General features: G+C 43.0%; 5 protein-coding genes across 11 annotated transcripts in view; all 5 read right to left on the minus strand.

The window, feature by feature from the left end:
- Positions 1–71626: 71626 nt before the first annotated feature.
- LOC115111666 (squamous cell carcinoma antigen recognized by T-cells 3-like) lies at positions 71627–85398 on the minus strand. 3 transcript variants are annotated; one of them, XM_029637985.2, is made up of 19 exons: positions 85175–85398; positions 84373–84499; positions 83142–83246; positions 82868–83052; positions 82127–82232; positions 81244–81368; positions 80856–81011; positions 79429–79567; positions 79127–79234; positions 78873–78950; positions 78728–78786; positions 78499–78608; positions 78267–78379; positions 77062–77138; positions 75699–75870; positions 75085–75560; positions 74834–74986; positions 73682–73872; positions 71627–73429 (listed from the first exon to the last, which is right to left on the minus strand). In XM_029637985.2, the coding sequence occupies exons 1-19, from the start codon at positions 85358–85360 to the stop codon at positions 73240–73242; spliced, it is 2856 nt and encodes a 951-aa protein (XP_029493845.2). In that variant the 5' UTR covers positions 85361–85398; the 3' UTR covers positions 71627–73239. The 3 variants fall into 3 exon arrangements, with proteins under 3 accessions (XP_029493845.2, XP_029493844.2, XP_029493846.2); XM_029637984.2 differs by having other exon boundaries at positions 79121–79234; XM_029637986.2 differs by lacking the exon at positions 84373–84499 and having other exon boundaries at positions 79121–79234; positions 85175–85249.
- Positions 85399–99689: 14291 nt separating this feature from the next.
- LOC115111048 (transmembrane protein 119-like) lies at positions 99690–105176 on the minus strand. Its single transcript, XM_029636932.2, has 2 exons — positions 104885–105176; positions 99690–101601 (listed from the first exon to the last, which is right to left on the minus strand). The coding sequence occupies exon 2, from the start codon at positions 101584–101586 to the stop codon at positions 100810–100812; it is 777 nt and encodes a 258-aa protein (XP_029492792.1). The 5' UTR covers positions 101587–101601; positions 104885–105176; the 3' UTR covers positions 99690–100809.
- A 2248-nt stretch (positions 105177–107424) lies between these two features.
- LOC115111667 (uncharacterized) lies at positions 107425–199900 on the minus strand. Its single transcript, XM_065011608.1, has 11 exons — positions 197382–199900; positions 167395–167594; positions 124902–125024; positions 122153–122282; positions 121582–121763; positions 115852–115971; positions 115547–115651; positions 115228–115373; positions 114722–114779; positions 114312–114554; positions 107425–110387 (listed from the first exon to the last, which is right to left on the minus strand). Exons 1-11 carry the CDS (start codon positions 199897–199899, stop codon positions 110268–110270), a joined length of 3945 nt encoding a protein of 1314 aa, XP_064867680.1. The 5' UTR covers position 199900; the 3' UTR covers positions 107425–110267.
- Positions 199901–205549: 5649 nt separating this feature from the next.
- On the minus strand, positions 205550–273479 carry LOC115118910 (protein phosphatase Slingshot homolog 1-like). Of its 5 annotated transcripts, none has more exons than XM_065011611.1 (15): positions 273362–273479; positions 266085–266122; positions 233932–234032; positions 218063–218127; positions 217360–217481; positions 217099–217167; positions 216695–216760; positions 216089–216283; positions 215810–215903; positions 215369–215497; positions 214965–215011; positions 214588–214734; positions 213959–214159; positions 213058–213769; positions 205550–212902 (listed from the first exon to the last, which is right to left on the minus strand). In XM_065011611.1, exons 3-15 carry the CDS (start codon positions 234011–234013, stop codon positions 211790–211792), a joined length of 3042 nt encoding a protein of 1013 aa, XP_064867683.1. In that variant the 5' UTR covers positions 234014–234032; positions 266085–266122; positions 273362–273479; the 3' UTR covers positions 205550–211789. The 5 variants fall into 5 exon arrangements, with proteins under 5 accessions (XP_064867683.1, XP_029503499.1, XP_029503498.1 ...); XM_029647639.2 differs by having other exon boundaries at positions 217099–217161; positions 273062–273478; XM_029647638.2 differs by having other exon boundaries at positions 273062–273478.
- A 9094-nt stretch (positions 273480–282573) lies between these two features.
- Positions 282574–288358, minus strand: part of LOC115118907 (synaptic vesicle 2-related protein-like) — a 13944-nt gene continuing 8159 nt past the window's right edge. Inside the window, exons 8-16 of the mRNA XM_029647636.2 lie at positions 288092–288217; positions 287306–287434; positions 287114–287187; positions 286824–286900; positions 286451–286555; positions 286172–286283; positions 285931–286012; positions 285485–285574; positions 282574–285340 (exon numbers count right to left, since the gene is read on the minus strand). Coding sequence (XP_029503496.1) covers positions 285104–285340; positions 285485–285574; positions 285931–286012; positions 286172–286283; positions 286451–286555; positions 286824–286900; positions 287114–287187; positions 287306–287434; positions 288092–288217 — 1032 coding nt within the window. The 3' untranslated portion in view covers positions 282574–285103. The remainder of the gene's footprint in view (positions 285341–285484; positions 285575–285930; positions 286013–286171; positions 286284–286450; positions 286556–286823; positions 286901–287113; positions 287188–287305; positions 287435–288091; positions 288218–288358) is intronic.

Raw genomic sequence — 288358 nt, forward strand, 5'->3', positions numbered from 1 at the left:
TGTAAAGTGGCTGTTCCACTGGATGTCTTAAGGTGAACGCACCAATTTGTAAGTCACTCTGGATAAGAGCGTCTGCTAAATGACTTAAATGTTAAATGTTAAATGTTACCAGTCAAAAGTTTAGACACACCTCGTCATTCAAGGGTTTTTATTTTTTCTGACTATTTTCTACATTATAGAATAATAGTGACGACATCAAAACTATGAAATAACACATGTGGAATCATGTAATAACCAAAAAAGTCTTCACAAATCTTAATATATGTTAATTTGAGATTCTTCAAAGTAGCCACCCTTTGCCTTGATGACAACTTGCACACTCTTGACATTCTCTCAACCAGCTTCCTGAGGAATGCTTTGCCAACAGTCTTGAAAGGCGTTCCACTTATGCTGAGCATTTGTTGGCTGCTTTTCCTTCACTCTGTGGTCCAACTCATCACTAACCATCTCAGTTGGGTTGAGGTTGGAAATTGTGGAGGCCAGGCCATCTGATGCAGCACTCCATCACTCTCTTCTTGGTCAAATAGCCCTTACACAACCTGGAGGTGTGTTTTGGGTCATTGTCCTGTTGAAAAACAAATGGGACTAAGCGCAAACCAGATGGGATGGCGTATCACTGCAGAATGCAGTGGTAGCCATGCTGGTTAAGTGTGCCTATCAGGGATCAAGGTAAGACCCAAGTGACTGGGTGATGTAACCATGTTTATTGTAACAACTGGGGCAGGCAAACGACAGGTCAAGGCAAACCCCTGCCACGTGGTCGAACCCTTAGGAGGCGTCTCACCGTGTACGCTGGCTGGCCATTGATGACACGGGGGGAGGAGTGGGCCTAGAAACAGAAGACAAGGGGCAGTCAGACATGGCTTTGACTCTAGACACAGAAAAGGTAGGAAAAATATGAAGGGTACAGGGTAACAGAGGATGAACAGCAGAGGGGATAACGATCTTGGAGTGGGGCGAAAGGTCTCGGCTTCCAGGGGTATAGTTGCGGCACTATAGTGCCGTGCCAGTGCCTCGGGCTTGACCTTCTTGGATACCGGTCAGTGCTGCGGAAGCGAAGTGGCCCGGCCCTTACTGAACCCTTCCCGGAGGTCCTGATACTCTGCGGAGCTGGCGGAGAAGTCCGGGGCAATTTCCAAGCCCCCAGGAAGATGTCCTGGGGCAGGCAGAGTTGACTTCAGACAATGAATGTGGCAGGACAGGCTCCAGCCTATGATGGCACCAGTAGCCCAGTCAATGGAGGGATTGTGTCGCTGGAGCCAACAGAATCCTAATACCACGGGAACCTGCCGAGACTCAACCAGCAGGAATTGGATAGTCTCACTGTGGTTCCCCGACAGTCGTAGGTTGACGGGGGTGGTCTGGTGGGTGACCCGGCCTATAGAGCGCCCGTCCAGCGCTAAGGGGTTGAGTGCGGATGCCCAGCTTGGACGCCAGCGTAACGTCCATGAGACTTACATCGGCCCCCGAATCGATGAATACCTGAAGAGACTTGGACTGGTCGCCCCACAGCAGAGTGGCATGGAGAGGAGGGCGAGTAGGGGGAGAAGCAAAATTGTCCTTAAGACCCACCAGAGTACTTATTCCGACAAATAAGCTAGTTCTCTTGAAGGGACAGGTAGACACATAATGACCGGCAGTACTGCAATACAGACAACTGGGTCTCAAGTCTGCGTACGCGTTCGGCTGGAGACATCCTAGCTGAGGGATAGGTTATTTTCCTGGCACCACTACGCCAGGGTTCTCACCAGGTAATCAGTCCTATCACTGTTGTGTCGTCTGCAAACTTGATGACTGAGTTGGAGACTTGCGTGGCCATGCAGTCATGGGCAATGTTCCCTCTAATTTTCTTCGGGCATTGAGCAAATTTCACGTCTGCTGAGAGCAAACTTGAATGTTGTTAAAATTCTGTGCAACTTCCAGCACTCGTTTACTGTGAACACTGAGGCTGTAGCCACTTAGTTACAGTTTCAGACAGTGGTCAAGCAGGCTACTGTGGCTATTTAATCATAATGTAGCCTTACCAGAATGGCCTACCATCAAACATCATGGAGAAAATGTATTCCGTAACATTTATACATGGCAATAGCTGTTCTATCATTTAGCCTACAGTAGCAGCCAATGTGTGGTGTTCAATGTTGGCCTACATTCCATGAGACATGCAGGGCTTGACATAAACCTGTTCATTCACTTTGTCCTTCAGACAAGGAGGTGACTGAACATGTTTGGTTTGTTTGATGCAAGAAACCATTTTACTGAATAAAATTCATTATTATTCCTATATCATTATAATCGAGAATCAGACAACAGTTGTTTGTATTGGTATTTATTATGGATTTGCTGCTGCCTTACTTTCCCTGGGGTCCAGCAAAATTAAGACAATTATGCCATTTGAAAAACATTACAAAACATTTCACAACACATTAAGTGTGTGCCCTCAGGCCACTACTCTATTACCGCATATCTACAACACAAAATCCATGTGTGCATGTGTGTATACTGCGTTTGTTATCATGTGTGTGTGTATGTATGCATGTGTATTTTGATTCGGGCCTCAGTATTTGAAAATACTCAAATACACAGAAAATATGTGTTTAAATAACAACTATACTGAAATCATACTGTACTATATAATTGATTGAGCACAATATACAAAGGCTAGTTACATTTTCAGGTGGTTGGATGACCAGACCTCAGAAATAGGGATCTATTTACTGTACATTGTGTGAATGCATGATTTGATCCTTAAACCCTGGATAAAGACATAACAGCGCTTTATACTATGGGAATGAAAAATATTCAGAGTAATTTTGCATGAATTTGACTCACGTTGTGGTACAGAATGAACATGTTTCAACAGAATGCGGGTACTGGCTCTAATGTTCAACATGTCCCATAGAACATCATCTCAATGACACTGCAATCATTTGGGCATAGCTGAAAGGTACATATTCACAATGACCCAATTATCCACATGTTTTCGTTGCTAAACCTTCCTTTATTGTATGCAGTATTTCGATTGAGATAAAGAGAACTACTGCACTCCAGAGTATTGAAGGTCTGCAGAGCATGGGAACAGAATAAAAACACTGTTAACTAAAATCCCAGATCTCTTTCAGAAGATTTCCCTGTTGACACTGTTTTTAAGTAATAGAGTCGACCACACATATGTCAAAGCCATATCTGCAATTGATGTAATGCCTGCCTAAGAATATTACCTAATTGTGTAATATTAATACAATGTTCTTTTTCTCTTTTGAAAACTTTCACATCTCTTTCCCTCTACACTATGTTGTTAACAGATGTTTCATGGGAACAGTCTCTCCAATACATGTAAATCATTGACCTAAACCTGGGGCAGTAGCTGTGTGCTTGCCAAGTATGTAAATATTTCAGTACAGCAGGACTGCCCCCCGCATGGAACAGCCTATCTGACCCACTTTGACGCACTTCAGCAAAGTCACTTTCACCTCGGAGTACATGGAGGCCCGCTCATGTACCCTGCAGATTAGATTTCCTAATGAAGGTCTAGCTATAAATAATGAAACAGTGCATACAGACACAATAATGGCTTGGTTTTCTCATAGAGAAAAGTCATCATGCGGTCTCTCCCAGGGAAAAGTGGGGTGGGGGATTCAGGTTCAACTTCCTGGTTAGTCTTGAACTGCTTGTTCTTGAGGAAATAGTCTGCGAAACATGCCAAACAAGTCGAGGGCTTGTCATACTGTATTTCATGTCAATATGCATTGTCTTTCCTCAACCCAAAAATGGTCTCACATGGTTCTCTTTTGGGGCTTGAAAGACTGGTGTCTTGGGGTCATTATACATTATACATTATACATGTGCCAGGGTCATTATACATGGTTTAGTTTGGTTGTAATATCTATGAACTTTCATTTAGCCTACCTACCACTACAGGGATGACTGAATTCACAAGAATAAACATAAAATGCCCTCATTCACAGAGTGTACAAAACACTAGAAACACCTGCCTAATATTGAGTTGCAAACCCTTTTGCCCTCAGAGCCGTCTCAATTTGTCAGGTAGTTAACTCTACAAGGTGTCAAAATTATTCCACAAGGATGTTGATTCCAATGTGTCCCATAGTAGTGTCAAGTTGGCTGAAGGTTCTTTGGATGTTGGACCATTCTTGATACACATGGGAAACTGTTGGGTGTGAAAAACCCAGCAGCATTGCAGTTCTTGGCACACTCAGTTCTTGACACAGATGCGCCTGACATCTACTACCATACCCCATTCAAAGGAACTTAATTATTTTGTCTTGCCCATTCACCCTCTGAATAGCAGACATACACAATCCATGTCTCAATTGTCTCAAGGCTTAAAAATCCTTCTTTAACATGTCTCCTCCCCTCACTGATTTAAGTTCATTTAACAGGTGACATCAATACGGGATCATATCTTTCACCTGGAATGAACAGGTGTTCCTAATGTTTTGTACACTCAGTGAAAATATCTACCCATTTGTTTTGTTTTTCTACCGACACTTTTATACAATTTTCATGAACTTCCACCATAAATTCTAAAGCCAATCTTTTTCAATCCATATGAAACGAAAGGAATGGATGCTAACATCGCCAATTCACACACTCAATGCTGAATACCCTCTGTAGCTAGCTAGCTAGCTAATGTATTGAAGTTCTAGCTAATGCACAAATGAATTGTCATAATATCTGTTCTTCTGCCGTGATTAGTGCGCCAAGTTCTATAGCAAAGCTGACTGCGTTCTTTGACGTTATCGCTTTGGCTAAATGTTATAAAATAGCAAGACGCAAGGGTACAGGGTAACAGAGGATGAACAGCAGAGTGGATAACGATCTTGGAGCGGGGCGAAAGGTCTCGGCTTCCAGGGGTGTAGTTGCGGCACTATAGTGCCCTGCCAGTGCCTCGGGCTTGACCTTCTTGGATACCGGTCGGTGCTGCGGAAGCGAAGTGGCCAGGCCCTTACTGAACCCCTCCCGGAGGTCCTGATACTCTGCGGAGCTGGCGGAGAGGTCCGGGGCAATTTCCAAGCCCCCAGGAATATGTCCTGGGGCAGGCAGAGTTGACTTCAGACAATGAATGTGGCAGGACAGGCTCCAGCCTATGATGGCACCAGTAGCCCAGTCAATGGAGGGATTGTGTCGCTGGAGCCAACAGAATCCTAATACCACGGGAACCTGCAGAGACTCAACCAGCAGGAATTGGATAGTCTCGCTGTGGTTCCCCGACAGTCGTAGGTTGACGGGGGTGGTCTGCTGGGTGACCCGGCCTATAGAGCGCCCGTCCAGCGCTCTAACACCCATGGGAATGGAAAGGGGTTGAGTGCGGATGCCCAGCTCGGACGCCAGCGTAACGTCCATGAGACTTACATCGGCCCCCGAATCGATGAATACCTGAAGAGACTTGGACTGGTCGCCCCACAGCAGAGTGGCATGAAGAGGAGGGCGAGTAGGAGGAGAAGCAAAATTGTCCTTAAGACCCACCAGAGTACTTATTCCGACAAATAAGCTAGTTCTCTTGAAGGGACAGGTAGACACATAATGACCGGCAGTACTGCAATACAGACAACTGGGTCTCAAGTCTGCGTACGCGTTCGGCTGGAGACATCCTGAGGGATAGGTTATTTTCCTGGCACCACTACGCCAGGGTTCTCACCAGGTAATCAGTCCTATCACTGTTGTGTCGTCTGCAAACTTGATGACTGAGTTGGAGACTTGCGTGGCCATGCAGTCATGGGCAATGTTCCCTCTAATTTTCTTCGGCATTGAGCAAATTTCACGTCTGCTGAGAGCAAACTTGAATGTTGTTCAAATTCTGTGCAACTTCCAGCACTCGTTTACTGTGAACACTGAGGCTGTAGCCACTTAGTTACAGTTTCAGACAGTGGTCAAGCAGGCTACTGTGGCTATTTATTCATAATGTAGGCTTACCAGAATGGCCTACCATCAAACATCATGGAGAAAATGTATTCCATAACATTTATACATGGCAATAGCTGTTCTATCATTTAGCCTACAGTAGCAGCCAATGTGTGGTGTTCAATGTTGGCCTACATTCCATGAGACATGCAGGGCTTGACATAAACCTGTTCATTCACTTGTCCTTCAGACAAGGAGGTGACTGAACATGTTTGGTTTGTTTGATGCAAGAAACCATTTTACTGAATAAAATTCATTATTATTCCTATATCATTATAATCGACAATCAGACAACAGTTGTTTGTATTGGTATTTATTATGGATTTGCTGCTGCCTTACTTTCCCTGGGGTCCAGCAAAATTAAGACAATTATGCCATTTGAAAAACATTACAAAACATTTCACAAAACATTTCACAACACATTAAGTGTGTGCCCTCAGGCCACTACTCTATTACCGCATATCTACAACACAAAATCCATGTGTGCATGTGTGTATACTGCGTTTGTTATCATGTGTGTGTGTATGTATGCATGTGTATTTTGATTCGGGCCTCAGTATTTGAAAATACTCAAATACACAGAAAATATGTGTTTAAATAACAACTATACTGAAATCATACTGTACTATATAATTGATTGAGCACAATATACAAAGGCTAGTTACATTTTCAGGTGGTTGGATGACCAGACCTCAGAAATAGGGATCTATTTACTGTACATTGTGTGAATGCATGATTTGATCCTTAAACCCTGGATAAAGACATAACAGCGCTTTATACTATGGGAATGAAAAATATTCAGAGTAATTTTGCATGAATTTGACTCACGTTGTGGTACAGAATGAACATATTTCAACAGAACGAGGGTACTGGCTCTAATGTTCAACATGTCCCATAGAACATCATCTCAATGACACTGCAATCATTTGGGCATAGCTGAAAGGTACATATTCACAATGACCCAATTATCCACATGTTTTCGTTGCTAAACCTTCCTTTATTGTATGCAGTATTTCGATTGAGATAAAGAGAACTACTGCACTCCAGAGTATTGAAGGTCTGCAGAGCATGGGAACAGAATAAAAACACTGTTAACTAAAATCCCAGATCTCTTTCAGAAGATTTCCCTGTTGACACTGTTTTTAAGTAATAGAGTCGACCACACATATGTCAAAGCCATATCTGCAATTGATGTAATGCCTGCCTAAGAATATTACCTAATTGTGTAATATTAATACAATGTTCTTTTTCTCTTTTGAAAACTTTCACATCTCTTTCCCTCTACACTATGTTGTTAACAGATGTTTCATGGGAACAGTCTCTCCAATACATGTAAATCATTGACCTAAACCTGGGGCAGTAGCTGTGTGCTTGCCAAGTATGTAAATATTTCAGTACAGCAGGACTGCCCCCCGCATGGAACAGCCTATCTGACCCACTTTGACGCACTTCAGCAAAGTCACTTTCACCTCGGAGTACATGGAGGCCCGCTCATGTACCCTGCAGATTAGATTTCCTAATGAAGGTCTAGCTATAAATAATGAAACAGTGCATACAGACACAATAATGGCTTGGTTTTCTCATAGAGAAAAGTCATCATGCGGTCTCTCCCAGGGAAAAGTGGGGTGGGGGATTCAGGTTCAACTTCCTGGTTCGTCTTGAACTGCTTGTTCTTGAGGAAATAGTCTGCGAAACATGCCAAACAAGTCGAGGGCTTGCCATACTGTATTTCATGTCAATATGCATTGTCTTTCCTCAACCCAAAAATGGTCTCACATGGTTCTCTTTTGGGGCTTGAAAGACTGGTGTCTTGGGGTCATTATACATTATACATTATACATGTGCCAGGGTCATTATACATGGTTTAGTTTGGTTGTAATATCTATGAACTTTCATTTAGCCTACCTACCAATACAGGGATGACTGAATTCACAAGAATAAACATAAAATGCCCTCATTCACAGAGTGTACAAAACACTAGAAACACCTGCCTAATATTGAGTTGCAAACCCTTTTGCCCTCAGAGCCGTCTCAATTTGTCAGGTATGAACTCTACAAGGTGTCAAAATTATTCCACAAGGATGTTGATTCCAATGTGTCCCATAGTAGTGTCAAGTTGGCTGAAGGTTCTTTGGATGTTGGACCATTCTTGATACACATGGGAAACTGTTGGGTGTGAAAAACCCAGCAGCATTGCAGTTCTTGGCACACTCAGTTCTTGACACAGATGCGCCTGACATCTACTACCATACCCCATTCAAAGGAACTTAATTATTTTGTCTTGCCCATTCACCCTCTGAATAGCAGACATACACAATCCATGTCTCAATTGTCTCAAGGCTTAAAAATCCTTCTTTAACATGTCTCCTCCCCTCACTGATTTAAGTTCATTTAACAGGTGACATCAATACGGGATCATATCTTTCACCTGGAATGAACAGGTGTTCCTAATGTTTTGTACACTCAGTGAAAATATCTACCCATTTGTTTTGTTTTTCTACCGACACTTTTATACAATTTTCATGAACTTCCACCATAAATTCTAAAGCCAATCTTTTTCAATCCATATGAAACGAAAGGAATGGATGCTAACATCGCCAATTCACACACTCAATGCTGAATACCCTCTGTAGCTAGCTAGCTAGCTAATGTATTGAAGTTCTAGCTAATGCACAAATGAATTGTCATAATATCTGTTCTTCTGCCGTGATTAGTGCGCCAAGTTCTATAGCAAAGCTGACTGCGTTCTTTGACGTTATCGCTTTGGCTAAATGTTATAAAATAGCAAGACGCAAGGGTACAGGGTAACAGAGGATGAACAGCAGAGTGGATAACGATCTTGGAGCGGGGCGAAAGGTCTCGGCTTCCAGGGGTGTAGTTGCGGCACTATAGTGCCCTGCCAGTGCCTCGGGCTTGACCTTCTTGGATACCGGTCGGTGCTGCGGAGCGAAGTGGCCAGGCCCTTACTGAACCCCTCCCGGAGGTCCTGATACTCTGCGGAGCTGGCGGAGAGGTCCGGGGCAATTTCCAAGCCCCCAGGAAGATGTCCTGGGGCAGGCAGAGTTGACTTCAGACAATGAATGTGGCAGGACAGGCTCCAGCCTATGATGGCACCAGTAGCCCAGTCAATGGAGGGATTGTGTCGCTGGAGCCAACAGAATCCTAATACCACGGGAACCTGCAGAGACTCAACCAGCAGGAATTGGATAGTCTCGCTGTGGTTCCCCGACAGTCGTAGGTTGACGGGGGTGGTCTGCTGGGTGACCCGGCCTATAGAGCGCCCGTCCAGCGCTCTAACACCCATGGGAATGGAAAGGGGTTGAGTGCGGATGCCCAGCTCGGACGCCAGCGTAACGTCCATGAGACTTACATCGGCCCCCGAATCGATGAATACCTGAAGAGACTTGGACTGGTCGCCCCACAGCAGAGTGGCATGGAGAGGAGGGCGAGTAGGAGGAGAAGCAAAATTGTCCTTAAGACCCACCAGAGTACTTATTCTGACAAATAAGCTAGTTCTCTTGAAGGGACAGGTAGACACATAATGACCGGCAGTACTGCAATACAGACAACTGGGTCTCAAGTCTGCGTACGCGTTCGGCTGGAGACATCCTGAGGGATAGGTTATTTTCCTGGCACCACTACGCCAGGGTTCTCACCATGTAATCAGTCCTATCACTGTTGTGTCGTCTGCAAACTTGATGACTGAGTTGGAGACTTGCGTGGCCATGCAGTCATGGGCAATGTTCCCTCTAATTTTCTTCGGCATTGAGCAAATTTCACGTCTGCTGAGAGCAAACTTGAATGTTGTTCAAATTCTGTGCAACTTCCAGCACTCGTTTACTGTGAACACTGAGGCTGTAGCCACTTAGTTACAGTTTCAGACAGTGGTCAAGCAGGCTACTGTGGCTATGTATTCATAATGTAGGCTTACCAGAATGGCCTACCATCAAACATCATGGAGAAAATGTATTCCATAACATTTATACATGGCAATAGCTGTTCTATCATTTAGCCTACAGTAGCAGCCAATGTGTGGTGTTCAATGTTGGCCTACATTCCATGAGACATGCAGGGCTTGACATAAACCTGTTCATTCACTTGTCCTTCAGACAAGGAGGTGACTGAACATGTTTGGTTTGTTTGATGCAAGAAACCATTTTACTGAATAAAATTCATTATTATTCCTATATCATTATAATCGAGAATCAGACAACAGTTGTTTGTATTGGTATTTATTATGGATTTGCTGCTGCCTTACTTTCCCTGGGGTCCAGCAAAATTAAGACAATTATGCCATTTGAAAAACATTACAAAACATTTCACAACAGATTTCACAACACATTAAGTGTGTGCCCTCAGGCCACTACTCTATTACCGCATATCTACAACACAAAATCCATGTGTGCATGTGTGTATACTGCGTTTGTTATCATGTGTGTGTGTATGTATGCATGTGTATTTTGATTCGGGCCTCAGTATTTGAAAATACTCAAATACACAGAAAATATGTGTTTAAATAACAACTATACTGAAATCATACTGTACTATATAATTGATTGAGCACAATATACAAAGGCTAGTTACATTTTCAGGTGGTTGGATGACCAGACCTCAGAAATAGGGATCTATTTACTGTACATTGTGTGAATGCATGATTTGATCCTTAAACCCTGGATAAAGACATAACAGCGCTTTATACTATGGGAATGAAAAATATTCAGAGTAATTTTGCATGAATTTGACTCACGTTGTGGTACAGAATGAACATGTTTCAACAGAATGCGGGTACTGGCTCTAATGTTCAACATGTCCCATAGAACATCATCTCAATGACACTGCAATCATTTGGGCATAGCTGAAAGGTACATATTCACAATGACCCAATTATCCACATGTTTTCGTTGCTAACCCTTCCTTTATTGTATGCAGTATTTCTATTGAGATAAAGAGAGCTACTGCTCTCCAGATTACATGTGCCAGGGTCATTATACATGGTTTAGCTTGGTTGTAATATCTATGAACTTTCATTTTGCCTACCTACCACTACAGGGATGACTGAATTCACAAGAATAAACATAAAATCCCCTCATTCACTGAGTGTACAAAACACTAGAAACACCTGCCTAATATTGAGTTGCAAACCCTTTTGCCCTCAGAGCCGTCTCAATTTGTCGGGTATGAACTCTACAAGGTGTCAAAATTATTCCACAAGGATGTTGACTCCAATGTGTCCCATAGTTGTGTCAATTTGGCTGAAAGTCCTTTGGATGTTGGACCATTCTTGATACACATGGGAAACTGTTGGGTGTGAAAAACCCAGCAGCATTGCAGTTCTTGGGACACTCAGTTCTTGACACAGATGCGCCTGACATCTACTACCATACCCCATTCAAAGGAACTTAATTGTTTTGTCTTGCCCATTCACCCTCTGAATAGCAGACATACACATTCCATGTCTCAATTGTCTCAAGGCTTAAAATTCATTCTTTAACCTGTCTCCTCCCCTCACTGATTTAAGTGAATTTAACAGGTGACATCACTAAGGGATCATAGCTTTCACCTGGAATTAACAGGTGTTCCTAATGTTTTGTACTTAGTGAAAATATCTACCCATTTGTTTTGTTTTTCTACAGACGCTCATATTCAATTTTCATGAACTTCCACCACAAATTCTAAAGCCAATCTTTTTCAATCCATATGAAACGAAAGGAATGGATGCCAACAACGCCAATTCACACACTCAATGCTGAATACCCTCTGTAGCTAGCTAGCTAATGTATTGAAGTTCTAGCTAATGCACAAAGGAATTATCATAATATCTGTTCTTCTGCCGTGATTAGTGCGCCAAGTTCTATAGCAAAGCTGACTGCGCTCTTTGACGTTATCGCTTTGGCTAAATGTTATAAAGTAGCAAGACACAGTACCAGCTGTCAGAGACAGATACATGCTGATTTCTGAGAACAGTCCCATAAGTTTGGTGCCGTACAACTTCATCAGCAAGTGGACAAACTAGCTGCTGTATGGCCCTTCAAACAAGTCATGATAGGACGATAAATAAATAAAGTATATTTGTAATTTATTTTTAAAAGTATATCCCATATCTGCACAAAATTGAAAACTCTCTCTGTCACAACTTCTGCTCAGAGACACACATGGGCTCTGGCATTTGCAACCATTTTTCTTATTCACTCACTTGACTCACCACACTTTTACAATCACAAATACACCCACCCCATCACAACTACATTCCCCCCACATATATACCCGCACATAGCCACATACTGTACCTTTTATGTCCTCTGTTTGCTGTGTTTTTATCCCTACCATGTTGATTCCTACCGAATTTCAGGCTTTTGAGTACTTTTGTGTTGCAGTAACTTATATTTGAAGATGTTTCAATAATTGTGCTTTCTTCTAATGCTGTCTTTTATCTATTTACCTACCGAATTTCAGGCTTTTGAGTACTTTTGTGTTGCAGTAACTTATATTTGGAGATGTTTCAATAATTGTGCTTTCTTCTAATGCTGTCTTTTATCTATTTATAGATACTATAAATAGAAAGTTGAATACAGATTATGCAGTATTTCTATTGAGATAAAGAGAACTACTGCTCTCCAGAGTATTGAAGGTCTGCAGAGCCTGGGAACAGAATAAAAACTAAAATCCCAGATCTCTTTCAGAAGATTTCCCTGTTGACACTGTTATTAAGTAATAGAGTCGACCACACGTATGTCAAAGCCATTTCTGCAATTGATGTTATGCCTGCCTAAGAATATTACCTAATTGTGTAATATTACAGTTTTTCTCAGTCGCTTTGGTGCATTTTTCACATCATCCCTAACATGTGCAAAATAACAAGTGCATTTCTCAGAACAATTTGTACAAATTGCAATATACAATAGATATGTTTCTAAAGCTAGTCAGTCACTAAAAATCCTTAGTACATCTCTCAAAAGTAAATATTCATGCCAATGATCATGTCAGTGTCATCAGAATGATAAGTCATTGAGTCATTGTTCACGAACAAGGTCGTCAAAATGTTTAGGCATGTTGTCAATGTAACTGTGTACTTTGACAGTATTACCTGATGTAAACTTAGGCTACAGTTTGGATGACAGCTACTGTATTGAAAATGCACAAGGCTGCACTTCTATGGCATATATCAATTTTAACAGTACTATTTACATATTACTGTATGTGGGTTATTGATTGAAAGAGACTGGACAACCCAAGAGGCACAAAGGAAAAAAAACTAAATTAGAAAGAAACACCGGAAACCACCCCTAAGGCACAACTTTGCCCGCAGCACTGTTGTGCTGTCTCTACACATCCAGACGTTCCTGTCTGTCAGCCCACATATTCTCATCCACATCACACCGGATATTTTCCCTTCCAATGCAACGTGGAAAGAATCTTTTGGAATGCCTTATCCATCCTCTGCAGGCGTCTACTGTGATGTCCTCACATGCTGCATCCATTGCAGCCAGCAGGGTCATCTGTGTGTGTGGCTGACGATCGTACACCTTCCACCTCCATGCTGAAAATAACTCCTCATTTTGCTTAAGGAATGGTGAATAAGGTGGGAGGAATTTTATGAGCATCCTCGGGTGGGTCACAAACCATTGCCTTATGTTTGATCGATGGAAACTCACATTATCACAAATGACCACATACTTTGGCAAATCCTCTCTAAACAGACCCCTCTCATCATCAGGGATGAGAGGCCTGTAGAGAGTCTCTCAAAAGTTGAGTAGATGCTGGGTGTTGTATGGCCCTATAAGGGGGATATGGGTTAGGACACCATGCTCCGAAATAGCAGCACACATGGTGATATTTCCTCCCCATTGGCCTGGCAAATCCACAGTAGCTCTGTGACCGATGATATTCCGACCCCGTCTTCTGCATGTGGGAGGGTTAACTTGATTCCAACTCCATTATACGCTATATCCCAGAACACACAGTTGAATTTGTTTTGGTAAGGAAGAGTGACATAACATGTACATATATTGCATGTTCCTTCCACCTTCCACCAGGCTATGAGGGGTGGCCAGTCCTCTTCTGGCTGTGCCGGGTGGAGATTATAAACCTAGAGAGGAACCAGGCTATGAGGGGTGGCCAGTCCTCTTCTGGCTGTGCCGGGTGGAGATTATAAACCTAGAGAGGAACCAGGCTATGTGGGGTGGCCAGTCCTCTTCTGGCTGTGCCAGGTGGAGCCTATGTCCTCTTCTGCCTCTTCCTCTGTTTTTGCCTTCCACCATGCATCCTTGCTCCTCTTCTTCCTCCTCCTCTTGGCTGTTGACCCTGTTCATTTCCTGGTCCATCCATTATTGGAAAATTGCAACTCTGTGTTTTTGGTCTGTCTATATATGCTTGCCAATTGATTCTTCATGAGATGCACCTTTGAGAAATTTAGACAACTGGTTGATTGTTGGTTGAACTAACACTTTACATTCGTTCATGAGTGAGGGTCAATTTCACCTGCACGATTCATCAATTCACGTTTTTGTACAAAAGGTCTAATAGAAATGTGTAAAACTATGCTTGACAGTTTATGACAAATAGTTCAACAATTTTGCATGTAATGGCTTATGCAAGGAACTAATGCCTAGATGTTTTGAGGGGTAAGACTATTCAACAGAGAACCATCTACTACATTTTGATCAACATGACATGAGCAATTGATAATGTGGAAAAAAGCTGACACTTGTACATTATCAATTGCAATTTGCTCAAAAGGAATAAGAAATTGCTTTAATGATGTGCACAAGTGACTAGATGATTTGGAATTTGTACAAGTAGTTTCAAGAATTGCACTTTTGATCTAAGAAATGCACCAAAGCGACTGAGAAAAACTGTAATACAATGTTATTTTTCTCTTTTGAAAACTTTCACATCTCTTTCCCTCTACACTATGTTGTTAACAGATGTTTCATGGGAACAGTCTCTCCAATACATGTAAATCATTGACCTAAACCTGGGGCAGTAGCTGTGTGCTTGCCAAGTATGTAAATATTTCAGTACAGCAGGACTGCCCCCCGCATGGAACAGCCTATCTGACCCACTTTGACGCACTTCAGCAAAGTCACTTTCACCTCGGAGTACATGGAGGCCCGCTCATGTACCCTGCAGATTAGATTTCCTAATGAAGGTCTAGCTATAAATAATGAAACAGTGCATACAGACACAATAATGGCTTGGTTTTCTCATAGAGAAAAGTCATCATGCGGTCTCTCCCAGGGAAAAGTGGGGTGGGGGATTCAGGTTCAACTTCCTGGTTAGTCTTGAACTGCTTGTTCTTGAGGAAATAGTCTGCGAAACATGCCAAACAAGTCGAGGGCTTGTCATACTGTATTTCATGTCAATATGCATTGTCTTTCCTCACCCCAAAAATGGTCTCACACTGTACCTTTTATGTCCTCTGTTTGCTGTGTTTTTATCCCTACCATGTTGATTCCTACCTAAGTTCAGGCTTTTGAGTACTTTTGTGTTGCAGTACCTTATATTTGAAGATGTATTATTTCAATAATTGTGCTTTCTTCTAATGCTGTCTTTTATCTATTTATAGATACTATAAATAGAAAGTCGGATACAGATTATTTTACGACATTCCCTATCTTGAATGGAATAGTGTATTTGTATTTGATTTCTTTATCAATTGTTGTATTTTTAATGTTTTCCCTTTTTTATTACAATCCTTACCATGGATAGTATTGGGTGTTCCATTATTTGACTCCGCTATGGGAACGTTGTATAATTTAGAATAGACATGGGGTAGTCTTGGTGTCTCGGGAACAGTTCGTTATACCCTTGTGACCTAAATAACTATTGCCCATTACATTGCTGTGTGCGCGATTTTATAAACCTGTCAGCAACGGGTGTTGCTGAAATAGACAAATCCACTCATTTGAAGGTGTGTCCACATACTTTGGGCCATGTAGTGAATGTTGTGTGGTCCTCCCACTATGACTCGGGAAAGCACGCAGTTTATTAGGCAACAGATTCAATAAATGATGAGGAACTTCACAGGGTGGTGAAAGTGCACGGTGATGAGCTTGATGCTCCTTTACAATACATTTCAAGGTTCTTATTCTGGTGATATGATGATCAATCCTTGGCTGCCAGTTGGCAAATAAAAAATAATCTCACTCTTATCCAGAATAATCTCATCATGTAGGTAGCCTTCCTGCTCTGTATCTTTGAGCTGTAATTGGATGTAAATCCAATTAGCTTGTATTTTGGGGGAATTTATCGGCAAAAGTTGTGTGCACTACATCACGCACAGCTTTTTGTCAGCAATAAGTCAGTTTGATGGAAACACATCTCTGGTGGGAAAATGCACACATTTTTTAAGCAGATTTTAGAAGATTATAATTGGATGGAAACCTAGCAATCAATCAACTCTCAACTCTCTGGACTATGAAATGTATTCTGAATGTTCATCAGTCAGTGCTATGACCAGGTCTAAAGACAATCTCTGCTGCATCACTGGTTATAAATTTGTACTTAAATGTATGGACAAAAGACAACATTGTGCTGCCCTTTTCAATGACCTGTCAAAGGACTTTGACACTATTGATCATGCATTACTAATTCAAAGGTTGTCCGTAATTGGCCTGGACCAGGCTGTGTGTAATTGGTTTACAAACGACCTGACAGACATGACACTGTATTTTCTGATGGTATCAGGTTTCCTTAAAATTACGAAAGGGATTCCCGCATGTATTGATTTTGGGTCCAGTACTGTTTACATTAACAATACTGGTTTGTCTGTAAAATAAATAATAATAACACCTATATGCTATTGTCCCCACTGTTGGCCAGGCTCTATCTGAACTACAGTCTGCTTTCATTGTTTTACAGAAAACATTTATTGATTTTAAATTAGTATTGAATGTGGGTAAAATGAAGTATGTGTTGTTTTCTACAGTGCACAAAAATGACTAATGATTTAAGCATACAGTGCATTCGGAAAGTATTCAGACCCCATGACATTTTCAACATTGTTATGTTACAACCTCATTCTCACATGGATTAAACTTAAAAAATCATCAATCTATACACAATAACCCACAATGACAAAGTGAAAACAGGTTGAGAAATGTTTGCAAATGTATAAAAAATACCTTATTTACATAAGTATTCAGACCCTTTGCTATGAGACTCGAAATTGAGCTCATGTGCATCCTGTCTCCAATGATGATCCTTGAGATGTTTCTACAACTTGATTGGAGTCCACCTGCGGTAAATTCAATTGATTGGAAAGTGGAAAGGCACACACCTGCATATAAGGTCCCACAGTTAACAGTGCATAACAGTGCAAAAACCAAGCCGTGAGGTCGAAGGAATTGTCCGTAGAGCTCTGAGACAGGTTTGTGTCTAGGCACAGATCTGGGGAAGGTTCCCAAGAACACAGTGGCCACCATCATTCTCAAATGGAAGAAGTTTGGAACCACCAAGACTCTTCCTAGAGCTGGCCGCTGAGAAATCGGGGGAGAAAGCCCTTGTTCAGGGAGGTGACCAAGAACCCGGTGGTCACTCTGAGAGGGCTCCAGAGTTCCTCTGTGGAGATGGGAGAACCTTCCATAAGGACAACCATCTCTGCAGCACTCCACCAATCAGGCCTTTATGGTAGAGTGGCCCGACAGAAGCCATTCCTCTGTAGAAGGCACATGACAGCCCGCTTGGAGTTTGCCAAAAGGCATATGAAGACTCTCAGACCATGAGAAACAAGATTCTCTGGTCTGATGAATCCAACATTGAACTCTTTGGCCTGCAAGTATGGAGGAAACCTGGCACCATCCCTACTGTGAAGCATGGTGGTGGCGGCATCATGCTGTGGGGATGTTCTTCAGAGGCAGGCACTGGGAGACTAGTCAGGATTGAGGGATAGATGAACGGAGCAAAGTACAGAGAGATTCTTGATTAAAACCTGCTCCAGAGCACTCAGGACCTCAGACTGGAGTGAAGGTTGACCTTCCAACAGGAAAACGACCCTAAGCAGAGCTCGGACTTGAACCTGATCTAACATCTCTGGAGAGACCTGAAAATAGCTGTGCAGAGATGCTGCCCATCCAACCTGACAGAGCTTGAGAGGATCTGCAGAGAAGAATGGAAGAAACTCCCCAAATAGAGACGTGGCAAGCTTGTAGCGTCATACCCAAGACTCATGGCTGTAATCGCTGCCAAAAGTGCTTCAAAGTACTGAGTAAAGAGTTTGAATTCTTATGTGAACGTGATATTTCAGTTTTAGCTTTGTCATTATGGGATATTGTGTGTAGATTGACGAGGGATATGTTTTGTAATCCATTTTTAGAACAAGAATGTAACGTAACAAAATGAGGAAAAAGGGGTCTGAGTACTTTCTGAATGCACTGTACTTATAAACAAGGCAAGGTACCTACCCAGCAGCTGCTACAGATATTCTTCCACTTCACAGCCGCTTCAAGAAGATATTTACTAAAAATAATCTCACCCGACAGCATGAGGTTGCCGCCTGAAATGGATCATTTGAATCTAAGTAGGAATAAGCTATTACTGTAAAGAAATACAGTAAGTTAGAAAACATTTTACAGGCTTCCCGAATTACAGTTAACAACAGTATTTTTCAGCATTTTATCTCCAAAATGCAGTGCAATCTAGAGCATGAATGCTGTAAAACACATTTATGGTATTATACTGTACATCCTACAGTGTTTTACTATTGAAATGACAGAAAAGTCAAACAGTGTACTGTTTGGTGTAGCACAGAGAATTTTCTACCAACGTTAACTTGGTGATATTATCTCCGCTCTCGATCCGGCCAAAAGTGTATCTTTGAAAATGTCTGTGTCCAGTTGCAGATCGGGTTTTAATTTAGAAAATGCTCCATTATTCTCCGTTATAACAATAAATAAATGTTGTTGCTCCATGAAGTAATCCAATAATGTGTACGCCACCATCTTATCTTCAAATCTTCTCTTATGAATCAAGACAGGTGAGTGTCATCATGACATGCGGCACTTTGGGGTGGATCCACCTCTCAATCAATGACAGAAGATTTGAAATAGACAAGATGGCGGCATACACATTGTTGGATTACTTTATTTATTTATTTGAATAACAGAGCATTTACCATTATTCATTATCTGTCGACTAGGTGTGAAAGAGGCATCATGCATAGCTTTTATTTTTACCCTTAAGAATAGGAGTAAACTATCTCTATTCTCAGCACTTTTGACCAATTTTCCACTCTGAGACGCTTTGTGGATACAGGCCCAGACCTCTATGCAGTCAGTCAAATAATTATCTGGAACCTCTTCTTACCTTCTCTACTGCAGCCCTCATTTCCACAATACCCATTCTGCCAGTCACATTCTGTTAAAGGTCCCCAAAGCTCACACATCCCTAGATCTCTCGTCTTTACAGTTCGCTGCAGCTAGTGACTGGAAAGAGCTGCAACAAACACTCAAACTGGATAATTATCTCAATCTCTTCATTCAAAGACTCAAACATGGACACTCTACCTGACAGTTGTGGCTGCTTTGCATGATGTATTGTTGTCTCTACCTTCTTTACCTTTGTGCTGTTGTCTGTCCCCAATAATGTTTGTACCATGTGTTGTGCTGCTACCATGTTGTGTTGCTACCATGTTGTCATGTTGTTGTGTTGCTACCATGCTGTGTTGTTATGTGTTGCTGCCTTGCTATGTTGTTGTCTTAGGTCTCTCTTTATGTAATGTTTTGTTGTCTCTCTTGTCGTGATGTGTGTTTTGTATTATATTTATGTTATTTATTTTAATCCCAGCCCGTCCCCGCGGGAGGTCTTTTGCCTTTTGTTAGGCCGTCATTGTAAATAAGAATTTGTTCTTAACTGACTTGCCTAGTTAAATAAAGGTTAAATAAAAATAGATTACCACTGAGTGTGGTGGATCCTTAACTTTGACTTCCCCATAATCTGTTACACTTCCTGTGAGCTGAGCCCACTGTAGAGCTGGGTCAGCTGATTTGTCATTGGCCAATGTGCTTCAGTGCTTGCTCCTGCCAAATCCTCTTGTTCTCAACTCCAGGTCTCTTGGTTTAGATTTGACACAGAAGACCTGAAAGTCTACCCATACAGGGTATGTGGTTTCTTAAAAAATTATCAGTGTGAATCAAGCAAATTATGGAGTGCTGCTTCCCTCAAGCAATATCCTGCTTGGTATAGGACAGAGATGAAGCCGTGGAAGCTAGCCTTCAGAGGGGGGAATTGTGCACAAACATAACTATTACTTGAGTATCACACACACATGCACAAAAAAAGAGCAAGTGAGGGAGACAGAAAGGGAATGAGTGAAAGAGAAAGAGAAAAACACCTCAGTAGTGCTGCATCCAGGAGGAATCAATAAAATGAATAGATATAAAATAAGCTCTCTTATAAGAACATAGAGCACAAGTAATGAATCCCTGCTATGTGTACAGGAAGGTGAGGGAGAGTAGAGCCACATTAATCACTCCCTTACAGGTACTGATGTTGCCCAATATTAAGACTGGGCATAGGGCACAAATAGCAGCTACTATTTTGCATATTCAATATCAGAAATCTTGAATATGCAAAATAGTAGCTGCTATTTTAATTTGTTTCATTGTAATGTTTAGTACTGTGGTATCATGTAGTCAATAAGTACAATAGATGAATTGTTCCAAGCATTAGTGACTGCCAACTTGTTTATACAAGTGTTATAAATCAGGAAGTGGAAGTATTGTTCTGTTTTAGATATCCACCACATTGTTGACACTTTACTTCAGACTCATTGTCAGCAAGTGTGCCACGTTGTTCTTTAAAACAAATAGGTCAATGTAAATGTTTTTCCGAGGTGTTTGTTTGTAAGACTGTAATATGCAATTAATGGTTGTAGTATAATGAAGCCTTGGTTAAATGCTGCAGTACATTTTTATTTTTTATTTTTTTTATTTCACCTTTATTTAACCAGGTAGGCTAGTTGAGAACAAGTTCTCATTTGCAACTGCGACCTGGCCAAGATAAAGCATAGCAGTGTGAACAGACAACACAGAGTTACACATGGAGTAAACAATTAACAAGTCAATAACACAGTAGAAAAAAAAGGGGGGAGTCTATATACAATGTGTGCAAAAGGCATGAGGTAGGCGAATAATTACAATTTTGCAGATTAACACTGGAGTGATAAATTATCAGATGGTCATGTACAGGTAGAGATATTGGTGTGCAAAAGAGCAGAAAAGTAAATAAATAAAACAGTATGGGGATGAGGTAGGTGAAAATGGGTGGGCTATTTACCAATAGACTATGTACAGCTGCAGCGATCGGTTAGCTGCTCAGATAGCTGATGTTTGAAGTTGGTGAGGGAGATAAAAGTCTCCAACTTCAGCGATTTTTGCAATTCGTTCCAGTCACAGGCAGCAGAGTACTGGAACGAAAGGCGGCCGAATGAGGTGTTGGCTTTAGGGATGATCAATGAGATACACCTGCTGGAGCGCGTGCTACGGATGGGTGTTGCCATCGTGACCAGTGAACTGAGATAAGGCGGAGCTTTACCTAGCATGGACTTGTAGATGACCTGGTGCCAGTGGGTCTGGCGACGAATATGTAGCGAGGGCCAGCCGACTAGAGCATACAAGTCGCAGTGGTGGGTGGTATAAGGTGCTTTAGTGACAAAACGGATGGCACTGTGATAGACTGCATCCAGTTTGCTGAGTAGAGTGTTGGAAGCCATTTTGTAGATGACATCGCCGAAGTCGAGGATCGGTACGATAGTCAGTTTTACTAGGGTAAGCTTGGCGGCGTGAGTGAAGGAGGCTTTGTTGCGGAATAGAAAGCCGACTCTTGATTTGATTTTCGATTGGAGATGTTTGATATGAGTCTGGAAGGAGAGTTTGGAGTCTAGCCAGACACCTAGGTACTTATAGATGTCCACATATTCAAGGTCGGAACCATCCAGGGTGGTGATGCTAGTCAGGCATGTGGGTGCAGGTAGCGATCGGTTGAAAAGCATGCATTTGGTTTTACTAGCGTTTAAGAGCAGTTGGAGGCCACGGAAGGAGTGTTGTATGGCATTGAAGCTCGTTTGGAGGTTAGATAGCACAGTGTCCAATGACGGGCCGAAAGTATATAGAATGGTGTCGTCTGCGTAGAGGTGGATCAGGGAATCGCCCGCAGCAAGAGCAACATCATTGATATATACAGAGAAAAGAGTCGGCCCGAGAATTGAACCCTGTGGCACCCCCATAGAGACTGCCAGAGGACCGGACAGCATGCCCTCCGATTTGACACACTGAACTCTGTCTGCAAAGTAATTGGTGAACCAGGCAAGGCAGTCATCCGAAAAACCGAGGCTACTGAGTCTGCCGATAAGAATATGGTGATTGACAGAGTCGAAGGCCTTGGCAAGGTCGATGAAGACGGCTGCACAGTACTGTCTTTTATCGATGGCGGTTATGATATCGTTTAGTACCTTGAGTGTGGCTGAGGTGCACCCGTGACCGGCTCGGAAACCAGATTGCACAGCGGAGAAGGTACGGTGGGATTCGAGATGGTCAGTGACCTGTTTGTTGACTTGGCTTTCGAAGACCTTAGATAGGCAGGGCAGGATGGATATAGGTCTGTAACAGTTTGGGTCCAGGGTGTCTCCCCTTTGAAGAGGGGGATGACTGCGGCAGCTTTCAATCCTTGGGGATCTCGGACGATATGAAAGAGAGGTTGAACAGGCTGGTAATAGGGGTTGCGACAATGGCGGCGGATAGTTTCAGAAATAGAGGGTCCAGATTGTCAAGCCCAGCTGATTTGTACGGGTCCAGGTTTTGGAGCTCTTTCAGAACATCTGCTATCTGGATTTGGGTAAAGGAGAACCTGGAGAGGCTTGGGCGAGGAGCTGCGGGGGGCTGTTGGCCGAGGTTGGAGAAGCCAGGCGGAAGGCATGGCCAGCTGTTGAGAAATGCTTATTGAAGTTTTCGATAATCATGGATTTATCGGTGGTGACCGTGTTACCTAGCCTCAGTGCAGTGGGCAGCTGGGAGGAGGTGCTCTTGTTCTCCATGGACTTCACAGTGTCCCAGAACTTTTTGGAGTTGGAGCTACAGGATGCAAACTTCTGCCTGAAGAAGCTGGCCTTAGCTTTCCTGACTGACTGCGTGTATTGGTTCCTGACTTCCCTGAACAGTTGCATATCACGGGGACTCTTCGATGCTATTGCAGTCCGCCACAGGATGTTTTTGTGCTGGTCGAGGGCAGTCAGGTCTGGAGTGAACCAAGGGCTGTATCTGTTCTTGGTTCTGCATTTTTTGAACGGAGCATGCTTATCTAAAATGGAGAGGAAGTTGCTTTTAAAGAATGACCAGGCATCCTCAACTGACGGAATGAGGTCAATGTCCTTCCAGGAAACCCGGGCCAGGTTGATTAGGAAGGCCTGCTCACAGAAGTGTTTTAGGGAGCGTTTGACAGTGATGAGGGGTGGTCGTTTGACTGCGGCTCCGTAGCGGATACAGGCAATGAGGCAGTGATCGCTGAGATCCTGGTTGAATACAGCGGAGGTGTATTTGGAGGGCCAGTTGGTCAGGATGACGTCTATGAGGGTGCCCTTGTTTACAGAGTTAGGGTTGTACCTGGTGGGTTCCTTGATGATTTGTGTGAGATTGAGGGCATCTAGCTTAGATTGTAGGACTGCCGGGGTGTTAAGCATATCCCAGTTTAGGTCACCTAACAGAACAAACTCTGAAGCTAGATGGGGGGCGATCAATTCACAAATGGTGTCCAGGGCACAGCTGGGAACTGAGGGGGGTCGGTAGCAGGCGGCAACAGTGAGAGACTTATTTCTGGCGAGAGTAATTTTCAAAATTAGTAGTTCGAACTGTTTGGGTATGGACCTGGAAAGTATGACATTACTTTGCAGGCTATCTCTGCAGTAGACTGCAACTCCTCCCCCTTTGGCAGTTCTATCTTGACGGAAGATGTTATAGTTGGGTATGGAAATCTCTGAATTTTTGGTGGCCTTCCTGAGCCAGGATTCAGACACAGCAAGGACATCAGGGTTAGCAGAGTGTGCTAAAGCAGTGAGTAAAACAAACTTTGGGAGGAGGCTTCTGATGTTGACATGCATGAAACCAAGGCTTTTTCGATCACAGAAGTCAACAAATGAGGGTGCCTGGGGACATGTAGGGCCTGGGTTTACCTCCACATCACCCGCGGAACAGAGAAGGAGTAGTATGAGGGTGCGGCTAAAGGCTATCAAAACTGGTCGCCTAGAGCGTTGGGGACAGAGAATAAGAGGAGCAGGTTTCTGGGCATGGTAGAATATATTCAGGGCATAATGCGCAGACAGGGGTATGGTGGGGTGCGGGTACAGCAGAGGTAAGCCCAGGCCCGGGTGATGATGAGAGGTTGTATCTCTGGACATGCTGGTTGTAATGGGTGAGGTCACCGCATGTGTGGGAGGTGGGACAAAGGAGTTATCAGGGGTATGAAGAGTGGAACTAGGGGTCCATTGTGAACTAAAACAATGATAACTAACCTGAACAACAGTATACAAGGCATATTGACATTTGAGAGAGACATACAGCGAGGCATACAGTAATCACAGGTGTTGAATTGGGAAAGCTAGCTAAAACAGTAGGTTAGACAACAACAGCTAATCAGCTGGCACGACAACAGCAGGTAAAATGGCGTTGACTAGGCAACGGGGCCAACAGATAAAACGAACAAGCAGAATGGAGTACCGTGATTAATGGACAGTCCAGCGTGCATCAGCTATGTGGCCAAGAGATCAGTGTCCAGGGGGCAGCGGTGGATGGGGCAGGGAAGCTGGACTGGCGAGTGTTATCCAGGTTTTAAAAAAACGAACAATGACTAAATAGCTTGTAGCTAGTTAGCTGGTTAGCTTCTGGAGGTTCTTGAGTGTGTTCTAAAAAAATAATAGCGATTCCGTATCACATTGGGTGAGGCAGGTTTCCGGAAGGTATAAACAAATTAAAAATCAAAAAGAGATAGAAAGTAAATATGGGTGTTTGGGACGCGGCGATGCAGACGGTTAGCAGGCCTGTGCTAGCAAGCTAACAGTTCGTAGATAGCTAGATAGCTAGTTGTGAAGATCCAGCTGAAAAATGTTCCATTTGCGGTGGGAATCCGGGGAAGAAATCGGTGGATGAAAAAATAAATAGGTCCGTTATGCTCTGGTTAGAGTTGCGTTGTTCGAACTGGCGAGAGCTTTCCGGGCTGAAGGTTAGCTGATGACCGGTTAGCTGAAGACCGCTAGCATGGCTAGTGGTTAGCTGGCTAGCTTCAGTTGAGCTTCAGTTGAGGGGTTCCGGTTCCGAAGTAAATATAAATATAAATACTTTAGGAAAAATAGCTACATTGGGTGAGGCGGGTTGCAGGAGAGTATTTGGAAGCTTAGGTTTAGCAAAAAGTTTTTAAAGAGATATGCGAAGAAAAATATGTAAAAAACGAAAAAGATATATACAGGGGACACGACACGACAGGACTTACTGCTACGCCATCTTGGATCATATATGTACATTGCATTGTACAACGCAGCTGTGAAAATAAAAATCCTTTAACTGTTCTACATCTCATAGATAAAAAAAACAAAATTCTGTGTAACACCTCGTAATTACATTGTACTTATGCAGATTTTACATGTACTCTGTGGTGTACTTGTGTGTTTATCCTCCCACTTATCCTCCCACTTTAGTCAGTGAGATCGTCCTTTATCTGATCTGTTTTTGTAAACTCAAACAAGTTAACCCAGATGGTACAGTTTTTGGGGGCAAGTGCTAGCAACAACATTGAGTGGAAGTTTTTGACATGTGCGTTCACAGGTAGGTAATTAGAGCCTAAGTCATCTCAGGACACGCAGGGCATCTGTCCACAAGAGATTAGAACCTTGTTATAGTTATTACTGGATCAGATGCAGTTGAGTAGAAACAAAATACTAAATTGGTGAATTTAGTGAAAACTTGCCCATTTGTAACAAGCATGGTAACAAGTATTCATTGTTACCCCTTGGTCATTACAATTAACTACAATGCTTGTTACTGTCAAGCCATGACCTTAGAGATCCTTTTTTCTCTATGTTTGTTAGCTCAGGGTGTGACTCGTGTGGGAAGTCTATGCTTTCTATTTATTTGTTTTGGCCGGGTATGATTCTCAATCAGGGACAGCTGTCTATCGTTGTCTCTGATTGGGAATCATACTTAGGCAGTCCTTTTTCCCTCTTTCATTTGTGGGATCTTATTTTTGCATTGGTTGTTATTTTGCCCTGTAGAACTTCACGTTCGTATTTGTTTTGTTGTTGTTGGTGTTCACTATAAAATAAATAGAATGAACACGTACCACGCTGCGCTTTGGTCCACTTCTTCCCATGACGATCGTGACAGTTACAGTGCATTTACACTATAATAAAGACCCCTTCAAGTGAAGTGTTACCGAACCCTCTGTGGAAAGAGTTCTACATGGAACCCAGAAAGGTTTTTACCTGGAATCAAAAGGTTTCTAATTGGAAAAAAAAGGGTTCTTCAAAAGGGTTCTCTATGAGGTTCTAGACAGCACAATTTTTCTAAGAGTATATAGAGAATGAAAGGCTATTATAAGCCCCATCGTTTTGCTGTTGGATGATTTGTTTCTTTATTTGTTGTTACTTTGAGGCCAATGTTGCACTGAATTTCCTCCACAACATCAAAACTGACAACACTGAGGGTTTAAATGAGGAACCATCAATTCACCAGGATGTGACCTCATTTCCCCCGCGTTAACACTTCTCTCCCCTCAGTACCTGTCAGCCACCCTGCCTACATGCTCTCCCTTTCATGCAGTCAAGCAGTCTATCGTCTGGCCAGAGCCGAGTCATACATTTAAGAGCAGAATCAGGGCGTGTTTCTCTCCACTGGCGTGGATGTGTGCTGTGCCCTTGTCTGGCTTTCCTACTCTGCCCTGAAATCCACATAAGATTCTGCCATTATATAGATTAAATTGAGAGATAAATGCATTAGGCTATATGCTTCCTTGCGGAAATCTGTTTGCCTGAAATCCAGCCAAACAAAGCAGATTAAATGAGAGGATATTGGAAATAAGGGGTAATAAGTAGATGGTCATTATGTGTAGCGGTAACCTTAAGCGCACAGAAAATGCATTCATCTAAAAAATACAATTTGTCACTCAGCATGATTGAATGGACTTTCGCTTTACTACAGTTCATATTTGGACACTCAGTTGGTGGTTGATGGTGTTGCCTTATACTGCGCTGGACTGGGGCATTAGAACAAATACTGCCATCTACTGAGATGATATCTGAAAGGACTATCTGTGCTCGTTTTGTCAACTCACCAGAACCATTCAAAGAAATCAGCTGTCTTTTTGTGGTCCAATTTCAATATTAATTCTTAATAGTGGTAGAGTATAGTCATAACCTTTGGGGCACAGAAATGGCATGATTCTTATAAGAGAGCCATTTGTCCCTTAATCTTACTGTTAAAAAGTAGGATTAAATAGCAGTTGGTTTTATCAACTGGATAAGACTAAATGTGCATAGGTACACTGATACACATGTATGTCCTGGTCCTTTTTTGCTGTCCTTTACTTAAACACTCTTGAAAAAATAACCTCATGTCAACGCTGTACAATTGTATCACCCTAACCAACTATAATATTGTCACATAACACCCTCATTGCAGATAAAACACTATTTGCTCCAACTCTCTCTATTCACCCACACAGTCATTCTTTAGATAAATGAATTAGCCTTTTATTAATTTATTAGCCTTAGGTCATACAGTGGCAAGAAAAAGTATAGTTGAAGTCGGAAGTTTATATACACTTAGGTTGGAGTCATTAAAACTTGTTTTTCAACCACTCCACAAATTTCTTGTTAACAAACTATAGTTTTGGCAAGTCGGTTAGGACATCTACTTTGTGAATGACACAAGTAATTTTTCCAACAATTGTTTACAGACAGCTGATTTCACTGTATCACAATTCCAGTGGGTCAGAAGTTTACATACACTAAGTTGACTGCATTTAAACAGCTTGGAAAATTCCAGAGAATTATGTCACGGCTTTAGAAACTTCTGATAGGCTAATTAACATAATTTGAGTCAATTGGGGGTGTACCTGTGGATGTATTTCAAGGCCTTCCTTCAAACTCAGTGCCTCTTTGTTTGACATCATGGGAAAATGAAAGGAAATCAGCCAAGACCTCAGAAAAAAATGTGTAGACCTCAACAAGTCTGGTTCATCCTTGGGAGAAATTCCCAAATGCCTAAAGGTACCAAGTATAAACACCATGGGACCACGCATCCGTCATACCGCTCAGGAAGGAGACGTGTTCTGTCTCCTAGAGATGAACAAACGTTGATGCGAAAAGTGCAAATCAATCCCAGAACAACAGCAAAGGACCTTGTGAAGATGCTGGAGGAAACAGGTACAAAGTATCATATCCACAGTAAAACGAGGCCAACATTGACATAACCTGAAAGGCCGCTCAGCAAGGAAGGACACAGCTCCAAAACCGCCATAAAAAAGCCAGACTACGGTTTGCAACTGCACATGGGGACAAAGATCGTACTTTTTGGAGAAATGTCCTCTGGTCTGATGAAGCAAAAATAGAACCGTTTGCCCATAATGACCATCGTTATGTTTGGAGGGAAAAGGGGGAGGCTTGCAAGCTGAAGAACACCATCCCAACCGTGAAGTACGGGAGTGGCAGCATCATGTTGCGGGGGTGTTTTGCTGCAAGAGGGACTGGTGTACTTCACAAAATAGATGGCATCATGAGGTAGGAAAATTATATGGATATATTGAAGCAACATCTCAAGACATCAGTCAGGAAGTTAAAGCTTGGTCGCAAATGGCTTAAGGACAACAAAGTCAAGGTATTGGAGTGGCCGTCACAAAGCCCTGACCTCAATCCTGTAGAACATTTGTGGGCAGAATTGAATAAGCGTGTGCGAGAAAGGAGGCCTACAAACCTGACTCCGTTACACCAGCTCTGTCAGGAGGAATGGGCCAAAATTCACCCAACTTATTGTGGGAAGCTTGTGGAAGGCTACCCGAAACGTTTGACCCAAGATAAACTATTTAAAGGCGATGCTACCAATTACTAATTGAGTGTATGTAAACTTCTGACCCACTGGGAATGTGATGAAAGAAATAAAAGCTGAAATAAATCATTCTCAACTATTATTCTGACATTTCACATTCTTAAAATAAAGTGGTGATCCTAACTGACCTAAGACAGGGAATATTTACTAGGGTTGAATGTCATGAATTGTGAAAAACTGAATTAAATGTATTTGGCTAAGGTGTATGTAAACCTCTGACTTCAACTGTATGGCCCCCCATCTTCCACATGATGTGTACCAGTGCTATTGATTCAATTCCCTTCAAAAGGCTTTATTGGCATGGAAAGTGTTATCACATACAGTGGGGCAAAACAGTATTTAGTCAGCCACCAATTGTGCAAGTTCTCCCACTTAAAAAGATGAGAGAGGCCTGTAATTGTCATCATAGGTACACTTCAACTATGACAGACAAAATGAGAAAAGAAAATCCAGAAAATCACATTGTAGGATTTTTAATGAATTTATTTGCAAATTATGGTGGAAAATAAGTATTTGGTCACCTACAAACAAGCAAGATTTCTGGCTCTCACAGACCTGTAACTTCTTCTTTAAGAGGCTCCTCTGTCCTCCACTCGTTACTTGTATTAATGGCACCTGTTTGAACTTATCAGTATAAAAGACACCTGTCTACAACCTCAAACAGTCACACTCCAAACTCCACTATGGCCAAGACCAAAGAGCTGTCAAAAGACACCAGAAACAAAATTGTAGACCTGCACCAGGCTGGAAAGACTATTGAATCTGCAATAGGTAAGCAGCTTGGTTTGAAGAAATCAACTGTGGGAGCAATTATTAGGAAATGGAAGGCATACAAGACCACTGATAATCTCCCTCGATCTGGGGCTCCACGCAAGATCTCACCCCGTGGGGTCAAAATGATCACAAGAACGGTGAGCAAAAATCCCAGAATCACACGGGGGGTGGCTAGTGAATGACCTGCAGAGAGCTGGGACCAAAGTAACAAAGCCTACCATTAGTAACACACTACGCCACCAGGGACTCAAATCCTGCAGTGCCAGACGTGTCCCCCTGCTTAAGCCAGCACATGTCCAGGACCGTCTGAAGTTTGCTAGAGAGCATTTGGATGATCCAGAAGAAAATTGGGAGAATGTCATATGGTCAGATGAAACCAAAATAGAACTTTTTGGTAAAAACTCAACTCGTCGTGTTTGGAGGACAAAGAATGCTGAGTTGCATCTAAATAACACCATACCCACTGTGAAGCATGGGGGTGGAAACATTATGCTTTGGGGCTGTTTTTCTGCAAAGGGACCAGGACGACTGATCCGTGTAAAGGAAAGAATGAATGGGGCCATGTATCGTGAGATTTTGAGTGAAAACCTCCTTCCATCAGCAAGGGCATTGAAGATGAAACGTGGCTGCAACACTGCTGGGTTTTGGTCCACCACAGAAAGGACATCCAGACAACTTGACACAACTGTGGGAAGCTTTGGAGTCCACATGGGCCAGCATCCATGTGGAATGCTTTTGACACCTTGTAGAGTCCAATGCTTCCAACTGTTCTGAGGGGAAAAGAGGCATGCAACTCAATATTTGGATGGTGTTCTTAATGTTTTGTACACTCAGTGTATTTGGTATGCACATAGTCTCGCGCACACAAACACACGCTAATGCGCACAGCTTCCCGGTTAACACCCTGGAGGATTACAGATGGCAGTGTGCCGGCAGTCATAAGCACAGATGGGCCAGCATGGCTCTGTGTTAAATCTTTACATTAACAGGCTTTATCCACATGGGCAGGGGAGGGAAGGGAGGAAGGCCAGGAAAAACATGTATTCACAGATATCTGTCCACTAGAAATAAGGTGTTCTCTATATCTCTGCTGAGATATAATAAGCCCAGATATTAGACACATAGTGATGGTGATGCTTGAGACAGAGCTGAGAGGCAGAGAGGCCTCCAGCCAAATTACTTTAGTGATGTACGAACCAACTCTGTGGTGTGCAGGTCACGCATTAGCCAGGGGGAAGTCACTTGGAACGGAGGCCTTTGGAATGCCTGGGGCTTGTCAGACTGGAAATTAAGCATGGCTCAGCAGTCTGGTTCAGTGGCCTGACCTTTGTTTAACCTGGCAGCACGGTCACTGTTCCTGTATCCCCATCTGAGCAGAGAGAGATAGGATGTGTAAAGAGAGCAGAGGAGAGGAGATGTTAGGATAGTCGGGAGAAGAGAAGTGAGAAGGTAATTGAATAAGACTCGGGACATGACTGGAAAGAACTTAAATGGAATTGGCTAAGAACATTGACTCTAATTATGGCCAGATTGGCAAGAAGACTGGAGACAATTTTACAGGTGTTTGTAGGATATTTCATTGCAGATTTGTCTGGAACAGGACACTTAGCAAGGGATTAGAATTTCACCTTTCCATTTTGGGAATGTAAAGCCGAAATCTTTAATCTGAGTTGTAAACATTTTGTTTGCACATTTTGTCCCCTTGCTCAGCAATGAAATACAAAGAGAAAAACAGATCTTTTAAAAAAGAGTCCTTTACCATAATAACAGGTCTCACTGTTCTCTTGCTTACCACACTGGCAGGATTTCTGATGTAGCGACCCTGCCACAGAGTCACTCAAGTGATCCAAGTGGTGATTACAGATGCTGCTCTCTGAATTCCCAATGATAAGGTACAAAAGAGGCACACATTGGCCATTATCAATATCATAGAGTATTAAGAAGGCAATCTCTGATCTACACTCGATCTCGTCTCAACAAGCAAGTTGGACAGTCTGCGTTGAAACGGACAGAAAAGCATTCTGGCATTTGGATTAATGAAATTAACAGGCTTCCCCCTGGGAAGTGAGGAGCAGCTGGGAACACTGCACTTCACAGACCTGGTTCTCTATTCCCCAGATGAGTGTAGCTGCCAGACACAAGGTAGGAAGGATGTTCTCTGGTTTTTAGGGTGTAGCAGCAGGGTTATAGCGGTGTGAAAGCAAATCTAGCTTAACATACTTGGACCCCTGGAGGTAGTAGATAGTAAAGTTGAACCGGGTGAACTGCAGGGCCCATTGAGCTTACCTGGAGTTCAGATGCTTGGCGGTGGAGATATTCCAGGTTCTTGTGATCTGTCCACACAATGAATGGACGTTCCACCTCCTCTAACCAGTGCCTCCGCACCTCCAATGCCATCTTCACTGCAAGTAGTTCTTGATTCCTTACATCATAATTCCTCTCCATAGCGTTAAGACGATGAGAGAAGGCGGCGCAGGGATGCATCTTAAGGGTCCAGGGCAGAATGCTGGTACAGGACGGCCCCCACTCCAATCCGAAGCATCTACCTCCACCACAAACTGATTAGGACGGGTCCGGATGGATTAATGTGGGAGCTGTGGTGAAGCGGTGCTTAATGTCCAGGAATGCCCGGTCAGCAGCTGGGAACCATGTGAATGGGACCTTGTGAGAGGTGAGTGCTGAAAGGGGGGAAGCCAGGGTGCTGTAACCGGATAACACGGCGATAGAAATCCTAAGAAGCGTTGCAGCTGCACTCTGGACGTGTGTTGGGGCCAATCCACCACCGCTCTCTCCTTTCCGGGATCCATCTGCACATTACCAGCAACGATGATGTATCCAAGGAATGAGATGGTGGGGTGATGGAATTCGTATGTTTCTGCTTTGACAAAAAGCTGGTTCTCCAGGGGAAGCGGGAGGACTAGTCAGACGTGGAGAACGTTTTCTTGAACTAAGCGGGATAAAAACAAGGATGTCGTTGAGGTAGACGAACACAAACCGGTTCAACATGTCACGGAGAACATCGCTAACCAGGGCCTGGAACACAGCAGGAGCGTTGGTCAGATCGAATGTCCACTAGCAGTGTTGAAGCATGTCTTCCACTCATCACCATCCCATATCCGCACTAGGTGGTAGGCATTCCGCAGGTCCAACTTAAAGAAAATAGTGTCCCCCTGGAGTGTCTCGCAAGCCAAGGCAATGAGTGGTAGTGGGTAGGTGTTCTTAACCAAGATGTCATTGAGGCCCCGGTCCCTCTTCTCCACAAAGAAGAACCCTGCACCAGTGTGGAGGTAGAATGACGGATACACCCTGCAGCCAGGGAATCCTCGATGTACGTCCCCATAGCCTTGGTCTCCAGACCCGACAGTGAATACAGCCGCTGGAGCCGCTGGAGTTCCCTGACACTTGCAGGTTGATAGGAGTAGTATTGTGGGTGACTGCCTATAGAGCGCCCATTCAGTGCTCTAGCGTCCATGGGAATGGAGAGGGGCTGAGTGGGGATGAACAGCTCTGACAAAGGGTAGCGTCCATGGAACGCTCATCGGCCCCAGAGTCAATGAGAACCAGGAGAGATTTTGACTGGTCACCCCACAGCAGGATGGCATGGAGAGGGGTGTGAGTAAGGGGAGAAGAGAAATGATCCGTATGGCCCACTTGAGTACTCGTACCTCCTGATTACCTGGTCTTTTAATGGACAGGTAAACATGTAATGACCGGCAGTCCCGCAATAGAGACAACTCTTGGTGTTAAGTCTGCGTAAACGTTCGGCTGGAGAAAGCCTAGCTCTGCAGAGTTGCATCGGCTCCGCCACGAACTCAGACAAAAGCACATGGCAGATTGTTGTTCCCACACTGCCGGAGCCCAGGCAGGAGCCCTCCCGGACATCAGCGTTATAAGATACGCTACCTTCAAGCGGTCCGAAGGGAAGGACAAGGGCTGCAGCTCGAAGATGAGGGAACACTGGGAGAGACGCCCGACAGGTTTCCGACTCTCCAGCGAAGCGTTCCGGGGGGAGGAAAGCAGGGTTCTCGGGAAGCCAGAGTGGCTTGGAGAGATGTTCTGCTGACAGCGGGGTTACTGAGGGGCTGGGAGGTTACTGTCGTGGCCGTCTGTCTAACAGAACATTCTTGGAATTACTCCAGCAATATATTCAAAACTCAGTCATGGCATTCCGCCACGGTCTGGAATCCTTCCATAAGACCTCGAAGTAACTCGTGCCATCCAATGGTGGCTCCTTAGGAGGAGACGGCGTTGCAGAGCTGGTCTGAGTCTGCTGTGTCAGTCATGGCCAGTTAGTACGATCAGAACTCAGGATAAGACCCAGATGCAGACAGTTCGAATCACAGATGTTAATTAACAAAACAGGGGGAAGGCAGACGATAGGTCAAGGGCAGGCAGAGGTCGGTAATCCAGGGCAGTATCAGTAAGGTACAGAACGGCAGGCTCAGGGTCAGGGCAGGCAGAGGTCAGCATTCCAGGGCAGTGCCAGACAGGTACAGAACGGCAGGCAGGCTCAGGGCAGGCAGAATAGTCCAAATTGGAAAAACTAGAAAACAGGGACAAGAGCGAAACAGGAGTACAGGAAAACCGCTGGTAGGCTTGACGAGACAAGACAAACTGGCAACAGACAAACAGAAAACACAGGTATAAATGCACAGGGGATAATGGGACAAATGGGGGACACCTGGAGGGGGGTGGAGACAAGCACAAGATAGGTGAAACAGATCAGGGTGTGACAGTATCCTTTGCATACTGTGGCGGCTGTTATTTCACCCTACTCTAATTATGTGTATCCTCCATTCATTGGTTGTGCTTCTAACGAGCAGTCTGTGCGTGACCAGGGTGAAAACAGCTCATGAATTAAAGCAGGCGAGATGCTTCCTCACAGCAGATGCCCCTCACAGGAGAGTTTTCTACACCTTCCACAGTCTCAGCACATTCTCCACAACCCACTCAGAAGAGACATGGAAATGTGCCGTTAAAAAAAGCAGAATATCACCCTTTTTTCTTTAGACGTGATTTTTAAGATCATCTCTAATAGAGACATTGAATGATGTGCTTTGGGTTCAAGTTATTGTTCTCACACTAAAGTCCATAGTGGGTTCATTCATTCAGTTCATATCCTATCTGTACATAATACGTACATTGAATCCTCTTACACTACCGTTCAAAAGTTTGGGGTCACCTAGAAATGTCCTTTTTTGAAAGAAAGGCATTTTGTCCATTAAAATATCATACTAAATATATAAATATATTCACATCACAAAATAAATGATTAAAACACACTGTTTTGCAATGAAGGTCTACAGTAGGCTCAACAGCACTCTGTAGGGTAGCACCATGGTGTAGCCGGAGGACAGCTAGCTTCCATCCTCCTACCTGGGTTCATTGACTTCAATACAAAATCTAGGAGGCTCATGGTTCTCACCCCCTTCCATGGACTTACACAGTAGTTATGATAACTTCCGGAGGATGTCCTCCAATCTATCAGAGTGCTGGCAGCATGAATTGACATGTTGTCCACCCAATCAAATGATCAGAGAATGCATCAAGTACTGAAAACAAACCATGTGTGAACAGTTTTGAACCAATTAATTTCTACAAAAATGGAGATGCAAGAGAGACATAGAAAGAGATGGAGAGAAAGCTATATTTCATAATTTTTTTTCACTTAGTGTACTTACTCAGCAATGTCCAGTGGTCCAGATCAATACCCACACACCCAACAACAAAAACTGTTCCCTGTCTTATTTTAAGTCATACAGGCCTGTGGGGCAGTTGGGCCAAGGCCAATTTCCTTTGAAGCAGACAGAACTTTCATATGCTGCTGAAGATTTGGCACCCTGGTTCTGGGGGTTTCAGCATGCTAACTACACACAGGCCTTGCATATGTGGTGCAGATGTGGTGCTTGAAGGACTGGACAGTGGCTGTTTGTTTTGATAGTTCTCACTAGTGATGTTACAAGGAGCATATTGCCAGATGGGAGCTTCATGCTTAACCACCTTATGGGACTGTGATGATTAATCTGATGTTGATGCCATTGGTGCCCCTAGCCCCCCTAATCCCCCACCTGCTGGCAGCTTATTCAGATGATTTGATATACATTCATCTTTATGTTTGAGGAAAACATTGCATCTGATGCATGTAATACGACAACTCGATTCACTTCCCTGACCACTCATAGACAGATAAAAAAAAACTGGACAGGAACAATATAGGCACAGGAAAATTACTGGACAGGAAATAAGGGTGCAGCAGATGTATCTCATGGTGCATATAATGGCATATCAGTACTCCATTATGACAGTAATGCTTATTATAATTTGTAATGTTACAGGGAGACTATTTGAGATTAGTGTCCCTTCACTTCCTGAGTTTTTGTTTTACCCCACTGCAGGTGAACAAGCCCCTCAGAATCTACTTATAGTAGTACAAGCAATGAGTATTCAGGAAGCTGGAAATCATCCAGTAACAGCTGTTTAACAAAGGAAATTGCATTTCATATTTTCACCCATACTGTTATTTGTAATATGTCGTTTCTAGTCAACTTCAAGCAAGTACTTTACTTCAAAACAATGTCATAACAACCAATCAAGTCAACCCACCAGACAACCACCTCGCATCCACTCTGTGTGTATGACAAGATCATGTTTTCCTGCCACCCACAGAAGCTGAACCATCTCTGTGTACTGAGACATGTCTCTGAAAGTATCTGACTTTCAGTATCTGACCATATTAAATGGCACCCTTTTCCCTTTATGGCGCACTACTTTGGACCAGAGCCCTATGGTAGTAAAGTAGTGCACTAACAAGGTAATAGGGTGCTATTGTGCTGAGGTAGTGGCTTGTCCACCCGCTCCCCCTGAGCTGAGCTGGGGAATGCAGATGTGGATGCTCATTGATAAGTGAAACAGTGGTAGCTGGTAGTGGCTGCCCTACAGCAGAGGTCTGAGACTTCTGTTCTGGGCTACTTCTATCTACTTTCTCTCTGCAGAGTGCTGTAGCCCACACACCACGTCATCAACTGTTCACCTTGTGGCATTGCTGGAGCCCACTAGTACCCAATTAGCTCAGAGGAACAGCTACCACACCACAGGAGACTGCCACCTGTGGCTAGCCTACATTAGGTTATATGACAGAAAACATCTATGTTATTGATTGTTACATAAAACTATATAAAGAGTGTGATACTAAATGATATTTTGTGATGATTGTTTGACTGAGATTTAAAGTTGGACACTGAAATGACTCAGTCTTCTAAAGAGTACATCAGGGAGGACTTCTCTCCCTCCAGTACATCTAGCAGCCACACAGTCATCCATTTTTCACCCAATTCCCTGCACTTTGAGCCATCCATTCTCCATACAGAGTGAAAAGAAAGTGGCCATTCCTCCATATCTCTCCCCTCTATCTCTAGGAGATCCCTCTATCTGTAACACTCAGCTCTGTCACCCAGAACAAAGCCTATCCGCAGACAGGTGCACGGCTCTTGTAAGGTGGGCCAGGGAGAGAGAGTCTGCGGAGAGGGGGACAAAGAGAGGGACTGAGAGAGACAGAGAGCGATTAAGAGAGAGTGTATGTGTCTGTGCCAGGGAGATTTGTTCACTGGGCCTGACAGGTATCTCTTTTCTCTCTCCAGGTGGGTGGATGGATTTTTATCTCTTGATAAACCCTGAAAGTGACCCTGAGACAGGTGTGTTTTTTAATTGTCTGTAATGGAGCACTAACTGCAGGTATTACATATCTGATTCATCCCTATGCAGATTACACAAACCCTCGTACCTACAGTATATATAAAATATTTTAATATAGTAGACCATTCCATTCTTGTGTGCCGGCTAAGGAGTATTGGTGTCTCTGAGGGATCTTTGGCCTGGTTTGCTAACTACCTCTCTCAAAGAGTGCAGTGTACAAAGTGAGAAAATCTGCTGTCTCAGCCACTGCCTGTCACCAAGGGAGTACCCAGGTAAGGGTGCTCTCAAGCGGCTGGATGTTCTTTACCATTCGGCCATCATATTTGCTACCAATGCTCCTTATAGGACACCAGTGCACTCTATACTCCTCTGTAAACTGGTCATCTCTGTATACCAGTCGCAAGACCCACTGGTTGATGCTTATTTATAAAAACCCTCTTCGGCCTCACTCCCCCCTATCTGATGTGTGTTTTGTCCTATATTTATATTGTGTTTATTTTATTTTTTTAATCCCAGGCCCCGTCCCTGCAGGAGACCTTTTGGTAGGCCGTCATTGTAAATAAGAATTTGTTCTGAACTGACTTGCCTAGTTAAATAAAGGTTAAATAAATAAATAAAATAAAAATAACATGAGGCATGAGAGAGATGGGTCGTTCCACAAAAGGAGTCCCTTTTGTATTCCATTGATATTTTAAGTTGAAGTCGTTCACCAATATTTAATTTTAAAAGCATGTTATATTAAATGAAGTGTCCTTTAATATAGACCACATGGAAAATTCAATAAATCATCCTTGTATATGAAAAGACTTGCTAAAGTGCCAAAAATCTGATTTTTGAAATGTGCCTTGTTTTTCCTACTTCTAGGAAGATTTCAACCCACTTAATCCCAACATTTCTTCAAGTTCTCACCAACATTGTAAAGCCCTAGTTATGTTCTTTCTTTGACAAAATCCTTTCTGAAGATTATTATGTACTTCATGTGATTAGTGATTAATTTACATCTGTACCTAATTTTAAGGTTAATCCTGTTATGCACTTGAACTGAACTCTCGTTTTAATATGGTGAAACTATTCCTTTAAAAAAATGAAAATATAAAATAAACATTGTACATAGAATAGTTGAATCATAGTGTAAAAGCAAGTGAGCTGGTCCTACTCTTTTTGGCCATTTGCTGGTGTTTTGTAGAGGAAAAATGATTGTGTCATGTATTACACGTCAACAGTGTTACCCATAGATAGATGTTTAACAATTTCATTTTTTTTAAAGCTTGTTTTCAAATGCCCCTCCCTGTTGTACACAACAAGCTTTCATTCCCCCTGTCACAAGAGGATTTCTGGCTGAATTAAGATGAAAACCTCAACCATGTTACGCTCTTTTACTTTAATGGCACTTTATTGGTACATACTATCTTATTTTTTTCTTTCTTTTTTTTACCCAAGAGATGGGAAAACATGTTTTTCTATGAAGTTGAACATCTGTTCTTTATTACAGATTGTAAACATTTTGTAAAATAAATAAAAATGTTGGACAAATGCGCACTACCCAAAATGTACTCTATTCGTTGAATGATGCAGGTAATGAATGCCTGTCTCGCACCGTTGGCCTGTTGTTCATGCATAACGCACAGCAATCACTTGGTACCAATGATCTGGTAGATAACAGAACATGAATCTGTCCCAGATAACAGAACATGAATCTGTCCCAGATAACAGAACATGAATCTGTCCCAGATAACAGATGCCAAACCTGTTTTTGTAAGACTGTGTTATTTTTATAATGATGCCAAAGTGACATGAAGCATTTAATTGCATCTGCACTAAGTGCTCTGAATTAGCATTCATCAGTGATTTCATCACTTCACCCACATTTTTTTCTCTATTCTTGCAGCTGAGAGGTTTCAGCTCATATGAGCATATGCCAGATGGACACAGAATTAGCCCACATTTTTATGACCCGAGGGTCATCCATCTCATAACTTCATGATTCCCTCAGCCTTTGCTCATTACTTCCCTTTCAATTATTATTTATTTTCAACTGAATCAAATAAAAAAAATTGGTCACATACACATATTTACCAGATGTTATTGCGGATGTTCCTAGCTCCAACAGTGCAGTAGTATCTAACAATTCACAACAATACACACAAATTACTTTCTTAGCTACAGTATACATATCTCCCTGGCATATTACATCATTTATGCAGCAGCATACAAGATGTTTTTGGACTCACCTTTTGCTGTGCTCAATTGAACAGGTGGACAAATTTCTTGTCATTAAACTTTGTCATCAAAGTCGCTCAAAACGTATTTTTCCAGTCTGAGCTTATTTTTATCCAAGTTCCCAGTTGTCTTGAATTAACAGAAGTCTGAGATTTCCCAGTTCCGAGTTTCCAGTTGTTTTGAACACGGCAGAAGTCATGTTGGATTGACAGCATTGCCAATGTATTCAACCTTTTCTGGCCCATGGTGTTGCGTTTGAATGTTTATCCTTTTAAGCTTGGAAAAGAGGCCCTTTAACCCACACTTGGAGCACACACCCTATCCACCGAATAGCAGGCAGGAGAAGCAAAATATTAAAACTTCTTAGGGATTTTTCAATTTTTCCTTAAAATGACATACCCAAATCAAACTGCCTGTAGCTCAGGCCCTGAAGCAAGGATATGCATATTATTGATACCATTTGAAAGGAAACACTTTGAAGTTTGTGGAAATGTGACTTGAATGTAGGAGAATATAACACAATAGATCTTATAGAAGAAAAGAAAAGGGAAAACAACCTTTTTTTCTACCACCATCTTTGAAATGCAAGAGAAAGGTCCCAGTTCAAGCCATCACTCTGGTTGTAATTCCGATGGTGTTCAGAGGAATAACTTCAAGAATGAGCGAACTACATGACATTCAGTGTGAAGACACCCAGGTACATTTGGGCAAATCATGAAGGAGACATAGGCATTGATATTAAATTTGTCTGCAAGAATATTATCAAATCTGTATACTTGGACTTTGATTTAGCTTTTCCAGTATTAGTAGCCATATTATAAGTTCAACATTTGCAAAACAACCAGTTTTCATAACTTCATAACTCTGAATATTCTAATACTTTCTGTCTAAAAGGAAAAGGCATGCTGTCGCAAAAGGTTAGCGCCTACATTTTGCAACAGAGACAGGGTTTCCAGATACTCCCGTAAAACCCAGCTCATTGGCTATCTAGCTAGCTTTGTTTTACCCTGATTGGTGTTTATTTGACAAAGATACAGTCGATCAAATGAAGAACGGCCGCGTCATCGCGTGCCATGAAGGCGTCGTTCTCTGACCAAATTTGGTGTCCTATAGGATATTCGACACCCCTAATGATATAGTAAAGTCTTGTTACGTTGTAGGATCTCTGAGGAATACATACGAACATAAATTGACTGCTTGAAACAACGTTTAGGGTTAGATTTTCACAGATTCCTTTCTTTGCAAATTGAACGAGTGGAAAAACAAAATCGATAGTGCATGCTATATGGACCTTGATGATTTTATCTAACAAAACGACACTTCATGTTATTTCTGGAACCATTTGGATGATAAATCAGAGCAAGATTTCAGAATGTAAGTACACATTTCACCTTCAGAGGTGAATTTATCAAACCTATCACTCAAACAGTCGCATGGCATTTTTTTCGCAGTAATAGCTACTGTAAATTGGACAGTGCAGTTATATTAACAAGAATTAAAGCTTTCAGCCGATATAAGACACTTATATGTACCGACATTTCTTGTTTATCTCAAATCTGACATAAGGTGCTGCATGATTATGAATTGCTTTGCAATGCTTGCAGTTAGCCACTGATTCCTTCAAAACCATTCATTGTTGAATTCGCAATTTCCAACTTGTTGTATAATGTTTATGTCCAATGGCTGATGAGCACCAATACGTGTTATCTATAATTTATTTTCATATGAAAAGGATTGAAAAGGATTTGGCAGCAGATTGTCGACGTGATTCATGAAGATGACTGATTGTCTGGCTTTCTAGCTAAGATTTTTAAAGTATGACGTTGACATGATCAGTCCAATCAAAGCTCCGGTAGATATAACGTTATTTGACGTCATTTTATCTGTGGCCAATGACCTTGAGCCTTCTTGGATGGGTACCTCTAATGTAAATATACGGCAGCACCCAAGGGAATTGAACTTTCTAGCTCTCCCCGTAGATTTTGCAGTGCCATAGTGTCCCCATGAGTGACAGAACAATGAGCCAATCTCGGCATAGCTAGAAAATATTACCAGCCCCTACGCTCTGTATTTTTTCACTGGCTGCCCCTCCACTTTAGGAAAGCACTGAGCTAGGCTGAAACACCTGCATTTTGGAGCTGCCTTACTCAAGAAAGCAAAAAAGAGACCATGTTTGTATGCAGCTTTATTAACTCAAAAATGTTTTTACATTGTTTCCAAACTGATATCTGACACGTAGTAATGCCAAAATAACTTGCAAAACATGTTTTTTTTTTAGTTAAACAGGTGGGGCTCAAAATGACGGGCCACCACTGGTCCATGTCAAGTCCTCGGTGAAGTGGACGACAAGAAACTATAAACTGCAGTCCCATTTATGTAGATCGGGGCATGCTCCCTCCTCTGCTTCCTGAAGTCAACAATCAACTACCTTGTTTTGCTGACATTAAGGGAAAGGTTATTGTCTTGGTACCGCAATACCAGTTCACTTACTGTACCTCCTCCCTATAAGCTGACTCGTCGTTGTTGGTTAACAGGCCTACAACCGTGGTGTCGTAAGCAAACTTGATGATAGAGTTGGTGTTGTGCAAAGCCACGCAGAAGTGGCTGAACAGAGAGTACAGCAGAAGGCTGAGGACACACCCCTAGGAGGCCCCTGTGTTAAGAGCCAGTGTTGAGTAGGTGTTGTTGCCAATCCTCAGAGTCAGTGGTGTGCCCGTCGGGAAGTCCAGGATCTAGTTGCAGAGGATGGTGTCCAGACCCAGGGCTCTGAGCTTAGTGTCAAGCTTGGAGGAAACAATAGGGTTGAATGCTGAACTGTAGTCAATGAACAGCATTTTCACATAGGGCTTTCATCTTGTCCAAATGTGTTTGGGTCATGTGAATAAACGGTATCTTCAGTGGAGCGGTAAGCAAATTGGCATCTGTTGGAGCGGTAGGCAAATTGGAGTGGGTCCAGACTCTCAATGTACTTCATGCTGACCGGGGTGCAACAGGGCGATAGTCATTTGGGCATGTCATCTCTTGTTACTCTTGGGCACTGGGACAATGGTGGTCTCCTTGAAGCAGGTGGGGACTACAGCCTGGTACAGGGACTATTTGAAGATGTCTGAGAAGACACCCTCCAGCTGGTCAGCACACACTCTGAGGACGTGGCCAGGGGTGCTATCTGGGCCGGTGGCTTTGTGAGTATTCCCTCTTTTGAGAGTTTTCTTCACATCAGCCTTGGAAAGCGAAACCACCTGGTCTTCCGGAGCAGCGAGAGTCTTCCTGGAAGGCTCGGCATTGTCTGCCTCAAGCATAGAATGTGTTAAGCTCATCTGGGAGGAATGCGTTGGTGGGCACGACAAAGCTGGATTTGCCTTCGTAGTCCGTGATAGTTTGTTGTCCTTGCCACATTCGTTGCGAGTATGAGTATCAATTCAAGTTTGAGTCTGTATTGTCTTTTTGCAGCCCTAATGGATTTGTGGAGCTCGTACCTGCTTGCCTACTACGCATTTTACCACCGAGTCATCAGGGTTCATTCTGCTGACATTGAATGCTGCATTACAGGCTCTCAGCGTGGTACAGATATCTCCTTTCATCAAGGGTTTTTGGTTGGGGTATGTCCGGATTGTTATTGTGGGTTTACGTTGTAAACTTTAATTCATAGGCTAGGTTGTAGCAACGTCATGATGTAGCAACCTCATGATGGGTATTGCTAGCCTAAACCTATTTATGTTACATTGAACTGGATAAATGGAATATGAATGACGGTCATCCAATATGCTGCAACAGAAATAAGGCCATGCTCATTAAAAAAATAATAAACATCCTCCCTCATCTTAAACGGCACCGACAGCCATTGGTGCAGAAACACCACTCTTTTCCCTATGACATTTATTTAGATGAAGGAATAAAAGCTTTGAATCATCACATCATAGGATGAGCTTTTGGGGTTGTTGTTTTTTTCTTTCCCGAATATACAGTATGTTAACCATGGGCCAGCAATATAAGGCCTTGGCATGTTTCATGAATTATGGAAGGCCTTTTCCTCCAAGGCACACCTGTAATCATATATGTGGCCTGGTGAAGAGAGAATTGTATATACTGAAGGACTGGCTGGTTTTACCCGGCTGTATGTACAGTATGTGGGGGCAAAGGGGGGATTTTTTTCATTAACAGTTTAACAGCATTACATTTCCCTACAGCCGGAAGATGTAATGATTTGCAACATTTTGATTAAAGTTCTCCCAAGGATTACACTCTCTATTTCTCTCTCTCACTCTCCTTCACTAAATCACTCAGTGGCCGTGTCCGAATACCCATACTAGCGTACTGCCTACTATCTACTCACCGTCACATACTATTTAGCATGTACCATTTAGTAGTATGCAGTATGCCACGCAACGCAGTAGCGGCTCCTGACTGGCTGAGTATTGGTGGGGCCGAGTGCGGGTGGCGTTTTCCAAATTCAACAGACATGCATGGCATTAACCAGCCTGATAATAGCTAGTTTCCAATTCAATTAATTTCTCTGAACTCAGAATATAATAGGAATGGCGTTATAGGTCTACTCAGGCTGGTTATAGGCAGACTACCACATTCGACCTACATTGTATACCGTCATTGTAAATAAGAATTTGTTCTTAACTGACTTGCCTAGTTAAATAAAGGTAAAAAATTAATTATATAAAAATAGCCCATCTATCCTATTTAACAGGAACTGAAGACAGAAGCAGATCATTTGGTTCCAATTCAACATATTTATTAGTGAAACCAAAGCGCTGTAACATATATAAATTAAATCAATTAGCCCAGTACACACACCAAACGTTTTCAAATGTTCAAATCAAAAGGCTTCGACTGTATTTAATTTTGAAAAGCTATTGCACAGAAAAACATGGACAGTCAGGTGCATCGCAAATTCAGAACCGCTGGAGAGCAACATACTAAACTAAAGCATTGATCATTGGGAATGAGATCAGAATGACTGCTAAGGCTTGATCCATACATTAAATAGGTAGCCTAGCCTACAAAACTCAAACAATCCATGTGCTCAAGTCAAAAGGCCTGATTAACATGACATCTATAATGCAGGCCACATCTCAAGTCCCCGGTGCCGACACACTCAGAAATCAAATGTTTAGTATTTATTTTAGAAGCTCTGACAAAGGCCAAGAGAACAAGAAACATTTTTCAATGAGAAAACAGAAATCCACTTTGGGTAAAAAATGTAATAAAAACGTCATATGTTTTCAAAGATGTAGCCTACAGTACGATGCAATACTCATGTTCATTTTAAGGAGAACAAAACTACTTAGGGTACATTTGAACACCACAGCATAAACTTCGCTATTCGGTGTCTTCCCAAATTAGGCATAAGTATCTTAGTTTTTGTTGTTTGACTACTTGAAGAGAACTAGGGCCTTTCACTCGCAGCCCACCTCTTCCAATGCATTGTCGAAAAGTGTGCATCAAATTCTACTGGATGAAAAGCCGAAATTAGTAAAACATCCTGGCATTTAAACCATACTCGACTTTCGAAAATTCACATACTATAAAACATTCTATTTTCGCATAGGCATACTAAGATTGCGTTGTTTTCCGCTATTTGTGTAAGGAGTGATGCTGGAAAAGCAGGTACAGGGAGTCCGACATTTATTCGGGAACAGACAAGGAAAGAAGACAGGAGCAGCGTCAGAATACGGGTAACACAAACATGAGACAATTAATCCCGATGCAGGGAACAGAGCTTGGGAACAGACAGATATAAAGAAGGTAATGACACAAGTAATTGAGTCCACGTGAGTTCAATGATCGCTTATGCGTGTGACACGGGGAAGGCAGGTGTGCCGTACTGATGGTGGCATGAGTGCGTAATGCTGGGGTTCCTGGCGCCCCTTAGCGCGAGTGGGAGGAAGAGCGGGAGCATGCGTGACAATTTCTTGATTTCGGTAGCACATACCCATATCTAAAAGATCAGCTGTTGTCATATTTTTCGCAATTTCAAACGGCCTACTATTTAGGACGCAGGCATGGCTATTTGGACACTGCCACAGCCAAGGTCACTGTTGTGTGTAGTCTACACCTCCACCCCCATTCAATTGAAAGTGCAGGATGGGGCCTGTACAGTAAATACACTTGGCAGCTAGAACTGCTTAAGGTTGCAGAGTAGAGTTCTCTCATGCTATAAATCACACTTTTCCCTGGGCACCGCAGAGGAAGAAGACAGCTGCAGCTTTAGCGCAGGCCTCAGCCCTTTGGGAAGAGTGTGTGTGTGTATGCGGGTGGGTGTACTTATGTATGCATCAGTGGAGGCTGATGAGGGGAGGACGGCTCATAATAATGGCTGGAACGGAGCGAATGGAATGGCATCCAACACATGGAAGCACGTGTTTTATGTATTTGATACCATTCCACTAATTCCGCTCCAAATCAAATTAAATCAGATTGTATTAGTCACATGCACCGAATACAACATAGACCTTACAGTGAAATACTTACTTACAACCAACAATGCAGTTTAAAAAATCTGAATAAGAATAAGAAATAAAAGTAACAAGTAGTTAAAGAGCAGCAGTAAAATAACAATAGTGAGACTATATACAGGGGGTACCTGTACAGAGTCAATGTGCGGGGGCACCGGTTAGTCAAGGTAATTGAGGTGATATGTACATGTAGGTAGAGTTATGCATTGATAATAACAGAGAGTAGTAGCGACGTAAAAGAGGGGGAGCAATGCACATTTTCTGGGAAGCCATTTGATTAGATATTCAGGAGTCTTATGGCTTGGGTGTGGAAGCTGTTTAGAAGCCTCTTAAACCTAGACTTGGCGCTCTGGTACCGCTTGCCGTGCGGGAGCAGGCTGGAGACAATTTTTAGGGCATTCCTCTGACACCGCCTGGTATAGAGGTCCTGGATGGAAGCTTGGCCCCAGTGATGTACTGGGCTGTACGCATTACCCCCTGTAGTGCCTTGCGGTCGGAGGCCGAGCAGTTGCCATACCAGGCAGTGATGCAACCAGCTCTCAATGGTACATCTGTTGAAACTTTTGAGGATCTAAGGATCATTGCCAAATATTAGGTTTAGGTTTTGTCGTGCCCTCTTCACGACTGTCCTGGTGTGCTTGGACCATGTTAGTTTGTTGGTGATGTGGGCACCAAGGAACTTGAAGCTCTCAACCTGCTCCACTACAGCCCCGTCGATGAGAATGGGTGTGTGCTCGGTCCTCCTTTTCATGTAGTCCACAATCATCTGTTACACTGGCACCACATGGCCCGGTCTCTGACCTACCTCCTATAGGCTGTCTCTTAGGCTGTCCAATGCATATTGGAGTGGGTCTAGCGTTTCTAGGATAATGGTATTGATGTGAGCCATGACCAGCCTTTCAAAGCACTTCATGGCTACAGACGTGAGTGCTATGGGTCGGTAGTCATTTAGGCAAGTTACCTTAGTGTTCTTGGGCACAGGGACTATGGTGGTCTGCTTAAAAAATGTTGGTACTACAGACAAGGACAGGGAGAGGTTGAAAATTTCAGTAAAGACACTTGCCAGTTGGTCAGCGCATGCTCTGAGTACACGTCCTGGTAATCCGTCTGGCCCTGCGACCTTGTGAATGTTGACCTGTTTAAAGGTCTTACTCACATTGGCTGCGGAGATTGTGATCACACAGTCGTCTGGAACAGCTGGTGCTCTCATGCATGTTTCAGTGTTATTTGCTTTGAAGGGGACATAGAAGTAGTTTAAGAAGTAGTTTAGCGAGTCTGGTAGGCTTGTTTCACTGGGCAGCTCTTGGCTGTGCTTCCTTTGTAGTCAGTTATGGTTTGCAAGCCCTGCCATATCCGGCGAGCGTCGGAGCCGGTGTAGTACGAGTCAATCTTAGTCCTGTATTGACACTTTGCCTGTTTGATGGTTTGTCAGAGGGCATAGCGGGATTTCTTATAAGCTTCAGGGTTAGAGTCCCGCTCCTTGAAAGCTGCAGCTCTAGCCGTTAGCTCAGTGCGGCTAGAGCTGCATTTTAACTGAGTCACTGGTGCTTCTTGCTTTAATTGTAGCTTGTAAGCAGGAATCAGGAGGATATAATTATGATCTCTGTGTGTAGAGTAAAGGTGGTCTAGAATTTTTTTCCCTCTGGTTGCACATTTAACACGCTGATAGAATTTTTTTGAAACAGATTTAAGTTTCCCTGCATTAAGGTCCCCGGCCACTAGGAGCGCCTCTGGATGAGCATTTTCCTGTTTGCTTATGGCCCTATACAGGTCATTGAGTGCGGTCTTAGTGCCAGCATTTGTCTGTGGTTGTATGTAGACAGCTAAGAAAAATACTGATGAAAACTCTCTAGGTAGATAGTGTGGTCTACAGCTTACCATGCGATACTTTACCTCAGGCGAGCAAAACCTCAAGACTTATTATCACGCACCAGCTGTTGTTTACATATATGCATAGTCCGCCACCCCTTGTCTTAACAGACGCAGCTGTTCTATCCTGCCAACACAGCTTATAACCAGCCAGCTGTATGTTGATAATGTTCAGCCACGACTGTGTGAAGCATAAGATATTACAGTTTTTAACGTCCCGTTGGTAGTTTAATCTTCCTCGTAGGTCGTCGATTTGCTTTTTCAATGATTGCACGTTAGGTTAATTCGATCGCCTACAAATTCTCTGTCCTCTTTTTCTCCGCCGTCTCTTCAGGCAAATTACGGGGATTTGGGCCTGTTCCCGGGAAAGCAGTATGTCATTCACGTCGGGCTTGTCGGACTCATTAACTTCTTATATAGGGGACGCTTTGTCCCACTTTGGCAAAATCCAGGGAAAATGCAGTGCGGCACATTTTTTTAAAATGATATAAAATCAAACTTTCATTAAATCACACATGTAAGATACTCAATTAAAGCTACACTCGTGAATCCAGCCAACATGTCAGATTTTAAAAAGGCTTTTCGGCGAAAGCATAAGAAGCTATTATCTGATGATAGCACAACAGTAAACAAAGAGGGTAGCATATTCAACCCTGCAGGCGCTACACAAAACGCAGAAATAAAATATAAAACATGCCTTACCTTTGACAAGCTTTTGTTGGCACTCCAATATGTCCCATAAACATCACAATTGGTCCTTTTGTTCGATTAATTCCGTCCACATACAGTGGGGAGAACAAGTATTGATACACTGCCGATTTTGCAGGTTTTCCTACTTACAAAGCATGTAGAGGTCTGTAATTTTTTATCATAGGTAAACTTCAACTGTGAGAGATGGAATCTAAAACAAAAATCCAGAAAATCACATTGTATGAATTTAAAGTAATTAATTTGCATTTTACTGCATGATATAAGTATTTGATACATCAGAAAAGCAGAACTTAATATTTGGTACAGAAACCTTTGTTTGCAATTACAGAGATCATACGTTTCCTGTAGTTCTTGACCAGGTTTGCACACACTGCAGCAGGGATTTTGGCCCACTCCTCCATACAGACCTTCTCCAGATCCTTCAGGTTTCGGGGCTGTCGCTGGGCAATACGGACTTACAGCTCCCTCCAAAGATTTTCTATTGGGTTCAGGTCTGGAGACTGGCTAGGCCACTCCAGGACCTTGAGATGCTTCTTACGGAGCCACTCCTTAGTTGCCCTGGCTGTGTGTTTCGGGTCGTTGTCATGCTGGAAGACACAGCCAAGACCCATCTTCAATGCTCTTACTGAGGGAAGGAGGTTGTTGGCCAAGATCTCGCGATACATGGCCCCATCCATCCTCCCCTCAATACGGTGCAGTCGTCCTGTCCCCTTTGCAGAAAGCATCCCCAAATAATGATGTTTCCACCTCCATGCTTCACGGTTGGGATGGGGTTCTTGGGGTTGTACTCATCCTTCTTCTTCCTCCAAACACGGCGAGTGGAGTTTAGACCAAAAAGCTCTATTTTTGTCACATCAGACCACATGACCTTCTCCCATTCCTCATCTGGATCATCCAGATGGCTTGAGCAGGGGGACCTTGCATGCGCTGCAGGATTTTAATCCATGATGGTGTAGTGTGTTACTAATGGTTTTCTTTGAGACTGTGGTCCCAGCTCTATTCAAGTCATTGACCAGGTCCTGCCGTGTAGTTCTGGGCTGATCCCTCACCTTCCTCATGATCATTGATGCCCCACGAGGTGAGATCTTGCATGGAGCCCCAGAACGAGGGTGATTGACTGTCATCTTGAACTTCTTCCATTTTCTAATAATTGCGCCAACAGTTGTTGCCTTCTCACCAAGCTGCTTGCCTATTGTCCTGTATTGTCCTGATTTTCTATATTTTTGTTTCAGTATCCCTCTCTCACAGTTGAAAAATTACAGACTTCTACATGCTTTGTAAGTAGGAAAACCTGCAAAATCGGCAGTGTATCAAATACTTGTTCTCCCACTGTATATCCCAAAAATATTTGGCGAGTTTGATCCAGAAAAAAATCAGCTTCCAGTGACTAACGTCACTTTGCCAAAATATTTCAAATTACTTTTGTAATACAACTTTAGGTATTTTTAAACGTTAATAATCGATCAAATTGAAGACGGGTCTATCTGTGTTCAATACAGGAACACAACAAACTAAGCTACTTTTCAAGTCTTGCGCAACTCTCAACAGTGTTATGCAGTTCCTAGATGGCCGTACTTCTTCATTGCACAAATGAATAACCTCAACCAAATTCCAAAGACTGGTGACATCCAGTGGAAGCGGTAGGAAAACAAGTTCCTAAGTAATATTGTTTGCCAATGAGAACTCACTGAACAGAGATCTCAAAAATGTTTTATTCTGAACGGTTTGTCCTCTGGGTTTTGCGCAAGACTACTCACAGACATGATTCAAACAGTTTTATAAACTTCAGAGTGTTTTCTATCCAAATCTACTAATAATATGCATATCTTATATTCTTGGCATGAGTAGCAGGAAGTTGAAATTGGGCACGCTATTTATCTAAAAGTGAAAATGCTGCCCCCTATACCTTAAGAAGTTAATGGAAAAAAAGCTTCTGCCAATTCGTGGTGAGTAACCGCTGTTCTGATGTCCAGAAGTTATTTTCAGTCATAAGAGACAGTAAGCAGCAACATTTACAAACAATGCAAAAAAACAAATATAAAAACACAATCGTTAGGAGCAAGTAAAATGTCAGTTATCTTCTCCGGGGCCGTCAACAACAACTTCTCCGGCGCGAGCCATTACTACGAACCAGTCCTTCCCAAATAAGGTGCCACCAACCTCCTGTAAGACGAGGGGGGGGCGGTCTGTGCATATTTGTAAACAACAGCTGGTGCACGACATCTAAGGAAGTCTCTAGATTTTGCTTGCCTGAAGTAGAGTATATTGTGATAAACTGCAGGCCAAACTACTTGCCTAGAGTTCTCAGCTATACTTTTCGTGGCTGTTTATTTACCACCACAGACAGATGCTGGCACTAAGACCACACTCAGTCGGCTGTATAAGGAAATAAGCAAACAGGAAACCACTCACACAGAGGCAGCGCTCCTAGTGGCCGGAGATGTTAATGCAGGGAAACTTAAATCAGTTCTACCAAATCTCTATCAGCATGTTAAATGTGCAACCAGAGGGGAAAAAAATTCTAGATCACCTGTACTCCACACACAGACACGCATACAAAGCTCTCCTTTGCCCTCCATTTGGTAAATCCGACCACAATGTGGCAGGGCTTGCAAACAGGGCTTACAGACTACAACGGGAAGCACAGCCGCGAGCTGCCCAGTGACATGAGCCTACCAGTGAGCTAAATCACTTCTATGCTCGCTTCGAGGCAAGCAACACTGAGGCATGCATGAGAGCATCAGCTGTTCCGGAAGACTGTTTGATCATGCTCTCCGTAGCCGACGTGAGTAAGACCTTTAAACAGGTCCAAATACACAAGGCTGCGGGGCCAGATGGATTACCAGGACGTGTGCTCCGGGCATGTGCTGACCAACTGGCAGGTGTCTTCACTGACATTTTAAACATGTCCCTGATTGAGTCTGTAATACCAACATGCTTCAAGCAGACCACCATAGTCCCTGTGCCCAAGAACACAAAGGCAACCTGCCTAAATGACTACAGACCCGTAGCACTCACATCCGTAGCCATGAAGTGCTTTGAAAGGCTGTTAATTGACTACAGCTCAGCTTTCAACACCATAGTACCCTCAAAGCTAATCACCAAGCTAAGTATCCTGGGACTAAACACCTCACGACAGCATATAGGGAGGAGGTCAGAGACCTGGCTGGGTGGTGCCAGAATAACAACCTATCCCTCAACGTAACCAAGACTAAGGAGATGATTGTGGACTACAGGAAAAGGAGCACCGAGCACGTCCCCATTCTCATCGACGGGGCTGTAGTGTAGCAGGTTGAGAGCTTCAAATTCCCTGGTGTCTACATGCCACATGAACAACAAACTAGATTGGTACAAACACACAAAGACAGTCGTGAAGGGGGTACGACAAAGCCTTTTCCCCCTCAGGAAACTAAAAAGATTTGGCATGGGTCCTGAGATCCTCAAAAGGTTCTACAGCTGCAACATCGAGAGCATCCTGACCGGTTGCATCACTGCCTTGTACGGCAATTGCTCGGCGCATCAACAGTACCCAAAAGCCATAAGACTTCTGAACAGGTAACCAAATGGTTACGCGGACTATTTGCATTGTGTGCCGCCCCCCAACCCCTCTTTTACGCTGCTGCTACTCTCTGTTTATCTTATATGCATAGTCACTATAATTATACATTAATGTACATACTACCTAAATGGTCCGACCAAACAGCGCTCCCGCATATTGGCTTACCGGGCTATCTGCATTGTGTCCCACCATCTGCCAACCCCTCTTTTGACGCTTCTGCTAATCACTGTTCATCATATATGCATAGTCACTTTAACGATACCGACATGTACATACTACCTCAATAAGCCTGACTAACAGGTGTCTGTATATAGCCTTGCTACTCTTTTTTCAAATGTCTTCCGGCAATCCGGCCGGCGACGGTGAAACTCCCGCAGCAGTTCGGGGTCCAAGACATCCGAAACCGGAACCCAACAACTCTCCTCCGGACCGTACCCCTCCCACTCCACGAGGTACTGAAGGTCCCCTGCCCGACGCCTCGAATCCAGGATGGAACTAACAGAGTACACCGGGGCCCCCTCGATGTCCAGAGGGGGCGGCGGGACCTCCCGCACCTCAGATTCCTGGAGCGGACCAGCCACCCCCGGCCTGAGGAGAGACACATGGAATGAGGAATTAATACGGTAATCAGAGGGAAGCTGTAATCTGTAACACACCTTGTTCACCCTCCTCAGGACTTTGATGGGCCCCACAAACCGGGGTCTCACTGCGGTGACGGTCCGCGCTGTTCTTCTGGTGAAGTGCAGCTCGCTGGAGCTGAACATGGGCGGCCTTCCATGTCTCCTCCTCGCGACTGAACCAGTCATCAACTGCAGGAGCCTCGGTCTGACCCTGATGCCATGGCGCCAGAACCGGCTTGTACGCCAATACGCACTGAAAGGGGGAGAGGTTAGTGGAGGAGTGGCGAAGCGAGTTCTGTGCCATCTCGGCCCAGGGCGCAAACGCCGCCCACTCCCCTGGCCGGTCCTACCAATAGGACTGCAGAAACCTGCCCACATCCTGGTTGACTCTCTCTACCTGCCCGTTACTCTCGGGGTGAAAACCTGAGGTAAGGCTGATCGAGACCCCCAGACGTTCCATGAACACCTTCAAAACTCTCGATGTGAATTGGGGACCCCGATCAGACACTATATCCTCAGGCACCCCGTAGTGCCAGAAGACGTGAGTAAACAGGGCTTCCGCAGTCTGTAAGGCCGTAGGAAGGCGGGCAGAGTGAGGAGACGACAGGACTGAGAGAAACGATCCACAATAACCAAGATAGTAGTGTTTCCCTGTAAAAAAATCCACAGATAGGTGTGACCAAGGTCGTTGTAGAACGGGTAAGGGGTGTAGATTTCCACTGGGCAGGTGTCTCGGAGCCTTACACCGGGCACACACCGAGCAGGAGGAAACATGTCCTTAGCCAAGGTGGGCCACCAGTACTTCCCAGTCAGACAGCGCACCGACCGGCCGATCCCCGGATGACCAGAGGAGAGTGATGTGGGGGCCCAATAGATCAACTGGTCACGGACAGCAGACGGAATGTACATACGCCCGACAGGACACTGGAGGGGAGCAGGCTCTGTACGCAACGCCTGCTCTATGTCCGCGTCCAGCTCCCACACGACCAGCACTACCAGGCAAGAGGCCGGGAGTATGGGAGTCTGATCCATGGGTCGCCCCTCTATGTCATACAGCCAGGATAGTGCGCCTGCCTTCTGGGAACCTGGTCTGTAAGACAGGGTAAACACAAAATGGGTAAAGGACATGGTCCACCTTGCCTCCTCGCTGCCTGGATGTACTCCAGGTTGCGATGGTCAGTCCAGATGAGAAAAGGGTGTTTAGGCCTCTCAAGCCAATGTCTCCACGCCTTCAACGCTTTAACCACAGCCAACAGCTCCCGGTCCCCCACATCATAGTTACGCTCCACTGGGCTGAGCTTCCTCGAGAAGAAAGCACAGGGGCTGAGTATTGGTGGGTGTACCCGAGCTCTGTGAGAGCACGGCTCCTATCCCAGCCTCGGACGCGTCCAGCTCCACTATGAACGCCAAAGAGGGATCCGGATGGGCCAGCACGGGAGCCGAACTAAACAGAGCTCTTAGCTGCCTAAAAGCCCTGTCCGCCTCAGCCGACCACTGCAACCGTACGGGACCCCCCTTCAGCAGTGAGGTAATGGGAGCAGCCACCTGGCCAAAACCCCGGATAAATCTCGAGTAGTAATTGGCAAACCCTAAAAATCACTGCACCTTCTTTACCGTGGTGGGAGTCGGCCAATTACTCACGGCTGCAATGCGGTCACTTTCCATCTCCACCCCTGATGTGGAAATGCGATACCCTAGGAAGGAGACAACCTGCTGAAAGAACAGGCATTTCTCGGCCTTGACGTACAGGTCATGCTCCAACAGTCATCCAAGTACCTTGCGTACCAAAGACACATGCTCGGCGCGTGTAGCGGAGTATATCAGAATGTCATCGATATACACCACTACACCCTGCCCGTGCAGGTCCCTGAAAATATTGTCTACAAAGGATTGGAAAACTGATGGAGCATTCATCAACCCATACGGCATGACTAAGTACTCATAATGCCCTGAGGTGGTACTAAACGCTGTCTTCCACTCGTCCCCCTCCCGGATACGCATCAGGTTATACGTACTCCTGAGATCGAGATTGTTGAAGAATCGCGCCCCATGCATTGATTCAATCGCCATGACAATAAGAGGTAGCGGGTAACTGTACCTCACTGTGATTTGATTTAGACCTCTATAATCAATGCACGGGTGTAGACCTCTATCCTTCTTCTTCACAAAAAATAAACTCGAGGAGGCGGATGAAGTGGATGACCGAATGTACCCCTGACGCGGTGATTCAGAGACATATGTCTCCATAGCCACAGTCTCCGCTTGCGACAGGGGATACACGTGACTCCTGGGAAGCGCAGCTTCTACCAGGAGATTTATCGCACAATCTCCCCGTCGATGAGGTGGTAATTGAGTCGCATTCTTTTTACAGAAGGTGAGAGCCAAATCGGCATATTCTGGGGGGATGCGCATGGTGGAGACCTGGTCTGGACTTTCCACTGTGGTAGCACCAACGGAAACCCCTACACACCTCCCCGAGCACTTTCGCGACCACCCTGTGAGAGCCCTCTGTTGCCAGGAGATAGTGGGGTTATTTACATTTACATTTAAGTCATTTAGCAGACGCTCTTATCCAGAGCGACTAACCACAGAAGGCCTAGTACCACAGGAAACGCAGGAGAGTCAATGAGGAAGAGACAGATTTTCTCCTCGTGACCCACCTGCGTCACCATGCCCAAGGAGATGGTGACTTCCCTGATTAGCCCGAACCCTAATGGTCGACAATCTAGAGCATTTACCGGGAAAGGTCTAACTACAGGAATAATAGGGATCCCTAAACTAAGGGCTAACGCTCTGTAGATAAAATTCCCAGCTGCGCCTGAATCGACAGGCGCCTTATGCTGGGAATGCATGGAAAAATCAGGGAAACAAACAGGTACAAACAGGTGGTCAACAGAGGACTCTGGATGAGTGTGGTGCAGACTCACCTGGGGTGACGCCTGTTGCCTCTACTGCCAGAGGAACCAACACGGCACCGACCAGCAGTGTGCCCTCTGCGGCCACAGATGGGGCACGTGATGGCTCCTCCTCCAGTCTCCCTACGCGCAGGCCCTCCCAACTCCATGGGCACCGGAGCGTGGGTGCTGGAAGATGGCACCGACAGAGTCCCCTCTGGACGTCCACGGGTGAACAGCAGGTTATCAAACCGGATGGACAAATCCACCAGTTGGTCGAAGGAGATGGTGGCATCCCTGCAGGCCAGCTCACGTCAGACGTCCTCACGTAGGCTGCACCGATAGTGGTCGATGAGGGCCCTGTCGTTCCAGCCTGCTCCAGCGGCCAAGGTCCGGAATTCCAGGGCGAATTCCATGGCGCTCCTCGTCCCCTGCCTCAAATGAAAGAGCCGTTCCCCCGCTGCTCTACCTTCGGGTGGATGGTCAAAGACGGCCCGGAAGCGACGGGTGAACTCCCCGAAGTGGGCCAACACAGCGTCTTCTCCCCACACTGCTTTTGCCCAGTCCAGACCTCTTCCCTTTCCGAGGGACCTGGGTGCACAGTGGCCAGGTAGAGTTCCAGTTGTAGCAGGAATCCCTGGCACTGTGCTGCCATCCCATCATATTCCCTGGGAAGGGAGAGATGCATCCCACTGGGACTGGGTCCGGACGGGACGGGTAGAGGTAAGCCCGGTTGCCCTGGTCGAGGCACTGGGGAGAGTTCCTGTCTCTCCCAGCAGTCCATAGTCTGGACAACGCGATCCATCATGGTACCAAGATGATGTAACATAGCAGAATGTTCCTGGACGCTCCTCGACTCCTCTAACTGGGGTCCCTGCTCCTGCTGACTCCATAGTTTAGTGTGTAATTCTGTCAAGGGTGTGTACGGGAGGCAAAGTCAGGTGCAGGAGAGCAGAGTGTAGTGAACAGGTGCACTTTAATTCCGTTCCACAAAATACAGCACATAAAAACAATAACATGCCAAAAACACGGAACATGGCAAAAGGAAAGCGCCCGATAATAATCCACATCACAAACAAACAATTGCACACAAAGACATGGAGGGGAAACAGAGGACTAAATACATGCAGTAATTATGGAATGAAAACCAGGTGTGTAACGGAACAAAACAAAACCAATGGAATATGAGAAATGGAGCGGCAATGGCAAGAAAGCCGATGACGACGATCGCCGAACGCTGCCCAAACAAGGAGAGGAGCCGACTTCGGTGGAAGTCGTGACATAACTAGTTAATTGTTTACAAACAAAGTAGTGAATGTGCTAGAAAGATAAACAGCTATCTAGTATGAGGTTTCTGTGTTATGCACTATAGCCCATTACCATATATGTGATTTAATATTATCTGCTGTTGGCTTGTGTGGATGTATGTATGTGTTATGCAACATAGCTGACTTGAAACATTGTTAACAGTTTCAGGGCCATGGGCCTTTCTCGTGATGGAAAAATACAGAGTAGCATGAAGACAGGAACTGTGCAATGAGTTGGGGGGGACACATTCAGTGCGTGGGGTTGCGAGAACAAGCGGTCTTTTGTTAGATAACAGGAGCCAGGTGCGAGATAACGGTATCGAGCATGAGCACATGGATGTTCTTCACAGCAACAGTTGCATCTATCAACTGAAGCCAACTGGGACCAGCCTCTGCGCCAACAATCAACAATAGGCTGGGTGAGTCTAAACCACGCCCAGTCTCTACTCTGACAGGCCGGCTCGGAAGTGGAACTATTATGGTCAGAGTATATTTATAATATCTTTGTCAGGAACAAGTCAGTTCTCTGTTTTGCCCTGCGAGGTGGGACAGAGAGCCCGTATATATGAAAATTGCATTTACCACTTATTGCTTAGCTAATAAAAAATACATAGTATACAATCGGTGACTCAGTGTCATATTTATCCTGATACCAGATTCGAATTGACGCAACTCTAACACTAGCTAGTTGATTGCTGTGGCTAGCCAAAAAATACTTGTTTTGAAAGTTGGGTCATCTTATCCTTTAAAAGTGTTCTTATACTATGATTTTGAACATTCAAAGCAACTTTGAAACATCCATTGCAGGCATTTCTGTCACTTTAGCTTGCTACATAACACGGAACCACGGTCTTTTTGATATTATTGATCAAGTAAACGCACAAAAGACCCCTGTCCTGCTGGCTTCATTGGATGCTGAGAAGGCGTTTGACAGGATGGAGTGGAGCTTTCTGTCTTCAGTCTTAGAAAAGTTCAATATGGGCCCAAATTTTATTAAATGGATCAAATCACTATACTCTCATCCAAATGCCATGGTGACTACTAATGGACTGAACTCTGACAGATTCCCTCTGTAACGGGGCACAAGACAAGGGTGCTCGCTGTCCCCGCTGCTCTACTTGTTGGGGGCGGAGCCTCTGGCAGAGCTGATAAGGAGCAATCCAAGTATTATGGGTGTTTCTGCAGGTGGCCTGCAGCACAAGATTTCGCTTTACGTGGATGATGTCTTGCTCTACATATCCAACCCTGAGAAATCCCTCCCTCTCATTTTAGACACAATTGCTCAGTATGGCAAGTTTTCAGGTTATAAGATCAATTTTAACAAATCCACTGTCTGCCCTCTCAATATTACACTCACCAGCTCTATGAAGACACTTTGTCCTTTCCAATGGAAAACACAGGGGTTTCAATACCTCGGGATCCTCATAACACCAGATCTGAATAGCCTTTTTAAGGAAAATTATCTTCCACTCCTGGATCGAATCAAGAACGATCTCCAAACCTGGATCTCCCTCCCAATTAGCTTAGTAGGGAGAATTAATGTAATCCGTACGAACGTCCTCCCTAGACTGAACTACTTATTTCAGATGCTCCCATGCTATCTCCCAGTTTCCTTCTTCAAAACAACTAACCAAAGCATCACCAAATTTATATGGGGCAATAAAAAACCTAGGATCAAGTTTTCCACTTTATCAAAACCTGAATCTAAAGGTGGTCTTGCCCTTCCCTCCCTTCAATTGTACTACTGGTCTGCCCAAATCCGCAACATGCTAACATGGATCACAAACAGACAAGAGTCAACGTGGATTCAGATATAAGCCCAATCCTGTGGTTCATTGCCCTTAAGCTCAATTATATTCATTAATAACTTTAGTGAAGTGGGCAACATAGCCAAAACCTTTGTGATTTACAGCACCCTACTAGCGTGGAGGGACTGTAAGAAATACCTGGGCATTTCCTCCCAAATATGTTCTCACTCGCCTATAGTAGGCAACCCAGACCTGCCAAAAGCCCTGAGGGATGCCAACTTTAATCTTTGGCATACTCTAGGAATCAGGACCTTTTCAGGCCTATTTCATCAGAAAACCACTACACTGAAATCCTTTCACGAGCTCTGCAGTGAATTCGATGTGCCAAGATCCCATTTTTAAAAATATCTTCAAATTAGACATGTAATTTCCTCATTTACCTCCAAGAGGAGGTTTAGAACTCAGTTGAATGAAGTTGAAACCCTTCTTGTCACAGCACAATCCATTAAAGGCAAAATATCTTACATCTATAGACTCCTTTCTGAGAAAGGAAGCTCCTCCTTTACTCCTTTGAAAATAATCTGGGAAAAGGACCTTGGTCTGACTACCAGTGATGAGTTATGGGCGGAGGTTTGCGACAGGGTATACTGCTCCTCTACCAGTGTAAAAATGAAAGAATCTAATTACAAATTTTATTATACTCCTTTGAGACTCCATAGAATGAAAACCGATATGTCTCCTAACTGTAAAAGATGTACCTCTGAAAGGGGAACCTATATGCATGTATTTTGGAGCTGTAGGGAGATTGCCATATTCTGGCAATCTGTACATACTGCTGCACAGAAAATACTAGAGGTACAGTTTGATATGACCCCGTGTATCTATCTTCTTAATGCCCAGCAGGACTTTGTTCTTGATCCTGACAGAGAAAATTTGCTCATGACTATTACATAGTTTGCTAAGAAATATATTCTTCTATTGTGGGCCTCTAATACCCCCCCTACATTTAAAATGTGGATTGACCATATTGTTGACTTTCTTCCTCTTGAAAAGCTCACTTATGACCTCCACAAGAGACAGCCCAAGTTTGATAGACTCTGGTCTCCACTATTCAAATATATTTCAAACTGGACAGAGTGGACTAGGGAAATGCGCAGATACATGTTGTGTAAGGTACTGTAAAACCTAAAAACGAATTATTGGCCCGTCGTCTCAGCGAATGCTTGAAATAGCTGATAAGAACCTTGATAGTGCTGCTGCAAGTGTTATATGTTTTTTTGTTGTGTGTTTTTATTTTAATTTAGTTTTTGAGTACGTGTGCGTATGTGTGTGTGTGTATGTATATGTGCGTATGTGTGTGTGTGTATGTATATGTGCGTATGTATGTATGTATGTATGTATGTATGTATGTATGTATGTATGTATATATATATAGGTACCAAGGAAAATATATAGATTAAGAAAAGTAAATGCTTTTATTTGACTTTATCATTCATTTTAATGGTATTTTTATTTTTTCAAATGTATTATTATTTTTTTGACGTTTTATTTTTTTAAAGCCTGTCACATCTGTGAATGTGGAATGTGTTTTGTTGGTTGATTGAAAAACAAGAAAACTTAATAAAACTTTAAATTGAAAAAAAAAACTCAATCCTCTGTCTGGACAATTGTTCCTTTATGATCTAGTCAGGTCATTACAATATATATACCAGCCTGCTTTCCCATGAAGTTGTGTATTTCAGCTAAGCAGCTCTTTAGCTGCTTAAATTATCTTTAGTTTACAAACGATAGTGGGTACTTAGAGATACTTTTTCTTTAACATTACACATAGCTTGTTGTATGATTTCTAGTCAAGAATGGCGCTGATTTCTAGTCAAGAATGTGTTGAATACGCAGACGAGGATGCTCGTATTTTTGCATTAGCCTAACTTATTGAAAATGCTGCCGGTAGTTCGCCAGCTAACAAATCTGGCTATGTCTTGTGTATTGGGTGATTTTTATATTTAGCCATATAGCCACTCTTACTAGTTGGTTGAATTCATTATTTAGCTACTCATTTGAACACATCTTAGCTAGCTATGTTTAACGTTAAAGAATGCCTCCCAAAGTTTTTCTTTTGACACGCACAAAACTGACACAGTTATCAAAAATGAAACAATCATACATTTTGTGCAGTGGTGTAAAGTACTTAAGTGAAAATCCTTCAAAGTACTACTTAAGTAGTTTTGGTGGGTATCTGTACTTTTACTTCACAACATTCCTAAAGAAAATAATTTAATACATTTTCCTTGACAGCCAAAGGTACTCGTTACATTTTGAATACTAAGCAGGACAAGAAAAGGGTCCAATTCGCAAGCTTATCAAGGCAACATCCCTGGTCATCCCTACTGCCTCTGATCTGGCAGACTCACTAAACACACATGCTTCATTTGTAAATTGTGTTGTTGTGCCCCTGGCCATCTGTAAATATATTAAAATATGGCGCCATCTGGTTTGCTTAATATAAGGAATTTGAAAGTATATTTTAAAAGTACAAATAATTAAGTCTGTTTTTGCAATTGCATTTACTTTTGATACTTAAGTATATTTAAAATGAATACTTTTACTCAAGTAGTATTTTCCTGAGTGACTTTCACCTCTACTTGAGTGATTTTTCTATTAATGTATCTTTACTTTAACTCAAGTATGACAACTGGACATTTTTCCACCACTGATTTTTGTGTGAACTGCTCCTGATTCTGCCTCTTTCCTACACAGCTGTTCCTCGGCTAGCCCAACTGGAATAGATGGGGAATGTGTCACTTGAGAATGGAGGATACCATCATCAGTGATGATGGCTGCATTAACGGTGTGGTGGCGTTACAGCAGTGGCCGTCTCCTTGGCGGATGGGAACTGCTGCTCTGCCTGCTCCTGTGCTCTCTGGTGGGGCTGTTGATGCCGTTGGTGGGGATGGAGGACCAGTGCTGTGCCACTATAAAGGGGATTGCCCAGTTTCACTGCCAGCTATGGGGTAAACTTCAGCGCCCCGCTGTCTAGTCCACCAGCCTCACTGTCCCCTTCACAGCCCTCAATCTCCTGCCCCTAAGGGCCAAGCCCAGTATAGGTATGTGTGAAGTTATCATTAATATATTATACTTCTGGTTGTAAGAACTAAAAACATTGGTCGGTGGTAGTACACTGTTCAAAATAAAACACAGTTGTCAAGTAATAGGGCTAATTCATTTATGGAGTGCATTGAGGGTGGGGGTAGTGGTGGGAAGATTGATACTGGAGCTCCGATGTGGTTTTCAAAGCACTAAATCAAATCAAATTGTATTTGTCACATGCTTCATTAACAGTAGGTGTAGACTAACATTACTTACAGGTCCTTCCCAACAATGCAGAGAAGAGAGGAAAAAAAGATCATTGAAGGAATAAATACGCAACAAGTAATGATAACTTGGCTATATACATGGGGTACCAGTACTGAGTCGATGTGCAGGGGTACAAGGTATTGGGACAGTAGCACTTTCTGTTTTGGCTCTGTACTCCAGCACTTTGGATTTGAAATGAAACAATGACTGAGGTCCGACTGTATTGGGTGAACTGTTTAGAAATTACAGCACTTTTTGTACATAGTCCCCACATTTTAGGGGACTGAAAGTATTGGGATAAATTTACTTGCATGTGTATTTAAAGTAGTCAAAAGTTTAGTGTTTGGTCCCATATTTCTTGCATACAATGATTACATCTAGCTTGTGACTACAAACTTGTTGGAGACATTTGCTTTTTGTTTTGGTTGTTTCAGATTTTTTTGTCCCCAATTGTAAATAATGTATTGTCACTTTTATTATAAATAAGAACAGATTGTTTCTAAACACTTCTACATTAATATGGATGCTACCATGATTATGGAGAGCCCTAAATGAATTGTAAATAATGAGTAAGACATGCTAACCTGTCACATTACAATAACAGGAGAGGTTAGCATTTTTGAGGGGTTTGATATGTGTGCGGATGTGGTGGATGTGGTGGATTGAGACACAGCCCATGCAAAGAAACAGATATTGCTATCTTAAACAGATTTTGATTGGGATTTTTTTATTTATTATACCACAAACGGAAAATGGCGGGGGCCTCGCTAAATTATTTTTATTGATACAGCAAAGGAAGCTATCCTGAAATCGTAGCACACTAGTATATAATCTAATTTTGAGAGTATTTAGAATTGTTTTCTTTTTCAAACAGTGTTTAAATGAAAAAGCTCTAGAAGTTATTGGTAATTATGAATCCAAAGTGTTTTCTTTATGTAAAAGTAAGTTGAACATTTTTAATTCAAAGCAAATGTGAGAAGCAGTTACCACTTGATAAATGACATACAGTGCCTTGTGAAAGTATTCGGCCCCCTTGAACTTTGCGACCTTTTCCACATTTCAGGCTTCAAACATAAAGATATAAAACTGTATTTTTTTGTGAAGAATCAACAACAAGTGGGACACAATCATGAAGTGGAACAACATTTATTGGATATTTAAAACTTTTTTAACAAATCAAAAACTGAAAAATTGGGCGTGCAAAGCTTTATTTGATCCCTCATTCAGTGGCTCCTGCTATGGCTTCCAAAATATTGACCTCTGCTGGACACTATTTACAGACTTAGTCTAGATATTCTTCTCTATTTCTCACCTGACAGGTGGCTCAGACTGTAGTGCAGCGGTGAGCCTATGTTGTGGAGGCACATGATCGATATCCATATTGATAAAAATATATATTTCAAATAGTTTTCTTTTAAACACTGGCTACATTGTATTTCTAACTTTCTAAATGCTGAGTTTCGATAAGTATAGGCAGTTCGTTTCAAAGCATAAATGGATAGCAGAGGTCGACCGATTATGATTTTTCAACACCGATACCGATTATTGGAGGACCAAAAAAGCCGATACCGATTAATTTGCCGTTTTTTATTTATTTGTAATAATGACAATTACAACAATACTGAATGAACACTTATTTTAACTTAATATAATACATCAATAAAATAAATTCAGCCGCAAATAAATAATGAAACATGTTCAATTTGGTTTAAATAATGCAAAAACAAGGTGTTGGAGAAAAAGTAAAAGTGCAATATGTGCCATGTAAGAAAGCTAACGTTTAAGTTCCTTGCTCAGAACATGAGAACATATGAAAGCTGGTGATTCCTTTTAACATGATTCTTCAATATTCCCAGTTAGGAAGTTTTAGGTTGTAGTTATTATAGGAATTATAGGACTATTTCTCTCTATACCATTTGTATTTCATTAACCTTTGACTATTGGATGTTCTTATAGGCACTTTAGTATTGCCAGTGTAACAGTATAGCTTCCGTCCCTCTCCTCGCTCCTCCCTAGGGTCGAACCAGGACCACAACGACAACAGCCACCCTCGAAGCAGCGTTACCCATGCAGAGCAAGGGGAACAACCACTCCAAGTCTCAGAGCGAGTGACGTTTGAAACGCTATTAGCGCGCACCCTGCTAACTAGCTAGCCATTTCACATCGGTTACACGAGCCTGATCTCGGGAGTTGATAGGCTTGAAGTCATAAACAGCTCAATGCTTGACGCACAACGAAGAGCTGCTGGCAAAACGCACGAAAGCGCTGTTTGAATGAATGCTTACGAGCCTGCTTCTGCCTACCATCGCTCAGTCAGACTGCTCTATCAAATCCTAGACTTAGTTATAACATAATAACACACAGAAATACAAGCCTTAAGTCATTAATATGGTAGAATCCTATCATCTCGAAAACAAGACATTTATTCTTTCAGTGAAATACGGAACTGTTCCGTATTTTATCTAAGGGGTGGCATCCATTAGTCTAAATATTCCTGTTACATTGCACAACCTTCAATGTTATGTCATAATTACGTAAAAATTGAACTTCCTCACTCAACAACCCGGTCGCATTCCGCTTCGCTCCACAGGTAGTATCACATTTTAATTTCATTTCATTACAGTACAACGGTTTGATTTGTTTGATCGTAGCTAGCTACATAGCTAGCTACATAGCCGTCTTTGTATCTAAGATAATTGTGTAGTCTAGAGCGATTTTCTAGGTTAGCTAGCCAGCTATTGTCGTACTTTTAACGCAACGTAACGTAATCAACACTGCTAGCTAGCCAGCTAGCCCCCGAATAGCAGCACTGTCGAAACTATCACACTCAACGGAACGACTTGATTAGTGTAGTGTCAACAACGCAGCCACTGCCAGCTAGCCTACAAAGTCAACAACGCAGCCACTGCCAGCTAGCCTACTTCAGCAGTACTGTATCATTTTAATCATTTTAGTCAATAAGATTCTTGCTACGTAAACTTAACTTTCTGAACATTCGAGACGTGTAGTCCACTTGTCATTCCAATCTCCTTTGCATTAGCGTAGCCTCTTCTGTAGCCTGTCAACTATGTGTCTGTCTATCCCTGTTCTCTCCTCTCTGCACAGACCATACAAACGCTCCACACCGCGTGGCCGCGGCCACCTAATCTGGTGTTCCCAGCGCGCACGACCCACGTGGAGTTCCAGGTCTCCGGTAGCCTCTGGAACTGCCGATCTGCGGCCAACAAGGCAGAGTTCATCTCAGCCTATGCCTCCCTCCAGTCCCTCGACTTCTTGGCACTGACGGAAACATGGATCACCACAGATAACACTGCTACTCCTACTGCTCTCTCTTCGTCCGCCCACGTGTTCTCGCACACCCGAGAGCTTCTGGTCAGCGGGGTGGTGGCACCGGGATCCTCATCTCTCCCAAGTGGTTATTCTCTCTTTCTCCCCTTACCCATCTGTCTATCGCCTCCTTTGAATTCCATGCTGTCACAGTTACCAGCCCTTTCAAGCTTAACATCCTTATCATTTATCGCCCTCCAGGTTCCCTCGGAGAGTTCATCAATGAGCTTGATGCCTTGATAAGCTCCTTTCCTGAGGACGGCTCACCTCTCACAGTTCTGGGCGACTTTAACCTCCCCACGTCTACCTTTGACTCATTCCTCTCTGCCTCCTTCTTTCCACTCCTCTCCTCTTTGACCTCACCCTCTCACCTTCCCCCTACTCACAAGGCAGGCAATACGCTCGACCTCATCTTTACTAGATGCTGTTCTTCTACTAACCTCATTGCAACTCCCCTCCAAGTCTCCGACCACTACCTTGTATCCTTTTCCCTCTCGCTCTCATCCAACACTTCCCACACTGCCCCTACTCGGATGGTATCGCGCCATCCCAACCTTCGCTCTCTCTCCCCCGCTACTCTCTCCTCTTCCATCCTCTCATCTCTTCCCTCTGCTCAAACCTTCTCCAACCTATCTCCTGATTCTGCCTCCTCAACCCTCCTCTCCTCCCTTTCTGCATCCTTTGACTCTCTATGTCCCCTATCCTCCAGGCCGGCTCGGTCCTCCCCTCCCGCTCCGTGGCTCGACGACTCATTGCGAGCTCACAGAACAGGGCTCCGGGCAGCCGAGCGGAAATGGAGGAAAACTCGCCTCCCTGCGGACCTGGCATCCTTTCACTCCCTCCTCTCTACATTTTCCTCTTCTGTCTCTGCTGCTAAAGCCACTTTCTACCACTCTAAATTCCAAGCATCTGCCTCTAACCTAGGAAGCTCTTTGCCACCTTCTCCTCCCTCCTGAATCCTCCCCCCTCCCCCTCCTCTCTCTGCAGATGACTTCGTCAACCATTTTGAAAAGAAGGTCGACGACATCCGATCCTCGTTTGCTAAGTCAAACGACACCGCTGGTTCTGCTCACACTGCCCTACCCTGTGCTCTGACCTCTTTCTCCCCTCTCTCTCCAGATGAAATCTCGCGTCTTGTGACGGCCGGCCGCCCAACAACCTGCCCGCTTGACCTATCCCCTCCTCTCTTCTCCAGACCATTTCCGGAGACCTTCTCCCTTACCTCACCTCGCTCATCAACTCATCCCTGACCGCTGGCTACGTCCCTTCCGTCTTCAAGAGAGCGAGAGTTGCACCCCTTCTGAAAAAACCTACACTCGATCCCTCCGATGTCAACAACTACAGACCAGTATCCCTTCTTTCTTTTCTCTCCAAAACTCTTGAACGTGCCGTCCTTGGCCCAGCTCTCCCGCTATCTCTCTCAGAATGACCTTCTTGATCCAAATCAGTCAGTTTTCAAGACTAGTCATTCAACTGAGACTGCTCTTCTCTGTATCACGGAGGCGCTCCGCACTGCTAAAGCTAACTCTCTCTCCTCTGCTCTCATCCTTCTAGACCTATCGGCTGCCTTCGATACTGTGAACCATCAGATCCTCCTCTCCACCCTCTCCGAGTTGGGCATCTCCGGCGCGGCCCACGCTTGGATTGCGTCCTACCTGACAGGTCGCTCCTACCAGGTGGCGTGGCGAGAATCTGTCTCCTCACCACGTGCTCTCACCACTGGTGTCCCCCAGGGCTCTGTTCTAGGCCCCTCTCCTATTCTCGCTATACACCAATTCACTTGGCTCTGTCATAACCTCACATGGTCTCTCCTATCATTGCTATGCAGACGACACACAATTAATCTTCTCCTTTCCCCCTTCTGACGACCAGGTGGCGAATCGCATCTCTGCATGTCTGGCAGACATATCAGTGTGGATGACGGATCATCACCTCAAGCTGAACCTCGGCAAGACGGAGCTGCTCTTCCTCCCGGGGAAGGACTGCCCGTTCCATGATCTCGCCATCACGGTTGACAACTCCATTGTGTCCTCCTCCCAGAGCGCTAAGAACCTTGGCGTGATCCTGGACAACACCCTGTCGTTCTCAAATAACATCAAGGCGGTGGCCCGTTCCTGTAGGTTCATGCTCTACAACATCCGCAGAGTACGACCCTGCCTCACACAGGAAGCGGCGCAGGTCCTAATCCAGGCACTTGTCATCTCCCGTCTGGATTACTGCAACTCGCTGTTGGCTGGGCTCCCTGCCTGTGCCATTAAACCCCTACAGCTCATCCAGAACGCTGCAGCCCGTCTGGTGTTCAACCTTCCCAAGTTCTCTCACGTCACCCCGCTCCTCCGCTCTCTCCACTGGCTTCCAGTTGAAGCTCGCATCCGCTACAAGACCATGGTGCTTGCCTACGGAGCTGTGAGGGGAACGGCACCTCAGTACCTCCAGGCTCTGATCAGGCCCTACACCCAAACAAGGGCACTGCGTTCATCCACCTAAGGCCTGCTCGCCTCCCTACCACTGAGGAAGTACAGTTCCCGCTCAGTCCAGTCAAAACTGTTCGCTGCTCTGGCCCCCCAATGGTGGAACAAACTCCCTCACGACGCCAGGACAGCGGAGTCAATCACCACCTTCCGGAGACACCTGAAACCCCACCTCTTTAAGGAATACCTAGGATAGGATAAAGTAATCCTTCCCCCCTTAAAATATTTAGATGCACTATTGTAAAGTGGCAGTTCCACTGGATGTCATAAGGTGAACGCACCAATTTGTAAGTCGCTCTGGATAAGAGCGTCTGCTAAATGACTTAAATGTAATGTAAATGTAAAAGTCTGGCAAATTAGGCGGCCCAAACTGTTGCATATACACTGACTCTGCGTGCAATGAACGCAAGAGAAGTGACACAATTTCACCTGGTTAATATTGCCTGCTAACCTGGATTTCTTTTAGCTAAATATGCAAGTTTAAAAATATATACTTCTGTGTATTGATTTTAAGAAAGGCATTGATGTTTATGGTTAGGTACACATTGGAGCAACGATACGCGCCGCATCAATTATATGCAATGCAGGACACGCTAGATAAAATAGTAATATCATCAACCATGTGTAGTTAACTAGTGATTATGATTGATTGATTGTTTTTTATAAGATAAGTTTAATGCTAGCTAGCAACTTACCTTGGCTTACTGCATTCCTTGTGGAGTGCAATGAGAGGCAGGTGGTTAGAGAGTTGGACTAGTTAACTGTAAGGTTGCAATCCCCCGAGCTGACAAGGTGAAAATCTGTCGTTCTGCCCCTGAACGAGGCAGTTAACCCATCTAGGCCGTCAATGAAAATAAGAATGTGTTCTTAACTGACTTGCCTAGTTAAATGAAGGTGTAAAAAAGAAATCTGCAAAATCGGTGTCAAAAAATACAGATTTTCGATTGTTATGAACACTTGAAATCGGCCCTAATTAATCGGCCATTCCGATTAATCGGTCGACCTCTAATGGATAGTTTCAAAGTAACGATACCATGTGATCAATGACGTCCGAAGCTTCATTTTGGTAATGTGCTTTTTCGAACCTTGTTGCAAAATGCGAGATCCCACTGATTTCGCAGTGGTGCCGGTGCGTTCTTCAATGAAAAGTTTCTTTCAAACACTGACCTCTACAGGTCAGTGATTTTTATCTTTCAATTTTTATTAGATTTTTTATAGCACCTGAACGGGTAGCTCAGCAGGTAGGGATGGGGATTTGGGATCAGACACCAGCATAGGCACAAGATCAAATCCTGGCGCAAGAACTGGCAAATCTGGTGCAGTCCATGAGGAGGAGATTGTGGTGGTTAATTTCTGTATTATCAAACGAGGAGAGTTAAACTTAACACACGAGTCAGAGTTATACTTAAACTACATCTTTAATAATAAGAGCTTTGCAATAGCAATGACTTTCAATGATGCAACATTTCTAATGAACCATTGAAAGTGACCACACAATGGCTACTGAGATCTTTTATAGCAAAGATGCACCCCTCTCAACCTTGATGACGAACAACAGATGCATAGAATGGTCACAAGGTTAAGATTTGTATGAAATGTATCTATAATACATAGCACACAGCAACTGCTGTGTCAACATTTTTCATTGTATAGACAAGTGTCTAGTCCTCCTACTCCAAATTGTAACCATCTCACCCTGTTACGGTATAGCACAAAAACATTACCTCATGTTATCTGGAATGCTCTTTAGGTTTTTTTTCATCCAAAGACATCTTAAATCTCCTCTGTCAGTGTTATCTCATAGAGGTCCATCCTCAGTAGAACACACACAATAGTTAACAGAACACTCTATTCTGTCGAATAAAACAACCATTATAATGCAATACAAGCATTATAACATAACCTTGAAATTTCCACGACAAGATGCACTGCAGTACTTAATGCTGCAGGTGGCCACACCAGATACTGACTGTTACTTTTGATTTTGACCCCCCCCTCCTTTTTGTTCAGGGACACATTATTCAATTTCTGTTAGTCACATATCTGGAACTTTGTCTGTTTTTGAACATGTGTACATAATTGTATGAACACAAGATTAAGTTTGCTGAAAATAAAGCAGTTGACAGTGAGGATGTTTATTTTTTTCCTGAGTTTATTTCCCCACAGCCAGATTAATTTGTGGATACCATTTTTATGTCTCTGCGTGCAGTTTGAAGGAAGTTGCCAACTAGCGTTAGTGCAATTCCTAACTAACTTTAACTTACTTCATAGTGCATGCAGGCATACAAATGGTATGCATGAATTCATCTGTCTGGGGAAGTAGATAAGGGCCCAAAATTAAATGCCAAAATCCCAAAGTATCCCTTTAATACACTTCTTTAACAGCACAGCCTGGTTATGTAATATATGTGTGTGTGTGGATTGCAGAGACCCAGCTGGAGGCCAAGGCAGCGCTGCAACAGGCTGTCAGATGAAGAAGCAGGGGAAGAGGGAAAAGGCCCACAAGCTGCTGGTGCATGCGCTCAACATGAACCCGGACTGTGGAAGCTCTGACAGAGCTGGGGACCATTCTGGAGGAGGAGGATGTTGTCCAAGCAGACCACCTATATACCAAGGCCCTGGCCATCTCACCATGCAACGAGAGGGCCCTGGTTAGCAGTGACCGTGCACAGTGTGGGGCTGCCTGGCTCCAGCCACCACCAAGCCTGTCCCGACTGCAAACAAACCATCCCTGTCCACAACAGTGAGGGGACGGGAGTGAGTGGCGCATGACTGTTTGGCTTTGTATTTCTCTTTGTTTAGATTTGCCAGTTTGGGGTTAATCTTGCTCTAAGTGTAAAGATATGTCAGTTGATTTATGGATAAAGAGCAGCTCTGTGTCAATGATAGCATGACCTTGAACATTTTTACTGGGAGAATGCATCTTTACAGGAATTAATATTCCCATATCTCATGGTTTGTTTCCTCATACCAGGTAGAGGTGCAGCCGTTTGAACTAATTATTACGTAAGTGTTGTGAATAGAAAACATGTTTTCAGCTGCAGATTGTTGTCCGTAAAGGGACAATAAGGGTCACATGTTTCTGACATTGAATAAACATAAGGGTCATGAACTTGTTGGTGCAGACACAAATGGACCTGTTTCATACTCTTGCCAAAGCTACTCATTGTTTTTAGTGTCGGTTCTGAAGGACATTTAGGCCTATAATTCTGAATTTGCATTCTATTCATCTGAGTTATTTTGATGAGTGAATGCGTTACATTAACTGAAGGTGTTACAGTATGTGTACATGTCTGAGATGATTGAGTTGTGATTCTGCTTTGAATTGTCCCCCTTAAGAAATACAGTGCACAGTAGATCACTTGCAGTGTGTCGATTCAACATGTAAAATGGTCTGTGGTCAGGCAATAGGCAGGCCAACAGTCGTGTTATTCTGTCTTGTCATTTTGAGAACATGGTTTGCATCAATGTACTATACTATACAGTAGCTCATCTGGGTCATACTGTCTGCTATTTCACTGAAGCACTGCCATGTATTTAATCGTTTATTTTAATGTAATTAGGACCATTTCAGCCCTAAATGTGATTTGCTTAGTTTCAAAACTCAACATTATTTGAATTGCTTTAATAAACAACTTAAGGTCAGAAATGGCAACAAAACCACAAGATGACATTTTTACAAGACTCAAATCACAAGTGTAAAACTTGGAACAAGCAGTAAATAAAAGAATCACTGAACAAAAGTAAAACAAGTTCAATCTCACAGGGTTGCGCTGACAATTTTGTAACTAAAAAATAAGCTATTTCTAGTTTACATTTGCGTTCTCGTAATAGAAAAATGTGAACACCATGACAATGATTTCAAAATTACTACACAATGTACATTATATATTGGACAAACAGAAAGCAACTTCTAAAGCTCAAATGTTTGTAGTCTCTAACTAGATTAAGCCACTGTGGTGATAGAACGTCGCTAGATATAGCTAATAATTCTCAAACATACAAACGCATTACAAAACTATGGCCAATCACTTGGTGTGTGAATTCTGAACACACATGACGTTCCCCACTCATCCAAACAGGATTACTGGTTGACAGAATTGTTAATGACCACATTCATTTGAAAGGCAAATGAGATTTAGGAATTTAGTTCAAACCTTTACATTCCCACGATGTAATTTATTGAACTTATCAAATCTGCCTACAATATGTGGACACGGAGGGCTCTTGCAATCAAAACCGCTGCATAGATTCTTTCTCCCAACAATGGTTGATTCACTTGTGGACAGGACTGGTTAGAATGAGATGACAAAAGCCAAGGCCCTTTAGTGCTTCTCCAAACTGGCAGTTCATTCCCTACCCAGCTCATAGCTTATTCCTGTCTAAGGTATTGAATGAGCAAATTGGAAACAATCTCAGGAATAAATGAGAATACATTTTTTTTTTTTTTTTTAAGTATTCCCTTCTAACCTTTCAGGTAAGACAGCCTAAACATGATGGGTTTTAGTGAGTCAGACAACATTACATTACAGTGCCACCCAGTAAGGGAATAATAAAGGATTAGGTTTTTATGGGCAAAGACTTAAACTAGTCTAAATGTGAGCACAGAACTGGTGAGGAATGATTTCTGGCCAGTGCATATGCAAATTAATTATTTGTACAACTGCAGTTTTAGGTAATATTCTGTAAAGCGAAGCATTAGTCATTCACTGCATGGGAACAAATATTGTTGCATGTAGGGCAAAAAAAAAAGAGTGGTATGTTGACACCTTAAGGAAACTTCAACACACACAAAAGAAATCTTTCATTGTTGTAATACATATTTACACATACATCAATGTCAAGCTCTTGCATATACCTTTTAAAACATGAGTCACAAGCTGGTTTTGTATTTTTTATCCCTTTCCAAAACAGAACACACGATAAGTATTATTTACATACAGACATATGATACGTCTTCTATAAAACACCTCTCCCAATTAAAAACAAACTGAAATTGTTAATTAAAATAGGCACTCACACTTGTTCACAAGGATGTAGTAATATGGAGTCTGGGGCCAGTTGAACCAGGGAGAATAAGGCTGTCTTACAGAAAGAGACAAGGAAGATGGGGGCCATTGGTGTGGAATAAAGGAGAGTCAAAAATGTACAGCACAATATCTGCCATCTCTTCTCCTCAAGGACACAAGATGGCTTTCCATACAAAGGCAGGTTTTATTATTTTCACTTTTTGAAAAGCATTTTAGCAAAGTCTGAATTAGACAAGGGCTTGGCTTGTGCTTCAATCCCAGCATCTCCAGATGCGCCCCCTGTGGGTTTAGGTGCAGTCCCATTCTCTGCTTTACTTTCTGATCCAGTCTGCCGATGTAGTGAACGAGGGAGTAATGAGAGCTGGGTGCGCCCTTTTCCCCTCCTGAAAAACAAATCCGAAGGAAATCAGACCTCTCAAATTCAAGTTATTGTTTCACATCTCTTTAGTGGGTGAGAATAGCAGTTTCAAAAAGCAGTTTATGTCTTATGAGTTAGATAAACAAATGGGCTGATAGGAATGTTACCATGTTAAGGGAAATATCTTTGTCTATTAAATTGTTTTAGGTGCCAGTGTGTGTGAAGAATACATTATACATTATACAATACATTATTCCTCGATCGTTGGGCAACTTACGATCCATAGACCATAGACCGGGGCATCATGGCTCCCATGGGTCTGCTGAAGCCAGGCTTGTCGGCAGTGTTTCTGCGAGGCGGGTTGCTAATGGCAACAGAGAGTGTGTGTTCCTGTAGTACTGTGCCATCCAACTTCAGCACGGCCTGGGAGGCCTGAGCCTCATCCCCAAACTCCACGTACGCCAGACCCTGCAGACACCACACAGTAGCACATTAGACCAGCAAAATCTAATGACCAATGTGTCAATGGAGCTTTTACATTTGTGATTCAAACGATCTGTTTGGATTAGTAATGTGACAAATAGAACATTTAACGTTGAAACGGAATTGGTTGAAATCAGTTTTCCATTAAAACCACGTGAATTTACATTGCAGCTGTGCTGCCGCCAGCAATGGTTTGGTTCTCACGGTGTGTCCCTTTCAGAAGGTTAAGCATTGCACCTCAATTCACATGACATTTTATTTAATTTCGGAGGAGGCTGCTGTCGCTTGCCTTTCTCTGCCATTTTCCCAACTTCATGACGTAGTGGTGGAGAGTCAACTCCAAATTAATTGACTCCTTGTACATCGACTCCCAACTTCAGTAAAGCAGGGCCTATCATCCATGAACAGGTTAGAATATTGAGATTAGCGAGATGCAACACTTCGCTGTCATACAGTATCTGTGCACGGGTTCACTTCATGCTGTTCACCAGGTGGTGGTAGCCAATACACCAAAACAACTGAAAAGTTGAGCCTTGCGCTTAAAACACTCTGTGGAAATGTACCTACTATACTGTTCACTTCCTGCATCTACAAAAAAAGTGCTTTTTCTTAATGTTAAGGACACCAATTTCATTTAAACCTTTTAACGTTTAAAATGTTCACACCCCTAGTTGGGGTTCCAGAGTGGCGCAGCGGTCGTAAGGCACTGCATATCAGTGCTAGAGGCGTCACTACAGACCCTGGTTCGATTTCAGGCTGTATCACAACTGGCCGTGATTGGGAGTCCCATAAGGCGGTGAACAATTCGCAAAGCGTCATCCAGGTTAGGGTTTGGCCGGAGTAGGCCATCATTGTAAATAATTTGTTCTTACACCGACTTAAACCGACTATTCTTAACATCTTGATAGAGAAAGGAATAACCCTACCTACCAGCGTTATGCCTCACCTTGGGTTTGCCTGAGCGGTTGGTGACCAAGCGGATGTCTTTAATGGTGCCATGAACCTTGCACAGCTCCTCTAGCTGCTCCTTGGTGCAGGAAAAGGGCAGGCCCGAGATAAAGATCTTGTGTTTCTCTAGGTTTGTGTTGTACTTAAACACCTAGAGGAAGAGAAATTAAGTTACTTACTAGCCACATGGTGAACCACCATTCCATTCATTCACCTCTAAATGCAAACTAACAGATGTAGGTCTCTTACCTTAAAATCAGGGTTCTTGTTTTTATCCACACAGGGTGATACGAACATGGGCCTGCCTTCCACCTCTTGCCGGTCCATCTTCAGGGCCTCGACCACAGACGCCTTGCCCTCAAACTGTACGTAGCAGTACCCTCTGAAGCCCTTGGCAGCATAGACGGGGCGCACTGACTGGACAGGACCACAGGGCTCAAACAACTTCTTCAGCCTCTTCTCTGGATCCTCCATGGTGAAGGCCAGGTTACTGATAAACACACTGCAGTCATCCTTGCGTAGCTCGGGGTCGTCTTCCTGGGTCTTCCATACGGTGGCTGGCGCCACCTGCTGGCCCCTCTTAGTACCAGGGGGTTCCTGTCTGCGGCCAGGGGGGGCTCTCCTCCCAAACAGCCCACTCTCTGTCCCCATGAACTCCTCAGCACCACCACATCCCCCCCTGAAGCCTTGGTCGCCCTCCCTTCGGTGCCTCTTTGGAGGTTGCTCTGTTGCACAGAGGTGACACAAAGATTGCGCAAACACACAGGATGACTTCTATACATGCCACTTTATTAACATAAGTGGAGACCAAGCAATAATAATCCTATGTTAAATAAAGGTATGATCTTCATGCTTCTCCTTACCCGATTCCTCTCCCCACTCATCCTCGTAATCCTTGTCCTCTGCCTTCCGCTTCTCTCCAGGCCTGCTGCCTTTCTGGCCCTTCTTCTGGTTCTTCTTGTCTGCCTTGGCCCTCCGCCGCTGTTCAGTCTTCTCCTCCACCTGTCGAGCCACATGGGCCTCTTTGTCTGTCACCTGAGAGGGACAGGGATGACGTTATGAACCTGACAGTTCCAGTCCTCAGGAACCTGATTGGTGTCACAGTTTTGCCCCAGCTAACACACCTGAATCCAATAATAAACTAATCATGATCTTCTGTTTAGAATGCATTTGGATGAATCAGCTGTGTTTGCTAGGGATGGAGAAAGTGTGACACCAATCAGGCTCCCGACAACTGGAGTTGCCCAGGCCTGTATTATAGCCTGAATTTATAAATTGAGATGTTTTGTGTCACTGGTCTACATACAATGCCCCATTAAGTGGGGTTTAGCTTTTTGAAATGTTTACAAAAAAGAATAAATGGAAAAGAGTCATGTATGCAACCTCTTATGGCAAACCTAAAGCACATTTTTACTCCTGAACTGATTAACAAGTCACATAATAAGTTGTGTGCAATAAGTGTTTAACATGCTTTCTGAATGACTACCTCATCTCTGTACCCCACACATATCATTAATTATCTGTAAGGTCCCTCAGTCAAGCAGTGAATTTTAAACACAGATTCAACCACAAAAACCAGGGAGGTTTTCCAATGCCCCGCAAAGAAGGGCACCTATTGGTAGATGGGTAAATATTTAAAAAAGCATTGAATATCCCTTTTAGCATGGTGAAGTTATTAATACTAACTTAATTGAGAGTGAAAAGGAGGCCTGTACACAAAAAAATATTCCAAAACATGCATCCTGTTTGCAACAAGGCACAACAAAATGTGGCAAAGCAATTAACTTTTTGTCCTGAATACAAAGTGTTATGTTTGAGGCAAATCCAATACAACACATTACTCTCCATATTTTCAAGCATAGTGGTGGCAGCATCATGTTATGGGTATGCTTGTAATCGTTAAGGACTGGGCAGTTTTCTATCAATGCTCAACAACCAATTTGACAGCGCTTAAAGAATGATGGGCAAATGTTTCACAATCAAGGTGTGGAAATCTCTTACAGACGTACCCACATCTGTAATTGTTTCTGTATTTAATTTTCAATAAATTTGCCCCAAAAAACAAAACATGATTTCACTTTGTCATTATGTGTGTAGATGGGTGAAAAAAGAAATCAATTTAGAATTCAGGCTGTGCACCAACAAAACGTGGAAGAAGTCCAGGGGTATGAATACATTCTGAAGGCACTACGTCCACAGGCATGACTAGCAGCTGTGTCGTCCTACCTTGGCCCTCTGCTCATTGACTCGGTTCAGCCGCGTCTCAGTCTTCTGCACCGCTGCATCCCAGTCCTCCAGAGAACCTGGAGGTTACATAGAACAAACTGCAATGAAACATTCACCTTACTCTCAGACTAAGGGTTACCAATACAGTGCTGTTTTCAACAAATCAGCCAATCCAGCCCATCAACTGACACTCCAGATACCTGTCCACTTATTGAGAGGATTTGGTTAAGCTCATGGTTGGTGAGAGTTTGCACTGGTGAAAAGAGATTGCATTCATTTTGGAACCAGGCTGCCTCCCGGGCCTGACCTAGGTGCCCCACTATGGCCGACAGCGAAGTCGGCGCAGAACAAAAGTGACAAGTTAAGTACGTGGAGTAATGAGTAGGATTCTGTGTTTTCACATTCTAAAGTGATTGTTTTGATAAAAACGCTTTCTGCCTTCCCAATGAAAACTAGTTTGAAAATTTTTAAATATATTTTAATGGAAAATAGATGTTTGTTTCTGAATAATGCATCATGCTGCCTTATTTTACAATATGACCAAGAGGCACAAAGTACGGCAAATTCGCACTTCCCTCACCGGCTTTGTGGTCACGTGACGGGCCATAGCCCAGTGCAACCCAGACCAGCTTAATCCAAAGCCAACACCTCATTTGGCCGCCTTTCGTTCCAGTTCTCTGCTGCCTGTGACTGGAACGAATTGCAAAAATTGCTGAAGTTGGAGACTTATCTCCCTCACCAACTTCAAACATCTGCTATCTGAGCAGCTAACCGACCGCTGCAGCTGTACATAGTCTATCGGTAAATAGCCCACCCATTTTTACCTACCTCATCCCCATACTGTTTTTATTTATTTACTTTTCTGCTCTTTTGCACAATATCTCTACCTGTACATGACCATCTGATCATTTATCACTCCAGTGTAAATCTGCAAAATTGTAATTATTCGCCTACCTCCTCATGCCTTTTGCACACAATGTATATAGACTCCCCTTTTTTTCTACTGTGTTATTGACTTGTTAATTGTTTACTCCATGTGTAACTGTGTTGTCTGTTCACACTGCTATGCTTTATCTTGGCCAGGTCGCAGTTGCAAATGAGAACTTGTTCTCAACTAGCCTACCTGGTTAAATAAAGGTGATTTTTTAATAAAAAAAAAAAAATCAAATCGCCTCATTCATGACATTTCCATCACGTTGACTTACCCTCAACCCTCTCAAAGGTGAGCAGGACCTCGCACACATGCTCTGGGTAGTCGGAGGTACACTGGACGGCCCTGTGGAGGGCTTTCCTGCAGTGGAGAGCATCTCCGTATGACCTGCAGAGTCAGAAAACATCACACACAAAATCAGCATCAGATTTGTCACTAATAAATCAATATCTCTAACCTTGAAAACAACAGTTTATAGGTGACGACTAAAGAGTGACCTCACTGACCTCTCCAGGTTATAGTACTCCAACCACATGTTGGCGAATTTGGCGTTCCCTTTTGTCATGATGCTGTCCCACAGTTCTCTGGCCTTCTGCATGTTCTTACAATGCAAGGCCTGGTCAAAGAGAGGAAAGAGGTGGTTTAAAAATCACATTTTAATTTGTATAGATGCTGTTTTTGCACTGATAGAAGCAAGTGAACACAAGACAAGTGTGTCATAATCTTCACCCTTACCTCTATCTTTGCCCAGACCTGCATGATAGTACAAGAGGGGTCTCCACTTTCACTAAACCCTTAAAAGGAGCAAGACATGGTGGTGAGTCTCCAACACAAACACACAAAGACAGATGAACAGTACACAGGCTGCAGGTCCACTTACTATCTTCCACATCCTGTTTCATATAGTCCAGGGACCGGGTGAAGGCTGCCCGCAGCTCCTCCAGCTCTCTGCTCGACTCTGGAAATGCATAATGCCATTATCAATAGAGGACTTCTTTCATGTATACACTTGACTCCACTAATAAGATTGTATTACTTATGTTACTTTGCATTACCCAATGTTAAGGTGCTTTCATTTACATTTACATTTAAGTCATTTAGCAGACGCTCTTATCCAGAGCGACTTACTTTCACCTTTACTGAAATCGACGCGCCGCCTCAGGTAATCAAGGTACGCTTCCCAGATATTAACGTAATCTGTGGCTTGTATGAAACCAGCATTCAGGGCCCTTTCAAAAACATCTGTGGAGGGAAAGAGATGATCTTCATAATTCCAGTCTCATGGGCAAAACAACTCCTGTAACCAAGTTCACCTATTTTCATTGAAATATACATTAAACAAATGTCTTCTTTGTTTACAATCTTTGTTTACATCCACTCCACGTATGACAGATATTAGTGTTGCCACCATGACCCTCCTGTGGTCCAGTGGTTACCTGAGATAGTGTGGTGGTCAGCCCCATGCCTCTCCAGGGCCAGCAGGTAGTTCTTCCACAGGCCCATGGTCCAGGGGCAGTTCCTGACCGCACGGTCGTGAGAGGACAGGACCAGGTCTTTGATCTTCAGTTGGCGGTCCTGAGGCAACAGCAATTCGATACAGTAGAGTATCCGCATTAGAGGTCGACCGATTAATCGGAATGGCCGATTAATTAGGGCGATTTCAAGTTTTCATAACAATCGGAAATCGGTATTTTTGGGTGCCGATTTTTAAAAATAGCTTTATTTAACTAGGCAAGTCAGTTAAGAACACATTCTTATTTTCAATGACGGCCTAGGAACGGTGGGTTAACTGCCTTGTTCAGGGGCAGAATTACATTTTCACCTTGTCAGCTCGGGGGATCCAATCCTGCAAACTTACAGTTAACAAGTCCAACCCAATAACAACCTGCCTCTCTCTCATTGCACTCCACAAGGAGACTGCCTGTTACGCAAATACGGTAAGCCAAGGTAAGTTGCTAGCTAGCATTAAACGTATCTTTTAAAAAACAATCAATCCTAATCACTAGTTAACTACACATGTTTGATGATATTACTAGATATTATCTAGCGTGTCCTGCGTTGCATATAATCTGACTGAGCATACAAGCATACAAGTATCTGAGCGGTGGTAGGCAGAAGCAGGCGCGTAAACATTCATTCAAACAGCACTTTCGTGCGCTTTGCCAGCAGCTCTTCATTGTGCGTCAAGCATTGTGCTGTTTATGACTTCAAGCATATCAACTCCCGAGATGAGGCTGGTGTAACCGAAGTGAAATGGCTAGCTAGTTAGCGCGCGCTAATAGCGTTTCAAACGTCACTCGCTCTGAGCTTTCTAGTAGTTGTTCCCCTTGCTCTGCTTGGGTAACACTGCTATTGACAAGGAACTCAGACAGCAAATCTTCTATAAGTCATACCTGGGTGATATTAAGGACATGTTTTTGTTAGGCAGTGTCATGATTTGATTAATGTGTGGAAGCATATAATTCAGTTAAATCACACTTCCAATGTAACCAATTCCCTGAGTATATGCAGGAGACGACTAGATTTAATCACAGCACTTCCACAGCATATAGCTAGCTACCTTGATGGCTTTCTTTATTTTCTTAAATACTATAGTTGTGAGACAGAATGTGAGACACAGAAAGTGCCAAAACTGGGCTTCTTAAAGACAGCCTAATGGATTACAGGTTAGGAACCATATGATTAAAAGTAGTTTTTGCCTTCAAACTAGTGAAACGCCAAGGCTCTGATGAATTACTCTGTCTGCGTTTGCATCTAATTACCATCCCATTAAAGATATTCAAAGGCCCATGAATACATTTCAGGAGCTGCTGGGGAGACGGCTGGCTGTGAGTAATTAAAATGGGGGGGCAGCGGCACTCACCAGGTATTTGGTGTACTTTGCCCACATGTCTGGTACCAGGCAGTTTTCTGATAATGCCCGCTCAAAGATGATCTGGATCCGTGCTGGGTCACCCTCCTTTTGCTCATAGTCAATGTAGGTCTGATACTCTGCCAGCTTGGGTGGCTCAGCTATCATCTGCAACACAAATGTTGGCATGTTAAGGGCATTGAGCAGACAACCATGTCTAGAATAAAGTGTCAAAAAGCAAGACCTTTGCTTAAGCACATAATACTTAAAATTATACATAACTTTACTACTAATCTACTGCTACTTTCTAGGCAGTGTAATCAAATTGAATGCTTAAAATCCTTCTAAAACAAACAGTATGGTACAAATGTCCAGACTAGAATACAATCTAGGTAAGTACCAGAGTCTCCTCATAAGGCTTGCTCTTCTCCATTTCTTGCAGGGCCCCCTTGTACTTCTGGGAGACTGTATCAGACACCCCCTGGTCAGACCACTCCTCATACTCTGCATATGTTCCGTCCATGTCTGCAAAAGAGCACAGTTATCATTATGAAAAACCTTTCACACTCAACCCTGAATATGCATACAACAGCCAGCCACATTCTAAGCGTGGCTAAGAATGAAGGTGATTATATAAAAAGCATCCTGTGCATTTATTACAATGACTTGAATGGAGACACACCAATAGTTCCAAATCTCATTTATTGGGATATTGGATTTTGAAATGTTCGAGTTCTTCCACATTTGACTAATAACACACAGCCATGTAAATGCTTCACCGGTTTTCTTTTTCTTTGTGCCATCATCTTGTGGGGGTACAAAACACTGACTGATGACAGGCCATAGATAAGGAGGGATTATACACTGAGCGTTGGCACAGGTCATAGAAGAGGGAGATGGGTTTAGCCGTTCCAGAAATGCCTCCGGTGGCCGTTCAGCCATATCAAAAAAGGCAGCAGACAATGCCAGACCATTTATCGCTTGGCCAGTTCTGCACTTAGATGAAAGGTTGGTCAGGGACCACATTACTGGGCCTGGTGAGGATGAGTGCTTTCTCTGTAAACTTCTGTTTAGTCTTTCAAAAGCCACATAGTAAGAGAAAGCAACACACCACAACTCTCCTGACATTGTACTGGCTCTCCACATCTGTCCTGAAAAGGTCTTAGCAACGGGTACCTCCCAAGTCTGCCATGATGGACTCTTAAGGACATGCTATTCCATCCAACCGAATCTTCTCCCCTCTGTACAGCACCACCCCCAGAGACGAGCAGGAAGAGCCTTACCCATTAAGGGGATGGACAGCTGGCGGCGGAACAGAGTGTGGATGCGCTCGAGCTGAGCGTTCAGAAGCTCCTGCTGCTCGCGGGTGGGAACGCTGCCAGGGAGCGGCTGAGGAGAAAGCAGGGAGAGAAAACGGATTCAAAATCCAGCAAAGAGACTGGTTTGTGTAATATCAGATTGAGTTCAAATCATACGTTTTTGTTTCTGCCTAATACTCAGATATAAGGAAAACGTACCATCATTCATTTAGCAAATGTTCTTATACAAAACACTAGTGATTGGGAAATCGATAGTTACATATCGGCATATAATTTTAGGCGATAAATCATCATATCGTATTGACAATAGCGCAATAATTATTGTGCTAGTTTCCTGTACGTGCACCAAAACACAAGTATTTCTCCTTCATAGCGTGTTCATCTTCTTTTCCAATAGGGAGGCAATTTGTTTTTCGGCACTTATTTCCACGACTGATCAAAACTCGTTTTCTCATGGCTCTCTTGTCCTTCTGCAGCAGACATATGGTCAGTAATATGTTTGGAACATCAAATCACAGTATCGAATTGCAATACATATAGAATCGTGAGAACCGCAATACATATCGGCACATAAGTATTGTGATAATAATGTATAGCAATTCCCAGCCCTACAAAACACCCTAAGAAATAAAGACATGGGGAGGTATAGAGAAATGAGTAGCATGTTGCAGCTATTTGAGATCATTATTCTTCAGGGGAGCTCACCTGAACTGTTGCCAGTATGGCGTTCTCAAACTCCCTGTAGGCCTCCCACACTGTCGCCCCCTTGGTCATGTGCAGCCCCACAGCTGTCAGGGCTCTCTCGAAGATGGACCTCACCTTCTCCATCCCACCAGGCAGTCCCATGCCCCCGATAGAGTATTGGGCATATTCCAGCCAGATTTCAGGGCCTGAAGGCCACACAAGAATTGCAATGTTTAGTTTACAATAACATCATATAGAATCGTAACACAAGCCAATGAGTGGGGGCAGAACTCACAGATATAATCTTTCATAGCCTTCTCAAAGAGCTCATAGACTTTCTCCCGGTTCGGCTCCTCTTCTGTTAGGTGGATCTCATCCTTGAGCCAGTCCAGCCAAATCTCTGCAGGAGGACAAGTCAGCTTTGCATACAGTTCACAACAACATTCAGTATGTTCAAAACAATGAAACCATCACAACTTGTGGTGGTTTGTGTTGAAACAGTAAACCTGGTTCCAAATGATTAAATCATCATCCATAAAAGGCCAATCAAATCACAACAAAAGGAGCAGCAGAACTATTTTCAACAAGTCTTAAATGCTGATTAGACCTATCGCGCGCGTACGCCATCGCGCACATGTTGATTTTTGTCCACCCACTCCATACGCGATCAGGACACGCAGGTTGAAATATCAAAAATAACTCTTTTTTTAATTAATTTTTTATTTTACCTTTAATTAACTAGGCAAGTCAGTTAAGAACAAATTCTTATTTTCAATGACAGCCTAGGAACAGTGGGTTAACTGCCTGTTCAGGGGCAGAACGACAGATTTGACCTTGTCAGCTCGGGGGTTTGAACTTGCAACCTTCCGGTTACTAGTCCAACGCTCTAACCACTAGGCTACCCTGCCGCCCCTCTGAACCAGCTATATTAATTTGGGGAACGGTTGAAAAAAAACAATTTATGGCAATTTAGCTAGCTTGCTGTTGCTGGCTGATTTGTTATGGGATATAAACATTGAGCTGTTATTTTACCTGAAATGCACAAGTTCCTCTACTCCGACAATTAATCCACAAACAAAAGTGTAAATCGAGTTAAGAGATTACTAGAAACTTCTTTCAGGTTTCTTCTTCTTCTGACTTTATATGGCGGTTGGCAACCAACTTTAAAGTGCATTACCACCACCAACTGGACTGGAGTGTGGACCTCAGCTCATCTTTCAATCAACAGTATATGCTTCTAAAAACCTATGAGGAAATGGAATGGGTGGCCCTTGCAGTGTGTCAAGCAGTCACAAATAGAACCAAGTTACATTTCAGCGCCTGGCTATGCAGATGCTTGTGCAATGATTGAATAACGTGTGTACATTTATTTTGCAATACTCGCTCATGTGACGCAGGTGATGTGGTCAGCACGTTAGATGTAATCCAGTCTACTGCACGTAGCACTTCAGCTCAATCATAGAAGTAGTAATGCACAAAGCTGTCTGCAACACCACATCTCCAGAGGCCATCAGACACCAACCAACCTTCAGTGAGTGGGAAGAGCTCACTCATCTTCTGCCTTGCCTTACGCAGCCGAGGCAGCTCCCCCTCCTGCCTCAGGAGTTTTATGAGGTCCACATGACAGTTGTAATCAAAAGCATTGATGGACAGCTGAAAGTTAGAGTATAGAGTCAGACCAACAACCACTGGGGTGCATTTACAAAGTGTCTTTGGTAAGCAAACAAACACACAACGTAACTAACTAAACAGGACTCCACCACTTAATTGTGTAGTAAGATTGTGAAATCAACCAAGTACTGTTCAATTTAGTTGCTGACTGTCTAGTTAGCTACCTTACTAGCTGCAGCTCGCAAAAAAGGGCGCGTGTTTACAGCTGCTGCAAGCACGTTGTCGTTGGGGAAATCAACTTCGCAGAAGCATGGATTTGTTGCCTATCTTGCTAACGCCAATGTAACTTGCTAACTAACTGACTAGAAATCAGTATTTGATATGTATTAAATTCGTAAGTATTATATTATTGTGGCTAGGTAACATGCTAGCAAGTTATGAGTCAACATTAGCTAGTATAGTAACGTTACGTAGTCAACGTTACTCCAACGAAGCTAGCTGGCTAATAGTAGCATGCTAGCTAGCTTTCGTTCTTTTCAATGTAAGCGTTGCAAGTCTGCAAACAAGCCAACTTGCTATTTGATGTGGATTGCTTTCAAATCAATGTAACCGACAACGTTGTTGACAAACGTTAGATAAATGGCTAGCTAGGTTTCCATGAATTTCTCAAACAAAGCTAGAGTAAGTTAGCTTAGGTAGCTCAATTTGCTAACGTACCTGCTCCTCCAAACGCTGAATTTCGGCTTCATTCTCTTTTTCGTCTTCTGATGAATTGTCTATTTCATCGTCGGAATTTTCAATTCCCAAACCCTCCTCTTCATCTGAATCCATTTCATTTTCCATCACTGCCTCTTCCTCCATGTCTTGCAACTGAGTCTCATCTGCGTCCCCCGTTGCTGCCATGTTGGAACTTTCTCTGCCTGGTAACAGTCAGTGAGATCTTTCCAAGGTGAGAAGGGTGCAACTGCAGCCCGTAATTCGGGGCGTTCCTGCATGTGGGCATTCCTGCACCTGCAGGAACTCCTCTTTATAAATTCAGCGAAAAAAAGAAACGTACCTTTTTCAGGACCCTGTCCTTCAAAGATAATTCATAAAAATCTAAATATCTTCACAGACCTTCATTGTAAAGTGTTTAAACACGGTTTCCCATGCTTGTTCAATGAACCATGAACAATTAATGAACATGCACCTGTAGAATGATCGTTAAGACACAAACAGCTTACAGACAGTAGGCAATTAAGGTCACAGTTATGAAAACTTAGGACACTAAAGAGGCCTTTCTACTGACTCTGAGGAACACCAAAAGAAAGATGCCCAGGGTCCCTGCTCATCTGCGTGAACATGCCTTAGGCATGCTGCAAGGTGGCATGCAGATGTGGCCAGGGCAATAAATTGCAATGTCTGTACTGTGAGACGCCTAAGACAGCTACAGGGAGACAGGACAGACAGCTGATCGTCCTCGCAGTGGCAGACCACGTGTAACAACACCTGCACAGGATCGGTACATCCGAACATCATACCTGCGGGACAGGTACAGGATGGCAACAACAACTGCCCAAGTTACACCAGGAACGCACAATCCCTCCATCAGTGCTCAGACTGTCCACGATAGACTGCGAGAGGCTGGACTGAGGGCTTGTAGGCCTGTTGTAAGGCAGGTCCTCACTAGACATCACCAGCAACAACGTCGCCTATGGGCACAAACCCACTGTTGCTGAACCAGACAGGACTGGCAAAAGTGCTCTTCACTGAGGAGTCGCGGTTTTGTCTCACCATCGGTGATGGTCGGTTTTCACGTTTATCGTCGAAGGAATGAGCGTTACACCGAGGCCTGCACTCTGGAGCGGGATCGATTTGGAGGTGTAGGGTCCATTATGGTCTGGGGCGGTGTGTCACAGCATCATTGGACTGAGTTTGTTGTCATTGCAGGCAATCTCAACGCTGCGTTACAGGAAATACATCCTCCTCCTTCATGTGGTACCCCTTCTGCAGGCTCATCCTGACATGACCCTCCAGCATGACAATGCCACCAGCCATACTGCTCATTCGGTGCATTATTTCCTGCAAGACAGGAATGTCAGTGTTCCATTGGGCACATCTGGGACCTGTTGGATCGGAGGGTGAGGGCCAGGGCCATTCCCCACCAGAAATGTCCTGGAACTTGCAGGTGCCTTGGTGGAAGAGTGGGGTAACATCTCACAGCAAGAACTGGCAAATCTGGTGCAGTCCATGAGGAGGAGATGCACTGCAGTACTTAATGCAGCTGGTGGCCACACCAGATACTGACTGTTACTTTTGATTTTGGCCCCCCTTTGTTCAGGGACACATTATTCCATTTCTGTTAGTCACATGTCTGTGGAACTTGTTCAGTTTACGTCTCAGTTGTTGAATCTTATGTTCATACACATATTTACACATGTTAAGTTTGCTGAAAATAAATGCAGTTGACAGTGAGAACGTTTCTTTTTTTGCTGAGTTAACTTAAAAATGGACCAATAGAAGTAATGAATCCAGTACATAGGCAGGATAGCTCCAATACATTTACATTTACATTTAAGTCATTTAGCAGACGCTCTTATCCAGAGCGACTTACAAATTGGTGCTTTCACCTTATGACATCCAGTGGAACAGCCACTTTACAATAGTGCATCTAAGTATTTTAAGGGGGTGTGAGAAGGATTACTTTATCCTATCCTAGGTATTCCTTAAAGAGGTGGGGTTTCAGGTGTCTCCGGAAGGTGGTGATTGACTCCGCTGTCCTGGCGTCGTGAGGGAGTTTGTTCCACCATTGGGGGGCCAGAGCAGCGAACAATTTTGACTGGGCTGAGCGGGAACTGTACTTCCTCAGTGGTAGGGAGGCGAGCAGGCCAGAGGTGGATGAACGCAGTGCCCTTGTTTGGGTGTAGGGCCTGATCAGAGCCTGGAGGTACTGAGGTGCCGTTCCCCTCACAGCTCCGTAGGCAAGCACCATGGTCTTGTAGCGGATGCGAGCTTCAACTGGAAGCCAGTGGAGAGAGCGGAGGAGCGGGGTGACGTGAGAGAACTTGGGAAGTTTGAACACCAGACGGGCTGCGGCGTTCTGGATGAGTTGTAGGGGTTTAATGGCACAGGCAGGGAGCCCAATACAATACAGTCAATGACGGCAATGCACCATAACGTTGAATCCCAACCGCATATAAACCCCACAGAAGAGGCGGGGGCAACAACGTAGATAGCTATAGTTAGTACACACCGGTAGAGTATCCTTTGCCCCTGCCTGTCGGGCACTGTTTTCCCACAGTTCTGTTAAATATGGCAAGGGAAGGTGTTAAGTAGGAGGGTGCGAAGGAAACTGAGTGCTACCTTAGCCAGCTAGTCCTAAGGAGGAAAACGGTACATGGTAGGCGGGTGCAACACTGTATTGTGCCCTTACAAAAAAAGATTGCAGTAAGTGCAGTCGACTGGTATTTTGGATGCAGTAATTGCAGGAACCAATGGGATGCTCGAGGGGGGGAGGTTCCTGCAGATGCAGGAATGCAGGAACACCGTGAATTGCGGGCTGCAGTTGTTCACTGTTGTCCAAGGTAGAGCCTGGCAAGTGAACACACCCCCAGATTCTATGCAAAATTCAAAATGTCATGTAATCTGGTACCTTTCCAAAATATCAGACTGTTACCATTACCGAAGTCACCCTTAAGAAGACACAAACCAGAAGGTTGAATTAAATTATATTTACACTTTACCAGTTGTAGGCATACCTGCTGTTGGTCCTTTTGGTGGTAGGATGTGGAGACAGGGTTTCCACAAGAAGGTGTTGTTTACCCTACTTTTTAGGGCGCTGATAGGTTCTGTCTCTTATATTTTAGATCTCTTGATGCATTGCACGTGATGCACAATATGTAAATAATAACCAAATATGTGGAGCGAAGCACATTTATGGGAAGTGGTCCACTATTTGTGCGAATTGCATCAGTATTGAAAATAAAAATCGTAAATAGAAACGATATACAGACCAGCGTACTGAAGGTCGGGTTGATAACACTTCTCTGTGGATATTTTGTATCAGATTAGATCCGACATAGGGACAAAATTGGCGGACAAAAGGTCAAGTAAATTGAAATTAAGTTTGTTCAACATTCTGACTTGTAATGGGACTGTTCGGGAATGCTGAGCCTGCATGTTAGAGGTGTGTGTAAATATTTCAATCGAGCTACATGGCAAGAAGACGACAACCTAATAACAATTGTATTTTATTTGGACAAAAATTGCTATAACCACTATCTATTGCATTTGCTAAAATTCTTCTTGAAAAGAGCCGATACTGAATTTCCCTGCAATTAAATAAAGCCAGATTTACAGTAGGCAATTAAGCAATTTTAATGGCCGATGTCATGATGAGCTTTCACCATGATTGTACATTGGGGTTTGGGGAAAATATAGTAACTATCCCTGTGCATTCTGTGCAATGGGAAGCACATAAGAAGTAGCCTATTGCACTGTTATGCAGTTCATCACCGATATCATGTGAGTAAATTCATCATTGTGGGATATTTATATATACTTGTTCATATATGCTCTGAAATTATTGGGCGTGTTCCTCTGCCCAGGCGTTGCTGATGCAGATCAGATCTTATAATGCCTGGATAGGTATTGCTAACTTAAAGAAAATTCCACTCAAAAACTATCTTTTGGTATTTGTTTCATTAGTCCGCTGTTGATACAGTCCCAAAATGTTTTGCATGTCAGCAAATCAGTTTAAGATATACAGTATAAATAAAAAAATACAGAAAGTCTCACACTGATGCATTATGCCGCATGCAACGTGACTATTACAGAGTCAGCAACAGCAGGCAAAGAAAAGCAAAACAAATGTTTAGGAATAAGAGATTTGTCACCAACTACCAATCCTGAAATGGTGACGCTCTAAACATGTTCAAATTCCTATAGGAACACAGCCATTTTAGAAGTGCAGGGCTTGTGCAACATGCCATGCCTTTATTTTTTCGTCTTACAGGAATGCTATACATACACTGCATTCGGAAAGTATTCAGATCCTTTGACTTTTCCCCCCCAAAATTACGTTACAGCCTTATTCTAAAATGGATTAAATTGTTTTTTCCCTTCATCAATCTACACATAATACTCTAATGACATAACATTGAAGGTTGTGCAATGTAACAGCAATATATAGACTTAGGGTTGCCACCCGTTCGACAAAATACGGAATGGTTCCGTATTTCACTGAAAGAATAAACGTTTTGTTTTTGAAATTATAGTTTCCGGATTTGACCATATTAATGACCAAATGGCTCATATTTCTGTGTGTTTATTGTAATTAAGTCTATGATTTGATAGAGCAGTATGACTGAGCGGTGGTAAGCAGCAGCAGGTTCGTAAGCATTCATTCAAACAGCACTGTTCTGCGTTTGCGAGCAGCTCTTAGCAATGCTTGATGCACTATTTAGGTCTTCAAGCCCATCAGCCCCTGAGATTAGGCTGGCAATACTATAGTGCTTATAAGAACATCCAATAGTCAAAGGTATATGAAATACAAATGGTATAGGAAGAAATAGTCGACGTGTCATAATTCCTATAATAACTACAACCTAAAACTTCTTAACTGGAAATATTGAAGAACTGGGAATATTGAACCATCAGCTTTCTCGTGTTCTGAGCAAGGAACTTAAACGGGAGCTTTTTTACATGGCACATATTGCACTTTTACTTTCTTCTCCAACACTGTGTTTTTGCATTATTTTAACCAAATTGAACAGGTTTCATTATTTATTTTACACTAAATAGATTTTATTTATGTATTCTATTGAAAAATCATAATCGGTCGAACACTACTCCAGAGATGTTTGACTGGATTCAAGTCCAGGCTCTGCCTGGGCTGCTCAAGGACATTCAGAGATTTGTCCCCAAGCTACACCTGTGTTGTCTTGGCTGTGTGCTTAGTCGTCCTGTTGGAAAGTGAACTTTCACCCCCTGTCTCAGGTCCTGAGCGCTCTGGAGCAGATCTCTCTGTACTTTACTTCGTTCAACTTTCGTCTCCCAGTCCCTGCCGCTGAAAAACATCCCCAGAGCATAATGCTGCCACCACCATGCTTCCCTGTAGGGATGGTGCCAGGTTTCTTCCAGACGTGACACTTGGCATTCAGGCCAAATAGTTCAATCTTGGTTTCATCAGACCACAGAATCTTTTTTCTTATGGTGTGAGAGTCTTTAGGTGCCTTTTGGCAAACTCCAAGCGGGCTGTCATGCCTTTTACTGAGGAGTGGCTTCCGTCTGGCCACTCCACCATAAAGGCCTGATTGGTGGAGTGCTGCAGAGATGGTTGTCCTTTTGGAAGGTTCCCCCATCTCCACAGAGGTACTCTGGAGCTCTGTCAGAGTGACCCTCGGGTTCTTGGTCACCTCCCTGACCTAGGCCCTTTCCCCCCGAGTGCTCAGTTTGGCCGGGCGGCCAGCTCTAGGAAGAGTCTTGGTGGTTCCAAACTTATTTTATTTAAGAATGTTGGAGGCCACTGTGTTCTTGGGGCCCTTCAATGCTGCAGAATTGTTTTTAGTACCATTCCCCAGATCTGCGCCTCGACATAATCTTGTCCCAGAGCCCTACGGATAAATATTCCTTCGACCTCATGGCTTGGTTTTTGCTCTGACATGCACTGTTAACTTATAAACCTTATAAAGACAGGTGTGTGCCTTTCCAAATCATGTCCAATCAATTGAATTTACCACAGGTGGACTCCAATTAAGTTGTAGAAACGTCTCAAGGATGATCAATGGAAACAGGATGCACGTGAGCTCAGTTTTGAGTCTCAAAGCAAAGGGTCTGAATACTTAAATAAGGTATTTGTTTTATTATATTTAATACATTTGCAAAAATGTCTAATCATTATGGTGTGTAGATTTGGAAAAAAAATGTTAAATCCATTTTAGAATAAGGCAGTAACAAAATGTAGAAAAAGTGAAGGGGTCCAAATACTTTCCGAATGCACTGTACCTAGGTGATGTGTGCCCTTGATAAAACAGCAGATCAGGGGGTACTTCCCCACTGTATTGTTGAAGCCTATATATGGCAGGCAGAGATGGCAGCTAAATGCACCTATATAGTGGAAAAAAGCTTTTCCCTTGTCGAAAAGGTCCAGCAGAAAGCAAAGTACCTCTGGAACGAAGCGAAATGGAATTATCTGTTTCTGATTGCACCATGTTGCAAATACACGCCACTTATTATTGTATAGTGAGTGTGTGGCTGGAGATTTAGCATTCTGAATAGTCTCCACATCTTTCAGCGGTAGGCCTGTCTCATTAAGATTTATCCTCTCATTGGCCGGCCCCAAAAGACCACCATGTCCGGACGGGGATGAAAAATCTCTCAGTTCGCACGGGTCGGCAGATCCCTGAGTAACAGTAGTTGCCAGGGCGTACTCATAAACCTGGCAATTATAGGCGTGTGGAATGCAATTTCTCCTTAGAGCAATTTTATTAGACGGAGTGTACCCTTGTTGTATTGCTCCTGCACCCAAATTACCCGGCTGATGACAGCTAGGCTCTCTCACAGTAGCAGAGGAACAGAGCAGAATATCTGTTACGACGTCATAACCCTTGGAAGCACACGCAAGATGGTGGCTATGGGACCATCGAAACACGTCATATTGGTATCCATGTAGCGGACGGCAGAACAAGGAGACAAACCAGGGACGCTGGTTGTGAGAAACAACACTCTAAGCATGGGGCCCAACAGTGGCCTTCGCTAAAACTTAGCGTAACAGGTGAAGAGTGCCTGCTGCATCTGACAGTCTTAGAGTCCATCTGTTAGATGAAGGGAGCAAAAACACCCCAGCGGTTGCGGGTTGTTAGTGCAGTCAAAAACCCTCTACCGTAGGATAGAGTGGAATTGACACTACAGGATATTTAACCAAGTGGATGGAGAACTAGTGACCAGCCTGAGAAGGTTATACGAGCCTAGTGGATCTTAGTAGGATAAAACTCTGGCTCGTACCTCCTAGGATGTGCTCCACACCAGAGGTATTCCTCTCCCCCAGGATTCCATTGTTACTGTGCTCGTTTTAGGAGGTTGATGTTCTGGGAGGGGAGAAATCCACTCTGTAGAGGGTGAGCCTCAAGACCGTGTGCTTAAATGGTCATTCAAAAAATGTTTTATCATCTCCAGCACCACTCCAACATGTGGACACCTGCTTGTCGAACATCTCATTCCAAAATCATGGGTATTTATATGAAGTTGGTCCCCCCTTAGCTGCTATAACATCCTCCACTATTCTGGGAAGGCTTTCCACTAGGTGTTGGAACATTGCTGCGGGGACTTGCTTCCATTCAGCCACAAAAGCTTAGTTTAGGCTTGGCTCGCAGTCGGCATTCCAATTCATCCCAAAGATTTTCGATGGGGTTGAGGTCAGGACTATGTGCAGGCCAGTCAAATTCTTCCACACTGATCTCGACAAACAATTTTTGTAAGGACCTCACTTTGTGCATGGGGGCATTGTCATGCTGAAATTGGAAAGGGCCTTCCCCAAACGGTTGCTACAAAGTTGGAAGCACAGAATCTTCCAGAATGTCATTGTAGCGTTAAGATTTCCCTTCACTGGAACTAAGGGGCCTTGCCCCAACCATGAAAAACTGCCCCAGACCATTATTCCTCCTCCACATAACTTTACAGTTGGCACTATGCATTGGGGCAGGTAGCGTTCTCCTGGCATCCGCCAAACCCAGATTCGTCCGTCAGACTGCCAGATGGTGAAGTGTGATTCATCACTCCAGAGAATGCATTTCCACTGCTCCAGAGTACAATGGCGGCGATCTTTACACTACTTTCCACCAACGCTTGGCATTGCGCATGGTGATCTTAGGCTTGTGTGCAGCTGCTTTGCCATGGAATCCAATTTCATGAAGCTCCCGACAAACAGTTATTGTGCTGACGTTGCTTCCAGAGGCAGTTTGGAACTCGGTAGTGAGTGCTGCAACCGAGGACAGATGATTTCCAGCACTCAGCATTCCCGTTCTGTGAGCTTGTGTGGCCTACCACTTTGCGACTGAGCCGAATCCACTCATTTGAATGGGTGTCCAAGTTGATGCTGAGGAGAGTAGAGGATCTTAATCGAATCCGTGAGGAAGATGAAAGAAGTGAAGATATGAGCGGACTATGGCCCATTATATGGGAAGTGGAGTGGTCCACTTTTGGCCATTGCCCCTGTCTGTCTATGGCAGACGTTGTGTGATTGGATCTTCCTAGACTCCACCCCCTACCTGGCATTACCCAGTGAGAGACCGAACAAGTAATTGAAATAGAACCACATCATGGTTGTGATCCTCTGCCCAGGTGTTGCTGATGCATGCCAGATCTTCCACGCCTGAGATTCCAAGCCGAACATTTCTGAGTTTCCGAGTTCCAAGTTGTCTTGAACGCGGCAATATGCCCAATAGGCTACTTCAAACCATAATAATAATACCCTATGAAAGTGACACATTCCTACGTCATACTTCTGGGTCATGTCTCATCATCTCTTGACTAGGCTTCAAGATTATGGCCACATTCACCTGCTCAGACGTGGCATGCATCAAACAAAAAGCTCTGAAGGCGCACCGGTTTGAGTGTGGAAAGAACTGCAACGCTGCTGGGTTTTTCTCGCTCAACAGTTTCCCGTGTTTGTCAAGAATGGTCCACCACCCAAAGGACATCCAGCCAACTTGACACAACTGTGGGAAGCATTTGGAGTCAACATGGGCCAGTATCTCTGTGGAACTCTTTTGACATATTGCAGTCCCTCCCCCGACGAAATGAGGCTGTTCAAAGGGGGTGCAACTCAATACTAGGAAGGTGTTCCTAATGTTTTGTACAATCATTGTATATCACAAATACAACTGCTGGAGAGTTTGTACTGTTTTATGTTTTTGTGGCAAATGTTTAAGATTGATGTGTTTGTTGGTAGTTTAATAGGCCTATGAATAGCGATTCTCGAATGATACTCCTAAATGTTGAACCAGATGGAATCAATCATTCATATTTTGTTTTTTCAACTGCCAACAAAGGCATTTTAAATCGTATCAATTAATAGATGAGAAGTGGACATTTATCAAATTATTTATTTCATTATGTTAATTGTATCTTTGGCATTCAAGTTTTTTGTTTAGTTGGCTCGCTGGTTGTATAGAGACAGGATCATGGTCCCTGTGGGAAGTTACACACAACTAGACAACTGAGGTACAGTTACATTTGAGCAATTGCACTGCTGATAATAGTGCCATTGCACAAATTTAATACAAATATAAATACTGGTATATGTTAGTGTATGTTCTTCTTCGTCGCTCAGGGGGAAAAGTTGTCTATACTGTTGATATTTTGTAAATCCCTCACAGTAAGTATTTAGCCATGCACGAGCCTCGGTTTGTGCGAGTCGGAATGGCTCATAGGAGCAGGAGCCTATGAGGTAGGTTGATGTACAAGTACACCCCCTGGACAGGACGCTAGTCTATCGCAGGGCCTTAGCATTACATCTATCTCCTTAATGCTGAGTGTCAGGCAGAGATGCACCAATCCCATTACAATCTTTGGTATGACTTGGCTGGGAATTGAACAGTGTCTGTCTCAGGACAGACACTGAAACCTAAAGGCCATTGAGTTGTGTGTTACAGTACCAGTTTAAATAATCTGATAAACAAAAGGTTTTTAGTATATTTTGCTCTCATGATTGCTGAGGTGGGGCCACGCTTTGGTAATGGGCAAGTATATTTTTCAGGACTAGCAGCACTGCTGGCATGAGGAGACGCACCAGCACACACAACACAGCCAACAGGCCTATGACTGATGAGGAGCCCTACAGAGTGAGGGTTCTGGGAGTAGGTGAAGGTGAAGGTGAGGAGCCACCCTGGTTTGTGAAACTTTTTGACTCTACAGCGCTTGAGTTACCAGGGGAGTATTGGCCTGTAACAACCTGGGCTCCTTAATGGGTAAAAAAGTGGTATAAGGCTCCTTAAGTGGGGCTACAGATGGTGTTGAATTCAGAAAAAAGCACTCTTCATAGCTTAGGTTCTATAATATGTATTGGTCAGATAGAAAGCGAGATTGAGGGGCATCTTTGTGAAGGTATGGTGGTTGAATGAGGCTCTTTACATTGAAGATTCCCTTCGACGCTTGCTTTCATGAACCAGAGAGACTTACAAAATCCCTGGTTTTGATGTATGAGTATAGGGAGTGATGTATGTGTATAGGGAGTGATGTATGAGTATAGGTGTAACCGATGTGAAATGGCTAGCTAGCGGGGTGTGCGCTAATAGCGTTTCAATCGATGACGTCACTCGCTCTGAGATCTTGAAGTAGTTGTTCCCCTTGCTCTGCAAGGGCCACAGCTTTTGTGGAGTGATGGATAACGATGCTTCGAGGGTGGCTGTTGTCGATGTGTGCAGAGGGTCCCTGGTTCGGGGCGAGGAGAGGAGAGGGACGGAAGCTATACTGTTACATAGGCAGTGTGGTTTCCACTGTGTAGGTATCCAGCTCTGTCTCTGGCTTTGTGGTGAAGCTGAGGTGAGAAATTTCTCATTAGGCTTCAGGACCCGTGGACAGATAGACATGACAGATAAGGTGAGGAGCATGCAATGTGTGAGATGTGCTGGCTCAGCATACATCAGGTCAGTGGCCATCTTTAGCCTTCCATTAAGTAGCCACCGGTACAGGATGTCACACTCATCCTGTGGTTGAGGCGGAGCTCCTGCAGCCCAGAGAGGGCCCAGCGTAGGTGGTCCACAATACAGAGCTGGTTCCAGGCCACAGAGACGACAGATGTGGTGAGAGAGATGGAGATGGGCAGGGACATCAGGCCCAGGGAATCAAAGAAGACCATCAGCCCTGGGCGAGGACAGCACCAGCCCTCGGGGCAGGGGGGTGTCACAAGGCAGGCCAGGGGAGACGCACACAGCAGTATGAGACCATAGAGGCGCCACGGCATGGCTCATTAGGAGGAGTGGGGGAAGAGAAGGAGAGGGAGGAAAAAGGACAAGGCAACGTGGAGACAAGCACCAACTGCAATCTAAAATCTAAAAACTACAGCAGCATGCACTGCATTTAATAACAAAGACAACTGTGTGTGTTACTGAGACATAGCCAAAGGCAATTTCAGAGGCAGATATCATTTGGATGGATATAATTATAAGGAAGGGGAGTCACAGATTATTCCGAGCTGTCATTCCAGTCATATGAAGCTTGGATTTAAAAAAAGATACAACCGTGTTGATATAGTAAAAGCCAAATAAGGTTATGGTAAAAGAGAATGTGTTCAACGACCTGATTTAAACAAAAGCAAAGTAAAGAACATGCGCTATTGTCACATTTGTCAGCGTGACCATCGTCATTGTAAATCTCTAAGAAATAGTCTTAAATTCAGATACACAAAATCAAATCAAATGTATTTATATAGCCCTTCGTACATCAGCTGATATCTCAAAGTGCTGTACAGAAACCCAGCCTAAAACCCCAAACAGCAAGCAATGCAGGTGTAGAAGCACGGTGGCTAGGAAAAACTCCCTAGAAAGGCCAAAACCTAGGAAGAAACCTAGAGAGGAACCAGGCTATGTGGGTGGCCAGTCCTCTTCTGGCTGTGCTGGGTGGAGATTATAACAGAACATGGCCAAGATGTTCAAATGTTCATAAATGACCTGCATGGTCAAATAATAATAATCACAGGCAGAACAGTTGAAACTGGAGCAGCAGCACGGCCAGGTGGACTGGGGACAGCAAGGAGTCATCATGCCCGGTAGTCCTGAGACATGGTCCTAGGGTTCAGGTCCTCCGAGCGAGAGAGAGAAAGAGAGAATTAGAGAGAGCATACTTAAATTCACACAGGACACCGGATAAGACAGGAGAAGTACTCCAGATATAACAAACTGACCCTAGCCCCCCGACACATAAACTACTGCAGCCTAAATACTGGAGGCTGAGACAGGAGGGGTCAGGAGACACTGTGGCCCCATCCGATGACACCCCCGGACAGGGCCAAACCTGTACACAATCTGTAACTACTACCGTACTCAATAAACCATTGTGTACCATTCTTCCAGGGCTCTGTTTCATCCGCTCTTCCCAATAAGTTGGCCAGCCAAGACGTCCATGGTCGATCCATTGTGTGACTGGTTCTCCAGAAACCACCGTCGTTGAGAATTTCAAGCAGCCGCCCATCAAAGTTTGACGATGCCTTTCAGATGCTCTATTACCTGTTTTTGTTATCCTCTTCATCCTCCAAAATGTATTCATTTTCAAGGGCAGAGAAACAACACTGAAGTCTCATAACATAAGAGAGGTAGAACCATGAAAATAGAAACACAGCAATTGTCTCTTTCAGGAGCAGACCTCCCTCAGGTAGCGTCCCGTTTACGACTAACATCCAGGTCATAGGACATCCTCCAACGTCCTGCCACTCTGAGGAGCTGCACTAAATGAAGCCTCGCCAGACCGAGACGCGGCTGTGTGCCTTCCGTACTCCCGGTAGAAAGAGTGAGAGTGCAGGAGTAGTCTATTGCAGGATTATTTAGCACCTTGTTGAAAAAGAGGGAATCTGACCCTGGTGCGAGGCTCCCTCGGGGCTCATATTTCAGGCTCTACAAGGTTTGCACTTGCTTTTGGGCTGTTCTGCCTTTATCTTTGATGTTTGCTCTTCGGTAAAATGGCTCTGAATAACTGGGATCAAACTTCAATTTTTCACTTTGAAAACAAATTGGTATTTGTCAATCATTCACCCCCTTTCTGTGGTAGGATATTTTATGATCATTAAATCAAACGTTTAAGATGGATAAATAAAGATGGAAATCGATCCTTTATCTCTACGTTTTAACTATGTTCTGTCTGGCAATGTAAACAGCCGGTGCTTACAATACTTAAAACATTCACAGGAGGGCAGCATTTGCCTACCTTTAAGAATCCCTGGCACAAAATCATATACAGTAGAAGTGATCTGACATGATATGAGCTTGTGTGTACAAATCAGTGTCTTGCATTCAAATACACTCATGTTCCATTTCAATGCAAAGTATATAATGTTGTTGGATTGACAGCTGTTGAAATATTGACTGAATCTTGTAAAGAAGCTAGGGGGCAAGAGATCGAGGCTCTGGTCCCTTTCACTGGCTTTGTGTTTGGGCATGACATTACATGGTGGTGCCAGCCTCCTTGAACTGGCAAATCACCAATGTGGATATGCAGGTGACACTACAGACACATTTCCCATGTAATGTGTGAGTGGACAGAGTATTTCAAAGTTTGTTGCTGAAATATTTAGAGTATATATAATATGAACATACAACTGTAGGCACATCTGTCAATGCAGACAAAGTACATGCAATGATGTGCAGGTCACTATAATTTGAGAACAGACATAAACCAGACAGCTTTTCTTCAAACATATTCTTGGGTAGAAATAAATGAAAATGAGCTCCAAAGTTGTATTTAATGTACATGCAGTATGCCTCATCCCTTTCTTCCAAGGCTGTTTTTACACACCCTGTGACCAAACTTGCCAATACTACCATTCAGAGATGGCCAAACTCCATATGGCAATTTATCATGAACAACAATATATACACAAAATATTTTACTTTAATTCATATAAGAAAATCAGTAAATTTAAATAAATAAATTAGGCCTTAATCTACAGATTTCACATGACTGGGCAGGGGTACAGCCATGGGTGGGCCTTGGAGGGCATAGGCCCACCCACTTGGCAGCCAGGCCCACACACCGAGGAGCCAGGCCCAGCCAATCAGAATGAGTTTTTCTCCACAAAAGGGCAGAAATACTCCTCAGCTCCCCCTCCACCTCCCCTCAGATGATTCCCAGGTGAAGAAGCTGGATGTGGAGGTCCTGGGCTGCCGTGGTTACATGTAGTCTGCGGTTGTGAGGCCAGTTGAACGCATTGCCAAATTCTCTAAAACAAGGTTGGAGGTGGCTTATGGTAGAGAAATTAACATTAAATTATCTGGCAACAGCTCTGGTGGACATTCCTGCAGTCAGCATGCCAATTTCACGCTCCCTCAAAACTTGAGACATCTGTGGCATTGTATTGTGACAAAACTGCACATTTTAAAGTGGCCATTATTTTTCCCAGCACAAGGTGCACCTGTGTAAAGATTATTGATATGCCACACCTGTCAGGTAGATGGATTAGTTTGGCAAAAGAGAAATGCTCACTAACAGGGATGTGAAAAATGTGTGTACAATACATGAGAGAAATAAGCTTTTGGTGCGTATGGAAAATTTCAAGGATTTTTTATTTCAGCTCATGAAACATGGGACCAACACTTTAGAGGTTGCGTTTAGATTTTTGTTCTGTGTATGTTTTTGAAACACTTAATGAACATGGTGAAATCTCACACTCACTGCCTGTCTTTTACACTTACAATTTCCAGAAAAACAAATATATCAACAAAATCTCTATTGAAGCTGGACAAAAATAAAATAAGATCCATTACGCAAACAAAATGACCATAATGTACAGCAGAACTGAGGGTCACTGTAAAACAATCCTTAAAGGGACTCAGGAGAATTTGGGGATTTTAATTTACTTGAGTAATGTAAGTTCATTTTTAATAAAAACTTGCACTGACCTTTGTAACCACCTGCAAATCACAGTTATTTTGATGTTCGGAAAAAATAGATAATGTAATACAAAAAAGCAGCTCTTACCGTCTATCCATATAACATGAGCAAATTCTCTTCAATATTAATCCACAAAGCACCCATGTGACATGTATATAATTGTAACATTTCTAATGTAGTAAGAGAAAAAAGAGGAGTCCATTGCTAAAAGAAAATACATTTTCTCACATCAATCATTTACTGTGTTGAAATCAACTGGCCAGGTTATCGCCATAGAGTTAGCAAACAGAAATAAGCTCGGCTTTCTCTCGTTCACAGAAGATACCTTTCTTTTTTTCTGTGTGATCGACATCTTTTTAGTTAAGCTTAACTGAGCAGTACAATTTCCCAACAGTAATAACATGCAAACATCCTAAACACACTGTCTTGGTATATGTTTTGACATGTCGCTTTGAAAGCTATCAATTGATGAACAAATCTCATATTTCACAATGACTGTTTTCTACAACAAGGAAAGTATAGGAGGAATAATTTATCAGATATATCAAAAAGGACAGTCAGGGCTGAAATTCCTTATGTTTTTAAGGCCTGATAGTATGCTCTTTAGACCTAATCGTACAGTATCTGTATGCTAAAAGGTATCCACAAGGTCAGATTCCACATACAAGTTTGGCACGCAGCAGCAGACGTACCCAGGGAGTTCCCTCCGCACAATAAAAGGTTTCTCTCTCCTTTTTTTTGCTAGTTTACATGGTTGGAGCCCCAACCTATACTTAGTGGTTGGCCTTCCTCAGGTGGCAGGTGCAGACCATAGGCTGGCTGGTGCTGGAGCATTGCTGCACCTCCTCAGCCTTCTGCCCTTTGTGCTTAGGCTCCACCCTCCGCGTCTCCTTCTCCTCTACATCGTTCACTTTCTGGACCTCCTTCGGTTTGGGCTCCTTGCCCACCTTTTCCCCCACCAGCGCAGCAGAAGGGGTGCGCAGATTCTTGGAGGTTCCCTGGATCTGGACCCTCCTGGCTGAGTCAGGCCCGCCGCACACCCTACTCTGGACCTCACTGGAGGATTTGACTCCTTCCGCCGTGTGGTCCATATACTTGCTGGGTGAGTTGGCAGGAGGTTTGTAGGCCTCCAACTTGCGCTTTTGGCTCATGGTAGCGGCACAGCAGATGATGAAGATCATGACAATGAGGAGGGAGGTGACCACGATGATGATCAGCATATTATCCTTGAGGAAGTCCACCACCCGGGTGACCATAAAGTCCTTGAGGCGGATCATGGTGGTGGTGATGGTGTTGGTGATGGTGCTGACCAGGGTGGGGGCTAGGGTAGTGGTGGGGGAGACAGGGGAGACATCAACGGGGCCGACATCGACGGTGGGGGAGACAGGGTGGTGGGGGCTATCGACGGGGAATATAAGATCCGTCTCCCCTACGTCACCACTGCCATCCATGGAAATGCTGTAGACCATTGGCACATGCCTGGCACAGCCATGGCCCCAGAGCATAACCAGACTCACGCATGACAGGTGAAGAATCAAGTGGTGCCTCATCTTTCCTTCAGAATCCTGTAAAGACAAGAGGGAGACTTTCAAAAGAACATTTATTAAAATTGCAGATGGTTTAGAAATGTTGTGATGTCAAATGAATGAATATTTGGGCTGATTTAAAGACAGGCTTTCATTTTCTGCCTCTGTATTACAGTAGCTACTGTAGGCCTACAACACAACTCCTTTCCTCTCAACTAAGAATGCAGCGGCAGTTGGGTTTCTAGTATTAGTATGAAGAAACATTCATCAAATGGTCTGATACAGTGTGATGAGGGATTCTGTGTCATAACTCAGAACAAAGTAGAAACAGCCCTGGTGTTGCGGATTTTCCCAATGACCAGATTCATCTTTTTTATTTCACCTTTATTTAACCAGGTCAGCCAGCTGAGAACAAGTTCTCATTTACAACTGCGACATGGGCAAGATAAATCAAAGCAGTACGACACAAACACAGAGTTACACATAAACAAACGTACAGTCAATAACATAATAGAAAAAAATCCATATACAGTGTGTGCGAGTGTAGTAAGATTAGGGAGGTAAGGCAATAAATAGGTTATAGTGGCGAAATAATTACAATTTAGCATTAACACTGGAGTGAGATGTGCAGAAGATGATGTGCAAGTAGAAATACTGGCGTGCAGAGGAGCAAAAATATAAATAACAATATGGGGATAAGGTAGTTGGGTGGGCTATTTACAGATGGGCTGTGTACAAGTGCAATGATCTGTAAGCTGATGCTTAAAGCTAGTGAGGGAGATATGGGTCTCCAGCTTCAGTGATTTTTGCAGTTCGTTCCAGACATTGGCAGCAGAGAACTGGAAGGAAAGGCAGCCAATGGAGGAGTTGGCTTTGGGGGTGACCAGTGAAATGTACCTGCTGGAGAGCGTGCTACGGGTGGGTGTTGCTATGGTGACCAGTGAGCTGAGATTACGGCGGGGCTTTACCTAGCAAAGACTTATAGCTGACCTGGAGCCAGTGTGTTTGGCGATGAATATGAAGCGAGGGCCAGCCAACGAGAGCATACAGGTCGCAGTGGTGGGTAGTATATGGGGCTTTGTTGACAAAACAGATGGCACTGTGATAGACTACATCCAATTTGCTGAGTAGAGTGTTGGAGGCTATGGATGGTCAGTTTCACGAGGGTATGTTTGTCAGCATAAGTGAAGGAGGCTTTGTTGCGAAATAGTTAGCTGATTTTAGATGCCTAATGCGAGTCTGGAAGGAGAGTTTACAGTCTAACCAGACACCTAGGTAGTTGTCCACATACTCGAAGTCAGAACCGTCCAGAGTAGTGATGCTAGACGGGCGGGCGGGTGCGGCCAGCGATCAGTTTAAGAGCATGCATTTAGTTTTACTTGCATTTAAGAGCAGTTGGAGGCCACTGAAGCGTTGTATGGCATTGAAACTCGTCTGGCGGTTTGTTAACAGTGTCCAAAGAAGGGCCAGAAGTATTCAAAAGGGTGTCGTCTGCGTAGAGGTGGATCAGAGAATCACCAGCAGCAAAAGCGGAATCTAAGTTTAATCACTACAGAACATCCACAATATTTCTCCCATTTCACATCTTGTATTACATCTATTTTAACTGTCTGTAGTCATTACTTATTTGGGGTGGAGTCCGTCAGTTTGAGGTTTTAATTTGCATAGAGAAGGGAGGCCACCCATCCACCACACCAAAGAGGGGAGGAAGCTATATATGCCACAGGGAGCAAGGGAGGCGTGGGAGACTGTGGCCTCTATATTTACACTGGGCTGCAGCAGGCTAACGACAGGTTACGGGCAAGGATCTGATGGGTTATTTCTGCTCATATGGAAGCCTACATTCAGCCTGCCTTAGGAACGGGTGGACTTACAGTATGCTCTACAGACAAAGAATCAAAGTGTCTAGAGCATCTAATGCAGTTCAAATTCAGTCTGAACATCACCTCGCAGTCCAAGCTCTCTCTAAATGTAATGTCTTTCTGCCTCTCTCTTTAGCTCTGGTGAAATTATAATAAGAATATTTAGAGACTTGAAAATCAACTATTGGAAGTGTTTAAAAAGGCATAGAACGGAGCTGAACTCAAGTCTGTAACCCGGCACCCTCACTGTGTCTGGAAATACATGTAGTGTAATTACTACTCACTCATGAGGATGACTGGCTTCTAATCAGCCGCTTGTTACAATCAACCTCTGCTCCTTCCTGTAAATGCTGTGCCCATGTCGGATTGTGCGGTCATGAATATGCATGTACTGTAAACCACAGTCATACTAAAATGGATGGTTATCTTGATCTCCCCACCCATGCATGTGCAGTCAGGGTGGCTACAGAGCCACATGCACTCTGACTGGACCATGGTATTAACCAGCCATAATTACATCTTCAGGAATATAATCACTGTAAGGCCCTCCACTGAAAGACCATCTAAAGAGAATCATCTTGAATTCCTCTCTCCATCTTCACCTACAAGCTACAAGAACCACAAATAAAACAACTGTATTGGTCATGTACACAGTAGGTATAAAAGGTGCGGCGAATTAAATGCTTTTGTGCCAGTTCCATCAACATTGCAGTACAATAATCAATATCAATAATACGAGTCAAATACAAAATAACAAGTAATAGAAGAGGTAGTGTCGTAATAATAGCCTTTTATGTACACAGTATGATATACAGTATAGATACAATAGGATAATAGATACTGAATGTGCTGTGTCAAAAGTGGGCAGTATCTTGGTCGCGCAGTTGAATACATAGTATATAATAGAACAGCAGAGTTGACTGTGTGTGCTTGTATGTAAGGGTTGGATGTATATATAATCTCTAGGGTGCAGGTTGTCTCCGCGTGCTAATAGTCACTAAGGTGCTGGTCTGTGCCAGGAGACCACTAGGGTTACCAATCACTTGTGTGATTGTGACTTTTTCCCCTGTAACTATTAAGACCAGCTCTTTTTAACATACTCCATAATATCTCGTTAAAGGTTCTATTCGCTCCAGGTCTTGACTTCTCGAACTTTGAGAGATATATATGAGGGACTTTATGCTTATCATGTTACCGCTACACTTTTCTCAAAACATTTTCTGATGTCTTCCCTTAAAAAAGTAGATGACCCCAACTGTTAGTAGATGACAAACGAAAAAGGCATGTAAATGCGATTTCCACAAAAAGAAAACATCTCCTTCTCTGTCAGTCTCTAAACCTTAAATGGACAGGTTTGTCATCACTGTACAGTCTACAGCCAATCCAAACAACTTGATTCTTGTTATACATGTTCTAACCATGAATTAAACTGAACAAAAATGTGAAAGGTCAGTACTTACAGATTGTATGTCTGGCTGGTGTCTCCTCTGGACTGAATGGTACTGGGATTCTAACAGCAGAAAAGGGGAGAGAGAGAGAGAGCAGAGAAGGGGAGAGGGAGTGCGAGAGAGAGAGCAGAGAAGGAAATTGAGGGAGAAAGAGAGAGCTTCCAAGTTTCCACCCTTCTCCTATAACTTGAAGTATACTGAAAGTTATTTCTCCAAATGTAAAAAACAAAAGTCTGCTGATTGCAGAAAGATGTCCATCCCTCTACATTTCCATATTTTCCTGCAACCTCCCCCAAATCCTCCTCTCCTTGCAGAGGGACATTGGTGGATGCTCACATACTTTGGTGGATGCTTAGATGCAGTCTAGAGAGGGGGGACAGTTAGGGGCTGCCATACTTAATATATTTTCCTTGCCTGCTCCTAAACATTGCATATGATGGGAGATATTGATGAGGGGGACTGGGACATCTTTGTCCACTACTAATATATACTTCTAATTATTCACAATCCCTGATTCACTGGTTCATGTGGCAATCCTGAAAGTTGAGCAATGAGGTCAAATACAAAATTCTGCTCTGGTGTTGTAGATGTTAGTGCAGTGCAATATGTGAGGGACTTTATTATCAAAGATGAAAATAAAACACGTCCCCCTTACCTTCACTCATAGTTGAATCAGTATTCTCTAAAATGGAAAATAACATAATATACATTTTGAAGGTTAGTGGGTATTTTAGTTCTCCACAGGGCGAGTCCCTAGGTTTCTCTGCCTCCCACGGAATCCTCTAATTACGTGCTCCAGATTACAGCCTGTCTCCACACGGCCTACAGGACCAGCTCTCAGGCAGAGGGCCCGTCTTTCATCATGTCGCACATACAAATCTACCATATAAACTTTATGGTCTGCTATAAACACATACCTCAGTTCTCACATCCCTGCTGGCGCTGCAGGGCTTTTGTTCTGCCCACGGCTGTTTGGAGCACCTCGTGATGCAGCTTTGCCATAAGAAGATTTGAAATCATAGGTTGAACAACTCAGTTCAACAGATATTTTTTTCTCCCCCTATTGATTTATTTTCTGAAGGTTTTGTTCAGTAAGTACAGGGAAGGTCAGGTGTACACTTGCTTGGCCATAGTGATAGATTTGTATTTCTCAAGAGTAATGCTGAAAGTTAATGCTTTTTCTGTATGAGAACAAAACATTTGCTATGTAGTTGACAGACTCAAAGCTCTAGTGTGGTATATATTGTGAGTTTGCCTAGTGTTACAAGCCTCTGTCAAGGTCTGGGATGGAGATGAGTGAGGTTGTCCCCGTCCTCTGCTGGACATCAGGGTTATGTTGCGTTTGGGACGTCTGGATCTCCCCTGGCCTCAGTAGTACTGGTGGGGACCGTTGCACACCATCTCTGTGCTCTGCCCCTGTAGCTGCTGGCCCGTGTCTGTACCTGTTGCCCCTCAGCTTGGTCAGGATGACGGTGCTGACAATGAACAACGTCATTGGTGATCAGGCACTGAGACCTACTAGTCACTGGATGTCCTGGAAAACTTTGACATCCATTCTGTGGAGGAGTTGATGGCAGTGGTAGGGTAGGGGGTTGGATGCAGGGCTGTTGAGATGGGGGTTCGTTTACTGCTCAAAGTGGTGTGGGCGATCTCCGTCTCATGGCCCGTCTCAAAGGTTTCAGTTCTCATTGTTTGCTGGGTTACGGAGACGGTTGTGTTTTCTGGCAGGTCTTTGGTGAGGGCTACAAGGGGCGTTGTTTGACGTGGTAGCTCAGACAGGTTTGGGGTCTATGGGTTGCTACCTCCCTGTAGACATTTAGAGACAGCCTTGCTTGAGAGAAGCAGCAGTAAAACAAGAGCTGGACATCTCCCAGGCCTTGGGGGAAATATAGTGGAAATCTGTAAAGTGAAACAACAGCAGCAAATATTGAGACCGAGTTGAGCAACTGTTTCCTTGCACACAGACATTCATCACAAGCACCAAACTTTAAGAGGCATAAATGTGCCCAATTCAAACCATGTTATGAGAACGTGATGACTAACTTGTTATTTTGTAATATATTGTGATACATTACAGAATAATGCACTGCCAAGCACAATTACCCAGTACTTGCAATATGCATTTGCTTCATATATAAGCTCATGTGTTGCTCATCAACATTACATCACTTGAGCCTCTGGAAAGACATCCATTTCCTTTACAAAGAATATCAGTGACTGAAATAATCATCTGATACAACCACATGTCAATCTACCCCATCAGTGATGTTGCAATGTTCCCTCAGCATTTCAGACAAAACCAAAGAAATCAATAAGTGGAGATTTTTTTTTTTAACATTGACAAATGTCAAACTGACAAATGAGGAATGGGGTTGGTTTCATACATAGGTTTCACACAATGAAAGCAAGAATCTCCTGATAAAGAATAACAAGTCTGCGAGAAAACACTAAATACCTTGGCATATCTCAGATATTTCTTGTTTGAAGATGGCCAAGTCACGTTTGTTTCTTGCAGTCCTCTGCCTCACCCATGAACTCGACACCAGATGACAAACTTTTAATTTCTTTATTAATTTTTCTGATAATCAATGAGTTGTTGATACATGAAGCAGGAGAAATTAACAAAAATGTTGAACAGACCTCCACAAGAGGCTGAATTCTGGTTCGTTTTTCTTCTGTAATTCATTTAGCTCTTTTTGTATCTATAATACCGGTGACAGAATGGAGATTCTGTTCTGTCATGATGCATTATGGCAAGGGCAGGAAACGCAGACAAGAGGAAACATTTAAAACCCACCATAAACAAACACCCTCTTTCAGCTCAAAAACAAAACAAATGAATAAGAAAAAGTACAAAGAAAAATACAATTAAATGGTCATGTTATTTACAAAGCTTTCAATCATATTCTAGGCCTTTATTTCAAAACATCACATACATCTCTACATATTTCACCAACCTACCGTGTCCCTTTGAATCGCTATTCACTAATATACCAAACATCACAGCTCTCACTGCCTTGAGTGGTCCAAGGAGGCCCAGGAGAAGCACTGATGTACATACAGGACCCAAGACAACCTCCCCTGGCCCTGGCCAATCCATATTTCTGTGTCCAATTGCATCCATGGTTATAATCTTAGATACTTGGATTCCAAGAAGGATTGACGAAAACGTACATTTCAGTGCTTTCTAGCCACTCAGGCAGCCCATTCACTCCCTATCCTGCTAAATAACTCCCACCATTCTCAAACCCAGTCTTCCTGTGCACACATCTACGGCACTTTCTGATCTATTCAGCGGTAACAAACTTTAAAGGCTAATATTATACCTTAACCCACCCCGCCTGGAAAATAAACAAAAATAGCATGACAACAGAACCTACTGTATTATCGTAGTTGGCAACACCATCAAATATTCAGATGATCCAAACGACTCCTTGTTCCTCTGATTCTCTAGTGACGTGACAGAGTATTTAAGGGTAGCTATTTAAAATTCTGCTAAGGAAGTACATAGTGGGATATCTGCAATGGGAGAGCCAGAGAAGGAAGCAAGACTAAAACATACAGTATTTAAATTACTATCATCACCACCACACCATCTAATTCTGTTATCATAGGCCAGAACCTTGGTCACACCCTACGGTGAATCCATTTAATATCCAAAATCCCTCTCACATTCCCTATCTGGGGAAACAAAAAACTCCAACAAGGCCAAAGTAATACGAGGCACATATTCGCACATCCTGAAAGCCTTGCCTCTCCACGTTACATCTTGTCGTCCGTTGTCAACCAACAAGAGGTTCAAAGCAGGATCAAATTGTTTTAGTTTCAGACACACCTGTCACTCACTCTGGTCGGCTGTACAGATATGGGCCAATGAGATGGTGAATAGTGAGCATCCTAGCACACGGACCCTGAACACAAGGGCATGGTTCAACATGGGGGTTTATGACTGCACAAACAACACACAAACACCTCAAGGGGCAGAACAAGTCTGATATACTACTAAAAGCATGTGGAAATGTTAACCAGCGACATAACCCACAATTCAATTGGTCCTTCTCTAGGTAGCACACAGGTCATTGCCACACGAACCTGTACAAAAGAAGCACCCCAGGTGACTGCATTGTCATGAGTCAGTAGCACTGTGATTTACAGTGCAGAGCTTACAGTACATACATACCATCTGTGTCACAGGGCCAGAGGGAGGGGGGACATACTGACAAACTATGACAAATTTCTGTTTCATAAGACTGGAACTAACGATGTTGATCACAGTGGTCACCGAAATGATTGAAAATTATTTTTGGATTGGGGCATGTGCATTGTAAACTCCAAACAAGAAACCTGTTTAAGGTGAAATCTAAAGGCTACGAGAAGTACAGATGACATCTAACCTGTCATTTTTATCTAGTTCACTAATACCCTTTCTGTTCCTGTGACACAAAATAGATAGAGATGATGAAAACGTTGTTCAAGTTGTTTACTGCGATAGATGCATACATACGTTATAGAAGGTATCAAATGATATGAAAGGACTGTTTGCTGCTTGCTTAGTAAGACAAGCTAGAGACCAAAGATGGAGAATTTCTCTTGAGTAGAATATCTATTGCATGCATTAACTCCGGTCAGGCGATGTTAGCAAGTGTAGACAGTGGTCCCCGTTACGATGTAGTCCACTAAGAGGGGAGGGTTAAGGGTTGAGCTTCAGGAAAAAGAAAAAAGGCAACCTTTCACTCAACACTTACAGCATGAATCATGTCACCACTTGTATACCTCAGTACTTCTGTTGTCTTTGATATCTAAACGCTCTATGATACATCAGGATCAATTTCTCTGCGTGTTTAGTGGTCTGTCAGTCAGTTTCTCATTGATGTATTTTACAGTATTTGATGGGTTGTTGAAATCCCGCTCCTTGCATTACCAGCGTATTGCATTGTCCCTTATAGTTCGGATTTTGAATCTTCCCAGAAAACAAAGTGAAAACAAAAGAAAAAAGATATACTGTCAAGGTGGTGTGTAAACAAAACTGCTTAAAAATTTGGCAAGATAAGAAGTTGGGGGTATTGGGGAGACAAAATACTGATACCTACATATAAAAACATAGGAGCTGTTCACATTGGAATTCTCTTGGTCACAATCTTAAAAGGAATATGTAAGAATTTTCATACAAACAAAACTAAACTGCCGCTTATTAAAAGGAATGGTTTGCCATATTTCATCTGTTTTATCTGAGGGTTAGGGGCTGGCTAAGAAAAAAGTTAATCTCGGAATGTTGCTTGGGATCGTTACTAGGCAGGTTTCAGGCGGAACACTCGTCTAGATGGCCAGTGACGTGTCCCGCCCACCTCCCAGCCAACGGATCGTCCTGAATTGTGGCGGGGCGAGGGGAGGGTCCTTAAATGGCAATCTTGGACATCTGCTCCTCGAGTTGGATGATTCGCTTCTCCTGACTGCTGACCAGGTCCTTGAGGGATTTGATTTCTTTCAAGATCTCTTCCAGCTTGCCTTCGTTTTTCTGAGGAATACAGAGAAAGGAGTAAGACATAAGATACCCTTTCTGGAGAGGTTTGTGCCAGTCCCCCCCCCCCCCAGTTAGGTTTGGTACATTGTCATCTAAAAACCAACATACACTGTTTATATCCACTGAATTTCCCCAGATCCTTATTAAATCCTCACGTCAGAGTCTATCCCTGCCGTCTGCTCTGCAGGCAGGCTATGCTGCAGGCAGGGCTCTAGTACCCTGTGGCACCCTGGAGGTTAACATGGCGTGCCTGCCCAGTCTACTATGATTACAGGCCAGAGCTGCAGATAGAAGCTGAGGCCAGGGCTGGGTCCCACGCGGGCGTCTGTGTTGTGGACGAGGTAGGGCAGGACGCCCAGAGCACTCTGCCTCTGGGCGGGGGGGCGACTTCTAGTAACCACCTTGTGAAGTCAGGCAGCCGCCCCCTTCTAAATCACACCCTGCCAACATAGAGCCCACAGAGTTCATTTTCATCTGGCGTTAAGGCAGCGCTAGTGTCAAACGCATGTTAGTTTGCAATTTTGTCATGTAAAAACTGTCACACTGGCATTTTCCAGCCCTAAAGCCATGTTCAGCAATTCACTTCTATCAGCTCCCTGCTCACTCAGATGGATGGGGTAGAAATGATCCAGAATGCTCATTTCAGGCAGCGCTGATAAGGATATTTAGGACCAACCAATAGCTGGTGGTTATGTCATGCAGTGTGACCGTGGAAACACAGCCTATCCAGCCGTGACGCACACTGCCCATATGAACATGGAACAAGAGTAGCTTACTGTGCTTTTGGTGCCCGTTTACGGTTTACCACCATTTTGTTTTATTTGATTATAAACCAAGTACAGCCTCTCCTCTCAATGAAGGCTTTTTCTTTGTCTGCCCAATGCAATCGCAAAAAAGTCAAGACTGTCGATAAAGGGTTTGGCTCCTGAGACCGCTTGGAAATAAATCTTAGTCACCAAAGCTTTATTAAAATATCAAGTTTGTTAAGAGTAAAACGGTGAGCTGACATTCCCTTTTATCTATGCATTGTAGGCAGGCCCACATTTTTGCCATGCCGGTCCCACCCATGATGCAGGCTGTGTGTCCCATGCCCCTCACGAAAAGAGATGAGAATTTCGACTTTTTTCTATAAGCTGTAAAAATGGCTTGTTTTCCAATTCATATGTTCAAAAAGCCAAGCCCTCCCATAGGCCTACTATAGTGAAGGCAGATTCAACAGCAATGTCTGTCTTGTTCATCCTGGCGATTTTATGACATCATTACATCTTACATTTATTCATTGTTGTTTACAAAAACAAACAAAAAATGATCGCTTGTTTTTCATAAAATGAAATTACAACAACACTGTTGATTCACCTTCCTGGCATTATGGTGACAACGTCTGTGGCGCGCTTGTGATGCAACTTCTGGAGATGTGTGAATGCGATCTGACCTCCAAGATGGTTGTGATCATGTTCATAAAACAGGCATATTTGGGAGCATTTATAAAGGTGAGTGGACATTCTCCCCTTTTCTCTATATTGGATCTTTGTCCAGCTACTGTGAGAAGTTTGGGTGTGTGTAAAACCCTCCATAGTCTGCTTTGTTTTAATATTATATGACCATGGAAAGCAATGATGGTGCCTGTTAGTGTATTTAGACAGCCTATTTAAAAACAAGTTACATTTGGTTTAGAATTTGATTCAAATGATTTGCTATTTTTAGTGAATTTAATCTTGCTTATTGACAACATTTGGCACATCCATGCTCAGCCATAATGCAATTTACACTATTCTATGCATTTATTTCCACATTGAAGCTACACAATTACTTAGAAAAATGTGGACTGCAAACAGGTTCAATTTCACATATTTCTATGGGATAGGTCTACATTGTTATTGTGTTTCTGTAAGCTGTTCAGCAAACTGTAAATGGACTAACATTGTAATTTGAGTCGATTCTCAGGCAATACATTAAAAAAACACAAATACATGACTTGAAGCAACCACACTATTTAGCTATGGAGCACGTTCTGATTTGCCAGTGAGGGGCCAAGCCTCGACACACCTATAACTTGTTTATTCATCAAAACCCAGCCCTTTCGCACCAGAGCCGATAATTGTGCTTGTGAAAATAGCGCAACTATTTTAGCTAACACCCCTGGACCTATAGTGCTACCGCCCAGCACTTAGATTGACCACTGCATTAGGCAGTGGTGTAAAGTACATACGCTAGTACTTTAAAATATTTTAATATTTTTTGGAGTATCTGTACATTACTTTTACTTCGCTACATCCTTAAAAATGAGGTACTTTTTACTCCATACATTTTTCCTGACACCCAAAAGTACTCATTACATGTTGAATGCTTAACAGGACAGAAAAGGTCCAATTCACACTTACCAAGAGAACATCCCATGTCATCTCTACTACCGGCGAACTCACTGAACAGAAATGCTTTGATTCAGAATGATCTGAGGGATGGAGTGTGCCCCTGGCTATCCACAAATAAAAAAACTATTGTGCCATCTGGTTTGCTTAATAAGGAATTTGAAATGATTTATACTTTTGATATTAAAGTACATTTTTGCAATTCCATTTACCCTTGATACTTAAGTATATTTATAACCAAATACTTTTACTCAAGTAGTTTTTACTGGGGTGACTCACTTTTATTTGTATTATTTCACCTTTATTTAACCAGGTAGGCTAGTTGAGAACACCTTTATTTAACCAGGTAGGCTAGTTGAGAACACCTTTATTTAACCAGGTAGGCTAGTTGAGAACACCTTTATTTAACCAGGTAGGCTAGTTGAGAACACCTTTATTTAACCAGGTAGGCTAGTTGAGAACACCTTTATTTAACCAGGTAGGCTAGTTGAGAACACCTTTATTTAACCAGGTAGGCTAGTTGAGAACACCTTTATTTAACCAGGTAGGCTAGTTGAGAACACCTTTATTTAACCAGGTAGGCTAGTTGAGAACACCTTTATTTAACCAGGTAGGCTAGTTGAGAACACCTTTATTTAACCAGGTAGGCTAGTTGAGAACACCTTTATTTAACCAAGGCAGTTGAGAACACCTTTATTTAACCAGGTAGGCTAGTTGAGAACACCTTTATTTAACCAGGCTAGTTGAGAACACCTTTATTTAACCAGGTAGGCTAGTTGAGAACACCTTTATTTAACCAGGTAGGCTAGTTGAGAACACCTTTATTTAACCAGGTAGGCTAGTTGAGAACACCTTTATTTAACCAGGTAGGCTAGTTGAGAACACCTTTATTTAACCAGGTAGGCTAGTTGAGAACACCTTTATTTAACCAGGTAGGCTAGTTGAGAACACCTTTATTTTATTTAACCAGGTAGGCTAGTTGAGAACACCTTTATTTAACCTAGTTGAGAACACCTTTATTTAACCAGGTAGGCTAGTTGAGAACACCTTTATTTAACCAGGTAGGCTAGTTGAGAACACCTTTATTTAACCAGGTAGGCTAGTTGAGAACAAGTTCTCATTTACTTTCACTTGAGTCATTTCCTATTAAGGTATTTTTACTTTTGCTCAAGTATGACAATTGGGTATTTTTCCCACCACTGGCATTAGGTTTGTTAGAATAGAGCCTTCCATGTTCCTAGCTGCAATGTGCCAAGGCCAGGGCTGAACTAAAGGCCATTAATGACTACGTTTCAGTGGTGAAGGACGGGGTAGGCATGGTGATCATCAGACTAGTCCTGAGAAAGCACTGTAATCATACTTACTGTAGTGTTGGTATACTGATCCAGTCTGGTGTCAACTTTCACTCACATTGCACATACCAGATGCCAGGATATTCTTCTGTGAGTAGTACTTTGTTCACTGAATTGTATGCACACAAGATTGTAACAGTCTCTAGCATACAACCCAGGCAGAGTCCTCCCAGAGAGAAAGATACAGCAGTACTCACTATGGATGGTGTGGATGAGGCAGACTTGTTGACTGTGCCCGTGTTCTCCGCATTCTTGCTCAGCTTGTTGTCCAGGATGTTCTTCTTGACCACCTTGAGGTCGCGGTTCTTGCCAGGGACGTAACCGTTCTTCAAGGAAATGAGGATGGGCTCGCCGTTCCTCCCCTCGAACCAATCCTCCGCCTCAATGGCACAGTCTGGTCCTGCCGTGTCTGGGTACAGGTCGTCCTGGAACAGGTCAGACTGCAGGGAGAGAGAAAGAAGGGTATAGAGACAGCTGTTCGAGAACACTGGACCAAATGCATATAATAGAGCCTGGCCTCAAAACAGAGTTGGAGTTAAATGTGGCATTGATTGTTGAAATCATTCATATATATTGAGTGTCTCTAGATCAGAATGAAGAAGCTCACCTTTCTTGGCACAGTCATGATGATCGGTTCACACTTCCTTTCGTGCAGTTTATAAAACCTGTCAACATAGGTCAAAGCAGCATATTATCCACAACATCACATAACAGACCTACTGTCTAATATCCTTTCACACACCGCAGCCCAGCCGAATGCACTTCTACTTCCATGACACTGGCAATACTCTCAGGGCAGCCTCAGTAAACATGGAGCTGTATAAAGGCATGGTACATGATTCTGATTGGCAGGGCCTGAGGTAAACACAGACGAGAGAGCTCCCCTTTAACATCTGGTTCAGTGCTGCCTCCTGGTGGACATAGCTGGCCAATAGCTTCACATCACAAGTCATGTCTTCCTCTTAGACCCTCATCATAGACCCAGCCAAGCACCAAAACACCTGGTTCAACTAGACATTGCTGAAATGAATCAGGGGTGTGCCCATCAAAGCATAATAGCCAGATGAGCAGCCCTAAAATTGTTGATCCGTTTCCTTATCCAGCGAGCCGTACCTGGCGATCTCACACTTGTTGACGTCCAGGCCTCTCTTGGGCATGTATCCCATTCCCCTCTGGGGCTCCTTGGTAGTGAAGGTGCTGAGGTAGTGGACAAATGGGGCTTCGTCCGTGATCTCAAAGTAGCGAATGCTGCTGTCACCCTACAAACCAGAAATAAGGTTTAGTGTTTGGAACAGTACAACGTTTTAGTAATGCCTTTACAGCTAACAATTCATCATGCCTAACTTCATGGATCAGAGACCTGTTGTAAGTTACATGCACAGCAGATCAACTGGATGTGTATGTAACATTTGCCGGAAAAAACTCCACTCACCTTACCACACAGATAAACCACAGAGGTATCTGGGTCATAGAAGGGCAAGAGGACTCCATTGCTGGTGTCCATCTCATGCACTGAGATGGCCTCATCCATGGCTTGCTGTAAATTAAACATCGACAGTCAGTTACTGAGCAGTGCAATAAAATCTTTAAAATCAGGGCTGCGTCACAAATGCCACCCTTTTCCCTATATAGTGCCCCTATGAGCCCTGGTCAAAAGTAGTCCACTATAAAGGGAATGGAGTGTCATTTGGGACAAAACCCAGGAGTAGTGATGGTGAGGAGGACGAGGTGACCCACCGGGTTCCACAGGGCTAGCTGTCTCTCACTCATACGGCTGAAGCCTGTGGTGAACACGTTCCCGTCCGACAGGAAGATGGCCCTCATGGGCCGCGCCCCCTCATGTGCCTTCTCCTTCTCCTGTGACACAGAGGGTTCAACAGTCAACATACTGGGGGTACATCCTAAATCATCTCCTCAAAGAGATCCCTTTCAAATGAGGAAAAGAGTAGTCTCCCTAGGCAGATGGGTCGCCTCCCACAATGTTTCCAATGTTCCAGCATACACGTCAGCACGTACTGTAATAAAACGTCAGTTTGGCATAGAGGAACGACGTCACTACCCACATCCCAACACAAAATAGTAGCTAGCAAGATGGAGGTTATTTTTAATGAGTGCATTTTGAAAGTGTCTAGTTCGCATCAACTACCTTCAGTAACACCACCGCAAAAGGTTTTGCCTGCAAACTTTAGTTTCGAATCACGACATTCTGGCAGGACTCAACCCAAAATTGTTCTCTCTCTCTCAAAGTTACCAAAAGAGTCTGTCATATCTACCAGATATATCTTCCTACTTATTCCGTCCTGATTCCAGGAATATTCCAACCGGGATTTCAGGAAAAGCTGGAATTTGACCACCCTATAGAGCAGCAGATTTGTTTGTGAAAAGTCCTGTCAGTGGTAGAGTTGAATACTGGTAAGCGGTATCCCGGGACTTCCTGACAAACTCCTTCCAGTTTTCCTAGAAAAATTATCGCAGTCCTGTGGACCAATATTCTAAAATGTTTATGCCGCATTAATGCAAAAATACAAAACTTGCGCTTGCGAATAACTGCATGAACCGGACATATCACGTCTCTGGCGTCATACATCAGAACAGTCATCACAACTCTAGCACCCCTTTTGATTTGAACTAAACCTTCCATACATATTCACCCATTATAGAAGAAGTGCTCGGGAAAATGACTTTTTGGACCTGATTTTCCCCCCATACCATGGAACGTCACTGAAAAATATAAACAGTTGAGATTGATAACATTTCAATTCAAATCAAAAAGGTTTTGTCACCTGCTCCGAATACAACGGGTTTAGACTTCACCGTGAAATGCTTGCTTCCGAGCCCTTCCCAACAATGCAGAGTAAAACATGTATAATAAAAATGAAAAATAGTAACAAGGAATAAAACAAGAATGGAGCTATCTACAGGGAGTACCAGATCAATGTGCAGGGGAACAAAGTATCTGAGGTAGATACTGTATGTACATGAAGGCAGGGTATAGTGGCTAGGTATCAGGATACATAAGAGTCAAATATAGAACACATTAGCAGCTGCATATGATTAGTGTTAGTAAAAAATAAAACACGCACACGCACATAAACACACTGTTTTTACTGAGGAACACAAAGAAAGTACAAATGAAGTAAAAGAACCCAAAAAAGATCTGGCCGTTACAGCACATCATACGTTCAGCCGTGACAGCCTGCCTGCTCTCCAACAAGGGTGTAGGGAGCCGGTCTGTTTGTGATGTCAGTTTAGGTGTTATGAAGAAACGTATAACATTCTTCCAACAGAATTCTCTACATACATTTTATCTTCCTTAATAGTGTCAAACTTGTAGGCATCTGTAAACATGTTGTTTATCCACACGCAATGTAGATAGATATACACACACACTCATATATATATATATATATATATAGTCTTGCGAGTGTGTGTATATATATATATATACACACATACTGCTCAAAAAAATAAAGGGAACACTTAAACAATGTAACTCCAAGTCAATCACACTTCTGTGAAATCAAACTGTCCACTTAGGAAGCAACACTGATTGACAATACATTTCACATGCTGTTGTGCAAATGGAATAGACAACAGGTGGAAATTATAGGCAATTAGCAAGACACACCCAATAAAGGAGTGGTTCTGCAGGTGGGGACCACAGGCCACTTCTCAGTTCCTATGCTTCCTGGCTGATGTTTTGGTCACTTTTGAATGCTGGCGGTGCTTTCACTCTAGTGGTAGCATGAGACGGAGTCTACAACTCACACAAGTGGCTCAGGTAGTGCAGCTCATCCAGGATGGCACATCAATGCGAGCTGTGGCAAGAAGGTTTGCTGTGTCTGTCAGCGTAGTGTCCAGAGCATGGAGGCGCTACCAGGAGACAGGCCAGTACATCAGGAGATGTGGAGGAGGCCGTAGGAGGGCAACAATCTAGCAGCAGGACCGCTACCTCCGCCTTTGTGCAAGGAGGAGCACTGCCAGAGCCCTACAAAATGACCTCCAGCATGCCACAAATGTGCATGTGTCTACTCAAACGGTCAATAACAGACTCCATGAGGGTGGTATGAGGGCCCGATGTCCACAGGTGGGGGTTGGGCTTACAGCCCAACACCGTGCAGGACGTTTGGCATTTGCCAGAGAACACCAAGATTGGCAAATTCGCCACTGGCGTCCTGTGCTCTTCACAGATGAAAACAGGTTCACACTGAGCACGTGACAGACGTGACAGTCTGGAGACACCGTGGAGAACGTTCTGCTGCCTGCAACATCCTCCAGCATGACTGGTTTGGCGGTGGGTCAGTCATGGTGTGGGGTGGCATTTCTTTGGGGGGCTGCACAGCCCTCCATGTGCTCGCCAGAGGTAGCCTGAATGCCATTAGGTACCGAGATGAGATCCTCAGACCCCTTGTGAGACCATATGCTGGTGCGGTTGGCCTTGGGTTCCTCCTAATGCAAGACAATGCTAGACCTCATGTGGCTGGAGTGTGTCAGCAGTTCCTGCAAGAGGAAGGCATTGATGCTATGGACTGGCCCGCCCGTTCCCCAGACCTGAATCCAATTGAGCACATGTCTCGCTCCATCCACAAACGCCACGTTGCACCACACTGTCCAGGAGTTAGCGGATGCTTTAGTTCAGGTCTGGGAGGAGATCCCTCAGGAGAAAACCCGCCACCTCATCAGGAGCATGCCCAGGTGTTGTAGGGAGGTCATACAGGCACGTGGAGGCCACACACACTACCGAGCCTCATTTTGACATGTTTTAAGGACATTACATTGGATCAGCCTGTAGTGTGGTTTTCCACTCTAATTTTGAGTGTGACTCCAAATCCAGACCTCCCTGGGTTGATACATTTGATTTCCTTTTTTTTTTTTTTTTTTTTTTTTGTGTTTTTATTTTTATTTTACCCCTTTTTTCTCCCCAATTTCGTGGTATCCAATTGTTGTAGTAGCTACTATCTTGTCTCATCGCTACAACTCCCGTACGGGCTCAGGAGAGACGAAGGTTGAAAGTCATGCGTCCTCCGATACACAACCCAACCAGCCGTACTGCTTCTTAACACAGCGCGCATCCAACCCGGAAGCCAGCCGCACCAATGTGTCGGAGGGTACACCGTGCACCTGGCAACCTTAGTTAGCGCGCACTGCGCCCGGCCCGCCACAGGAGTCGCTGATGCGCGATGAGACAAGGACATCCCTACCGACCAAGCCCTCCCTAACCCGGACGACGCTATGCCAATTGTGCGTCGCCCCACGGACCTCCCGGTCGCGGCCGGTTACGACAGAGCCTGGGCGCGAACCCAGGGACTCTGATGGCACAGCTGGCGCTGTACTGCAGCGCCAGCTGTGCCATCAGAGTCCCTGGGTTCGCGCCCAGGCCCTTAACCACTGCGCCACCCGGGAGGCCCTTAAAATTTGATTTCAATTGATAATTTGTGTGTGATTTTGTTGTCAGCACATTCAACTATGTAAAGAAAAAAGTATTTAATAAGAATATTTCACAGATCTAGGATGTGTTATTTTATTTTCCCTTTATTTTTTGGAGCAGTGTGTGTGTGTGTGTGTATATTATATATATATATACACACACACTCGCAAGACACATATATATATATGTAGTCTTGCGAGCCTTTTAACTGTTTGAAGTTGTGGACAGGTGTCTTTTATACTGATAACAAGTTCAAATAGGTGCTATTAATACAGGTAACGAGTGGAGGACAGAGGAGCCTCTTCAAGAAGAAGTTACAGGTCTGTGAGAGCCAGAAATATTGCTTGTTTGTAGGTGACCAAATACTTATTTTCCACCATAATTTGCAAATAAATTCATTAAATCCTACAATGTGATTTTCATCTTTTTAAGTGGGAGAACTTGCACAATTGGTGGCTGACTAAATACTTTTTTGCCCCACTGTATACATAGTCTTGCGAGTGTGCATAGTGTCTGTAGAACTTTTAGGATCCGAGGGCCCATGCCAAATCTTTTCAGCCTCCTGAGGGGGAAGAGGCGCTGCCGTTCCCTCTTCATGACTGTGCGGATGTGTGTGGACCATGTTAATTAAGTCCTTAGTAAGACTACAAACAAGGGTTGTCAAACTATTTTATCCTTAAAATGTCAATTATCTAAATGTGTGAACTTTCATATTGGCATATTGTAGCTTAGAACCTATTTTACATCTGAGGTTGTGTTGTGTCCAACATCAGTTGAGACACAGCATGTTCTTTAATAAAGGGTGGGCATCATGTTTGGCTGATAAATGTACTAAAATGGGAATAAAATTAAAATTTCAACATTCAAATGTTTTTTAGATAATTGACTTTAAAAAATTTTTGTAAAAAAATATATATTCAAGAAATTATCAAATAGCTTTTAAAATGACAAACAGTTCATCTTTTACAGCGATGAGGACATGGATGTCTCATGGTATGGTATGCAAAATGGGTTAACTTTGAGCACCTCTATCTCCTGCATGTTTTAGCATTCAGGTCTAAAATCACTGACCACTTCTTCCATGGGCAAACATATATAGAAAGTTGTTTAAATCAAAAGGGATGCTGTCAAAAAGTGATTGAATTCAAATGTACCGACCCAATAATAAAAGCGAGTGAACGCATCTTGACTAATCAGATTCGTGGGATTTGATCAATCGTGGCGCTATCCATGGTGCTGAATCAACACTACTAGGCCTATTCACTTGTTTGTTTAGCGGAGAATCGGATATGTTCCCTGTGACAAAGTCACCACAATAAGCGGGTTGGGCCGACAAACCAGTGCTCCCGCACATTGGCTAACCGGGCTATCTGCATTGTGTCCCGCCACCCACCAACCCCTCTTTTACGCTACTGCTACTCTCTGTTCATCATATATGCATAGTCACTTTAACCATATCTACATACTACCTCAAAATCAGCCTGACTAACCGATGTCTGTATGTATATAGCCTGTCTTTTTACTGTTTTATTTCTTTACTTACCTATTGTTCACCTAATACCTTTTTTGCACTATTGGTTAGAGCCTGTAAGTAAGCATTTCACTGAAAGGTCTACCTACACCTGTTGTATTCAGCACACGTGACAAAGAAACGTTGATTTGGTTATCATAAAGTAAAAACAGCAACAATCTTCAGAAATTCCCCTGATCGCCAGGTGCAAGGGGAGCGAAAAGGGCCAACAAGCTGGCTGACATCTTTCAGTTTCAGTACACTAAAACCAAATGTAGTTTTCACTAGGTTGTAGGGTAATAACCTCAATATTTTAGGCCTTCATATAAACTAGGCTACAACAAGAAACCTTTGGAGTCTAGTCCATATTTCTCCATTGACTGGGGTATAATAATTTTCGCTGGTATTATAAGCCTTTAAATAGCATTTCCTTTATGAACGGGAATACCGAGATGGTACCAGGACCGTAGCAATTTTCTCCAAACAATCGTTTTTGGGAAAATACTCAAACCTAGTCAGTGGTGCTCACCCCTACAATCTCTTCCTTGCGGGGGTCGATGACGCGGATGGTCTTGTCCTTGCAGGCGGTGCAGATGAGGCTGCCGTTGCGGTTCCAGCAGGCGCTGAAGATGACGTCAGGGTGCATGTCCTCCAACTGGATCATGGCCTCGCCCGTCCCCACGTTCCAGATGATGACCAGGTTGTCACAGCCTGAGAAGAGGAACACACACATTTAATACACACATTAATATACACATACTACACAATAGAAAAAGGACAACACCAAATAGCACTGATTTGACAAGATAATACCATCTACAAGTCGTAGCTCATTCTGGTTTTGTTACGACATGGAGGATGAAAACAAGGTAAACGGTCATTTTAAAGTCAATGAGGACAGATGTGCGTTGATCAGGCATTTCAGTGTTTAGGGGAAATGACGCAAGCTCACAGCAGGTTGCCAGATTAGGGGGGGCAGAGCGCACAGAGGCTGAACCAGAACTATAAATGATAACATGTAAGATGTCCACCTCACACAAAGCCATCCACGACATGTTAAAAGAAGGGTTTTAAAAAATAGACAGGAGGACACCACTCACCAGCACTGAGCAGGACATTGCGTGCCGTGGGGTGCCATGTGATGATGCCAACCCTTTTGGAGTGTCCCTCCAGGACCACCACAGGCTCAGACAAGCCGGTAACCAGCCCGTTCTCAGGGATCTGCCACACCTGCAGACAGACACGGGTCAAAGGTCAGGACCAGGACATAGCTAGGGTCATCATAGGATCATTATACTGATGTCTGCAGTTTCCCTGCTGTTAGCCTGTGTCAGGAAGATCTAAACTGCTGGAACACAGAAAGCAGTACATTCACATGAACCGACTTGTCTTTTAGATTGGCATCACTGTGACATGAAGTCAGTAGATCACATTTACAACCAAGAGACTGAAGGGGGAAACAGAGACCCAAGGTTACTCATCATACTGACGTTTTCAAATCAAAGTTTATTGGTCATGTACACAGATTTGCAGATGTTATTGCAGGTGCAGCAAAATGCTTGTGTTTCAAGCGCCAACAGTGCAGTAATAATACCTAGCCACACACACAAATCTAAAAAGTTAAAATAAAGAAATATCAGAAAGAACAATACCAGAGTCTGGAATATATAAATATAATGGTGTGTGTAGACAGTCTATGAATAGAAAAGGTGTGTATAGCAGTAGTTATATAGGATGAGCCATGACTACAACACAGTACATACATATAAAGTGGGTAAAACAAATGTGACCCGTGTTCAATGACTCAATATACATAATGAAGCAGTCTATAAGGTTCAGGGCAGGGTACTGGGTGGTAGGCAGCTAGAACAGTGACTAAAGTTCAGGGCAGGGTACTGGGTGGTAGGCAGCTAGAACAGTGACTAAAGTTCAGGGCAGGGTACTGGGTGGTAGGCAGCTAGAACAGTGAGTAAAGTTCAGGGCAGGGTACTGGGTGGTAGGCAGCTAGAACAGTGAGTAAAGTTCAGGGCAGGGTACTGGGTGGTAGGCAGCTAGAACAGTGACTAAGGTTCAGGGCAGGGTACTGGGTGGTAGGCAGCTAGAACAGTGAGTAAAGTTCAGGGCAGGGTACTGGGTGGTAGGCAGCTAGAACAGTGAGTAAAGTTCAGGGCAGGGTACTGGGTGGTAGGCAGCTAGAACAGTGAGTAAAGTTCAGGGCAGGGTACTGGGTGGTAGGCAGCTAGAACAGTGAGTAAGGTTCAGGGCAGGGTACTGGGTGGTAGGCAGCTAGAACAGTGACTAAAGTTCAGGGCAGGGTACTGGGTGGTAGGCAGCTAGAACAGTGACTAAAGTTCAGGGCAGGGTACTGGGCGGAGGCCAGCTAGTGGTGACTAACAGTCTGATGGCTTGGAAATAGAAGCGGTCTCTTGGTCCCAGTTTTGATGTGGAGTATCATCTTTCTAGAATGGTAGCGGGGTGAACAGGCCATGGCTGAGGTCCTTAATGATCTTCTTGGCCTTCCTGTGACACTGGTGCTGTAGATGTCCTGGAGGGCAGGGAGTGTGCCCCTGATGATGCGTTGGGCTGACCGTACCACCCTCTGGAGAGCCCTGCGGTTGCGGACAGTGCAGTACCAGGTGGTGATTACAACCCCATAGGATGTTCTCAATGCTACATCTGTTGAAGTACGCGAGGGTCTTAGGGGCCAAGACAAATTTCTTTGGCCTTCTGAGGATGAAGGGGCGCTGTTGCACTTCACCACACTGTCTCTGTGAAAGGACCATTTCAGGTCCAGTGATGTGCACGGCGACAGACTTGAGGCTTGTGACCCGCTCCACTGTGGCCCCGTCGATGTGGATGGGGGTGTGTTCTCTCTCTGTGTTGTCGCCTGTAGTCCACGATCAGTTCCTTTGTTTTGTTGGATGTTGAGAGAGATGGGTATGGTCCTGAACTAGCATCTCAAAGTACTTCATGATGACAAAAGTGAGTGCTACCTTCTTTGTACATATAGTGAGTAGCTTACTTCCTAGTGAGAATACAGCCAGTAGCCTATGCAAATATGGTAAACATTGCAGAATCAGAAAATGTACCTACGGAAATGAAGACTGAAGTTTAAAGTCTTTATCTCTACGAACCCTGACAGCAGTAGACTGAGACAGTAGTCACACCGCTACACTATCAGAGCTCCTACTCTAGCTGCAATAGGTTACTATGGAAACAGAAATCTCAACAGAAAAACAGTTCATCACAGCACTTAATCTAAAGTCAACATTACTTTTAGAGAACCTATTCAGAGTGCATTTCTAGCCGCAATCTAAAATGTTCTGAAGAAAGGAACCTTCGGCGGTTCAACTTCTGTAAATACACGGAACACCGCATCTATTCACAGACGGAGGTCTTTTTCTGCCGTTCAGAGAGTTGCATGGGGAAGCCAATGCCTACAGGTGGGGAAGTGATAGAAGAATACCTAAGAACATAGCACACACTCTGATCACTGCCATTCACAGCCCAAATAAGGACATATAGTATAGCACCAGCCTCAAACAAGTTAGTGACCTCAGCCCTATAAAAAGGCTAAATCATTCCCCAAGTCTCTCTCTGGGTCTAATCTAATCCAGACTAGAGTGCAAGCCCTGCCTGCACGTACCCTTCGCTACCCTTCCACCATCTAATTCTGCACCCATCCCTACGCTATCAGTGTCTGGCCTTTCACAATCAAAACCGGTCCTCTGTCAGTTGAAGTCGGTGAGAGGGTGTATACACTGTACATATGCAGGTAAAGTGTAAACAAACATGATTGTACTACACCGAGAGGAACAGTCTCTGCCGAGGCGTGACCGTAAACCTTACCATGACCGTGCAGTCCTCCGAGCCGCTGGCGATGACCTGGTCATTGTGGGGGCACCAGTCGATGTCCAGTACAGGGCCCGTGTGACCACACACTGTGGGGTAGGCCTTGTCAATGCGGCCCGACTGTGGAGAACACACACAGAGGCATGAGATTAAAACACCAGAAACACTGAGGTGTATGATCAGTGGTGATCTGAGGAACCAACCTGACCTCAGCTGAACTGGAACCATGAAATCACAGGGTGAGAGTGACCAATCAGAGACTATGTACAAACCAATAGGCACTCCAATCACACAGAAATACAGAGAGACAGAATTCACATTCTCCCTCTTAGAAAATGTAGATTCCCCATCATTCAATCCTTGGGCAGAATCATTGTTAGACAAATACACCTGTGGCATAGCCTGAGAAGGGGGGGGGCATGGGAGACTGAATTCTCACCCTCCACAAAAGAGAGGGGGAGAATGAGAGATGGCGCAGATGTGAAGAAACCATGCATAGCCCTGTGACTGTTGCTGTGTGAAGGAGGCCAGTGACTGAGGCGAGGAAAACAGGAATACCCCTCCAACCAAAAGAGGTGCTCTATCAGGTACAAACCAGACATTTTGACTAGGGCTGGGCATTGCCAGGGACCTCACGATACGATCACGATACTTAGGTGCCAATATGTAGTGATTCTCACTGCCCACGGTCCTGAAACAAATCTTAAGCGCGCCCTAGAATTAGCACCTTTCCCTATGTCGCTATGTGCATACTAGCAAAGTTAACCAGCATATTGGGATTAAGAACAATGTGGCAGAGGCAGCAGAAGAAACGAGGAAAAAGACCTTAGCCTATTTGTATTAGAAAATTGAGGCACGACTCTGGTGCATTTATTTATTTAGACATGTTTGCATTGTTCAAAATGGTCTGAAAAAAATATTGTAATCAAACAGGAACTGTGTGGCACATAACTCACAACACTTGCTAATATACCCTCCTTTTTATTGATCCCCAGTACTTTGCACAACTAAGTCAACTGTCTTCCACAGTTCTGACTTTCACTTTCCCACCTGAGCAACCAGTAAACATTCCTCCGTTTCAAGTTTTCCCCCCACATCCATTTGCTGTCGACATTACCGTGTTCATTGTTTGTTATAACCAATTTATTGATGCGATTATGATAGGGCCTGACTTATTGGTCACATACATGCAATGTTTACATGTTTCACATAAAGAGAGCAAGGGTTGAGGGAATAGGCCATGTTTTTTGTAAAAACAAATGAGGGATTTCGGTAACAAAACTTTTCAATCAGAAACAAGAAACCAAAATTCGCCAAATGGATGATGCCGCTTCAGCACGGACAGCGCAATAAACATTTGCTTTTCTCTGCAGTAGGGAGGAGAGCGAGACAACATGCACCAGTCAAAGGCACCGTCCTGTTTTTTTAAACAGTGTGGTCATCGGGGTCATTCTTGATTCATTTGTGTGTATATGAATTATTTACATCAAACAAACAAATCATCAAACAAATCAGACAGGCTCAGTACATATGTAGCTGATTTTATTGAAACACTTAGGGTGTGTGTCTAGTGCACTCGGAAAGTATTCAGACCCCATGACTTACTCCACTGTTACGTTACAGTCTTATTCTAAAATGGATTCAATTGTCCCCCCCCTCAATCTACACACAATACACCATAATGAAAAAACAAAAGCAGTTCTTTAGACATTTTTGCAAATATCACAAGTATTCAGACCCTTGACTCAGTACTTTGTTGAAGCACCCTTTGCAGCGATTACAGCCTTGATTCTTCTAGGGTGTGACGCTACAATATTATGGCACACCTATATTTGGGGAGCTTCTCCCATTCTTCTCCGCAGATCCTCTCAAGCTCTGTCAGGTTGGATGGGGAGCGTCGCTGCACAGCTATTTTCAGGTCTCTCCAGAGATGTTCGATCAGGTTCAAGTCTGGGCTGTGGCTGGCCACTCAATGACATTCAGAGACTTGTCGCGAAGCCACTCCTGCGTTGTCTTGGCTGTGTGCTTAGTGTCGTTGTCCTGTTGGAAGGTGACACTTCGCCCCAGTCGGAGGTCCTGAGCAGGTTTTCATCAAGGATCTCTGTACTTTGCTCCATTCATCTTTCCCTCGATACGGACTAGTCTTCCAATCCCTGCCGCTGAAAAACATCCTGCTGCCACCACGCTTCACAGTAGGGATGGTGCCAGGTTTCAGATGTGACGCTTGGCATTCAGGCCAAAGAGTTCAATCTTGGTTTCATCAGACTACAGAATCTTGTTTCTCATGGTCTGAGTGTCTTCAGATGCCTTTTGGCAAACTCCAAGCGGGCTGTCATGTGCCTTTTACTGAGGAGTGGCATCCGTCTGGCCACTTTACCATAAAGGCCTGATTGGTGGAGTGCTGCTGAGATGGTTCTCTAATCTCCACAAAGGATCTCTGGAGCTCTATCGGAGTGACCATCGGGTTCTTGGTCACCTCCCTGACCAAGGCCCTTCTCCGATTGCCCAGTTCGGCCAGCTCTAGAAAAGAGTCTTGGTAATTCCATACTTCCATTTAAGGATGGAGGCCACTGTGTTCTTGGGGACCTTCAATGCTGCATACATTTTTAAGTACCCTTCCCCAGATCTATGCCCTGACACAATCCTGTCTCAAAGCACTACAGACAATTCCTGCACTGTCAGCTGTGGGACCTTACATAGAAAGGTGTGTGCCTTTCCAAATCATGTCCATCAATTGAATTTACCACATGTGGACTCCAAGTTGAAGAAACATCTCAAGGATGATCAATGGAAAAAGGATAAACATGATCTCATTTTCAAGTCTCATAGCCAAGGGTTTGAATAAATACTTTTTTTTTTTAATACATTTGGTATGATTTATACAAACCTGTTTTTGCTTTGGCATTATGGGGTAGTGTGTAAATTGGTGAGGACTTTAAAAAAGTATCCCATTTTAGAATTAGGTTGTAACATAATAAAATGTGGAAAAGTCAAGGGGTCTGAATACTTTCCGGAGGCACTGTATATGGAACATTTTGTTTAAAAATTTATAACAAATCGATTGGTCTAAAGAACAGGACGACTCTCGGTTGAACAATATTTATTTTTAGTTGGGAACAGCCCTAAAATGAAGGCATGTTGTTGGTAATAACATCCTCATAGACATGCCAGCAGATGCTTAGTTTCTGCTCTTTAAAATGAAACCCTGAGATAACCTTGAATCTGAGCCCTTATATAACACCCTTATACAACAGGCCAGATGACCAGAAACCACCAGCTGTCATACAACACACACACACACACACAACAAAAGGAGCCAGACAAACGGAAGGCTTTCCTGGCCACCCAGCTGACTTTGACTACAGCAGCCTAGCCTGGGAGGGCGGGCAGGTTCCATCTTGACCTCTGACCCAAAGTGATTGTCGGATCAGGTGCTCTCCACAGTGTGAAGTCTAAGTAACGTGAGCTCTGAAAATGCTGTGGAGGTTAGGGTTGGATTTGGGAGACTGACATTCCCGTTTGTAGAATCCCCAGCTGGACCACCATAGGGCCTGACAGTCAGATGATGTCACTGAGGCAGAGGGAGCCCTGCTGTGGCAGCAGCCCTAATTAAAGTATAATGGATTTGCCTCATGAATATCACTCACTGCCCACAGCCATTCCAGCACCATGACAACAATGATTTCAGAGGGGCTAAATATAAGCGCTACATATTCACGGGACGAGAGGAGCTTTCCAGTTCTCTGTAGACAGAATCCTTACAGGCTCTGTTTTTAGTTATATACTAGAGCCTTTCGTTTTTCGTCAAAACTCAAGACGAATGTTTAGAATGACCATTCAGATAACTTGTGTTAAGTGTGAAGTCAAAACACAACCAGATTCAAGTATGAAGAAGCTCTGTCCTCATGGAGATGTACTAGAGGCGTACGTAGACAGAGAGAGGTTAAACAATGAGTGGGCAGTCTAGGCCCTATGTCTAAATGCTTGTGTAATAGCAGGCAGTAGACAGGCCACTAGGACTCAGACAGCCATTCCATACCAGGATATGAGTCAGTATGTTGTCGGAGGACTCCACCATCCTTTCCCTGCCTACTGTGCCACTGAGGAAAACAAAGGACTGGCCAGTTCAACTCTGCTGCTCACATGTCACAATACAGTCCTGTTGATATTACTAAGCAACATGACTGACTCACTGTCCGATTTGGCAAGGACTGGATTATATGACACTGGGTAGTTGTTTTGTTAAACTGGCCTATATAAATAAATAAACTCCGTTAGTCACAGGCATTATTAATGTTTCTCAAATAAAGGAACCATACGAGCCCATTAGGTTAAAACCTGATTACAAGTGGTCAGTGAGTCACAGTAGTTCAACCACTAATTTGGAGAAAGGGGTTTCATGTTGGGAGTGCCAGAGATGGACATAATGGGGACAAATCACCTAGTCCATAGATGACGGACAGTCCTGCCGACAGCTCAGAGTCCCTCACAACATCACCTGACTGACAGAGTTGGGCTATGACACATACTCAAACTCCAAGCTCAGTGACCAAAGTCCAGTCTACAGGAGTTTTGCTATAAGCACCTATACTAAGCACCTGTTCTGGGCCTGTGAGTAGCATGCTGACTAGACCGGGAAACGCGCGTCCAGACGCAGGCAGGACACGCGGGTTGAACTATCAAAACGAACTCTGAACCCACTAGATTCATTTGGGGACTGGTCGAAACATGAAACCTGCTGATGCTAGCTAATTTGTCCTGGGATAAACATTTGGTTGTTATTATATCAAATGTACAAGGTCATTTTTTTCTGGATCTTCATCGAATTTTGACCCATTGAGACACAAAATCGTGTGTTCCCTACTCGGACAATTAATCCACAGATAAAAAGGTAAACCGAGTTAGTTTCTAATAATCTCTCCTTCTTTGGACTTCATATGGCAGTTGGCAACCAACTTTAGGACCTCAGTTCATCTTTCTAAATCACCCACGTGGGTATATGCGCCTAAAAACCAACGAGGAGATGAGGCGGGACTAAGCGTATCAAGCAGACTCTCGTTGACACGTGTGGGCAGTTTGGATGAAATGATTGAACAACGTGTACATTTATTGTGCAACGCTCACGCACGCAACGCGGGCGGTGTGGTCAGCATGTCAGGGATAAGCTTCTCTGAATACTTAGCCAGAGAGGAAGGAAGACAAGCAGAGCAGGGAGGGAGTCGGTTGTGGAATCAGAGAAAGGTTGGCATGGTTCCAAGCAAAGTGGTCCATATTGCAGCAGTGACCTGAAAGTGGGGGGGGGGGGCTGTAAGCAGCAGGATGTGCAGCAACAAAAGCCAGAACTCCGTGTGGAGGGACGTAGGCTGCTGGGGGGTGTGAGGGAAAGGGCTGTCTCAACCTCTATCAGCAGAGGACCAGGAGTCACAGAGCGATATAGGCCTATACAAGGACACTGCTCAGCACATCCATTTCTACTTTCCTGCTTAGGCCTTTCCCAGGTAGACAATATGACGTAGATGCAGAAAGTAAACAGCACAGTGGGTCATTCATGTCGAGCTGCAGGTTTCTAGTAGTTTATTTGACCTTTATTTTAGCACGGAACCCCAATTGAGACCAAGGTCTCATTTTTGCAAGGGAGCCCTGCAGTTGCCAGTAGAACTGAATGTTTATTTACAGGGACAAAGGTATGGAGATGGCAGACTATGACCTGGGTGTGTGCAGTAGATTGGCCTGTATGTGCTGACTGTGAATGACAAAACACAGCTATTTTATTCAGTAGTATCCAATAAGTGCTGTAGTTCTGCCTGCCTGGCTCACTGGTATTTCCTGCTTAAAATAGTTGTGTTGAGTCCTCTAGGTGCCTGCCTGGTCCACAGACCCCAGAGAGATTAAGGCTGTGCCCCAAATGGCACCCTATTCCCTATAATGCACTACTTGTTTTGACCAGAGCCCTTTGGGCCCTAGATATGGGATAGGGTGCCATGTGCACAGGGTCTGGGGAGAACATCACTACTCCAGACTAGTATTCCTCAGAACATTTCACATCTGGCTGTTAGACATCTCACACCCTTGTTCAAATTATACACTTTTGTCAACACTCTTGTTGCTCTTTACCAAAAAAACCCACCAGTACAGGCTCTCACCTAACCAACATACTCTACATGGTTGGCTTGTGAAGAGAGGACATTGAGCTGTTACCGTCCCCCGGTTCACAGGGTTGCTTGTAGGCCTGTTACCGTCCCCCGGTTCACAGGGTTGCTTGTAGGCCTGTTACCGTCCCCCGGTTCACAGGGTTGCTTGTAGGCCTGTTACCGTCCCCCGGTTCACAGGGTTGCTTGTAGGCCTGTTACCGTCCCCCGGTTCACAGGGTTGCTTGTAGGCCTGTTACCACCACAGTTCACAGGGTTGCTTGTAGGCTTGTTACCGTCCCCCGGTTCACAGGGTTGCTTGCAGGCCTGTTACCGTCCCCCGGTTCACAGGGTTGCTTGTAGGCCTGTTACCGTCCCCCGGGTTCACAGGGCTGCCGACAGTGCCGTCCAGCGGGCCTGAGAGCCTGTCATTCCAGGCATTCCACACCTCAGCCACAGGCAGCTCTGGTAAGGCTGTGACTAATGAGAGCAAGAGGGTCCAGTCCAGCGGTGTTAATCTTGTTTGTGTCTGCTATACACAATAATGAATTCCACAGTCCGAGGGAAGTACATGAGGATCTCGCTTCAAGCCTGAATATATATTATTTGATAGCGTTGTGATTATCTACATAAGACTGGAATGCCTGTGTACGGTGAGGTCACGGATGGTTAGGAAAGAACTGGCAATCAACAGATCACAGCCAAAAATGTTTCAACATTTCTAAGGCAGGTACAGGCACCACCATGCAGCCTTTTTTGATAACAGTACATACACGTAGGCTCTCTTACTCTTTAGACCACGACTGTTCAACGTATAATGAAAAACAGGCTTACATTAAATAAATATTTTAAAAGTACTACTCAAGTAGTTTTGTTTTTTTAGGTATCTGTACTTCACCATTTATATTTTTGACAACTTTGTACTTTTTTTACTCCATACATTTTCCTCTGACACCCAAAAGTACTCGCTACATTTTGATTGCTTAGCAGAATGGGAAAATTGTCAGATTTACAAACGTATCAAGAACATCCCTGGTCATCCCTACTGTGTCTGATCTGGCAGACTCACTAAACACACGCTTCATCTGAAGGTGAGAGCGTGCCCCTGGCTATCCATAAATAACAAAAAAAGGGCGCCGTCTGGTTTGCTTAATATAAGGATCTGGAAACTATTTACACTTAAGTATATTTAAAACCAAATACTTTTACTCAAGCAGTATTTTACTGGGTGACTCACTTTTACTGGAGTCTTTTCCATTGCGGTATCTTTACTTTTACTCAACTATGACATTTGGATACTTTTCCCACCACTGCTAAATTCCGGTTAACACCGGTAACTACGCTACTTTATCATTGAGATAATAAGGAGCAGTAGGAGGACTGCCCTGTGGCAACCTACCTTGGCAGGTACAGTATCAAAGACACAGCCAGCCCTGAATCTTATTACACTGTCATAATATTTACCCCCATGTCATCCAGTAACCACAGGAACTATGTGGAACTGGAAACAGTCCTCGGAAAAAGGTACAAGGTAAGCACTTGCCAAAGTTGAAGTTAAGGTGAGTGGCTAGGCACTGAAGTAGAGAGAATGGTGCTCTAAGCTAGAGACCAGGCAGTTGTAAGAATCCCTACATGTAGGAACACAGTGAACAGATAGTTACTTGGCACAGCCCGTTTACATGCCTGCTGTTAAAGTGACATCACATAACATGTCCACGACACAAGGAGCACAAAGAGTTACTCCTGAGATAGACCAAACCCGCAGAGCAAGGAATGGTTAGACAAGACCGCTGATCATCATCTCCATGGCAACCAGCCCGGTGGGAGAGACAGGAGACAGGGAAGGAGTGTGGTTCATGTAGACGAGGTGGGAGTGGAGATATTTGACAGCCTGTTGAGCAAAACACCGACATGAGTTGAACGGGGCTGAATAGCGCAGTCAATCTTGATGCGAAATGTAGGCAACCTATCAAATAAAGCCTAGGCTAGATTGAATTAAGCATTCAAGGCTAATCTCAGTCCCTGATGGTCTACACGTGTTTTGGTGTTAACGACCAGAACACCCAGGGACCTGGACTAGACTCTGTGCTGTATAATATCCTGTGAGAAAACGTGTGTCAAGCAAGCAAACCAGTTGCATAGCAACAAGTGAAGCTGCACAAAATGTGCTTGAACCTCATAACAAGATAACCTTTTTTTTTATGGACTAAGAATGACAGAAATAACACTTTCAATACCTAAATCAAAGAGGCGTCACGCACAAGCGCATCCTTACAAGCAGAACGTGACGCGTGTAAAAGCCCTCCTATAGAGCATGCTTCCCTCAGAGCACCATGGTTATTTTTACATTTCCACTTCCCGTTGTGAGTTTATGGCCTTGAAAGCACAGCTGCAGCCCAGACAGACCCCGGGCTGGTCTCCATGATTTACTGCAGCACAGAGGGGAGGGTACAGTACAGTCAGACTGGACACCACGGTTGGGCCCTCTCTCTGCTCTGACTAAATGGCTGGAAGTCTGCTCCAGCTTTAACACAGTAATGGAGGGGTAAAGCAGAGGACAGCTGGCCAGGCATGAGTGACGGCAGGGTAGGAGCCAAGACCAACATGTGGTTGCCCAGTCCCAGTCAGGTTGGGAGAGAGCCTGCAGGTACACAGAGGGAGCGTAAGAGAGAAAGAAACTGGACATCTATTGCCCATGGTAAGTGTTCGTCATAGAGATCAAAAGAGGAACGACTCCTGGACCCACCATTCTTACAAATCCCACTAACAAAAATGTTTATAGCAGTGGTCACGAACCGGTCGATTGCGACGGGTTGATCTTTAAGGCATTCCTAGTTGATCACCTACCGCTTTTGGCGGTACTGCTGCTAGGTGCACTTGATTCAGAAGTCCTGTGCACCGGGTAGGCAAACAAACTGTTCCCATTTTGAACCATACTTCTTATGGCTTTGGGGCAGTATTGAGTAGCTTGGATGAATAAGGTGCCCAGAGTAAACTGCCTGCTACTCAGGCCCAGAAGCTAAGATATGCATATTATTAGTAGATTTGGATAGAAAACACTGAGGTTTCTAAAACTGTTTGAATGAGGTCTATGAGTATAACAGAAAACCTGAAAAAAAAATCCAACCAGGAAGTGGAAATCTGAGGTTTGTCGTTAACTCTTTGCCTATCCAAGAGTGTAAATTTGGTCCGATTGCACTTCCTAAGGCTTCCACTAGATGTCAACAGTCTTCAGAACCTTGTCTGAGGCTTCTACTGTGAAGGAGGAGAGAATGAGAGCTGAATGAGTAAGAGGTCTGGTAGAGTGCCATGAGCTCATTCAGGAGCGCTCCCGTGAGAGGTAGCTGCGTTCCATTGCATTTCTAAAGACAAAAGAAATCTCTGGTTGAAACATTATTTAAGATTTGTTAAAAACATCCTAAAGATTGATTCTATACATCGTTTGACATGTTTCTACGAACTGTAATGGAATTTGACTTTGTCTGGCCTGCGCGTCGTGAATTTGGATTTGTGAACTAAAGGCGCAAACAAAAAGGAGGTATTTGGACATAAATGGACTTTATCGGACAAAACAAACATTTATTGAGGAACTGGGATTCCTGGGAGTGCATTCTGATGAAGATCAAAGTTAAGTGAATATTTATAATGATATTTCTGACTTCTATTGACTCCACAACATGGCGGATATCTGTATGGCTTGTTTTGGTCTCTGAGCGCTGTACTCAGATTATAGCATGGTGTGCTTTTTCAGTAAAGCTTTTTTGAAATCTGACACAGCAGTTGCATTAAGGAGAAGTTTATCTAAAGTTCCTTTCGTAACTCTTGTATCTTTTATGAATGTTTATTATGAGTATTTCTGTAAATTGATGTGGCTCTCTGCAAAATCACCGGATGTTTTGGAAGCAAAACATTACTGAACGTAACGCGCCAATGTAAACTGAGATTTTTGGATATAAATATTAACTTTATCGAACAAAACATACATGTATTGTGTAACATGAAGTCCTATGACTGTCATCTGATGAAGATGGTTAGTGATTCATTTTATCTCGATTTCTGCTTTTTGTGACTCCTCTCTTTGGTTGGAAAAATGAGTGAGTCCATGTTATACTCAGCATGGTCACTGTTTTTACGAGTGAGTTCATGTTATATTCAGCATGGTCACTGTTTTTACGAGTGAGTTCATGTTATATTCAGCATGGTCACTGTTTTTACGAGTGAGTCCATGTTATATTCAGCATGGTCACTGTTTTTACGAGTGAGTCCATGTCCATGTTATATTCAGCATGGTCACTGTTTTTACGAGTGAGTCCATGTTATATTCAGCATGGTCACTGTTTTTACGAGTGAGTCCATGTTATATTCAGCATGGTCACTGTTTTTACGAGTGAGTCCATGTCCATGTTATATTCAGCATGGTCACTGTTTTTACGAGTGAGTTCATGTTATATTCAGCATGGTCACTGTTTTTACGAGTGAGTTCATGTTATACTCAGCATGGTCACTGTTTTTACGAGTGAGTCCATGTTATATTCAGCATGGTCACTGTTTTTACGAGTGAGTCCATGTTATATTCAGCATGGTCACTGTTTTTAGTGAGTCCATGTTATATTCAGCATGGTCACTGTTTTTACGAGTGAGTTCATGTTATATTCAGCATGGTCACTGTTTTTACGAGTGAGTCCATGTTATATTCAGCATGGTCACTGTTTTTACGAGTGAGTTCATGTTATATTCAGCATGGTCACTGTTTTTACGAGTGAGTCCATGTTATATTCAGCATGGTCACTGTTTTTACGAGTGAGTTCATGTTATATTCAGCATGGTCACTGTTTTTACGAGTGAGTTCATGTTATATTCAGCATGGTCACTGTTTTTACGAGTGAGTTCATGTTATATTCAGCATGGTCACTGTTTTTACGAGTGAGTTCATGTTATATTCAGCATGGTCACTGTTTTTACGAGTCCATGTTATATTCAGCATGGTCACTGTTTTTACGAGTGAGTTCATGTTATATTCAGCATGGTCACTGTTTTTACGAGTGAGTCCATGTTATATTCAGCATGGTCACTGTTTTTACGAGTGAGTTCATGTTATATTCAGCATGGTCACTGTTTTTACGAGTGAGTTCATGTTATATTCAGCATGGTCACTGTTTTTACGAGTGAGTTCATGTTATATTCAGCATGGTCACTGTTTTTACGAGTGAGTTCATGTTATATTCAGCATGGTCACTGTTTTTACGAGTGAGTTCATGTTATATTCAGCATGGTCACTGTTTTTACGAGTGAGTCCATGTTATATTCAGCATGGTCACTGTTTTTACGAGTGAGTCCATGTCCATGTTATATTCAGCATGGTCACTGTTTTTACGAGTGAGTCCATGTTATATTCAGCATGGTCACTGTTTTTACGAGTGAGTCCATGTTATATTCAGCATGGTCACTGTTTTTACGAGTGAGTCCATGTCCATGTTATATTCAGCATGGTCACTGTTTTTACGAGTGAGTTCATGTTATATTCAGCATGGTCACTGTTTTTACGAGTGAGTTCATGTTATATTCAGCATGGTCACTGTTTTTACGAGTGAGTCCATGTTATATTCAGCATGGTCACTGTTTTTACGAGTGAGTCCATGTTATATTCAGCATGGTCACTGTTTTTACGAGTCCATGTTATATTCAGCATGGTCACTGTTTTTACGAGTGAGTTCATGTTATATTCAGCATGGTCACTGTTTTTACGAGTGAGTCCATGTTATATTCAGCATGGTCACTGTTTTTACGAGTGAGTTCATGTTATATTCAGCATGGTCACTGTTTTTACGAGTGAGTCCATGTTATATTCAGCATGGTCACTGTTTTTACGAGTGAGTTCATGTTATATTCAGCATGGTCACTGTTTTTACGAGTGAGTTCATGTTATATTCAGCATGGTCACTGTTTTTACGAGTGAGTTCATGTTATATTCAGCATGGTCACTGTTTTTACGAGTGAGTTCATGTTATATTCAGCATGGTCACTGTTTTTACGAGTGAGTCCATGTTATATTCAGCATGGTCACTGTTTTTACGAGTGAGTTCATGTTATATTCAGCATGGTCACTGTTTTTACGAGTGAGTCCATGTTATATTCAGCATGGTCACTGTTTTTACGAGTGAGTTCATGTTATATTCAGCATGTTCACTGTTTTTACGAGTGAGTCCATGTTATATTCAGCATGGTCACTGTTTTTACGAGTGAGTTCATGTTATATTCAGCATGGTCACTGTTTTTACGAGTGAGTTCATGTTATATTCAGCATGGTCACTGTTTTTACGAGTGAGTCCATGTTATATTCAGCATGGTCACTGTTTTTACGAGTGAGTTCATGTTATATTCAGCATGGTCACTGTTTTTACGAGTGAGTCCATGTTATATTCAGCATGGTCACTGTTTTTACGAGTGAGTCCATGTTATATTCAGCATGGTCACTGTTTTTACGAGTGAGTCCATGTTATATTCAGCATGGTCACTGTTTTTACGAGTGAGTTCATGTTATATTCAGCATGGTCACTGTTTTTACGAGTGAGTCCATGTTATATTCAGCATGGTCACTGTTTTTACGAGTCCATGTTATATTCAGCATGGTCACTGTTTTTACGAGTGAGTCCATGTTATATTCAGCATGGTCATTGTTTTTACGAGTGAGTCCATGTTATATTCAGCATGGTCACTGTTTTTACGAGTGAGTTCATGTTATATTCAGCATGGTCACTGTTTTTACGAGTGAGTCCATGTTATATTCAGCATGGTCACTGTTTTTACGAGTGAGTCCATGTTATATTCAGCATGGTCACTGTTTTTACGAGTGAGTTCATGTTATATTCAGCATGGTCACTGTTTTTACGAGTGAGTCCATGTTATATTCAGCATGTTCACTGTTTTTACGAGTGAGTTCATGTTATATTCAGCATGGTCACTGTTTTTACGAGTGAGTTCATGTTATATTCAGCATGGTCACTGTTTTTACGAGTGAGTTCATGTTATATTCAGCATGGTCACTGTTTTTACGAGTGAGTTCATGTTATATTCAGCATGGTCACTGTTTTTACGAGTGAGTTCATGTTATATTCAGCATGGTCACTGTTTTTACGAGTGAGTCCATGTTATATTCAGCATGGTCATTGTTTTTACGAGTGAGTTCATGTTATATTCAGCATGGTCACTGTTTTTACGAGTGAGTTCATGTTATATTCAGCATGGTCACTGTTTTTACGAGTGAGTTCATGTTATATTCAGCATGGTCACTGTTTTTACGAGTGAGTTCATGTTATATTCAGCATGGTCACTGTTTTTACGAGTGAGTTCATGTTATATTCAGCATGGTCACTGTTTTTACGAGTGAGTTCATGTTATATTCAGCATGGTCACTGTTTTTACGAGTGAGTTCATGTTATATTCAGCATGGTCACTGTTTTTACGAGTGAGTTCATGTTATATTCAGCATGGTCACTGTTTTTACGAGTGAGTCCATGTTATATTCAGCATGGTCACTGTTTTTACGAGTGAGTTCATGTTATATTCAGCATGGTCACTGTTTTTACGAGTGAGTCCATGTTATATTCAGCATGGTCATTGTTTTTACGAGTGAGTCCATGTTATATTCAGCATGGTCACTGTTTTTACGAGTGAGTCCATGTTATATTCAGCATGGTCACTGTTTTTACGAGTGAGTCCATGTTATATTCAGCATGGTCACTGTTTTTACGAGTCCATGTTATATTCAGCATGGTCACTGTTTTTACGAGTGAGTCCATGTTATATTCAGCATGGTCACTGTTTTTACGAGTCCATGTTATATTCAGCATGGTCACTGTTTTTACGAGTGAGTTCATGTTATATTCAGCATGGTCACTGTTTTTACGAGTGAGTCCATGTTATATTCAGCATGGTCACTGTTTTTACGAGTGAGTTCATGTTATATTCAGCATGGTCACTGTTTTTACGAGTGAGTTCATGTTATATTCAGCATGGTCACTGTTTTTACGAGTGAGTTCATGTTATATTCAGCATGGTCACTGTTTTTACGAGTGAGTTCATGTTATATTCAGCATGGTCACTGTTTTTACGAGTGAGTTCATGTTATATTCAGCATGGTCACTGTTTTTACGAGTGAGTCCATGTTATATTCAGCATGGTCATTGTTTTTACGAGTGAGTTCATGTTATATTCAGCATGGTCACTGTTTTTACGAGTGAGTTCATGTTATATTCAGCATGGTCACTGTTTTTACGAGTGAGTTCATGTTATATTCAGCATGGTCACTGTTTTTACGAGTGAGTTCATGTTATATTCAGCATGGTCACTGTTTTTACGAGTGAGTTCATGTTATATTCAGCATGGTCACTGTTTTTACGAGTGAGTTCATGTTATATTCAGCATGGTCACTGTTTTTACGAGTGAGTTCATGTTATATTCAGCATGGTCACTGTTTTTACGAGTGAGTTCATGTTATATTCAGCATGGTCACTGTTTTTACGAGTGAGTCCATGTTATATTCAGCATGGTCACTGTTTTTACGAGTGAGTTCATGTTATATTCAGCATGGTCACTGTTTTTACGAGTCCATGTTATACTCAGCATGGTCATTGTTTTTACGAGTGAGTCCATGTTATATTCAGCATGGTCACTGTTTTTACGAGTGAGTCCATGTTATATTCAGCATGGTCACTGTTTTTACGAGTCCATGTTATATTCAGCATGGTCACTGTTTTTACGAGTCCATGTTATATTCAGCATGGTCACTGTTTTTACGAGTGAGTCCATGTTATATTCAGCATGGTCACTGTTTTTACGAGTGAGTCCATGTTATATTCAGCATGGTCACTGTTTTTACGAGTGAGTTCATGTTATATTCAGCATGGTCACTGTTTTTACGAGTGAGTCCATGTTATATTCAGCATGGTCACTGTTTTTACGAGTGAGTTCATGTTATATTCAGCATGGTCACTGTTTTTACGAGTGAGTTCATGTTATATTCAGCATGGTCACTGTTTTTACGAGTGAGTTCATGTTATATTCAGCATGGTCACTGTTTTTACGAGTGAGTTCATGTTATATTCAGCATGGTCACTGTTTTTACGAGTGAGTTCATGTTATATTCAGCATGGTCACTGTTTTTACGAGTGAGTTCATGTTATATTCAGCATGGTCACTGTTTTTACGAGTGAGTTCATGTTATATTCAGCATGGTCACTGTTTTTACGAGTGAGTCCATGTTATATTCAGCATGGTCACTGTTTTTACGAGTGAGTCCATGTTATATTCAGCATGGTCACTGTTTTTACGAGTCCATGTTATATTCAGCATGGTCACTGTTTTTACGAGTGAGTTCATGTTATATTCAGCATGGTCACTGTTTTTACGAGTGAGTCCATGTTATATTCAGCATGGTCACTGTTTTTACGAGTCCATGTTATATTCAGCATGGTCACTGTTTTTACGAGTGAGTTCATGTTATATTCAGCATGGTCACTGTTTTTACGAGTGAGTTCATGTTATATTCAGCATGGTCACTGTTTTTACGAGTCCATGTTATATTCAGCATGGTCACTGTTTTTACGAGTGAGTTCATGTTATATTCAGCATGTTCACTGTTTTTACGAGTCCATGTTATATTCAGCATGGTCACTGTTTTTACGTGAGTCCATGTTATATTCAGCATGGTCACTGTTTTTACGAGTGAGTCCATGTTATATTCAGCATGGTCACTGTTTTTACGAGTGAGTCCATGTTATATTCAGCATGGTCACTGTTTTTACGAGTCCATGTTATATTCAGCATGGTCACTGTTTTTACGAGTCCATGTTATATTCAGCATGGTCACTGTTTTTACGAGTGAGTTCATGTTATATTCAGCATGGTCACTGTTTTTACGAGTGAGTCCATGTTATATTCAGCATGGTCACTGTTTTTACGAGTGAGTTCATGTTATATTCAGCATGGTCACTGTTTTTACGAGTGAGTTCATGTTATATTCAGCATGGTCACTGTTTTTACGAGTGAGTCCATGTTATATTCAGCATGGTCACTGTTTTTACGAGTGAGTTCATGTTATATTCAGCATGGTCACTGTTTTTACGAGTGAGTTCATGTTATATTCAGCATGGTCACTGTTTTTACGAGTGAGTCCATGTTATATTCAGCATGGTCACTGTTTTTACGAGTGAGTCCATGTTATATTCAGCATGGTCACTGTTTTTACGAGTGAGTTCATGTTATATTCAGCATGGTCACTGTTTTTACGAGTGAGTTCATGTTATATTCAGCATGGTCACTGTTTTACGAGTGAGTCCATGTTATATTCAGCATGGTCACTGTTTTTACGAGTGAGTTCATGTTATATTCAGCATGTTCACTGTTTTTACGAGTGAGTCCATGTTATATTCAGCATGGTCACTGTTTTTAGTGAGTCCATGTTATATTCAGCATGGTCACTGTTTTTGAGTCCATGTTATATTCAGCATGGTCACTGTTTTTACGAGTGAGTCCATGTTATATTCAGCATGTTCACTGTTTTTACGAGTGAGTCATGTTATATTCAGCATGGTCACTGTTTTTACGAGTGAGTCCATGTTATATTCAGCATGGTCACTGTTTTTACGAGTGAGTTCATGTTATATTCAGCATGGTCACTGTTTTTACGAGTGAGTCCATGTTATATTCAGCATGGTCACTGTTTTTACGAGTGAGTTCATGTTATATTCAGCATGGTCACTGTTTTTACGAGTGAGTTCATGTTATATTCAGCATGGTCACTGTTTTTACGAGTGAGTCCATGTTATATTCAGCATGGTCACTGTTTTTACGAGTGAGTTCATGTTATATTCAGCATGGTCACTGTTTTTACGAGTGAGTTCATGTTATATTCAGCATGGTCACTGTTTTTACGAGTGAGTCCATGTTATATTCAGCATGGTCACTGTTTTTACGAGTGAGTCCATGTTATATTCAGCATGGTCACTGTTTTTACGAGTGAGTTCATGTTATATTCAGCATGGTCACTGTTTTTACGAGTGAGTTCATGTTATATTCAGCATGGTCATTGTTTTTACGAGTGAGTCCATGTTATATTCAGCATGGTCACTGTTTTTACGAGTGAGTTCATGTTATATTCAGCATGGTCACTGTTTTTACGAGTCCATGTTATATTCAGCATGGTCACTGTTTTTACGAGTGAGTCCATGTTATATTCAGCATGGTCACTGTTTTTACGAGTCCATGTTATATTCAGCATGGTCACTGTTTTTACGAGTGAGTCCATGTTATATTCAGCATGGTCACTGTTTTTACGAGTGAGTCCATGTTATATTCAGCATGGTCACTGTTTTTACGAGTGAGTTCATGTTATATTCAGCATGGTCACTGTTTTTACGAGTGAGTTCATGTTATATTCAGCATGGTCACTGTTTTACGAGTGAGTCCATGTTATATTCAGCATGGTCACTGTTTTTACGAGTGAGTCCATGTTATATTCAGCATGGTCACTGTTTTTACGAGTCCATGTTATATTCAGCATGGTCACTGTTTTTACGAGTCCATGTTATATTCAGCATGGTCACTGTTTTTACGAGTGAGTCCATGTTATATTCAGCATGGTCACTGTTTTTACGAGTGAGTCCATGTTATATTCAGCATGGTCACTGTTTTTACGAGTGAGTCCATGTTATATTCAGCATGGTCACTGTTTTTACGAGTGAGTCCATGTTATATTCAGCATGGTCACTGTTTTTACGAGTGAGTTCATGTTATATTCAGCATGGTCACTGTTTTTACGAGTGAGTTCATGTTATATTCAGCATGGTCACTGTTTTTACGAGTCCATGTTATATTCAGCATGGTCACTGTTTTTACGAGTGAGTCCATGTTATATTCAGCATGGTCACTGTTTTTACGAGTGAGTCCATGTTATATTCAGCATGGTCACTGTTTTTACGAGTGAGTCCATGTTATATTCAGCATGGTCACTGTTTTTACGAGTGAGTCCATGTTATATTCAGCATGGTCACTGTTTTTACGAGTGAGTCCATGTTATATTCAGCATGGTCACTGTTTTTACGAGTGAGTCCATGTTATATTCAGCATGGTCACTGTTTTTACGAGTGAGTCCATGTTATATTCAGCATGGTCACTGTTTTTACGAGTGAGTCCATGTTATATTCAGCATGGTCACTGTTTTTACGAGTGAGTTCATGTTATATTCAGCATGGTCACTGTTTTTACGAGTGAGTTCATGTTATATTCAGCATGGTCACTGTTTTTACGAGTGAGTTCATGTTATATTCAGCATGGTCACTGTTTTTACGAGTGAGTTCATGTTATATTCAGCATGGTCACTGTTTTTACGAGTGAGTTCATGTTATATTCAGCATGGTCACTGTTTTTACGAGTGAGTTCATGTTATATTCAGCATGGTCACTGTTTTTACGAGTGAGTCCATGTTATATTCAGCATGGTCACTGTTTTTACGAGTGAGTTCATGTTATATTCAGCATGGTCACTGTTTTTACGAGTGAGTTCATGTTATATTCAGCATGGTCACTGTTTTTACGAGTGAGTTCATGTTATATTCAGCATGGTCACTGTTTTTACGAGTGAGTTCATGTTATATTCAGCATGGTCACTGTTTTTACGAGTGAGTTCATGTTATATTCAGCATGGTCATTGTTTTTACGAGTGAGTCCATGTTATATTCAGCATGGTCACTGTTTTTACGAGTGAGTTCATGTTATATTCAGCATGGTCACTGTTTTTACGAGTCCATGTTATATTCAGCATGGTCACTGTTTTTACGAGTGAGTCCATGTTATATTCAGCATGGTCACTGTTTTTACGAGTGAGTCCATGTTATATTCAGCATGGTCACTGTTTTTACGAGTGAGTCCATGTTATATTCAGCATGTTCACTGTTTTTACGAGTGAGTCCATGTTATATTCAGCATGGTCACTGTTTTTACGAGTGAGTTCATGTTATATTCAGCATGGTCACTGTTTTTACGAGTGAGTTCATGTTATATTCAGCATGGTCACTGTTTTTTTTAGTGAGTCCATGTTATATTCAGCATGGTCACTGTTTTTACGAGTCCATGTTATATTCAGCATGGTCACTGTTTTTACGAGTGAGTCCATGTTATATTCAGCATGGTCACTGTTTTTACGAGTCCATGTTATATTCAGCATGGTCACTGTTTTTACGAGTGAGTCCATGTTATATTCAGCATGGTCACTGTTTTTACGAGTGAGTCCATGTTATATTCAGCATGTTCACTGTTTTTACGAGTGAGTCCATGTTATATTCAGCATGGTCACTGTTTTTACGAGTGAGTTCATGTTATATTCAGCATGGTCACTGTTTTTACGAGTGAGTTCATGTTATATTCAGCATGGTCACTGTTTTTACGAGTCCATGTTATATTCAGCATGGTCACTGTTTTTACGAGTGAGTCCATGTTATATTCAGCATGGTCACTGTTTTTACGAGTGAGTCCATGTTATATTCAGCATGGTCACTGTTTTTACGAGTGAGTCCATGTTATATTCAGCATGGTCACTGTTTTTACGAGTGAGTCCATGTTATATTCAGCATGTTCACTGTTTTTACGAGTGAGTCCATGTTATATTCAGCATGGTCACTGTTTTTACGAGTGAGTCCATGTTATATTCAGCATGGTCACTGTTTTTACGAGTGAGTCCATGTTATATTCAGCATGTTCACTGTTTTTACGAGTGAGTCCATGTTATATTCAGCATGTTCACTGTTTTTACGAGTGAGTTCATGTTATATTCAGCATGGTCACTGTTTTTACGAGTGAGTTCATGTTATATTCAGCATGGTCACTGTTTTTACGAGTGAGTTCATGTTATATTCAGCATGGTCACTGTTTTTACGAGTGAGTTCATGTTATATTCAGCATGGTCACTGTTTTTACGAGTGAGTTCATGTTATATTCAGCATGGTCACTGTTTTTACGAGTGAGTTCATGTTATATTCAGCATGGTCACTGTTTTTACGAGTGAGTCCATGTTATATTCAGCATGGTCACTGTTTTTACGAGTGAGTCCATGTTATATTCAGCATGGTCACTGTTTTTACGAGTGAGTTCATGTTATATTCAGCATGGTCACTGTTTTTACGAGTGAGTTCATGTTATATTCAGCATGGTCACTGTTTTTACGAGTGAGTTCATGTTATATTCAGCATGGTCACTGTTTTTACGAGTGAGTTCATGTTATATTCAGCATGGTCACTGTTTTTACGAGTGAGTTCATGTTATATTCAGCATGGTCACTGTTTTTACGAGTGAGTTCATGTTATATTCAGCATGGTCACTGTTTTTACGAGTGAGTTCATGTTATATTCAGCATGGTCACTGTTTTACGAGTGAGTCCATGTTATATTCAGCATGGTCACTGTTTTTACGAGTGAGTCCATGTTATATTCAGCATGGTCACTGTTTTTACGAGTGAGTTCATGTTATATTCAGCATGGTCATTGTTTTTACGAGTGAGTCCATGTTATATTCAGCATGGTCACTGTTTTTACGAGTGAGTTCATGTTATATTCAGCATGGTCACTGTTTTTACGAGTCCATGTTATATTCAGCATGGTCACTGTTTTTACGAGTGAGTCCATGTTATATTCAGCATGGTCACTGTTTTTACGAGTGAGTCCATGTTATATTCAGCATGGTCACTGTTTTTACGAGTGAGTCCATGTTATATTCAGCATGGTCACTGTTTTTACGAGTGAGTCCATGTTATATTCAGCATGGTCACTGTTTTTACGAGTGAGTTCATGTTATATTCAGCATGGTCACTGTTTTTACGAGTGAGTTCATGTTATATTCAGCATGGTCACTGTTTTTACGAGTCCATGTTATATTCAGCATGGTCACTGTTTTTACGAGTCCATGTTATATTCAGCATGGTCACTGTTTTTACGAGTGAGTCCATGTTATATTCAGCATGGTCACTGTTTTTACGAGTCCATGTTATATTCAGCATGGTCACTGTTTTTACGAGTGAGTCCATGTTATATTCAGCATGGTCACTGTTTTTACGAGTGAGTCCATGTTATATTCAGCATGGTCACTGTTTTTACGAGTGAGTCCATGTTATATTCAGCATGGTCACTGTTTTTACGAGTGAGTTCATGTTATATTCAGCATGGTCACTGTTTTTACGAGTGAGTTCATGTTATATTCAGCATGGTCACTGTTTTTACGAGTGAGTCCATGTTATATTCAGCATGGTCACTGTTTTTACGAGTGAGTCCATGTTATATTCAGCATGGTCACTGTTTTTACGAGTCCATGTTATATTCAGCATGGTCACTGTTTTTACGAGTGAGTCCATGTTATATTCAGCATGGTCACTGTTTTTACGAGTGAGTCCATGTTATATTCAGCATGGTCACTGTTTTTACGAGTGAGTCCATGTTATATTCAGCATGGTCACTGTTTTTACGAGTGAGTCCATGTTATATTCAGCATGGTCACTGTTTTTACGAGTGAGTCCATGTTATATTCAGCATGGTCACTGTTTTTACGAGTGAGTCCATGTTATATTCAGCATGGTCACTGTTTTTACGAGTGAGTTCATGTTATATTCAGCATGGTCACTGTTTTTACGAGTGAGTTCATGTTATATTCAGCATGGTCACTGTTTTTACGAGTGAGTTCATGTTATATTCAGCATGGTCACTGTTTTTACGAGTGAGTTCATGTTATATTCAGCATGGTCACTGTTTTTACGAGTGAGTTCATGTTATATTCAGCATGGTCACTGTTTTTACGAGTGAGTTCATGTTATATTCAGCATGGTCACTGTTTTTACGAGTGAGTCCATGTTATATTCAGCATGGTCACTGTTTTTACGAGTGAGTCCATGTTATATTCAGCATGGTCACTGTTTTTACGAGTGAGTTCATGTTATATTCAGCATGGTCACTGTTTTTACGAGTGAGTTCATGTTATATTCAGCATGGTCACTGTTTTTACGAGTGAGTTCATGTTATATTCAGCATGGTCACTGTTTTTACGAGTGAGTTCATGTTATATTCAGCATGGTCACTGTTTTTACGAGTGAGTTCATGTTATATTCAGCATGGTCACTGTTTTTACGAGTGAGTTCATGTTATATTCAGCATGGTCACTGTTTTTACGAGTGAGTTCATGTTATATTCAGCATGGTCACTGTTTTTACGAGTGAGTTCATGTTATATTCAGCATGGTCACTGTTTTTACGAGTGAGTCCATGTTATATTCAGCATGGTCACTGTTTTTACGAGTGAGTCCATGTTATATTCAGCATGGTCACTGTTTTTACGAGTGAGTTCATGTTATATTCAGCATGGTCACTGTTTTTACGAGTGAGTCCATGTTATATTCAGCATGGTCACTGTTTTTACGAGTGAGTCCATGTTATATTCAGCATGGTCACTGTTTTTACGAGTGAGTCCATGTTATATTCAGCATGGTCACTGTTTTTACGAGTGAGTCCATGTTATATTCAGCATGGTCACTGTTTTTACGAGTGAGTTCATGTTATATTCAGCATGGTCACTGTTTTTACGAGTGAGTCCATGTTATATTCAGCATGGTCACTGTTTTTACGAGTGAGTCCATGTCCATGTTATATTCAGCATGGTCACTGTTTTTACGAGTGAGTCCATGTTATATTCAGCATGGTCACTGTTTTTACGAGTGAGTCCATGTTATATTCAGCATGGTCACTGTTTTTACGAGTGAGTCCATGTTATATTCAGCATGGTCACTGTTTTTACGAGTCCATGTTATATTCAGCATGGTCACTGTTTTTACGAGTCCATGTTATATTCAGCATGGTCACTGTTTTTACGAGTGAGTCCATGTTATATTCAGCATGGTCACTGTTTTTACGAGTGAGTCCATGTTATATTCAGCATGGTCACTGTTTTTACGAGTGAGTTCATGTTATATTCAGCATGGTCACTGTTTTACGAGTGAGTCCATGTTATATTCAGCATGGTCACTGTTTTTACGAGTGAGTTCATGTTATATTCAGCATGGTCACTGTTTTTACGAGTGAGTTCATGTTATATTCAGCATGGTCACTGTTTTTACGAGTGAGTTCATGTTATATTCAGCATGGTCACTGTTTTTACGAGTGAGTTCATGTTATATTCAGCATGGTCACTGTTTTTACGAGTGAGTTCATGTTATATTCAGCATGGTCACTGTTTTTACGAGTGAGTTCATGTTATATTCAGCATGGTCACTGTTTTTACGAGTGAGTTCATGTTATATTCAGCATGGTCACTGTTTTTACGAGTGAGTTCATGTTATATTCAGCATGGTCACTGTTTTTACGAGTGAGTCCATGTTATATTCAGCATGGTCACTGTTTTTACGAGTCCATGTTATATTCAGCATGGTCACTGTTTTTACGAGTCCATGTTATATTCAGCATGGTCACTGTTTTTACGAGTGAGTTCATGTTATATTCAGCATGGTCACTGTTTTTACGAGTGAGTCCATGTTATATTCAGCATGGTCACTGTTTTTACGAGTCCATGTTATATTCAGCATGGTCACTGTTTTTACGAGTGAGTTCATGTTATATTCAGCATGGTCACTGTTTTTACGAGTGAGTTCATGTTATATTCAGCATGGTCACTGTTTTTCAGTGAGTCCATGTTATATTCAGCATGGTCACTGTTTTTACATGAGTGAGTTCATGTTATATTCAGCATGGTCACTGTTTTTTAGTGAGTCCATGTTATATTCAGCATGGTCACTGTTTTTAGAGTCCATGTTATATTCAGCATGGTCACTGTTTTTACGAGTGAGTCCATGTTATATTCAGCATGGTCACTGTTTTTACGAGTGAGTCCATGTTATATTCAGCATGGTCACTGTTTTTAGTGAGTCCATGTTATATTCAGCATGGTCACTGTTTTTACGAGTGAGTCCATGTTATATTCAGCATGGTCACTGTTTTTACGAGTGAGTCCATGTTATATTCAGCATGGTCACTGTTTTTACGAGTGAGTTCATGTTATATTCAGCATGGTCACTGTTTTTACGAGTGAGTTCATGTTATATTCAGCATGGTCACTGTTTTTACGAGTGAGTCCATGTTATATTCAGCATGGTCACTGTTTTTACGAGTGAGTCCATGTTATATTCAGCATGGTCACTGTTTTTACGAGTGAGTCCATGTTATATTCAGCATGGTCACTGTTTTTACGAGTGAGTCCATGTTATATTCAGCATGGTCACTGTTTTACGAGTGAGTCCATGTTATATTCAGCATGGTCACTGTTTTTACGAGTGAGTCCATGTTATATTCAGCATGGTCACTGTTTTTACGAGTGAGTTCATGTTATATTCAGCATGGTCACTGTTTTTACGAGTGAGTCCATGTTATATTCAGCATGGTCACTGTTTTTACGAGTGAGTCCATGTTATATTCAGCATGGTCATTGTTTTTACGAGTGAGTCCATGTTATATTCAGCATGGTCACTGTTTTTACGAGTGAGTTCATGTTATATTCAGCATGGTCACTGTTTTTACGAGTGAGTTCATGTTATATTCAGCATGGTCACTGTTTTTACGAGTGAGTTCATGTTATATTCAGCATGGTCACTGTTTTTACGAGTGAGTCCATGTTATATTCAGCATGGTCACTGTTTTTACGAGTCCATGTTATATTCAGCATGGTCACTGTTTTTACGAGTGAGTCCATGTCCATGTTATATTCAGCATGGTCACTGTTTTTACGAGTGAGTCCATGTTATATTCAGCATGGTCACTGTTTTTACGAGTCCATGTTATATTCAGCATGGTCACTGTTTTTACGAGTGAGTCCATGTTATATTCAGCATGGTCACTGTTTTTACGAGTGAGTCCATGTTATATTCAGCATGGTCACTGTTTTTACGAGTGAGTTCATGTTATATTCAGCATGGTCACTGTTTTTACGAGTGAGTTCATGTTATATTCAGCATGGTCACTGTTTTTACGAGTGAGTTCATGTTATATTCAGCATGGTCACTGTTTTTACGAGTGAGTTCATGTTATATTCAGCATGGTCACTGTTTTTACGAGTGAGTTCATGTTATATTCAGCATGGTCACTGTTTTTACGAGTGAGTTCATGTTATATTCAGCATGGTCACTGTTTTTACGAGTGAGTTCATGTTATATTCAGCATGGTCACTGTTTTTACGAGTGAGTTCATGTTATATTCAGCATGGTCACTGTTTTTACGAGTGAGTTCATGTTATATTCAGCATGGTCACTGTTTTTACGAGTGAGTCCATGTTATATTCAGCATGGTCACTGTTTTTACGAGTGAGTCCATGTTATATTCAGCATGTTCACTGTTTTTACGAGTGAGTTCATGTTATACTCAGCATGGTCACTGTTTTTACGAGTGAGTCCATGTTATATTCAGCATGGTCATTGTTTTTACGAGTGAGTCCATGTTATATTCAGCATGGTCACTGTTTTTACGAGTGAGTCCATGTTATATTCAGCATGGTCATTGTTTTTACGAGTGAGTCCATGTTATATTCAGCATGGTCACTGTTTTTACGAGTGAGTTCATGTTATATTCAGCATGGTCACTGTTTTTACGAGTGAGTCCATGTTATATTCAGCATGGTCACTGTTTTTACGAGTGAGTCCATGTTATATTCAGCATGGTCACTGTTTTTACGAGTGAGTCCATGTTATATTCAGCATGGTCACTGTTTTTACGAGTGAGTCCATGTTATATTCAGCATGGTCACTGTTTTTACGAGTGAGTCCATGTTATATTCAGCATGGTCACTGTTTTTACGAGTGAGTCCATGTTATATTCAGCATGGTCACTGTTTTTACGAGTGAGTCCATGTTATATTCAGCATGGTCACTGTTTTTACGAGTGAGTCCATGTTATATTCAGCATGGTCACTGTTTTTACGAGTGAGTCCATGTTATATTCAGCATGGTCACTGTTTTTACGAGTGAGTTCATGTTATATTCAGCATGGTCACTGTTTTTACGAGTGAGTCCATGTTATATTCAGCATGGTCACTGTTTTTACGAGTGAGTTCATGTTATATTCAGCATGGTCACTGTTTTTACGAGTGAGTTCATGTTATATTCAGCATGGTCACTGTTTTTACGAGTGAGTTCATGTTATATTCAGCATGGTCACTGTTTTTACGAGTGAGTTCATGTTATATTCAGCATGGTCACTGTTTTTACGAGTGAGTTCATGTTATATTCAGCATGGTCACTGTTTTTACGAGTGAGTTCATGTTATATTCAGCATGGTCACTGTTTTTACGAGTGAGTTCATGTTATATTCAGCATGGTCACTGTTTTTACGAGTGAGTTCATGTTATATTCAGCATGGTCACTGTTTTTACGAGTGAGTCCATGTTATATTCAGCATGGTCACTGTTTTTACGAGTGAGTGAGTCCATGTTATATTCAGCATGGTCACTGTTTTTACGAGTGAGTCCATGTTATATTCAGCATGGTCACTGTTTTTACGAGTGAGTTCATGTTATATTCAGCATGGTCACTGTTTTTACGAGTGAGTCCATGTCCATTATATTCAGCATGGTCACTGTTTTTACGAGTGAGTCCAGTCCATGTTATATTCAGCATGGTCACTGTTTTTACGAGTGAGTCCATGTTATATTCAGCATGGTCACTGTTTTTACGAGTGAGTTCATGTTATATTCAGCATGGTCACTGTTTTTACGAGTGAGTTCATGTTATATTCAGCATGGTCACTGTTTTTACGAGTGAGTTCATGTTATATTCAGCATGGTCACTGTTTTTACGAGTGAGTCCATGTTATATTCAGCATGGTCACTGTTTTTGAGTCCATGTTATATTCAGCATGGTCACTGTTTTTACGAGTGAGTCCATGTTATATTCAGCATGGTCACTGTTTTTACGAGTGAGTCCATGTTATATTCAGCATGGTCACTGTTTTTACGAGTGAGTCCATGTTATATTCAGCATGGTCACTGTTTTTACGAGTGAGTCCATGTTATATTCAGCATGGTCACTGTTTTTACGAGTGAGTCCATGTTATATTCAGCATGGTCACTGTTTTTACGAGTGAGTCCATGTTATATTCAGCATGGTCACTGTTTTTACGAGTGAGTTCATGTTATATTCAGCATGGTCACTGTTTTTACGAGTGAGTCCATGTTATATTCAGCATGGTCACTGTTTTTACGAGTGAGTCCATGTTATATTCAGCATGGTCACTGTTTTTACGAGTGAGTCCATGTTATATTCAGCATGGTCACTGTTTTTACGAGTGAGTCCATGTTATATTCAGCATGGTCACTGTTTTTACGAGTGAGTTCATGTTATATTCAGCATGGTCACTGTTTTTACGAGTGAGTCCATGTTATATTCAGCATGGTCACTGTTTTTACGAGTGAGTCCATGTTATATTCAGCATGGTCACTGTTTTTACGAGTGAGTTCATGTTATATTCAGCATGGTCACTGTTTTTACGAGTGAGTCCATGTTATATTCAGCATGGTCACTGTTTTTACGAGTGAGTCCATGTTATATTCAGCATGGTCACTGTTTTTACGAGTGAGTCCATGTTATATTCAGCATGGTCACTGTTTTTACGAGTGAGTTCATGTTATATTCAGCATGGTCACTGTTTTTACGAGTGAGTCCATGTTATATTCAGCATGGTCACTGTTTTTACGAGTGAGTCCATGTTATATTCAGCATGGTCACTGTTTTTACGAGTGAGTCCATGTTATATTCAGCATGGTCACTGTTTTTACGAGTGAGTTCATGTTATATTCAGCATGGTCACTGTTTTTACGAGTGAGTCCATGTTATATTCAGCATGGTCACTGTTTTTACGAGTGAGTTCATGTTATATTCAGCATGGTCACTATTTTTACGAGTGAGTTCATGTTATATTCAGCATGGTCACTGTTTTTACGAGTGAGTTCATGTTATATTCAGCATGGTCACTGTTTTTACGAGTGAGTTCATGTTATATTCAGCATGGTCACTGTTTTTACGAGTGAGTCCATGTTATATTCAGCATGGTCACTGTTTTTACGAGTGAGTCCATGTTATATTCAGCATGGTCACTGTTTTTACGAGTGAGTCCATGTTATATTCAGCATGGTCACTGTTTTTACGAGTGAGTTCATGTTATATTCAGCATGGTCACTGTTTTTACGAGTGAGTCCATGTTATATTCAGCATGGTCACTGTTTTTACGAGTGAGTCCATGTTATATTCAGCATGGTCACTGTTTTTACGAGTGAGTTCATGTTATATTCAGCATGGTCACTGTTTTTACGAGTGAGTTCATGTTATATTCAGCATGGTCACTGTTTTTACGAGTGAGTCCATGTTATATTCAGCATGGTCACTGTTTTTACGAGTGAGTCCATGTTATATTCAGCATGGTCACTGTTTTTACGAGTCCATGTTATATTCAGCATGGTCACTGTTTTTACGAGTGAGTCCATGTTATATTCAGCATGGTCACTGTTTTTACGAGTGAGTCCATGTTATATTCAGCATGGTCACTGTTTTTACGAGTGAGTCCATGTTATATTCAGCATGGTCACTGTTTTTACGAGTGAGTTCATGTTATATTCAGCATGTTCACTGTTTTTACGAGTGAGTCCATGTTATATTCAGCATGGTCACTGTTTTTACGAGTGAGTCCATGTTATATTCAGCATGGTCACTGTTTTTACGAGTGAGTCCATGTTATATTCAGCATGGTCACTGTTTTTACGAGTGAGTCCATGTTATATTCAGCATGGTCACTGTTTTTACGAGTGAGTCCATGTTATATTCAGCATGTTCACTGTTTTACGAGTGAGTTCATGTTATATTCAGCATGGTCACTGTTTTTACGAGTGAGTCCATGTTATATTCAGCATGGTCACTGTTTTTACGAGTGAGTCCATGTTATATTCAGCATGGTCACTGTTTTTACGAGTGAGTTCATGTTATATTCAGCATGGTCACTGTTTTACGAGTGAGTTCATGTTATATTCAGCATGGTCACTGTTTTTACGAGTGAGTTCATGTTATATTCAGCATGGTCACTGTTTTTACGAGTGAGTCCATGTTATATTCAGCATGGTCACTGTTTTTACGAGTGAGTTCATGTTATATTCAGCATGGTCACTGTTTTTACGAGTGAGTCCATGTTATATTCAGCATGGTCACTGTTTTTACGAGTGAGTTCATGTTATATTCAGCATGGTCACTGTTTTTACGAGTGAGTTCATGTTATATTCAGCATGGTCACTGTTTTTACGAGTGAGTCCATGTTATATTCAGCATGGTCACTGTTTTTACGAGTGAGTCCATGTTATATTCAGCATGGTCACTGTTTTTACGAGTGAGTCCATGTTATATTCAGCATGGTCACTGTTTTTACGAGTGAGTCCATGTTATATTCAGCATGGTCACTGTTTTTACGAGTGAGTTCATGTTATATTCAGCATGGTCACTGTTTTTACGAGTGAGTCCATGTTATATTCAGCATGGTCACTGTTTTTACGAGTGAGTCCATGTTATATTCAGCATGGTCACTGTTTTTACGAGTGAGTTCATGTTATATTCAGCATGGTCACTGTTTTTACGAGTGAGTCCATGTTATATTCAGCATGGTCACTGTTTTTACGAGTGAGTTCATGTTATATTCAGCATGGTCACTGTTTTTACGAGTGAGTTCATGTTATATTCAGCATGGTCACTGTTTTTACGAGTGAGTTCATGTTATATTCAGCATGGTCATTGTTTTTACGAGTGAGTCCATGTTATATTCAGCATGGTCACTGTTTTACGAGTGAGTTCATGTTATATTCAGCATGGTCACTGTTTTTACGAGTGAGTCCATGTTATATTCAGCATGGTCACTGTTTTTACGAGTGAGTCCATGTTATATTCAGCATGGTCACTGTTTTTACGAGTGAGTCCATGTTATATTCAGCATGGTCACTGTTTTTACGAGTGAGTCCATGTTATATTCAGCATGGTCACTGTTTTTACGAGTGAGTTCATGTTATATTCAGCATGGTCACTGTTTTTACGAGTGAGTCCATGTTATATTCAGCATGGTCACTGTTTTTACGAGTGAGTCCATGTTATATTCAGCATGGTCACTGTTTTTACGAGTCCATGTTATATTCAGCATGGTCACTGTTTTTACGAGTGAGTTCATGTTATATTCAGCATGGTCACTGTTTTTACGAGTGAGTCCATGTTATATTCAGCATGGTCACTGTTTTTACGAGTGAGTTCATGTTATATTCAGCATGGTCACTGTTTTTACGAGTGAGTTCATGTTATACTCAGCATGGTCACTGTTTTTACGAGTGAGTCCATGTTATATTCAGCATGGTCACTGTTTTTACGAGTCCATGTTATATTCAGCATGGTCACTGTTTTTACGAGTGAGTCCATGTTATATTCAGCATGTTCACTGTTTTTACGAGTGAGTCCATGTTATATTCAGCATGGTCACTGTTTTTACGAGTGAGTTCATGTTATATTCAGCATGGTCACTGTTTTTACGAGTGAGTCCATGTTATATTCAGCATGGTCACTGTTTTTACGAGTGAGTTCATGTTATATTCAGCATGGTCACTGTTTTTACGAGTGAGTTCATGTTATACTCAGCATGGTCACTGTTTTTACGAGTGAGTCCATGTTATATTCAGCATGGTCACTGTTTTTACGAGTGAGTTCATGTTATATTCAGCATGGTCACTGTTTTTACGAGTGAGTTCATGTTATATTCAGCATGGTCACTGTTTTTACGAGTGAGTTCATGTTATATTCAGCATGGTCATTGTTTTTACGAGTGAGTCCATGTTATATTCAGCATGGTCACTGTTTTTACGAGTGAGTTCATGTTATATTCAGCATGGTCACTGTTTTTACGAGTGAGTCCATGTTATATTCAGCATGGTCACTGTTTTTACGAGTGAGTCCATGTTATATTCAGCATGGTCACTGTTTTTACGAGTGAGTCCATGTTATATTCAGCATGGTCACTGTTTTTACGAGTGAGTCCATGTTATATTCAGCATGGTCACTGTTTTTACGAGTGAGTCCATGTTATATTCAGCATGGTCACTGTTTTTACGAGTGAGTTCATGTTATATTCAGCATGGTCACTGTTTTTACGAGTGAGTTCATGTTATATTCAGCATGGTCACTGTTTTTACGAGTGAGTCCATGTTATATTCAGCATGGTCACTGTTTTTACGAGTGAGTCCATGTTATATTCAGCATGGTCACTGTTTTTAGAGTGAGTCCATGTTATATTCAGCATGGTCACTGTTTTTACGAGTGAGTCCATGTTATATTCAGCATGGTCACTGTTTTTACGAGTGAGTCCATGTTATATTCAGCATGGTCACTGTTTTTACGAGTGAGTCCATGTTATATTCAGCATGGTCACTGTTTTTACGAGTGAGTCCATGTTATATTCAGCATGGTCACTGTTTTTACGAGTGAGTCCATGTTATATTCAGCATGGTCACTGTTTTTACGAGTGAGTTCATGTTATATTCAGCATGGTCACTGTTTTTACGAGTGAGTTCATGTTATATTCAGCATGGTCACTGTTTTTACGAGTGAGTCCATGTTATATTCAGCATGGTCACTGTTTTTACGAGTGAGTCCATGTTATATTCAGCATGGTCACTGTTTTTACGAGTGAGTCCATGTTATATTCAGCATGGTCACTGTTTTTACGAGTGAGTCCATGTTATATTCAGCATGGTCACTGTTTTTACGAGTGAGTCCATGTTATATTCAGCATGGTCACTGTTTTTACGAGTGAGTCCATGTTATATTCAGCATGGTCACTGTTTTTACGAGTGAGTCCATGTTATATTCAGCATGGTCATTGTTTTTACGAGTGAGTTCATGTTATATTCAGCATGGTCACTGTTTTTACGAGTGAGTTCATGTTATATTCAGCATGGTCACTGTTTTTACGAGTGAGTCCATGTTATATTCAGCATGGTCACTGTTTTTACGAGTGAGTTCATGTTATATTCAGCATGGTCACTGTTTTTACGAGTGAGTTCATGTTATATTCAGCATGGTCACTGTTTTTACGAGTGAGTCCATGTTATATTCAGCATGGTCACTGTTTTTACGAGTGAGTTCAGTCCATGTTATATTCAGCATGTTCACTGTTTTTACGAGTGAGTCCATGTTATATTCAGCATGTTCACTGTTTTTACGAGTGAGTTCATGTTATATTCAGCATGGTCACTGTTTTTACGAGTGAGTCCATGTTATATTCAGCATGGTCACTGTTTTTACGAGTGAGTCCATGTTATATTCAGCATGGTCACTGTTTTTACGAGTGAGTTCATGTTATATTCAGCATGGTCACTGTTTTTACGAGTGAGTTCATGTCCATGTTATATTCAGCATGGTCACTGTTTTTACGAGTGAGTTCATGTTATATTCAGCATGGTCACTGTTTTTACGAGTGAGTTCATGTTATATTCAGCATGGTCACTGTTTTTACGAGTGAGTCCATGTTATATTCAGCATGGTCACTGTTTTTACGAGTGAGTTCATGTTATATTCAGCATGGTCATTGTTTTTACGAGTGAGTTCATGTTATATTCAGCATGGTCACTGTTTTTACGAGTGAGTTCATGTCCATGTTATAGTCAGCATGGTCACTGTTTTTATTCAACACTACTACAAAATATAACACGCATCTCTACTAGCAATGAATGAGTAGCCAAGTGTATCGATAGCCCTGTGTTTTTAATATTAGCAGCTTGTTCTGCCTATTTTAAGATCGAGGAGTATTTGGTCAAAGTATGTGGTCAAAGGAACAATGTGAAATTGTGTCCGAGGCAGATGCTACTTGAGTTCCACCATCAGGTGGAAGACTGTGTCCCCTCGCTCTGGTCTGTCTCACCGGAGGAAAGGAGAGAGCATGGACCGTGAGAGAGACCCTTCTGCTGCTCTCTCCGCTGAGACTAATGCCATATTCAAAACAACTGGGAACTCTGAAATCTCCGACTTCCCATTTCAGTGCGTTAAAAACTGGGAGTTCAAAAAATATATGTTTTTAACTGTCATCCAATTCAGAAACTCTTACAAATAATACAAATTTGCAACAAGCAAGCATAGTCCTAAACCTTCGATTAGAAAACCAATGACGCTAATAGTGTCCCTGATAACCAACAGAAAATGGCAATGAGACACCACTTGATTCAAGAATCTCTCATCTAGGCCCCCCCTTACCTCTCCAGACTATCCCTGAAATCACAGAGAACTGGCAATGCTAGCAGCCAATTGAAAGGCAGGGAGGAAATGGTCCTGGAAGGACGTCAGGCGGGGAGCAGTGAATGGCCATATATGGTTAAATCTGCAGTCAGCAGGACAGCGGCAGCAGTGGCGACAGCAGTAGCAGAATATGGATCCTGGAATAAAGATTGAGCAGCAGACCCTTATAATACCACCCTTTGCATGTGTAAGACTTAGGGTGTGTGTGTGTGTGTGTGTGTGAAAAAGTACTTATTTGTGTAAGCACAGTCCACACACCCAGGGATTTCTGATGCTAAAAGATTGAGGATTGGTCCAAACAGAACATGGTCCAATATGAGTGTTTGAACCACTGGTTTAGAACATGAGCCCATATTGTAGTTTTAGCCCAAAAGATCACCAGAATGGACAGATTAAACCTATTGCCTCAATACGTCTGAATAGCTGTCTTTTAACACAAGTACACTGTACTTGGAAAATAGCCAGTCACCAAAAATAATTCAACAAGTTCCTGCTTGACTGAATCAAAATGAGGGATTCCAAGGCTTGGGAATATAAATCAGAACTTGTGGTTCATTGAGATATATCCCCTCTCCTCCAGAGTAGGGCCCAGCAGATTGAGAGGAATAAGCAGGAATGTCTCGCTGCACAGTTCTTACAGCATTCAGTCGCCCACTGCTTCCTCCACATGGAAATGAGGGAATAAATGACAGAGCGTCAGGCGCAGAGGCAGAAAGGAGGAGATTGAAAGCATGAGGGTTGAAGACCACATGCGTTTAGTCAGACACGTCCCCCATCTGTCCTGACAGGAGACAATGCAGCCAAAGAGGCAGGGAGCAACAAGGAGGTGCTAAGTCAACCTGGCCTGCCACAGGATCCCCCTCCTACACACAGAACCACAAGACAGAAACACAGACGGCAGACCCAGCACAAGTCACAAGCCAAACCCCATTACCTTCGGGCCTCACACACAGCATCGCTCCACAAGCTCAAGCACAGGCCAACGTGTCCGAGCACACTCACACTTAGGACAATAGGCAAAGTGCCAGGAAAGTACTGGGTGTGAATCTAAAAGCCCATTAGTCAAAGCTCAAACCTAAAGTTATTTGGAGGGTTGCTGTGGTTCTTCTGACTTACCACCAACAATACTGGATGTGGATGGGGAGGTAGAACATATGAAGAACCACAAAGTGCATTTCAGAAGGGTCATACTCTGGGGGTCGGATTCCCCCCCCGGCAAAATGGGCCTGGCTGGGAGTAGGCCTGGGACAAAGGCCCAGAGCAGCTGGCTGCCCACACAGACTGGGAACAGCACAGCATGGGCAGATGGGCCAGCCAGCCAGATGCACTGTCACATGGGCTATAGTGTGAGTACTTGTGTGTGACCCAGCAAAAGAGCAGAGAAGGCAGTGTTTGTGTCGGACAGATATACGTAGACAAATTGATCTGAACCCTGCTATGAGGCTGAGAAGTAACAGGCTACCTCTGAACACCATGGTGTGTAGGGGTTTTGTCCCAGTCAAAAAACCATTTACAACCCTGAAACTGCAGTGTTTATATTAATGCAGTCTAACTTCTCTGTTGGCAGAGTAACATTTTCCACACTGCCATAGAGATGCGTGTTCTCTAAGCTTATATGGAGATAGGACGGGTCCATCTGGCTGCTTTCTCTAAAAGATTACTGTCCCGTTTCATTTTGACATGTTGTGGAAACAAAAGCCACAAGCCAAATATTTAAAAACACAAAATGGCAATTTGAAACAATATTAACTCTTCTTACTTAGAGTTTCAGCGCATGGCCTGTTGATAGGACATTAAAAGAACATCTCCCACAAGATTCCAAGGAGATTAGTCCATGCAGCTGTAACAGTGTTACTTCCGTCCCTCTCCTCGCCCCAACTGGGGCGTTTGAATACTAACCGAGAGGTTGGAAGATCGAATCCCCGAGCTGACAAGGTGAAAATCTGTCGTTCTGCCCCTGAACAAAGCAGTTAACCCACTGTTCCTAGGCAGTCACTGGAAATACGAATTTGTTCTTAACCTCACTAGGGTTAAGAAATACTCATAAAAATTACTCATTATAAAAATTCAGAAAACATAAAAGTATTTTATATAGGTTTAAATATTAACTTCTTGTGAATCCAACCACTGTGTCAGATTTCAAAAATGCTTCACGGCAAAGAATAGCTTAAGATTATTTGAGAACATCGCCCAGCAGACAAATCATTACAAACTGTAACCAGCCAAGTAGAAGAGTTACACAAGTCAGAAATAGAGATAAAATTAATCACTTAGCTTTGATGATCTTCATATGGTTGCACTCAGAAAATATAAATTTACTCAATAAATGTTCCTTTTGTTTGATAAAGTCTCTTTATAACCAAAAACCTCAGTTTTCTTCAGTAATCCACAGGCTCAAACGCAGTCACAGCAGGCAGACAAAAAAATCTGAATTGTATCCGTAAAGATCATAGAAACATGTCAAACGATGTTTAATTCAATCCTCAGGTGGTTTTTAGCCTAAATATATCGATAATATTTCAACCGGACAATAACGTCGTCAATATAAAAAGGTAAACAAGAAAGGTACTCTCGGTGGTGCGCATGAAAAAGCTCTGTGACACTGCAGGGTCCACTCATTCAGACTGCTCTTACTCCCTCATTTTTCAGAATACAAGCCTGAAACAATTTCTAAAGACTTGACATCGGGGCGGCAGGGTAGCCTAGTGGTTAGAGCGTTGGACTAGTAACCGAAAGGATGCAAGTTCGAATCCCCGAGCTGACAAGGTACAAATCTGTGGTTCTGCCCCTGAACAGGCAGTTAACCCACTGTTCCTAGGCCGTCATTGAAAATAAGAATTTGTTCTTAACTGACTTGCCTAGTAAAATAAAGGTAAAATAAAAAAATAAAATCTAGTGGAAGCCATAGGAACTGCAATTTGAGTCCTAAATCAATGGATACTGTAATGGCATTGAATAGAAAACTACAAAACCCCCCAAAAAATCTCTGGTTTTTGCCTGCCAAATCAGTTCTGTTATACTCAGAAGTTTTTGAAACTTTAGTGTTTAACCAATTATATGCATATCCCATCTTCTGGGCCTGAGTAGCAGGCAGTTTAATTTGGGCAGGCATTTCATCCAAAATTCCAAATGCTTCCCCCTACCCTAGAGAAGTTAATTAACCGACTTGCCTAGTTAACACTAAAGGTCAAAAATATACATACAGACATACATATATATATATAAACCTGGCCTCGAACCAGGGACCCTCAACACATCAAACTGCCTCCCACGAAGCATCGTTACCTATTGCTGCACAAAAGGGAAACAACTACTTCAAGGTCTAAGAGAGTGACGTCACCAATTAAAACGATACTAGCACGCACCGCTAACTAGCTAGTCATTTCACACCAGTTACACTGCCAGCCAGTATCTAGGCAGATCTGAAAATGAGTTATTTTTACCCATAGCCTGAGGAAATTACCCTTTAATCTGCGCATAAAGCCATCACGCTCTCTGTACACTTTTAATCCACCAGTCAAAGCAGACGATGTTCTGCCAACACACCCTTACTGTACAAAGTCAGAGACAAACCCACAGCAGAATCATCTGTCAAAAGTCAGAGAATCAGAAGCTGATCTGGGACCTGGGAGTGGGAAAGGCAGGCAGGCGGAAGCTGGATTGTAAAGCTGTGTCAAAGCCAGAGTCAGATGACAAGGCCCACTGCCCTGCTCACAGACCTGTCAACATCAGACAGACACAAAAAAAAAATCACTTCCTGTATGTCACACAGGGTATATCAAGCCCTGGCTGGCTGACACTGGGGCACTGCTGGACTAGAAAAATAGTAACACCACCAAGCAGTGTGTTTGTGCGCATGTTTATGTGGGTGTGCGCATATGTTTATTAGAGGTCCGATTTAAAGTTTTCATAACAATCGGAAATCTGTATTTTTGGACACCGATTTGGTCAATTTATAAAAAACATTTTTTACACCTATATTTAACTAGGCAAGTCAGTTAAGAACACATTATTTTCAATGGCGGCCTAGGAACGGTTGGTTAACTGCCTCGTTCAGGGGCAGAACGACAGATTTTCACCCTGTCAGCTCGGGGGATTCAATCTTGCAACCTTACAGTTAACTAGTCCAATGCTCTAACCACCTGCCTCATTGCACTCCACGCGGAGAGACTGCCTGTTAAGCGAATGCAGAAGAAGCCAAGGTAAGTAGCTAGCTAGCATTAAACTTCTTATAAAAAACAAAATCAATCATAATCACTAGTTAACTACACATGATATTACTAGTTAACCTAGTGTGTCCTGCGTTGCATATAATCGATGCGGTGCTTATCGTTGCTCCAAAGTGTACCTAACCATAAACATCAATGCCTTTCTTAAAATCAATACACAGAAGTATATATTTTTAAACCTGCATATTTAGCAAAAATAAATCCAGGTTAGCAGGCAATATTAACCAGGTGAAATTGTGTCACTTCTCTTGCGTTCATTGCACGCAGAGTCAACTGCGTTGCCAGACTATTACATAATTATGACATAACATTGAAGGTTGTGCAATGTTAAAGGAATATTTAGACTTATGGATGCCACCCGTTAGACAAAATATGGAACGGTTCCGTATTTCACTGAAAGAATAAACGTCTTGTTTTCGAGATAATAGTTTCCGGATTCTACCATATTAATGACCTAAGGCTCGTATTTCGGAGTGTTATTATGTTATAATTAAGTCTATGATTTGATAGAGCAGTCTGACTGAGCAATGTAGGCAGCAGCATGCTCGTCGACATTCATTCAAACAGCATTTTCGTGCGTTCTGCCAGCAGCTCTTCACAAGCACAGCGCTGTTTGTGACTTCAAGCCTATCAACTCCTGAGATTAGGCTAGTGTAACCGATGTGAAATGGCTAGCTAGTTAGCGGGGTGCGCGCTAATAGCGTTTCAAACGTCACTCGCTCAGACTTGCAGTGGTTGTTCTCCTTGCTCTGCAAGGGCCGTGGCTTTTGTGGAGCGATGGGTAAAGCTGCTTCGATGGTGGCTGATGTCGTTGTGTTCCTGGTTCGAGCCCAGGTAGGAGCGAGGAGAGGGATGGAAGCTATACTGTTACACTGGCAATACTGAAGTGCCTAGAAGAACATCAAATAGTCAAAGGTTAATGAAATTCAAATGGTAGAGAGAAATTCTCCTATAATTCCTATAATAACTACAACCTAAAACTTCTTACCTGGGAATATTGAAGACTCATGTTAAAAGGAACCACCAGCTTTCATATGTTCTCATGTTCTGAGCAAGGAACTGAAACGTTAGCTTTCTTACATGGCACATATGGCACTTTTACTTTTCTCCAACACTTTGTTTTTGCATTATTTAAACCAAATTGAACAGGTTTCATTATTTATTTGAGGCTAAATTGATTTTATTGATGTATTAAAATAAGTGTTCATTCAGTATTGTTGTAATTGTCATTATTACAATTTATTTTATTATAAAAAATAATAATAAAAACTTTTTTTTGTCCTCCAATAATCGGTATCGGTGTTGAAAAATCATAATCGGTCGACCTCTAATGTTTATGTGGGTGGGTGTATGTCTGGTGCAACCAGACTCCTGAATACTAATGACAATGTAATAATACCTAATGGGGTTACAGAGGGACATTCCAGACCATAGTCCCCCCCACCCTACCCCCGTTGGGTTCAACGAGTGTCTGACCCAAGTGGTCTGAGCTCTTCAAGGACCCTTATATGGAGGTGAGCAGAACAGGGAGGTTCCATCCCCAGAGGCCTTTGGTTCAGTTTGTGTTGTACACAACACTATGATAAATGAGAGAGCCAGCCAGCCTATGTGAGGTTTCCTAACCCTCAACTCAGGGAGAGCTGACAATCATCCCAGTGGTACAGACACTAACATTGTTTTCCCTGTAACGAAATCTGAAATGCAAATGTTTATTCACTGTATGCAAAATAGACATTTTCACTGGAAAACTACCCTGCTGCTACAAAAGGGCAAAGCTGAAAGCAAAAGCTTGTCTGGATGGCCTTTGCTGTCCATGTGGAGTACCCTAGCTTCCAAAGGCACTGTAACACTTCTCGCCCTGTCCTCCCATGTTCGCATTCATATTGTGTCCATGTCTCAGACGTCATCTCTTCCTCATCCTGCTTGTATCAAATATCTGACCCCAGTTTGGATGCTTTCCTCTGAAAATACCCTAACACCCCTTAAGTAATATGATCCTCTTACTTCATCGACACTAACACGTGTCATCCCGCCACTGAGGACGTAGGAGAAGGCCAACAGGCACAACGAACAAAAAGGTGGATGATATCTGCTACAGCATTCTGCGGTACTGTTTTGTCCCACCCTGAGGGAAGACGATAAATGACATATTTGAGGATGAACTGTGAATCTTTTAAGACTGGGTCATTTAGAGTCCTGTCATTAAAGCTGAACTGCCTCTGGGCTGACAGGGGCTTCTTTCTGTTCAAAATGTAGAAGAGTTGAAAAATAAACAAGTTACTATTAAGAAAATGAGTTGATACAAAGACAGCACTAATAGACCCCTTTCCAGAACACGACACACTTACGTCACGCACGACTCTAGGTTGCACAAAGAAAGCCATCTGCGCCCATTCAACATAGCCTAGATTTACATTATTACCTATAAACATAATCACTTCTTGGGGTCTCATGTGCTCACAATGAAGTTCTGATTCTTGCTTGAACAGTCTAAGATTATAGTTTGCTTGTCATCTTCGCGAAATAAATTATGGCTGCAGCAGTTGTTAGCTAGAATGCTAATGCTCGCTGACATAGGCTGTAACAAAAGCTAGCCAAAGAGCCATTTTACTGGTTGAAGTGTATTTTTATTCATGTATTTATCTAACTAGTCAAGTCAGTTAAAAACTTCTTAATGTATAGGGGACGCTTGCGTCCCACTTGGTCAAAAGCCAGGGAAAATGCAGTGCGACAAATTCAAATAAAATGATATAAAAATCTAACTTTCATTAAATCACACATGTAAGAAACTAAATTAAAGCTACACTCGTGAATCCAGCCAACATGTCAGATTTTAAAAAGGCTTTTCGGCGAAAGCATAAGAAGCTATTATCTGATGATAGCACAACAGTAAACAAAGAGTAGCATATTTCAACCCTGCAGGCGCTACACAAAACGGAGAAATAAAATATAAAACATGCCTTACCTTTGACGAGCTTCCTTTGTTGGCACTCCAATATGTCCCATAAACATCACAATTGGTCCTTTTGTTCGATTAATTCTGTCGATATATATCCAAAATGTCCATTTATTTGGCGCGTTTGATCCAGAAAAACACTGGTTCCAACTTGCGCAACGTGACTACAAAATATCTCAAGAGTTACCTGTAAACTTTGCCAAAACACTCAAACTACTTTTGCAATACAACTTTAGGTATTTTTAAACGTTGATAATCGATCAAATTGAAGACGGGTCTATCTGTGTTCAATACAGGAAGACAACAAACCAAGCTACTTTTCAAGTCTTCGGCACTCAGTGTTACCCAGTTCCTAGATGGACGTACTTCATTGCACAAAGGATATAACCTCAACCAAATTCCAAAGACTGGTGACATCCAGTGGAAGCGGTAGAAACTGAAAACAAGTTCCTAAGAAATATCGTTTGCCAATGAGAACTCACTGAACAGACAGAAACCTCAAAAGAAATACATTCTGAATGGTTAGTCCTCGGGATTTTGCCTGCTACATAAGTTCTGTTATACTCACAGACATGATTCAAACCATTTTAGAAACGTCAGAGTGTTTTCTATGCAAATCTACTAATAATATGCATATCTTATATTCTTGGCATGAATAGCAGGAAGTTGAAATTGGGCACGCTATTTATCCAAAAGTGAAAATGCTGCCCCCTATACCTTAAGTTAAGAACAAATTCTTATTTTCAATGATGGCCTAGGAACAGTGGGTTGACTGCCCTGTTCAGGGGCAGAACGACAGATTTTTACCTTGGCAGCTCGGAGATTCGAACTTGCAACCTTTCGGTTACTAGACCAACGCTCTAAACACTAGGCAACCTACCGCCCCACAAGTATAATGCAGTTGGTTTACGATGACAAACATTATATTAAGCAGGACATTCATACGAGCCTTAAAATCCAATTATAATACAACAGTAGTTGGAAACGCACTCATAAGCAACATGTACAGAGGCTGTTTTTTGCTGGTGTTCTACAAGAACTCCCCTGTGTTCTGCCACCAACTTGCACGCATCCCCCTCGTGCGGCAATGTTTGCAAACACAGAAAGGGCTCTATAGGATCTTCCCCAGAATATAGAGTTTTGTACCAAAGTGTCAGTCTCCCACATCTGGGCCAGTCAGTCTGCAGTCTCTCTCCACTGACCACCACAAGTAGGTACTGCTCAGCCTGCACTGCTTAGCAACCCAGCCTGTCAAAATCCATCTTCATCTCACCCACTCAGCCAGGCCACCAGAGACTACAGTCACGCAGCAGAGAAATCCTCCCCCGTCTTGTCTGTCCTCAACCACAGCCTGAAACATGTCTCCGTGATGCTGTTACTTCATCCTCATGAATGATTAAGGAAAATATGAACGCACACAAAAAGTTGTGTTTTTAAACTGCAATGTTGGAATTTGTAGGTGGCCAAAGTGTGATTTTCCCTGGGTGTGTGTGAGTATGTCAGCAGTAAATTGTGCTGTGTGTGACAGGCCTGGTTGTTCCCTGCAGAAAGGGCGTGTTGAATACCCAGGGGGCGTTGAAAGCCTGGCCCAGGCCAAAGTGTGTGGGATGGAGCAGGGTTGAAGTATGTTTCAAAGCCACAGACAGTGAGGATCAGTCAAACTAGGCCATAGACCAAATCTGTTCAGGCAGAAAGTGCACATGCCCATATGAATGTAGAAACCCTCTGTCGCTTGACATAGGTTTCCTTGTGAAACCCACTGACAGAGCCACACAATGCAGTGTTTATAGTCAATAACCCCAGACTCACCTTGTGAAGAGGGAGGACCAGGAAGGCCCCGCCTCCGCTGGCCTCTATGATGATAGCGACAAACTTGGGGTTGACGGCGCAGAACGAGCTGTCCCATGTGACCCTCGATACTCTGATGTCGTCGTAGCACTGGTCATTCTTCAGCGCCTGGCCGAAGACATGACGGAATTTGCTCGCTCGTACAACTCGCCTGAACATATCTGGGCAGTGGAAGGAAGGGGGGGGGGGGGGGGGGGGGTTGGAGAGAAATTTGGGGTTTAGTTTCAAAGTGGTCACGGTCAAGGATATAAAAGACGAAACCAAGCAAATTATTTTAGGATAAGAATCTAGGCCTATAAAATCTAAAATCACATGAAATGGAAATTCTCTCCCCTGGTTACTCTGAGCCATGTACCCATTCCCCTCCCAGATATGAGGCTCAGCCTCGTATGCATCCCTATCTGCACCCTAATCTCTAGGGATGGCAATTGCCAGGGACCTCCAGATACAATGTATTGCGATTCTATACTGTACTTTTATTAAGATTCCATATTCCAAACATACTTATCATATACTGCTCATCATATACTGCAGAGGGATAAAGGGGAACAACGTTTTGATCAGTCATGGAAAATAAAAAAAAGTGTTGAAAACAAATTGGCTCCCTATTTAAAAAGAAGTTGGAGAACAAGCTATGAAGGAAAAATACTGTAGTTTTGGTGCAGGTACAGCCAACTAGCGCAAAAATAATTTATATGTCAAAACGATAGATACGATATATAGTCAAAAAATATTCCGATATGTAACCGTATTGATCCCATCCCCATCATTACTATTCTCTATGGGCCCTGGTCAAAAGTAGTGCACTATATAGAGAATAGGGTGGAATTTGGGATGCAAACTAATGTAAGGTTCTCCAGCAGCATTACAGTACAGACAGAGGAACCATGTGGCAGATGAGACTAACACTCCTTCCCCATTCCTCTGTCATACGACCAGGCTGACATTCAGCAGACACGAGCCAGCGTGGGAAATTATTTAGAGTTGAGCAATGAGCCTAACTGTATCATTCCTTTGATCCACCACCAGAAATACAAGAACTACGCCTACATTGGCTGTTGTGTACTTCCTCATACACTGGCAACGAGGAACCAGATAATTAGGGTCAACTTGCAGAACGCTGAGAGTAGGGCTGGGCGTTAAATCTGTAAACTTTAACCACACAGGTTAAAGTGTAATCACAGTCTAATAAAACCAAGAGATAAGTCGTGGTTTGACAGGGATTAAAGGGCATCTTCAACCTCTGTCGTGACAAAAAGTGTTGGCCCCCTTTCTGATTCTCTATTTTTGATACTGAATGTTAACAGATCTTTAACCAAACCTAATATTAGATAAAGGGAATGAGTTTACAAATAACATTTATTTTATTTAATTAACAAAATTAACCAACACCCAATATCCCTGTGTGAAAAAGTAATTGCCCCCTCACACTAGGGCTGTGCGATATACCGTATTTGACTATACACCGGTATTTATGCACAGACTGGTTTGGGTTTTTACCTTGCCTTCTATAACGGAATTTGAATGTTCGTTTTGTTAAATGTGATACGCTGTGTGTAACATTCATTTTTAGAGTTTACTCAGTCATCCATCTCCGCTCTCTCTCCACAGACCTAGACCCACCCCTTCACTCAAGAAGCACATTTGTTGTTGCTTGACCACGATACACTTCAGTCTGCATGGTCAATACAGCACATGCAACAATGTTGATGACAACGATGTTGTTTCCACTTTGATGTTAATATACAATATTAGTTTGGGTGTCTTACATTTGCAAACAGCTAGTTAGTATTTTCTTAGCAAGATAAGCTAAATTGTGTTAGCCACTAATGCTAATCACTAGTTAGCTGGATAGCTACACTAGCTAATAAAAGTACTGAGTCAGAGCAAACGTAGCTAGCTAATACCAGTATTGGTGGAGGATTAAATCAACATGTCGTTTGTGCTACAGTATCTCCTAAAATCATAGAGGAATAGACAAAGCATGAATGTTGGCTATATGAATAAAGATTTAATGTAGCCAAAGATTATAGGGTCCCCTAGGACACTGTTAACGAACCTCCAGACGAGCTTCAATGCCATTACGACTCCCCTTCCGTGGCCTCCAACTGCTCTTTAATGCAAGTAAAACTAAATGCATGCTCTTCAACCGATCGCTGCCCACACCTGCCCGCCAGTCCAGCATCACTACTCTGGATGGTTCTGACTTAGAATATGTGGACAACTAAATACCTAAGTGTCTGGTTAGACTGTAAACTCTCCTTCCAGACTCACATTAAGCATCTCCAATCCAAAATTAAATCTAGTATCCGCTTCAGACTTCTCAACAAAGCATCCTTCACTTATGCTGCCAAACATACCCTCGTAAAACTGACCATCCTACCGATCCTCAATTTCGGCCATGTCATTTACAAAATAGCCTCCAACACTCTACTCAACAAACTGGATGCAGTCTATTACAGTGCCATCCATTTTGTCACCAAAGCCCTATATACTACCCACCACTGCGACCTGTACGCTCTCGTTGGCTGGCCCTTGCTTCATACTCGTCGCCAAACCCACTGGCTCCAGGTCATCTACAAGTCTCCGCTAGGTAAAGCCCCACCTTATCTCAGCTCACTGGTCACCATAGCAGCACGCGCTCCAGCAGCCCCCAAAGCCAATACTTAATTTGGCCGCCTTTCCTTCCAGTTCTCTGCTGCCAATGACGGGTACGAACTGCAAAAATTACTCACTACAGTGAGTAGCTTTAAGCACCAGCTGTCAGAGCAGCTCACAGATCACTGCACCTGTACATAGCCCATCTGTAAATAGCCCATCCAACTACCTCATCCCCATACTGTATTTATTTATCTCTACTTGCAGATTCATCTTCTGCACACCATGGCCTATTTATTGCCTTACCTCCCTAATCTTACCTCATTTACACACACTATATATAGACTTTTTCTACTGTATTATTGAGTGTTTGTTTATGTGTAACTATGTTGTTGTGTGTCGAACTGCTTTACTTTATCTTGGCCAGGTCGCAGTTGTAAATGAGAACTTGCTCTCAACTAGCCTACCTGGTTAAATAAAGGAGAATTGTTTTAAATGTAAAACCCTGAACATCACTTTGGATCCTACCCTGTCACAATAACTCATCCATGGCATTTTCATTCGTTGTCATGTCAAACACTGTATTCAAAGTGCCCACTATTATTTATATTCTAAATATAGCATTATAATAAACATTCTCTTTCCATGATTCCAAAAGCTCACCCAAGTGTTTTGATCAAAATCACAATTGCAACATTTGGTTAAAGGCATAGTATTTCTGCCCAAATCGTGGCAGTATGGAAATCATCTCAAATGAGCGCAGGAAATGCAGAAATGAATGGAAACGCAGGAAATTATTTTAGGTTGAAGTTGAATTGAACAGTATAAAACATTCCGAATGGATAAAGACCCATTGAAAAAAAATGTAGAATAGGGTCACGCACTACTCAAAAAAAATGTAGAAAACATAAAACAAACGTCAAATACCGTCATAAATTTGAAAAATACCATATGATATTTTGGCCATATCGCCCAGCCCTACCTTACGCTCAATAACGGGTTGTGCCACCTTTAGCTGCAACAACCAAATGCTTCCTGTAGTTGTTGATCAGACTCACATTGCTGTGGAGGAATTTTGGCCCACTCTTGCATGCAGAACTGTTCTCACTTAGCGACATGTGGGTTTTCAAGCATGAACTTCTAGTTTCAAGTTCTGCCACAACATCTCAATTGGGATCGGAGTGGAGGAAGTGTGATGGTTTGGGGACACTTTGCTGCCTCAGGATCTGGATGACTTGTCTGAATAAAAGGAACAATTCAGCTCTGTATCAGAGAATTCTACAGGAGAACGTCAGGCCGTCGCTGAGTGAAAGCAGTTCTGCATGTAGAGGTGATTTAAATTGATGAATGACGATGGATTAATCTAGTCAGCAACCAGGAGACCAGACCCACACCAAGACCCTCCCCCTCAGAGACAAAAGACTGATTTTTTCCCCCCACACGGACAACAAGCAGTTTCAACTTCCGTATTAAGCGAGTCGCTGGTATTCCCTGCTTTAGTTTTTGCTTGTAAGCAGAAATCAGGAGGATAGAATTATGGTCAGATTTGTTAAATGGAGCTTTGCACGCGTTACTGCGTGTGGAGTAAAGGTAGTCTAGAGTTATTGTTTTTCTTGTTGCACATGTAACATGCTGGTAGATATTCAATAATGAGTCTTGTTCGTGAACAAACAGTTATTTTTGAACAGATCTTTTCAATGAACTTTGGGAATTGAATCACATCGGTGAAAGAGACGTTCACATTTGGCTCCCTGATTTACATACAGCTACTAGTGTTTTTGTGGCTCAAAATAACAAATTACCTGCAGATAAATAAAAACAAATCTAAAGAGCGTGAATCCTCTTTGCAGAAATCAATAGCGGGGAGAGTGCGTCATTCTGCTCCACACTTTTGCAGGCGATCTAATAATTTATCCAAGTAAAAATGTATTTGAATGTGGATTTCACAATCTGATTTAATGGTAGACCACTTTTGGGGCTTTACATTAGAGATTAGCACATTTTCCTTGGTTCTAGATTGATTTTAAGCATTTTGAACGAGGAGCCATTTGGGATCCTAATGAGCCGGCTCTTTAAGGTGAACGAAGGCTCACCAAAGACTAGGAAAGCCCATCACTAATTGCGATACCAGGTACCGCTGGCAGCGTTTTAGCCACAGGCTTATGTACTTAGCTGTCTAGTCTGTTTTATATACTGAACAAACATATGAAGGCAACATGTAAAAGTGTTGGTCCCATGTTTCATGAACTGAAATAAAAGATAGACATTTTTCATAGGCACAAAAAGGGTGCACTAAGGAGTATTTCTGTCAGTATTAAAAGCCCTTTTGTGGGGAAAAACTCATTCTGATTGGCTGCACCCCTGGCCCCCCAGTGGCTGCACCCCTGGCCCCCCAGTGGCTGCACCCCTGGCCAGTCATGAGAAATCCATAGATGAGGACCTAATTCATGGATTTCTATTGACGGAATTCCTTACATGAACGGTTACTCAGTGAAATCTGACATTTTTGCATTTATATTTTTGTTCAGTGTAAATGTGCAATGGGCATAAAATAAGCATTTGTATAAGAAATTGGCAACGTTCTCATTTATGTAGATGGTTCAGCTGAAATTCTCACCAAGTAAATAAATCTGTTAGCAGATGAGGGAGCTTTAGAAAACACACCTTTTCAAAAGTCAAAAATGAGCTGCCAATAAGCAGTAGCCTCCAAAAGCGTGACGATAACCTATTACCAGGCAAAAGTAACTGGGCCACTGTCTTAGTTTTTAACTAGGCCTACAGTTCCTTTTGAAACAGATAAGAGAATGCTGCCATCATTCCATCAGACTGCAAAGGAAACAAAACCCACTGCTTGCAGACAGGTGTGATACTGCAGTGTGGGTCGGTTCTCCTGGTTGCTGATTAGATTAAGCCATCGTTGACATTCATCAATTTAAAATCACCTCTACACCCGATTTGGCAACTAAACACGGACTTAACTTCAACAGATCAAATACGGTGTTGGTGAGGCAACCAGGTAAGGGAGGAGAAACTAGGTCCTACACGATAGAGCCAAATCACTTCTCCGGGACATCTGTAACTTCTACATCTTTGTAGTTTTAGTTTAATAGCCTTCGGAAGATGAGTCTCTCACTTAACTGACCTCCCTGAACTTCATATCTGTGTAGTCTAGCTCTGATCTGCTGATATGATGCAAGACTGCCTGGCAGCACCAGGCTATCTACAATTCACACACTTTACTACCCATTCCCATTCTAATTGTCTTGCGAAGAAGGGCATGTGGTGGTGGTGGTGTCTGTCAGGCAGGAAGTTATTTATGTGGATGGGAGTGGCACACAGTGACAGGCAGATATGCAACACTACTCCACTGATAATAACCCTTGTGAAATACAAGCCCAGATCCTGGTGTAGGTTAGGTTAGACTTAACCTCCCATCACCAGCCTCAACATGCTAGAGGCATTCAGGCACACAGCTCACGTATGCCGCCCCCATGCTGGAGCTAAAGGAAGGAAGAACCTTGGCAGCAGGGCAACCAACAGTGGAAACATTCACAAATCAACCACCATTTCCTCTTGTCCAATCCCTCGTCCACAGAGTCATAACCAACCCAAACAGAAGCACCTTCTCCTGTTGATCCCTTGATCCCCTCTGTTCTCATGCTTAAGGCTCAGCCGAGGCCACCCCTGTAGGGAATAGTACGTTAAAGATATTTTCCGATACTTTTGTATACTTTTTAGCCAGCAGTTCTGAAAGTAGAGCCCACGAGCCAAAAGTGTGCACCACGTCATTGCACGCTCTCTGGCACTGTGTGATTCTTATTATCTGTCACTCAAATGTTGAGGGGCTGAAGCTCATTGACTAAACTAAATTGCTAGGGGGCTGGCCCACGTCAGGGTAAATGTAGGGGGGGGGGGGCTGCACAGCTTCCAGAAAACAGTCGCCTTTAAAGTAGGGATTTTGTGGCTAATTGAGGTAAGGCAGTAATTCTGCTCATAGATTAGCCATGCATGAACTAAACATTGATACATCCAGCCCAAAGTTGAAGGTTAAAACATTTTTTAAACTTAGTACGTCACCAAAGGCACCAGAGCATGTCTAACAGTAACATACACAAAATAAACCCGTTGAGTGTGTGCGTTCTGAGAGACTGAGAAGAGCAAGGACGACTCTATGAGGAGGGTTATCATGTATGGATAACATGATGCTTATTCAGCTTTTTTCACACAAAACTCTATAAAGTGATGCCATAACAGCTGTATGGAACAATATGGCCACAACACAACACTTTGGCTAACGCTTCAAGATTTGTTCCATGCTCCTCTGTCTTTTCACACAATATGATTGTGTGCTGCTGATATATAAACTGATTGAGTGAAAAAGTGAAAAAGAAAACAGGTAATGTAAACAATCAAGCGTATTGTCCTGCCAAAAGCATAAACACACTGTAGTGATTGAGATAGGACAGGCATTAAGCCAACTGGGAGCTGTAGGGAATTACCACAGAATTTAGACATTTGGACAGAAACTTGGGAGAGAAAGAAATGCCTCAAATGCCCTTAATGACGTTTGAGGTTTTGGCATGGCGGCCTGCGTAGTTTGAGCCCTCTTGGTGTGGTCTGAAGGTTGCCTAATACCCATCAGCTTTAGGTGAAGTCACAGCGGGCAGTTTTCCCCTTTTTCACACCATCATGCCGATCTAGACCATACTGTACTAGCGCAGTAGGCCTACAGTTCTTCGAACCAAGCTGAGGACATACAAGACCCCAGTCTCGTATGTCCTCATTATCCAAGACTGAGGGAACACAGAGTGGAAACAGCCTGCTTTACAGCAGCCCAGTACAGAACATTGCAACAACCTGTATGAGTTTCCATCAAGCTGCCTGAACTTGCAGATTCCATACGGACAGCTTGCGATCCAATGCAGATCACACACACTCCAACTCCAGAAATAACACTATCTTAAGAAAGTATGATAAAGGAAGACATGTAGACGCCAGACATTTTAGTCCTCTATGGTGCCAAGTTGTCAGTGTGGTAGAAATTGTGCACAAAACAGCTTTATTCAGGAACAAACCGTGGTGTCCATGTTTAATAGGAAGGAAATACTCATTTAGGGCCACTCCAAGTGTTCAATTAAAGCCACTCTCCTCATACCGGGTCTGATGGCACCATATGGTCCCTTGGCTGAAGGAAGCCAACTCTAGAATGGAGAGGCAATCATTGACTGGCAGTCCACTGTGAACAGCAGAGCTCACCAGGGTCCTGGCTCAGTCAGAGCAGAGCCTGGTTGTTCCCCAGAATGTGTGAGGGACCATGGCTAATTATCACAGTAAACCAAAATCAGTCTCGTTAGAGCGCATAGTGGGTACATTTGATACCTGTTCCATTACGACAGAAGTACGGTTAAATAAATAACGTCAACAGGGTTCCTCTCCGTCGGCAGTGATTCATCTGCTGCTAACAGACAACACTTTCCAGGTCTACTACACATCATCCACAGATGGATGAGTAGGATGAAACGATGCATGGATAATGAGCGTTTTGTTCCTGCAGTGACAGGACCTCCACCAGCAGAGCAGCCCCAGCTACCCTCCTGCTCATCACAGGCCTTGTCTGTCCAACCCAATGAACCATAGACCCCCCTTATAGTCAGACAAACATCCTGCTGTTCCAGTTTAGTCTCCACACTGGTCTGCCTGACCTGAATGCATAATGACCACAATCTCCATCCCTGGAGAGGAGCAATTCACGCTGGGACATTCTGCTATGCGTTACGGCCCCTGCATCAGGGGTCAGTGCAGGGCCATGGCTACAGATATTGGCAGTTGGCAGATATGCTGCGAGCTAGCTGAGGCTGGGACATCTTTGACTGAGACCGCAAGAGTGGAGAAGCGTTTTCCCAGTTCAGTAAGGACGTGCTTGACAGGCTGGCTCTGTTTGGCCAAATGAACCAGTTGTCAGTTTTAGCCTAATTTGTGAGTCAGCCATCCCTATAGTTGAGACTGGACACCCTGCCAAGTCACAGCAAGGTCTCCAGGCCATGTTTACAAACACTGAGCCGCTGCTTAGCAACATCAGTAAAATACCAGCCAAGGAATGTTTAAAAACGTAACATTTATGAGAGAAGGTGCAGCCATAGACAAACAGCACAGTAAACCCTATGTCCATGAGTAGTATTTGAAGGCAAGCTGCTGTCAGATCAGTTCTGTTTAACAGGTATTATATCACAGAGCGGAATGCCCAACTTCATGCCATGAATTAGGCCACACACAGATAACACTTTTCCCCAAACAAAAAGACAGGGAACGTTTTGATAAAAAGGCTATTTGACCTCTAAAACGAAGGAAAGAAAAGTTGTTTCATGGCATGATGCAAACTTCTCCACGTGTAAAAGAAAACATTGAAGGGGCTACATTAGGCTACTGCTCTGAGGACAACAGAGAGCCGGACTGGCAGTAGATTGATGTGATATTCAGTACCAGTCAAAAGTTTGGACACACCTACTCATTAAAGGGTTTTTATTTATTTTTACCATTTTCTACATTATATAATAGTGACGACTTAAACTATGAAAAACACATTTGGAATCATGTAGTCACCCAAAAAGTGTTAAGCAAATCAAAATATATTTTATATTTGAGATTCTTCAAATAGCCACCCTTTGCCTTGATGATAGCTTGGCATTCCCTCAACCAGCTTCAAGAGGAATGCTTTTCCAACAGTCTTGAAGGAGTTCCAACATACGCAAAGCACTTGTTGGCTGCTTTTCCATTACTCTGGGGTCCAACTCATCTCAAACCATCTCAATTTGGTTGAGGTCAGGGGATTGTGGAGCCCAGGTAATCTGATGCAGCACTCCATCACTCTCCTTCTTGGTCAAATACCCCTTACAAAGCCTGGAGGTGTGTTGGGTCATTGTTCTGTTGAAAAACAAAATGATAGTGGGACTAAGACTAAACCAGATGGGATGGTGTATCGCTGCAGAATGCTGTGGTAGCCATGCTGGTTAAGTGTGCCTTGAATTCTAAATAAATCAGACAGTGTCACCAGCAAAGCACACCCACACCATAATACCACCATTATTGGTGTCCTTTAGTAGTGGTTTATTTGCAGCAATTCGACCATGAAGGCCTGATTCACACAGTCTTCTCTGAACAGTTGAGATGTGTGTTACTTGAACTCTGAAGCATTTATTAGCCATTTCTGAGGCTGGTAACTCTCTGGGTCTTCCATTCCTGTGGCGGTCCTCATGAGAGCCAGGGTCATCGTCATACTAGATGGTTTTTGCGACTGCACATGAAGAAACCTTCAAAATCTAAATTTTCCGTATTGACTGAACTTTATGTCATAAAGTAATGGACTGTATTTCCTCTTTGCTTTTTTCAGCTGTTCTTGCCATAATATGGACTTGGTCTGTTAACAAATAGGGCTGTTCTGTATACCCCCCTACATCATCACAACACAACTGATTGGCTCAAACGCATTGAGGAAAGAAATTCCACAAATGAACATTTAAGGCACACTGGGATTTTACAACTGTGGTATGTGACAGTGATAGCGGAGTGGGCGGGGGAGGTTAGGTGTGTAACAGAGCTCGGTCAGACAGTCTTGCATGATGGAGCACCGTAGCCTGGCTATCCTATCCTCTACAGGAGGATATCACATACTTCCTGCTCCACACAGCATCCTCAGTCACCACTGGTGGTGGATAGATTAAATCAACCAGTTTCCAGGCTGGACCTGCACTACTGTATTCAGTCCTCAAGGGGTCTCATCTGAATGCATATGTCAAGGTTAAAAAATACAATAGAGCACCAACATGAGTAGAGGTACTGGTGCTCGATCAGTTAAAATGATCCTTTGGAATTTTGGCAATGAGGCCCTAAACGTCCTCATACTGGACAGACAAAAGTGGCAGCCACGAGTTCATCAGACTCTGTGGAAGTAGATAAAGAGCCTCATTGCCAAAATCCCAAAGTATCCCTCTAAAGGTTAGCCAGGGCTGGGTTCTCTGATAGCGATGGAACATAGGCTTACGAGTGTTTAATTGGATGCATCGTTCCAACAATGGCCGAATATAACATGTTTCCCTAAACACCACCAACACACCTTCGCTAAGTGCGTCGTTGAAGTATGTGTCAATACTGATAGGATTGAAAGACAGAAAACTGATCCGAGAGCAGCACTATTAAAATCTGGCCTTAACATTATAACTATTCCACAATACTGATGACAGATCAGCTCCAAGCTGGATCAAGCTAACTAGTGGCTTGAGCCGGCCAGTCTGGGCCTCATCTGCCTAGTAACCCCACCAGCGGGGCGACAAAGTGTTGTTACCAATCCAAGTCTCAGCCATGTGTCACTGTTCCTGAGGGTGCCTTGTCATTCCCTCTACTGTCTCCTGGGTCATGTGGTTCACTGATCGTAGGACAGGCCAGTCAGATCACGGAGATGTCAGATATCTCTCAACTTCAAGTGATGTTGAGAGACTGAAAGGAGGACCACACCATGGCTTTGGCTGCCACTGATAGGCCAGGACCCTCAGCCTGAGGAAATGACTAGCAGGAAATGGAACCAGTGTGACTTTTTTTGAATCCTCTGCATACCACTACTTCAGCCTATTCCCCCTTTCCTTGAGAGCACAGATAGTTAGAGGACTCCACTCCACCAAACAGTCAAAGTGGAGTGCTGGGGAGTGGGGACTGCTGCCTTCTATTAAACCAAGGCACATTGTTATGCTCTGACATAAGGCTGGGAAGCAGTTACTGAAAAGAGGTGAAGAGAGTCAAAAAGAGGAGCACGAGACCTTGTAGTTGCCCGGAGGGAACGCCTTTTATTTCCCTTGCAGCTCAGTCACAATCTAACGCCATACATGGTTATGTTCATGCATCACAATTAGGCCTACTACTACAGGTTGTTTTCTGCATAGAAATTCTCAGGCAGGCAGCCTATGGTCCGAACAGTAAAACTAATCTGGGATGGAAAAGTTTAAACTTAAGACTAAAACCAGACAGATGTAGAAAATATAAAATGGACCCATTTTTTAAAAAATAAGATCTTGGAGAACTAAGTCACCAAAATAAAAGCAAGACAAGGAGAATTTAAAATCGCTATACATTTAAATAAAAAAAAGAAGTACAATGTTTGAGTCACTCAGATCACATACAACATGACATAATGTATTATGACAGGAAATAGGCTTTAAAAAACGGCTACATTGTCACTGCGGCTAACAGGAGTGACAAACAGTGATCAGTGACTGTACCATTGGCCACGCCCATAGTCACACCCACCACATAAGCCCCATTTTGATGCAGAAGAAAACCCTGTTCTAACAGCATGGTTACCTCATTCTGTCTACGGCTATCAGTGCCAAAACTGGTTTGTCAATAAGAAGCCTGCAACGCTAATACTGCCCCACCCAAACAATGTTCCACAGGGATCGCTGCAAAACAATACAAACAAGAGACAGTATCAGGCTGGGGGAACGGTTGGTTTACTGATCAATCTGAATCCTGAGTAAAGGGAAATTGTACACAGACATGGAAATGAGGAGGAAGGGCCATATCCTGTTTGATCCCAATCCCCCCACCCACACTGACAGATCAGGTCAGCATCCTCTCTGCTTTAAAGTCCCAGCATGTCTCTCCCTCTCTACATGTGAGAGCCACTGACAATATAAGAGAAGGGACTTTAAAAAGTACATGGTACAGTACATGGGGTATTGGTAGGAGGTCAACCAAAGCCAAGGTGAACAATGTCAATCCAAATAGATTTCACAATTTTCTTTCAACATACCCTCACTACATAGTGGTTACTTGGGAACCAGACCGGTGCTGATGTTATCAAGCACTCAATTTCATAGCTCACTGCAGGGATCACCAGCAAGATTTGACCAGGAAATCCCAACAACACACACAGGCTCTATGTGAAGAAGAGGAGTAAAGTCAGCCAAGGAAAGAGATCAGAATTAGAAAAGGACCAAATATGATGGAACCACAGCATCAAAATTGGAATCTGTTCAATCACTAGGCTATATTCACATCACACGTTGGTACGGATTCAAACTCAAGAGAGAAAAACTTGCCAAAAGTGGCCAATAAAATAGGGCACAGAAAAAGAGGAAGAAAAGGAGCAATGACCATGTTTTTCAAACACCTGACATGTCAGAATTTAACCAGGACTGTGTGTGTTCTTTACAAGTTATGAAATATGTTCCATTTGGTAATTTTGTCAATTGAAAGCTATGTGCCCAGAGGATACTAGTGATTTACAAAGTTATGCAGAGAGAGCTTATTTTGTTGACAGATACAAGGCCTCGCGTCCTCAACTGACAGGACGAGCTAAACGGCTATGACATCAAGGAAAGCAAAGCCACAACCTATTTGATGATGAAATGCATAATAACTACACCACATGCTATATCTGTATGGTATTTGTTTGCCATCTGTTTGTCAGTGAGTGCACATTAAGTATCTCTAATTAAATAGCATACCAACAATTAACCACATAGCCACCACACTGGAGTGGCCCTTCTCTTGCCACAGAGTCTGCCATCCATGTTGTCCCAAGGCTTTTCTTTCTGTACCATCACCTCAATGCTCTCCATGTACTTTTGCCACGCAGAACGCATGGAGAGATACCAAACATGAAATCCCTTTCCTGTAACCAAAGCCACAGTGAACCACTGTAATCCAATTCCATCTACAAGACCATGGTGCTTGCCTACGGAGCTGTGAGGGGAACGGCACCTCAGTACCTCCAGGCTCTGATCAGGCCCTACACCCAAACAAGGGCACTGCGTTCATCCACCTCTGGCCTGCTCGCCTCCCTACCACTGAGGAAGTACAGTTCCCGCTCAGCCCAGTCAAAACTGTTCGCTGCTCTGGCCCCCCAATGGTGGAACAAACTCCCTCACGACGCCAGGACAGCGGAGTCAATCACCACCTTCCGGAGACACCTGAAACCCCACCTCTTTAAGGAATACCTAGGATAGGATAAAGTAATCCCTCTCACCCCCCCTCCCCCTGAAAAGATTTAGATGCACTACTGTTCCACTGGAGGTCATAAGGTGAATGCACCAATTTGTAAGTCGCTCTGGATAAGAGCGTCTGCTAAATGACTTAAATGTTAAATGTAAATGTACATTCCACCGCTTTTCTTAAATGAGATAAGGTGCTGCTTTTTCACCCCTCTCTGCCCCTGGGTGACCATGTGGCCTGTGCTCTGCTTGTTGTAAAATACCATGCGGGCACAATGTCTGCAGCGCAGTTCAATGGAATGTTGAATTATTATTCTGCTCACACTGCCCTACCCTGTGCTCTGACCTCTTTCTCCCCTCTCTCTCCAGATGAAATCTCGCGTCTTGTGACGGGCGGCCGCCCAACAACCTGCCCGCTTGACCCTATCCCCTCCTCTCTTCTCCAGACCATTTCCGGAGACCTTCTCCCTTACCTCACCTCGCTCATCAACTCATCCCTGACCGCTGGCTACGTCCCTTCCGTCTTCAAGAGAGCGAGAGTTGCACCCCTTCTGAAAAAACCTACACTCGATCCCTCCGATGTCAACATCTACAGACCAGTATCCCTTCTTTCTTTTCTCTCCAAAACTCTTGAACGTGCCGTCCTTGGCCAGCTCTCCCGCTATCTCTCTCAGAATGACCTTCTTGATCCAAATCAGTCAGGTTTCAAGACTAGTCATTCAACTGAGACTGCTCTTCTCTGTATCACGGAGGCCCTCCGCACTGCTAAAGCTAACTCTCTCTCCTCTGCTCTCATCCTTCTAGACCTATCGGCTGCCTTCGATACTGTGAACCATCAGATCCTCCTCTCCACCCTCTCCGAGTTGGGCATCTCCGGCGCGGCCTACGCTTGGATTGCGTCCTACCTGACAGGTCGCTCCTACCAGGTGGCGTGGCGAGAATCTGTCTCCTCACCACGCGCTCTCACCACTGGCGTCCCCCAGGGCTCTGTTCTAGGCCCTCTCCTATTCTCGCTATAAACCAAGTCACTTGGCTCTGTCATAACCTCACATGGTCTCTCCTATCATTGCTATGCAGACGACACACAATTAATCTTCTCCTTTCCCCCTTCTGATGACCAGGTGGCGAATCGCATCTCTGCATGTCTGGCAGACATATCAGTGTGGATGACGGATCACCACCTCAAGCTGAACCTCGGCAAGACGGAGCTGCTCTTCCTCCCGGGAAGGACTGCCCGTTCCATGATCTCGCCATCACGGTTGACAACTCCATTGTGTCCTCCTCCCAGAGCGCTAAGAACCTTGGCGTGATCCTGGACAACACCCTGTCGTTCTCAACTAACATCAAGGCGGTGGCCCGTTCCTGTAGGTTCATGCTCTACAACATCCGCAGAGTACGACCCTGCCTCACACAGGAAGCGGCGCAGGTCCTAATCCAGGCACTTGTCATCTCCCGTCTGGATTACTGCAACTCGCTGTTGGCTGGGCTCCCTGCCTGTGCCATTAAACCCCTACAACTCATCCAGAACGCCGCAGCCCGTCTGGTGTTCAACCTTCCCAAGTTCTCTCACGTCACCCCGCTCCTCCGCTCTCTCCACTGGCTTCCAGTTGAAGCTCGCATCCGCTACAAGACCATGGTGCTTGCCTACGGAGCTGTGAGGGGAACGGCACCTCAGTACCTCCAGGCTCTGATCAGGCCCTACACCCAAACAAGGGCACTGTGTTCATCCACCTCTGGCCTGCTCGCCTCCCTACCACTGAGGAAGTACAGTTCCCGCTCAGCCCAGTCAAAACTGTTCGCTGCTCTGGCCCCCCAATGGTGGAACAAACTCCCTCACGACGCCAGGACAGCGGAGTCAATCACCACCTTCCGGAGACACCTGAAACCCCACCTCTTTAAGGAATACCTAGGATAGGATAAAGTAATCCTTCTCACCCCCCTTAAAAGATTTAGATGCACTATTGTAAAGTGGCTGTTCCACTGGATGTCATAAGGTGAACGCACCAATTTGTAAGTCGCTCTGGATAAGAACGTCTGCTAAATGACTTAAATGTAATGTAATGTAATGTATTTGACAAAACATGGGACTGGGAGGACAAAGGCAAGAATAATGTATCCTGCAAAATACAGACAAAGCCAGTGCAAAAGACGAGACACTGGAACTGATCCACTCATCTCCCTACCTATCTAGGCTTGGACGAGTCAGAGATTTCAAACAATGTTCAAATGGCACATCAAATGTCAAGTAAGGACAAGGCAGCATTCGCCATTTCACCTTGATTTTTCAAACTGGAACGTCAGGATCAGTTACAGGATCTTGCCAGGGTCTAGCCTAAACTATAACAATGAAAGATGTAAAATGTCTCAAATGAAGGCCTTCGTCTAAGCATGCACTAATCCCATTTCATTCCAAGACATGAGAGCCCACGCCACCAATCCTATAAAGCTACTTAAATCAGGACAGGCTTTAGACAGACCGCCTAGGTTAAACGTTACCATCACTGCACAGGATTTAAAGGTGCAAGGTTCTGTTGTGTTACATCCACCTAGACAATGAACCCCATTAAATGAGGTAAAAAAAATAAAAAAATAAAAACTGTGGGCAATAGTTATGAAACAATTATTTTTGACCAGAAGAATACACCACAGAAATCATGCTGAATGGTGTGCTCATCCAATCCTTGCATAATCAGTGCATCCAGAAAGTATTCACACCTCTTGACTTTTCCCACACGTGTTAGGTGGGATTCAAATGTATTTGTCATTTTTTTGTCAACGATCTATACATAATACTCTAGGTCAAAGTGAAAAACATTCCTACCCTAACCCTTGATTTCAAGTATTCAACATGTTAGAATCATCTTTGGCAGCAATTACAGCTGTGTGTCTTTCAAGGTAAGTCTTTAAGAGCTTTGCACACCTGGATTGGACAATATTTGCATTATTAATTTTTAAATTCTTCAAGTCCTGTCAAGTTGCTTGTTGATCATTGCTAGACAGCCATTTAAGTCTTGCCATAGATTTAAGCAGATTTATTTCAAAACAATAACTAGGCCACCCAGGAACTTTCAACGTCATCTTGGTAAGGTTATTGCCCTGCTGAAAGGTGAATGGCTGCCAGTGTTTGTTGGAAAGCAGACAACCAGGTTTGGTCTGTGCTTAGCTCTATTCAGTTTGAACTCCCTTGGGGATGATAAGCATACCCATAACATGATGCAGCCACCACCATGCTTATAAATTTGAAGAGCGGTACTCAGAGATGTGTTGGATGTTCCCCAAACATTACACTTTGTATTCAGGGCATAGTTGATTTCTTTGCCACATTATTTGCAGTTTTACTTATTGCAAACAGGAATATTTGTATTCTGTACAGGCTTCCTTTTCACTCTCATTTAGGTTAGTATTGTGGAGTAACTACAATGTTGTTGATCCATCCTAAGTTTCTCTCCAATCACAGCCTTTATACTATGTAACCGTTTTAAAAACACCATGGGCCTCATGGTGAAATCCTTGAGCTGTTTCCTTCCTCTCTGGCAACCGAGATAGGAAGGACACCTGTATCTTTGTAGTGACTGGGTGTATTGCTACACCACCCAAAGTGTAATTAATAACTTCACCATGCTCAAAAGGCTATTCAATGTCTGCCCTTCTTTGCGAGGTATTCGAAAACCTCCCTGGTCTTTGTGGTTGAATCTGTGTTTGAAATTCACTGATAAACTGAGGGACCTTAAAAGATAATTGCATGTGTAGGGTACAGAAATTAGGCTGTGGTTCAAAACTCCATCCTACTTATTCTGACTAAAGAAAAATGTATTCTTAACATATTTAGGGGTTGAATACTTAACATTGCAGCTTTTCATTTTTAAATTGTAAAAACATAATTCCACTTTTACATTATGGCGTATTGTGTGAAGTACAGTGACAAAACATCCATTTTAAATTCAGGCAGTAAAAACAAAATGTGGAAAAAGTCAGGGAGTGTGAATACTTTAGGAAGGCACTGTAGTTACAGACACATCACATGCTATCTTTCCATCACCCTCAAGTTCAACAAATCTCAGCAGGTTTGGCAGCACACAGAAGAGGGCAGAGGAAATGCGGTGGACAAAAAGACCATTATGCTGCGTTTAGATGAGGGACGCAAAAACCATCATACCAGTCGGTATAGCGGGATAAGAAAGCAAGACAGAGGGTGACGCCAAAAGCAAGCCAGCACAACTGTATGCATTGCTATGGTGATTTCAGTAAACAAACAGTTTGCGTCCCACAAAAGAGGATACTATTGGCAAGACGCCAACACCTTTCCATGATGGGTCATGTTTACAGCACCAAGGTCCAAGTGCCTAAACAAACAAAGAGACAGTCTTCATCCTATTTTAAGCACTTATGTAAAACTCCTGCTGGCTATGCTGTTAATCACTGGATGGAATACATTTATCATGCACCTGTGTGAGGGTTAGGAGTTATAAAAACTGTTTGTCATAGTGCATCATGACTGAATCCTTAATGGTGTTGGGTGTGATAATCCCATCTTTGAATCTTTAGTAACATTGTGTACAAAATCTCTGAAAGTCAAATCTAAACAAACCCTATGTCTTTAAAAATCATATTTGTACTTTAAATCCACGATTAAACCACCTTTTGTCTGTTATGCTTTTTTTAAAATGTTTTTTTTTTTAACAAGTTGCCTAGTCTGTTTGAACAAGTGTTATTTCTGTATATAAAATATCTGAATATAATAAATCTGTGTTAGTCTACAAATAAACAACCAGCAAGAACTGAGCACAGAGCAGGTGTGCATGATGATTTGACACCTCCAAAGGGCAGAAAGAAATTGGCTGAATAAACCACCAAAAGTAATGTGTAGGGCTGTAGGCTTAATTAGTTGCTTATGTGTACTCCCAATCGTTATCAAAATCATATTTAAAGTTTAATCATTTAATTTTCCTGTAATTTTCCTGTAGAGTTGTCATCTCAGGAGGAAGGCATAACCTCGTCACCTTGGTGATGTGGACTCAGATGCACCTTGCACAGAGAACCTGACACGGACTTAATGTAGAACATGTTAACAGAGGTTTGCATTCTAAATTACCAATAGACAGAATTGCTACTGAAAATGTGTGCTCTTGTTGTGTTCTCGTGAATTTCTTAAGGACTTTCATCTTGGAATCCATTCATACAAATGCGGATGGAGAAGAGGGATGTTAGTGGGGTCGGCGACATTGAGTCCTCTCTCCACGAATCCCAAACCACCCCCACGCCCCTACCAAATCTCTCAGAGGGCCCTTCGTTGTCACGTGTTGCTGACTGAACTCACAGGGTGGTGACTTCCAGAGAGTGGCAAGGGGATCAATAAACCAATCAACTTCAGGACACATTGTGACTTGAATGGTGCAATTAATGTTCCACTTTTAATTAAAATGTCATACTTTTATTATTTAACAAATGCATGTGACATTATTAGGCACGCCTCTCCATTATTTTGTATCAAATTGCTTAAACTCCAACCACATCGCAGTGCATGTCGGGATAGCACTTAGCTCTGAAGCCTACAGCCTTGATGGCTTGGCGGAAGAGGCTATCGGAGGGTCTAATTATAACCCTCGATAATGTTCACACACTCAGCTTTGGGACACTTGTGCATTATGGTGGAGGTGCACATGAATGCGCAAATGGAAGGGCAAGGGAGTGATTTGGGATTCAGTACCTCTCTCCCTGCTGCATCCTCTGTAGCCTAACACTTCCTTGCATCTCACACTTAATTTCCCTCTGCATTCTGACACACTTCCTCTCCCAGCAGAGCTATAGGAGGCAGGGGAGAGACTTCTAAGAAAACGACAGTGTGATCTGAGGGGCCAGATGTGTCCTGACATCCAGACCAAACATGACCGTGGTGTTAACATGCGCCCCTCAGGTCCGACTGACAGTTAGCAATGGCCAGTCCTGCACCCACGACTCACACTCAATCTCTCCAATGGAAGGTAACTCCCAAGCTACTTACAAACAAAACTATTTGAATAAAAGTGTGTTGAGGGGGATCAAGGCTAATAATTTATAGGCAAGTCACTTTGTTCTGAAAACCAAAATCCAGTAAAAATCTAAATGGCCTGTCAAAAGGTCAAAATGCTACTTAGCAGACTGAAAAGTGTAAATGCTGATAAAAGCTATGGCTGTTCAACACATCTAGCCAAGTCACACAAGTAGGTTGGCATTATACATGGCCATTCATGGTGACCCATCACCGCGCACCCGCTGCTGCTAATAGGTAAGCAATAGAGGAATGTTTATGGTTATACAAAAATAACAGATAAATCAGATAAAATCATAACGTCTTTATGGTCTCACTAAAATATATCTTCATCCACTTAATTTGACCCAATCGATCGTTGAAACATAGCTGTGTCGGTAGCGCAGCTATGCTTTGCCTTGACCCCCCCACTTCCCTTTTGCTGAGTATTATTCAGCTGCAAATAACGTTAGACTTACTAGTACATTATTCCTTCTCCCTTGGTCTTCCTGACTACACCAAACCATTTAGAATTACAGAATATTATTTTTCCAGACATAACATAAGACAAGTCTCATCTCAAGAAAGATCCGTCAGAATTAAACGTAACGTTATTAGCCTATTCCTCGAACTATTTAAAATAAAGTGGTGCAATCATTGCAACTATGTTCTTAAAAAAAGAACGACACTTCTGCGGGAACAATGCGCTTCCGTCAGGGAATTATTGTATCGGTGGACAAAATACTTTGATTTGATTGTACTCAAAATTGTTACAAACACACCCAAATGACATTGCGTGCTGAACGCTGAATGAAGCTCTCAATCAAGACTTTCCAGTTACCTAAATATTCTCTAATTTCGTTCAGTTTGACGCTAAATTACATTACCGTCTTCATCCTCTTCTTTTTAGTGGAACCGCAGGTTCGTTTGGTTCATCAGATACGATGACGTTGTCGTGGCTAATATACCCCACCCCAACTGGCTGCTGGACTGGCCATTCATTCCGCATGGAGGCTATCATAAATATTAGAGAAACAAGGTAGCTAACTAGCAGACATCACCTAATTTAGCTAGGTAGCAAACTCATTGACGTTGAAAACGTGGCGATCCTAATTCAGCTAGCCAATGTTAACTGTACTAGCTAGCTAACGTTAGCTTTCTTAACTGAGCCCAAAGCAATTGCCTCGCTAACGTCACTTAACTAAAGCGTAGACGGCACAGTTGAATACAATCAACCAAGCAGGAATGTCGCTAACTGTGTGTACAATATTAGTAAACATAAAGCAACAAGACGTACCTTCCAGATCAAAGTTTTAAAAAATATCCCTGGCTGTTGAATTATCTTAAATAGAACTCCCGACGTTTATCCAGCTGAAGCCGCTGACAACTCGCCTAGTGCTCTCTTTTCCCCTGTCACTGCTGCACCGGATACAACGCCCGCCCCCTGTCCCCGCCTCAGTTATGGCTTGCCCAGGCATTTTTGGACAAGAGCGCCCAGTGGTGTCATAATACCCATAAAACCTAGCGGTCAAACTGGAAATAGGGCCAATCGTTTTTCCCTTAGAGAATTTTAGGAACACCTAACATAAGGTCTGTGATTCGTGTAAGCTTACCCTGGCATGACGTTTTTGATAACAATATAAAATCTCTCTCGGACAAGGTGACTTTTATCAATATATTCAGCTCTTTTTATTCTCAGATTTGACAATTAGTATCGAAGTAGACCTCATGCAAACTCCTGCACGTCATCTCTAGCCGACACCTTTGCTAAGTGGTAGTGCCAATTTAAAACTTGCACAAGCCAGTTAAATAATTGTCCATGTAAAGAAATGTAACAAAATTCATTATTACATTTAGTTATTAGATAGTTGATCCAGAGACTCTTACATTTGCCTCAATTCGCCAGTCTCGTCCAGATCATAATGACAAATGTAGTTCTTTATGGTAGCCACATTATCAGCAAATTAGCATTTCATTTTTGGAGGGTAAATACAGGCAAAAATTGAAGTCACTTTGTCCTAGAGAGATACACAGTTATCAAAACGTCACTCCAGTGTAAGCCTCCAGGAAACACAGCCCTTATGTTAAGTGTTAATAAATTCCCATATGGGAAAAATGTATGGTGTAAAAACAATTGGAACTATTTCCTTGTTTGACTGCTATGGTTTATGGGTATTATGACTCATACTGTGGTACTCTATAGGTGAGCAACAGCCAAAGCCACCAATCATTGTTAGAGCTGGGTCTGGTATAATTAAGCAGTAAGGCCTTAGGGGGTGTGGTACATGGCCAATATACCACGGCTAAGGGCTGTTCTTACACTCAACCTGGATACAGCCCTTAGCTGTGGTATATTGGCCATATATCACAAACCTCCGAGGTGCCTTATTGCTATTATAAACTGTTTACTGACGTAATTAGAGCAATAAAAATAAATTGTCATACCCGTGGTATACCGTCTGATATACCACGGCTCTCAGCCAATTAGCATTCACGGCTTGAACCACCCAGTTTACAATACATACATACAGCATACTGTATATTGTTTCAGTGTGAAAAATGTTAACGCCTGCAAAAATCAGAAACTTGTGGAGCAAAAACCATTGACATAATCCCCCCTCTATCTTTTCTTTTAATGGCAGACGTTAAACAATTTGAAGGCATGGGAGTGGTTGGTGAACTGCAGCTATGCAAATGTCATCCAGACACATGGTGTGGTGTGTTACTATAACTGCTACCTCTGCAGCTGTTGACAAAATATTATTTCAGGTATTTTAGCTATTAGATTTAATTGATCATGAATTGAAGATCGAAATTGGGGAGAAAAAGAGTTGTCAATTATTTATGTATTTAAATAATGGACCTCATGAGTTTTTTTTCTAATTGCCACAAGATGGCATCATTTTACAAAGCCACATTTAGCAGAATAAGCCACATTCTGCAAGTATTACAAATAGCAGCTTTATCCTATCAGCACACCAAATGTTTACCCGAGCCACATTGTTTAGGGCCACTAGATGAAGGCAGATCTGTGGGTATTGGGATACATTGTATAACTAAGTAAAAAACATGTAAACAAATGATTTATATACAGTACCAGTTAAGAGTTGACACACCTGCTCATTCAAGGATTTCTTTCTTTTACTATTTTCTACATTGAAGAATAATAGTGAATACATCAAAATTATGAAATAACACACATGGAAAGTGTAAAACAAATCAATGTTTTACATTTGAGATTCTTCAAAGTAGCCACCCTTTGCTTTGATGACAGCTTTGCACAATCTTGGCATTCTCTCAACCAGCTTCATGAAGTAGACATCTGGAATGTATTTCAAGTAACAGGTGTGCCTTGTTAAAAGTTAACTTGTGGAATTTCTTTCCTTAATGCATTTGAACCAATCAGTTGTGTTATGACAAGGTAGGGGTGGTATACAGAAGATAGGGCTATTTGGTAAAATAGCAAGTCCATATTATGGCAAGAACAGCTCAAATAAGCAAAGAGAAACAACAGTCCATCATTACTTTAAGACATGAAGATCAGTCAATAGGGAACATTTATAGAACTTTTAAAGTTTCTTCAAATGCAGTCGCAAAAGCCATCAAGTGCTATGATGAAACTGGCTCTCATGAGGACCGCCACAGAAAAGGAAGACCCAGAGTTAGCTCTGCTGCAGAGGATAAGTTCATTAGAGTTACCAGCCTCAGAAATTGCAGCCCAAATAAATGCTTCAGAGTACAAGTAACAGACATCTCTACATCAACTGTTCAGAAGAGACAGCGTGCAATCAGGCCATCTTAAGATGGCACAGACAGAGACGGCTGCCTCACTTCTAGGGCGGCAGGGTAGCCTAGGGGTTAGAGCATTGGACTAGTAACCGGAAGGTTGCAAGTTCAAACCCACAAGGTACAAATCTGTCGTTCTGCCCCTGAACAGGCAGTTAACCCACTGTTCCTAGGCCATCATTGAAAATAAGAATTTGTTCTTAACTGACTTGCCAGGTTAAATAAAATTTAAAAAATAAACCTTAGCAAACTTCGCAGAATTTGTTTTTTTTATGTATTATTTCTTACATTGTTAGCCCACATACAGCCGGGAAGAACTATTGGATATCAGAGAGACATCAACTTACCAGCACTATGACCAGGAATACGACTTTCCCGAAGCGGATCCTTTGTCGAACCACCCAGGGCATTTGAACTGATTCCAGAGACTGACCCAAAACGTTGCCGCCGGAGAAGAGGCAAACGGATTGGTCTTCTGGTCAGACTTCAGAGGTGCGCACAACACCCACCACTTCTGAGTATATTACTTGCTAATGTCCAGTCTCTAGATAAAAAAGGTAGACAAAATTAGGGCAAGGGTTGCTTTCCAGAGAGACATCAGGGATCGTAACATACTCTGTTTCACAGAAACATGGCTCTCGTGATATGCTGTCAGAGCCGGTACAGCCACCTGGATTCTTTGTGCGTCGCACCGGCAGGAATAAGCATCTCTCCGGGAAGAAGAAGGGAGGGGGTGTATGTTTCATGATTAACGTCTCATGATGTAGTTGTAACAACATACAGGAACTCAAGTCCTTTTGTTCACCTGACCTAGAATTCCTCACAATCAAATGCGGACCGTATTATCTACCAAGGGAATTTTCCTTGGTTATTGTCAGAGCCGTGTATATCCCCCCTCAAGCAGATATCCTGACGTTCCTCAAGGAACTTCACTGAACTTTATGCAAACTGGAAACCATACATCCCAAGGCTGCATTTATTGTAGCTGGGGATTTTAACAAGCAAATTTGAGAACTAGGCTACCTAAATTCTCAGCATATTGACTGTAGTACTCACGCTGGTAAAACACTGGATCACTGCTACTCTAAATTTTGCGATGCATACAAGGCCCTCCTTTCTGCAAATCTGACCACAACTCCATTTTGATCCTCCCTTCCTATAGGCAGAAACTCTAACAGAATGTACCTGTTTCAAGGGATATTCAACTCTGGTCTGACCAACCGGAATCCACACCAAGATGTTTTGACGTATACGCTGATTTGGTGAGTGAGTTTATAAGGAAGTGTTTTGGAGATGTTGTACCTACTATGACTAATAGTTACCCTAACCAGAAACCGTGGATAGATGGCGGCATTCACACAAAAATGAAAGCGTGACCCATCACATTTACTCATGGAAAGGGTATGGGAATATGACTGAATACAAACAGTGTAGTTATTCCCTCCGCAAAGTAATCAAACAAGCGAAATGTCAGTATAGAGACAATGTGGAGTCACAATTCAACAGCTCAGACACAAGACGTATGTGGCTGGATCTGCAGACAATCAAGTACTCCAAAAGGAAAACTAGCCACGTCACGCACACCGACGTCTTGCTTCCAGACAAACTTTCTTCGCCTGCTTTGAGGATAATACATTTACATTACATTTAAGTCATTTAGCAGACGCTCTTATCCAGAGCGACTTACAAATTGGTGCATTCACCTTATGACCTCCAGTGGAACAGTAGTGCATCTAAATCTTTTCAGGGGGAGGGGGGGTGAGAGGGATTACTTTATCCTATCCTAGGTATTCCTTAAAGAGGTGGGGTTTCAGGTGTCTCCGGAAGGTGGTGATTGACTCCGCTGTCCTGGCGTCGTGAGGGAGTTTGTTCCACCATTGGGGGGCCAGAGCAGCGAACAGTTTTGACTGGGCTGAGCGGGAACAGTGCCACCGACGCGGCCCACTAACAGGATCTCTCCTTCTCCGTGGCCGACACGAGTAAGACATTTATTTTTACCCCCTCTTCTCCACAATTTCGTGGTATCCAATTGTTAGTACACACCGTGCAACCTTGGTTAGCGTTCACTGCGCGATGAGACAAGGATATCCCTACCGGCCAAACCCTTCCTAACCCGGACGACGCTAGGCCAATTGTGCATCGCCCCACAGATCTCACGTTCGCGGCCGGCTGCGATAGAGCCTGGGCGCGTACCCAGAGTCTCTGGTGGCACAGCTAGCGCTGCGATGCAGTGCCCTAGACCACTGCGCCACTCGGGAGGGCGAGTAAGACATTTAAACGTGTTAACCCTCGCAAGGCTGCCGGTGCAGAGGGCGTCCCTAGCCGTGTCCTCAGAGCATGCACAGACCAGCTGGCTGGTGTGTTTACGGACATATTCAATCAATCCCTATCCCAGTCTGCTGTCCACACATGCTTGAAGATGGCCACCATTGTTCCTATACCCAAGAAGGCAAAAGTAACTGAACTAAATTACTATCGCCCCGTAGCACTCACTTCTGTCATCATGAAGAGCTTTGAGAGACTAGTCAAGGATCATATCACCTTACGGGTAACCCTAGACCCATGTCAATTTTCTTACCGCCCCAATAGGTTCACAGACGATGCATTCGCCATCACTCTGCCCTATCCCATCTGGACAAGAGTAATACCCATGTAAGAATGCTGTTCATTGACTACAGCTCAGCATTCAACACCATAGTACCCTCCAAACTCGTCATCAAGCTCGAGACCCTGGGTCTCGACCCCGCCCTGTGCAACTGGGTACTGGACTTCCTGACAGGCCACCCCAGGTGGTGAGGGTAGGTAACAACATCTCCACCCCGCTGATCCTCAACACTGAGGCCCCACAAGGGTGCGTTTTGAGCCCTCTCCTGTACTCCCTGTTCACCCACGACTGCGTGGCCACACACGCCTCCAACTCAATCATCAAGTTTGTGGACGACACTACAGTGGTAGGCTTGATTACCAACAACGACGAGACGGCCTACAGTGAGGAGGTGAGGGCCCTGTGGTGTCAGGATAATAACCTCACACTCAACATCAACAAAACTAAGGAGATGATTGTGGACTTCAGGAAACAGCAGAGGGAGCACCCCCCTATCCACATCGATGGGACAGTAGTGGAGAGGGTAGTAAGTTTTAAGTTCCTCGGCGTACACATCACAGACAAACTGAATTGGTCCACCCACACAGACAGCATCGTGAAGAAGGCGCAGCAGCGCCTCTTCAACCTCAGGAGGCTGAAGAAATTCGGCTTGTCACCAAAAGCACTCACAAACTTCTACAGATGCACAATCGAGAGCATCCTGTCGGGCTGTATCACCGCCTGGTACGGCAACTGCTCCGCCCACAACCGTAAGGCTCTCCAGAGGGTAGTGAGGTCTGCACAACGCATCACCGGGGGCAAACTACCTGCCCTCCAGGACACCTACACCACCCAATGTCACAGGAAGGCCATAAAGATCATCAAGGACTCGATACCATCTACTGCATCTTGCCTATGCCGTTCTGTACCATCACTCATTCATATACCTTTATGTACATATTCTTTATCCCTTTACACTTGTGTGTATAAGGTAGTAGTTTTGGAATTGTTAGGTTAGATTACTCGTTGGTTATTACTGCATTGTCGGAACTAGAAGCACAAGCATTTCGCTACACTCGCATTAACATCTGCTAACCATGTGTATGTGACAAATACATTTGATTTGATTTTGAAATTCACCCACTTATTGTGGGAAGCTTGTGGAAGGCTACCCGAAACGTTTGACCCAAGTTAAACAATTTAAAAAGGCAATGTTACCAAGTACTTACTGAGTGTATGTAAACTTCTGACCCACAGGGAATGTGATGAAAGCAATAAAAGCTGAAATAAATCATTCTCTCTACTATTATTCTGACATTTTGCAGTCTTAAAATAAAGTGCTGATTCTAACTTACCTATGACAGGGAATTGTTACTAGGATTAAATGTCAGGAATGATGAAAAACTGAGTTTAAATGTATTTGGCTATAGTGTATGTAAACTTCCAACTTCAAATGTATATGGGAACTCCTTCAAGATGGTTGGAAAAGCATTCCTCATGAAGCTGGTTGAGAGAATGCCAAGCTGTGTGCAAAGCTGTCAAGGCAAAGGGTGGCTACGTTAAAATATATTTTGATTTGTGCAACTATTTTTTGGTTAGTACATGATTCCATGTGTTATTTCATAACTTTGATGTTTTCACTATTGTTCTACAATGTAGAAAATGTTTTTTTTAAACCCTTGAATGAGTAGGTGTGTCCAAACTTTTGGCTGGTACTGTATATATTGGACTTATGGATCAGAAAAGCCTGTGGTTAACAAATGCTTTCAGCATAGAAATCCTTCAAATATATATTGGTGTAAAGTACTTTAGTACTTTAAAGTAATTTTACTTAAGTAATTTTTTGGGATATCTGTACTTGACTATTTATATACTGCTCAAAAAAATAAAGGGAACACTTAAACAACACAATGTAACTCCAAGTCAATCACACTTCTGTGAAATCAAACTGTCCACTTAGGAAGCAACACTGATTGACAATACATTTCACATGCTGTTGTGCAAATGGAATAGACAACAGGTGGAAATTATAGGCAATTAGCAAGACACCCCCAATAAAGGAGTGGTTCTGCAGGTGGTGACCACAGACCACTTCTCAGTTCCTATGCTTCCTGGCTGATGTTTTGGTCACTTTTGAATGCTGGCGGTGCTTTCACTCTAGTGGTAGCATGAGACAGAGTCTACAACCCACACAAGTGGCTCAGGTAGTGCAGCTCATCCAGGATGACACATCAATGCGAGCTGTGGCAAGAAGGTTTGCTGTGTCTGTCAGCGTAGTGTCCAGAGCATGGAGAAGCTACCAGGAGACAGTACATCAGGAGACGTGGAGGAGGCCAACAACCCAGCAGCAGGACCGCTACCTCCGCCGTTTTGCAAGGAGGAGCAGGAGGAGCACTACCAGAGACCTGCAAAATGACCACCAGCAGGCCACAAATGTACATGTGTCTGCTCAAACGGTCAGAAACAGACCATGAGGGTGTTATGAGGGCCCTATGTCCACAGGTGGGGGTTGGGCTTACAGCCCAACACCGTGCAGGACGTTTGGCATTTGCCAGAAAACACCAAGATTGGCAAATTCGCCACTGGCGCCCTGTGCTCTTCACAGATGAAAGCAGGTTCACACTGAGCACATGTGACAGACGTGACAGAGTCTGGAGACGCCGTGGAGAACGTTCTGCTGCCTGCAACATCCTCCAGTATGACCGGTTTGGCGGTGGGTCAGTCATGGTGTGGGGTGGCATTTCTTTGGGGGGCCGCACAGCCCTCCATGTGCTCGCCAGAGGTAGCCTGACTGCCATTACGTACCGAGATGAGATCCTCAGACCCCTTGTGAGACCATATGCTGGTGCGGTTGGCCCTGGGTTCCTCCTAATGCAAGACAATGCTAGACTTCATGTGGCTGGAGTGTGTGAGCAGTTCCTGCAAGAGGAAGGCATTGATGCTATGGACTGGACCGCCCGTTCCCCAGACCTGAATCCAATTGAGCACATCTGGGACATCATGTCTCGCTCCATCCACCAACACCACGTTGCACCACAGGAGTTAGCGGATGCTTTAGTCCAGGTCTGGGAGGAGATCCCTCAGGAGACCATCTGCCACCTCATCAGGAGCATGCCCAGACGTTGTAGGGAGGTCATACAGGCACGTGGAGGCCACACACACTACTGAGCCTCATTTTGACTTGTTTTAAGGACATTACATCAAAGTAGGATCAGCCTGTAGTGTGGTTTTCCACTTTAATTTTGAGTGTGACTCCAAATCCAGACCTACATGGGTTGATAAATTTGATTTCCATTGATAATTTGTGTGTGATTTTGTTGTCAGCACATTCAACTATGTAAAGAAAAAAGTATTTAATAAGAATATTCATTCAGATTCAGATCTAGGATGTGTTATTTTAGTGTTCCCTTTATTTTTTTGAGCAGTGTATTTTTGGCATCTTTTTACTTAACTACATTCCTTAAGAAAATAATGTACTTTTTACTCCATACATTTTCCCTGACATCCGAAAGTACATATTACATTTTCAATGCTTAGCGGGACAGGAAAAGGGCCCAATTCACACACTTATCAAGAGAACATCCATGGGCATCCCTACTGCCTCTGATCTGGCGTACTCACTAAACACAAATGCTTTGTTTGTAAATTGTCAGTGTTTGTGTGCTACTGCTTATCCGTAAATTAAAATAACAAGAAAATGGTGCCATCTGCTTTACATAATATAAGGAATGTGAAATGATTTGTACTTTTATTTTTGATACGGAAGTATATTTAAAACCAAATACTTTCAGTAGTATTTTACTGGCTGACTTTCACGTTTACTTGAGTAATTTTCTATTAAAAAGGTATCTTTACTTTTACTCAAGTATGACAACTGGGTACTTTTTCCACCACTGTACATGTCTCATTCATCCCCATGGTGCCATATTATCTTTATTCATCCCCACTTACAGTAGGCTGTCACATAATGCACATTTCAGATGATTCCTACCTTTTCTCACAGATGGTTTCCTCTCCAGTGCCTTCTCTGGGGACTTCTTGGGGAAGTCAAAAGCCGCCAACATTTGAGCCACCTTCACAGACTGGGCTTGCTCCGAAACCCAATCAGGCTTTGCTTCCAATGGCTTTGTCAAATCTGGATGCTTCAGCTTTTCTTGTAGTAGAATGTTCTCCTTTATGAGTTCAGAAACAGGCCTCGATTTAGGAGTATCCTGGTGTTTGTCACACTCTGAGGCAGTTTCGTCGTTGTCCTGGGTAGACTTTTCATCATAATGTACTGCAGTGGTGCGCTCTGTGACTTGCTGTGACAGAGGCTCTGTTTTGAAAGTCTCATTTTGAGACTGAAGCTTCTCATCCATACTCCCTTGGCTTTCTTCTGATAGAGCCATCCCAGTTCCTACCGAGGCAAGGGTAGCCTCTATCACTACAACTGGGATGTCTGTAATTTGACGAGGGTCCTTATTGGTCTTAGCCTCCTCCATAGAATCATCATCCAAGGCCTCTGAGGTGCATAGGCTAGGTGTTGTTTTCCCAGCAGTGATATTCTCTGTTTGTGATGGAGGAATCTCAGTGACAGGGATAGTGCTGGGGGATTCATCCATTTTGTGCAGGGGCTCTGTGGTTTGATCATCCTCTTTGTTGCAGGATGTAGACTCTGTAGACTCAGTAATGACCTCAGACACTGAGGAAGATGCAGGTTTTTCTGCGATGACATCACTCCTCGAGGAGGGCCTGTCCTCAACATGTGGACTCTGTGAGCTCTCTGGTGACTGCGTTTCAGCTGGGGGGTTATTTTCCATCGTCTTCTCCTCGTTTTGGTGCGAGGCAACTGTTGTTGCTGAATCCTGCTCTGAATCTTTACAGTCAGCTTCATCCATTGGCGAGGATGTCCTCGCTTCTCGCTCAGTGACAGATTCAGTCTCTAGAAGTGAAGCTGGTAGACATCTATCTGTGGAGTCCTGAGCAGTTTTCCCTGCCTGCTCACTCTTTGTCAGACTTTGTGGATGATCCTCCTCATGGTAGGGCTTGGTGTTAACTTCTGCTCCAGGGGGTCTCTCTGTTGCACATACAGAGGATGATGACGACATGGTTTCTTCCTCAACATCGCACTGTAATTCAGGGATATTTTTATCTGATGGAGCTGTCTTTGCAACATCAGCAGATGATTTTGGTGTTGTTTTCATTACGACATGTTTTGGTTTTGTTTCCTTCACTGCTGATATTGGTGTTGATATCGCCACTGTCTCAACACCCTGTGGAGGAGGCTTTGTCTCAGATGTTTTCAGCTGGTCATGGTCGTCAGACTGGTCCCTTGACACAGAGACCACATTTCTAACTTTGGAGAGATCTGGAGACGCCTCATTTTTGTTTCTTTTCAGTAGCTTCTCCAAAATAGAGCTTGGCCCTACTGTAGGCACCATGGACAGGTCTTCTTTGTCCCCTTGATTGGGAGGGTCAACTGTAGGGGATCCTGCCCTGTCCAGCTCACTTTGTTTGTGATTATCATTCCGGCCAGACTTGATGTCACATCTTGCTGCCTCTGACGCTTTATTCTCTTTCTCAATGTCACCCTTGTTTTCATTGTCATGTGGCTTTACCTTTCCCACTGTTGGATGGTCATGGTTCAAGGTCCCACCCACAACTGACAGACACTTTTTCACTTTGGTCTTTTTCAATGATGATTGATGTTTAGTCTTACAGGGACCCTTCAGTTCTCTCAAACCAACTACAGCTCCATCAGTGCACTCGGTGTCTTCATCCTCAACTGCCTCGGAGGTTCCATTTTTCATTTCCTGGTCTTTCTGAACAGGCAACTTCTTTCTTCCTCCCTCTTGTTCGACGTCATCAGTAGTTCCCGTATTAGTCCCACCCATGCCAACTTCTACAGAACCCTCCTTCTTGTATTCCATGGTGGCCTCACCCATTGAAACAGTGGCATCAGTTTTCTCCACAGCTGGATTATACATCTGCCCAGTAACTTCCCCTAAAGCAGAGCAGAGGTTTTCTTCCGGGTTTTTCTGATGTGGAGCTGTTCTCTCATCTCGACGGTACATCTTGGCAGTTTTACCCTCCTTCTTCTCCTTATCCCTCTCGTTTTGGGTGGATTGTCTGGGTATTCTGGCCTTCACCTCACTCTGTGTGTGACTCTCTGGGCTCTGGCTATTGTCCGGATCCTGTGGAGTCAGTAGAGCAGTCCTGCCTCCCTCCTCTCCTCCAGCCCCTTCCTCTCTCACCTCCCCCTTCATGGAAGGACTCACCCTTTTCTGAGTGCTAAGGTTTTTCTCTGCCGAAGGTGTTGTTGGCTCGCTGCCTGGGCCTTCATCCAGATTCTCAGCGGCTGCTTTCCCTGGATCCTCCCCGGCATTACCGGCCTCCTCACGGGGGGTTCCTCCCTCCATGGCAACGCCCGTGCCCCCACTTGCATCCTCCAGGTCGATGCAGGGCCCCCTCTCCTCCGCTTCTCCACCGCTGGCCTGTTCATCCTCCACCTTATCTTGATTCTGCCCCATGCTAGTCTGTGGAGAAAGACAAGCCATTATCATCCTCACTCTTAAGTAGCAGTCTACAACTGGCTTTGGAATGCCAGTCCACCAGCGTTTACCTAACTGTAGACACTGTGCCCTGCTCTCCCACAACCACTCTCTCCATCTCTTTATTTCACAGCAGAGTGTATGAATAAATACATGTCCCACTGAGAACAGGCAGAGGTGGAAACATCAGCTGGAAACATGAGGTAGAGACAGGAAAATGAGCAGTGTAATTAGATATCAGGCACAACGCCAGATTAATTTACTGTGAAATAGCTCAAATCTGACCATGTGTAGACACAGTGTAGACATTATATACCACTATGACATTATGGGAGCTAAAGGAGAGCAGAAAGTCACACTAAAAAGAAGACATTTACATGGTCTGCTCTGGCTAAGCATCTTATGACCACAGATTGTATTGGGTCAACTTAAGAAAAATACATTGGAGTCACAAGATTGAACTGAAACCTCCCTCATTTTCCCTCTGAGGGTGATCATGTCAATAGTCAGTACGTAGGACCTTACATCAGAATTTGACAATCCTAATTATGTAAATGTGGAGGTAGGATATTAGTGAATGAAACCGCAGCCTAACAAAGCGATTAGATTATCCTGAAACAATATATATAATAGTAGGGTGAACAGAATGCAGGATATACTGTAGCCCTTTGATTCCATGCTCTTAGATGGTCAGAGGGAAACCTGATTTGACTGCAGATGAAGCACAGGCACATAAAGCCATTGAATATCTAAAGCCACAATGAAACTAATCTCTCTCTCTCTTTGGGAGTTTATGAAGTGTTTGATAAAGTTGCTGGAGACTATTTTCTGCCTTTTCTGAACAAAATGTCTTTCCCAAGATTGGATTAAGTTATTTTTGTTCGATTGTGGCAATTCAACCAATCACCGGATATTTGCTCTCACTAACAGTAGTTGACCTATTCTATAAATGAACGCCGGAAATCCAATGCTGTATTTCACATATTTTAAAGCAGGATTTTCATACAATAACCTACTGCTTATACATTTAGCTTTTCTCTTTGTTATTCCAGTATTCCATCCACTGCTCTTTAGCAGGCTGTTATAGGGGTATTATCAATCTTAAAAAGTATATCTGGTGTTTGTTTCGTGTGTGTTTAGCTAATGTTTTTAGTTGTTTGCACATGACTACGTCCCAATAGCTACCATTGCTACCCTTAGAGTATGTCAGTTTGTCCGCCATGTTACAAAGCTAATTCTCACACTGAACTGCAGGGGTAAGCAGAGAAAATAATGAAGCACAATGGACAGAGCTCTAGAACAAGAGTCTGTTTCCTGTCAATGCCCCCTTTCTCTTTTCCCTGTCTATCACTGCTGTGGCTGCTGCTTCCTTATCATATGACTGCTGAACATTTACCAGACAGACAGAGACATGACTGGGTGAGAACATCTTATCTCATTCACTCGCTGTGTGGAAATACAAACGTTGTAAAAACATTTAATTCTCTGTGCGTGTATGCATGCAATTTGAAATGAAAATTACAGAACAATATATCAAAATGTTGAAATACATGTTTACATTACATGGTATATATATATATATATATATATATATATCACTCAGCTCTAAGTCCAGTGTTAGAGTATTGTAGCTGAATGGAAGATAAGAAGTGTAGCCTACCATCATTTTTCCTCTAGAGAGAGAGAGAGAGAGAGAGAAGGTTCCAGACTTGATAGTTTCTACAGCATTGGCACTATACATCAAACTCACTATGGAGTCACAGCTAAACTGAACTCCTGTAGACTTTATAAAATAATTCCTGTGTGAAAAAAACCTTTCCTTACATCACACTACAGTCATGTGAACACTGATTACTACAAAGGCTCACCCTAAAAACACCCTCAGCTCAGACCCCTGAGAGTCCTGCAGGCCCCATCAGCACCATGAGGAGGACCCCTGCCTCAAGGCAGCCCATCGCTGGCTACAACTACCCCATTGTCCTGCACCCTTCAGCCGTAACGCCCAAGGCAGATCACTTGATCGCCTTGTGTTCTGCTGCTCCAATACACCCTGAGTAAAGGGAAGTCAAACCAACAACAAGCCAGGAAGCACATGCAAAAAAAGTTATTCGAGTCTTACAGTAGCATCCTGAATAAAGGCAGTTTACAGTAGGCTACCCATTCCCAGCACTCTGGTAAACTGACTGGTGCAACCTGGACTCAGGGGTAGCATGGTACATTTAAATCCATTACACTAATTTGTATGATATGTTACATTCCGTATGGTATGTATTCATTTGTGTATGTCCATCATCCATATCGTATGATATTACAAATTGCAATCTGTACAATATGCAAAAAGAAAAAATCAAAACATGTGTTACGAATTCCAATTTGTTGTGGCTAATGTTAGCTAGGTAGCTAATGTTAGCTAGGCTAGGGGTTAGGAGTTATGTTCAAGGGTTAAGGTTAGCTAACATGCTAAGTAGTTGCAAAATAGCAAGTAGTTGCAAAGTTGCTAAAGTTGTCCGTGATTAGATTTGAACATGCAACCTTTGGGTTTCTAGACATTCACGATATACACCCATCCATCCATCAACCCCAACCAATGACCCTACTTTCATTTTTCCCTTAAGTAACCTGTCTCATGTAACCATACCAAATGTACATATCATACACATTTGGGTGTCCCGGATTTACATTTACTATGCTACGTATAGTCTATGAGACCAGTCTGACTGGAGAGGCAGCCAGGGTTAGGCCTGGCTCCTTACAGTCACTACAGTGAGGTGTTGAATGTAGTTTTGATCTGTCCTGTGTGTGTTTGTGTAAGAGCAAGACGGACACTCACCGGTTAGTTGTCTCCTAGCCGATTGCTCTCCCAGGACTGACAGAGCACTCTTTGTTGGTTGGTTATGTTGAGTCCTCCCTCAACTGCACTAGCAAGGGAGGCTTATATTCCAGCCTTGGGACGTCACAGCACATTTGCCTAATACAATAAGTGTCTCGTCAAGGTTTATCAATTAAGGCCAAACTCCCAGTTTCTCATTTCCATACTGTGGTGAGATACTAAACACACTGAAACCTGTAAAATCTATAAATCCACCATGCAGTCTTACTCCTCATCAACTAATTCAAGATGTGTTTATGTTGTGTTCTAGAGCACCTTTCCCCCAATTCTGGACATATTGTTCTGTTCCTTACTAGACGTCTGATATCCCCTTATCATGGTCAGGTATAGTGCATCCACAACACATCAGGTATAAGTTGGATCAAAGCATAGGCCTACACAAAAATAAACAAAAATAGCTTGTTAGCAAAGATTCTTGTTAACAAGAATTTTGGTAGAACTGACTGAGTGGGTAGGGGAAAACTGAAAACTAGCTGTTATTGGCAGAGAGGTTTTGAACTCTCTATCTTATTGCTGTATTAACTAATTTACCACCTGGTGATGTCACCAGGCAGGCCAACACTCCATCCCACCAAAACAAACAGATCTTATGCAAGAAGGGCATTATCATAATTTCCACAGTATTATTCCAACCTCATAGTGTGGAAATATATATAAAACACAGGGAAATCTCATTTTTATCTGCACTGTGCCTTTGAAGACCCAAATGTAGAAACATCTCAGAGCGTCATCTTCACTTGTAGGGATATTCAATAGGGCACAGACAGAGTAGGCTTTGATTGTGAGGTGGTTTTTCAGAGCAGAGTTGCTAGTCTCCTAGGAAACAGCATGAGAGGTCTGGTTCAGCAGACGAATCCCAACACCATGAGCTATAGAACTCCTTAACCTATACAGACTGTTAAGATGAACGTCCTCTTCCTTAACCAATTGTGTTTACATACTCCTACCATGGCCTGCCATATATGAATACACGCCAGAAGTCTGTTTTAAAGAGGGAGAGCGTGAAAGAATGTGCATGTGTGTGTTTATGTGTGTGAGAGGGTCAGAGGGTGAGTTCCTCTCCTCTGTGTGGAGTATGGCTGCAGTAAATGGCAACCCAAGGCCCCTGACTAACCAGGAGGGAGGCAAGAGAGATGAACAATAGCTGAGAAATGTCTCTGTTTTCCCCCGGTCTCCATAGTAACTTCCAAAACAGGATACTTACTCAGATAATAAAACAAAGGGGGAGGTATGGCAGCCAAGAATTCACCAGCAACATATGCTGCAGGAGCAGGGGAAGAAGGGCCAGCCGACAGCCAGCTAGCATTGAGTCTGAGGGCCAGTGCCACTGGCAACCGGTGCCTGTTTGTGTTTGAATAGTGTGATATTACACTCTAGGGAGTTTGCTTCATTGCAAAATTATGCCAACTCCTCATCAACACAATCCACCTCTCACCATTCTGAAATCTGTGAGCATAGCAGTCGGCCCAACTGCAAAGGGAGTCAAAGGGAGACTGCTAACCTGTTTGCTGACCAAGGATGACATTTGACGCTGTCTACCACCTTTAACGGCCTCCCATCAAAATCATCACAGAACATTATCATGGAGCTCAAATGAGTTACAGTTACCTCAAATCAAAATCATGGTCCTAGGGCTCAGGTCCTCCGAGAAAGAGAAAGAAAGAGAGAATTAGAGAGAGCACACTTAAATTCACACAGGACACCGAATAGGACAGGAGAAGTACTCCAGATATAACAAACTGACCCTAGCCCCCCGACACATAAACTACTGCAGCATAAATACTGGAGGCTGAAGATCTGATCTCATTTCTGTTTTAAGGGAGTGTAAAAAAAATATATAGCGCAACATGTAAAGTGTTGGTCTCATGTTTCATGAGCTGAAATAAAAGATCCCAGAAATTATTCTGAAGAACAAAAAGCTTATTTCTCTCAAATTTTGTGAACAAATTTGTTTACATCCATGTTAGTGAACATTTCTCCTTTTCCAAGATAATCCATCCACCTGTCAGGTGTGGCATATCAAAAAGCTGATTAAACAGAATGATCAGGAGGCCTGTATCGATGATGAAAATTACAGGCCTTTCTCATCTTTTTAAGTGGGAGAACTTGCACAATTGGTGGCTGACTAAATACTTTTTTTGCCCCACTGTAACAGCGCAGCAATGCAAGAATGACTCCACTCCCCTCCTCCCCACACACATGCCATTTCATGAAGAACGGTCCATCATTAATCACGCACACTATCATACAGGCCAGGAGCAACCAGAGCCGGCAGCAATAGTCCTTCAAACTGGGACTGTCAAGCCAAGCGCTACATAATCTGGTTATTATAACGCTACTCTCTTTGCCAAGGTATACAGATGGGGGCATTATGCAATTTAATTTCAGGATGTGGGCCACTACAGTCAATCGTGCAGTCTTGACCCAAGCACAACGTCAACCCCTCCCCTCTATGAAATATTTCATTACTCACAGTGGGTCTGTAGCAATCAGAGGACAGGCTTCCGTCACTGGGAGACAATTTATTACCACATCTCTCTTTGTGACTTCATGTTCAATGTCAGGAGAAATTAAATATATCATAAGACAGGGATTGTGATACCACATGCCTCCTCTCCCAGCTGTATAACTGTTTGTCTGTGAATTAGCAAATCAAAGGCTATGTTGTAGATCTAATGTCTCAAACAGTAGTAGTTTGGAGATATGACAACAACAACAAAAAATTGAAGAAAAATGTAGTACTGTGATAGCATGAAAAAACATTTAATTTCATAAACAGATACAGTACATTATTTTAACAAATGTTTAAAAAAAAGTGCAATATGCATTCAAACTACAGCAAAATTACAGTACAAAAAAATGACTGCATACTTCAATATAAAAAAAGATAAACGTTAACAAAAATCTGTGAAGCAACCTATCACTGTGATCTTTGCCAAATTGGTTTGACTTTAAGCCTATGAGAAGCTTCATAAACCATTAGTGATAGGAACACTCATCTATCGGTATGACACAATGCGGATGATTCCACTGTATCACTTCTGTTTCTCCCAAAAGTGCAATACATAAGATCACAGACACACATAAATAAAAGACATTCTGATTCTCATTTTGTATCTTTTAACAGCTTCAATGGTGTCTCTATTTAGTGACAACACCCATGGATAGAACTTTGATCTTCTTCCACATTTAAAGGGCACAAACAAGTTTGGAGTCAAGATCCCGTCTCGGCAACCCTGATGGACATGTGAACGTGATAAGGAAGAGAAGAGGAGATTCCGTTTTTTTCCTCTTCAAATCAAAGAATGTACCAGAAGGTAAAAAAAAAGGAACACCAGGTTTCAGATTCCTGTTTCACATCTAAGTCTATTACTAGAAATAACAACAATGAAAGAACTGAGACTAAATGCAGGGCTATTGTTCTACTAAAGCGAAAGGGAAGTCTTGCCACAGAGTGTCCCATCATGCATCTACCCTACCCTTCCAACCAAACCCTCTGCAATACTGGCAGCTCCACACACACACACACACACACAGCTCTATACCTCTGGTCTCCCGGCTAAGGCACTTGTGTGTCCATAAATCAAACCTAAATGGATGTGGACTAATGGCTCACACACTCATATACCACTAAGGACCGCCATCTGCACTGTGTGCAGCATCAGACGCCAAACTGAACACACCCCACAACAGAGGTTGGCATACATTTTTAAAAGGGACCAGATTACCACTCACATTTTAAACAGTGTGCATATTACATTATTGCACACACATTCACACACACCATAGGACAGCCCTGCTGTCCAGAGATGTTGGCCTTGCACCTGGGAAGCAAATCCATCGTTCTGCCTTCTGAGATCTACTGTACAGCGGAGAAGGAAAAACGTCAACTAAACCCTCATCTTGTAATGAAAGCAGCAAGGGTGTAAACTGGGGAGAAACATTGCAGAGCCATCTCTACAGTACAGAGGTACTGTATATGTGCACATCAGTGTTTCTGTGTGCCACACCAAATACACACATTTACACAGTATCTTTTCCTTGATAATGCATCATAAATGTTATCATGGTAGCAGGGTTCGCCCCAGGAATTTTGGCATTTTTTAATACCTGTAACTGCCATTTACTGCAATCTAGACCCCCCCAAAAATCGTATATGATAACAAATAAAGAACTATGTTTTTTTTTATTTGACTTAAAAACTAAATATTACATAGTGGCGCAGCTAGTCCACAAGGTGGCACAGCGCCTCTATTACATTCTTTGGGGAGAACCCTGGGTAGACAGAGGCAATGTGCCAGCTAATTGGACACTTTCAATTCAAGATTTCAGCGGTAAGTGGCTGTATGGGTTGTGCCCAATAGAACCATAAAAAAAGAAACAGGCATCTCTGACACAGCATTTCAATAAAATAGCATATGTACATACATACACAAACAGACACACACAGTACAACTGATTAAAACTGGAAGGACACTGCTTGCAGTAACAGTGTGTGTGTCCGCACAGGAACTGGAGTCATTGGGAAGAACTAAGTCTGTGCTCTCCATGTTACCAGACACATACATACAGTACTATACAGCAGTATCTTCTGCAACATCATCAACTACTGTACATACATATTAACATACAGTATATACTTCATGTGCTCTCATACGTGTGGGAGAAATGCATGTGCAATATGAACCTATTCATGTGTTTTAAAGTTTATTTTCACTTCTCATAAATAGTTCACAGTAACCATGTAACCACTCTCATGCACAAACACAAATACTGAACTTTAAAAATCATTTCAAAACAAAATATTTGACTGCAACATTTTTGTAAAAAAACATATGGCAAAGTAGCAAGATGTTGCATAAAGAACCTCTATTCTTTTCACTTATGGATGAAGACAAGCTGAGTGGAATGAATTGGGTGACATAGAATGTGAAATAGTCAGCGGGACACTTTCAGGACAGCAGTAGTGATACAGAAAGAGGGAGAGAAAGAAGAATGATGGAAGTGAAATGACACATGGCTCTTGTGACTTCATGCATAAGGAATGGTGTGACCCTCAGAGGAAAGATCAGAGAAAAACGTTCTCTGGAACCTGAAGAAGACTTTGTACAACTCATAATGCAACTGCTCACAAATTCAATTATGCAGCACAACTCAGTTCTCAGATGCAATAAAGGATTGTGGATCATAAATAAGTTACGGAGGTGGGGAATCCTGTGAGTTCCCTGCTCAAATTATAAACCTGACCGAGAGCAGTTTAACATATAGCAGCCATGCCGGGGTTCAAGCTATGGCCCCAGAGCAAATTAAACAAGTCACCCTAGGGCGAGCCACTTCTGTACTCCTTCCCACGCTTTCCAAATATCAGAACTCACAATCCAACAGATCATGCAACATGCTTTTGATGTATTTTGGACCTTTTCAAATGTTGACTACTTTAAACATCTTCTCCAGAACCGCTGAACCGATCAGCACCAAATTTGGTATTTAGCATCTATAGACACGTCTTCAAATAAGACTCTAGCTCAAACAATATGGCCGCTAAGCCAATGAGCTCGCATGTATTATTTCTCATGTCCAACAGCGTCCCCATGCGGTCAAATAGAACCATACTCTACAGGTTAGCTAGACTCGCCTCCCTGAGCATGTGTGCCAAATTTCACGACTAACTCAAACAGATCAAGAGATATAAATATGTGCCCATTATAGCCACTGTGTGGTCGATCTAAATGTCCTTCCATACGTTAAGTCCAGACAGGGTTTTGAACATGTATAGCAAGTTGTTACAATACGAATAACCGTGTCAGATTTTTATGCATTTATGTGCCAGGTCACGCCCACTTGAATGTTTATTGGTCCGTGTTCTTTCAGATGCTAGCCAGGAAAATATTGCGTTGAGAGACCTTGGTCCATAGATGCTATAAATCAAGTTTCAACCTGATTGGCCCAGTGGTTCCAGAGGAGATTTAATTTAAGTGTTTTTCAAAAAATTCTAAATGGCAGAAAATCCATCATAGCGGACCTTATGGGATCTTGACGAAAATTTGTTCCATGTGAGGAGAGAAATCTGTGTACTGAATTTCAGGACTCTAGGTCACATGGGATAAGGGGCATGACCTTTCAAAATGTGAAATTTTAAGCACTTGATATAGCTTCACCATGAGGCCCTGGCGTGGCATTGCATGAGACGGTGTGGACTATGGGCCTTTCCCATCATGCCAAGTTGTACCCTCCTCAGCCTTACCATTACACAGGAATTTGCATGTTCATTTTCCTTGCGGAAAGAACCGGTATAACAATGAACGCCAACAAATACAACAGGGTTTCTCTCAGCTTCGATACTTGAACCCCTAATAAGATTAGCGTTCAGTGTAGCCAGTCTCAGAAAGGACCTGTACAACTACACGGGTAAATCCAGGCCTAGACACAGGCTAATCCATGTTGGGAAGGGAGGGTAGAAAGGAACTGCAAGATGTTGTAAAGGGAGTGGCTTTTCTCCAGCCCCTTTGGCTGTGTCATCATATCATTCTCAATGTACTCTACTGTTGTTGAATCTCAGGTGAGAGTCCAGGTACAGTATGGGGGGCTCAGGAGACAACCCTATTAAGACTATAAACCAGACAACTACGGACTACCCTGCATACAACATACAGCCCATAGAGATCCTATATAGATACAACATACAGCCTGTAGAGATCCTATATAGATACAACATACAGCCCGTAGAGATCCTATATAGGTACAACATACAGCCCATAGAGATCCTATATAGGTACAACATACAGCCCATAGAGATCCTATATAGATACAACATACAGCCCGTAGAGATCCTATATAGATACAACATACAGCCTGTAGAGATCCTATATAGGTACAACATACAGCCCATAGAGATCCTATATAGGTACAACATACAGCCTGTAGAGATCCTATATAGATACAACATACAGCCCATAGAGATCCTATATAGATACAACATACAGCCCATAGAGATCCTATATAGATACAACATACAGCCCGTAGAGATCCTATATAGATACAACATACAGCCTGTAGAGATCCTATATAGGTACAACATACAGCCTGTAGAGATCCTATATAGATACAACATACAGCCCGTAGAGATCCTATATAGATACAACATACAGCCCATAGAGATCCTATATAGGTACAACATACAGCCCGTAGAGATCCTATATAGATACAACATACAGCCCATAGAGATCCTATATAGGTACAACATACAGCCCGTAGAGATCCTATATAGATACAACATACAGCCTGTAGAGATCCTATATAGGTACAACATACAGCCTGTAGAGATCCTATATAGATACAACATACAGCCCGTAGAGATCCTATATAGATACAACATACAGCCCATAGAGATCCTATATAGATACAACATACAGCCTGTAGAGATCCTATATAGATACAACATACAGCCCGTAGAGATGTAGGATCTCTATGACAAAGCATGTGAACTTCTCACCTGACAAGAGCGGGATCTGTAGAACTACTTGAACAAAATGAAAAGCACCACATGACCGTGGTGTCACAGAGGTTGGATGGTCCCAGAAGATTCTTGGAATGATATCTGGATGTTTTGACACAGGGACATGTTGGAAGCTTGGAGGACATTATACCATGAAAGCGTCAGAAATGGAGGGGACTATGATGAAGGAATGACTTTTCTTACAGAAGTGGAATCACACTGCAGTACTTGCAGGAGGGGACTATGGTCTTTTTGTTTTTGTACTCTATGTTTTGGGATTTGAATTGTTTGAAAATGATTTCTGATATATATTTGGCTCATCTAAAATTAATCAACTTTTTTATGCAAATACCAAAATACAATGCAGGCTCAGAAGCAGAGGAGCTAGACTCTATGCTTGTATGATTTTTGAAATACATTTCTAATATCACATCGTTGGATGTCATAAGGTGAAAGCACCAATTTGTAAGTCGCTCTGGATAAGAGCGTCTGCTAAATGACTTAAATGTAAATGTAAATCGTTGGTAACAGCCTCTAACCTGTAAAGGATTGTCATTAACACTGAGGTGACAAGAGGAAGAAAATGTTTTAGCATACCCGATATGATGATGTCACATACATTTGACCTATCACGACATCTCTCCAAAATACATGATGCACACCGAATTAATGGTGCTGTTTGTGTTATGACAAGTTTACAGTCTATGTGCGTCTCATACTGCTTACTGAACCCAAGACAGCAGTGACAAATACAACACAGACAACTACACCCACTTCTCCCCTTTGTTTTCAGCACATGGTGAAACTTCGGGAGCACTATACCCAATGATAGCGCAAAATCAGTATCATCTGATGATCAACTCTGGCTAAGGCAGCACTTCATCAAAATACACCACAATTAACATTAACCAATGGCAAAGTAAACAACAAATTGTGATGATAAAGTCTGTGATTAAAAACAAAATGTATCTGCTTGTGAAAGGCAGGGTATATGATGGTGATGATAATGATTATGATGATGATAATATAATACTGATTATGATGATGATAAAGCTGTAACTCTGATCTCTGGACAGCTAGAAAGGCAGAGGACCAGACATGAAAACCACTTTAAGTCCTGATGGAGACCAGGTCTTCTGTAGGAGGTTCATCTTTGCACACACATTCATTGCGCTCCATGCAAGAACAGCCTTTAACCAAGATACCGAGTAGCCTTTAACCAAGATACCGAGCAGGCTTTAACCAAGATACCATCTGGATTATGGTATAATATTTGGATTCTGTTAATTTTTCCTTAAATATGATGTGGATTTATATTAATATATATTTATATTATTCAAATGTTTATTTATACATGTATAATTCTATATACACATTTGTTTTTTAAGACTGTCCCTCTCCCCTCTCCAAAATCTGTGTGACCCTCCCCAGCTCAGAGTGGGGGATGGAGGGATGGGTGGAGGAGTGTCCCTCCATCCTTCCTGTCAGCTCCTGGGACCCCCGGACAGTGCTCTCTCTGGGGTGGTCTGGTCCCTGTGTGCTCTGGGCTGGGCGGAGGAAGAGGTGGAGGGGCACTCCCATTCTAGGCCTGGCTCTGGGGAAAGAGAGAGGAGCAGGAGGGTGCCTGCATCCGAGGAGCAGACGGAGCACAGGTCTTCGGCCGAGAAGTTGAGACTGCCCAGTTTGGCCAGTGAGTTGGATCGTTTGAGGCTTGAGGGCACGGTGAGGCCGGCCAGCCGCATGCGGGTCTCGATCTCCTGAGCCCTCTGGCGCACCAGGCCGGGTTTGCCCCTGACGCTGCGGATGCTGTCACTGCTGGAGCTACGTGTCAGTGTGGAGCCATGGGGGGAAGAGTTGGGCGTCAGCCCCCCAGACCCCACTGCACCCAGCAGGACCTCGTTAGTCAGAGGAACCACCAGAAGCTCCAGGGGCACTGGGCATGGTGTGGAGGACTTGGGGAAGTCTTCTGGGAAGGCTGAGAACTCTACCTCCACAGGACTGGGACCCTCTCTGGCTCCTGAGTGGGGGCTGTCTAGAGGCTCCAAGGAATGAAGCCCCTCCTGGGACAGACCTGACAGCCTCTCCAGCCTCTCTGCCCTTCGGCGGACCAGCCCTGACCTCTGTAGCTGCACTAGAGTCTCCTGCTGCTGGTCCACGTAGCAGGCCACCGCCGGCCTCTTCTCCTCCAGGCTCAGTCCCAGCAGCTCTGGGACAGGGAGAGGCTCAGAGACCCCTAAAAGCTTCCCTTCCTCACCCTTGGCCTCACCAGCAATGTCCTCAGATGTCAGAGAGCAGGGGGAGTCCTGGGCATCAGGCAGAGGTGTAGAGGGCAGAGCAGCACAGTTGGCACAGTCACACAGAGGGCCACAGGGGTGCAGCAGGCTGGGGGAACAGGGTGTGTCGGGGGAGGTAAGTGGGAGAGGGAGAGTGGCACTTGGGACCTCCACAAAGACACTGGGCACACTGGGGAGGTGTGTGGGGTTAAGGCAGAGATCAGAATCCTGGGTCAATGAATCCATGTTATGGCTGGGCTTGTTGTCTGATCGCGAGAGGGCTGAAGGCTTGACTGGGTGAGCGGGTTTGGAAGGAGCAGTGTCCTAAACAGAGGGGAAACAAGAAGTCAGAAACAAAGAATAATCATTACTCTTTACTAATGTAGTTATCTATTTATTATGAGCTATTATATATACATATGAATTGGTTGTATATTACAGAGACAGAAGACACCATAATGAAAACCGCTCCCACTTACATTGAGGCTGGACAGGGTATTAAAGTGGTTGTTATTGTTGGAGTTCTGGTTCAGGGTTACCAGGTCCAGCCCATTGTCCTCCTTCTCTCCCTCCTCTTCCTGAACCATCTCCACCTCTCCATCACCTCCTCCTGCACTCCCCACTCTTCCTCCTGGCTGTGCTAACGCCTCCATCTCTGCTTCATCTTTCTGAACCTCCTCCTCATCCTCCTCCTCTACAGTGCTGAACTCCAGACGCAGGCGCAGCTCTTCCAGGGGCTCTGGTCCCCGGCAAGAGGTCTGGGCCGCCGTCCCCACCCCAGCCAGCCCAAAGTGTGGCAGCGGCAGGCCCTCCCGCCCCTCAAAGGCCTCGTCATCCAGCAGGGCGTCGCGCTCCACGTCCTCGATCTCTATGAAGACCCGCTCCATGTCCAGTAGGGGCGGAGCGCGCACCGGCGTGGAGGGGTCACTGTCCAGGGCCGAGTCAGACAGCCTGCGGAAGTAGTAGTTGTTGTAGGCGGGGTCCACCTCCAGACTGATCATCCTGCAGGGGGAAAGGGGACATGCCGCCCCCTTCTCCTCAAGAGCCTCCTCATAGCAGGGGGACATCCCCGGCTCAGGGGTACGGTTCGCTGGGTACTCCCCCCCACAGCACTGGGCCTGCAGTCCCTCATGGAGGTCACAGTCTGGGTCGGGGCGGTCAGGACGCCACAGCTTGTTGTGACGCTGCTTACTGGAAGTGGACAAAAGAGGTGGGGTGGGCAAGGAGGAGCATGGGAGATATGCTCAAATAATACACATAGAACATACAGCAAAATCTTTAACCTGGGGGCACTATTTCAGTGCTTTGATCCCTTGTTGGGCTACCCTAGTTGATCTGGGCTATGGTAATTACAGGGGGTGTAGTCGAGTGTGACTGTACCTGGCATCCAGGATGCCCTCATACTCAGCCAGCTGTCTCATGAAGCCTGTGTTGGGCCGTGTGATGCTTCTCTTCTGCTTGACAAAGTTGAAGGCCTTCTCCAGTGACCAACCATACTCCTTCATGGCGTAAGCAATAACGGTGGAGGCCGAGCGGCTGACACCCATCTTACAGTGGACCAGACACTTGGAGTGGTTCTTCCTGGTAGGGTTAACACACCGTGAATGTATAGTTAGGAGAATCAGACTAGAATCCTAAGCCAGTTCTGTCACTCAGATGACTGTTCTCTGTCTGTGGCAAAGATAATGACAGCCTTTGTGTTGCTAGTGGTAACCATCTTCAGCTTCCTTCTCTAGGACAACTTTGGTCACAGACTTGATCCTACACTGCCTCGAATTACCCTAATTACACCCCAGTCAAGTCACTCACAGTTCTCTGTATGCTACTATTACTGTACCTCAAGTGAAACAGCAGGAAGATACATGTACTACCAACGTGGTTCTGACCAAGAGAGAATAAATGAATGTATGAATAAAAAAAAAGGATTATGTGTGTTATGGTAAAGAATAGCTTGCTTTATCTCTGTCCTTTCCATCCCTCTTACCTGTTTCGAGGCAAACACGACTTACTTTGCTTTAACTATGAAGTTGTATGTCTCGTTCCAGTGGGCCAGCAGGTCTGTAGTCTCCTCATCATAGACCCGTATGTTGTGGTAGGAGAATGTTCCTGGGAAGAAGTTATCTATCTCCCTGGTGACGTTGAGGATATAGCCCACCCTGGTGAAGAGACAGACACTACCCCATAATACTCCCACAATATTCTGACTCACACCAATGACTAAGCTATGTTCTAATCGATGAGGCAACCTTCGTGACAACTAATCGTGTTCATGACAACTTTAATGCCTCTGAAAAAGTCCATTGACAGTGTTGGAGACATGACAGCCAATAACGGATTCACTCTATGGAATAGAAATGTTTGGAAGCGAGGAAAAGGCTGTACTTACCCAGTGTCCTGAAGCTCTTCCAGATTGGAGGCATTCCATTCAGATCCCTGCAAACAAACGTGGAAAAATGTCAGACTTAACTGCACATAAATACACAGTCAATTCGTCCACATGCTGAACAGTTATGGCTGTCCAAGTGTGGCTCTTCCAGAGTACTACTTTTTCTAGCAGTATCAGCCAAATATCATATCCGACCTCAAACAATGAGAAAGCTCTAAAAATGCACCTGATTCATCAGATTAAGCAGAGTTTGAGTAGCCTGAGTGCCAGTCTGTTTGTGCTAGCATGCCAAAATGCCAATGACAGCAATGGAGTTGGGAAGAGCAGAGACAGATCTGGGACCAAGCTAGAGATTGAGCGGTACCAAGCAGTTCTGGATAAGGAGTTGTTGCCAGGTGACTAACCAGATAGAGGTGGTCAAATATGAGTGTTGCCTTGTCCATCTGGCCCAGGATCAGCAGCATCTCGTTGTCGATGAACTCCTTGTACTGCATCAGGTTACAGCTCATATGCTGCTCCAGCTCCGTCCGGATCTGAGGGGACAGCAAACTCATCAACTCCCAACCATTTGATATTCTACCATTTGTACTTGTAATATTCCTGACTACAGTTTCAAATACATCAAATAATGTCAGGTCGAAATTGCCTGAAGACTACACTACAAGTCAGTAAGGCTGTAATGCAAAGATGTTTGTTTTCAATACTGTGTCCCAAATGGCACCCTATTCCATATTTTGTTCACTTCTTTTGACCAGAGCCCTATTGGCCTGGTCAAAAGTAGTGCACTATAAAGGGAGGGCACACAGCTAATGTGTGCATTTAGTTCATCCCTCCCCACTGCTTACCTGTTTAGAGGTGACGTTCTCCAGGTCCTGGAACATCATGATGCTACGGAGTTTGGCTTTGATAAGGCACTCTGTCCGCTCCCTTTCTGTGGGCCTGCATCAGCAGAGACAGACACACAGAGGCTTCATCAGCACACTACTCTACTCTCAGTCAATGGGTCAGTCAGGACCAGCAGACCATCACACGTTTCCTCTACTGTCCATCTCGTTCTACATGTTTGACTTTGTGTGAAACTATTCACGTTATTTCATATCCATTTGCAATTTCTGTAGACTCACCTGTCGACAAACATGGTGGGAGAGTCAGGCCGCAAGGTCTCCAGGTCTCTCATGGCGTTCCACTCATTGATGCAGCTCTGCTCTGAGGCGATGCAGCTCTCATAGTAACCCATCCAGGTGAGGGCCATGCCCCCGGGGAAGTAGTTGTACCTGCGGGACACCTCACACACCTTGTGGAGGATCTGCAGAGCCGACCTGGGACAGGGGTTAGAAAGAGACTCTGGTCAAAGTAGGTCAATTTATCTTCAATCAACCATCTTTGTTAATCTGGGAGAAATTTGGTGCAGTATAATCATTTTCTACCAATAGGCTTTTAATGGGTAATGAGCTGATTCACATGAACAAATGGCATTCATTTTAGGCTGGGTATCTGTAAAGCACTGTGTGACAATTGCTGATGTAAAAAGGGAAATATAAAATACATTTGATTGAATGATTGATTGATTGATGCATGCACCTGCATCTCTACACCAGTATTTGGCAGAGTATTTTGAAATGCCTCAACTGTGTGGTCTGATATGAATTCAGCAGCCAATGAATTGATGTGGGATTGCTTCATTAACAACAATGTATTAAGCAGTCATTCCTACGGCTGTGTCTACTCACCACATGGCCTGTACAGACACAGGTTTGAAGACATGATTCCGGCTCACTGTGTTCACACTGAAACCCCTGAGGGAGACACAAGACAGGCAATGACTCTCCCTGATCACACACTGATTCATACCTAGTAACCACTAAAACATAACTCTCTATCAAAACACATGTGGAGGTCAAAGTCATTTTAGCACATTAGCCTGTGCGGAGCTCAGTGTCTTTTTCTGTACCGGTATTCCAGTTATATGTATTCCAGTTATTCCAGTTACTGCTATTCCAGTTACAGGTATTCCAGTTATTACAGAGTTACGCAAACAGAGCTGTTTCTCTCCAGAGTGTACAGCAGGGGGCTGTAGTCTGACAGAGGGGTCACAGATACAGAACAATTGTATGTCTATGGGGGACTCGCTCACCCATCTCCATCCAGATGGATCTTGGTGTCACTCCACAGAGGCAGCACCATGCCAACGGAGCAGCTTTTACTGGGAACAACACAAAAAGACACGTTCCCAGCAGATCAACACACCTGGTTTGACTTCAAATGGAGATGCTACTACAACAACAACAAGGGTCTAACAGCTGGCATCAAGGACGACCATAGCAAGTGAGGAAAGAGACACACACACACGTACACACACACACACACGCTGGCCCAGGCCCAGACCCATACACACCTGTCCTTGTCGCTGAAGTCTATACCCAGCAGGATGTTCTCCTCTGTGTCCTGTCGTCCGCTGGTGTACACCACCACCATGTAACGCACTCTGTCTGACCAGGCACTCTCCAACCGCACCGCCTGTAGCAGGGGATGTGACAGTTTCATCAACTCTTTCACAAACAACGAGGCTACATTGCCTACCTGTCCACGCATCTCTCCCAACATGTGAATCTCATATAAAGGTCATACAAACGGACTCTGAACATAGAGGGTACACACAGTCTGACTGCAGGGACACATGGGCTGCTGCATCATGTAATTCCACACACACAAGACATGGGCATAACACCCACACAGTCCAACCGTAACACACACACACACACACACTCCAATCCTATAAAGCAATCTCTCACAGCCAAAAACAGTTTGTTAATACATGGGAGGCATCATTCCAATGGAGTGTGAGAACATAGTGGTAGATAAACTAATAAACTCTCCATTTCACAGACACCAAGGAAACACTTGGTAATGCTCTTCTGTGTGAGTTCAAACATGTTCTCATTATCTAATCATTACAGTGAGCAAACAAGTCTTTAGTACACAGAGGTGAAATATTTAGTACACAATAAAAAGCATTCAGGCAGATTGACTATGTCATGGTGCCAGGTGGTTAGTCACTGGCCAGGGTTGTGGGGAAGTGTGTGTGTGTTGTCTCTTACCAGTTTGATTCGGTCCTCCGAGCGAAGAATGTTGATCATCACCTGCAGGTGCTGAGGTAAGTCTCCTGTTGAAAGAGAAGAACAGGAAAAAATAAAGACCTGGTTGGTTAGTGTCATCAGATAACATGGTTTATTGTGATTATAAATACATCTTAGTCATATAAAATAAATCTTTGACATTAGGAAACTGAACATCACTCATCATGACATGGGCAATGGATGTTGAGTGAGAACATAAATGACAACTTAATGCACTCTATCGTTGAGTGAGTGAGCAACTGCAGGCACAATTTGCAAGTGCCATGAAAGGTTACATAGCAGAGAACAATGCCCTCCAGAACTGGGTATTGGGCATTTCCATGTAAAAGGATCCATGAACACCAACATGTGAAGTTCATAGGAGCATGTCAAATTGGGTATTCAATTAAAGTTAAGAGCGTATATTTTGGGGAAATGAAGGCATATCCACAATTTTTTGTAAATTGTCCATCTTAACAATTAGGCATAAGTAAAGGCTTTGATTTCTGGATTCAGAAAGAAAAGGACTCTTAGGAAAAAATAAAAAGGAATCAGAAATACATCAAAACACAATAATGTTGACGTAAAGACCCCTGCCAACTAATATCAACATATATTTCGTTTTGGAGAAATTGTTTACCTTCTGTAAGTTTAAGAAGTATTACCTTGTGCCTGGTAATTCCTTTACCAAAAACCCACATACCGTGCATTCAGAAAGTATTCACACCCCTTGACATTTTACATTTTATTGTGTTACAGCCTGAATTTAAAATGTATTAAATTAAGATGTTTTTGTCACTGGCCTACAAACAATACCCCATAATGTCAAAGGTGGATTATGTTTTTAGAAATGTTTACTAATTAATGAAAAATGAAAAAAGTAAATAAGTATTCAACCCCTTTGAGTAAACATTTGCTTAACAAGTCACAAAAGCTGCATGGACTCACTCTGTGTTTAATACTAGTGTTTAACATGATTTTTGAATGACAACCTAATTTCTGTACCCCACACATACAATTATTTTTAAGGTCCATCAGCCGACAGTGAATTTCCAACACAGATTCAACCACAAAGACCTGGGAGGTTTTCTAATGCCACACAAAGATGGGCACCTATTGGTAGATGGGTAAATATTAAAATAAAGCAGACATTGCACATGCCTTTGAACATTTCTGTAAAAAATATATATATTTTTTTTAAACGATAGTTGTGTTCCTATTTTTTGTTGTCTCAGGTTGTTGACAGTAGGTGCACCCGATTCAGCTGCCCTGCATGCCAGGTAGGAAAACTGTTGCAATTTTGAACCATTTCATGTGTCTGAAGGTATAAACTCTGCCTTCCCGGCGGCCCAGAGAGCATATCAGGTGCACTATAAACCTACCGTTGACTGATCGTATGGCTCAGATGACCATGTCCGCAGTAATGTAGCAGGCATAAAAGAAAGCTACAGCTAAGTTGATACAGTGAGATTCCAAAACGTTTAAAACCATGACTAGAGAGAGACTGTCAACAAATACAGCAAAGCGCTGCTGTTTTTATGAGTGAGTTCATGTTTAAGTTTCTTACTCAGCACTGTCAACACTTTGTATTCAACACTTTTATCAGTCATTAAATGCACGTTAAATGCACCTACCATTTCCACTCAGTGCCTCAACAAACACTGCAGCAGTAATGAATGAGTAGGGAAGTGTAACTATAGCTTTACTTTGTTGTTATTATTAGCAGCTTGGGTCTTTTTTAATAAAAAGGAATATTTAACTTTCTCTGTTCATAGGAGTAACAACATGAATTTGGCATTGAGGCAGAAATAATGTGGTGAGACTCGAGTTTTGCCATCAGCTGGAATACGGTGTACCTTTTTGGCCAGTGTCATTGGAGGAAATGTAGAGCGGAGGGATGTTGAGAGGTGACCATCAGCCCAGTCAAATAAAAAGCTAATTATTTAAATGTACGCTCACTCAGCTGTGCTTCACAAGTAATACAACAACGGATCTATTACCGGTGTGATCAGATAGCCTACCTTCAATTTTGAAATATATATTTTTTTAATTGCCCAAACAACAATGCATTGGCAGGGCAATTCAAGCTAAGCCAATATGAGGTGATAATGTATTGGGCCTATAGCTTACTGCACAAACCTCATTGCTAAAGTACTATTTTTAATTGGTTAATGTTGCATAGGCTTACGAGCAGTAGATCTCGGCTTGCATTCTGACTCAAAGTAATCTTGACTCAGAAAAGGTTGGTGACCACTGTTCTATTGTTTTCCCTGTTAACATTATCTACGTTTCCCTTTACTGTGATAATTGATATCGAATCCACACAATATTAGCCACTCTCAATGCAGCATACCGAAACAAATCTAACTATGCAAGAGATTTTGTTGTAGGCAGAACGCATCGGAGTATGATTCTATTGCATTGACAAGCACTACTTAGCCCCTACTGTACACAGGCTGACATTGAACACCAAACATTGGTTGCTACTGTAGGCTGAACGATAGAACAGCTATTTCCATGTTAAAATGTTATGGGATGCATTTTCTCCATTGTTTTTTATTGTAAGCCACCCTGGTAGCTCCTACATTGTAACGGTTTTCTTCTGGTGAAAGAGAGGCGGACCAAAATGCAGCGTGGTTAGTTTTGTACATCTTTAATAAAGATGAAAATACAACAATCTACAAAACAAGAAACGTGAAAAAACCAAAACAGTCCTATCTGGTGCCACAAACACAGACAGGAACAATCACCCACAAAACCCAACACAAAACAGGCTACCTAAATATGGTTCCCAATCAGGGACAATGACTAACACCTGCCTCTGATTGAGAACCATATCAGGCCAAACATGGAAATAAACAAACCAGACACACAACATAGAATGCCCACCCAGCTCACGTCCTGACCAACACTAAAACAAGGAAAACACACAAGAACGATGGTCAGAACGTGACATACAGAGTATGCGCATTATGATCAAATAGCCACAGTTGCCGACATGGCCACTGTTAAAACTGTAACTTAAAGTGAGTACAGCCTCCTCAGTGTTCACAGAATTTTCACAAATCTCAAATTTGTGTTGAGCAGACCTGAAATTTGCTCAGTGCCTAAAAAATGTTGGGAAAATTCATCCCTACCACGTCTTTGAAACAGTTTTAATTGCATATCTGAATAAGTGCAAGCTATTGTTAATCACTCCCTGTTCATGCACTTTCCCCAATGCATTAAAACTGCTATGGTGAAACCTCTTCTGAAGAAAAGTCATTAGATTCTTCAGCTCTTTCATCTCAAACCCTCCATTCTTAAGCAAAATTCTGGAGAAATTGGTTTTGAAACAGCTAAATTATTTTTGAAGTACCAATTATTTTAAAAATCCAATCTGGTTTCCGTACCCACCACAGCACAGAGACAGCCTTAGTTAAAGTTTTAAATGATCTTAGAGCCAACTATGGCTGTCACGACTTCCGCCAAAGTTGGTCCCTCTCCTTGTTCGGGCGGCATTCGGCGGTTGACGTCACCGGCTTTCTAGTCACCACCGATCCATGTTTCATTTTCGTTTTGTTTTGTCTTCATTATACTCACCTGGTTTCCATTCCATAATCAGTGTTCCTTATTTAACCCTCTGGCTTCCCCTGTTGTTTTGTGCGTGATTGTTTTTGTCAAGTGGTTCCGTGTACGTGATCTGGATTGTTTATGTTTACCCTTGTTGAATTTGAGTAAATATCGTGGCTTTACTCATACCTGTGTCCTGCGTCTGACTCCGCCTTATTCCATTCACCTAGAACATTGACAATGGTGAACCCATTTAGTCGGCAGGTCGATTGCTTGGTCGATAGGCTGTTGGTCGACCAAGATGTTTTTGGTCGAGCAGTCGCAAATATTTATTTTTGTCAAGGTGCACAAGACACCTGATTCGCGCCTATCTCAGTGGACTAATCCATTGCGGAGACCACAGGGAGGGCACAGTCCATCACTCTAAGACATGTGATACTTAAACTGTATAAGGTTATATTATGCAAAAAATAATGGTGCAATCATTCAAATATTATTTTATAACAAATGCGCTTTCTCCCGGGTTGGATACGGTCGCTGTCCGCGGTTCTGAACCATAATCTTCCTTGAATTGGTGCCTTTCCCTATGTTGTTTTGTGCATAATAGCAAAGTTAACCGGCAAATTGGGATTGAGAACAAAGCGGCGGAGGCAGCAGAGATGAGGAAACAGCCCTTGCCTTAGCCTAATTGTCTTAGAAAATTAAGGAGATTTAATAAGGTCTATAATAAAAAGCCTAACTGTTAAATGTGCCTGGCTTTAGAAATCATCCACATATATCTACATAAATAAGACAGATCTTAATTCTGTTGCCTGTTTGAGTGTTTGTTTAATAGCCTACTGTTTCCCTGAGCGCCAAGCCTCATGCAACAGCAAAATGTTGGATAAAGCAATTTCACAGATTCGGCTGTTTTTAAATCTTTGCTATGCTGTAATAAAGGCTTTTAAAAATGTTAGAACAGATTGGTATTACTTATAATTTATTTGGTGTTGTTTACACTGTTCCAAACAGGCAGAAAAATAATATTGTAATCTAACAGCACCTGTTTGTCACACATATGCAAGTAGCTCTCACTCCTATTCCCTCCTTTTTCTTGATCTCCTTCTTATTGTTATAATTACAATTATTATTATGATCATCTTTATAATTATAAGTAACGTAGTTATCATTAGGCCTATAATTCAATATAAATTCTACCTTATCAATCATTCATTCATGCCATCACACGAGACATTCATGCCATCACACGAGACATTCATGCCATCACACGAGACATTCATGCCATCACACGAGACATTCATGCTGTGAAATTGTAACGGCGTTCTTCATTTGTAGAAAGAGAGTCGGACCGAAATGCAGCGTGTAGGTTACTCATGACTTTAATGAAAGAATGCGTACATGAAATAACTCAATAACATACAAAGCAAAACAACAAACGGAACGTGAAACTAATTACAGCCTATCTGGTGACTATAACACAGAGACAGGACAATCACCCACCAAATACAAAGTGAACTCAGGCTACCTAAATACGGTTCCCAATCCGAGACAACGAGAATCACCTGACTCCAATTGAGAACCGCCTCAGGCAGCCAAGCCTAACTAGACACACCCCTAATCATACACAATCCCAATGCTAAACAAACCCCAATACGCACCCAACACATAAACCCATGTCACACCCTGGCCTGACCAAAATATATAAAGAACACAAAACATATATAATGACCAAGGCGTGACAGAACCCCCCCCTAAGGTGCGGACTCCCGGACGCACCTCAAAACCATAGGGAGGGTCCGGGTGGGCGTCTGTCCATGGTGGCGGCTCCGGCTCGGGACGTGGACCCTACTCCATAAATGTAATAGTTCCTCCCCTTCGCGTCCTGGGATAATCCACCCTCTCCGCCGACCATGGCCTAATAGTCCTCACCCAGATCCCCACATAACTGAGGAGCCGCTCGTAACAGAGGGGCAGCTCGGGACAGAGGGGCAGCTCGGGACAGAGGGGCAGCTCGGGACAGAGGGGCAGCTCGGGACAGAGGCAGCTCGGAACTGAGGGGAAGCCCAGTACTGAGAGGAAACCCAGTACTGAGAGGAATCCCAGTACTGAGAGGCAGCCCAGTACTGAGATGATGCTCAGGCAGGTAGTAGGCTCCGGTAAATCCTGGCTGGCTGGCGGAACTGGAAGATTCAGGTTGACAAGCAGATCTGGAAGATTCTGGTTGTCTGGCTGATCTGGAAGATTCTGGTTGTCTGGCAGATCTGGAAGAGACTGGTTGTCTGGCAGATCTGGAAGAGACTGGTTGTCTGGCAGATCTAGAAGAGACTGGTTGTCTGGCAGATCTGGAAGAGACTGGTTGTCTGGCAGATCTGGAAGAGACTGGTTGTCTGGCACTTCTGGCGGATCCTGGCAGACTGGCGGCGCTGGGCAGACTGGCGACGCTGGGCAGACTGGCGACGCTGGGCAGACGGGGAGCACTGGCGGCGCTGGGCAGACTGGGAGCACTGGCGGCGCTGGGCAGACTGGGAGCACTGGCGGCGCTGGGCAGACGGAGCACTGGCGGCGCTGGGCAGACTGGGAGCACTGGCGGAGCTGGGCAGACTGGCGACGCTGGGCAGACTGGCGACGCTGGGCAGACTGGGAGCACTGGCGGCGCTGGGCAGACTGGGAGCACTGGCTGCTTCATGCAGCCTGACAGCTCTGGCTGCTTCATGCAGACTGACAACTCTGGCTGCTTCATGCAGACTGACAGCACTTGGCAGACTGACAGCTCTCTGCAGACTGGCAGCTCAGGCTGCTCCGAACAGGCAGGAGGCTCCGGCAGCGCAGGAGAGGAGACAGGCTCTGGCTGCGCTGAACAGGCGGGAGACTCCAACAGCGTAGGAGGGAAGGAAGGCTCTGGCTGTGATGAACAGGCGGGAGACTCCGACAGCGTAGGAGGGAAGGAAGGCTCTGGCTGTGTTGAACAGGCGAGGCGCACTGAAGGCCTGGTGCGTGGTGCTGGAACTGGTGATATTGGATTGAGGACACGCACAGGAAGCCTGGTGCGGGGAGCTGCTACCGGAGGACTGGTGTGTGAAGGTAGCTCTGGATAGACCGGACCGTGCAGGCGCACTGGAGCTCTTGAGCACCGAGCCTGCCCAAGCTTACCTGGCTCGATGCCCACTCTAGCCCGGCCAATAGGAAGGGCTGGTATGTGCCGCACCTGGCTCTGCACCCGCACTGGAAACACCGTGCGCTCCATAGCATAACACGGTGCCTGCCCGGTCTCTCTAGCCCAACGGTGAGCACAGGGAGTATGCGCAGGTTTCCTACCTGGCATAACTATTCTCCCTTCTAGCCCCCCCCCAATAATTTTTTGGGGTTGCTTTACCGGCTTCCTTGCCAACCGTGTTCCCTCGTATCGTCGGCTCCTATCTCCGGCTGCCTCTGCTTCTTCCTTGGGACGGCGATATTCTCCCGGCTGCGCCCAGGGTCCTTTTCCGTCTAATATCCTCTCCCAAGACCAGATCTCCAAATGGTGCAGTCTCTCCCACTGCAACTGTTCTTCACGATTAACAGGGAGAGTAGGCTCAGGTCTGACTCCTGACTCAGCCACTCTCTCTCTGCGCTTTCCCCCGTTACTTTCCGTTTTCGCTCTGTATTGCCGTGCTTTCCTTCTCGAATCCATACGTCTATAGCCCTCCTCGCATTGCTGTAGGGAATCCCAGGCGGGCTCCTGCACTCGCTCTGGGTCGGCCGCCCACCTGTCGATTTCTTCCCACGTAGTATACTCCATACTTCTGCTGTCCATAACGTCGTCCTTTAGCTCCTGCCAGTTCACACGCTGCTCGGTCCGTGAGTGGTGGGTGTTTCTGTAACGGCGTTCTTCGTTTGTAGAAAGAGAGTCGGACCAAAATGCAGCGTGTAGGTTACTCATGACTTTAATGAAAGAATGCGTACATGAAATAACTCAATAACATACAAAGCAAAACAACAAACGGAACGTGAAACTAATTACAGCCCATCTGGTGACTATAACACAGAGACAGGACAATCACCCACCAAATACAAAGTGAACTCAGGCTACCTAAATACGGTTCCCAATCCGAGACAACGAGAATCACCTGACTCCAATTGAGAACCGCCTCAGGCAGCCAAGCCTAACTAGACACACCCCTAATCATACACAATCCCAATGCTAAACAAACCCCAATACGCACCCAACACATAAACCCATGTCACACCCTGGCCTGACCAAAATATATAAAGAACACAAAACATATATAATGACCAAGGCGTGACAGAAATGCAGTCAAGCATTTTAGTTTTAAAATTAAATGAAGGGAGCTTTGAATAATTAGTCTAAACAATAAATAAACCACAATTACGAATGCAACTGTTTTCAGTCTGCTGTAATAAAGGCTTTATATATATATATTTTACCGTTAGACATTCTCTCTGGTACACTTATTTAGTGTTGTTTACACTGTTCTAAATGGTCATTTTTTAAAATAAGATTGTAATCTAACAGCAATTGTTTGGCACATAATACTCAGAAAACACTTGCTCATATGCCCTCCTTTTTATTGATATCCAGTAGTTTCCACAACTAAGTCAAATGTCTTCCACAGATCTTCCACTTTTCACTTTCCCTCCTGAGAAACCAACAAACATTTGCCCGTTTTTCTTTTTCACATCCTCGGGATCCATTTTTCTGTCGCCATTACTGTGTTCGGATTTTGTTATAACCAATTTACTGATGTGATTATGATAGACTATAGGTCAGGCCCTATTGGTCACATGCATACGATGCTTACAGGGTTGAGGGAATAGGGAATGTTTCTCATAAAACAAATGAGGGATTTCGGTAACAGAACATTTCAGTCAGAATGGCCAAAATTACGTTGCAGCTTCAGAACGGACAGCGGCGTAATACTGCAATGCTCTTCTGTCTGGTGTACCCAAGAAAGCCATTGGTCAACTGCAAAACATACAGAATGCTGCAGCAAGTGTACTGACCAAGACCTGATGGAGAGCACACGTTACACCGGTTTTAAAGTCTCTGCACTGGCTGCCTGTGAGTTTTAGAATACATTTTAAGACTCTTCTAGTGGTTTTCAAATCAATCCACGATTGTGCACCCCAATACACATTAGGCATGCTTTTAAGTTATGTAGAGAGGGAGACATTAAGAGAGACAGCAAAAAGGGATGGCTACTCGATATGGCAGCGTTAAATGACAACTCTAACCACTACAGTGATCAGTATAGAGTGGCAGCCAAACATGTGTCAGTCAAGGTATTCTGATGACTGGCAAACAAACTATGTCCTCTCCTCCTGGGCGGCTTTAATTACAGCTGTCGGCACCACGCTGGCTCTGGGCATGTTCCCCTGCTTCATGGCGCATCCATAGGTAGACGCCTCATAAAGACACGTTCAGACATATATTCATTTACATGTATTAATAAGTTAGTACTTTACTCTGCAACTGTTCTGGGCCTTAACAGCCAGGGGCTACAGGAGTTCTCAGCTCAGCTCAGACTCACAACCGAGACAAATGCTAATCTCTAAATTTGGTTTGGTTGAGGCCGACATCAGTTGACACGCAGGTATCTTTCTTTTTGTTTTGGAAGTTCTGCAAGTTCTTCACTGGGTGATGTTTTCATGACATCTCCTGCCACTGCCACTGCTCTAACAAAAAGATAGTGGCCAGTAAGATTTGGGCCAGCAATGGTTGGTTACTCAGGCAGAAGGAACCGCACAGTGTGGCCTCAGCTCATGGATCGGAAATCAGTCACCTCACAACCTGAGGGCACCGCTAAGTATTCTAACTACAAGGCGCAATGTTCACTGGCAGTAAGCTACAGGATAAACATTACCCAAAGGCCAGGCTACGGAGATTATCCAATCCTGTTTGAAAACATTCTGTCCTACAGAAAACAACCTAAAGAAAAATGGACTGTTCACTTTCCAAATGCAGCACTTTCTCTATAAGAAACACATGACTGCATCCTCCAATAACTGCCTACCAACTCAATCACTCAATGCGGGCTAGCAGCCAATCCTGATTGTGCTCAAGTTCAGTCAATTCACTTGGTGACGCAAACCATTCCAAATTCCATTTGAATTCACTTCAACAAGGAAACCAAAAATGAGAAACCAACTGAAATCAAATGAACAAAATATTAGCTCACAGAGTAAAACTAGAACAGCATTGGGAGAAACAAAAACTGGTTCTCTGTGATATTGAGAGTGCATGTTAAGCTCTCCCAAGCAGCTGCAGGATCTTGTTTTTAACCAATTAAAACCTTTGCCTTAGAATCATACTTGAAATATCGTACTTTACATTATACGGGTGGCTGAACACTGGAACCTTCTGCACATTTACCATTCCAGTGTTTAATTTCTATATTGTAATTACTTTGCCACCAAGGCCTATTTATTGCCTTAACCTACCTCATTTGCACTCACTGTATATAGACTTTTTGTTGTCTTTTGTTCTACTGTATTATTGACTGTATGTTTTGTTTATTCCATGTGTAACTTGTGTGTTGTTGTATGTGTCGAATTGCTATGCTTTATCTTGGCCAGGTCGCAGTTGCAAATGAGAACTTGTTCTCAACTAGCCTACCTGGTTAAATAAAGGTGTTCTCAACTAGCCTACCTGGTTAAATAAAGGTGTTCTCAACTAGCCTACCTGGTTAAATAAAGGTGTTCTCAACTAGCCTACCTGGTTAAATAAAGGTGTTCTCAATTAGCCTACCTGGTTAAATAAAGGTGGGGGAATAAAAATTGTTTTTACATTTTAAAAAACTCATGTCCTTTTATACTAGGTCCTATGGTTTACCATATGGCTTTGCAAGACATTGAAGCTTTGAATAGACTTGCAGATAGATGACTAGGTTACAAAATAGATGACTGCCAAATAGGGCTGACCCCAACTGTCAACTGGTTGACTGTTTGGTCATTGGGCTGTTGGTTGACCAAGATCGTTAGAACCGAGCAGTAACAAATATACAGTGCCTTCAAAAAGTATTCTGACCCCTTGACTTTTTCAAAATTATTGGGTTACAGCCTTATTCTAAAATGTATTAAAATATTATTTTACTCATCAATCTACACACAATAACCCACAATGACAAATATAAAAACATGTTTTTAGAAATAAAAAACTGAAATATCACATTTACATAAGTATTCAGACCCTTTACTCAGTACTTTGTTGAAGCACCTTTGGCATCGGTTACAGGCTTGAGTCTTCTTGGGTATGACGCTACAAGCTTGGCACACCTGTATTTGGGGAGTTTCTCCCATTCTTCTCTGCATATCCTCTCAAGCTCTGTCAGTTTGGATGGGGAGCATCGCTGCACAGCTATTTTCAGGTCTCTCCAGAGATGTTCGATCAAATTCAAGTCTGGGCTCTGGCTGGGCCACTCAAGGACATTCAGAGACTTGTCCCGAAGCCACCACAGTGTTGTCTTGGCTGTGTGCTTAGGGTCGTGGTCCTGTTGGAAGGTGAACATTCGCCCCAGTCTGAGGTACTGAGTGCTCTGGAACAGATTTTCATCAAGGATCTCTCTGTACTTTGCTCTGTTCATCTTTGTCTCAATCCTGACTAGTCTCCCAGTCCCTGCTGCTGAAAAACATCCCCACAGCATGATGCTACCACCACCATGCTTCACCACAGGGATGGTGCCAGGTTTCCTACAGACGTGACACTTGACATTCAGGCCAAAGAGTTTAATCTGGATTTCATCAGACTGGAGAATCTTGTTTCTCATGGTCTGAGAGGTATAGAGAGAGAGAGAGAGAGAGAGGTAGAGAGAGAGAGAGAGAGAGAGGTATAGAGAGAGAGAGAGAGAGAGAGGTATAGAGAGAGAGAGAGAGAGAGGTATAGAGAGAGAGAGAGAGGTATAGAGAGAGGTATAGAGAGAGAGGTATAGAGAGAGAGAGAGAGGTAGAGAGAGAGAGAGGGATATATATATAGAGAGAGGTATAGAGAGAGAGAGAGAGAGGTATAGAGAGAGAGGTAGAGAGAGAGAGAGAGAGGTATAGAGAGAGAGAGAGAGAGGTATAGAGAGAGAGGTATAGAGAGAGAGGTATAGAGAGAGAGAGATAGAGAGAGAGAGGTATAGAGAGAGAGAGGGAGAGAGGTATAGAGAGAGAGAGAGCGAGAGGTATAGAGAGAGAGAGAGAGAGGTATAGAGAGAGAGAGAGAGGTATAGAGAGAGAGAGAGAGAGGTATAGAGAGAGAGAGAGAGAGGTATAGAGAGAGAGGTATAGAGAGAGAGAGAGAGAGAGAGTATAGAGAGAGAGAGAGAGAGTAGAGAGAGAGAGAGAGAGAGAGAGAGGTATAGAGAGAGAGAGAGAGAGAGAGAGAGGTATAGAGAGAGAGAGAGAGAGAGAGAGGTAGAGAGAGAGAGAGAGAGAGAGAGGTATAGAGAGAGAGAGAGAGAGAGAGGTATAGAGAGAGAGAGAGAGAGAGAGAGAGGTATAGAGAGAGGTATAGAGAGAGAGAGAGAGAGGTATAGAGAGAGAGAGAGAGAGGTATAGAGAGAGAGAGAGAGAGAGGTAGAGAGAGAGAGAGAGAGAGAGAGGTATAGAGAGAGAGAGAGAGAGAGAGAGGTATAGAGAGAGAGAGAGAGGTATAGAGAGAGAGAGAGAGATATAGAGAGAGAGAGAGAGAGAGAGTAGAGAGAGAGAGAGAGATATAGAGAGAGAGAGAGGTATAGAGAGAGAGAGAGAGAGGTATAGAGAGAGGTATAGAGAGAGAGAGAGAGGTATAGAGAGAGAGAGAGAGAGAGAGAGAGAGAGAGTAGAGAGAGAGAGAGAGAGAGAGGTAGAGAGAGAGAGAGAGAGAGAGAGAGAGGTATAGAGAGAGAGAGAGAGAGAGAGAGAGAGAGAGAGAGGTATAGAGAGAGAGAGAGAGAGAGGTATAGAGAGAGAGAGAGAGGTATAGAGAGAGAGAGAGAGAGAGAGGTATAGAGAGAGAGGTAGAGAGAGGTATAGAGAGAGAGGTAGAGAGATGTATAGAGAGAGAGAGGTAGAGAGAGAGAGAGGTATAGAGAGAGAGAGAGATATAGAGAGAGAGAGAGAGGTAGAGAGAGAGAGAGGTATAGAGAGAGAGAGAGAGAGGTAGAGAGAGAGAGGTATAGAGAGAGAGAGAGGTATAGAGAGAGAGAGAGAGAGAGAGGTAGAGAGAGAGAGAGAGGTATAGAGAGAGAGAGATATATATATAGAGAGAGAGAGAGAGAGAGGGTATAGAGAGAGAGAGAGAGAGAGAGAGAGAGAGAGAGAGAGAGGTATAGAGAGAGAGGTATAGAGAGAGAGAGAGAGAGAGAGAGGTATAGAGAGAGAGAGAGGTATAGAGAGGTATAGAGAGAGAGAGGTATAGAGAGAGAGAGAGGTATAGAGAGAGAGAGAGAGAGAGAGGTATAGAGAGAGAGAGAGAGGTATAGAGAGAGAGAGAGAGAGGTATAGAGAGAGAGAGAGGTAGAGAGAGAGAGGTATAGAGAGAGAGAGAGAGAGAGGTAGAGAGAGAGAGAGGTATAGAGAGAGAGATATATATATATATATATAGAGAGAGAGAGAGAGGTATAGAGAGAGAGAGAGAGAGAGAGAGAGAGAGGTATAGAGAGAGAGGTATAGAGAGAGAGGTAGAGAGAGAGAGAGAGAGAGTAGAGAGGAGAGAGAGAGAGGTATAGAGAGAGAGAGAGAGAGAGAGGTATAGAGAGAGAGAGAGAGAGAGAGAGGTATAGAGAGAGAGAGAGAGAGGTATAGGAGAGAGAGAGAGAGGTATAGAGAGAGAGAGAGGTATAGAGAGAGAGAGAGAGAGAGGTATAGAGAGAGAGAGGTATAGAGAGAGAGAGAGGTATAGAGAGAGAGAGAGGTATAGAGAGAGAGAGAGAGAGAGAGAGAGAGAGGTATAGAGAGAGAGAGAGAGAGAGAGAGAGAGAGAGAGAGAGAGTACCCGTTGTGACCTGGACTGTCGGACTACCCTCCCTTGTGTATCAGACCAGATTGGCTGAGAACCCAAGTGTGAGGACTACCCCTGGAAAATGGAACAGACAATGTTCACAGCTTGTGGACTGTGAGGTGACTGGTGAATTCCCATGTACAAAAACTCCTAATAAACTTCCCATTTGCATTCTAATTGTGCTACTGGTGCCTGTTTTGTTATTGAACTTGGTGTAGCCTGCTACAATATGCATGTCAATCTTTCCTGGCTGAAAGTACAAATACAAATGTACAGTACCCGTCAAAGGTTTGGACACACCTACTCATTCAAGAAATTCTTTATTTTTACTATTTTCTACATTGTAGAATAATAGTGAAGACAAAACAATGAAATCATTTTGTAAACTAAAAAGTTAAATCAAAATATATTTTATATTTGAGATTCTTCAAAGTAGACACACTTTGCCTTGGTGACAGCTTGGCACACTCTTGGCATTCTCTCATCCAGCTTCATAAGGTAGTCAGTCACCTGGAATGCATTTCAGTTAACAGGTGTGCCTTGTTAAAAGTTCATTTGTGGAATGTCTTTCCTTCTTAATGCGTTTGAGCCAATCAGTTGTGTTATAACACGGTAGTTGTGGTATACAGAAGATAGCCCCCATATTATGGCAAAAACAGCTCAAATAAGCAAAGAGAAACGACAGTCCATCATTACTTTAAGACATGAAGGTCAGTCAATGCGGAAAATGTCAAGAACTTTGAAAGTTTCTCCAAGTGCAGTCGCAAAAACCATCAAGCGCTATCATCAAACTGGCTCTCATGAGGACAACCACAGGAAAGGAAGACCCAGAGTTACCTCTGCTGCAGAGGATAAGTTCATTAGAGTTAACTGCACCTCAGATTGCAGCCCAAATAAATGCTTCACAGAGTTCAAGTAACATACACATCTCAACATCAACTGTTCAGAGGAGACTACGTGAATCAGGCCTTCATGGTCGAATTGCTGCAAAGAAACCACTACTAAAGGACACCAAGAAGAAGAGTCTTGCTTGGGCCATGAAACACGAGCAATGGACATTAGACAGGTGGAAATCTGTCCTTTGGACTGATGAGATTTTTGGTTCCAACCACCGTGTCTTTGTGAGACGCAGAGTAGGTGAACAGATGATCTCCGCATGTGTGGTTCCCACCGTGAAGCACGGAGGAGGTGGTGTAATGGTGCTTTGCTGGTGCCACTGTTGGTAATTTATTTAAAACTCAAGGTACACTTAACCAGCATGGCTACCACAGCATTCTGCAGTGATATGCCATCCCATCTGGTTTGTGCTTAGTGGAACTATCATTTATTTTTCAACAGGACAATGACCTAAAACATACATCAAGGCTGCTTCAGGGCTATTTGACCAAGGAGAGTGATGGAGTGCTGCATCAGATGACCTGGCCTCCACAATCACCAACCTCAACCCAATTGAGATGATTTGGGATGAGTTGGACCGCAGAGTGAAGGAAAAGCAGCCAACAAGTGCTCAGCATATGTAGGAACTCCTTCAAGACTGTTGGAAAACCATTCCTTATGACGCTGGTTGAGAGAAGGCCAAGAGTGTGCAAAGTTGTCATCAAAGCAAAGTATAGCTATTTTTTTAAGAATCTAAAATCTAAAATGTATTTTTGATTTAACACTTTTTTGGTTACTACATGATTCCATATGTGTTATTTCATATGTGTTATTTCATATTATTCTACAATGTAGAAAATAGTACAAATAAATAAAAACCCTTGAATGAGTAGGTGTGTCCAAACTTTTGACTGCCACTGTATATAGCAATTTTTTTACAAAACATAGGGTGTGGAAAACGACATGTTTAAAAATTGATTGGTCGAAAGAACAGATGACTTTTGTTGTTGTCGGGGACAGCACTACTGCCAAATCCTCAGTGTCCTGTTTTGATTGATATGGAACAAAAGTAGGCCTACTAATGAGCACAACCAGCAGCCACACATACTGTAGACCTACTAATGAACACAACCAGTAGCCACACATACTGTAGGCCTACTTAACCACTAATCTGCCTAAGCTACACACGACACGTCTGGAACATGCCAATAATCAGCCGGACACTGTCCCTTCACCTCAACTCTGGGAGCACTCACTCATCTGATGTGCTTTCCAAGACAGCATGTAGAGACACTCATCAGACAAAGCAACAAATAGGCTAACCAGACAAAACCATAACAACACTCTCTAAGATGGACAGGGTAATGAAGTTAATTAGTCTGAGTTTTGGGACCATTTACCCACTTTGCCTGGCAGCCCAAACTTCCATCGGGTCCTGTCCTTTGGTTGTGTGGTAGGTACTCACCTGCATGTTTGTGGTGGGGATGTGCTTTCTGGTCCTGAGGACTGCTGCCCTGCTGCAGGAAGAGGGCGGCACCCTTCACCATGAAGAAGCTCTCGCTCAGGCTGCAAAAGCACAACAGATGAAGAGAGCAGTTAGGATCTCTGGATTGGAGGTCGACCGATTAAATCGGAATGGCCAATTAATTAGGGCCGATTTCGAGTTTTCATAACAATTGGAAATCTGTATTTTTGGGTGCCGATTTGCCTTTTTTTTCTCTACCCTTATTTAACTAGGCAAGTCAGTTAAGAACACATTCTTATTTTCAATGACGGCCTAGGAACGGTGGGTTAACTGCCTCGTTCAGGGGCAGAATGACAGATTTTCACCTTGTCAGCTCGGGGGATCCATTCTTGCAACCTTACAGTCAACTAGTCCAACGCAATAACGACCTGCCTCTCTCTCATTGCACTCGACAAGGAGACTGCCTGTTACGCGAATGCAGTAAGCCAAGGTAAATTGCTAGCTAGCAATAAACGTATTTTATAAAAAACCAAATCAATCATCATTAGTTAACTACACATGTTTGATGATATTACTAGATATTATCTAGCGTGTCCTGCGTTGCATATAATCTGACTGAGCATACAAGCATCTGACTGAGCGGTGGTAGGCAGAAGCAGGCGCGTAAACATTCATTCAAACAGCACATTCGTGCGTTTTGCCAGCAGCTCTTCATTGTGCGTCAAGCATTGCGCTGTTTATGACTTCAAGCCTATCAACTCCCGAGATGAGGCTGGTGTAACCGAAGTGAAATGGCTAGCTAGTTAGTGCACGCTAATAGCGTTTCAAAAGTCACTCGCTCTGTGCCTTGGGGTGGTTGTTTCCCTTGCTCTGCATGGGCAATGCTGCTTCGATGTGGTGGCTGTTGTCGTTGTGTTGCTGGTTCGAGCCCAGGGAGGAGCGAGAAGAGGGACGGAAGCCTTACTGTTACACTGGCAATACTAAAGTGCCTATAAGAACATCTAATAGTCAAAGGTTAATGAAATACAAGCAACAATCTGGGCAGACTGAGCCACATGGTCACTCACAGTTCAGCACTGTGTAAACTGTTCCAGTTCTGTAACAGAACCCTGACACCTTTTGCAGCCCTATGTTAGAGGGAATGAAGATAAAGAGATTAGGTAAATCATATTTGGGACCAGAGAGTGTTTAATATTTGGCTTCGGGTCAGGAGGCACAGACAGGCACTGAGATGAGGATACATCTTGGGTGTTGGCTGCCACTATTTCTGCCGCTAAACCAAATAGGAAAAGTCCAGCTGTAAGACAGGTTTGAGAGGGAGCCGGAGCCTCAACCTACAGCAGCTATGAATCAAGCTTTGATCCTGAATGCTTATCTGGCCTTTTTCCCCTGCATAAGCTGCTGCATCCTGATGGGATCTGGCAGGTCTCTGCTGGCCCAGACAAATGCAAAACAGCTTGAATAATTAGCTGCAGTATTTTGTAATGCATTCCTCAGGGGCTACACACAGCATTTATATATGTCTCACCTGTCTTGGCTATATGTCAAACCTCTCGTTGACTTCCTAAGAAATCTGCAGGTGACAATTAATATAGAATGGTGATGGTGAAAGACAAAGTGGGGCTGAAGCTGTTCTCCATGCCAGCTCCAATTAATCCTTTTCACTGTGCTTTCAGAATGAGTCTCTCTCCAGGCTCATAAATCCACCTGACAGAAGGGCGGAACACATACCCAATGTACCCTGTTTGTGCAGTCTAGCAAACCAGCATGTCATTGGAAAGTGCAGGTGTGATGAGAGACAGGAACAAAAGAAACACCTAACAGGAAAACTAGACAACACCAAAGCCTAACTACTATTAAATGTCTAAACCAGTATTTCAGGTGAGACAATAAATGCCATAGGTTGTGCTGATGACAAGTCTGGTTGAAAAGGGGGTTAGCCTAAACATTCAGGGGTCACATATTTAAGCCCTGTGAGGGTCAAGAACCATCCCTGAGTCAGTCCACCACCCCCCTCCTTCATTGTCTGTCCCTGACTGGACTTCCTGTGTCCAGGCCAGAGGAGGAAGAGGCCTGGCCCAAGCATTCAATAACGCCGAAACAACAGGCTCTGCTTTGTGCCGCCATCACACTAAAATTACCCCCCCCCGACCACAGAGACAGAGTTCCACAGTGACAGGCCCATGGGGGTGGCCGGCCACTAATCACAAGATCCTTTGTTTCACTTTGGACTTTTGTTTCTCTCCTATTTTCCCCCTGTTTTTAAAATGTATGGGGCGGTGTGGAGACTCCTGTCAGGGAATGATGAATATGAGGTAGAACTGCAGCTAGCCAAGTCTACAGGAAGAAATGGAGAACCTCCTTCAAACATCATGTCACTCTGTATATGCAGTTACATTGTGGGAAAGCCACTAGAGATAATCCCCATCAAATAACCATGAATTCCACCTCCATCTAGTTTACCACTTTGAGCTGCCTTCAGCATTACCTGTGATATCTCGGCAGGACATCAATCTATTATAGAATTGAAAACATACGGTATTTCTCTCCTACTAGAAAACAAAATAAAAGTTTAATCTACACATAGTACATACAATGCTGTATGATCCATTGAAATATGCTGCATGCGTAAACCACAGTGAGGATGTGTTGAATGTGAACCATCCTCTCCTTTCCTGCCATGTAAATCACCAGCATCTATACTCAGACAGTCAAATTAACTAGCTTCTGTTCTGCTCTACTCTGGTGTCTCAAGTCCTCCGGCACCCACCCTGCTATCAGCCTCTCCACTAACACCAGGACTAAAAATATATCTGCTATCACGGCACACAAAGACAACAATAGAGAGGCTTGCCAAATAGCCTCAATGATCCCTTATGATTATAGAGTAGGCCTACCTATTCTTCTGGGAGAGAAAAGAAGACAGGCTCTTCACTCTGAATGAGCAGAATTCATACAATCACAAGTGTATGACTACTTTTAGTATCAGGCTTGTTATGCGCATTAACTTGATCCCATGATTGCTCTTCCGTTCATCTAGGGAAGTTTCAAGCCAGTAGCTAGACTATATACATTCCCCACAGTGTGTACTTGGACAGTGGAGCAAAAACATTACATTTGGATCTATACTCCAGCATTTTTTGGAATTGAGATGAAATGTTTCATATGAGGCGACAGTACAGAATGTCACCTTTTTTTAATGGTATTTTCAAACATATGTTTTACCGTTTAGAAATTAAAACACTTTATATATCTAGTCCCCCCACTTGAAGTCATAAGTGTTTGGACAAATGTATTCATAGTATTAAAGTAGTCAAAAGTTTAGTATTTGGTCCCATATTCCTTGCGCGCAATGACTACATCAAGTTTGTGACTCTACAAACTCATTGGATCCATTTGCAGTTTGTTTTGGGTTATGTTTTGCCCAATAAGAACCGAATGGTGAATGATGACTGGAGTAATTTTCTTTCTAAGTGAGTAGATAAGATGTTTCTGAACACTTCTAAATGAATCCTGATAATGTAATGGCACTATTAAAGAAAAACATCTTGAATAATGATGATTGAGGAAGTTACAGAGACTATAACAAAACATGCTAACCTCTCACATTACCATGGGGGGTTTATGATCTTTGTTCCGCTTTTACCTTCACACTTATCATCATTCACAATTCATTCATGGTTATTCACAATCATGGTAGCATCCACATTACTGTAGAAGTGTTCAGAAATAATAAACATGACTCATATTATACATCCCATTATTCACCATTCACTTCCTATTGGGAAAAACATCATCCGAAACAACCAAAACCAGCTGTAAAAATATCCACATTTGTAGAGTCACAAGCTTGATGTAGTGATCATTAGGTCCAAATACATACACAGGGGAGTGTAACATTTAAGATGGATGGGCAAGTTAGCAGGTATTGTTCAGATTATTTAGGACAGATTGTGTAACAATAACACAATAACATCCCAGTAGCTTTCCGAATGCATTTGTACACCACTGAGTTACCAGTCGTACACATCCGCACTCCTGTCTTAGAACCACACAGGCACACAGTTCATCTTATAGCATTTCTATTCTTGTAGATCACACACTACATCTATGAGGGAACGGTTTAGAAGTCCCCACCCACTCCACACAGAAGCACTCTGCTAAACTCACATGCAGCATATCTCGCTCTGGGTCAGCACGGCGTTCTCAACAAAATAGGGCAGCATCTTTAGCATAACCTCCTGAGGGGACTCCACCACCAGACGCATTCTGTTGACCGGCCAGTGAAATCTCTAGCCTCTCCCGTCTGCTAAGCAGCCCTTGTCTTTAGATCCAAGAAACAGAGTTGGAGTAAAGTCATGTAAAGAGAGAGATCGCGTCACGGACGGCCTGAACCAAACCCTGGGTGACAGACTTACTTAGTCCGGTCTCTTCTGTGAGATGTAGGTAGGCGGCTGCCTGCTGCTCTGTAGTAGCACTGAGTAAAGCAGTGAAGACAAGCCAAGTCAGAGTGCTCCTGCCTAAGAAGACTTGCTGCTGCGCACTGTCTCCACCCGCAGGCAGAGGCTTGTGTCCTTCTGCCTCCCTCACTCGCTCTCACACGATCACAAAATCAAATTCCTATCTCTCTCGCTCGCCCTCTCTCACGCACTCTCTTAAAGACTCAGACTATCACACAATCAAACCTCATTTCTCACACACATTCCAACTCAGACTCAAACGTACGCACAAATAAACGGGACACTGTATAGCCATTCGTGTTTACGACTCAAGAGGATTTCAGATGTTGGACTACCTCTTTTCTCAGCATCAATTCTTCCCCGGCATGAAATCCATCCTTATTTAATCAATTCAATTCTAAGAAGACCACCAAACAATGTGTCTGTCCTAGTTCTCAGCTGCAGAGCAACAGGTTTCCACTTCAGCAGGGGAAAATAAGGTCCTCATCCAGGATCTTATACCACTGTCCAACAGAAACCTGCTCTCCAAGACCTCAGAGGATGGCTTTCTTTCTTCCCTTCTCTGGGACAAGCAAAGCTTCTTGTTCAATTGCAAAAAATAAATATATATGTCTTGATCTCCTTAGCTAGCAGGTTGCATGCCACCCAACAAATCAACTGACTCCAAGCCAGCGCTGCCAGGGAACTCAGCTGGACCAAGCATGGATGAGGAGGGCAACGAGCCTGGCACACACAGCTCTGCACAAATCCCATTAACCTCAGGGGAGGGACCAACCCATCTCCCTCCTTTAAGACTGGCCACTGCCGCCTGTCACACACTCCCATTCCCATCTGTCCCACACAGTGTTATTGTTAGTCACTCCACACTTGTGTCATATATGGATCAGGGTGGAACTGGGGGTTAGGAAGGGAGAACTTTAGAAAGAGTTGAGTATGTATTAGGCCTATGTTATGGTGTGACTCCTCTTTTCTCCAACACACACGCAGACGCACACATACATACGCACACACTCACTAGTCATTCAACTCATCTGAGAGGATTTGCTGGCATCGACAAAGGCAGGAGCTCTAGGACACAGATTTTTAAAAAACACCATCTCCTCGTCAACAGGAAGAGCTCTGTTGGCTGCCGAGTGGCGCAGCGGTCTAAGGCACTGCATCTCAGTGCTAGAGGTGTCACTACAGACCCTGGTTTGATTCCAGGCTGACACCCGTGATTGGGAGTCCCATAGGGCAGTGCACAATTGGCCCAGCGTTGACCGGGTTAGGCCAGGATAATAGGCAGTCATTATAAATAAGAATTTGTTGTTAACTGACTTGCCTAGATAAATAAAGGTTACATTTTTTTGGTTAAATTTAAATACCTAGCCAACAGGTTACTAGCTAGTAAACCGACCTCTAGCCGGAAAACTCCTTCAAAACTCCTGGAAAACTCATGTGATCGATATTTTCAGGAATAGTGAAAGGATTAGCCGAAGGTGGTGCTGTCACCAGCCCAGTGAGGACAGCTTTAGTACAGGGAGAACACAGGCCTAAACCATGTGACTGGGCACCCAGCTAACAATTCTAAGGAGAGAGAACATATTTGTAACATTACACGTAATGTTCTCCTAATGTTTGAGTGTCCAGTTATTCATTAGTAAGGGGAAAAACCTTCTGATAACTTTTTTTTTGCATGTTTTGGTGTTACTTAGGAGAACATTCCCTTAATTTCAAGCAGAAATTGGTTACAATGTTCTCAGAATATACAACATAAATGTTGTAGATGGGTTTTATGGGAATCTGAAAGAACATTAATGTGTCCAGTTCTCTGAGAATTAGGAGAATATTCCATCAACGTCACATCAAACATACACAGAACACGATTGCAATGTTCTCAGAATATAACATATTGACGTTATAGACACGTTTCATCAGAACGTTGCAAGAACATTCCTGTGTCCATGTCTTTATTTTTTCCTTAAAAAATTTTTTCCCTCAGCCCTTTTTTTATTTATTACTCCACATACAAACTTATACATACGAACAACTTACAGACCCAAACAATAACTACATCTGCCCAGACCCACATGCTCACACCCGCATCCCTAGTGCCTGCATTATTGTTTGCCACTTGGCCTTAAATTGTAATCATTTGTTTTCTCGCCGCCCATACTATTTCAATAAAAAATAATTCAATTTTTCCATTTTGTTAATGATGGCAGATTGATTGATTTCCAAGATTTTAGTATACAGTGCATTAGGAAAGTATTCAGACCCCTTGACTTTTTCCACACTTTGTTACGTGTTACGCCTTACTCTAAAATTGATTTTAAAAATAAATCTTAATCTACACACAATAAGGACTAAGCAAAAACAGTTTTTTTTTAAATGCAAAAAAAAATACAACTGAAATATTACATTTACATAAGTATTCAGACCCCTTGCTATGAGACTCGACATTTAACTCAGGTGCATCCTGTTTCCATTGATCATCCTTGAGATGTTTCTACAACTTGATTGGAGTCCACCTGTGGTAAATTCAAATTTACATTTAAGTCATTTAGCAGACGCTCTTATCCAGAGCGACTTACAAATTGGTGCGTTCACCTTAAGACATCCAGTGGAACAGCCACTTTACAATAGTGCATCTAAATCTTTTAAGGGGGGTGAGAAGGATTACTTTATCCTATCCTAGGTATTCCTGAAAGAGGTGGGGTTTCAGGTGTCTCCGGAAGGTGGTGATTGACTCCGCTGTCCTGGCGTCGTGAGGGAGTTTGTTCCACCATTGGGGGGCCAGAGCAGCGAACAGTTTTGACTGGGCTGCGCGGGAACTGTACTTCCTCAGTGGTAGGGAGGCGAGCAGGCCAGAGGTGGATGAACGCAGTGCCCTTGTTTGGGTGTAGGGTCTGATCAGAGCCTGGAGGTACTGAGGTGCCGTTCCCCTCACAGCTCCGTAGGCAAGCACCATGGTCTTGTAGCGGATGCGAGCTTCAACTGGAAGCCAGTGGAGAGAGCGGAGGAGCGGGGTGACGTGAGAGAACTTGGGAAGGTTGAACACCAGACGGGCTGCGGCGTTCTGGATGAGTTGTAGGGGTTTAATGGCACAGGCAGGGAGCCCAGCCAACAGCGAGTTGCAGTAATCCAGACGGGAGATGACAAGTGCCTGGATTAGGACCTGCGCTGCTTCCTGTGTGAGGCAGGGTCGTACTCTGCGGATGTTGTAGAGCATGAACCTACAAGAACGGGCCACCGCCTTGATGTTAGTTGAGAACGACAGGGTGTTGTCCAGGATCACGCCAAGGTTCTTAGCGCTCTGGGAGGAGGACACAATGGAGTTGTCAACCGTGATGGCGAGATCATGGAACGGGCAGTCCTTCCCCGGGAGGAAGAGCAGCTCCGTCTTGCCGAGGTTCAGCTTGAGGTGGTGATCCGTCATCCACACTGATATGTCTGCCAGACATGCAGAGATGCGATTCGCCACCTGGTCATCAGAAGGGGGAAAGTGCCAAATGAACAGGACATGATTTGGAAAGGCACACACCTGTCTATATAAGGTCCCACATATATAAAGTCACTCTGACAGAGCTCCTCTGTGGAGATGGGAGAACCTTCTAGAAGGACAATCATCTCTGCAGCACTCCATCAAATAAGGCCTTTATGGTAGAGTGGCAAGATCGAAGCCACTCCTCAGTAAAAGGCACATGACAGCCTGGAAAGGCTAAGAAATAGCTGTGCAGCGACGCACGCTCCCAATCCAACCTGACAGAGCCTTAGGAGGATCTACAGAGAAGAATGGGATAAAAACTCCCCAAATACAGGTGTGCCAAGCTTGTAGCGTCATAGCCAAGAAGACTCGAGGCTGTAATCGCTGCCAAAGGTGCTTCAACAAAGTACTGAGTAAAGGGTCTGAATACTTATGTAAATGCAATATTTCAGTTTTTGTATTTTTAATACATTAGCAAAAAAAATGGTAAAACCTGTTATGGCTTTGTCATTATGGGGTATTGCATGTAGATAGATGAGGGGGAAAAAATATTTTATCAATTTTAGAATAAGGCAGTATCGTAACAAAATTTGGAAAAAGTCAAGGGGTCTGAATACTTTTTATTCAACATTCTGGCTTGTAGAGACTACTGCATCTTTCTTAGGGCGACTTCGGTCAGACTGACGATTTATAGAGTAACGATGGTAAAGGTCTGATGTTTAGACAAAGTGTATATTACCTTCAGAAGCATCTCTCTATCAGCGTGTTATATATTTTTTAAAGCTCATGTTAATGGAATTCATGCTGTAGGCTACCCCGTTTCCAATAGGCTATCGTAAAGTGTTTTTACCCCGCTTATCCTTTTCCTTGTGGAAATGCTCCCATTATTGTTTGTTAATCGAGGAGAAAGAGAACAACATTTTTGTCAAGTGCAAATTCTGCAAAGGCTGCATTGATCTCTTCATCCAGAAACACAAACCTGAAAAAGCATCTAGAGATTGTGCACAAAGAAACAAAGCTGGTAGCCAAAGTTCCAGAAATTCAGGGAGGATAAATCTACAGTCGTGGCCAAAAGTTTTGAGAATGACACAAATATGACTTTTCACAAAGTCTGCTGCCTCAGTTTGTATGATGGCAATTTGCATATACTCCAGAATGTTATGAAGAGTGATCAGATGAATTGCAATTAATTGCAAAGACCCTCTTTGCCATGCAAATGAACTGAATCCCCCAAAAACATTTCCACTGCATTTCAGCCGTGCCACAAAAGGACCAGCTGACATCATGTCAGTGATTCTCTCGTTAACACAGGTGTGAGTGTTGACGAGGACAAGGCTGGAGAACACTCTGTCATGCTGATTGAGTTCAAATAACAGACTGGAAGCTTCAAAAGGAGGGTGGTGCTTGAAATCATTGTTCTTCCTCTGTCAAACATGGTTACCTGCAAGGAAACACGTGTCGTCATCATTGCTTTGCACAAAAAGGCCTTCACAGGCAAGGATATTGCTGCCAGTAAGATTGCACCTAAATCAACCATTTATCGGATCATCAATAACTTCAAGGACAGCGATTCAATTGTTGTGAAGAAGGCTTCAAGTCGCCCAACAAAGTCCAGCAAGCGCTAGGACCGTCTCCTAAAGTTGATTCAGCTGCGGGATCGGGGCACCACCAGTACAGAGCTTGCTCAGGAATGGCAGCAGGCAGGTGTGAGTGCACCTGCATGCACAGTGAGGCGAAGACTTTTGGAGGATGGCCTGGTGTCAAGAAGGGCAGCAAAGATACCACTTCTATCCAGGAAATACATAAAGGACAGACTGATATTCTGCAAAAGGTACAAGGATTGGACTGCTGAGGACTGGGGTAAAGTCATTTTCTCTGATGAATCCCCTTTGCGATTGTTTGGGGCATCCGGGAAAAAAGCTTGTCCGGAGAAGACAAGGTGAGCGCTACCATCAGTCCTGTGTCATGCCAACAGTAAAGCATCCTGAGACCATTCATGTGTGGGGTTGCTTCTCAGCCAAGGGAGTGGGCTCACTCACAATTTTGACCTAAGAACACAGCCATGAATAAAGAATGGTACCAACACATCCTCCGAGAGCAACTTCTCCCAACCATCCAGGAACAGTTTGGTGACGAACAATGCATTTTCCAGCATGATGGAGCACCTTGCCATAAGGCAAAAGTGATAACTAAGTGGCTCAAAACATCAATATTTTGGGTCCATGGCCAGGAAACTCCCCAGACCTTAATCCCATTGAGAACTTGTGGTCAATCCTCAAGAGGCGGGTGGACAAACAAAACCCCACAAATTCTGACAAACTCCAAGCATTGATTATGTCAGTCAGGATGTGGCCCAGAAGTTAATTGACAGCAGGCCAGGGTGGATTGCAGGTGTCTTGAAAAAGAAGGGTCAACACTGCAAATATTGACTCTTTGCATCGACTTCATGTAATTGTCAATAAAAGCCTTTGACACTTATGAAATGCTTGTAATTATACTTCAGTATTCCATAGTAACATCTGACAAAAATATCTAAGGACACTGAAGCAGCAAACTTTGTGAAAATTAATATGTGTCATTCTCAAAACTTTTGGCCACGACTGTATACACACTATGATGCATAAATAATATTTACAAGTGAAATTTACATATAAACAAAATGTCTGAAAAATACAATTCAAAACAGCAATATTGACATTAGTCTACACTGAGTGTTGAAAACATTAGGAACTCCTGCTGTGGAATGCATTGCCTCTTGTAAAGTCCATGCCCTGACAAATTGAGGCTGTTCTGAGTGCAAAAAGGGGTGCAACTCAATATTAGGAAGGTGTTCCTAATGATGTGTACACTCAGTGTATATTGCTAAGAAAGTGAGAGTAGGGTGACTCCCCTAGCGGATCTTGAACCCAGGCCACCAGAACCAATGACGAACGCCCTAACCATTGTCCCAATAAGGGGTATCTTTACAGCATGTGCTTATTGAGCCATATAGTTAGGTCCTGTCCAGAAGAAACCACAAACCTCTGTAGATACTTGTGTAGATCTGAAACAACTTGATAGGTGTAAGCAATATGGTGAACGCACTTTGAAGTCATTCTCAGCTCTGTTAAAAGTACGCTGAAGAAATTGTTTTATTGATCATATTCTGTGTATGTTTGGTTGAACGTTGATGGAATATTCTATTTACCCACATAAAACTGGACACATGAATGTTCTTGCAACATTCTCATTTAATGTGTCTAGAACATTAATATCTTGTGTTCTGAGAACATAGTAACCCCGTTCTTGGTAAGTTCCATTTGACATTAAAAGAACGGTCTCTTCAAAACATTCCTTGCACATCATGGGAACATTCCTATGAAAACATTAGCTAATGACCTAATGACACTCGAGGGAATGTTCACTAAAGTTGTCGGAACATTTGTTTTTTGCTGGGCATTAATACTAATGCAGCCAGATGGGCCTAGGATACGTTGTACCGGTCTGAACTGCCAGTAATCATCTCCTCTGAATCACCAGGTATTTGCAAGGTGTTTACACTCTGAAGAGGACTCTCCACACAGAGAGGTTGCAGAGGGGGAGTCACTACATGCCAGGTGGGTTATTCATGGCTCCAGGGCTTGCTGCACACACCAGCACAATGGAAGTAAAGCCTCCTTTCAGGGCTGGCTAGCCGATATTGGTGTTTTCCCGCTGACACCACAGAAGGGGTAGGAGGTAGGGGGTATGGAGGGGGACCACCTCAACTAATCAGGTGTCAGTTGGAGAAGATGGATTGTAAGGAAAGGAAACAACGACATCAGCCTGCTCTGTGTGTGTGTGCTGCTTAATAGGCAGCACACACACAAAAACACCTCAAAATCAAAATTCTTAGTATCTGTCCAACAACCACAGGTCCCCAGCCCACAATCCCAAAGTTCACAAACTAAATGCCTTGCTGAGTTGTTTGAATTGCATAAGCCACTCTAGATAAGGGTATTTTCTAAGTAAGCAAACACAGCATGTTGCATCAAGTCAAGACCCGAGTGAAATAACACTTGCCAGACGGGAGTTCTCCTGTATGTGAGATAAAACTGTCTCTCTCGTTTGTGCAACGTTTCAGTAAATGTTCTCCTAGTGAAGACCTCAAACACTTGCCTCATTCTACTACCCTGTTTGTATGTTTGGTGAAATCTTTGGTTGGTACAGTGCCGTTGCTACCTGGATGTTACAGTGTTTATGTTGGCCCGCTACACTAAGGCCTGGTCTTGTCATCCTTATCAAGTCCAGCAGGGTGGGAGCAGCGAGTGCTAATACACCCCCACTCCATTGCAAAACTGCAGTAGTGGTGCCCTACATCAGTGGTTTTGATTCCCAAACTTTTTGTTATGACCAACCTAAACCCATTTCAAATATCTTGTACAATGCCTTCAGAAATTATTTATACTCTTTGACTTATTCCCCCCAAAATTGCGCTACAGCCTGAATTCGAAATAGATTAAATAGGTTTTTTCTCACCCATCTACACACAATACCCTATAACGACAAAGTGAAAACATGTTTAGAAATGTTTGCTAATTTATTGAAAATGAAATACAGAAATATATCAAATGTACATAGATATTACATTTACATAAGAATCACCTTTGGCAGCGATTACGGTTTTGAGTCTTTCTGGGTAAGTTTAAGAGTTTTGCACATCTGGATTGTACAATATTTGCCTATTGTTCTATTCAAAATTCTTCAAACTCTGTCCATTGAGTTGTCAATCTTTACAACCATTTTCAAATCTTGCCATAGATTTTCAAGCAGATATAAGTCGAACTGTAACTCAAATCAAAGGGTATTTGTTACATGTGCTGAATACAACAGGTATTCAACACCTTACAGTGAAATGCTTACTTACAAGTCCTTAACAAACAATGCAGTTCTAAGAAAATGCATTAAAACAGAAAGCGATAGGAATAACAAATAATTAAAGAGCAGCAGTAAATAACAATAGCGGGGCTATATACAGTGTGTACCGGTACAGAGTCAATGTGAGGGGTCACCGGTGTTGCGGTAGTATGTACATGTAGGTAAAGTTATTAAAGTGAATATGCATAGATAATAACAAAGAAGCAGCAGTGTAAAAGAGAGGAGGGAGGGGGGCAATGCAAATAGTCTAGCCATTTTGATTAGATGTCTTATGACTTATACTAGAGGTCGACCGATTAATCGGAATGGCCAATTAATTAGGGCCGATTTTATTTATTTTTTAACCTTTATTTAACTAGGCAAGTCATTTAAGAACACATTCTTATTTTCAATGACGGCCTAGGAACGGTGGGTTAACTGCCTTGTTCAGGGGCAGAACGACAGATTTTCTCCTTGTCAGCTCGTGGGATCCAATCTTGCAACCTTACAGTTAACTAGTCCAACACTATAACCACCTGCCTCTCGTTGAAGAACACAAGGAGACTGCCTGTTACACGAATGCAGTAGAAGCCAAGGTAAGTTGCTAGCTAGCATTAAACTTATCTTATAAAAAACAATCAATCAATCATAATCACTAGTTATAACTACACATGGTTGATGATATTACTAGTTTATCTAGCGTGTCCATATGCAAACAAAAGCGCATTTGCGAAAAAAGCACAATCGTTGGATGACTATACCTAACCATTATCACCAAAGCATTTCTTAAAATCAATACACAGAAGTACAGTGGGGTAAAAAAGTATTTAGTCAGCCACCAATTGTTATCAAGTTCTCCCACTTAAAAAGATGTGAGGCCTGTAATTCTAATCATAGGTACACTTCAACTATGACAGACAAAATGAGAAAAAAAAATCCAGAAAATCACATTGTAGGATTTTTAATGAATTTATTTGCAAATGATGGTGGAAAATAAGTATTTGTTCACCTACAAACAAGCAAGATTTCTGGCTCTCACAGACGTGTAACTTCTTCCTTAAGAGGCTCCTCTGTCCTCCACTCGTTACCTATATTAATGGCACCTGTTTGAACTTGTTATCAGAATAAAAGACACCTGTCCACAAACTCAAACAGTCACACTCCAAACTCCACTATGGCCAAGACCAAAGAGCTGTCAAAGGACACCAGAAACAAAATTGTAGACCTGCACCAGGCTGGAAAGACTGAATCTGCAATAGGTAAGCAGCTTGGTTTGAAGAAATCAACTGTGGGAGCAATTATTAGGAAATGGAAGACATACAAGACCACTGATAATCTCCCTCGATCTGGGGCTCCACGCAAGATCTCACCCCGTGGGGCCAAAATGATAACAAAGAACGGTGAGCAAAAATCCCAGAACCACACAGGGGGACCTATTGAATGACCTGCAGAGAGCTGGGACCAAAGTAACAAAGCCTACCATCAGTAACACACTACGCCGCCAGGGACTCAAATCCTGCAGTGCCAGACGTATCCCCCTGCTTAAGCCAGTACATATCCAGGCCCGTCTGAAGTTTGCTAGAGAGCATTTGGATGATCCAGAAGAAGATTGGGAGAATGTCATATGGTCAGATGAAACCAAAATATAACTTTTTGGTAAAAACTCAACTCGTCGTGTTTGGAGGACAAAGAATACTGAGTTGCATCCAAAGAACACCATACCTACTGTGAAGCATGGGGGTGGAAACATCACGCTTTGGGGCTGTTTTTCTGCAAAGGGACCAGGACGACTGATCTGTGTAAAGGAAAGAATGTATGGGGCTATGTATCGTGAGATTGAGTGAAAACCTCCTTCCATCAGCAGGGGCATTGAAGATGAAACGTGGCTGGGTCTTTCAGCATGACAATGATCCCAAACACACCGCCCGGGCAGCGAAGGAGTGGCTTCGTAAGAAGCATTTCAAGGTCCTGGAGTGGCCTAGCCAGTCTCCAGATCTCAACCCCATAGAAAATCTTTGGAGGGAGTTGAAAGTCTGTGTTGCCCAGCAACAGCCCCAAAACATCACTGCTCTAGAGGAGATCTGCATGGAGGAATGGGCCAAAATACCAGCAACAGTGTGTGAAAACCTTGTGAAGACTTACAGAAAACGTTTGACCTCTGTCATTGCCAACAAAGGGTATATAACAAAGTATTGAGATAAACTTTTGTTATTGACCAAATACTTATTTTCCACCATAATTTGTTAATAAATTCATAAAAAATCCTACAATGTGATTTTCTGGATTTTTTCCCCTCATTTTGTCTGTCATAGTTGAAGTGTACCTATGATGAAAATTACAGGCCTCTCATCTTTTTAAGTGGGAGAACTTGCACAATTGATGGCTGACTAAATACTTTTTTGCCCCACTGTATATATTTTGAAACCTGCAAAAATAGCTAAAAGAACAGCTAAAAGAAATCCAGGTTAGCAGGCAATATTAACCAGGTGAAATTGTGTCAATTCTCTTGCATTCATTGCACGCAGAGTCAGGATATATGCAACAGTTTGGGCAGCCTGGCTCATTGCGAACTAATTTGCCAGAATTTTAAGTAATTATGACATAACATTGAAGTTTGTGCAATGTAACAAGAATATTTAGACTTAGGGATGCCATCCGTTAGATAAAATACCGAACGGTTCCGTATTTTACTGAAATAATAAACGTTTTGTTTTCGAAATGATAGTTTCCGGACTCAACCATATTAATGACCAAAGGCTCGTATTTCTGTGTGTTATGTTATAATTAAGTCTGATTTGATAGAACAGTCTGACTGAGCGATGGTAGGCAGAAGCAGGCTCGTAAGCATTCATTCCAACAGCACTTTCGTGTATTTTGCCAGCAGCTCTTCGCAAGCACAGTACTGTTTATGACTTCAAGCCTATCAGCCTAATGGCTGGTATAACCGGTATGAAATGGCTAGCTAGTTAGCGGGGTGCGCGCTAATAGAGTTTGAAACGTCACTCGCTCTGAGACTTGGAGTAGTTATTCCCTGTGTTCTGCAAGCGCCGCTGCTTCAAGTGTGGCTGTTGTCGATGTGTTCCTGGTTTGAGTCCAGGTAGGGGCGAGGAGAGGGACGGAAGCTATACTGTTAAACTGGCAATACTAAAGTGCCTATAAGAACATTCAATAGTCAAAGGTATATGAAATACAAATGGTACAGAGAGAAAGAGTCCTATAAATACTATATTAACTACAACCTAAAACCTCTTACCTTGGAATATTGAAGTCTCATGTTAAAAGGAACCACCAACTTTCATATGTTCTCATGTTCTGAGAAAGGAACTCAAACATTAGCTTTTTTACATGGCACATATTGCACTTTTACTTCTCCAACACTTTGTTTTTGCATTATTTAAACCAAATTGAACATGTTTCATTATTTTTTTGAGGCTAAATGGATTTTTATTGATGTATTATTAAGTTAAAATAAGTGTTCATTCAGTATTGTTGTAATTGTCATTATTACAAATAAAGAAATAAAATTGGCCGATTAATCGGTATCGGCATTGAAAAATCATAATCGGTCAACCTCTAGCTTATACCTTCTGTAGTTTCTTGCGGTCGGAGGCCAAGCAGTTGCAATACCAGGCAGTGATGCAACCAGTCACGATGCTGGTGCAGCTGTAAAACCGTTTGAGGATCTGAGAACCCATGCTAAATCTTTACAGTCTCCTGAGGGGGAACAGGTTTTGTCGTGCCCTCTTCACAACTGTCTTGGTGTGCTTGGCCCATGTTAGTTTGTTGGTGATGTGGACATCAAGTTACTTGAAGCTCTCAACCTGCTCCACTACAGCCCCGTCGATGAGAATGGGGCGTGCTCGGTTCTCCTTTTTCTGTAGTCCACAATCATCTTCTTTGTCTTGATCACATTGAGGGAGAGGTTGTTGTCCTTGCACCACACGGTCAGGTCTCTGACCTCCTCCCTACAGGCTGTCTCATTGTTGTCGGTGATCAGGCCTACCACTGTTGCGTCATCGGCAAACTTAATGATGGTGTTGGAGTCGTTCCTAGCCGTGCAGTCATGAGTGAACAGGGAATACAGGAGGGGACTGAGCACGCACCCCTGAGAGGCCCCCGTGTGAGGATCTGCGTGGTGGATGTGTAGTTACCTACCCTTACCACCTGGGAGCGGCCCGTCAGGAAGTCCAGGATCCAGTTGCAGAGGGAGGTGTTTAGTCCCAGGGTTCTTAGCTTAGTGATGAGCTATGAGGGCACTATGGTGTTGAACGCTGAGCTGTAGTCAATGAATAGCATTCTCACATAAGTGTTCCCTTTGTCCAGGTGTGAAAGGGCAGTGTGGAGAGCAATACAGATTGCATCATATGTGGATCTGTTGGGGCGGTACGCAAATTGGAGTGGGTCTAGGGTTTCTGGGATAATGGTGTTGATGTGAGCCATGATCAGCCTTTCAAAGCATTTCATGGCTACAGATGTGAGTGCTACGGGTCGGTAGTCATTTAGGCAGGTTACCTTAGTGTTCTTGGGCACAGGGACTATGGTGGTCTGCTTGAAACATGTTGGTATTACAGACTCAGACAGGGAGAGGTTGAAAATGTCAGTGAAGACACTTACCAGTTGGTCTTACTCACATCGGCTGCGGACAGTGTGATCACACAGCTGTCTGGAACAGCTGATGCTCTCATGCATGTTTCAGTGTTACTTGCCTCGACGCGAGCATGGAAGTTATTTAGCTCGTCTGGTAGGCTCGTGTCACTGGGCAGCTCTCGGCTGTACTTCCCTTTGTAGTCCGTAATAGTTTGCAAGCCCTGCCACATCTGATGAGCGTCGAAGCCGGTGTAGTACGATTCGATCTTAGTCCTGTATTGACGCTTTGCCGGTTTGATGCTTCGTTGGCGGGCATAGAGGGATCTCTTATAAGCATCCGGGTTAGAGTCCCACTCCTTGAAAGCGGCAGCTCTACCCTTTAGCTTAGTGCAAATGTTGCCTGTAATCCATGGCTTCTGGTTGGGGTATGTACGTACAGTCACTGTGGGGACGACGTCATTGATGCACTTATTGATGAAGTAAGTGACTGATGTGGTGCACTCCTCAAAGCCATCGAAAGAATCACGGAACATATTCCAGTCTGTGCTAGCAAAACAGTCCTGTAGTTTAGCATCTGCTTCATCTGACCACTTTTTTTTATAGACTGAGTCACTGGTGCTTCCTGCCCATATTTTTGCTCATAAGCAAGAATCAGGAGGATAGAATTGTGGTCAGATTTGCCAAATGGAGGGCGAGGGAGAGCTTTGTACGCATCTCTGTGTGTGGAGTAAAGGTGGTCTAGAGTTTTCCCCTTCTGGTTGCACATTTATGCTGACAGAAATTAGGTAAAACTGAATTAAGTTTTCCTGCATTAAAGTCCATGGCCACTAGGAGCGCCACCTCTGGATGAGTGCTTTCCTGTTTGATTATGGCTGTATACGGCTCATTGAGTGGGGTTTTAGTGCCAGCTTTGGTCTGCTGTGGTAGGTAGACAGCTACGAAAAACACAGATGAAAACTCTCTAGGTAGATAGTGTGGTCTACAGCTTATCATGAGATACTCTACCTCAGGTGAGCAAAACCTTGAGACTTCCTTAGATATCGTGCACCAGCTGTTTACAAATATGCATAGGCCCCCGCTCCGTGTCTTTCCAGAGGATGCTATTCTATCCTGCCGATAGAGTGTATAGCCCATCAGCTATACAGAGCGGGGGGCCTATGCATATTTGTAAACAGCTGGTGCACGATATCTGGCGGCAGGGTAGCCTAGTGGTTAGAGTGTGTGACTAGTAACCGGAACGTTGCGAGTTCAAACCCCCGAGCTGACAAGGTACAAGTCTGTCGTTCTGCCCCTGAACAGGCAGTTAACCCACTGTTCCTAGGCCGTTATTGAAAATAAGAATTTGTTCTTAACTGACTTGCCTGGTTAAATAAAGGTAAAACAAACAAACAATTCATGTCGTCGTTCAGCCACAACTCAGTGAAACATAAGATATTACAGTGTTTAATGTCCCGTTGGTAGGATATACGTGCTTTCAGTTCATCCCATTTATTTTCCAGCGATTTAATGTTAGCTAACAGTACTGATGGCAGATCAGCCAGATAAGCCACTCGTCGCCTGATCTTCACAAGGCACCGCAATCTCTTTCCACAAAATCTCAGTTTCTTTCTCCAGCGAATGACAGGGATGAGGGCCTGTTCGGGTGTTTGGAGTATATCCTTCCGTCCGACAAATTAATTTGTCGGACGGGAAGGATATAAAATTCTTCATCCAATTCGAGGTGAGTAATTGCTGTTCTGATGTCCACAAGCTCTTTTCGGTCATAAGAGACAGTAGCAGCAACACTATGTACGAAATAAGTTACAAACAATGCGAAAAAACAAACAAAATAGCACAATTGGTTATCCCCTCCGCCGCCCTCATAATTTCAACTCGGCCACTCAGGAAAATTCACTATCTTCTTGGTAAGCAACTCCGGTGTAGATTTGGCCATCTGTTTTAGGTTATCGGCCTGCCGAAAGGTGAATTAATCTCCCGGTATCTGGACGAAAGCACACTGAACCAGGTTTTCCTCTAGGACTTTGCCTGTGCTTAGCTCCATTGTGTTTTGTTTTGATTCTGAAAACTCCCCAGTCCTTAACAATTACAAGCATTACCATAACATGATGTAACCACCACTATGCTTGAAAATATGGAGATTGATACTCAGTAATGTGTTGTATTGGATTTGCCCCAAACATAACACTATGTATTCAGGACAAAAAGTGTATTGCTTTGCCACATTATTTGCAGTATTACTTTAGTGCCTTGTTGCAAACAGGATGCATGTCTTGGAATACATTGATTCTTTACAGGATTCCTTCTTTTCAGTCTGTCAATTGGATTAGTATTGTGGACAAAGTTTTTCTCCTAACACAGCCATTAAACTCTGTAATTGTTTTAAAGTCACCATTGGCCTCATGGCGAAATCCCAGAGTAGCTTCATTCCACTCCGGCAACTGATTTAGGAAGGTACGCCTGTATCTTTCTAGTGACTCGATGTAGTGATACACCATCCAAAATGCTAAAAAAAACTCACCATGCTATAAGGGACATTCAAATGTCTGCTTTTTTTACCATCTACCAATAGGTTCCCTTCTTTGGAAGGTATTGGAAAACCTCCTTGGTCTTTGTGGTTGAATCTGTGTTGGAATTTCACTACTCTACTGAGGGACCTTACAGATCATTGTATGTGTCGGGTACAGAGATGAGGTAGTCATTCAAAAAACAAGTTAAAAGTGAGTCCATAAAACTTGTGTGACTTCTTAAGCAAAATGGGCAGTGAATACTTTCTAAAGGCATTGTAGGAGTTGTGGCCCATCAAAGACACAACATCATGTTCTAACTACAATGCCAAGCCCAAGAGGGAATGGCCACAACCCACCGTTTGTTTGTTAAAGACTGTGAAACATGGACACTTCACAAAGATTCTGTTGGGTCCCTTCTAGGATGCTTCAGACATAGAACCGACACAAAGATGCCAGGAACATAGATGACCAGATGTTTTATGTAAAACATGTTCACAGGTCAGGTGGTGGATTGAGTCGTAAAATAAAATATTTCATGTCTCCACCTGCCTAATAAAACTCAATACATTGCATTAACCATTACATAAGCAGAGGGTTTTTTGGCAGTTAAAGACATGCTCCGGTACTTTGGCGGCTAGAAAGTTTTTATTTTTATTTTTAACCTCCCGCTTTGGGCTGGATGTGTCAATGTGCAGTTCATACATAGTCTATGAGCAGAATTACTTTCTTACCTAAATTAGCCATGAAATCACTAGTTTAAAAGTGACTGTTTTCTGGAAGCCATTTTCCCTACATTTATCCCCATGTGGGCCAGCTTCCTAGCAATTCGAGTTTCAGCCATGGAGCTCCAGTCCCTCACCATTTGAGTGACAGCTAGCAAGACGCACACACAGTAGAGCGAGAGAGAGAATGACGTGTGCACACATCTGCACATTTGTGAGGTAGAACGCAATTTTCGGGGACCACTTTGACTCATAGGTGCTACTTTCAGAACTACTGGTTAAAAAGTACAGTGCCTTTGGAAAATATTCAGACCCCTTGACTTTTTCCACATTTTGTTTTCACGTTACAGCCTCATTGTATAATTTATTAAACAGTTTTTTCCCCCTCAATCTTCACACAACACCCCATAATGACAAAGCAAAAACAGGTTTTAATATATAAGTATTCAGTATTCATTTACATAAGTATTCAGACCCTTTACTCAGTACTTTGTTGAAGTTCTTTGACAGTGAATCCAGCCTTGGGTATGACACTACAAGCTTGGCACACCTGTATTTGGAGAGTTTCTCCCATTCTCTGCAGATCCTCAGGTTGGATGGGGAGCGTTGCTGCACAGCTATTTTCAGGTCTCTCCAGAGATGTTCGGTCGGGCTCAAGTCCGGACTCTGGCCGAGCCACTTAACCTCTTCCCTCTACCCTCTACTTTTTTGAACATTCTGTTAAAAATCGCGCAACATTTCAGCGCCCTGCTACTCATGCCAGGAATATAGTATATGCATTTGCTTAGTCTGTGTGGATAGAAAACACTCAGACGTTTATAAAACTGGTTAAATCACTGCTGTGGCTTTACCAGAACGGCATTTACATCGAAAAGCACAGGAAAAACTGATCACTGAAAATGGAAAAATATATTGCTGCGCTACTTGAACCCATTGATAAAGGTGAACCACAATTAATTGACTGAGGTTGCAGTACCTACAGCTTCCACACGGTGTCTAGAGTCTTGTCATTTCCCTACGAGTTTTTTCTTGGTCAAACACATGCAAGGCAGCGCATTTCTTCAGGTCTAGGACCGGATATTTTGGTTGAGTTTCTAGCCGGACATTTTTCCAGACGGACAGCTAATGATTTTTACATCAATTTCGAGTCTCATTGCAAAAGGTCTGAATACTTATGTAAATAAGGTATTTCTGAAGAAGAAAAAAAAGTGCAAAAGTTTCTAAAAACCTGTTTTTGTTTTGTCATTATGGGGCATTGTGTGTAGATAGCTGAATAATTGTTTTTATTTAATCCATTTTATAATAAGGCTGCAATGTAACAAAATGTGGAAAAAGTCAAGGGGTCTGAATACCTTCTGAAAGCACTGTATACAAAAGTACCAGAGAATATCTTTAAGCTGTGTAATATAGTGTATTATGTCCCATACTGAACCGATGAGACCTGGAGGCAAGACAGGCCTTAACTCATATCACACCGATGTCATTCCTGAGTATGTGCATCACTTTGAGTGCCAAAATTGAAAATTGCATAACCAGTCATTTCAGCAAGACATGACACCCACCATCTAAGATATATCTGAAATCATTCTGTAGTTAGAAACATAAGATTAGTATTCATACAACATTCTTTGTTGAGATATAATTTAATTTCTGAGAAACTAAGTAAATTGATTGCACCCAAATTGGCCATTTTTATTTATAGGATTCATATGAATATTCAATACATATAGTACAGGGGTTCCCAAACTCTTTTGGCCAACAACCCCATTTTAACATTGGGGTTGTTGTCTGCAGCATTCGGTCACCCATGACAGACGGAGCGCCATCTGTGCAAAAGCCCACCATTCGATCCCATATAGAATCAGTTTTTCGTCAATATAGCCACACAGCACAGTGAACATCCCATATGCCGATTCATACTTGGGAATAGTGAGACAGAACAATATGTCCTCGCGAATAGCATCCCCCGACATGTATTGCGAACAAAAGTCAATGCATCTCAGCCCTCACAGCTAACGTCCATTTGAAGAGCATATGCTGGAGAGTTTGAGTTGTTCAGTCAGAGTTTCCTCTTGATTGCTAGCAATAGCAGAAATTCTTAGTTCAACAGTATTGATGTGAGTTTCTGTGCCTCTGCATCCCCATACATTGTTTTCACCATATCAATTGCAGCAGGTAATATAAAAGATTCTGCAATAGTGCGTGGTTTCATAAAAAATATTTAGAAAATCTCAGGATTTTGGAAATATTCCACGACCCCATTTTCATATCAGGCAACCCAACATGGGGTCACGACCCCTAATTTGCAGACCGATGATATAGTACCTAACATCTAACTTTTTTCTAACAACGAGTAAAACATGGTAAGAAATGGTTAAAAGCCACCCACGGAACCCCACCCACACCAATCCCAACAAGTACGCATTATCAGTTCTCTATGCCTGACAAGTGGTATGGAGCTGTGGCGGTCATTACATTTTGTCAGACGGTTATTGTCATGGAAAAGTCTGCCAGTCTCACAGTATTTGACTGTTATTTAACATAAACAAGTTTAGCATCTCCATGCCTCCAAGCATACAAGCTGCATTCAAGCCGCTGATGTGCACCTTTGGAACATGTACATTTAAAAAGTCTAATAAATCTATTTAATATACGCAATCACAAATCCATGATTTATTTTAGTCAGGTCTAAAGAAACATTATGATATGAATAACATGTATTTTGAGTTGGCCTACTGTATGTTATCTGGCTATGCTCCATGCCATAGGCTTGTTCATTTAGCTTACAAGATATGCTTATAAATCCCATGCCATTATTTTATATTATATGGTTTTATAGTAAGAAGAATTGAATAAAATTGAAAATTATATTTTTCCCATTCCGAAGCAAGTGGGCTGTATGAATTGGCTGAGCGCAAAAGTGAACATTTGAAACAGGTCCTATACGCTAGATTTGGAGTTACTTAGCAACTTCAGTTGTGAATGATACAAACCTTAGAATGTCTTATAAATCAGAACATATTTGGGCTGCATGATTGCTATAGACTATTGATGATTTGAGAAAGTCGAGAGAGAAAATGCTCGCACTCCATTCCTTGCCTCAGGCTGAACAGCTGTTCTCTCAACAAGCGATCATATTTTCACCCATCAGACTATTCTCAATGTAATCTCATCTTTACTAATTATGTCAAATTAGTTTAGATTTAGAATGGCCCATTATTAAATGGACAGGAACAAAGGCATGGGAAAAAAATATGTGATCAATATGCACTCAAATAGCAAATGAAGGCCGCGCTTTCCCGCCTGTCCGTTTTTCAATGAAACCGGAGAGGCAACATCAGTTGTGAGAAATAAATACAACACTTATTTCGTTTCACACTTTTGAGGAGCATGCTCTCGCTATGCGACAGGTGATATTTTGCCCAAATGCATGCGCTCCTCAACCCTATGCATACACTCCTCAACCCTATTCCTGCAGCTACCCAAAGCTTCATTTGAAATCTGTGAAACCCATAGATTAGGGTCATGAATTTATTTAAATTGATTGATTTCCTTATATGAACTCAAACTCAGTAAAATCTTTTAAATTGCTGCATGCTGCGTTTATATTTTTGTTCAGTGTAGTTCCATCTCGCACTCAGTGTTCAGTCTGTTTGATAGTTTCCAGGTCTGAGATGGTTTGTCACTAATGGGGGGTGAGGGCTAATAAACCAGTGGGACAGACAGGAGGCGGAACTTCACAGCAGAATCAGATTGTTTTGCCTCCATGCCCTCATGCAGTAAACAGTAAATCTCCCTGTGATGAATGACCAAGATTATTGATCTGTGGATCCAGAGAGCCACATCTCTCACTATGTATGACGGGTGACGGCCTCCACTCCTCCACGCTCCCCCCTTTGTTAAGGGGCACAGTAGAGCAGGAAGCTATGGCCTTCTTTCAGGCATCCTGTTTTCAGCTAAAACAAAAAATTAACTAATGTCTGACACACATGCACAAGAATTGAGGACAAAAAAGTAAGATGTCCCTGATCAGTTTCACCTGTCCTCCTTACTGTCTCCACCCCCTCCAGGTGTCACTTGTTTTCCCCAGTGTATTTATCCCTGTGTTTCCTGTCTCTTTGTGCCAGTTCGTCTTGTATATTTCCAAGTCAACCAGCGTTTTTCCCGTTCTCCTGCTTTTTGCATTTTCCTTTTTCTAGTCCTCCCTGTTTTGACCCTTGCCTGTTTCTGGACTTTGTACCCGCCTGCCTGACCATTCTGCCTGCCTGACCAGATCCTGTCTGCCACTCTGATCTGGGTTTGACCTTTTTGCCTGTCCACGACCGGGGGGGGGGGGGGGTCAATGCAAATAGTCTGGGTAGCCATTTGATTAGGTGTTCATGAAGTCTTATGGCTTGGAAGCTGTTTAGAAGCCTTTTGGACCTAGACTTGGCTCTCCGGTACCGCTTACCATGCAGTAACAGAAAGAACAGTCTATGACTAGGGTGGCTAGAGTCTTTAACAATTTTTAGGGCCTTCCTCTGACACCACCTGGTATAAAAGTATTGGGTGGCAGGAAGCTTGGGCCCAGTGATGTACTGGGTCATACACACTACTCTCTGTAGTGCCTTGTGGTCGGAGGCCGAGCAGTTGTCATACCAGGCAGTAATGCAACGAGTCAGGATGCTCTTGATGGTACAGCTGTAGAATTTTTTTCAGGATCTGAGGACCCATGCCAAATCTTTTCAGTCTCCTGAGGGGGAATAGGCATTATCGTGCCCTCTTCAGTTAAACATCCGATTCTACATTCATATAAAATCTGTCAAATTAAGTAATCTAGGTTCGTGGTGCATCTTGCCCTTCACACCCAATCAGAACTAGAAACTCTGATTACTTCACAAGGGGAAAACAACTTTGGTTTAGTGACACACATTGTTTAAATGGTTCTCACTAGGCTACATCCTTTCAGTGAGTTTTTGATTGAAATAAAGACATGGAAATTGACTGCTCAAACCAATAAATGTTCAAGATCCAGTCTCTTCTGTAATGAATAAACCCTGCAACTCCAACAAGAGTTAATTTGTGACTTCCTTTGTCAGTCAGATGCGAACAAAGATGGGACATAATACAAACATACCTGACTAATATGTCTGAGCCTGAGATCAAAGGAAAAGCCAACGGCTATTTTTCAGAGTCTGTTTGGGGTATCAACTCTCAGTTACCTTCTCCTTTATAAACGGTCTCACATGACCATTGAAACTGAGATATTGCTAGCAGTGGTGAGGTGTGGTGTGCTGCCTTGAAATGACTGCAGGCAAGTCTGACCTGTGACCCATGACTTACAAGGTGACCATATACTGTATGAACTAATATAGCAGATTTCCTAAATAGTGGATAGAGGACATCAATTTGAAGAGTCAGTGGTTCTCCCAATCCAGAAGGGTACAACATGGGTAGTGCAGGCTTCACTGGACACATCAGAACTGAGCACAGCTCCCCAAACAGATCCAACTTTAGTGAAGCTTCTTAAAGAATACATTCAGAACAAAAGAACAACTTTTAACTTCAGAGATAAAAAAATAAATGTGTCTGCCTTGGTGGTAGTGATGATCCATATTCCAGGTTTAGGAGGAATAGATCCATAATTCCATGTTTGACAATAATATTTGGGACACTTTTAAAGTCTCAACGGCAGAAGCTCTTACCTTCAATGTTTTTAATAGAAAGAATAATAAAGCTAAAAAAAGTAACAACGCATATATACTATTTCATCAGTCTATCCATCATTGAGCTTTTCTCTCTTAACCAGCCCCGGAGACTCAGCTTTACAAGCTCAATGCAGGATTCCGCTTTAAAGGCTCAACGCCTTCTGCCTGTAATCGTCTCAACCACATGTCATCCCCAAGTTCTGACATGATTCAGTCACTCGGTCCTGTAATACCTGAAAGAAACACTCATCTCTTATCCATATTACTACAGTGAACTGATAGACAAAGACAAAGCCTTAAAAGGCCCCCAGAGGAAGTTGATGCCACTATTTAAATCTAATTTCCTGTCCTAGAGGAAATGCATGTTATACAGTACCAGTCAAAAGTTTGGACACCAACTCATTCAAGGGTTTTTCTTTATTTTACTATTTTCTACATTGTATTATAATAGCGAAGACATCAAAACTATGAAATAACACATATGGAGTCATGTAGTAACCCCCAAAAATTGTTAAACAAATCAAAATATATTTTATATTTGAGATTCTTCAAAGTAGTCACCCTTTGCCTGGATGACAGCTTTGTACAATCTTGAAATTATCTCAACAAGCTTCATGAGGTAGTCATCTGGAATGCTTTTCCAACAGTCTGAAGGAGTTACAACATATGCTGAGCACTTGTTGGCTGCTTTCCCTTCACTCTGCTGTCCAACTCATCTCAATTGAGTTGAGGTCGGTGATTGTGGAGGCCAGGTCATCTGATGCAGCACTCCATCATTCTCCTTCTTGGTAGAATAGCCCTTACACCGCCTGTTGGTGTGTTTTGGATCATTGTCTAGCTGAAAAACAAAATGATAGTCCCACTAAGTGCAAACCAGACGGGATGGTGTATCTCTCCAGAATGCTGTGGTAGCCATGCTGGTTAAGTGTGCCTTGAATTCTAAATAAATCACTGACAGTGTCACCATCAAAGCACCCCCAAATCATTACACCTCATCCTCCATGCTTCACAGTGGGAACCACACATGCGGAGATCATCCGTTCACCTACTCTGTGTCTCACAAAGACACGGCGGTTGGAACCAAAAATCTCAAATTTAGACTCATTAGACCAAAGGACAGATTTCCACCGGTCTAATGTCCATTACTCATGTTTGTTGGACCAAGCAAGCCTCTTTTTCTTATTGGTGTCCTTTAGTAGTGGTTTCTTTGCAGCAATTTGACCATGAAGGCCTGATTCACGCAATCTCCTCTGAACAGTTGATGTGGAGATATGTGTTACCTGAACTCTTAATTATTTTGGCTGCAATCTTAGGTGCAGTTAATTGACGATTTCTGAGGATGGTAGTCTGAATGAACTTATTCTCTGCAGCAGAGGAAACTCTGAGTCTTCCTTTCCTGTGGCGGTCCTCATGAGAGCCAGTTTCATCATAGCGCTTGATGGTTTTTGCGACTGCACTTGAAGAAAGTTCTTGAAATGTTCCGCATTGACTGACCTTCATGTCTTAAAGTAATGATGGACTGTCGTTTCTCTTTGCTTATTTTAAACAGCTCTTATACCGTGTCAGTGTGAAAAGTAGGGAATTAGCTGGGGAAACGGACAGATGGTTACATTGATATACTGACTAATAAAAAAATCATATTGTGCTGAAGAAATGTCAGAATATCAGTCTTCAATCGTTTGGCAGCTAGTTTCATCGTTTGATTCAGATCTAGTGTGATTAAGGCAAAAATAGTAGTCAAACTTAGTGATCTAGCCAGCTAGCTAGCATAGGATAACCAACTTTTGGCTAGCTCTGCTAGTTAATGGTACAATGGTACATCATCAAATTTGTACCCCCCTTCCCCAGTGAAAGTTGCACCCCTGTATTATAGGAAAAGACACCATATTCACACGGATTTACACAAAGTGGGCAGTTCGGATTTTGTCGCTTCAAGACAAAATACAGTGCATTCAGAAAGTATTCAGACCCCATTTTGTTACGTTACAGCCTTATTCTCAAATGGATTAAATAAGAATGTTCCTCATACAATACCCTATAATGACAAGGCGAAAACAAGTTTAGACATTTTTGCAAATGTATTAAAAATAACAGAAATACCTCATTTACATAAGTATTCAGACCCTTTACTAAGAGAATAAGAGAATCAAAATCGAGCTCAGGTGCATCCTGTTTCCATTGAACATCCCTGAAATGTTTCTACAACTTCAATTCAATTGATTGGACATGATTTGGAAAGGCACACACCTGTCTATATAAGGTCCCACAGTTGACAGTGCATGTCAGAGCAAAAACCAAGCCATGAGGTCAAGGAATTGTCCGTAGAGCTCAGAGACAGGATTGTGTCAATTCATAGATCTGGGGGAGGGGAACCAAAACATTTATGCACCATTGACGGTCCCCAAGAACACAGTGTCCTCCATCATTCTTAAATGGAAGAAGTTTGGAACCACCAAGACTCTTCCTAGAGCTGACTGCCCGGCCAAACTGAGCAATAGGGGGAGAAGGACCTTGGTCAGAGAAGTGACCAAGAACCCAATGGTCACTCTGTCAGAGCTTCAGAGTTCCTCTGTGGAGATGGGAGAACATTCCAGAAGGATAACCATCTCTGCAGCACTCCACCAATCAGGCCTTTATGGTAGAGTGGCCAGACGGAAGCCACTCCTCACTAAAAGGCACATGACAGTTCGGTTGGAGTTTGCCAAAAAGCACCTAAAGGACTCTCAGACCATGACAAACAAGATTATCTGGCCTGAATGCCAAGCGTCACATCTGTAGGAAGCACCGCTCATCACCTGGCCAATACCATTCCTACGGTGAAGCATCGTGGTTGCAGCATCATCCTTTGGGGATGTTTTTCAGTGGCAGGGACTAAGAGACTGGCCAGGATCGAGGGAAAGATGAAAAGAGCAAAGTACAGAGAGATCCTTGATGAAAACCTGCTCCAGAGCGAGCAGGACCTCAGACTGGGGCGAAGGTTCACCTTGAACAGGACAATGACATTAAAAACACAGCCAAGACAACGCAGGAGTGGGCTTCGGGACAAGTCTCTGAATGTCCTTGAGTGGCCCAGCCAGAGCCTGGACTTGAAACCGATCTAACATCTCTGGAGAGACCTGAAAATAGCTGTGCAGTGATGCTCACCATCCAACCTGACTGAACTTGAGAGGATCTGCAAAGAAGAATGGAATAAATTCCCCAAATACAGGTGTGCCAAGCTTGTAGCATCCAAGAAGATTTGAGGCTGTAGAACTGCCAAACGTCAACAAAGTACTGAGTAAAGGCTGATATCAGTTTTTTTTAAATATAAATTTGCAAACATTTATAAAAACCTGTTTTTGCGTTGTCATTATGTGATATTCTGTGTAGATTGATTGAGGAAAAATAATTTAATCAATCCACAAAATGTGGAAAAGGTCAAGGGTTCTGAATACTTTCTAAATGCACTGTATATCATACTTTGACTAAAACAATGACTTATTGACTTATTGGTCGTCTTTCAGCTTGAAAATGTAGATTTCTACTGGTGTTGGCGTTTTAAAGGTCCATTGCAGCCGTTTTTCTCTCAATATCAAATAATTTCCGGGTAACAGTGAAGTATATTACTGAGATATTTTCAATTAAAATGGTCAAAAAGAAACAAAAATAGCTTCTTAGCAAAGAGCTATTTCTCAAGCAAGAATTTAGCTAGGACTGTCTGGGAGTGGTAGACTGAAAATGAGCGGTTATTGGCAGACATTTGGAACTCTTTCTTATTGGTATATTAACTAATTCACCTTCTGGTGATGTCACCAGGCAGGCCAAAATTCCAAAACAGGCTGAAATTTCAGCTGTTCTTTTCAAACAGCTCTTACACTAAAAGTACATTTTCATAATTTTCACAATTTCACAGTATTATTCCAACCTCTGTGTGGAAATATATATAAAACACAGGTAAATCACGTTATTTACTGCACTGGGCCTTTAAGCACCTGTTGCAACAATGACTAGCAAAAAAGGGAAGACAATATTTTGTCTAATTGTCTATTAGAGATAGGTGACTACCCTGTATAGACAGTCAACATTTCTTAATCATTTCTACAGTGGTGACCAGAGGTGAAAGAACATTTCATTTCTTACCGGTAGTGACACCCAGGTGAGCGTTTTTTTTATACTACAAAAACTACAGGGTAGCCTACTCTGGTGACACTGACAAACAGATCAATAAAAACGATGTTGTCTGATACATATAATTGGTCTACGAAAAGGGGAGACACAAATACAATATGACATCCATTTAACCTGGAGGAGGAAATGATTGTCCAAAAACAAACTAAAGTGGCACTGACCCAATGACAAAGACAGTGAATATGCACACTCACCGGGGATATTTCCGATGTTCTCCTCTAGTGCCAATATGATAGGCTACCGTTCGCTCAATTAAACAAAAAAATGTTGATAACTGAAAGACAGATTGGGGTATTTATATTGTAATCTCTTTACAACAGTTTTTCCCTTATTTTATTTTTAAATATTGCAATATGACTGGCTGGGTCTCTGCTTTTCACTGACAGTCGCTACTCAACAATCATCTATTTGGTATTTGCAACGCGCGCTGCTCAAATTGCGGGCCCTTTTAGATTGTAGGCTATGCGATAAAAACGTGTTTTTAAGTAAGCAGCTAATGAGCCTCTGTGGCCAAATCCTGCTTTCTGGTGTAGTAGCCTATTTTGAATGATTTTATGTATTTCTGTATAGACAGGAGTACGCTAATTAGGCTATATAATTTTGGCAATTCAATTCACTTGAGGGAAAACTTAGCGTCCCCTAGCCTTATAGACAAGCCGCCTTTGTCTCTTAATGTGGCATAAACACAGCCATGACGTTTTCATCCGATTGTCAAACAATCACTCTTAACAAAAGGCGCCCCTGTAGGCTATCCGCGCACATTCGTCCACTCACAAAATAATTTCAGCATCCAAACCCCAACAGTGCAATGTGCACCCACAATTTGATGAATGGAAAGAGACATATGTTACAAAACACCTATGTGCATTGTAATGACATTCTGCGATTGTCAATAGGCCTACACTTGTAGCCCGAAATTATTAATCCACTGTTGTCCGCGCGTGCCTCGGTCTCGGCCACTCATCTCCGCCTTGCCAACGAGCGTCTCAGCCACTTCTCCACCTTGACAAAATGTAAGTGTTCTCCTCAAACCACAACGCAATTTGGAGCGTATACCACCCGGTTTCCAGTCAATTAGCAAATTATTCATGAGGCTGACATGCTGTAATGTTAAATTATTTTATTTAACTAGGCAAGTCAGTTAAGAACAAATTCTTATTTTCAATGGCGGCCTAGGAACAGTGGGTTAATTGCCTTGTTCAGGGGCAGAACGACCTTGTCAGCTTGGGGATTCGATCTTGCAACCACTAGGCTACGCTATCGCTCCTAATAATGCTGTAATAGCCTATATTTTGAGGGGCCGTGTTGTATTAATTATGATAGGCTCACGTTTTACCGGTACAGGTACGCCCACTATTTATTTTGCCGGGACACCATACCAGACAGTACCGCCTTACTTTTACCCCTGGTGGTGGCTGTCATTGAGAGGGACCAGACCAGATATACAGTATCTCCAAACTCTACACAAACCCAGAGGTAAGGCATCAGTTGATCTGGAACGCTTACCCCACACCTCCACCCACAAACGCAAATCACAAAAAAGTCCTCCTATTACTCTCCATTTGGCATAATATGTAGCTGTAGCATGCTTCCCCATGCAAAATAATGGATAGAAAGGAGCAGCAGCTCTGAGCTACCCTAGCAAGACCATCTTTAGTACTGTAAGTACTAAGAACACTTACCTCTGATTTAGCCGGCGCTCATCATCACTCCCAAAGTCCTGTAAACCAAGAAAAGGCAGAGCAAAAATAAGCAAAAGTTACAAATCTGATACTACAAGACATTGAAGCTCTACAGTGCAGCCATTAGTATCAGATGGACATTAATCTATCCACAATTCAGAGTACATGTTTTGCCTCATAATAAGCTCTGATAGGTAGGTTACTATTCTACAGAGGGATATAATGAGGGGAACCTAATTCTCATTACTTACAACTCATTGAAGAGTTGAGTGGATTCAGGGGTAGATTGTCAATATTATTTTATAAACCTATTATAGAAATGTTTCCCAAAATAAACAGAGTGTACAAAACATTAAACACCTTCCTAATATTGAGTTGCACCCCCATTTGCCTTCAGAACAGCTTAATTCGTTGGGCAAGGTGTCGAAAGCGTTCGCCAGGGATGCTGGCACATGTTGACTCCAATGCTTCCCACAGTTGTGTAAAGTTGGCTGGATGTCCTTTGGGTGGTGCACCATTCTTAATAAACACAGAAAACTGTTGAGCATGAAAAAAACTGCAGCGTTGCAGTTCTTGACACACTCAAACTGGTGCGCCTGGCATCTACGACCATACCCCGTTCAAGGCACTTAAATATTTTGTCTTGCCAATTCACCCTCTGAATGGCACACATACACAATCCATGTCTCAAATCGTCTCTAGACTTAAAAATCATTCTTTAACCTGTCTCCTCTCAATCTACACTGAAGTGGATTTAACAAGTGACATCAATAAGGAAGGGATCATAGCTTTCACCTGGTTAGTCTGTCATGGAAAGAGTAGGTGTTCCTAATGTTTTGTACACTCAGTGTGCATCTAGTCTAATACACAATGTTGAGGTTTCAATGTTCACATAAATGTATTTAACCTAGGCTAACCTTGGAACAGACAACTCTACCAACGCCCCAACAAATCAACACTACTGTTAATTATACCAAAATTGCTGTACTTTTTCGATACTTGAACATGAAAAACATTTAGGTTATAGAATGTGTTACTTTCGGTACTTCTATTAAATGTGTCATATACTGATAGAGAGAGGATCAAGTCTGTCTATCGGCGCAGCAGACATCCCCATATAGTGTGAAAGCACCGGCACCATGCCTGCTCCACTTACTCATTACTAGCTCGTCCTAAGGAATCCCTGTACTATGGGCTGAGGCTGGGATGCATCATGTTAACTTCTGTGCAGCATGAGTGGGGAACTAACACACTTAATTACTGTTCGCAAAACAAAAGTCCATTACAGGCTAGAACCCTTTACAATGCAAGGAAATACCTGTAGCTTCAAGCTTACAGCTGAAGCTAACATCAGTTCGCTACTCTAGTACTTTGTTTGTGATAATATAAAAACCATAATGCAAAATATACTGATTTGAAAGTGGATTGTCACCAAAAACCAGTCATTTCTAAAAACTGTATTAATTAACTTAGTCTCCCTCTCCTCAGTCACGTCTCTCCTGTTGCTCTCAATTTGTGTTGAACGACATCATTAGGTCTTAAAAAGACAGCATGCACTTTTATTTCGATTTTTTTTTTTTTACATTTAAGTAATTTAGCAGATGCTCTTATCCAGAGCGACTTACAGTTAGTGCATTCATCTTAAGATGAAGGTGGGACAACCACATATCACAGGCATACAAAGTACATTTTTCCTCAATAAAGTAGCTATTAGTAGAGTCAGAACTAGGGGTGGAGGGGGTCAAACCAAGTGCAGGTTCAGATAAAAAAAAAAAATGTGGGGGGGTTAGAAGGAAGATTCAATTATTTTAATCAAATATTAAATCTTTAGAAAAACCTAACATACTTGAATAAAACACCAAATACATTGCTGTAGTTGGTCTCATTACCATAACAGTTTAAGGTCCTGTCAAAACTTTAAAACAGTGCATTCGGAAAGTATTCAGACCCCTTCTCTTAAAAAAATTTAAAAAATGGTACAGCCTTATTCTAAAATGTATTAAATAAGTGTCAATCTACACACAATACCCCATAATGACAAAGCGAAAACAGGTTTTTTGAATTTTTTGCAAATGCATTACAAATAAAAAGAAATACTTTTACATATTCAGAGCCGTTGCTATGAGACTTCAAATTTAGCTTGAGTGCATCCTGTTTCCATTGATCATTCTTGAGATGTTTCTACAACTTAATTGGAGTCCACCTGTGGTAAATTCAATTGATTGGACATGATTTGAAAAGGCACACACATGTCTATATATAAAGGTCCCACAGTTGACAGTGCATGTCTGAGCAAAAACCAAGCAATGAGGTCGAAAGGAATTGTCCGTAAAGCTCCGAGACAGGATTGTGTTGAGGCACAGACCTGTGGAAGGGTACCAAAAAATGTCTGCAGCATTGAAGGTTCCCAAGTACACAGTGGCCTCCATCATTCTTAAATGGAAGAGTGTGTAACCACCAAGACTCTTCCTAGACCTGGCCGCCCGGCCTAACTGAGCAATCAGGGGAGAAGAGCCTTGGTCAGAGAGGTGACCATGAACCCGATGGTCACTCTGACAGAGCTCCAGAGGTGGTGGTGGCAGCATTATCATCATGCCGTGGGGAGGTGTTTCAGCAGCAGGGACTGGGAGACTAGTCAGGATCGAGGGAAAGATGAGCAGAGCAAAGCACATTGATGTAAACCTGCTCTAGAGCACTCAGGACCTCAGACTGGGGCGAAGGTTCACCTTCCAACAGGACAACGGCCCTAAGAACACTGCCAAGACAACGCAGGAGTGGCTTTGGGACAAGTCTCGGAATGTCCTTGAGTGGCCAAGGACACCAAATCAAGCATCTCTGTAAAGAAAATAGCTGTGCAGCGACACTCCCCATCCAATCTGACAGAGCTTGAGAGGACCTGCAGAGAAGAATGGGAGAAACTCCCCAAATACAGGTGTGCCAAGCTTGTAACGTCATACCCAAGAAGACTCAATGCTGTAATCTCCTCAACAAAGTACCGCGTAAAGGGTCTGAATACTTATGTAAATGTGATATCAGTTAATTTTTTTATTCTAAAAACCTGTTTTTGCTTTGTCATTATGGGGTATTGTGTGTAGATTGGGGGGGGTGATTCAATCCATTTTAGAAAAAGTCAAGGGGTCAGAATACTTTCCGAATGTACTGTAAAGTTGTATTCACCCATGATTCCTCATCTAGAGGAGTAATCCTTATATGAACACAAGTTAAGTTAATGTATTTGCTTATATGCCTTCAGAATGATTATTCTTAAACACCCCCTTTACTCCACTTGTCCTTCTCATTACCGACACGGCTAAAGAGCTCAAATTGAGGAAAAAGTCTGATTAACTTTATAATTATATCATTAATTTGAAATATTTATACTTTCAGTGTGATGTTTAACTGACTCATTTTCATTAGGGGAGCAATGTAAAAAAATATATAAATATTGGTTTGTTCACTACTTTTTGGACTTTTGTGAAAATGTTGTTAAAATGCATAATATCTCAATAAAAAAAACTATAATTATACAATAGTACAGATTAGTACAGATCCTAATATGTTTCAAGAGGAAATTTAGTGAAAAATGTATTCATTCAGTTTCGTGAGAATGACCCACCTGGCTTTATGAGAGAGGTGAACGCCACTAAATGGAGGGAATGTGGCCATTCTTTATGATAGTTTCACCACAGTAAATGTCTTAAAAACAGTTATTGTTCCAGGAAAGATATAGACTGGGAGTATCAGGTTATAGTAACATGGCGACATGTAACTGTGAGGAGGTGGGCCATTCTCCAGAAGTTTCACCTAATAAAGCCTGAGGATTGTCAACCAAAGCACTACTAATGAGAAGCACAAGGTCCCTGCTAAGGTTAGGTACTGCAGCAGTAAGAGGAAAATGTTGTGACAAGATGTATCCAACACTGTATTTCAGCTCCAAAACCCACGGCACTTTCCACTACTGTATCTAACAAACTAAATCGGGCGAGCATCACACTTGTGATGAGCAGAATGGGTTCAAAACAGCGAACATACGTCATTGTCAAACCTAACATTTTTATAAACACACACAAAAAGTATTTTTCCCCCCATCTAAACAAACGGTGCAGATAAGGTGAGGTAAGGCCTCTGAGGTTGGTCTCTACCTCTACCCATTCAACCAGGGGACAGGCATCAGGGTGAAACTCATAACTGGGACGTGTCAAAAGCTGTGTTTAACATGGGTTTCAGTTGGTTATCCGGGAGAGTAAGCCAATAATTGACTTGAACAGCCCTGCACACACTACAAGTGAAATCCCAGCCATAATTCTCCCACAGCGAGACACATGACAATAGCCAAATTTCACCTTGTAGGGTAAGGATGAAACTCTCCATTGTTGGCAAAATCATGTAGCCTACCTTACACCGTCACAACAACTACCATATTGTTACCCCACCACCATCCTCCACTCATCACTTTCCCTCCACATCCCCCCACCCTCCATGTGAGGATGACATCATAGCTGCAGCAGCTTCCTGAGGGGCTTGGCTGCTCCTCATCAGACAGGCCCTTGGGAAGAGCCCTGGAAGCAGCCAGTCAATTCTATCCCACATTGAAAATGAGTGTCAGGCAGTGACAAGGAAGGCTGGTCCTCAGTCAGGCCAGCTCAACCATCTTCACGATAAAGGTGTTTCTTTTTACACGTTTCATTTTTTTAAATGGCAGGTGTAATGCGTCAGGCCCAATGACTCAGTAGCTAAAAAAGTAAAGCGGCAGCCTAACGAAGGAAAAGAAAGGTCAGCTAATGCTCAAGTACCAGTTCTTGATTCAGGCCTAACCATGGTTGTTGTCATCTTCAAGACAAATCTACCCAATAAGGGCGAGTGGAGAAAACCTGCTGTAGGCTAGAGCCTTTGTTGTATTTAGCGTGACTCCTGTTTCTATTAACAGTTAGCGCCCCCAACTGGTTGAGAAGGTGCACAAAAACAGTACTTCGATTGTAGCTATCTTTCATGAGTGACATCTAAATGTCACTGTGATGTGTAGGCACTAACTGTTATACTACATGACCAAAGGTATGTGTACACCTGCTTGTCGAACATCTTGTTCCAAAATCATGGGCATTAATACGGAGTTGGTCCCCCCTTTACTGCTTTAACAGCCTCCACTCTTCTGGGAAGGCTTTCCACTAGATGTTGGAACATTGCTGCGGTGCCTTGCTAAGAGCATTAGTGAGGTTGGGCTCTGATGTTGGGTGATTAGGCCTGGCTCGACGTCGGTGTTCCAATTCATCCCAAAGGTATTTGATGGGGTTGAGGTCAGTGCTCTGTGCAGGACAGTCAAGTTCTTCCACACACCAATCTCGACAAACCATTTCTATATGGACCTCGCTTTGTGCACGTGTGCATTGTCATGCTGAAACAGGAAAGGGCCTTCCCCAAACTGTTGCCACGGCCTGTTCACCCCGGTACCATCTAGAAGGCGGAAACAGTACAAGTGCATCAAAGCTGGGACCAAGAGACGGAGAAACAGGCCATCAGACTGTTAAACAGTCACCACTAGCCGGCCTCCGCCCAGTACCCTGCCCTGAACCTTAGAGACTGCTGCAGTATGTACATAGTCACTGAACAGTGGTCACTTTAATAATGTTCAGATACTGTTTTACCCACTTTATGTATATACTGTATTTTAGTCATGGCTCATCCTATATAACTATATTATGTGTGTATTGTTTTTTTTTAATTGCTAGGTATTACTGCACTGTTGGAGCTAGAAGCATAAGCATTTCACTGCACCTGCGATAACATCTGCAAATCTGTGTACGCGACCAATAAACTTTGGTTTGATTTGCATTTTGAGATGGGATTGTTCTTGTGGTTTATTCATTGGCTGTTGGTTAATCTGAATAAACAAATAAGCACAAGGAGCAGTACCAAGAGTTTATTTTGCCATCATGGAAGTGTTCAAAGCTCACCTGACTTATGCTAGTTTGATTTTGGCAGACTATCTTGACTCTTATGGAAAGTATGACTTAGGCCTCTTACCACAGTGGTTCCCAACCCTTTTCGGTTACTGTACCACAAAATGAATTTTGCTCTGCCCAGCATACCAATGAAGTACCTCATGTGCATTTTACCAGCAGGCATATAGTCTCTTGAGTCTTCTCAAGTACCCCTGTGGATACACCAAGTACCCCCAGGGGTCTTAGTATCTCTGGTTGGGAACCACTACTCTACCTCATGACTGTATGAAGTTACATGTCACATTTCACCTCATTGACTGGTCCCTTTTAGAAGACATCTCAGAACAACATAGAAAATAACCCATGCTGTCCATAACACTGACTTTAACATAAGCAAGTAGCTAGGTAGTTTGCCTAATAAATAAGATGGTAATAACTGATATATTAGGCAACTAACTTAATAAATGTTAACATTTGGGAGTACCAAATTGTATGGCACCACTGCAGTACACTGGTGATTTCTTAGCTGACTAGCTAGCTTACTGCATTCAGCAGCAGGACATTAGGGTATGACTTACATGAAACTACCTGGCAGATAACCAGATACCTAGCTAATCAGGCAAACGATGCTATTGGAAATGAATAGCCAGCTAATGCCACAGCAGTTACGCTGCTCATTAGCTAGCTAGTAAGGCAAACAAGAAGCTAGCTAACTAGATAAACTGTATATTTGTTGTACGCTAGCTAACGTTAGCTGGCAAGCGAATAACTTTACTAACTGGCAATAAATAGCATTACGTTATATCAGTGTGTTACTGACAACTTTGCTTACTAGCTTTTCTAGACACCAGCTAACGTTAGCTCGGTAGCGATAGAGTTGAGGCTAATAATAGCTACTAACATTACCTAGTTAGCTTATCCCATTGCTACATATCTAGCTAGCACGTCTAGGCCTATGTCACTCCCACGTATCCTAGGTGTTTTCTTGCGCTTTGTTGACGTTTCTAAAAACGTCTCTCCAGCTATTTCCAAGCTTACCTCCCCCACGTTGGTGGTGGTTGTGCTGGCTGTGGATGCAGCGCTTGGGGTAGGGGAGCGCTGCAAAGTAACCAGAGCCATGGCTGAGAGAGTCTGCACAGGCCGGTGTAGCCTGTCCAGAGAACAGCTTTATTCCGGGTGAATAACCTAAGGAAATTGTTTCTTGGTGTCAACGTCTATAGCGGTCGAAGCAAAGAATTTCATCGCCGTTAAATTTCCATCGTCCTAAAATCTGGAAGCCAGTTGTTCCTTTTGAATTTTCTCAAATAAAAATAGACGAATTTCATAGTAAGAACGTACAGAGCATGTACTTATCGTTCCCCATGTTGCGGCTTTCTCACTAGCCTGCACAAAACCGCTTCCACCAGGGGATGTGAGTTTATGCTAGTCAGCTGCTGCCAGCCAACCACACAGTGATGCTGAGTTCAAACATTCTGATCCGATGGATGTTGTAGCCTAGCTAGGTTACCAATTATGTCAAATACATACCTACATCATGACAGAATCTCTTCCAGTTCGAACTGTGTATTTCACTTGGCCTGTCGGTTAAAAATAATAAATAATATTAGCTACAGTTCATGTAATGCAACTACACAAACCCTCACAACTTGCAGAATGTGAGTAATCTTTTGCATAATGTTTTTTTCAGCCAACTGCTGTGATGTTGTTTTGTTGTTGTTTTTTAAATATATATCTACATTCGTATTTTTGTCACTGTTATATTTCAGGTTATTACACATTACACGATGTACAATTTCTGGTTACTTCATACAGTTAGATGGGTCAGAGGTTCAGGTACACTCAAGGACATGGAAATGTTTACACTGTCAAAGTTATATGGAATGGTAGATTCTGAGCAGGACCAAGCCAGTCACACAGAATGGAGGCTAATCAGATTTTTTAAAAGATAAATAATAATAACAAAAGCAACAATAACTGCTGTGTTTGTTATCTCCAGACAAACTCGTGGCAGTGATCAGAGCTGGGGTCAGTTGCCTGTCCACGGCTCAGAGCATCTATGAGCACTACCACTCTACAGTCAGTCAGTCCACCAGCGATGGGCCTGCAGGATTCTGGCAGCCATACCTCTACGACAAGGGTAATTCCCAGAAAACGTGAGAGGGCTTTCTTCTTTCTTCAGGCTTCATCATTCACATGGAGGCAAGGTCTAGTTGTTTTGCATTTTAAGCTGCTGTAATTAAGCAATAAGACCCGAGGAGGTGTGGTATATTTAAGCAATAATGCCCGAGGGGGTGTGGTATATGGCCAATATACCATGGCTAAGGGCTGTCCTTATGAACAACACAAAGCAGACTGCCTGGATACAGCCCTTAATCATGGTAAATTTGTCAAATACCACAATCCCGAGGTGCCTTATTGCTATTATGAACTCGTTACCAACATAAATAGAACAGTAAACAAGCATTTTTGCGTCATACCCGTGGTAGATTGTCTGATAGGCACACGGCTGAAATGAAAAGCCAATCATCATCCAGGACCCAAACTACCTGGTTTATAATGTCCAACTACTACTGTATAATCCCTTTGCTGAAGTAGATTAACTTGAGACAAAATTCCTGTTCCTCCATCTGTGTCATTACAGCGTAGCAATGGTCTATCGTAGCAGTGGCTTGACTCAGTTTACATGTTCTGAATAGAGTCTGAATTCACTCAGCCTATCTGAATAGTCTACTGTCCAGCACCACAAACAGGTCAATGGAATTATTAAAAGACATGGCCACTGAGGCCCCTCTGTCTGTCACAAGGCTAACGGATTAATGAAACCACTACATCACAAATGTAAACCAACACAGTCAAGGAAGGTAATAAAAATAGATGAGTAACAAATACATCCACTCTCTTTTATTGCACAATCCCTATTTTAACAATAATGTGCTGGACTCTAGATAGCACCCTTTTTTCTAAGAGTGTAAGCTATCTAGTACCTAAAAAGGTTTCTTTGGCTGTCCCCATAGGATAACCCTTTAAAGAACCCAAAGGGGTTCTACCTGGAACCCAAAAAGTCTCCACCTTATGTCAAAAAGGGTTCTCCTGGGGACAGCTGTTCAAATGTTCAAACATGATTTCTTTGAGAATAACTGTATATTGGCAAATCTGTGGGATGAACTTGGTTTATCTGGTGGGAAGGGGATGCAAAAGAGAACGTTCTACTTATATCTTATGGTGGTTTCATCATCTCTCAAGGTGAATGTTATCTTTTGGCACCCAGCGGCTGGGTCCCAGCCCAATGTCTATACACCATAAAAAGAGGTGCAATTTGGGTTCCCTGTATTACTTCATTTTCTATATACCTTTATACAAGTCAACCTGGCAATGTGTTGTTTCTAGGTTACAGAAGAGGGGTGACATTTTACCAGAGGTAAAAATAGGTGAGAGTTCTGAACTAATATAATGAACAGTGCAAGTTTGACTCCCACCTTACAACGGGCATAAAAATAGATGGTGCTGTATATTCCGAGGCCCTAATTCTGGGCCTCTTTTGTCCAAATGACAGTAATTGTACTATGCTTATTTAATTTCCATCTAATCCACGCATGTGTTTTCCTTACCCAATGGGAGTGCCTTACACAGGACAGTGAATTCATGCTCAAAGTGCAGCTCAACCGTATTAGTTTTACCCAGTGTTTACTTTTGAGAAATATCCTGAAAGTATTCATATTCCATATCCAGTAAATAATATCCTATATACCAGATCAGGCCGTCATTGAAAATAAGAATTTGTTCTTAACTGACTTGCCTAGTTAAATAAAGGTCAAATAAAAAATTCAATAAAAAATAGAGAGGGAAAGCTTGGGCTTTCACAGCCCCCTGTTGTTCATGAATATCAGGAGTGTTTATTAGTTTTTTAAACCAAGTTTCTTCTTTTCTTCCTTCTTGCCTGTTGAGTTCAGCTTGCGGAGAGTGGGCAGAACTCACCCTGGGACTAAACACCTCCCTCTGCAACTGGATCCTGGACTCCCTGACGGGCCACCCCTAGGTGGTAAGGGTAGGCAACAACACATCTGCCATGCTGATCCTCAACACTGGGGCCCCTCAGGGGTGCGTGCTTAGTCCCCTCCTGTACTCCCTGTTCACCCACGACTGCGTGGCCAAGCACGACTCCAACACCATCATTAAGTTTGTTGACGACACCACAGTGGAAGGCCTGATCACCGACAACGATGAGACAGTCTATAGGGAGGAGGTCAGAGACCTGGCAGTGTGGTGCCAGGACAACAAGCAAGATGTGAGCAAGATTAAAAGAGCTGATCGTGGACTATAGGAAAAGAAAGGCCCGAACAGGCCCCCATTAACATCGACGGGAAGTGTAGTGGAGCGGGTCGAGAGTTTCAAGTTCCTTGGTGTCCACATCACCAACAAACTATCATGGTCCAACCACACCAAGACATTTGTGAAGAGGGCACGACAACACATTTTCCCCCTCAGGAGACTGGAAAGATTTAGCATGGGTCCCCAGATCCTCAAAAGTTCTACAGCATCCTGACGGGTTGCATCACCACCTGGTATGGCAACTGCTCAGTATCTGACCATAAGGTGCTACAGAGGGTAGTACGTATGGCCCAGTACATCACTGGGGCCAAGCTTCCTGATATCCAGGACCTATATACTAGGCGGTGTCAGGGGAAAGCCCAAAAAATTGTCAAAGACTCCAAGTCGGACCTGGCATCCTTTCACTCCCTCCTCTCTACATTTTCCTCTTCTGTCTCTGCTGCTAAAGCCACTTTCTACCACTCTAAATTCCAAGCATCTGCCTCTAACCCTAGGAAGCTCTTTGCCACCTTCTCCTCCCTCCTGAATCCTCCTCCCCCCCCCCCCTCCCTCTCTGCAGATGACTTCGTCAACCATTTTGAAAAGAAGGTCGACGACATCCGATCCTCGTTTGCTAAGTCAAACGACACCGCTGGCTCTGCTCACACTGCCCTACCCTGTGCTCTGTCCTCTTTCTCCCCTCTCTCTCCAGATGAAATCTCGCGTCTTGTGACGGCCGGCCGCCCAACAACCTGCCCGCTTGACCCTATCCCCTCCTCTCTTCTCCAGACCATTTCCGGAGACCTTCTCCCTTACCTCACCTCGCTCATCAACTCATCCCTGACCGCTGGCTACGTCCCTTCCGTCTTCAAGAGAGCGAGAGTTGCACCCCTTCTGAAAAAACCTACACTCGATCCCTCCGATGTCAACAACTACAGACCAGTATCCCTTCTTTCTTTTCTCTCCAAAACTCTTGAACGTGCCGTCCTTGGCCAGCTCTCCCGCTATCTCTCTCAGAATGACCTTCTTGATCCAAATCAGTCAGGTTTCAAGACTAGTCATTCAACTGAGACTGCTCTTCTCTGTATCACGGAGGCGCTCCGCACTGCTAAAGCTAACTCTCTCTCCTCTGCTCTCATCCTTCTAGACCTATCGGCTGCCTTCGATACTGTGAACCATCAGATCCTCCTCCACCCTCTCCGAGTTGGGCATCTCCGGCGCGGCCCACGCTTGGATTGCGTCCTACCTGACAGGTCGCTCCTACCAAGTGGCGTGGCGAGAATCTGTCTCCTCACCACGTGCTCTCACCACTGGTGTCCCCCAGGGCTCTGTTCTAGGCCCTCTCCTATTCTCGCTATACACCAAGTCACTTGGCTCTGTCATAACCTCACATGGTCTCTCCTATCATTGCTATGCAGACGACACACAATTAATCTTCTCCTTTCCCCCTTCTGATGACCAGGTGGCGAATCGCATCTCTGCATGTCTGGCAGACATATCAGTGTGGATGACGGATCACCACCTCAAGCTGAACCTCGGCAAGACGGAGCTGCTCTTCCTCCCGGGGAAGGACTGCCCGTTCCATGATCTCGCCATCACGGTTGACAACTCCATTGTGTCCTCCTCCCAGAGCGCTAAGAACCTTGGCGTGATCCTGGACAACACCCTGTCGTTCTCAACTAACATCAAGGCGGTGGCCCGTTCCTGTAGGTTCATGCTCTACAACATCCGCAGAGTACGACCCTGCCTCACACAGGAAGCGGCGCAGGTCCTAATCCAGGCACTTGTCATCTCCCGTCTGGATTACTGCAACTCGCTGTTGGCTGGGCTCCCTGCCTGTGCCATTAAACCCCCTACAACTCATCCAGAACGCCGCAGCCCGTCTGGTGTTCAACCTTCCCAAGTTCTCTCACGTCACCCCGCTCCTCCGCTCTCTCCACTGGCTTCCAGTTGAAGCTCGCATCCGCTACAAGACCATGGTGCTTGCCTACGGAGCTGTGAGGGGAACGGCACCTCAGTACCTCCAGGCTCTGATCAGGCCCTACACCCAAACAAGGGCACTGCGTTCATCCACCTCTGGCCTGCTCGCCTCCCTACCACTGAGGAAGTACTGTTCCCGCTCAGCCCAGTCAAAACTGTTCGCTGCTCTGGCCCCCCAATGGTGGAACAAACTCCCTCACGACGCCAGGACAGCGGAGTCAATCACCACCTTCCGGAGACACCTGAAACCCCACCTCTTTAAGGAATACCTAGGATAGGATAAAGTAATCCTTCTCACTCCCCCCCCCCCCCTTAAAAGATTTAGATGCACTATTGTAAAGTGGCTGTTCCACTGGATGTCATAAGGTGAATGCACCAATTTGTAAGTCGCTCTGGATAAGAGCGTCTGCTAAATGACTTAAATGTAATGTAATGTAAGTGTTCTCTCTGCTACTGCACAGCAAGCGGCTACTGCACTTATGCCTTGTCTCTGTAGGAGACGTTCAGTGGTTGTTGGTGGGTGTTGCCAGCTGGGAAACTGGAGTAAGCGGAACAACTCTGAGGACCACGAGAAGGTCTGGGAGGGGGTGTGCCAGCTGGAGCACAGCCTCAAGGTCAGAGGTCACAGACCACTGAAACAAGCCTGATCCCTGTTCTGACAGATGTTGAATAGAGGGGTTATCCTAGCACCTATGTTGATATGGAGTAGACAAAATAAATGTACAGATACAGAATAACTACATTAGCTCCTCCCTGCCTGTTTATTCATGGCTCCTCCCCTGTCTCCTCAGCATGCCCGGATAGTGGAGGACTGGTCAGGGCTCAGCCCTGTTCACAGTAAAGTTTGATTGGAGAGGGAGACAATGCAGTCTGGACAATCCACGTTTGAGGTGAGCCAACAAGAATATACTGGTTACTACTTCTTCAGTAACCAATATCTATTGTCTGGCTATTAGTGTTAGGCACCCTGTAGGCTCCAGATAAGTAGTACATAGTGTAGCTCCCTTCAGTAACCACGAGCACAACCGTTCCTTGATTTTAACTGGCGGCTTTATTCTGTAGTTTTAGTCAGAATTATCACCTTCCGTGAGAACTATAAAGTAAATGAAAAATACAGTTAAGCACACTCTTACAACCTTATCTCACGAGTGACTTATTAGCTTGGTATAACTCTGAAGTGCTTACATACATAACAGTTTAACCGGCGTTATAACGGGTTCAGATTAAACACATTAATAAAGGAACAAATACCTCATTGGCTGCTTATTACAGAAGGGAGGAAATCAAACTTCACACTTATTATTCCTGGCATGAATTCACACTTCATCCTAACATACACTCTTCAACCTTTATGAACTACACCCGATGACATGAAAACCTAGCTAACGCAGCGCAGGATTGCCTTCCCTCCAAAAGTGTGTTGCTACAATAAGGATCCCCGTTACAACAGTATTAGCTACGTAGTTCCGCTTGTATTATCATTTCCCCCGCACAGCGGACACATAAACAATTCAAACAAAAGACAACAACATAACCTGTAAGTCTAACTGTCAGTTACACATAGACATAACACTGATATGAATGTGCTGTTTTCAGGTGATCCATGGCCATGGAGGGTTCGGATTGACCATCCACTGAGGCTGTGCCTAGGAGGCAGCTAGGATCTTCAGGGAGATATTGAAACTGAAGGACTGGGGGGCCAAGGTCTTGTTTGTAAACAAGTGGTTTATCTAAACAGCAGTGGCATCATCATCATTCACATGTCTTTATGAGACCATTTTAACATCACAACGGTTTGCAGAGGAACCCGAATAGGAGGACACTCCTGGGCCTTTCAGACGACAATGATGATATTTCATATTTGCAAGAGAACAACTCTAAATCAGAGTTTAGATAGTGAAGTACCTGATTAACCCGAGAGCAGCTAACTCGGAACACAAATAGTACCAGCCAGCCCTAAAATAGTTACATGCCAGCCATCAGGATAGCTTTTATTGAATGTTGTAACTATTAGGTAATCGGTGAAATCTATTTTGAGAAGTTCCAATTTTATATTTTTGTTTAAGTGATGTTAAAAATAGATACAGTACCAAGCAAAAGTTTGGACACACCTACTCATTCAAGGGTTTTCTTTATATGGACTATTTTCTACATTGTAGAATAATAGTTAAGACATCAAAACTATGAAATAACACATCAAATCAAATTTATTTATATAGCCCTTCTTACATCAGCTGATATTTCAAAGTGCTGTACAGAAACCCAGCCTAAAACCCCAAAAAGCAAGCAATGCAGGTGTAGAAGCATGATGGCTAGGAAAAACTCCCTAGAAAGGCCAAAACCTAGGAAGAAACCTAGAGAGGAACCAGGCTATGAGGGGTGGCCAGTCCTCTTCTGGTTGTGCCGGGTGGAGATTATAACAGAACATGGCCAAGATGTTCAAATGTTCATAAATGACCAGCATGGTCAAATAATAATAATCACAGTAGTTGTCGAGGGTGCAGCAAGTCAGCACCTCAGGAGTAAATGTCAGTTGGCTTTCCATAGCCAATCATTAAGAGACATATTGAATCATGTAGTAACTTGGTGACAGCTTTGCACACTCTTGGCATTCTCTCAACCAGCTTCACCTGGAATGCTTTCCAACAGTCTGTAAGGAGTTCCCACATATGCTGAGCACTTGTTGGCTGTTTTTATTTCACTCTGCTGTCCAACTCATCCCAAACCGTCTCAATTGAGTTGAGGTCGGTGATTGTGGAGGCCAGGTCATCTGATGCATAACTCCAACACTCTCCTTCTTGGTCAAAGCCCTTACACAGCCTTGTGTATGCGAAGTGTGTTTTGGGTCTCCTCCTCCATCCGTCATGGTGGGAACCACACATGCGGAGATCATCCATTCATCTACTCTGCATCTCACAACGACACAGCGTTGGTGTAATGTCCATTGCTCGTGTTTCTTGGCACAAGCAAGTCTCTTCTTCTTATTGGTGTCCTTTAAATCAAATCAAACTTTATTTGTCACATGCGCCTAATACAACCAAGTGTAGACCTTACCGTGAAAGGCTTACTTACAAGCCCTTAACCAACAGTGCAGTTCAAGAAGCGTTAAGAAACTATTTATCAAATAAACTAAAGTAAAAATAGGTTAGTTGAGGTAATTTGTACATGTAGGTAGGGGTGAAGTGACTATGCATAGATAATAAACAGCGAGTAGCAGCAGTGTATAAAACAAATGGAGGGAAGGGCAGGGGGTCAATGTAATAGTCCGGTGGCCATTTGATTAGTATTGGTTTCTTTGCAGCAATTTGATCATGAAGGCCTGATTCACACAGTCTCCTCTGAACATTTGATGTTGAGATGTGTATGTTACTTGAACTCTGAAGCATTTATTTGGGCTGCAATTTCTGAGGCTGGTAACTATAATGATCTTATCCTCTGCAGCAGAGGTAACTCTGGGTCATCCTTTCCTGTGGCGTTCCTCATGAGAGCCTGTTTCATGATAGCGCTTGATGGTTTTTGCAACTGCACCTAAAGAAATTTAAAAGTTCTTGACATTTTATGGATTGACTGACCTTCATGTTTTAAAGTAATGATGGACTGTTGTTTCTCTTTGCTTATTTGAGCTGTTTTTGCCATAACATGGACTTAGTCTTTTACCAAATAGGGCCATCTTCTGTATACCACCCCTACCTTGTCACAAAACAAGTGATTGGCTCAAATCCATTAAGAAGGAAAGAAATTCTACAAATTAACTTTTAAAAAGGTACACCTGTTAATTGAAATCCATTCCAGGTGACTACCTCATGAAGCTGGTTGAGAGAATGTCAAGAGTGCGCAAAGCTGTCATCAAGGCAAAGGGTGTCTACTTTGAAGAATCTCAAATATAAAATATATTTTGATTTGTTTAACACTTTTTTGGTTACGACATGATTCCACATGTGTTATTTCATTGTTTTGATGTCTTCACTATTATTCTACAATGTAGAAAATAGTAAACATAAAGAAAAACCCTTGAATGAGTAGGTGTGTCCAAACTTTTGACTGGTACTGTATATATATATTTTGATATACATACGAAAACCAATAAAAATGTTTTCCAAAAATGTAATAAGCAAATCTCACAAATGTGACAAAAGAATAGGACTGCAATATCAAATGAAAATGTTATTATTAGTAATCTTATTAGCATAAAACATTACACTATCGTAAGTTCTACAAGTTATGAGGTTTGAAAATGAATCAATAAATAAATACCACCACAATTCAACATTATTTCTCCTTTGAAACATAATTTATTATTGTATCATACACATTTACATCCAGTGATAAGAATCTGTGCACAGACACTTAATGCAGCACTAGATCGCAAAGGCAGGCATGTAGGAGACCAGGGTTCTTTAACATTTTTAACAACACCTTGTTTCACATGTTATTTTTACAAGGGGACAAAGACCATCCCCCCACCAACAAACAAAAACAACAACAACCAACCCAGGTTTTGGTACAGTATATACAGAGATGACTTTTGCCCAGTAAGCAAAAGCTGTCATGGGGTGTACCCTGAAAAACCATGTGATTATGTTTGCTTTGAATGATTTCACCCATGTAGTGTAATTACTACTGTACGAGACTGACAACTTTGGGTGACTACGTTAAGAGGTGACAGTATCAAGTATAGTACAGTTCAAATATTTCAGTTGCACTTCAGTTTCATGGCATATACATAAAACCCTCAAAATGCATATATGAGCATTATAACACCTGGCATGAACCCTGGCATGAACTTTCATCAGTACTCATATGCAATTTTCCTAATTTACATAAACTATAGTCATCCTGATAAATAACATTACGACCTTCTCAAGACAGGTCTAGAATATGAGTGCTAATGAATGCTTATGCCAGCTGCACAGAGACTTTACGTAATTATTTTGATTGCCTCATTTACACTGAAAATGTCAAAGATTTACAGTTAATATATGGAAATCAGTTAATTTAAATAAATGCATTAGGCCCTAATCTAAGGATTTCACATGACTGGGGATACAGATATGTATTTGTTGGTCACAGATACCTTAAAAAAGGTTGGGGCATGGATCAAAAAACAGTCAGTATTTGGTGTGATCACCATTTGCCTCATGCAGTGTGCCACATCTCCTTCGCATAGAGTTGATCAGGCTGTTGATTGTGGCCTGTGGAATGTTGTCCCACACATCTTCAATGGCTGTGCGAAGTTGCTGGATATTGGCGGGAAATGGAGCACACTGTCGTACATGTCGATCCAGAGCGTCCCAAACATGTTCAATGGGTGACATGTCTGGTGAGTATTCAGGCCATGGAAGAACGTTGATACTTTGAGCTTCCAGGAATTGTGTATAGATCCTTGCGACATGGGGACGTGCGTTATCATGCTGAAACATGAGATTATGGCGGCGGATGAATGGCACGATAATGAGCCTCAGGATCTCGTCACGCTATCTCTTTGCATTCAAATTGCCATTGGTAAAATTCAATTGTGTTGGTTGTTCGTAGCATGAGTGCCCATACTATAACCCCTCCGCCATCATGGGGCACTCTGTTCACAATGTTGACATCAGCAAACCGCTCGCACACACGGTGCCATCTGCCCGGTACAGTTGAATCCGGGATTCATCCGTGAAGAGTACACTTCACCAGCGTGCCAGTGGCCATTGAAGATGAACATTTGCCCACTGAAGTCAGTTACGATGCCAAACTGCAGTCAGGTCAAGACGATGAGCACGCATATGAGCTTCATCGAGACGGTTTCTGACAGTTTGTGCATAAATTATTTGGTTGTGCAAACCCACAGTTTCATCAGCTGTCCGAATGGCTGGTCTCAGACGATCCCGCAGGTGAAGAAGCCAGATGTCAACAGGGATGTAAACAAATTTGTGGACAAAATTTGAGAGAAATTAGCTTTTTGTGCGTTTGGAACATTTCTGGGATATTTTATTTCAGCTCATGAAACCAACACTTTACATGTTGCGTTTATATTTTTATTCAGTATATAAGTGTCTAAACTGAAGCGTAACTGAGATTTGTGACTTCACACCTCTATGAAGTGCGTCATGTCGGATGGTTAACGTGGTGATGCGAATCTGCAAACAACCCCAGATGCACAGATTTGATTATGTTGAATGGGTAATTATTGTATCATTAGATAGCAATTCATTACATGTCATTGTTTTCATTATAGCTTTGCAAAATATAATGGATTTTTTGGGGCCCTTGACGTCACATCTCTGTCAAAAGCCCTCAATGTGTCCCTTATCCAAAACTGAGTGGTAGGACCTGAGTAGAACCATTGTTTTAAGGCTCTCTTAAAAGAAACAGGTTAATAGAAACAATGCAACAAAGCAATGTCCTCTATCACTCTCTTTCCCTATCACTCTCACTGTTACTATAAATCTCGCTGTTCTTCTCCCTCATAATATGAAATTCAAATACTGAGATATAAGAATGACAAACCCACCCTGAACAGTTTCTCTCCCTCCTTCACCCAGTGTATACTCAGGATAATCGATTGAGCTCTGTCTCACTCAGAGTGTGGTTATCCTACATTGGCAAAAATCATGACAGTGGTAGTGGTTGAAGATTAAAATGAGAGAGAAATGTTTTTGAATAACATTTTGGTGGCAGGCTCTCTCTCAAGTCACTGTGGTGCCTATATACAAACCAGTAATGACACATTTGAGCTGAGAATGGACAAGGGCTGCTTGCCTAGCTTCCTTCTCCTTCATTGCCTCTCTCTTCCACTCCAGCGTCCCTCCTTCACCACCCTCTTGCATGTGCTCCGTCCTCCTGGGACCCAGAGTCGGAGTGTGGGATGCCCCCAGAGCTGTTGGCAGGGGCCCGGCCCATCATTTCCTGGCCCCACTCGCGGTGGCTGGACTCCTGGAGGCCCCGGCCAGTGGTCTCAATGGGCAGAGCACAGGAGGCGATGGCAGCCAGCAGGCAGCAGATGCTATACACTGACAGAGTCAGGTACACAGAAGACTCCAACATCACCTGCAGAACAGGGGGAGTAATGAAAACCGTATCACCAGCCTAGGTAGGATAACTCTCTATGTGATGGCGTGAATGTCTTTCAGTACACATTATGTACAAACATTCTTTATATATTGGTTGTGGTAACCTTTTTTTCGATTTTACCTGTGCAACGAAGGGTGTGATGAGGGCTCCCACTCTAGCCATTCCACTACTAGTGCCCAGACCTAATGCTCTGGTTGCTGTTGGATATACCTGAGGAGTCAGGAGAATACCATGGGAATACATCATTTATTATCATTCAGGACAGACACTTCATGCTGTTTACGCAAAAGGGAATGTCAAGTTTTACGCATTATTTTTATTTACAGTGTAATTTACTTTGTACCATATTGACACTGTAATACTTATTAGAAACCAATGGAGAAGAAGAGTACAAACCAAATAACTATCCCTTCGTTTAGTCACAAATCTATCAAAGAAATTAAACTGAACAGAAACCTGACGTCTACAATTTAGTATAATCTTTGTTTTTAAAGTAAGAGCTGGCATTCTATTGAGTCGATAATGTAGCCACAGGGTACATGGGGTTGTATGGCCTATGACCTCACCTCAGGGGTGTAGACGTAAGCAGCCTGGAAACCTCCTGCGATGAAGGCCCTGGCGATGAATATCAATACTGTCAGCCACGTCCTGAAGCACAGACAACAACAACAATGTTAATAACAACAACAACAACACTGTTATTGTGTTGTCAGTTGCGGGTCCACCACAGTGTTATGTTTGTCATAGAGTAGTGCATTGCGAATCCCAAAAGTAATAACTTTGTAATTTTGTATCGGATGGTCTTACCTCCCTACACAAGCATAGAGTGGCACAAGGCAGAGAGAGAAGACGAAGAAGCACAGTGCCATGGTCTTTCTCCTTCCCAGCCGATCGATGGCCCACAGAGTCACCAGCAAGCCTGCCCAACATTATACATCAACCAATCTATTCAGATATTCTACTAGTCTTTTTAATCAATAAGAACAATTTACAACCTACTTTATTTCACAGTACCCTTCTCCCCATGCAATTGTGTTTAACAGTATTATGACTATTAGTTGAAAGCAGGAGGTCGAAGATGTATACCTGGGAATTCAGACAGGGTGGTCCACAGCAGATCCTTGTAGTCGTCTGAGGTCAGGTATTTACACTCCAGGCTACACCTGGGCTCCCTCTTACTACCTTTTGACTCTAGAGCGAGACATAACACAAGAAACACGTGATGCACACTTAGCAGTGCTCACTGCAACCCTCCAGAATCACAAGGTCCTGAAATGACCTTGAGACTTAAAGGCTAATGTAACCTGCGGTCAATTGGAGTTACTCTTGGTTAAAGCGTTACAAAAATATAAATTTTTAGTTGAATAAGATGGTTTGGGCTCAGCAGGTTAATACTATCCTTAAGAGTGTTTGTGTGAGTGTTACTGATGATGTCAGAGGAGAAGGAGCAGTAACTCACCCCCACAGGCGCCCCCCTCCTGGAAGAGCTCAGTGGTGAGCAGGACCAGGCCATAGTAGGCGAATGCATTAGAGAACCTTAAGAGATAAAACAGTCAATCTAAGGATTCCCATGAGGAAAACTGGGATAATTAAAGATGCAACTCTTATGTTAAATAAAGGTTACATTAAAAAAATGTATGAAGATGTTCAATCAAAGTATGTAAGAGTTTAAATTAGTCATCAGATGTGATCTACTAACTTTTAATTACCTGTATCTAAAAATGAGGAAATGTAAAGTAATGTATTTACCAAATAAACCACAGCAGAATTGTGGTCCAGCGAAAATGCGGTGAGAAAAGATCCTGGAACTTCCCACGGTCCTCCTAATTGACAAACAGTCAAGAAACACAATATGACAGATAAACAACTGAAACAAGCCAAACTACTTTAGTGTGCCCTGTACGTATTCCATACAATATATCTTAATGTGCTGGGCTGTACCTGTCTGGCAGCAATTAGTTTTCCCAGGGGCATGGGGACTCCGTTCTCCTTGGCGATGCGCTTCAGGGTAGTCAGAGCTTTCTCCTGGTTCCCTGTCAACACGTCATAGCGTGCACTCTCTGGCAGCCACTGTTTCCAAAACCAAAGGGTCAGTCGTTTAATAGTGTAAAATAAATTAATTCAAGTGAATTGGTAGTAGCTGTTACTGTCATACCAGTGGTGGAAAAAGTACCCAATTTCATAAAGATACCTTAGTAGAAAATGACTCACGTAAAAGTGAAAGTAACCCAGTAAAATACTACTTGAGTAAAAGTATTTGGTTTTAAAGTATCAAAAGTAAATGTAATTGCAAAAATATACTTAAGTATCAAAACTAAAAGTACAAATAATTTTCAAATCCCTTATATTAAGCAAACCAGATGGCGCCATATTATAGTTTTTTTAATTTACAGAAAGCCAGGGGGAACACTCCAACACTCGGACATAATTTACAAACAAAGCATGTGTGAGTCCGCCAGATCGAAGGCAGTAGGGATGACCAGGGATGTTCTCTTGATAAGTGCGTGAATTGGACCATTTTACAGTCCTGCTAAGCATTCAAAATATAACGAGTACTTTTGGGTGTTAGGGAAAATGTATGGAGTAAATAGTAGATTATTTTCTTGAAGAATGTAGTGAAGTAAAAGTTGTCAAAAATAGTAGAGTAAAGTACAGATACCCCAAAAACTACTTAAATAGTACTTTAAAGTATTTTTACATAAATACTTTACACTACTGCATACTCACAAAAGAGAGGATAGCGAAGATGAAGAGCGGAATGGTGGAGAGGCCGAGCAGCCAGCGCCAGCCCAGAGTGGGCATCACCAGGATGGCCAGCAGCACCTCAAACACAGTGCCCAGCGCCCAGAATATCTGCAGGGGCACAGCAATAGGAACAGCAAATGGTTGGCATGATGAGTTCCCTGGCACATTGAAGCAGCTTCATTGATCCAGGTCAGTGGAGATCTATCCTGCTCCTGACAGGCCAAAAACGTGGCATCAAGAGGATCACTC

Source organism: Oncorhynchus nerka, linkage group LG27 (genome assembly GCF_034236695.1).
Source record: "Oncorhynchus nerka isolate Pitt River linkage group LG27, Oner_Uvic_2.0, whole genome shotgun sequence".
Taxonomy (NCBI): Eukaryota; Metazoa; Chordata; class Actinopteri; order Salmoniformes; family Salmonidae; genus Oncorhynchus; species Oncorhynchus nerka.

Excerpts from the sequence above, each read along its gene's own strand:
- LOC115111666 (XM_029637984.2), bottom strand. The coding sequence starts at position 85,360 with ATGGCAGCAACGGGGGACGCAGATGAGACTCAGTTGCAAGACATGGAG. Across the intron at positions 79,568-80,855 it reads CAAAGTACACCAAATACCTG|GACCGCCAACTGAAGATCAA; the intron begins GTGAGTGCCGCT and ends CTGTTGCCTCAG. Across the intron at positions 77,139-78,266 it reads CACCTTTGAGAGGGTTGAGG|GTTCTCTGGAGGACTGGGAT; the intron begins GTAAGTCAACGT and ends TGTAACCTCCAG.
- LOC115111667 (XM_065011608.1), bottom strand. The coding sequence starts at position 199,899 with ATGGGGCAGAATCAAGATAAGGTGGAGGATGAACAGGCCAGCGGTGGA. Across the intron at positions 121,764-122,152 it reads CAATGTCCTGCTCAGTGCTG|GCTGTGACAACCTGGTCATC; the intron begins GTGAGTGGTGTC and ends TCCTCTTCTCAG. Across the intron at positions 115,652-115,851 it reads AGCTAGCCCTGTGGAACCCG|CAAGCCATGGATGAGGCCAT; the intron begins GTGGGTCACCTC and ends TTTAATTTACAG.
- LOC115118910 (XM_029647638.2), bottom strand. The coding sequence starts at position 273,142 with ATGGCTCTGGTTACTTTGCAGCGCTCCCCTACCCCAAGCGCTGCATCC. Across the intron at positions 217,482-218,062 it reads CGGAGGACCGAATCAAACTG|GCGGTGCGGTTGGAGAGTGC; the intron begins GTAAGAGACAAC and ends CCCCTGCTACAG. Across the intron at positions 212,903-213,057 it reads ATACCCTGTCCAGCCTCAAT|GACACTGCTCCTTCCAAACC; the intron begins GTAAGTGGGAGC and ends CCCTCTGTTTAG.
- LOC115111048 (XM_029636932.2), bottom strand. The coding sequence starts at position 101,586 with ATGAGGCACCACTTGATTCTTCACCTGTCATGCGTGAGTCTGGTTATG.